Source organism: Trematomus bernacchii, unplaced genomic scaffold (assembly GCF_902827165.1).
Source record: "Trematomus bernacchii unplaced genomic scaffold, fTreBer1.1, whole genome shotgun sequence".
Lineage (NCBI taxonomy): Eukaryota > Metazoa > Chordata > Actinopteri > Perciformes > Nototheniidae > Trematomus > Trematomus bernacchii.
Genome location: NW_022987803.1, coordinates 12,170,699 through 12,459,056, shown reverse-complemented (window position 1 = coordinate 12,459,056; position 288,358 = coordinate 12,170,699). Strand labels below are relative to the sequence as shown.

General features: G+C 41.1%; 2 protein-coding genes across 2 annotated transcripts; one reads left to right on the top strand and one right to left on the bottom strand.

The window, feature by feature from the left end:
- The first annotated feature begins 79,282 nt into the window (after positions 1 to 79,282).
- Positions 79,283 to 255,354, top strand: mdga2a (MAM domain containing glycosylphosphatidylinositol anchor 2a). Its single transcript, XM_034150816.1, has 18 exons — positions 79,283 to 80,272; positions 139,104 to 139,243; positions 148,184 to 148,358; positions 165,776 to 165,972; positions 169,181 to 169,313; positions 169,556 to 169,825; positions 181,620 to 181,711; positions 183,112 to 183,349; positions 193,664 to 193,957; positions 208,701 to 208,973; positions 219,081 to 219,229; positions 225,736 to 225,913; positions 233,866 to 233,886; positions 236,100 to 236,255; positions 240,828 to 240,989; positions 250,521 to 250,651; positions 251,180 to 251,276; positions 252,525 to 255,354. Exons 1-18 carry the CDS (start codon positions 80,200 to 80,202, stop codon positions 252,611 to 252,613), a joined length of 2,868 nt encoding a protein of 955 aa, XP_034006707.1. The 5' UTR covers positions 79,283 to 80,199; the 3' UTR covers positions 252,614 to 255,354.
- LOC117498620 (low choriolytic enzyme-like) lies at positions 120,342 to 122,467 on the bottom strand. Its single transcript, XM_034150815.1, has 8 exons — positions 122,405 to 122,467; positions 122,241 to 122,259; positions 122,064 to 122,126; positions 121,767 to 121,913; positions 121,563 to 121,680; positions 120,718 to 120,896; positions 120,557 to 120,638; positions 120,342 to 120,468 (listed from the first exon to the last, which is right to left on the bottom strand). The coding sequence occupies exons 1-8, from the start codon at positions 122,465 to 122,467 to the stop codon at positions 120,342 to 120,344; spliced, it is 798 nt and encodes a 265-aa protein (XP_034006706.1).
- Positions 255,355 to 288,358: the final 33,004 nt, after the last annotated feature.

Sequence of the window (288,358 nt, the reverse complement as noted above, 5' to 3'; positions counted from 1 at the left end):
GACATATTCGACTTATAAAAGCCACAACACTGTTAAGTTGTCAGAATGTTCATGTGTTTCCCTCTTTGTACGGGGACAAACTCTCATTAATCCCATCTTTTACCATCATCAGCTCAACAATAGTATCCTGTTGTTTCCCTGATACATTTTTGTTTGATTAATTCCTTGTCACCAGTAAGCTCTGCTCATGTCCTCATGTACTGGTGGAGAATTTCAATTACCTACTGTACCTGCAGAGAATTACAGGGTTTGAAGAAAACACAGTAGTTTCCTATTCTTATCCTGTGTGCACAAGTGCTCATTTATCTGGGCATGCTTCAGTTTCACCTGACAAACACCTAACCATCCTATGACAGCTGCAATCATGGAGCAGTGCTGTGGGAGACAGCCTGCGAGCTATTGATGGCTGCTGAAGTGGAAATGGGGAACATTCCCTCTGTTCTCTGCAGCCTGAACAGGATACATAGTAGGATTCATACTGAGAGCCTCACCTTCGCCCACATCACGGGACCTGCTGCTGCTGCTGCTTCCTTTACAGAAGCTCCTTGCATTGATTGCTCTGATATCCCTCTGCACCCAGCGCTAGTGTTTTTTTCCATGGAAGATTAATAAGAGGCACAGCGGAGGGTTGCTGGAAACTGCAGATGAAAAGCAACACGGTTCAGAGAGAAGGTTTTCTGTAGACCCTGCACACCTTTTTTTTTAAAGATCATGCGATCACATGGACAAACTCAGTGTGGACTCGCAATAGTACAGCTTCTTGTCTTCCCTTTTAATACACAGAAACTAGATTGTTGAGTTTTTTTCTTTTGCTCTCAGCATGGTCTTCTCACTTCCGAGGTAACAGAAACACCAACGACACACCGCGCTTTTCTCCTGTCTTTTGGTGACCATTTGCCGGGTGCACGATGGTTATTTCAGTAATAACTAGGCTTCGGTCACAACACGGCCAACGGTCCAGCTGTCCAGTTGTTGTGGATTCATCAGTTACTCTTTAAGCATGCGTTTTTGCTGCACAAGAATGTCGAGATTTAATAGGCTGTAAGGTTGTGAGAGTGGAGCCGCAGATTGATCAGGACTGTCTATTGAGTGGCTCCAGGAAATTAAAACGGTCTTTATTACCTCTCGTTCTTATCCTCTAACCCAATACACACACACCCACACCCACACCCACACACCCACCCACACACACACACACACACACACACACACACACACACACACACACACACACACACACACACACACACACACACACACACACACACACACACACACACACACACACACACACACACACACCACAGGAAATGTCAGGATTATATGAAAGCGTGAGCCGTAATGAGATGATAATGGCTTCTCCCATGCTGACGAGTTGACAGAAGGATGAACAGGCTTCTGGGATGTTGCTGTCAATAACTTGGCGAAGCAGATAAAATGACATTACAGTCAATTAGCTCTTGAGTTTGCATGGATGCATCCTGTAGCACCGCATTTGGTAATACGGCACTTTGAACTCCCGCAGATCATCATGACACTTGCTGTTTTGCTGTCATGGCACAGCTAAACATGTTTTACATTCTGTAAACAAATGACGCCAGTGTATAGCACATTTTACTAATAAATGAGTTATGATGATGGGTGAAATAGAAGCTACTTTGTTTGAAGTTATGCTTAATATGGAACATTCAAAACGTCCTATAAATAGTACGATTCCCTTTATTTTATTTTACTGAGCTTCCCCAGTGCTTGTCACACAGACTGTACTTGTTCCAACAGATATGAATGCTTGGAGAAGAAAGAAAAAGGATTGCAGGAGTAAGAAAAGAAAAAAGAAAAAGCCATATATTTGTTTGACCCCAAGTGAAGAGTCTGTTTCATCTTCGTAAACTCACCTCCACTCCTCTTCACTCCCCTTTCCCTTTCAGTGCGCCTCTCGCTCCCTCCATGCGCACAAATCACCATCTGGGAAAGCCTGATAAGCTCAGAGGCAGACACCAGCATTTGGGCGTTGAGTTGAAGAGCTGCCTTGAGACAGCTGCTAGGTTAACCCGACCAACGCACAACCCTCCGAGTGCGTAGGTGAGACGGAGGTTCATCCTCTGCCTCTTTGTTTCTCTCTCTCTTGTTTATGGGCCTTTTTTTCTGTTGATTCCTTTCCCCCTCCTTAATATTTCCTCCATTTCCACACTGGGAAACGACGGCACCCTATTTAAGGGAAAGTGAAGAGATTTAGGTTGGACATATTTTTTGTTAAAGGGACTTAGAGTGTGTGTCATCCTGCAGGTGTGAGAGATTATCCTCCTGCCAACAGTTTACGTCCTCCCAATCTGAGGAATGTTCTCGACTGAAGGCCATAATTAACAAAGCTCATGTTTATTCATTTGATCCTTACACTGAGAGATAATTAACACCGCAGCCCAGTTGTCACAAGTTGGAGTACATGTGTCCAAACTATTAGTCACAACACTTTTTGTTAAAATCCTGCATGGAGTGGTGTTCAGTTTGCCGAAGGTCTCTGAAAAAGCTGTGTGTCTGACACGCATACATACACATGCAAATGATACTTTGCAAGACCCCAGTGAGTCACCAGCGCTTGTGCACATTTAATGGGGTTGCAATTTCCTTCATAAGGGACTGGATTATGCTCTCGCTTATAGTTTGGCTGGAATGTCTCTGTGGTGCTGTCCATGGCCCTGACTAGCAAATGCTGTCATTAAAACCCCATTAACTCACATTGCCCCTTTCACACCAACGCGGTTCCAGGGCCGGTTCGGAGCTTGAAAAGCACCGGTTTTTCCTGTTCACACCGCAGCGGAGCCGCCTCTAAGCTCCGGAATCCGGTTCGTTTCAAGCACCAAAAAGTTGTCGGTCTAGAAAGCAAGCACCGCATATGTCACGCTTAAGTCGGAGGCGGGGGCAGGGGCATCCGTTTTAATGTTATACCATAGTAATTAATGCTGCAAAGCTGGGTATTTTGAGCTTGGCGCATGCAGAGGCTAACAACAGCTAGCTCTAATGCCATCGAATAGGACGTATATTTACCTTCTTTCTCCTACGGAATCGTTGTTGAAGTTGATGATGATGATTGTAAAGAACTTTTGAATGTAATGACTGCAAAGTTGGTAGTAAAGTCGTCCCATTTCTTCCATTTCGTTTCGACAGAGCAAAACCAAAACGAGTAGCGCTTCAATACAATCGGTCATTGTTGTTGTTGTCGATGTGAGGGGGTTTCCGCGCGGGTTTGGCTTTATGAAGCAGGCACGCAAACGGTTACGTCATGACGCAAACGATGATGCAATCACGCAGCACCAGTCGGGCTCTGAGCGGTGTGAACAGAGCGGGAGCTGAACCGAAGAACCGGTTCCGAACCAGAAAAGCTCTAGCACGGAGCTAGAACGGGAAAAGCCTTGGTGTGAAAGGAGCATCAGTCCCTTACTCTCCACTGCTTTTGTCCTTTTTGTTCTCTCTAAGTCTCTTACATACACAAACTCCACATTCCAACTAATTATTGAAATTCTATTTGCATCTAAATGTAATATGAAGGCTACCATCTGAATGTGGCAGCTGGGGGAACATTCAGGGAGGACCCTTGGGGCAGAGTGTGTCCACGTTTTACCTTAAGTGACTCTCGCTGTGTTTTTCTGCTCCTCTCATTCCGTGCTGCACCTTGACCTCGTGCGGGCTGCACTTACACTACACCACATGATGAGAACTCCAAGTGACAAAGACCATTCTCTTTCAAACTCCCTCATAACTTAAGAAAAAAACAATAAAGGAATGATTAAAACAATACGTTTAAATGAATATTGAACTATTGCGAGACTGTTATTTCTCGCAATAGACTTAGTACTCTTACTTGGTTTGATATTTGTGGTCACAAATGGTGACTAAATCTGATATAGATATTGCTGTATAATGGGCATTACCGAGTCAGTTTCTCATAGACTATTTTTCACTCTATTTGTAAGCTTTTAAGCCTTATAACATCGTTTGTGGCCGCTGTTCTGCAAAATCTGGAAGTCAGTATCAGCTGCATCCTGATTAGTCTGCAGATTATTTTCTTGATTAATCAATTTTCATAAAAAAGTGACAACATTTAATAAACATTATAAAACGGACAAGTAAAATCAAGCAATCTGATTGGTTCTTAGCCGTGGTATACTGAGCGTATACCACGGGTAGAATTGTAAGTTACTTTTCACAACAACTCAGTATCCCTCCGCGTCTGAGATAAACAGTATACAGTTGGGCTGAAAAGCAAACTGCCTGCAGTTTGCTTTTCAAACTGGAACAAGAAAGCAGCGGAGAAGTAACGGAGCAGAAACCCTCCTTTTTACGCAACGGTCCAGACATAGACATCAAACGGCAAAAACATATTCAGTGTGCAGTTCCTTTGGCATTAGGGCAGGGATATTTAGATACTTTCCAAGGTTTGACATAATGAATTGTGCTACTTTTAAAGCGAGCAACGATGTTTTCAAATCTGTAATCAAAAAGGTCCGCAAAAACATTTAAGATTAACTTCGACCTCCGGGGGGGAGGGAGGGGGGGCGGTGTCTTACTATGGAGGAGTGGATTGAGGAGTGCCTATCTCCAGAACAAAAAGCACCTAAACGACGACATGTAGAGCGACGTGAAGAGCAGGTCGACCAACTGGAAAAGTATCACCATTCAAAAGCTTTCTGATGCGGGTCTTGAAACAAAGCAGAGAAATGATGACCGTTAGTGGCCACAGGTGCGAAAGCTCTCTCCAGAGCTACTGGAAGCCGAATCTCGGGGACCGGAGAAAGTGGAGCAATATTCTCGCCACACCAAGCAACAGCCTAGAACAACCTCAGCCTATACAAGTAACCACGTAAGCCATGCTACTGATGCTGGACAGTTTTTCAGTGGGTGCACAATAAACGGCAACATACACATTAATGTAAATAAATAGCCAAATAATGGATCAACGCTCTCTGTCTAATATGTTCGCTAGCTGTTGTTAGTGTTGTTGCATAGCAACCACCTCGCACTATGTTTTGTGCAGAAGGCAACGGACGGACTATTTTATTTTGAACATCATTATTTAATAATAACAACTATTTAAATTAGAGTGTGTATTTTTCATTCATATTGCCACACTTGGTAACCGTTTTATAAAAGCAATAGCTCACTTCAGGCCGTGATATATGCTCATTATATCACAGCTAAGGGGGTTGTCGACCCTCCGCTTCGCGTCGGGCCGAACCACGCCCCTTAGCTGTGATATAATGAGCATATACCACGGCCTGTCGTGAGCTATTGCTTAATTATACAATGATACAGATGTAGCAGCTTATTTCAGACTCCAGTTTACAGCTTCCTGCCTGCTACCTGCCAGCTACCTGCCAGCTACCTGCCAAAGACCAGTATCTGGGAATGTTAAGCCCTCCCACTATTTTCCAAGACGGCGTTGCCAGATTTTCAATTTCAGGATTTAACCAGGAGATGGCGCTTCATTCACAAATACAGAAAGACAACTTTTCATGGACTTTCAGTTTTGTTTAGAAGACTCATTTGAACACATCAATATTGGGTGCTCATACTCATACTGATATTCTGAACAAAATGTGCTGTTGTATTTGCTGTAAAGTGTCTTTACTGTAGGGTATTTTTATTATATGTACAGCACTTTGGCAACAGAAGATGTTTTTCTTTAAATTGAAGTTAAATGCATCAATCTGGTGCACTTTGAGGGCAAAATTAAGAGATTTATGGATACAGCTCTCAACACTCATATGAAACAGAACTGTTATAATAATGATGAGAGACTATGAAATAAGAAATGAATCAAATTAAAATGTAATTATCATATCATATATTATATAGTGTATTGTATTATTAAGTAATATCATACATTAACCCCATTATAGCAGATGCCACATTGAATGGATGAACACATTTATGCATCAATAATTACAACAGAGTATTTCTAAATACAAGCTGTAAAAATACTTATATGTATTTAATACTAATAACATAATGATTAATTTCAGATGATAATACTTTTCAGTGTCTGTCTCATGCAGCAGCTGATCCAGTAATGAGTGACCCGGCCGACAGTAAAAATAAACATTTATAACTAGTTTAGGTTGTTTGAGAGGTAATTAAAATAGCTAAGGGTGATGATCTGACTTGAAGTGTGTGTTTTGCTCCTCCCGCTGCATCACAGCATATACTGTGTATATCACCATTCTTTAATTAAATGTTTGATAAGTGCATGCAGATCACAGTACAGTAAAACACGTACACAGATACATTATTTTGTATTTTTATTAAATTTGACAATGTCAATTTAACTTTCCACTATGTACAGGTATCTTGGGTCAGTCTTGTCTTCCAAAAATCAGGAAGTAAAGTCCCTGGTTTGTGACAAGATGTGAAGTCAACACGTAGTCACTCAGAGGGGGGTACTATTTCTTTTCAAATGCATATAGGCAATGCCACCCATTTACATGTACTGTAGGCTACACTGCTCTTTCAGTCAAGAATTTGAATTTGAATGGGATGGGGAGACGTGTGTGATTAAAAATGAGTGGCCAAACTATCGGCAAACTAAGACTTAGTTTTACAAAAGAGAAAATGCAGATATTACACTCAGAAAATAAATGGTAGACATATCAGTACTCTTTAGTGCCAAGTTGCTAAGCTGGGAAAACCTCAGTAAACATGCAAATGCTTGCCTTTTTTACAAGATTGTCAACGGCCTTACCTCACCTCCTCTTAGACAGTTTATTAACATACGCACAACTGCAACTAGGGTAACAAGAGGTGCAGAGAGAGGAGATTGCATTATTCCACTCAGAAAAAGTTCCAACATAACTACCACATTATAACTGAGTGAATGTAAAACTTAAGGATACAGTTATGAAGACATATCTGACCGTTAAATACATTATTAAAATATCCATTTCCACTGGGTGACTAATTTCAATTGATGTTGACACCATCTCACAACACTCCAAAAATAACATGACTTTCTGAAGCACAATTTAAAATGTATGCTGTTTAAAATCTCAAATTAGATCTATTGTCCATCTATATTTTGATTATTGTTTAATGGGAACTGTCCATAATCAAAGAGTCATTCCACTTCAGACTGAGAAAGTCAGTCAGCGAATATCAGGACATTCTGATGTAACATTTCAAGATAAAAGACCTTTGAAATGTCATATATGAGCTATCGTCCCGCTGTTTTTAGATAAGAATGAACTACTGGGTGTTGATTTATTCTATTGGCTTCATATCCAGGGTTAGATTGTAACTGAATACATGTAACGGCGTTACGTAATCAGAATACAAAAATCAAGTAACTGTATTCAGTTCGCGTTACATTTGAAAAACGAGTAATCTGATTACAGTTACTTCTATACAACAGCTGTGGGCAGCAGATACTGTGAGTGTCACGGACATGAATTCATAGATCAAGGCAGACCGGTGCACAGTGCACACACTCTCCTGTTTTCCCAATCCGGTGCTTAAACAAATATAGCTCTACACCCCTGGCCGAAATGTCCTTAAAATGAAGTCTGAGTTCGACATTTTAATTCATGTCCTGCCAACACTGGCAGGACAGAAGGCGACACGCCCGTTCTAAGCCGTGTCCCTCACTCCTCACATCCCAAGCTGCATCCCCAAAAAGTGTATTATGTTGTTACATCGTTTCAGATGTTATGTTTCAGTTGTGCTCTTGATAAACCATTAAAACAGTAAAAACACGTTCAGTTTCCTTTTGCTTTTTGTGTCTCCTGTTCACCAAAACATACCCATCTGTGATGGAAAAAGAAAGTAATCCAAAAGTAATCTAAAAGTAATCTGATTACGTTACTTTTTTAAGACACGTAACTGTAACTGTATTCGGATTACTTTCAGAGCCATGTATTCAGTAATCAGTAACTGATTACATTTACAAAGTAACCCTCCCAACCCTGTTCATATCGCAATATATTCCAGAAGTCTGAAATGCAAAAAATGTCCCACATTAGGGCAATTCACCTATACTTAACCCCAAATAAAAGAACCCAATAAAAAGAGTTGTTAAATAATAGTGAAGTCACGTTGTAATAACAATAACTCATCTCTCGGTTTGAGTGTTCTTTTTCTGCTTTGCCAAAAGCCACTGTGTCAAGTGTCTAGTAACTATTTCTCTTAGCGGATGCATGTCAATTTAAATCAATACAACTATTTTTTAAATCAATAAAAACATTTTCTAAATCCATAAAAGCATTTCAATTAATATTGGGAGTCATGTCATTACTTTGTTGAGAATGTGGCCATGTAATAAGCGGGATAATTTGCAGCGACTTGGTCATTATGGGAAAAATAACACTCAGGGATCAAGATCCTGATCTGCCTGACAAGGCTCCATTAAAATATAAATATTTTTAGTGAATTACTGAGTTAAGGCACGTTAATAACGTTTTAATGAAGTTGAATACAGAATATTCATATTTGTCAGTGATTTCATGTCAATTCGGCGAACATAAACATAAATGATCGTGGTGAAGATGATGATTAAATTAGGATTAAAAATCGAGAGCCGGCTGCATTTCCTCTCGTTCGTTTTTTTCGACTAAACAACATTATTTTGTTAAATAACAACATGGTGATGTTTTGTAAATGATTACATGTCTCTTATTTAGCACAGACTATGATCCTATCCGTGACATATGGATCTTAACAAAGATCCGCTATACAGTAGTACCAGACATACTGTACATCCAGCTTATGGCGCATTTCCACTACACGGTCGGCCTCGGCCACACTCGGTACGGCTCGGTACGGCTTGGCCGCGTTGGGCCTTAACAGGGCCGACTCACTTCATGCTGCGCTTCCATTACAGTTTAGGAACTGGGGTAGTTACTATAGTAACGCAGTGTAGGCGGAGCCGTGACGTCATCTTCAATGAGAAATCCAGAAACACAACACAGCCGTTAGCTGTTAGCACTCAGAGCTCACAGCTCCTTATATATGTTCAGAAACTCGACAAAAGTTAAACAAGTACAAACCACAGACTGCCTGTGTCATGGTGAATACAGTCGCTGCTTTATTTATGTCTGTATAGGCCGTTGTTGTGAGTGTGGACGGTCGGGGCATATACTGCGTTAGCTTAGCCAATCTCCATCTAGAAAAACACGAATTTTAAAAGGTTTTTCGCCTGCCGTCTGTCTGCAGACTTGACAAAGCATTAATTCATGGTTTTTACTAACCGGTATCAGTATGTTGTTACTTCGGCATCATTTTGAAACGTGTATTACAATTAAATCACGGTCAAATATGTCCATCTTGTTGTAGTTCTAGCCCTCTTGCCAGCGCTCCTCTCTCTAGTTTAGCATACTCAGCCCGACTCAGCCCTGTTTGTTGGCCCCGATAGAACCACAATTTTCTAGGGCCAGAAAAGAGGGGAAAAAGTGGCCCCGCGCCGTGCCGCGCCGGAACGAGGCCTAGTGGAAGCACAACCAAAAAAGGGGACGGCACGACACGGCACGCTTAAAGCGAGCTACGCGCTGCAATGGAAATGCGCCATTACTGTATCGAAGTTGATGTCACATGAGCTCCAGTGTGGAACCCCACTGCACCCCCTGGTGGATCAATGATCCATTGCAGCTGGCTTCACAATAATTACATTTATTTATCACGGGGGCGGTCTCAAGTCAGACTGGAGGCAGTCTCTTGATCACGGGCCGTTCACGGGCCGTTCACGGCCGTTCACGGCCCGACCACGGGCCGACCACGGGCCGACCACGGGCCGACCACGGGCCGACCACGGGCCGACCACGGGCCGACCACGACCCTCGCGTTTCAAACTGTCCTAAATTATGTATACAACAGAAGAGCAGCAAATCCTCAACACTGAAGCAATGTTGTGTGTTTTGGCTCAGTAGAAGTCACAGGAAGTATTAAAGGGGTGCCTTTAGAGCATATTTTGGGTTTGTTCTGCAGAATGGACAAAAACAAGACATTTGAAGACATCTATGTTTTGGCACGCTTAACACTTAACAGCCAGGCAACATCACTTCAAATTTGTACGGCTCTATCAACATTTCGGCACAGTGTATTCAATCTGTCTATGTCAGCTCAGTGAAGGAAAGGCAGTGTGCACTCTCATGAAGGATTTGTAACTACATTGCCAACCCACCTGTATGGAGACAGACAACCAGCCGAGGATCAAACAGCATGACACTTACAGTATATCCAGTTTATTTTTCAACCTTCAGCCAAAAGGTTAAATACCAACACTGAATCAATTTTGTATCTGATGTAATCCTTGTAGAACTTTCAAAAATGACCTGTTAAAGGGTGCGTGTTCAAAATCCATGTTTTGCGAATCCTACATAAAATCAATTGTATGGGTATTCTTTTACAATATCTATAACATGGGCACAGCCTCTACTTAGCAGACCAAAAACGACTCATTATGTACTAATATTTCTGACTGGTCAACTGGATCCTTGCTTTCTTTTGTCCAGATGAAATAGAATTATGGTTTTGGGAGTGTTTTGCATGAAAAAATCCTTATAGTTCAAAATGTATATCCTAATTTTTCAGCCGTACGGTCAACATGTTACTTCGCTGCCCTCTGACCTTAATGGCAACTCCTAATGAAGCCACACTTTGCACATGATTGCTGCTACATCATGTGTTCATCAATATATGTAGGTGCAGCAGCATTACCTCTCATTCAAATAAATAAATATTCATATCAATTGATTCATAAATCACTGATGCAGGCTGTGACCTTAATTTAGAAGAATAGATATATGTTGAGGCATCCTAATGTCTGTCCTCACAGATGCGTGTTTCTACTCGGACCTTTCATGGATCTCTTTGAAACGCATGCCTTCGTGGTGCTCGAAGCATCAAAACATGTCACCGCATTCCCTCTGAGGGCGATTGAGCTTTTGAATATTGTTTTCATTTTCTCTTTATTGACACAGTGAACCGCCATAGCAGCTTTTTGTCCCTCTGTAGCAATATACACATCAGAAGCCATTTGGTCGTAACATTCAAAACCACCTTCCTTTGCTTCAATTCAAGCACTGCTCTTTTTTATCTCCTGTGCACGTGTCTCGCTGTCTTGGCATGTCTCTTGAACCATAGAAAAACTGATTAAATATGTAGTCGAATCTGCATGAACTTTTTCACAGGAATCCAATGCAATGTGAATCCTTCCTTTTTGCTAGCATCCTTAAATGGACTTCTCCACAAGGTGTCCCACAGGAAATCTAAAGAGATTTAGACAACACATCCTGGACACTCACTTATTCATGTGGGGGACGTGGGAGGAAGGAGGGAAGGAAACACGACGGCTCAGTCAGCCAAAGGCTATACGCTCTAATGCAATGCAGGATGAGGGTGCTGAAAGGCTTGCAGGACAGATATCAGATAAGGTCAAAGGGAAAAAGGGATTTGCCATCCATTTCCCGGGGATTTGATAAGTAGACCATTGGCAACATGTCCCCTGTAACACTGACACCTCAGGCTTAGTATGAGGATATCAAAGGTCCGATGGGTGGCGGAGCTGAGTTGGATCGACTCTGCAGCGGGGGATAACGCGGCACACCGATGACTCCGCTGATGGGTCATTTAGAAGATTTGTTCTGAATTCAGTTAAACGTTTTTTTTTTTAAAGAAATGCAATTTGAGATAATGAAATGTCATTTCTCATACATATCACACAGGGGTCATTTGAGCACCGTGGCAAAGATGATGCAGAATATATTTGACTGTCTAAGATGACGGAGCAAATAAAGAAGCAAAAAAAGTGTGGATATTAAATACAAATTCAGAATACTATGATCATTTGGACCTCTTCCATCAACATAACAGCCGCTCCGGCAGCTGTTTCTGAAGTCCTATAACCTCTGATGATAATTATAACCCCCATACCATAGAGAGGGGATTTATTCAAATTAGTCATGTCATTATCCCCAAGATCACTCCGCTGAGTATTACTTACTGATGTCTAGTCACAAAATGTCCTAGTCTGGAGCGCCTGACCGAGTCACTGCAGACCCTGGGGAAAGTAAAGCTGAATGTAATATACAAGTAGTTGTGAGATGCATCAAAATATTGTCAGGCATTGCCAAATGTTCTCGCATCTTAGGGGAAAAAAATGGCCACACAAGGGGAAATGAATGAAAAATTCACTGCTGTGTAATTTCTATTTTCCTCACTATTCAGCACATGACAAAGAGGGTTGTTGGAGGAACCTTGTATCCCATTGAAGCTGCGTTTAATGGCAGACACGTTACTGTAAGCAGTACTGTAGCGTCCTTGTGCTTCTGACTGGCACAGAGTGCGGCTCGAGATAAGTGGGGTTACAGTGTGAGTATAGAATAATGAACATAGACAAAAGGAAGATGGATCGCATTAATCTGAGCGGCAGAGCCCCCTCCCCAGCTCTCCTTTTTACTGTGAATACTGCAGTTGTGGAGCTGACACCGCAGCCTTCCCATTTGATGAGCAATTAGCATACCCTCGCCTGGGTTTGTATCGTGATGATCCATTCATTTCCGCGGTGTAATTATGTGTATAAGGCTGCTCATTTGGAAAACATTGAACTCATCAATCTTTTTTGCGCCCGTTTTCTAATTCGGCCCATTGAGAGAACCCTGGGGGACACCAAAACCGCACTTAATTGTCCTCATTCCAGACAGCTTCTAATTACACCCAGTGCTTTAGATCTCGTTAGAAAAAGTTCAAGATCCTCCTTGCCTTCTTTTTTCTTTTTCTTCCGTAACTGAACTGTTCTCAATGTGTAGGGAGAGAGTAACAGGGAGAGGGAGAAATTCCCTCGTCACCTCGCCCTCTGGCAGCTGTGCCCGGGATAAACAAACACGCGTCGCTGCACATCAGTCAGCAGGGTGGGAGCTGGAGCTTGATTAAAAAGCTCCCTCCGCTGTATCTCCATGGCCTTGCTCCTGAGAGCGCCCAGATAAATAAATTAATGAATAGCTGCTTGTTGAACTAATGGAGGGACCGAGCGGTGGTCTTTACAGCGGCTGTACTGTATTGTGTTGAGTTTAAGTGATTGAGTGGCGCATATTGAGCCACACTGTAAATCAGTGGAGTCCTGATTAGCACTTAAAGAGATGATTACCAGCAGGAGCACATTTGATTTCCCCCTTACCTATCCTTTGCTGCTCTCTTGTTCGGCTTCAGCTAGAGAGAACCTGACCTGACACAGATGCTGGAGTTAATTTCAGTTGCTCATTAAGTGTAAATCTGAAGGTATGGGACCTTTTGTTTGCGTGGAGGGCATGTAAGAAGAGCAGTGATACATGCTCAAGCTGACCCGAGTTTATAAAACACCCAAGGACGAGGATTATTTCTCGGCTGAAGGGCACAAACAAAGCAGCAAGGAGCTTTATAAGGCAAGATGTTCAGCAGGGTAGCCTTGGTTGTCTAAGAACATATTGGTCTGGATGTCACAATAAGAGAAATGTAGTAGACCATACCAATACAAGTGAAATTCCACCATTATCGATACCATGATAACATGCACCTCTTTTATGACCGTTTCACACTGGTTTTTGATAGGAACTTAAACAGGTCATAACTAAATTTTTTTACATATGTTTTGTGTTTCTGTAAAAACAACCTCTTCAAAAAAGTGTATTCAAGTTTTCCTTCCAAAACAAAGTATTTCATAACTACATCATGGTAACGTTATAATTGACCTATGCCTAATACTCATATTTACTAACGGAGCTTGAATGCACCACGATGCTACTCTAGAACCTCGTTGTCATTGGCTGATGATGGTTAAAAAACAATGTTTACAAATGCTCACAATATAGCATCATCAGGAACAAAATGGGCGCCACTGCCCGTGTAGAAAGTGAGTCTATTCCGTCCCAAACACAATTTCAATGTTCTCTGGGATCACGGGACAGAATTAATCTCGAGCCCAATAAAGCATGCTGGTTTGCACACTTGCATACTAAATGAGAGGATGAAAATATACACAGTTTTATAAATAGTATTATATACTATAATACATTGGCAGCATTGGTTTTGAAATGCACCTGTAGTGTTTGCAACAGTGGCCGTTTCTTGATGAGGCTGCCAATGCTCTATGGTAATGTGTTGCTCCTACAGCATACAGTAGCATCCAGTTATGTTAAAAAATATGCTAACAAATGGATGAAGATGCTTTGAGGAGGTTTCTAGATTGTCTGTTAGAAATGACTGTATTCGTATTGTCTTTATCTAGTTTAATTTGGAAGATTGACCACACAAGTATAAACATTTCTCAAGATACACATGTATGCTTTCCTGCATATGTATTATGTTTGAACAATATTTCACATCGTCACATAATACTAGTAGCACAATTTCACAGAATTTCCAGGAGGAAAAGCAATGGTGTGAATAATGAAATGTATTTTGAATTATCTCTCACTTTCGCCACTGTTATTGGTAACACTTCTGCTTTTGTTACTATGACATGTCAAATATCTGCTGTTACCAGGGTCAGTGGTCAGGTAAATCATACCTTTTAAGAAATACAAAACCTACAAATATGAACAAAATAAATGAAATGATTTTTCTATGGGTTTCATTTGCTGTTGCTACTGTAGTGTTTACACGAGCTCACTGCTTCTGACACTGAGCTAAAGAGCTGAATAGCTTAGAGTCGCTGCTATGGCAACAGTGAAGAGCTCTGATAGGCAGCAGAGGCTGATGAGCCCGGGATTTTAAAGTGGAAATGGACTGAATCAAGAATCATATATCCTCTGTCTAATTTGACTCTAACTGGATTAGTGTTTCCGTTTGTAATATGTATTGTACATATAGAATGTGTGTAAGTGAAATGTTATACACATGTGTAGTCCTTCCTGCTTATTGCTACACAAAGTCAGAATTTGGACATTCAGAAATACATGTGAGATATGTTCGGGGGGGATACAAAAAAACATTCCCACCTACACACATGTTCTTGCTCTCTGCTGTAGAGAGACACTCACAGACATGTAAAACACGCACAATCCCCTGCTGCCTGCTGAACATCAAGGTCAACCCGGATCTGCGTGTACCTGAGCCAGATCACACAGCTGGACCACTGTGAAGCTAATGACCTTGCACACACACTGCGGGTGCAAACACACACATGCTTACACTCAGGAGTGTGTGTAACCTCGAACAACATTACACAAATGCACACCAAATGCATTATTCAGAAAGCCTACGTACATGTTAACATCTCTTCAATTCAACACTTAAATTGAATGGCATATTTGACCTGTTGGCTCGGATTTAATAGCCAGAGGCATACCATTATGTAAACAAAGCTCCTGCCATCTTTAAAACTTCACAGATTCAAATAGGGGTCACATTTGTAGGACAAATGTACTTCTGCCTGTGCTTTATAATTTATGCAATGAGTCAACGAGAGTATACACCGACTGTGGGCACGTAAACACTTGAGCTGGCTTTAAAGTAGCCAACAGTGGTAGAACAAAAGTGTGAAATGTGGTGTGACAGCCTAAAGCCTCAGCTGAACCGAGTGTGAACTGTAGAGTAACAACGTTACAGTATATGGTCTATCGCCTCCATAATAATCCTCTATCAGTGGTTCTGTTTTGAACTGGCCATTGTTTGTTTATGCTGCAGACACTGCGGCAGCATTTCTGACGTTCAGGAATTTAGCAATGTCCAGAACACATGGGAGAAATTCCTGTCGAACATTATCTGTTTACTTTTGAGCTTGAAAACAATTCACGGAAAGGCTGAAGAAGGACACCATCAAGGCTTTTAGACTTATACTTTATTGAAATGTAGTTTGTTTCAAACTAAATAAGTCATAACGTAAACAAAAAATCATTTTATGCAAGCCTACGTCGTAACTCTTAACACAAAGAAGCTTAGCCTTTACGTCTTCTTATATAACATTTTAAAATAATAAAACCATTTGTAAACAAGCCAAAATACATACAGGCCTGGCTCTTCACATTTTTATTAAGGCGGGCTACTCCAACTTGAAAGGAATAATCCTCTCTCAGCCGGTACACTGGAGACGGGATCACACATGCTACCGAATAGATTCAGCACACACATACTTATGAGGACAGACCATTAAGATATCCAGTTCTCCTTAAACACTAACTGCTGTCCTTACAGTGATTGCATCTTGTTGCAGACTTCTGAAATCGATGAGGGGCTGGTATTTACCCTTTTTTAATTACACTGCAAATTGTGTTTGAATTTCTTTCAGTGGACATTATAACCGGAGAGATTGAAATTTGCTGTTTAAAGGTCCCCTATTATACTGTTTGTCATCAATATATAGGTCTCAGATATATACAAAACATGTCTCTGAAGTGTTTGGCTGAAATACTAAACAGATCATGCATTGTAGCATCCCATAAACCCCTCTGTTTCAGCCCTGTTTCAAAAGTGCTGATTCTGTGTCTGTTACTTTAGATGAAAATAAGGAGTCACTCCCCACGCCCCTCTGAGAGATATTTGGTTAAAAAGAACACAAAGGTGCTCTAGTACCCCTTTCACACCAACGCAACTCCGGTTCAAGCTCCGTGCTAGAGCTTTTCAGGTTCGGAAACGGTACTTCGGTTTAGCTCCGGCTCTTTTCACACCGCTCAGAGACCGACTGGTGCTGCCGCTGCTGCGTCATGACGTCACAGTTTACGTCGCTGAGTTTCTCCCCAACGCCGGAGCTCACCTCACAACAACAACGGGCCGGGGACTGCGTTGCTTTTAATCATACGAAGCCAGATTAAATTAAATAACGACTTCTCCAACCTTATACTTTTCTCCAGAGTGCCGTGGTTCATTGTTTATTAATGTGTTTCAGCGGCATTTACCGACCGCTGCAGTGCTGGCCGGCTGCTCTTCCACGAGTGTATTCTCCCGTTAGCTCCGGGTTAGCTCACACGGCTCTAAAGTATTCACTGTCTGACTGTCACACAAGCAGCTGATACATATCCCCAGTTCCCCTTAAGTGAATGTGTGTCAGTCTGAATTGACGCTGTTTGGTGTCAGTCTGAATTGACGCTGTTTGGCATCACAACGCTGTTATGAAAGTTTCTCTGGTATAACATGGGTGATGTTAGCATAGCAACCGAAGCTAAACTGACTACTTGCTAAGCCGTGTTCTACAGGCACTTTTTACCGACGTATTTTTCATTATGATTCTACTTGTGATAGTCGGACATGACAACCTGTGCAGCCCATGTATTGATTCCATCCGATAGCTGCTATAATAACAAACAAAACGTCTGCCTGCTCTCCACAATGACCAATAACAGCGAACGGATGGTCAAAGTAAGGTACAAATAAACAGAATCACAAGAAGCCTGGTTAGTGTTGCCTGACTTTATAAAGCGTGTTTTTTTTTTACAAGTGTGTGGTTGCGTTCTAGTCACTTTGCTCAGCACTACTGCTTGTTACAACTTTTATTTGCCGTACTCCCCTTAACTGTTATCTCAGGTTAATCTCGCCCCCCTCCGACGTAAGCGTGACGTATGCGGTTCTTGCTTCTAGACGGACAACTTTTTGGTGCTCGAAACGAACCGGATTCCGGAGCTTAGAGGCTGCTCCGCTGCGGTGTGAACAGGAAAACCCGGTGCTTTTCAAGCACCAGCACCGAACCGGCCCCGAAACACCGTTGGTGTGAATGGGGTATAGGAGGAGATTCAGGTGATAAGGGGGGGGGGGTGTTACCTTGATTGGTGATTGGCTAATGGTTACACAAGCCAAAAAAATCGTTATGACATCATAAAGTGGCCAAAATCTGATCAGCTCATTTTCAGACAGGTTGTTATATAAATGGATCAGGACAAAAAGTGAGCGAATCTTTTTTCCTGAAACTTTCAGAATCTCTTTACACAGAGGGGACACATGTTTATGTATAAAAGACATGAAAAAGTGCATTTTGCATAAATTAAGACTTTGCATCTTTAAAGTCTGGTATATACCTGTTAACCAAGTCACTGCACGTTGGAAACTGCCAGCTGTGTGCTGAGCCAAAAAAGGTGACCAACACTTACCAAAGTTAGACATGGAAGTAGTTTTCCGAAAGTGACCTGCTGCGGAGCGTCCTGCACAGAGGGATTTATGTCCAGCCCAGGAAAGTCTCCACAGAGCAGACTAAGCAGTGGGGTGTGCCCGGGGGACAAGCCGCTTCATCATCGTATCGATTTGTACCAGTGCTTAACTGACTGGATCGCAGCATGGACTTTCATGATTGATTATTGATATCAGAGAGTGTCATCAATGCGCAGCGTTAATGAAACCGCATCTTTTGGTAGTGACTCTCCACACAATTCCCATTTGAATTGGAAACAAGGAGAGAGCAAGGGCTGTCTGCATGGTAGAGTGAGCTTGTGTGTTTGTGTGTGTGTGTGTGTGTGTGTGTGTGTGTGTGTGTGTGTGTGTGTGTGTGTGTGTGTGTGTGTGTTTGTGTGTTAGGCAGGAGCAGAGAGAAGCACCTGAATCATAATCACATTTGTTGTTGCAATCGAATGCACACGAGCTGATTTCAAAGAATATTTTAACGGTTAAACAACTGGCTGCAAAGAATAACTTTTCTATCTGCAGAGGCGGTGGGGTGGGGTGGAAGGGGGGGGGGGGAATAACTTTGCAACACATTCTCTTATCTCGCCTTCTCCGTGATCTCAGAACAAGTAAATAAATAAGGATGAACTTCAACATAATCATTTTTAATTTGGCCTGTCAATTTGCTTTTATACAGCTGATTTGAGAAAAGCCTGTGTGTTTAGATGGAGTGTGTATCAGTGTGCACTGCTGTACGTGTGTGTGTGTGTGTGTGTGTGTGTGTGTGTGTGTGTGTGTGTGTGTGTGTGTGTGTGTGTGTGTGTGTGTGTGTGTGTGTGTGTGTGTGTGTGTGTGTGTGTGTGTGTGTGTGAGAGGGATCAGCTTGTGTCGGCACGTCCAAAGAGATTAGTCAGTCATCTCACACTTTGTGATTCTCAATCCTCAACATCATTTTCTTAATTTGCGTGATTATCAAGGAACACTCACCTGTGAATTTCACAATGTAACACCACAGGATAATCCCGTTTCACTCCGTCTACAGAAATTCAAACAGGAAATTCATTGGGGAAATAGAGCCAGAAAGCAGTATTTGTTGGACTGAAAATGCTACTTTTCTTTTTATAAACCAATTTACCGTGGTTCAGGCTGAATACATCAAATTAAACAATTTGGTTTTATTTGCATTTTTCCTTTCCTTGTTCAGGAGTGTAATTATATCCAGGATTAGTATTGAAGCTTATGGTGTACAGTGGTGGTCCACAGGGGCTGGATTTACGTCTTTTCAACTAGTTTACAATGGATTTTGGTACTTTACACAAATCAAATCAAATCAAATCAAATCAAGTTTTATTTATATAGCACATTTATAAACTATTTTTGGTCGAGCCAAAGTGCTGTACATATAGTAAAAATACCCTACAGTAAAGACATTTTACAGCTAATACAACAGCACAGTTTGTTCAGAATATCAGTAATCAACCACTTTCAAGGCTAGAGTTTAAAGTTTTTTGGCAATTTTCCTTTTTTGCACTTAAGAATTCAAAATGCCTCAAGCTCTTAAGTTTTCTTGGAACTTTTTTTTACGCGGTTTTCTTGTTAGTGCAGCTTTAACAATACCACAGAAAACAACTTTTATTTTCCAGATTTCACAAGCCCCAAGGCGAGTGAGTAAGCAGAGAAAGCTTTATCCAGAGATTAAATCAGTAGCCTCTGTTATTGCAGAATCCTGAGAAAGGGTCTCCAACAAATCTCATCACAATATAGCGAGTATGCTCACATTGGGAAGAGGCTTTTTCAGCGGCTCCAGAAAGCCTTTCTTCCAGCCTTGTAGCAGTGGGTAGTACCACAGGTGATGTACCGTGTAAAAATTGCCTTTTCACAATTGAACCATTTGAAAGATGTACCTTTGGTTGCCACTTAATACCATAATGGAGGAGAAAATCATAGTGCTCAGTTGAAATGTTAGAGAATAGTAAACGTTGAGGTGGAGACATAAAGTGAACAAATAACATGTATTTGTGCCAAAACGATTTCCATGGGGTGCCATCCATTAGCAGCCTGAGGAGAGAGGGATAGATGATTGCTCCCTATTTCCAATACATTTTTCAAAGCTTTGTCATTTTATTTCAACAATTGCGCCGAACAAATGAGTTCAATGCTGCCTCTGAGAGCCATTTGGCATCTTTTAATAAACCGACATTTTGTTTTGGGTTGTCAGGAAAGTGATGCTATTTTATTTTAATTTTAGAGAGATTTCTGAGAAAATCTGCCCCCTGAAAATGTGTGTAATATGATTTGATCGTCAGGGGACCAAATCACTTACATGTATTGGATGTCTTCACCACTTTTTCATTAACCCAATCATTATTGATTTAAATGACAGAGGCAAACCCCTGTTGAGGCGAGCATATGCCTTTAGTTGTGTCTTATGCTAAAGGAATATCAATGTCGTGAAATCAATTCCCTCAAGGACGGCACAAAACCGCATACAAACCCTGTGGCGGAATAACCACACACCACAATAATAGCTTATTTCTCACCGACATACATTAAAATGCCGTCGTAATAAAAATGTGATTATTGTGTCATTTTGTTTTATTTGATACACAATCACCATAGTAATGTAACAGTGATTAAATAAAGAATTCTCTATCTATGTGCTGACAGTTTCCCTATTAATAAAATGTCAAAATGGGGTTATCTAATGCATATTAAAAGTCAGGAGGCTGCATGCTGGCTCAGTGGCTTAAAGCTCATCTCAGGTGGTAATTTGCGGCCTATTTTCCATATAAAAGAGACAGAATCCAGTTAATTCATCCAGCTGGAAAACCAGGAGTGTCTAGCTGTCTGATGTAGTAATTTGCCACTGTAATGCCTTAACCAGTTCTCAGTGTGTACTCTGGCTAGGTTTCTGTGGTTTTATATCTCCATTTCAGCCTTAACCTTCCAACATCCACACACACACACACACACACACAAACATTCACCCTCACTTATACTCATGTAGCCACTTCCCGAGGGACAGGAAGTGCTGCCAGAGAAAGGGTTGTATGTTTACGTGTGCACTCTCTCTCTGTGCAGTTGTACATAAGACTGCACCCTTTACGTCCCCGGGGATCGAACCAGACATCATTCACAACCTGCATGCTCTTTTTCTGCTACACACACACATTGGCATCAAGTTTGCAGCTGTATAAGCGAAAAAGAGAGCGTGGAGTTTGAATCAGTTGGAATATACTCGTGGGTCTGAGCTTCATGACTCAGAGGTGGTGATGGGCAAAATTACAATGGCAGAACATTTCATAGGATTACAATATTAGATAGGCGAAGCATTAAATTAATGCTAGTGGAGTGAAGGGAGGGAGGGAGCGCCTGTGTCACATTTTATATTCAATCTCCATTACCAGACCACAAGAAATAATATGAATTTGGAATTATATTATAAGAGAAAAAAGTTAATGCTAGCTTGCAATTGTTTTTATGCTAGACAGACTCTGTTAAGCCAGATTGAACTCGAGAATATAAATGTGTCTTTCCATTAAACGCATATCCCTGAAGACCCCAAAAGTAAGAATAAACATCCAAGTGACCAGCCCAATCTCAAAGCTTGTCATTAAATTCATAGCAGTGGTTTGTGGTGTTCGCTCTGTGAGGTGTTCAGGTGCACGGTAGCAGGCTCAGGCCCCCCAGCCTCATCTGTTCAAATCCACCTCATGACCGTTTCATCCTAGCCCATCTGTCTCTCTCTGCTTAACAGAATGTTAGGAGAACAAAATTAGCTATGGGTAAAAAAAACAAAGAGTTTGGAAAAACATGTAGTCGTGCAGGGAGTTGGGGGATTTAAAGCCCATAGGACACATGAGTGCTGAGCCCCTCTGAGTGGAGACTTCTTTCTTTTACCTGCCTGTGGAGGGGCAAAAAAAAAAACGTAAGAAATGTGCATACGATGATCCGTAACATTGCTGTTGTATGCAAGACAGTCCTATAAAGGGTTTGAAAATGCATGAATTTGCTGATTATGTTATCAGCAAATTCAGATTTATTTTAAGGCTAATACTGGTGCCAAGTAACTAATGAAGTTTGGCAAAAACAACTAGATGAATGTATTAATTAGCTGTTTTTTTTTTCATGTGCAGTGCAAGGAATATTTCCATGTTTTCTTTGAGGCCATCATATATTTACACACTTAGTATTAAAGTGCTCCTATTATGCTATTTTTAGGCATATATTATGGGTCTCAGATATATAAAAATATATAAAAACATGTCTATGATGTGTTTTGTTCAAAATACAAACAGATCATGCATTTCAGACGCCCTTCATATCCCTCTATTCCAGCCCTGTTTAGAGAAACGCTGATTTTGGGTCCTTAGCTTAAAAAAAAAAAAAGAGGAGGCGGAGCTAATTCCTGATCAGAATTCTACCGGAGATAAAGTTCAATTCTGCCGTGATAAAACGCCATCATGTTCTAAACCACATCAAGGATTATTCCTGAAACAGTATGGAGCTCAAATGCTTTTCTTCTTGCGGGTTTATCACAAGGTGAGTTCCTTTTTTTATTTCCTGCTTTTTAACACATATTACACATACTCTCTCCAGTACTGCGTTAGCTCTGAGTGTTAGCGATGCTTGCTAATGTAAACAAAGACCATATTACGTCCAAAACAGTCAGGCATTGTTTCTGATAGCAACTTTCTGTGGGTCCACCGTCCGAAATTACGTAATATCAGCAGCAAATCTGCATCAGCTCGTTGTAGCCCCGTTTTTAAAAGATTTGGGTACGGAGGAAAAGAGAGAGGGTTTTATTTTCTGACGCTGCGTGAGTTCCCTGACACACCGGGGACACATATCTATGTATAAAGACATCAAAAAGTGCATTTTGCATGATAGGTCCCCTTTAAGTGAATGCTAAAAGTTGTATCATAGGTCAGAGCAGAACCCTCATTCCTTGACTACGCTCAGAGTGGAGTGTGGAGATGTATGAGTCTGTTTATTGAGTTTTTCTGTTGCCACACACGTGTTGATACATTATCTTAAACAGTCTGGGAAACTTGATACTGTTTTATAAAGTTCATTTACATTTACACAAGACTGAACAGTTTTTTATGTGAAAATCCATCTCGGCTTGAAGGATTGCTTTTGTTTGACGGGACATGGAGAGACAACTTTTTATGTTCAAAACGATGGCTCCCCTTAAAGAGATTAGTGTAGGCTGCAACGATGTTCTTTATATCAGAGTTTTTCTTTATGGAAATAACTTTTTACTCAAGTCTTTTTCTACCGTGAAATTTGTTTTCGCTCTTCTGTTGACTGGCTTTGGCATATGTTTGATTGATCGATTTTCATCCAATTTCCTGTCAAATATTGTTTTCTTTAAAGTGCCTGCCCTTTTCCAAACTGTTTCCAATGACAGCTTCTCAGATGGTTCTGGGTAATAAACCATCTGGCGTGTCAGGTTAAGAAAAGCTGCGACATCAGTGGAAATCAGTCATAAAATATCTGCTGAAATCAACATAGAGATTTAGAGAGTGTAATGTAGTTTTTGGATTACAATTTGGGAAAATTTTTATTTTTTATTTCTTATCCATCTGACTTGAAGTACAAGCAGGGAATAAAGTGTCAAGTCACCTCAATGGCCGATTATACAGTTTCACAATATTTTTTCGCTCATCTGACTCAAGGGTTTACAATTCTAAAACATTCTACATCGATTTTAGAAGTGGCAGACATTTACTATTATTAATTTAGGACCCTGAGTTTTCACACTGCTTACCTGGCTCCCTGAGCACAGACATCTGTCTTTCTTGCGTACACACAACACCCACATTTACTTTAGGGCTTTAAAACGATCTAATCAAGTAATAAGTCAGTTAGTAAATAATAAAGGCTACATGAATTGAAAACAGCATTTTAGATTTTATGTTGAATATTTATAAATGTATCATCCCATGACGCCAGTATACCACATTTAAACATTCCTCATTGGAGTTTTTTGCAAAGCTTTCCTTTATTCAGGCACATAATGCAAATTAATAACTATCTGGCTATGACAAAAAGCTTTAGAAATGCTGAATAGAAAATCACAAAGTCTGAAGATGCTTTTCATTTTGATGTTCTATTTATTGTGACAGGGATATTTCACTGGTCTGGATGTTTTATATTTGCAAGTATATTTACAAGGGCCATAGAAAACACAGGCAATATTCCAAATGAATTCAGATGTCAGGGTTTTTCTTTAAAGAGTGCACAAAACAGATATCATCCATCATCACTGCTTACCCGGGAGCTTTAGAGGAAACACTGAAACCAATTATGACTGTGTATACTTCAGTTGAGTTAACAGAAATCAAAAACTTTGGACAAATTAAACATTTTCAAACAATCAATGAGGGCTTAAGGGATGAATGCTGAAGCCTTGTGTCATTTTAGTGATTTGTTATTTCACACGTCACGCTCATGTTTATATTTATGTGGAAATCAAAACCTAGAACAGAAAACTCTGTCTATATGGGGAAATAGCAAGTGACGGATCAGGCTAAGGCCAGTCCATTGATATTCATGTGGGGGTCCAGCAAACTAATGCCTCTCATTTGTACCTAAGGCACATCATAAGTGGCAGTCTTTACCCTGACGATCTGGCCCTTTGACTTCAAAGGGTGAAGAAAGATCCTATTATTCTGCTGCAGCATAAATCACGAGACTCCAAATATCTGATTTGGCGTTTGAGGATAGTAAGTAGTGAATTGATGCTGTACTACTGCTCTACTCATGTCTCATATATGTATTTATACTACAACAGAGAGAAGGATGAGCAGGCAAGAGCATCAATAAAAGGAGTAAAATGATATTTGCTCTGAAGTCCAAAGTGCTTTTTCAAAGTGCAAACTGCAACCTGCAGGAAACTGCCCTGCTGATGTGTCTTTGAACGACACAATCGCTCCCTGAAATAATAAAGATGTTTTGTAGCTTGGTGTAAACTTTAGGCACTATTTGAGGATATCATAATATAATGGAGAAGGGGCCATTAGTCAGACACGTTTGCCCCTGGCTCGTCTCTTTGCCCCTGGCTGGATGTGCTGGGGTTATCCCAGTGCAACGAGGTCTCAAATTGTTTTGATATTTTAGGTGTTCGTCTTTCGTCGCTAGATTAGTTTTGTGTTCACTGGAGAGACTTGTCTTTGGACTTACTGTATGGATTGCTGTGTGCAGTCACCACGGCTAAGCTAGCTGTCAAAGGTAATTGAGTATCTAACTGGACTGGCAGTTTATTCAACCGCAATGACTTGTTATCTTTTATCTGCTTGTTATAAAACACTAAATGTGACATTTGGGGAATTCTTACAGTTTAAAGGCACCTTTGCTAAGGCTATGCTGAGTACTGAAAGAGCAACACCGGGTGTCACGATATGAATAAAAGTAGCCCATTGAACTGAATTGTAACCATGCACAGTGTTTAGCTGCACCCTCTTCCAATACATGTGCACATCATTTGCCAACATCCCATCAAATAGGCATTATGGATTAGGACTGCTACGATATGGTAAAAGGTTTGTTTTTCCTTTTATTTCCAGTGTAAAGTTTACGCATTGAATATTCCAGGAACCCTACCTCAGATTGATCTTTAAACACACAAGACTCCACGTCAATTGATAGTACCATTGCCTATATCCTGTTAAAAGACATGTCAGTGGGAAAAGAAAGCATTTACTTCAGGTGATGTTTTATATTTAATGTTGCTTCACTGTAAAATGCCACACAGTGCGTAATGTATTGTGTTGTGGGTTTCTTTGCCTTCATTACTTACCTTTTATTCCTCCATACTGCATTCTGTATTAGTCAACGGTGTGTCTGACACCAAACTGGGTTCATGTTAAGTAAGGTGATATTTCCTGTTATGACACATACAAAGCAGTGAAATGCCATGCTCTGCAGGTACATATACTGCAGGGAGGGAAGAACATAATGATATGTGATCTGACAGTGACAGGCCGTTGCGGTAGAAAAGGTCTTTTTTTCTTTATAAGAAAAAGTAGAGCTCATCATAATGCTGCACATCATAGCCATTTTTGTATTGCACTCTCACATTTAAATAAACAGAGCAGAGCTTTTTTATTTCCAAGTTTTGCTACATTCCTGCTAATGAACAAATATTTGCGTCAAAGCTGTTTTTCACAGTGCTTTTCCTTGAAGCACAAATAATGAATCAAATGGAAACCTACCGTACGTTTTACCCCAAATTAAACCAACACTTCATAATTCGTAGGCAAAGCCTGATATCATTTCTTTATCCGCCCCATAGACTACTATTTATGTGCAAAAACGTTTAAGATGATAAATGAAACATTACTTATTGCATCCTTCACTATTGCCCCCCTCCCCCTTTTTTTTCAATAAGGATGCCCAAAACTTAGATCCTGAGCTTGTGTACAAAAAGCAATTCGGACATAACATTCGGCACCTTTAGCCCAGCATATATAATCTATTTGTTTGTGAGCAGTCAGGACTTTGGGTGGAAACTAATTGTTTTGATTAATGGTGGAGAACCAGCCCCCCACTGATTAAAACAGACATTAGGAAACAAACTGGAGCACTCAGGTCAACTGAATTAATCTTTTTCTCGACACAAGGCATTCGCTAACACCAGAGAGCCTGTGAGGATGCAAAACTATTCGCTGCCCTTTAATGTACCCAGCAGATGAGTTAAAACAGCATGTTGCGTGCTGAGTTAATGCACTTGTCTTTAAGGTCACCACAAGCAGTATGTCAGCATGTCATCCGTAAATGTACTTCTAGTTTCTAAATAGGCATTTACCTGTAAAATAACCACTTAAACATTACTCTGATGGTACATGCATTACAGATCAGATCAGGTGAGACGCAGACAAACAGACTGGTCGGTAACCATAGAGACAAAACTTAACTGGCTGTTTCCATCACAAAGCTCTGCGCCTAACCTCTCAGTGAGCACAACCCATATCATCAGAGGTGGGAAGTAGTGGAGTACAAATACTTTGTTACTGTACCTAAGTACATTTTTCTGGTATCAGTACTTTACTCCACTACTTATTTTTCTGATGACTTTTTACTTTTACTTCTTACATTTTTAACACAAATACCTGTACTTTCTACTTCTTACATTTTCCAAACAGGCTGGTTACTTTAGTTTTAATCTGTGTTTGGTGGCCTGGGGCCTGATTTATAACGCCTTGCGTAGGATTGACGTGAGAAGGTTGCTTACGTAGTACAAAGCAAAAAAATAGGTACAGAAATGTTCCGACATTTTCCGATTCACAAAACATTGCGTACCGGCGAGGGAAGTGCGTACCGGCACTTCTTACGCCTGTTTCCCTATATAAATCACAATCGACTCGAAATGCGGCGCAGCTTTTGCAGGCTTCACGTAACGCCCATATTTGCCTATAAATAGTCAAAGAAACGCCCATTCATTCATTCATTCTGACTGACTGCATGAAGAAGATCGCAGGAAATGACGACAGAACAGCTAAAAAAGACATCTCACACCGTGTCAGATTTTGGTTATTTTGGGGAGGTCGAGATAAATCATATTGTTTGGTGGATGCAGTTTGAACCAGAGTAGCAGCATGGAGGTCGGATCGTCACCAAAATAAATAAATAAGTGGTCCGAAAAAAGTTAATGACAAAAAAAATACACATAACCTTCCTCAGGCAGTGTGTTTGTCCCGGGGACAGGAGACACCCCCTTGATGAGAAACTGTAAGAAATGATCGGGGAATCCCTCCGGAGTGTAGTCATGACGACTGGATCTGAATTATTTTGTTGTATTTGGTGGTTTGTGTTCCAGCTGTCGATCAGCAACTATATATCCATAATCCACCAGTTAAAGGAAATACAACTAATGTGTTGTGTTATATTAGCTGTACAATTGACCACATATGGTGTTCTTAGTTTCCATACCTCCTGTGTTTTACGAGCGACTTATCAAGTCTTGGCAAACGGCATAAAACACGATTAAACATGATAGTATATAAAACCATGCTCGTATCTACAACCTATAGAAATGCAAAACGGCGTCAGTTTAGACGTAATTCTGTCCTCCTGCTTACCGCATAATTTATGAGAAAACATTTCATAACATTAACACAACATATTCGAGGTGGTTTTAAATAACATATCCGTATTTATTTATTTCTCCAAGTTATGTTTTTGTGTGCACTGAGGAGTCTCAAACAGGCGTTTGTTTAATCATTTTAAGATTGGCTTTAATCAATGTTTGAAAAATGAATTCTTCATATTTGATAAATGAGAGGTAACATTTTATTTATGGTATTATTTCCACATATTTCTCTCCATTCTTCCTTCTGCCAACGGTGTCGCAGTTTCTCGTCTCTCCCGTTTGTGTGCTTAGTGCGTACGCATGGGTTAGAGTTAGCGTGGAGGACCGCACATTTTCCCATCAAGTTAGTATTTTATAAATCGCAAACATTGCGTACAAACTGGCGCACGCCATTTTTTGAGCATATATCCCTTTATAAATGAGGCCCCTGATCATTATGAGTTATTGCGTGCCTATTGATTTTAACACGATCCGTGTATCCATCACTTCCTGGTCTTCTCTAAAGAAGAGCGACCAATGAAAACGTTGTCATGTTGCCGTTGTTCGGCATCGAAACATTCATTAGCTAACAATGACATTATTGTTCTATTAATATAAAGGGAGGTCAGTTACTCTTTAAAACAGTTGGTAGTTATGGGTACTTTTTACTTAAGTGCATTTCAAAGCCCATACTTCTTTACTTTTACTTGAGTAAAGACGTTTAGTCGGTACTTCTACTTTTACCAGAGTTTTTTTAAACACGAGTATCTGTACTTCTACTTGAGTAAAGGATGTTTGTACTTTTGCCATCTCTGCGTATCATGTGAATGCAGGTTAAGCGACAGGATCATGGTAACAGGTTAACTGTGACATACACAGATCTGGTAGTAGCAGAAAGAATAGCAGGTTCAGATAATGAAAAGCAAGTTTGACATTTTGAACATAGTCCACTGGTTGTTTACAGTAAAGAAGCTCATCTTCTATATCTGATTCAGGATGCAGGGCCACTTCCCAAATGTTCTGCCTGAGCTAGCCGGCTGTCAGGCTTTGCATCATTAATATTCAGTATTCAACACTCGAATGCAAACTATCATTTCTTAAGATTACATTAGTCACAACCATGTTTTGGATCTAAATCCTGAAGAACGAGCATTAAGTGTGACACGCAGAAATATTGTGATCAGCAGTTTTATTTTATAACTTTGTACTAATTATTTTTGTTTGACGCTTGCTCTTCCCCGTCCTGCATCTGCAAAGCTGCTGTTGACATTCTTTCCAGGCAATAGCAAACCACCGAGCACCTCCAAAGCCTTTTGAAAAATGCATGACTGAATCATCATTCACTTCGATCCTCAATTCCTAGCCTACACTACATACCTCCTTTCTGGTAAGTGCAGACATACATCATAAGACTGTATAAAGCAGCCAAAGACCTATAAATCATGCAGTAAGACACATTTTCAGTGCAGTCTATTTGCTTTTGTCCTCCGTATATTTTAAAGCTATTTTACGTGAGCACCACTCTAATGTATGTACACAAATAATAGCCATATAGTATAGCGATATACTGCGTCTACATTTGGTGCCTCATGTATTTATTAAAGCAGCAATGGCTATGGATCACTATTTGGACGGTGGTTGAATGAACATGAAGTGTGAGCGTGTTGTGGCATAATAGAGTGAGCCTGCATGTTTTATTTAGACTTGAGCTTGCTTCGCTTTCCGCAGATGCAGTGTTCAAAAATTAAATTTGGCTGAATTTCAATTTTGGAATCAATCAGACTTCTTTTTATCAAGGCGAGTTGACTGGAAACTATTGTGCAGGAGTCATTAGCCGAATGAAGACGGAGCAATTCCGCTGCAGTCTTTTCAAAAGCAAATTTGTGGGTGCGTATTGGCTGTGGACGTCTGAGAGATTGTTGGTAAATTGTTTTGCAGATGAAATGGGCAGGTGACAGGAAGCAAAAGAGCATATCACAGGCACACATCTAATTCTCCGAGCACCTTGGTATTGGCCTTTATCTTAAGGGAGCTCTCTGCTTCCACTTCACTGACTGTCCTCACAAGAGGAGAGCTCTCAGTTCCAACTCCAACCACTTTCCCATTATGCAAATGATTTCCCCGCAGAAAAAAGCTCCACGCCTGGTGCCCATCAATTCAGCGAAGCCTCCAGTTTGAATACTTGTTTTTTTTCCTCTCCTCCACCCCCCACTTCTGAAAAGAAGGTCTATTTCGGATGCATAGCACTGGTGTTCACATTGCTTTGGTGGGGGAATAGAATGAGCTCTTACCCAATCAATTTACACAACTGCCTTTGAAGAGTATGACTCTCTTTTTTTCTATGGTGAAATTATACAAATGTATGGGGAATACTAGCTGTAAAAAAGTAAGTAAAACTCATACAGCCATGGGTTGTTTAGATTGACGGCATTGCCATTCAACCTGCATACATAACACCAGGGTGTATAAATAAACTTCCCCAACACATTTGATTAACTTCTTTCAGGCCCTGGAGGTACAGTGAGTGGCCTTAAAACCTCACCATAGTTTAATCCTCTCCTCGGCAGAAAATTCCTGGAGTAAGACCATCAAAAATAGCTTAATTCTTTGAATTGCCACTGGCGAACAGTCCATCTGCAACTCAAAACATAGCGAGTAATATTGAGGTTATTTTTGTATTTTCCCCCCTTGCACTGCTCTGAATATGCATCCAATAAGATGTTAAAGAGATTCACAGCATGTATGAACAGAAGTTGACCCAATATGCGGAAACCATGCAATTTATCACGTTTAGCTTTTCATACCGCTTTTAGATGTAATCATATTTGAACTAATAAAAAAAGAACATCATTGTTTTACAATAGCTTTTCATCAAATACAAGCATTACGTTTGTTCATACAGTATGTCAGATTGTTAGCACCAGAGACAGAACGAAGGTCTTATACAGATATGGAACGTAGTTAATCTACATTGGTAATTGATTTAACATTGTATGGCTGTTATTGAGTTCAGTTTGTGAGTCAGCGTGTTTGTCATCACAGCAAAATGTGGTCCTGTTGACATGAGCCTGGTGTTTGTATCGCAGTCTGTAGGCCTACAGTCAAAATGAGGCCAATTTCACATTTTCCAACATTCACAACCCTTTTCACAAGCATTTTTATTGCTTTTTTGTTCAGTAGATAATTTGTTCTTTTACATATTCCCTTTAACACTTACCCCTAAAGAAACGAAGAGACTCTGAGCAGCATGCACTCTTAATTCTTACAATATTCAGCAGAACACATAGTATGCCCCATTCCCGTTATGTGGGTTTAAAATGTAAAACCTCAGTTGCCTGTAGGTAGGGCAAAACTCAATATGACAGCTGCTATTATATATTTTTTCCTTTTTAAAATAACTCCTGCTTTTGCCTTTCTTGCCCTAGGATGTAGCGGTTTGACAGTTGATGGTCTGGTGTTAGTTAGTTAGTGTCTAACAAATAAATCAAAAAAATCAAACCACTTTCAAACGGTTAAAAACCTAACTCATGAACAGCAACAGAAAATAACCAAAGACGCCATACTTCCAGACTTTAATAAAATCCACACAATACTTAGGGTTTCAGTATATCACCCACAGCAAGACCATTCGATTCATTAGGGTCAACCAGAAATAAACCCTACTTTTAGTAACATTGGTAGAGCTTCAGGCCAGATACCTGCTCATTACTTTGCAGCTGAGAGTCAGACAGGAAGTAGTTTCTCCATCCAGATGGTGAGAATGGCAATAATTGAGGATGTTCCTGAGGCTTTGGGTCAGTTCACGACTCTATAGGGCGCCATCAAATGAGGACAGTTTTGACTTTGCCAGAGGTGGGCTTGGGACACATTGACGGACCAACTTCACGGGACACTCCATGTCTCTATAGGCTACGCTGTCCTTGTGAAGTTACAGGTTTGAACCGTGTCAGTGTGGATGTCCATTACCGGATGAATGAGAACATGTGTATTGGCAGAAGTAGATGTAACCCTTAAGCAGGAGATAATATTGACATTTTCAAAGTGTTAAATCGTCCCTGGGTGCAGGTTAACTAGAACTGCAGGGTTGATTTCATGAGAATGATACTGGCTCCAGCTGCTTTGCATCAGCGTTTCCTCATTAAAGACCCTTTCAACAGCACACAGCAGCTTTCACTCACTCTGCCTGATTCGACCGCTGTGGAGGTTGAAATTGGGCGGCGCCATACAGGGACATATATTATGTCACAGCGCTATATGTGCCAATAAATATGCCAGAAGTGAAACAAGAAAGTGTCAATTAGGACATGTTTGTATACACCCACACAGTCCAGAGAAGATGTATAATCAAGAAAAAGAAATGAAGTGATCCGTGTGACATCTCAATATATCCGATTTATCTTATCCTGGCAGATGTGGGTATCAGACGATTTGTAGGATGTCGTTTAATACAGACGGCACATTTTCTTTTCAACGCCCTTCCTTTGAACTTGTCACATCAGCTGGCGTTTCATCAATACGACTTGACAGCTCTCTTCTTCCATGCTAAGTCTCTCAACCCCCAAAAAGTGGACATTATGCTAACTGGAGCTGACCGCAGGTTCATCCATAAGATTAACAACCCCCGGCAGGCATCTTGCATAGAACTGCTGATCCCTACACTAACATTCCTCTTTCCCTGTGTGATCTCACGCAAGCTGTCACCAGCACTGGTTGTGTTTGCATTCATTCTTTCCACATTGCTATGGGTTTTTTTTTTTCTTCTTTTCTTTCCTCCTTCCCATCACAGACGGGCAGATGATTTCCGCAGGTTTGTAAAGCAAACACATGGCGGATGAAGTAGGAGGCATGGCTCGTAATGAGTGAGTGGCCCACGCTATTTCCTTGTGATTCAGAAGAGATTAGTGTGATTACAGTGTGACAGCTGTGTAATTACATGCGAAGCTCCCAACAAGAGAGTAGGTGACATGTTTGAACAGCTGCACACTGACTTGGTCCCTCTGTCACTTTAGTGTGTATCATTCCCTAAGTGTGGACATGACTCTGCATTTATTCAGGATCTGGTTTAAAATTACAGGTGATGTCTTGAAAGACTCTGTGGCATTAGAGGTAGAACACTGGTGTGGTGATGTACGTAGATGCTTGGTGCCTCCCATTGGTGCTGGCAGAGATGGCAAAAGTACACACATGCTTTACTCAAGAAGAACTCGTGTTTAAAAATACTCTGGTAAAAGTAGAAGTACTGACTCAACTTCTTTACTCAGGTACAAGTAAAGAAGTTTGGGCTTCGAAATGTGCTTAAATAAAAAGTATCCATAACTACCAGCTGTTTTGAAGAGTAACTGACCTCCCTTTATATTAATAGAACAATAATGTCATTGTTAGCTATGTTTCGATGCTGAACAATGGCAACATGACAACGTTTTCATTGGTCCCTCTTCTTTAGAGAAGACCAGGAAATGATGGATCGTGTTAAAATCAATAATGATCACGCCACCAAACGCAGATTCAAACTAATATAAACTAACAAACCTGTTTTGAAAATGTAAGAAGTAGAAAGCACAGGTATTTGTGTTAAAAAAGTAAAAAGTTGTCAGAAAAATAAGTAGTGGAGTAAAGTACTGATACCAGAAAAATGTACTTAAGTACAGTAACAAAGTATTTGTACTCCACTACTTCCCACCTCTGAGTGCTGGGCAATAGTATATTATATGGATATGGTGATATGAGATTAGACATCGTGTTTTGGATATTGTTACACAGCATTAGCATGATGTCTTTTCCAGGTTTTAAAGGCTGCAATACAGCACATGATATCAATATAGTCAATATATCCACATTACTAATGATTATTGATCAAACATATAATTGTGTGAATACTTTGTATAAGCACCAATGATCAAGCCAACCATATCTTTGAATATATATATATCCAGGTTTTTAGTTTAATTTCTTTTCTTTTCTCCATCACAGATGTTTTCTTAAATTATCTTATGCCTCCAAACTTCTCAGCAGAACATTTGAATGTCAACATATGTTAACCGTTTTTTAAGGAGATGCAGTTGTACATATATACATTTGAGTTAAGACTGTAAGAGGCAAACAAGTGATGAAATGTAAAGCTATACAAGGTGACCGCAGACTTTTCACTTCAGCACAGCCAGTTAAGTAAAATAGGCAGTCCCTCCATGTACCTCACTCCTGTAGTTATGAATATGATTATTCCTGTATTTGGTTATTTGCTGCGATTATTTCCACACGAAACGAGGTATCTAAATAAAAATGAATTGAAATGGAAAGCAGACTTGACTGCAATATGATACATTAATGATTCACTGAATTTGTGATGGTGGTTTGCTTCGGCTACATTTCCCCAGTTTCTTCCCTTCCTCTGCCTTCTGCATATCAAGCAGAAGACGCTGACGGCAGCCTGTCTCAATGGGCGAAGCGCGCAGGTTTTTTTTTAAAAGTCACGCCAAGAAGACATCCCTTTGGATTTAAAGCGCTGATTGGGAATGTAACAAACAATGGTAATAAACAAGAAAATACAAATATGTGACTAGTTTTTAAAGCAGGAAATGAGATGCTCAACCGTCACCACCGCAAACTCATTTTTCTAATTGAATACTTCCTTCTCATTTCTGACTCATATCAGGTGCAGGATCTTTCAGTACAATTACCCTCATAATCAGACTCTGGAACAAATTTCCTTTTTTATTAAATAATTTCTTAACATCGTTTAAGTATGATCACAGCCCCACAGTCAAAATAATTTAGCAGAAGTTAATTAATTGAAGAGGAAAATGAGTTCCTTACAGTATGTTGAGGCTGCTAGGAACTCTGATGATACCCGAGGAAACGGAGCTTAAACGGCCCTTAAATGTCTAACCAATCTTCTGCTGCCTCTTAAATTGGAGGAGTAATTAAAAAAACATCTTAGCCAAAGATGAAAATGATGTTGTACTGCCTTGCAACAACTAGCAGGAAGCCCCATCGAGAGCATCTTGAGAAGCAGGACTCATCATTAGCCACTTATAAGTTTCATTGAATCATTTATTGACACTCTCTGTGGCTAAGGGCTTTATTTCAGTCCGCTGTGTTGCACAAGGCAAGCAGCCTTTTTTTCTGGAGCAGTGAAGGTTCCTCTGGTATTTTAGTGACTGCCCATGCACCTGAGTACAAAAGCCACACAGCGGGGGGTGCATAGTTGGCAATTCGGAACCGTTTTAGTGTCTGTATTAACGTTTTCTTTGGCATGTGCTGCCAGCAGGTCAACAGGTCAACACATTTATTTTTTTTCTGCTATTTTCTTTACTTTGATAGGCGGAAATGTACTCACACAATACCTGCAAAAATACTGCAAACCCTTTCTATGTGTATTTAGCTTGTCAGTTTCATTTTCACTTCACATTCATCACCCGGCGAGACACTCCGAAATGCACAGCAAACTTTTATAGCAATTATGGCAATAATACCAGCAGGGCTGCGTAAACATTCATGTCTATTCTTATCAGCATCTCTCATCCACCCTGTGTTCAGCTGATCAGCTCCCTTCACAGCCGTCTCAAGGTGACAAGTATGTTTTCCATCTGCAGACTCTAATTTGAGTGACAGACATTGTCACAGTGTAGGTATGCACGGCAGATATGCTGTGTTTAAATTGATTAAATCATGCACAACCACACCAGGCTACTGCAGAACTGACTCCACATTGTGTGTACTTAAAACTGCTATCTAACTGAGAGCTCGGAGGAGGGTGCCTGTTAATGACTCTAGCCAAAGAGCACTTCATTACTATTCCATTACTAAGAAAGTTCATGTTTGAAAGCATCCAGAAACAGGCTTTTACAGTAGGGGGAAATGTTAGCTAGGATTTACAGTGTAATGAAATTTGGATATATAATTTAAAGTCCCATAATAAAAACCATAAGAACCTCTAAAACCTACCATATTTAGATTTTTCCTCTGTTGCTAATCTTGACAACTCACACAATTTTCACTTTACAAGTATCTGTAAAGTGTCTTTGAGTACCTTTTTAAAAAGTGCTCAATAAATAAATGGTATTATTATGAATTCCACAAGCTGCTGGAAAAGAAAGTATGTTGAGAGGCTGCAATGTAACAAGTCACCGGCAGACATTGTTAAAAATAAGTCCCTTTCATTTGATTTGAAATGCAAAATCCAACAAGGGGCATTCACAAGGTTCAGCTAAGGAGGCTTTGCTAACGTTAGCATCACTACTTCTAACATAGTTTTTTTTCTATGATTCAAAATGCCTTTTTTTCTTGTAATGTTAGGTATCAAAGCAGCCAAACGGGGTTAAGTTATAACACATATCCAGTCTTTTAGAACAATATCATGTAATCATCAAATGCATCTTAAGTACCCTTTTTAATTCTTGTGATATTAAAAGCGGTGTTCCATACAATAGATCGCCAAAAATCAACCTGGCAAAATATTGTGCTCACTTATTTAAATGTATAAAGCTGTATATTGGCATGTTTGTCTCTGAAGGTAAGAAGCTGCTCAGGACTTTTTGTTCTAAAAGGCTCTGCCGTTCTTATTCCAGAGTTTACATTTCTCTCAGTTGTTTGAACCATCTGTGTTTATTTCTCACACGTATTGCGCCTGACTCGTCAGTCTGGATCTGGCATCTTGCAGACTGTGATAATTTTACGCCCCGCAATCTGTCTGGCCACGTTGTGAAGAGCGTGATGGCTGATGTCTCTCTGTTTGTTGTGGATTTCTCTGTATTTGTGCATAATGATAAATGTGTTGTTCTTATTTGCCTCGCTAATGGATAAGCATGGCTGGATAAGCAAGTCTGTTAACACAACAGCAGAAAGAGATCTTTCTCTGCTGCTGCACACTATCTTCCCAAATCCCCTCTGCCATGTCAGTGCTGAGCAGTCTGTTGTTAACTCACTCGCACAGCACACAACACCGCCATCACTTCTCTTCGGCAATCACTTCTTCTTTAGAGCAGGAGATGGGCAATTGCCATGAGGAACCTGTTGTCATCGGGCAAAGACAAAAGAGTAATCCAGCTGCGGGGTATTCACAGATAAGCATCCTGTTGTCTTAACGCTGTCTTGGGTCGCAAACAAATGACCATTTCACAAAAAAATAAAAGGTGCTGTTGTAAAACAGATGCAATCCTGCCGTCTTGGGTTCTGTCTTTGTTTGGCAAACTTTGAAAGGAGACAAACAATGTTCACTCATGTTTTCTGGATTGTTAACGCTTGCGTTTCTTTATTTAAAAAAAATACACAGCAGGATCGAATCTCATCATTTCAAGCAATGGTCCCATGGGCAAGCAAGCTCCTGATTGCTGAAGTACATAATTGGTAGCAATAATGTAATCTTAGGTACAAACCAGTGACGTGCGGTGAGGTTCATGGCTGGTGAGGCACTGACTCTTTCAGAGTCAGATTTACAAATATTATAGCCTATTTTGACCTTAATCGAAATATTCTGTTATTTTCAAAAGCTTTTTTAGTCTGATGCTATGATTCATTTTAAACAGACCGATCAACAAAAGGATACCCAAAATCTAAATATTGGATTGTTCTTTCTAAGTAAGATCCCATTTTCATTACAGTTGTGGTCTTACCTTGACTTGAAGATGAATATAAGTCCATGCTATCCTTCTGGACAACAATCTCTATTACTGTTTTGTAAAAGTCCTCCTTATCTTCCTGTAGTTTCAAAAGTCTAGTTTGTTGTTTGCGGTAGAATAACAGTAGCAACAAGAACCTGTGGGCTCACGTGCGCCCCCTTCAGTGCGGCAGAGGTTATGGCTGCCTCCCCTGGTGCTTTTTTCATTGCCGTTGTACGATGAGACCAGCGAGCCTAAATAAGTTATTTAGAGACTATGGATGGCGAGGATAAATGTAATAAAGGGATCTACAAACATTACATTGGTGACCTACAGTGAGATGGGAACAGGCATGCGCTTAGGGCCCGCTTTCAAGCCAGTTTCTGTGGGGTGACGCATTCTGAATTGAGGCAGAGCTCATCTGTGCCTCACCTCACCCCACAGTAAATGGCTTGAGCGCGCTCACAAAATAAGTGGCTAAATTAGTGCCCGCGCTCCAGCAAGTTACTGTGGGCTTACGTGAGGCTCCCCTGCCTCCACTGACTGCACGTCGCTGGTACAAACCACTACAGGAAAAGGCAATTTAAAGCATCTTAACACAGCCTTCCTAACTGTGCCAATTAAATATACAAGATTATTTGTACTTTCTTAGGAAGGTCGTCATTTCCTCTCTAATATAAAACTGTGCCAGAAACGTAATTTTACCAGGTAACTTTTGAACATATCATTATAATTTCATTATTCACCTTCCCCAAATACTATTTTATTAGAATAGTACTCAAACTCATCGCGACGCAAATCAATAGTAGCTCGCTCCGCTAACGTTAGCTTATCGCTCCTGTTCTCCCTTGTTTTTCCACAGTACCACAGATACCTGGAGACTAGAGCAATGCTGCGTAGCTTGGGGCCAGTGAGGACGTTCCTATAGAAAACAATGCAATTCAAACAGATTTTGTTGCAGATTCTCCCCCGCGGCTACTCTAAATTGAGACACACAGCATTATTCTCGAGGGACCTGGTAGAACTTGCAGACCACAGGGCGGGACTCCTACAGTGTTTATTTGTTGCTACAGATGGCTATACAGTAGGGCCATGACAGATGACTTGACAGCTTGTGACTTATGGCATTGAAATTCAATAGACCACCATGATACAGATGAGAAATATCAAAAATAATCTGGTTTCTTGCTTTAAGGAAAACAATATCCAGGTAGAAAATCTCCCAGGGATGCTTAACAGCTGTACGGTAGGTTGATGAATGATACAACTATTGTTCAATTCAGTGTTTCTGCTGATGCAATGGATGGAACCAGAGCTGGGAGTGGTAGATGAGAAGCCATCACGAAACCACTAGAGCAGCACAGAAAACATGAAAACACTGATATTCTAACAGCAAGCCAAAGTTCCTGAGATGAGTTTTAAAATGACTCGTACAAAAAGGTGTTTTTATTGTATCCGTTTGTTGTCCTGCGAGGATCTTATACTGTTCATCATCACTGAAAATGTGTTTTGATGTTTTTCTTTGTTTAATTCCTTTTGTTCCGATTCACAGTGGAACATCCATGGCTCTAAGCATAAAATATAAATGGTATGTGTGTTTGAAGTCTACATAGAAAGGATGTATGTTGGCTTTAGATCTTTTTTTAGCGCCTGTTTGTATCAGAGCGCACGGATTGTAGCTTCAGTGCTCAAGGAAACACAGGGCAGGAGACTCTCCATTTACATAAAGGTGTAATGTGCACTTTTGATAATGGATGGCAGTACTGCTTTTAAAAGATGCTTACGTGTTTAAGAACAGCGGGTTTAATTGCGTGGGAGTGTTCCTGTGCGTGTGTGTGCGTGTGTGTGTGTGTGTGTGTGTGTGTGTGTGTGTGTGTGTGTGTGTGTGTGTGTGTGTGTGTGTGTGTGTGTGTGTGTGTGTGTGTGTGTGTGTGTGTGTGTGTGTGTGTGTGTGTGTGTGTGTGTGTGTGTGTGTGTGTGTGTGTGTGTGTGTGTGTGTGTGTGTGTGTGTGTGTGTGTGTGTGTGGTGCTGCAGGGCCACTGGGCTAAGGATGTGCTGCAACTGTAGTAACGAGCTGCCTGGTGCCTCAGCATTTCTGATGAAGTCTTCCCTGTGATCACTCCTATATCTAATCCCTGTCGGCCAGGTTCCTAGCAGCCTGCCTTCCATTAGCACAGCCGCTATCTAATGCATGCCGAGGAACTCTCACATTAACTCTCTCCTGACCGGATAAAATAAAAACGGCTTTCATCCCACAGTGGAGCTTAGCATGCATTTCCATGCTAACAAACCTCTTGTAAAACATGATGCACATTTCGCACTGCCTAATGAGGCCTAGATACAATACATAGTGTCGGGGAGAAAAGAAGAGGAACAACGACGCTGCTCCTGATTTTATGGGTGTGTAAGGTCAGATCCTACAGAGATGAGGATTAACTTGTGCTCTTTCCTGCAGCGCTGTGTCTCTCGGGGGCAAGGGCCCATCCGTATGCCACTGTATCCGCGGATTCCTCCGTCCTTCTCGCCCGCTGAATTATTCATGTGCCAAAGCCACTGCTCATATCTGTGGAGGCAGCAGCTTTCCCCACGTTATGAGCCTGCAGTAATGTGACTTTATAGGGACCAAAAGCTCCCTTTACCCGATCCAGACAATCCCACATTCTTTGCTCTCCGCCTCGGCGTTTCCCCCCTTTACCTTTCTGTTCCATTTCTCAATCCCTTCCTCTATCCCCTCTCCCTCTGTCTTCGTCTCTTGTGTCCTTCTCCCACTCTCTCTGACTTTATAAGGACAGCCACTTTAAACCTGCTGCTTACAGGTTTTCTTTTCTCTACCTGTAATATCGCACTCTCCTTGTTTTTCCCCTCCAGCGTCTAGCAATCAAAAAGGAAACCTTCCCTCACATATCCTACACTTCCCGTCCTTACCTTGCCTTAATGTCCATGTCCTCACTGTCCACCCGGAGAGGACGCTGACCGGCCATCAATATACAGTAATGTGCCTTAGATGCACAACCAGCCCCTACCATGGACTGCCTGGATGTTAACTGGATCCAAGGGCATTTGTCATTATTGCCATTGAACCATAAAGATCCATGCAATGCCATGTGAGATTTGCAGCGATCCCAGAGACACATGGCTGCCTTTAACTATGCAACGCTATAGGATCTATGCTTTTGTTGTTGTTGCAGTTCTGTATCTGTTCGATGTCAGGGCTTATACATTCTCAAGATGAACAGAAACATGAAAGTGTTCTCAGAGAAATGTTGTTCTGTAGCTGAATATCTTTTCTTGGACCGTTGGACTTTGTCATGTTGTCCAAGTGATCAAGTTTATTCCTTGGGGAAATGCTAGGCAGACTTGCTCAAACTGTACAGTTTTTTTTAACAGTCAGTAGGTGACAGTACATGACGAATCCTCCTACAGTTAAACATGTCTTTATTCTTTGGTACATCATTTATATAAGTTATGGTCAAATGTTACATGTCATGCTGGACACAACTTTGGAAACCCAAAATTAATCATTTATCTCTTAAAAGTACATTTAAATAGCCACCAGAATCACCAGAGCCACAGTCGACATATTCAAGTTGCTTGTTTTGTAAAACGGTTGGTCTAAAACCATAATACATGACAAAAAACTGAGATAAATTGAATAATATTGAGAGTTCAGAAGTTCATGGTTTCTGCGTCATCAGAATTGTTATAGATTGACTGTTTTAAAAAAAGGATCAAGCTACAGGACTGAAGATATGTTTTTTAAGGATACAACTGATGGTTATTAGTTATGAATAATTTGCTCTTCATTTCATTGATCAATTGTTATTCCAATAAATGTCGAAAGAGAACAGAAAAATATAACAATTTCTTCACCTGGAGTTCATACTCAAATGTGTTGTTTAATTTAAAGTGGACCTACAGTATCATGCTATATTTGAATAATATATTGTAGGGCCATACCTATATAAGGTATATTTATACGTTTTCTTTTTCAAAATACCAAACAGATTATGCATTTTAGCCATGCCTCATTTCGCTCTATTTTGCTCTCCTCCACCCTGTCTTTGCATGCGCTGCAGCTGACCACGCCCCCCTGCAAAGGAGGGGGCCGAGTTCTGGATCAGTTTTTATCAGATCCGTTGCAGCCCCGTTTTTAGAGATTTGGGTATGGAGGAAAAGAGAGAGGGTTGTGTTTTCTGACACTTCTGAATTAGATGTCCTTCCAACATACAGCAGCTCCTCAACGCAGTGCCAGTATTCTCTGATCCTGGATGTCAGCCATGAAAATTGCATTTTCAATTACGTAACAACACAACCATATCATAACAACAACAAAAGGAAATACTCTCCACCGTGATAAATGACCTCATATAAAGCAAGTTACCAGTGACATGCTAGTAAAAAAAACACACACAATTTCTATCTGATAGACTAACACATATATAAAGGGGACATGTTTGATGCTGATTGGCCCAGACAGGCATGTCATCGTTCATACGGTGAAACATGTTCACTGTTACCTTGGTATCTTATTTTTCCATTTCATTTTCACGGGCCAATGCATAAACTTGTACCTTATCGTCAGTGGCATTTCAACAACTGTCATTTTTTTAAATAACAAAGCATCCTGAATTAACAGTGAAACTCAAATGAATGCAATGTGGAGGAGAAATTAAAGGTGGGGTAGTTCATTTTGGAGAAACCAGCTCGAGTGCGCTACAATTTGAAAATACACAACCGGAAGAAATCTGCCACTTCCTTATAGAGCCCCTCCTCCAACACACACGAACGCGCACATGACCAATGAGGGCACGAGATAAGTTTGTGCACAGATGGAAGGCTGACAGGCAGGTAGGCCATCCAGTTATTTTAGCCGGGCCGGCTCAAATGATTGGTCGTGCTTTTTACAGCGCCACGGCTTCCACAGATGACATTTTTGTATGGATTTATTGTCAAAGCATTTAATATATTCATTGCTATCGGGATGTTAAGAGCATTCCATGGAATATAACAAAAAGTGTTTCTGAAGTGAATTACATACGCCACCTTTAAGTCATGCAGGATATTCATTGAAGCATATTATAAATAATAAGACTTTATGAAATCAATAAGCCTGACATAAAAAAGGAAAATAAAAGCACTCTTTTTATTAAGCCAATACAACCGATGATGTGTTTAATAAAGACTTAATTGGCGCCTTTGGCTTTCCTATGCAAGCTCTACTGTCTATTTTTAGCATGGGTTTAATATAACTGTGTCATTGCATTTGATTTCTGCTTATTAGCTCTGTGGGCGTCCACAAGTCATAGAAAATGTCTCCATTCCATTTCCCAAATTGTCACAAAGAGCAAAGGGTCCTTCAGAAATAATTAGTTTGTTACATGCTGTCAGCACCAGTAATGCAAATCAAGGTCCAACATCTTGTTATGTGATAATTTATCGATCCAGTCGGAGGAGATAACATCTAATTTACTAATGGAGGCTGATTGAACAGTACACCTCCGAGGGGAGAGGGAGAGACAGCTGGAACGTTTTCTTTCCCACTATGTTATCACAGCTTGCTAATAGAAGTTCTCTGTTCCCCTCACATATTGGAAAGATATTCATCACGCTGCTGTCAGTGAGATGATACAGTAATGCATTTTGGACAGAGTCGTTCTCCTGTAAGATCAGGAAAGAATAATATGTCCTTTTTTTTCTCAATTTCTTTAAAATAAGGTGTTGCCGCTGCCTGTACTGACTCCTTGTCTTTTCGGGTCTAATATATCAAAGGGGCAGTAGTAATGTTGTTCTATACCAATGCTACAGATGATAAGAAGTCAGCCAATGCATTTTCTAAAGGAGGCAGCTGAGCTTCTTTTTACAGACCTGGTTTCACCTCAAGAGTCTCAGAAATGTTTTCATCAGACGCAATACTTTTCTAAGGATTCGTCTTAAGAAGTATTTTATTGCTTCTGAAACCAAGATCCGTGCTTCCATTTCTTTTTCCTTTTGAAGGCTTATGAAACAGATCTTCCTCATTGAAGACAATGTTCTCTGTTTGTTCTAGTACATCTGTATCAGTGTGTATTCTGAGTGGAGATCAGGACAGACCAGTTTACCAAAGTCGAGCACTTTCACCCCGATGGAGGAGTCTAAATGCTGCTGCTGTTATTGGGGAAGATGATAATTCACTTTGTCTTGAGCGTCTGTGGCTAGTGGATTTTCTTCTATCAACCACTCTTAATTTTTGACCACATATCAAGCACTCTTTTGTGTTAGATTGTATCTTGCTTCGAACACACATTTTACCATAAAAGTATTAATTTGAAATGTATTCACTTATAGTTATTATTTTATTTCACACACAGAATTTCTATGCACCAATTAATATTGGAAATGTCTTTTATTTATGTAAAGGATACAAAATTCAGGCGGCTGAACGCACTTTAAAATATAGAAATACAATTCAGTAAGGCTCCAAGGAATTGTACATATGTATATATGTATGTATAACAATCAAATATTTATTTTCATGTTGAACTTTTCTCATTTAATGTTGTGTGGACTTACCATAGGCATGATTTGATTTATTTTCCTCTTTTGTTCTGGGAAGTAACTTTCCATCATTGGCATGTGGCGCTCTCCTCAATAATACATTCATTTGAATCATTCATAAACTCCTGGACTTATAACTTGTTAAAGCAATATTTCTGCTCAGATTTATACTTCTGCATGCTGCTCTTCATCAGAAGTGGAAAACCTAAACCACCTTAGAAAAAAAGGCCTCAAACTCCCTCTACTGACAAACCTAACCACGCTTCTTTGCCCTTGCTAAGCTAGGGCGTTTGAATTGTTTATCTAATGTCTCGTTTGTTTACCTGCCCTGGATGGCAGGTTGTCAAAATTCACCTGCGCTTTGTTCGGTAGTGCTAATGTCGAAACCCTGATATTAAGGCAGCATGCTACAGGTGCAGCTAAGTGGGAGTATAAGGGCTCTGCTAATTAGTAATCGACTCCTGTGTGGGTTAGAGGAGGCTGGTAGCATTAGCATACTCGATAAGAATGCTGTAAACCAGGAGGGAGTTGCCCATTAGCTTTTAATCAGTGGGATAATAAAGGGAAGTGGGGAAATATAAAAATGAAAAGATTTCAGCTTACTACTCGAGAGGACTATGATTCAAAAGGAGAAATAAGTATTTTAGTGTTTATTGTTGGACGAGTAAAAATAGGAAAGGCCTTACTCTATTTGCTTAATAATAATAATCACATAAAATGTATTAGTATATGTTGTGGAAGAAGTAAGCGGATCATTTTCTTAAAGGAGAGGTGTCATGGCCATTTCCACTGATCATAATTCCATTGTTGAGGTCTACAAAAATAGATTTATATTGTGCATTTTTCCAAACTCACATTGGTTTCTCATGATACAGCATCTCTGTAAACTACTTGTATTCACTGAATTTCACTCTCTACCTTTAACGGCTCGTTGTAGCTCCAAAAGCTCCAGCCCCCACCCTCCCTGTGAGCACAGTGTGCTCTGATTGGTCGAGACGTTGTGAATCGCACTGAGCTCCGTGGAGGTGTTGTTTCCTTGTTTAGGATACATAGCGAAACACAGCCAAACTCATCCTGAGCACACACACAAACTCACAGCCGAAGTAAAAACAATAAGTGTGGCTTGATATTGAGTAAGAAAAAGGTTGATAAACGCTGTGAGAATGGGTCTGCAGAGAGAATTTCGCCGCGATCCCAACTGTCTGTTATCAGCCTGCAGCCAGGGAGGAGAAATCAGCTGAGCTGCCTGCTCCCTGCACACAGATGTGTGTGTGAGGAAGTCCGTGGATCGGTCAATTTGGACCAATCAGCGGGGGCTTAACGTAACGGCTCCGCGGACGTAACGTAACGGCTCCACGGATTGGTCCATTTCGTTCCGGGTACGGCTTGACATCATGCCGTACCCGGAAGAATCAAATGGACAATGACGTATCTCCAACGAGGCGTTTTGGGGAGGTATTTTCTGTGTTAGAGTTTTACTCGCTATAGGGTGTACTTTGAGGGTTTTGACTCTGCACACCGTTTACATGCATAAAAACCTTCATAACACACAAGGGGACGGGTAATAACCGGAAAAGCATGACACCTCTCCTTTAAATGAAAGTATCAAAACAATACTTCATTATAAGTAGAAGTACATTATTTTTGCGAGAGTTACAAGTAGAATGTACCTAAATATCGTCTTTCCACTGCAGGCTCAGTGATTTGTTGTTTTTTATTTTTCCTTGGATGCTTGGAGCTAGTTTTAGGAAATCACAATTCCCATTTTTGAATGTATTTGTACCTTACTGAATAGACTGTAAACACAACATAAGTAAATGGCACCTTCAGTAAGTCTGCTGTCTACCATTAGCTCCCCTTTAGTTTGATAAAAATAAAAGCTTAATTTACAGATTAAGAATAACAACTGGACTTCTTCATCACTGATCAATTCAAAGTGTCTATTTTAATTCTCAAAGCTCTGGTTTATCTTGAAAACATCAGCTGTATTTTCCATGGTTTCCACACATTTCATCTTGAATGTAAGCGTTAGAAATGAAAATGCCATTTGTTTTCTTGTACTTTATGAACGAAAAGGACCTGGTCCAGTGCCAGCTTTAGACTCTCCTCACAAGAGAAACAACAGCATTCTGGGTTTGTTCTACTCCAAAACATGACCTATATTAATGTGTTCCTGTAAAAGACCTCTAGTGCCTCTGTGAATTATTACCGGCCTCTGTCAGAGGCAAAGGCCGACGTAGCACAGTATTCTTTTTCATCAAACCCTTGTAGGAAGGAGGTTGATGTGGATGAATGTCTTTCCCTTTTCCCACTGAAAGTCAATGTTTTATTTTAACCACTTCCCCCATTCATCCCTAACCTTATGTCCTTTTTCAAACCATATTTTTAACCTTGAACCTGACATTATCAATATTTTTATACCAGTTATAAATCTTCAGCTCATTGCTCTGGTTTAGCAGTTCGCACATTTTCTGTTTTGTACACGGTCTGTGATCTCATTGACGTTTGAGCCACAGAGGTAAAAGATAGCTGAGCATTTGTTTGCTAAAGAGACAGATATTTCTGACTGGATATGATCAGTACCAGACAAGGGAATCTGCATCTGCTGCATATATGTTGCTTGCTGAAACATTTGCAATATCAACTTTATGAGTTGATATTATGACTATGTTTAAACCTTGTTCAAATGAACCAAAGCAGGGGCGGCTGTGGCTCAGCAGGTAGAGAGGTTGTCCGCCAATCGGGAGGTTGGTGGTTCAATCCCCAGCACTGCGGTCAACATGTATTTTTGGGCAATATACTTAAGTATCAACATGGTGTTTGGATGTTATTCTCCCAGAGTATATCGCCTTTATATGATAGTGCGTCAATCCTTGAATGCTGACTTCAATATGTAAAAGTGCTTTGAGGGGTTGCAAAGACTGAGCAATATGAAAACAAAATGTAAGAAGAATTTAAGAGGATTTTGTTGCATCTTGGACATGCTAAGCATCCAAACTAATGCATGCACTTTTTTTATCTATGAACATATTCCGGCCAAAGCCCCCTGAGTGACACTGTTTCCTTTTCATTCTTCGTCTGCACTACTTATTTTCTTCCTCTTAGTCATATCTGTTGATAGTTTTTGGGTTTGCAGTGGCATCCCCGCTCTGTCCTGACATCCTGACCCTCCTTACTACACTGAGCCACATGTCCTTGTTGCTTTGTGTGCAAATGCCAGAACCGTTTTGCGCCTTAGGGGGTAGAGATCAAATGGCCACAACTCAGTGTTGTGAACCACAGAAGAGAGGGGGGGGGGGGGGGGGGGGGGGGGGGGGGGGCGAGGAATGTCACCAGAGGTCTCCCAAGAGCACACTGTGTTCCCAGATGAAGAGACCTGCTGATCACTGACTGATAGTTAGCCCTTTAACTACCAGACCAAGAAAATTGCTATGGACAAATTATTTGTTTGCATTTTTGTATCAAATGGGACACAAATAACCACAAACTATTTTTTTTTTTGACTGACCTCACAGTTTTGTTTTTATGAGCCTCTACCAAATGGTCGAGCTGGTCTTATATGGTAAAAGTGCATTTTCAACAATCATCATATACAGTACAGTATTTGTATGCATCAAACTCAAATAAAACACAAACTCAAATACATTTTTTTCTTTTATGGAAAATGAGCAATATATACAACCAGATATATTCATACAAGATAATAAATTATAATTGTAAAAAAAAAAAATGGAAAAAAGTAATGTTAAGGTGGGGTAGGTAATTTTGGAGAAACCAGCTCGAGTGCGCAAGAATTTGAAAATACAGAGCCGGAAAAGATCTGCTGACAGGCAGGTAGGCCATCCAGTTATTTTAGCCAGGCCGGCTAAAATGATTGGTCGTGCTTTTTACAGTACTACGGCTTCCACAGATGACATTATTTTATGGATTTTTTGTCAAAGCACTTAAGATATTCATTGCTATCGGGATGTTAAGAGCATTCCATGGAATATAACAAAAAGTGTATCTCGAGCCGGTTTCTCAAACTTACTTACCCTACCTTTAAGTGTTTTTCATAATAAAAAAAAGACTTGCTCATCTTACTGTATATGCTGAATTGGCCTAACAGGAAACCACTGGCCTAACAACAAATGTCTATACAGTATCCTGTGTTGGCCTAACTTGCTCATCTGTGTGCAACTTTGGGCTGAATGCCATGCATGAAAGGTGCTATATAAATTAGTATCACTCTTTCACTCTGACTCATAAGGCAGTACTAGATTTAGTAATATTACCATGAATCTAGCTATCTATTTACCATATTTTATTGGAAAACATCTCTGAAACTCTGAAAAAGTCAAATTGCTAGTTTACCATAAAAAGCCAATTCGACTGGTTGAGCATATTTTCCCAAAAATAATTACCCTTGTTAAAACTTTTTGTGCATCAAGTTATCTAATTATGTTCACTCAGTGCTCTGACACTAAAATATTTCAAAAATGATCTGGTTACCTTACAAAAGTTGACCAAAAAGAGTGATTTCTTCAGCAGTGATTTTTAGCATGCCAACTTTCTCAGTGGAAGCTAGCTGAAGGCCATTCTGTTCGAACCACATTGACATCGAGAGGTTGTTTTGTGCATAACATATCAACCAAATGGTAGAGCTGGCTGAATCAGATGGAGTTAAACTTCTTCTTTTTTTTTTTCAACAAGATATCAAGACACAAAATGTGCTCTACCAAATGGTGGCGCTGGCTGTTAAAGGGGTCTCAAGGAAAACACCTGTGCTTTTCTCATTGCACTAGCTGCGCCACTAAAGGCTAAGAAAGAACTTGGTGGGAACTTGCTTTTTTGTTATGCTGGGCTCTGCATCGTATTCAGGTGTCTTTAACAGATATGAAATTGTAGCAAGGATTTGTTTCTGCAAAAAAGATGGACATAGCAATATTGCATGATGAGTCATCTTTCATTGTGTGGTCTGAAGTATGTTTGTAAAATAAATGATTTGCATTCAATTATCCATGAATACACATGAGCCAAAGACACAGAACAGCCACATGAATTTTGGAAAGCAGCCCCTCTTTCACAGAGACAAACATATAATCATTTGCGTTGCCATGGGAATTAGAGCTTTTTGCACACTCCAGTGAGAACGGCCTGCACTAAATGCTTACACAAGATACTGTTGTTGTTACATAAGTAGCACAAACACTTTGCAAGGCTAGCCCATTTTTGAGGAGCTGATATGCCATCGTCTCAAGAGTGCATCGGTACGTGGGCGGCGTGCAAACCAATCCTGAGCGAGAGCTGATCGAATCTGCACTGTCGGCACAGATGGGACTTCCTGAACGGGCTGAGCTGCTTCCCTGATTGGCTGTCACTCGGCGTCAGTCACTGAAAGCCCCACTTTCAGTCATACAGAACACATACGTACGTGCACAAACACAAAAAGGAATAGGGCTGTGGAGACGCCAGATTATTTGCAAGTAGATTGCAAAACGTTCATTCAGAGAGAATTACCCCAGAGAATGGATGGGGAACGGTTGCCTGAGCCCACAACTGTTCCACGGCAGTAGTTTACTTGTTGAAATGTGAGATGCTCATTAGGCCTAGGGTTCCTTGATCAGACAGTTTAATGACATGCCACTGGGACTTGTGCGAGTGGTAGAGCTGCCATTATAACTTTTATCAGCACTGTGAAGCAGCAAAACACAACACAAGTTCTGTATAATTGTTTCTATGGCCTTGCGGTATTCTTCACAACATGTGCATGTGGCTTTTATTTTGTGAAGCTTTATTCCTGGACAACAAAACACACTACATTGTTCAGACCATGCAAGGTGAGGCCTCAATCCAGTGTTACCACAATGCAAGAAAAGCTGAAGATTTATTTATTCTTTGTAACGCAATTATTTCTATGGCCTTGCGGTAGTCTGTACGACATGTCTCTGGCTTTTATTGTGTGACGCTTTCCTCAGGACATCAAAACACACTACGTTGTTTTGGACCAACCAAGGTTAGGCCTCAATTCAGCCCTACAATGTAAGAAAAGCTGAAGAGGGTGTATTCTTCATTGTGTGCACATACATGGCCTTCTAATGGAGTCAATGGGTATTGACAATCCGAGTTTGCAAAGTGTTTGCAAGCATACAACAACAGGCACTCTGACAGGTACCAGCGGCCACCCAGAGTTCATTGTGCTGCTTCCATTCGTAACAGATTTGCTTCTTACCTTGCCTCTCACATCCTTCAGTGTAGACCTTCATGTGGTTGAACCCTAAGCCAACAGTCCTGCTGGTTCTCCCTACGTATCAGTTCCTTGAGAAAATCATTCCTCCGTGGAGCCTGTTGTTTCCCCCCTGGCCCAGCGGTCCCCTAAGCATGCAGATGTGATTAGCTAATGTCACCGCGCGGCAGGGCTGAATCAGGCCGTTCCTCTCTGCTGGAGTCGCTTCGACATTGCAATCCTGAGAAAATCAAATTATAGAGCCATTAATTTGTCTAGGTAATCCAGCCTGTCTGCTGCTCTGGAGGAGTAATCTCCCAGGGCTGCGTTCATCAAGTGTGTGATGCCAGCAGAAGTGAAGCATTATCTAATTAACAGGAGAGGACGGAGTGGCTAGGAATTACATCTGACCCCAATCACCTGCCTTCACACTAAAGCTGTGTTGAAATGTAGGCAAAGCTGGGTATATATGACTCTGAAATATCATCTCCATAGAACTGTTAAAGAAAGGACTTAATTCCTAGGTCCTGATCTTTTTATTTAAAGTGGAACTGACAAGTTACTGTGCACGTTCCCTGAGGGACTCCACAAATGTCTTCTTTAATCTTATTGTGTCAAGACAAAAACAGAGCGACTTTTTTCAGTGTGACAGTGACCAATGTATATTCAAGACCGGGTATTAGAAAGGATGCAAACTTCCACGTCAGCAAACCCACACAAGGTGCCATCAAGGTGACCGCCCAGTATTTGCCCATTTAGCTTATTTGAACTGTTGAAAGGGCATCGAGAGCAGTTGCAAGCATTTTGTTGACGTGCTCATTAATAAGAGCATCCTGAGAGCTAATGGATTTGTTGGTTAAGTGGAACTGCTCATAGTTCATGGCTGAAAGAAAGTCAGTTTTATTGAAAACAAAGTTAATTATAGGAGATAGGAGATATTTATTATCTTTGCTTTGTAATGCCTGTTGTAAAATGCCATTATATAATGTGTTTTTACTGTATTTATTCATAAAAAGTCTTTTAATTTGTTTTGTAAAGCACTTTGAATTGTCGCGTACAGAAAAGTGCTATATAAATAAGCTTGCCTTGCCTTGCCTTGCCTTGCCTAGCAGGTGAAACTGTCAAAAATACAACAGTAACAGCAACAATTTTGGCACAGCAGGATGAGTTACACGGGGACATTTTCCATAGTATTCATCTAAAGTTCAGTTCAGTTTCAACAACCCTCTTCAACCAGCGATACCTCCAGATATATTTTAACACAGTTCCATCTTTGGGTAAAAGAGTCAATTTTTATCTGCAGGCTCGCCGTCATTTTTTCCATCGTGTAGACTGTGCATCCACTGAATGATTGTCGGAGGTTTTGCATTTTTCCAGTTCACAGTTATAATCTTTTTGGCAATTAATAACAGTATCCGTAATATGTACTTCTGGTCTGAATCGTAAGTGTCTGTAGGTATATCTCCGAGCAAGAACAACATACTGTAGGCTCCAGAGGAACAGTCATTTCCAGGATGTTTTTAATCTCCTCTTTAATTAACAGATTTCCAAAATCCTTCAATTACTGGGCAATCCCAAAAGATGTGTGTATGATCCCCTATTTTTCCGCATTTCCTCCAACATAATGTGACCAATGGTCCTTGTACATATTTAGAAATGAAAAAAGGAGTGATAAAAAATCTGATTTTCAGATTCCAATCAAACTCTTTCAGAAACAGCAACAATAATCAGATAAAGCACTATTTTCGTGCCGGGTCCTTTTTTATAAGCACATTCAAGGTGTACTTTTTTATAAATGTAGCCATCATTCCTGTCAGAAATATTAGTGTCATTTTTATTAAGTTACTGAATTGCTGAGATGGGAACACAACTACATTTTTTAGGAATAACTTTAAATATCCAAATCAACTTTTTTCTAAATCTAAAAAGAATATAAATGTTTTCATTTAATCGTTTATTTGGCAGGGACAATGCACAGTAATGAACACTTAACACATTCAAATGTGTCCAGCGTAACAGTGCCAGATTTAGCTTTGAGCTCATTTCCATCCGCAGTCCCTCACATAAAACATTTAAGAAGATTACATTTTACAAACATAGCAAAAACTAAATACATGATGCAAAAGGTGCAAAAGAGCAAGAGCAGCATACACAAGTATTTATGACATGGTAATAAATAAAGATTTGAAATGAGTAACTATACACATTTAATCATTAATCATTTTTGAGAAAAAAATGCTAATTCTATTTGATTCTGAGTCATCATTTGCTTTCACTCATTGAGACTATGAACAGAAGAGGATTTGGTCTTGCGCAATATATATGTAAACGCAAAAAAAAAATGGCTGCCATCGGTGAAAATCATTCATCAGTAGAATTTCAAAAGTGTGTGATGTTATCCTATCTCTAAATAATTAGCTTGTTCTGCTTGTTTCACATAGAACATGCAAACATCTTGATATATCCAACTTCCTAGTGACGCAGGTCTATCCTTTTAACTGTACAAATGTATTAACTGAAAGCCTTAGACTCAACTAAGTCCATGCTGATGATACGGCAGGCTGCTTTGATACACTTTATTTGAGAAAGTAAAGCATTCGATGCCAACATTTGATCCATGCTTCATGTTTTTTTCAATTGATTTAACCAAACAGTCTCTGATTCAATTTTGAGCAGCACATAATACAAGCTTTGATTTGACTCGAACTGAAAAAGGATGATACAAAAATAAATAAAAGATATTACAATCTCATCTGGCACGAAACACAAACGAAATGGGCTCCATGCTGTGGTCAAAAGGAAAGCGGCCAGTGAAGTGATCTTGTGTAATGGAGAGAGAAACCAAGAAGGGGATGATAAAAAGTACATCAGCCTGCCTAGTGTTTCAACGCCTCTCTCATTAGCAGACATGAAAAGAGTTGAAGATTGCTCGGAAAATATGATTTTGAAATATTAATTTTCTCCTTGATTAGATTTGAAACTGATGAGAAACTTAAAGCGTAATTAGGCATTGATAATGTCAGCCTTTACAGTGACAAAGTGATCAGAGAGAGGTAGAGAAGTATGTCTGTCTTATGATCACTTTGTTAGGGTATAAAAAGCAATAATTATGTTAGCAAATCATTCAGCATTGAAAGTTGTTTTTTCTCACCCTGCTCTAATTCTTGTAATTGTTTTTATGCTGTGTCAAAGCTTTTTGGCAATCATCATCCCACTCTTCCTCCTCGCTTCCTTTCTTTTTTCACCATTCACTTTCAGCGCTTAAGGGTATGACTCTGTAATCACATTAGCAGATCATTTGTGACAGCTCTTTCACAACATGTCATGTGTTTAACTCTACAAAGATCTCTCGTGTTCTCGCATGTTGCCAGGAGGACTCTGGAAGCAGACATTTTGTCAAAATAAAGACTCGTAAGGATACAAATGGATCACACTTTTGTAATTGTGAATGTAATCATCAGCGCTGTTTGTGTGCATGCTTTCCGAATGCGTCTGTGAGGAATAAATGAGACATCATTATCACCAATCCGCTTTCTTTTGTGTGAAACGTGGCCTCGATCCTGCGAGTGAGTATTCCACCATTTCGAATACACATAGGAGAGCCGGGTGAATAAAAACAGCTTCTTGCATACTGAACCCGAACCTTTGCAAATGCCATCGTCGTCCCTGTGACTACGTTTACTGCTGCTATTTGTGTCACAACAAACAACCCCTGGGTGTGGATGATTGACAAGCTGTGAGTGATAATTTGTCACATACTGTCATTATTCCTTTATGCTGACTCACCTTGTATTCTGAAGCACACAGCAGCACTGTCAACCGAAACCGTGATGACACCTGACACATAAGAGGAGACGGCATCCTTTTTCATAAGAGAGAAAAAGGTTCAAACTTTAGATACAAGTGACTTTCACACCAGGGGGAAAAAATACATGTTTGTTTATCCCAATGGGTCGATTTGGCTTCAAATGAAACGATTAACTCATGTGCTTTCTACCCAACGGCACGCTTTGAGCTGATGCGTGTGATGCAACCTCTTTTGAAATGCATAAACAACAGGCCTCAAAAAAGTGCCTGGCATCGACCGGAGCCGCCGTCCTGGCATCAGCCCTGCGCCGAGCTGTTTAGCAACTCGCCCCATTGATCGCTTAAAGTGAGCACCCGCCACAATCGGCATCCTATGACACGGGGGGGGGGGGGGGGGGGGGAGTGCAAGAGGTGCAATTAGCTGCTCCCAGGAGCACTGGGGGAGTGACAGACAATCAACACAGAGGGGGAGAAAGAAAGAAAGGAAGGAATAGGGGAGAAAGAGATACAAGAGAGGGGTGGAGATGAAGGAAAGGTGTGTATACATGGAGAGGGAGGGGGAGGGGAAAGATGGTCATTACCCAAATGGGTCGTTATGCCCCATCTATCCATCCCATGCTGCCAGATTCTCGCCCACGCCACAGGAGTTTTAATTGGCCCAGTACACAGTGTTTGCTCAAGCACTCTGCAAGTTTGGAGAAGGGCTCTGTAGGGGAATGCGGTAAGCTCAGTCATGCTGGAAATATATAAGATGGAAAAGAGTGGGTAGAGGAGCCAGTGTGTTTGTGGCTGTGTGCGTGCATATGCATTTCTGTGTATGTTTCACCACACCTCATATGAAGATTTTTTTCTGTTTTTATATCCAGCCACGTGGATAACGAGCAGCTAGAGTTTTGGTGATTTCCTGTGTGGGCCGCATAAAGAGGAATCAGCAATCTTCAGGACTCATTATATTGCTGCTGTCACTGCATTAAAAGTACCGGTCACTAAACCGACACTGCCTGCCAAGATGGAGCCTCGCTTTATTGTAGAGCTCCATATGACGGGATTTTTTCGACAGTGTTTCTCAGAGCTGGCACCACGAGAAAAAAGTTTTCGCCTGCCGGGAATGGCTGAACCGCCGCGATGTGTAAAGCTTCGGTACTGATGACTTGGCTGCTCCTCATAAATGCCCATATGCGTACGGCTTGCACCTCACGTGCCATGTTCATTTAGATCCCTTTGCAAGAGAGGAGTTGACTTAAAAGTTGAGCAGACCTTTTCGCCCCCGGCAGAGGGTAGAACTGAAGCTTCCAGTTTGAGATACGGTGATGGGAAGACAGAGTGAAGTCTTGTCTTTTTCAATCTGATGAATACCCTCTATGGGATTATTTCACCTGGCAAAGATGGAGTCCTTGGCTACAGGGCAAGTCCTTGCTTTGGGCAGTGGAACTATTAAAGCTACAGTATTGGGTATTATAACAATTCCAATTTTCTCAGTGTGCCAGAAATTCTTGCAACTTCAATAAGGTCGCAGTCTCTTTCATGCTGTCCGCCACCACTTCTTAAACCTGTCCACATTCAGCACATTGTGCAATTATAGACTCTGTTGTAATTCGGCTGTTATATTCAGAATATTCAAGGGGCACTTCTGAAAGGCGTGAATACAATTAAACATATACTGAAAGTGCAGAAGGTCTTTTAAATCTATTGAAATACTTCTTCAGGGAGTATGAAGTTAACATACTGCTTTACTGGTCTCACAGTGGGAACTAATAAAGAATCTTAAAATAGGACTTTCTTATATACTGTAACATGCCAAATCGAAGCGAACAATTTCTTTACTTTTCTTATTTTATTGAATTAGAAATAAATCAGATTTGCGTCATGACGGGTTGCAATGCAAATTCAAGTACAGTGTGTTCAACACATTATACAATCTTGTTAAAAAACCCGGATATAGCCTTCAAATATTACAACACATTTAGTGGAGCTATGCTAGTGGATAAGTCTTAGAATTCTGATTTCCCAGCAAATAATCTTTTTTATCAACTTTGAGTTTTAGCAGTTTCAGATGTGCTCTGGTTTACAGAATGTGTACTGCTGCAACACCAACTTTAATATATTTCCCCAACTTGTTGTTCTACAAACCTGCAATATACCTATAAACACTTTAACATCTACTGTAAGGGCAACATCTGTAAAAGATGCTGAAACCGACAAAAGGTCCTTGAATTGGAATGCATTCTCGCCAGATTTGTTAGTATTATTTCTCTGTTTAGTTCATATTGTCAAGTCCGCGTCTGCCAACCCTTTTTTGTTGTCTGTCATTTCCTGTTTTACTTTGTGAGTTTCTTCTCTAATTTCAGGTAGTTTGACTCCTACCTGGTCAGGTGTGCCAATTGACCTGATTACCTGCCCCCCCCTTATTGTTTGCACCTGTGGAGTCCCTTGTGTGTGTATTTATTCCCTGTTTTCTCTGTGCCAAGTGACAGATCGTTTTGATTCTTGTGATGCCTGTCAGCCAGTTGTGTTCTGTGCTACGGTGAATTTAGGTTCGCTTTTTGAGAAGTCTTTTGAGCGTTTTGTATTATCTTGTAAAAACACCACAAGTAAATCCTTTTTTGGAATCATCTTTTGTCTGGAGTCGTGCATTTGGGTCCTATCATTTTTGTGTGTGCCCCAGTCGTAACATTACGATCTGGCCAACAAATGGACTCAGCCGACTTTCAAACCCTGAGAGCAGCGCTCTGTTCTCAGGCTCAACGCCTGCGGCAGCAGGAGGAGGACATGACGGGCATAAACCAGGGAGTGAAGGCCCTGACTGACAGCCAGAGTGAGTTTCGTGGTGCGGTTACGACGCAGATCAATCGTCTGGCTGAACAGTTCCATAATATACTCACTCGTTTGGATAGTGTGCCCGCCGCTTCTTCCGACGTGGCTGCCCCAGCCCCAGAGACTACAGCTGATTTTCTCGTGCCAAATTCCATGATTCGTCTTGCTCCTCCTGCGAAGTTCTCAGGCGAGTCTGGTAATTGCAGTCCTTTTCTAACTCAGTGTGACCTGCATTTTACCTGCCTGCCTGCTGCTTTCCCCAGCGATTCAGCCAAGGTGGCGTTCATTGTGTCCCACCTCACGGGAAGAGCGGAAGCCTGGGCTACGGCGGAGTGGGCACGGAACTCTCCGGTGTGTAAATCATTACAACTGTTCATTGAGACTATAAAAAAAATCTTTGACCGAACCACACCGGGGAGAGAAGCTGCCAGAGCCCTGACACAGATCTCCCAGCAGAATCAGAGTGTGTCTGATTACGCCATTGACTTTCGCACTTTGGCCACGGACAGTGGATGGAATGAAGACGCACTATATGATATGTTTCTCAGCGGACTCAGTGACTGTGTGCGGGATCTTCTTGTTCTTCTTGATCTTCCGCCGGATTTGGACAGTATGATCGCCTTGGCTATACGCACAGACACTCGGCTGCAAGAGCGACGGAGGGAGAAAGCCAGGAAAGCGTCACCTCTGCTAGCTAAACGAGGAAGCTCACCTCCTGCACGATCTCCACGACGGCCCGGATTTCGTACCCACTATTCCTCCTCTACCGTGAAACCTGCTTCGTGGACCACAGAAGAGGAACCCATGCAGCTCGGAAGGGCCAGGCTGTCTCCCGAGGAAAAGCAGCGGCGTCTCCGGGACCGTTTATGTTTCTACTGTGGGAAGCAGGGACATTCCCTGGGAGCCTGCCCATTAAAAGACGGGGCTCACCAGTAAGACGGAGGGTGCTGGTGAGCCGACTGACAACCGCAGATTTTCCTTCACGTTCCATGACCCAAGTAGAGGTTAGTAATAATGAGCACAGCATATGTTTGAAAGTACTTGTAGATTCAGGGGCTGACGCTAATTTAATGGACTGGGGGTTAGCTAAACGTTTGAAAATTGCCTCCGTGCCTTTGACTCAGACACTTGAGGCTAGCGCTCTTGACGGTACTCTCATGTGCAAAGTGACTCATAGAACCATGCCTCTTAAAGTAACTATTGATCATGAACACACAGAGCATATGACTTTTCATCTGTTTGATTCTGCACAACATGCAGTAATTCTGGGCTATCCCTGGTTGTGTAGACATAACCCTCACATTGATTGGCGGACTGGTAAAGTTTTGGGGTGGGGAAGCGACTGTTCTCATTCGTGTTTCAGGGAAAAAACTGCTGAAACTGTGAGAGAGCCCATTATAGACACTGACATGGAAGATGAAAGTAGCCAAGACTCAGACTTCCCCGACCTTTCGAACGTGCCCAGCTGCTACCGAGATCTCAAGGAGGTGTTCAATAAGACTAAAGCGACATCCCTTCCTCCTCATCGCACCTATGACTGCGCCATCGATCTCCTGCCTGTGTCCCCCTTGCCCAAGGGAAGACTGTACTCTCTCTCTGCTCCAGAGAGAGAGTCTATGAGGGAGTACATAGACGGCTCTCTCAAAACGGGCCTCATCCGTCCCTCGTCATCTCCCGCCGGAGCTGGTTTTTTCTTCGTCGAGAAGAAGGATGGATCCCTGAGACCCTGCATCGACTACAGCCCCCTAAACGACATAACCATCAAAAACAGGTACCCCCTCCCGCTTATGGCCTCAGCGTTTGAACTTTTGAAAGGTGCTAGAGTTTTTTCAAAACTAGACCTGCGTAACGCTTACCACTTGGTAAGGATACGGGAGGGGGACGAGTGGAAGACTGGTTTTAACACTCCAAGCGGACATTATGAATATTTGGTAATGCCTTTTGGTCTAACAAACGCACCTGCAGTTTTTCAGGCTCTCATAAATGATGTGTTGAGGGAGTTTTTGAATCATTTTGTTTTTGTCTATCTTGATGATATTTAGATTTTTTCCCGTGATGAGGATTCACACGTTCCTCATGTTCGCCAAGTATTAAGGAAGTTGTTGGACAATCAACTTTATGTAAAGGCTGACAAATGTGAGTTCCACGTCAGTTCCACTTCATTTCTGGGTTTCATCCTGGGTCCTGACCAGATAATGATGGATCCTGCTAAAGTGAGCGCTGTGGCTGATTGGCCTACACCCTCTTCCAGGAAAAAAGTCCAACAGTTCCTTGGATTTGCAAACTTCTACAGGAAGTTTGTTAGGAATTTTAGTTCTATTGCCGCACCTATGCATGTACTCACCTCTCCTTCTGTTCAGTTTGTGTGGACTCCACAGGCAGACCAAGCTTTCCAGAAGTTAAAAAAGGTGTTCACAACAGCTCCAATACTTACCATCCCGGATCCTCAACGACAGTTCACGGTGGAGGTGGATGCCTCCAACGAGGGCATCGGGGCGGTCCTCTCACAGAGGGCAGAGAAAGACAGTAAGCTCCATCCGTGTGCCTACCTTTCACGTAAATTGTCTGCTGCTGAAAGAAACTATGATGTAGGCAATAGAGTTATTAGCCGTGAAGGTGGCACTGGATGAGTGGAGGCACTGGCTAGAGGGGGCAGGACAGCCATTTATTGTGTGGACAGACCACAAAAATGTGGAGTACATACGCAAGGCTAAGAGGTTAAACTCCAGACAGGCACGATGGACCTTATTTTTCAATAGGTTTAACTTCACTCTCTCCTACCGTCCTGGCTCACAGAACACCAAACCTGACGCGTTATCCAGGCTTTTTGACCCAGAGGCCCTTTCCAAGGAGACCGAATCCATTCTACCACCCACTCGGGTAATAGGAGGGGTGACATGGCCAGTTGAGGCTAAGGTAAACCGAGCATTAGAGGGAAAAACTGTACCCAGCGGAGGTCCTCCTAACCGTCTCTTTGTTCCCCCATCTGTCCGCTCTGACGTGATTCACTGGGCTCACACGTCTGTACTAACATGTCATCCAGGTATTAAAAGAACTATGTACATGATAAAACAAAGGTTTTGGTGGCCTAAAATGGAGAAGGAGATAACTGAGTATGTGGCAGCCTGCACTACCTGTGCTCGGAATAAGACCTCTACCCAGTCTCCTATGGGTCTACTGCAACCTTTGTCCATTCCAAGCCGCCCATGGTCTGACATCTCGCTGGATTTTGTCACTGGACTGACGCCCTCTGCAGGTAACACCACCATCTGCACTGTTGTTGACAGATTTACCAAGATGACTCACTTTATCCCCATGCCTAAATTGCCCTCTGCTAAAGAGACAGCAGAAGCTCTTTTATCTCATGTTTTCAGGTTGCATGGTTTTCCTCGAGATGTGGTGTCAGACCGTGGGCCGCAGTTCGTTTCCCAGTTTTGGAAGGAATTCTGCAGCCTGATAGGAGCCACTGCCAGCCTCACATCTGGTTACCACCCACAGGCTAATGGTCAATCAGAGAGGATCAACCAGGAACTGGAGACGTGTTTAAGGTGTCTGGTGTCCCAGAATCCCACAACTTGGAGCAAGCAGCTGATATGGGTGGAGTATGCCCACAACACCCAACCTACATCTGCCACGGGTCTCTCCCCGTTTCACTGCGCCTATGGTTACCAACCTCCTCTTTTTCCAGAAGTAGAGAAGGAAGTGACTGTCCCATCAGCACATGCCCTGGTGAGGCGGTGTCGCAGAGTCTGGGCAGGAGCCCGCCAGATTCTCCTGAAGAGTGCTGCTCGCATGAAGAAAGCAGCAGATCGACATCGTCGTCCTGCACCTGCCTACAGACCCGCGCAGAAGGTTTGGCTATCTACGAGAGATCTACCCCCTATGTGTGGCCTCCAGGAAGCTGGCTCCGAGGTTTGTGGGTCCGTTTCCCATAACCAAAGTTATTAACCCGGTGGCTGTTCGCCTGCGCCTGCCCAGGTCCCTGAGAGTTCATCCTACCTTTCATGTTGCTAAAGTCAAACCGGTTCGTGAGAGTCGTTTGGTTCCTCCATCCAAGCCCCCTCCTCCCCCCCGGATGTTAGACGGCGGTCTGATCTACGACGTCAAGAAACTGCTAGCAGTCAGGAAGAGAGGACGTGGCCGACAGTTCCTGGTAGACTGGAAAGGATATGGTCCAGAACATCGGTCGTGGGTACCAGCAAGCTTCGTTGTGGATCAGAGCCTGATAAATGACTTTTTCAGGCTAAATCCACAGGACTCTGGGCCGTCCGGAGTCGGCCGTAGAGGGGGGGGGTACTGTTGTGTCTCGCCAGATTTGTTAGTATTATTTCTCTGTTTAGTTCATATTGTCAAGTCCGCGTCTGCCAACCCTTTTTTGTTGTCTGTCATTTCCTGTTTTACTTTGTGAGTTTCTTCTCTAATTTCAGGTAGTTTGACTCCTACCTGGTCAGGTGTGCCAATTGACCTGATTACCTGCCCCGCCCTTATTGTTTGCACCTGTGGAGTCCCTTGTGTGTGTATTTATTCCCTGTTTTCTCTGTGCCAAGTGCCAGATCGTTTTGATTGTTGTGATGCCTGTCAGCCAGTTGTGTTCTGTGCTACGGTGAATTTAGGTTAGCTTTTTGAGAAGTCTTTTGAGCGTTTTGTATTATCTTGTAAAAACACCACAAGTAAATCCTTTTTTGGAATCATCTTTTGTCTGGAGTCGTGCATTTGGGTCCTATCATTTTTGTGTGTGCCCCAGTCGTAACACATTCTTTGCTCACAGATTTTGTTTAAAAAGTTTATAGATACTACAAAGCACAAGAAAAATGTGAGACTGTATTAAACATGGTCTTTGATTATTTTAGGTTTTAATAAATAAAATACAAAAATATGTTTTTACTCCTTGTAGTGAAAAAGATATACAGCTTTTGTGAGGAAACCTTCAGAACTGATATTATTCAATATTTTTCGGTGAAAATTCTTCACACCTCGCTTTCTTTTACACACACGCCAAATTGAAAATGTTCTGATAGCCTTGTCTGATCCAGGTATGTCAAACTAAAACATCACACACACTCACACAAGTCTATAATTGATGTGCTCCAACTTCTCCAGTTGGAGCAGAGGAATGGGATGGTGAATTAATCATGGAGGGATGTCTGTGAGCTCATAGGAGAAAGAGAGCATGGGACCTGGTGAGCGATGATGAAGGTTAGGACAGGAAGGACTGCAGCCATGAACGGGGGGGCAACACATCATGTCATGCCACATGACACCATGCGAACTGCGTGTTGTAATAACTGACCTCATAAATACGGCAATAAATCACTGCTGGAAAACCACTTGACATGAATTCAATATTCATCACTCAACAACCGGCTGCAGTCGGTCACTGCGGAATTATTGTCTGTTTGCCGTTTGATATTTCGCAGTAAACAAAATATTGTTTTATGTAACCAGGCGGAGAGAATTAGGCTGAACTTCTTAAGTTAAAAGTTATTTGAATCAAAAGATAGATTGTTGTTGATGGAATGAACGACCCATTTCTGGAATTATAAAACAAATCCTTGATTACGCTTGCTCAAATTGAGGACTATTCAATGTTTTTGGAACATTTTGTACACCATGTGAACATACATATTGAGGTTCGTCCCAATCACAACTGCAAGGCTGTCCAATAGAGAGCTTTGGGGTTCTCCACCTGCTCCTCACATACTTCTGGTTTGATGTTTTTAGAACAGACTCAATGACTGATGGTCATCCATTTATATCTTTATTTTTTCCCTTTTAAAGAGTCATAAAAAAGATCCTTTTATGATGTTTGGGGATACCTTCTCCTGTCGTATGTAATATAGGTTTTCATGCAGTTTTTTTTCAATTGTATATGCTGAGTTAACGTTATTTATTGCCTAGCATGTTTTAAAATATAATCCCATTCAAGGACCAATGTGGAGTCAGAATGTTTGAGGTTTGATGTGAAAAAACCTGAACAAACTTACTTTGAGAGAATCTCTGTTATTGTGCCTCATACTAGCTATTTATTTATTCTTCTTCTGACACCACTGCATACTGTTCTATAATAAAATATGTTTGCTTCATTATGGGGCATTAGTCCTTATAAAAAAGAGAAAACGACACTGTAGAACTAATTGGTTCCTTTTTTTAAATCTAAGCCTCATTTGGAAAGAATTTGCACTTATTTCCCCCATAATCACTTCAGCCCTATGCTTCCCTATTTCAAACTAACAAAGTACAATGTTTTTAGAGATTCTTAAAAAAAAACATGAGTGCACATACTTTATTTATATATGTCTATCAATGAGCAAAGTGTTTATCATTTTTCAAAACTATACTAGTGTACAACCATAAATGGCTGCATTATAATGACTTGAACCCTGACCTGGCCCTCCTTCACTCAGTGGCGGAGCTGGGGGGTAGCTGAATCCTGGCCACCCTATTGGCCACCCCAAACACCCTCACCACGGGGGCCCAAACAATTTTAGAACATTAAGAAAAAAATGTTTAAGTAACCTTTGATCATTCATCAAGAATTAACATTAATAGAACGTTATATTGATAATGTACTCACTAAACTTACAATTCATTTAACTTATTTTCTTCCAAAAGTTAATTATCCAAAGCCTCTGTACACCCCTTTCTATGTACATGTAATGGTTTGATCCCGCCTCCACCTCCGCCTCCGCCTCCAAAAAAAAAAAATATATATATATATATATATATATATATATAAAAAAAGATAAAATCTAATTTCAATTATACATTTCAAACACAGTATTTTTACACATATTTAAGTTATATTTATTTGGATTTATGCATTCATGTTGAGAATGTTCCATTCAAAAATGTTATTATTAAAAAGGCATTTACACCATAAAAGATGGCTATTGAGATATATTGTCAGGAATGTTAGTCTTATATCAAATAGTGAATTATACTGCAGCAGAATGTTGCACGTCTGCACAGTGTTATGTTTTCACAGCTCAGTGTCAGTAAATATTGTGCAGTTAGTATTGGACTACAAGATAGATGCAAGCCTGTACAGGTAGAGTTATTTAAAGCATAAATGAGTGGGTTGGGTTCAGGAGGTGTGGTTACAGCAATTGTGCTTGGTTGGTGTGGCCTGGGCCTGGTGGTGGGGCCCAATGTGATATCTTTTCATGGGGCCCAAAATCCCTGGCGGCGCCCCTGTGTGAGTGTATGGCCAGAGGGCAGGACCTATAAACACATTTACTACCCAATAGCATTGTGAGGCTGAACAAAAGGACCGTTTGACTGTGTAAATGTAGTCTTTTAAAAAAACAAAAACATTTACTGACTTTTTAGGATAGCTTAAAGTAACGTTGTAAAGTTACAACCAGGGGACTTACAGGGTTAAGGGCTATTGTTTATTGTTATTTACTTTAAGATGTTTATTCTTAACCAATAATTTATTTAAATTATGTGTGTGTGTCTCTGTATTCCTGAGAGAATGAGCTCATAGTGCTGCTGATCACCATAAGCTAAACAGTTTGTATATTGCACTACATTTGTATAATGTAAGCTTCGTCGTTACTTTGCCTGCGGGAATAAGAAAAAAAATAGTTAGATATACTGGATATCATTTGATCTATTCCACCACTAGCTTAATCCCGAATAATGTAGAGGTGTGTTGTAGGTGCCTTAAATAACCCCTTATGTTATAGTGAGATGTATTTTTATGTTCATATAATAGTGATTTCAATGCCACCCCAAAATGATCACTGGTTCCATCCTGGCCACCCCACTGAAAATGTCCTGTCTCCGCCACTGCCTTCACTCACAGGAGGAGATCGGGCTCAGTCCAAGAGCTGAGCGGAAATGATCCGCTGTGTTAATAAATCAGGAGCTATATACTCACAGGATGGGGCCACAGATGAATTGAAACCCACTGCACATATACAGCAGGTGCTACACTGCTTTCTGAGGGAACCTGGCCCTGCTGTAGAAAGCACAGACTGGGACGGTGTCAAAGAATCATCTTTAAACACAGACCAGCATTGCCCTCTCCCCTCATATAAGACCACTGGTTTACATGTCACCAAAACTACACATTTAGATCAGGTGAGTGCTGAATTATCCCCATGACAACTGAGCTGAACTACATCGGCTGATGAAGAACTATCACTTAACATATTCTGATTTGTACAGCCCACTTTCCAATTAGTTTAAAAATCTATTCAGCAGGGGGAACTTATATATGGTAAATACAACAAATAACAATATTGAAGTCATAAAACAAACGATTTTGGGCGAAAGCTAATCATGCACAGTTGTCGTTTTTGGTTAATGGGCGAACTGTTCATTTTAGCAACAAATCATAGGCCTGTTATGAAGCAGATCCCTGAGTTGGCTTAAACTTTTCTTTTGTTTACCTCAGCCCAGCTTCCCGAAGTTTACACATTACAGATAACTATGAATCCTTATTAGACATTGGATAAATGTCAAATGAGGGACTGCTTTGATAGGACAAGTTTTTAAACACATTATGATTGACTCGAGCTTGGACCCAGCGGATGAGAGAAAAGGGCAAAACTTTAGTAACTGACAACATTTGACTGATCTGCTACAAAGGGAGAAACTAGGGAAATAATCTAAGAAGCAAAACATACTCTGAATTACCCTTTTAGATTGGCAGCTGTTCATCACGAGGCCCCTGCTCCAACTCATCTGTCTGCCACTGTACAGAACATTGCCTCTGAATGTTACGTTTTGAGTGCAACTTAAATGGTCTATCCGGGTTTTTCAGCTGAACCAAGAATACCATCCATTTCGCTAATGTGCCTTTGCAAGGGCAAGATGACATTGTACAACTGTGAAGTTAAATTACACGAGCAGAAAATCACCTCCTGTACGCTTCAAGGTCTCATGTGAGTCGATGTGATATCACCCTGGGTGGGAGAAGAAACTTTGAGATACTGAAAAATCAAAGCCCAGCAGACATGGCTTTTACTTAGAGTCTGAAGTACCATCTAATAACAGGTTTAGATGTACTGCGGAGAAAAACAAGTGGTAGGTCGAAGCCTCATGTTTCACGGTCTGACTCTCTGTCCCTTCCTCTGTACACTTCCTCCATCCCTCTCTCTGCCCCGCTATCTCCGCCTGCCTCTGCCTAATTCTGTTCTGCTCCAGCGAGCTCTCTTCCTTTAATCCTATCTGATGAGGACCCCAGTTGTCCCCCTTCTCACTACCGCACGAAGAAATGTATGCTAATGTGGCCCGACTGCCAAGATGGAAATTAGACTCCTGCAGCAGCTGAAGACAATGCAGCCGTAAGAGAGAAGGCAGCATTGTTTCCACAACAAACCCCCCCCCAAACACCGAGATAAGAAATTGTCAAATTTGATCAGCAAGGAATTATGCATTGCTGGCCACTGAGGTTTGAGCGTGGCGCTTTTTGATGAATCCCCTTTTATCTCTTGAGCAATCACACGCACTGCCATCGGGAACGCTGTCTTTATGTACATTTTTATATATGCTTCTGCATGTGTATATAGCATCCGTCAGTGATAAAGACAGAGACAATAACCTATTTTCTGAACTTCAGAGAAACACATTCTACATTCCGATCCAGGAGGAACAAAGGCAGCTTGTAAACAGCTCTTCCAGGGAAACCTTAGATGTAAGCAGATAGCAGCCCCTTATCTCGCTCCATCTGGGCGAGTGGTGGAGGAAAGAGCTGCTAACAGGATTATGTGTAGCGAGTTCACCTTTACCAAGCAGACAGAGGGCCACGATCGATATGTGACTAATGTGATCAGGGAGGGCTATCAACCTCCGTCTCCTGCTTTCAATGAAAACCCATTAACTATGGGACTGTGGAGCTCACGGCCGCAATTTTTCTCCTCTCCCCGCCTTACAGTAAGCGAACTCCTGAGAGCACAATATGTCCCTGAAATGGGATACGTCTGATATCATCGGATGTCTCTCAATTTGAAAATTTCAATCCATAGTGGAGCAGATAGGCGAGTGAGCCGCATTGCTAATAGATCAAGGTTCTTGTCAGTAACAATTGAGCGTGCCATCCCGGTGCATTTTCATTTACCCACAGCCCGGGACTGCAGGTAGCATGAGCCGAGCATATCTCATTAAAATAGAGGAGAATGGCTCTGCTCGTGTCTATTGTGCTCAGTAATTCCTCGGTGATGTATTCCTCCCACGTCTTGCTAATGTAACAGCGTTTTCAGATCCCGAACCCCTCTTTTTTGCCTCTCTATTCTCTGCTGCTCTGGGAAAGGGAATCTGAATCCCCCTCCTTCCCCAAAGTTAATGAAATTGTCACAGCACCTTATGAAATCTCCACCGTGTAAGCAATAACATCTGGCAAATAGATGGCGCATGTAATGTCCGCTGAGCATCACTACACACAACCCTGTTAATGAGGAGAGACAGACTGACTGACATGCAGAGAGACAGGAGCAGATTGATGACAGACAGACAGGAGGACGTCAGTGTAACAGCGGAAAAAAAGGAAATGGAAAAGGTGAAAAGGCTTGAAAGGCATTTTGAATTTGAACAATACACATGGGAGAAAACCTTCAATCTTGAATAAGAGATCAAACTATTAATCAAGGTGAAATTGAGTTACATTTTGTACCACCAGTAACACAAAGACGTTCAACCTAAACTCGATTTGAACTTATCTGCATGTGTGTGTTTCATGAATGTAGAAAAGACAAAGGCATACACCTTATGTCTTTTTTACCCACATCAGTCGGCCCACCACTTTTGTCCAGACTGAACTATCTGAACTGTTGGATGGATTCCAACGGTTCACACATTCACGTCTTCCTCAAGAGGAGTTTTAATAGCTTTCATGATTCCCTGGTTTTCATCTCTCACATTCATCAGGTCAAACATTACATTTTTCCAATACTTTTGTTTTTGTCCAAATACTTACAAAACCAAGGACACATATTAACAGAGGTGAATATATAATATGCCCGATTCGACTATTACTGTTGTAGGCGTACAGTTGAATTCCGTATCCATGCAGACAAGCTTCTTAGATGATCATTCTGCAAGTATCTGATGTGATGCACTGTGAGAGCAGGGCCAGCATTTTTTGGGAATGTTTTATATCGTGCATCTGCAAATCTGCTTTCAAGTTAGGACTTTATGACAAAGGTCTGGTGGCTTGTTGTTGTTGTCGTTGTCTTGATTCATTTTTTTAATTGTCTATTTTTATCTTGAATTCTTCTTATTTTTTGTATTCTTCTTCTTATACAGAACATAAAAATTACAGTGCGAACAAGGTGGATTATATTCCAGTATATATATTCGAGTGAATATATATCGATATGAAATATTTGCAGGCGAGTTTTTGCAATTTTTCTTTTTTTTAAGTTACAGTGTTTAAAGGGGGAGACACATGGGAGACGAAGGGGATGCAATGCAGCAAATGGTCGGTTTTGAACCCCAACTCCACCAACTGAGCTATATGGCAGGCTGTATTCCTGCATGTTTGTGTCTATTATTTGACACGCCCTTTGTGTGTGAATGCCTTAAAAATTAGGATCTCTATTTACTCCGCATATTGGAGTTATATACATGAACTCATACTACTTCCTTTGTTATTTTCACTGTATTTGCCGTTCCTTCAAAATCCAGCAAAGTCAAAAGGCCTTGCAGTTGGTCAACAGCACAAATTCAAATGTTGTTACTGTAAAACTACCTGAAACCACAGCATAACTTTAATTAGTTTAAACAATTATCTGATTACTATTGAAATACTTTTGTGCATTGTTTGCCTACTGAAGGTTAATGGAAAGACAGACATATAATGTAGTCACTGTATCCCCTCATATGCACTGTGTAGTGTTACAAATGTCCTGTTTGTGTGTGTTCCCAGTTACTGCAGAGCAGAGAGTGTCCCTGGCAGGCCTCTGACAGTTCGTGCTGGCTGCCCTCCCAACCTGCCCCTCCAACGGGATGCCAGCTGGCCCGCTGCTGCCTCCGCGGCCACCATCGTCACCAGGGAGGCCGGAGAAGGAGAGCGAGAGAAGATGGGAGCTGCCAGCTCGCACCACGCTCACCCGCTCACTGAGATGTTAAATCTGACGCCGGCCTCTCCGCCTCTCGTCGCTGGCTTTCAGATTTGTATTCAGGCGGTGAGTCTAATTCATTTGCAGACTGCCTTCCTTACCCATTCTCTCAACCGGGGGGCTGCACTCGCATCCTTGAGTATCTCGGGCACCCCGCTGTTCCCAGAATCATTTGCGATAACAACGGAACCATGAGCGAAAACCGTTGCAGGAGTAAAACACATTCAGGTGTCAATGTGGTCAGATTCCTATAGCGAGAGTAATGGCGCTTTAGCTCTCTAATGAAGCGCAGTCTGAGCAGGCTTAAATCAGCCACAGAGGAGGATGGGGGAACTGATGTGATTATCTATTTATTAAGCAGCCCTCCTCGCCTTCTCCCATGTTCTTTGGCACCTGCGTGTCCCATTAGAAGCTTTCGGTCACTAGTGCTGAGGGCAGCACATTGAACCTGCGACACACCATAATTAGGCCCCCCTCCACATATCACAGTTCTGCTTGGCGGTGCTCTCCTAAGACAAACTATCATGTTGAGACACACATCCCTAACACCCAACCCCCCGACCCTTCTGACACACACACACACGGCAGAGAAAAATAGACTCACAAACGAGAGTGTGTGTACGCACGCATGAACACACACACTATAATGTAAGTGTATGAAGAAAGATGGAGGTGATTACATGTTCCACACATTCACTACAAGGCCATTATGCACTGCAAGTCTTTTGATTCATTTTCATGGCCCCCGCTCAGCTATTTCTGTCTTGTTATAGGTGGAGGAACGGTACACACTGTCCTATTAGCAACACTCGTGTACAAAGAGATTCAAGTATCAAAGTAATCACCTTTTGAATGATCACGCTTGATTACGATACAACCTGTCAAACTGCCAAATCCTATACTGTAACATCTTGAGCACTTATATCCCCTTTATTGAGACACAGGGCTTTGATCCCATACACATCTATGAGCAAAATATCAGTCTACAGTGTTGGATGCCTTCCCAGCAATTAAAATGACAGCCGGAAAATGTAATGAATGATGATAGGAAATAAGTACGTGCTAATAGAGAAAAGACAAATCTTCTGTAGTGAATTGACTTATAACATTCATGGTGTTTGGTATATCTGCCAACATTCTAACAACATGCGTCCTATTGGAGTGATCTAAAAGGAACATCACTGCCTTGGATGCAGTTTGCATTAGCATCTCACAAAAAGATTACATCTGATTTTATAACGAGCTGTACGGTTTGAGATCTGGCTAAATCTAAAGGGAAGTGAGAATTCACCCACTGCTCGCACAACCGTCTATAAGCCTTAATCATCATCGAAGTGATGTCTCAGTTGCTTGGACACGACACCATCAGCCCCAGTAGACACTGAGCACAGGGAATAAAAGCTGAATGAACAGAGTTGCTGAATAAAATATTACTACCTTTTTTCTCCAGCTAAAGCCGATCACATCCCAGTTGTTGTTTTGGGTGAACATTTAAAATTCTAAACTAGAAGGTGATGCTGTGTGATGAGGTTTCAACAACCTTGGTAAACCGGTGTTCTGACGTGCTCTGCCAACATTTTAAATATACATGATGTTGTAAGCTCCAGTAACACTCAGCTCATATCGCTCCCCCAAAAGCCCAATTAAATCAAGGTTGAGTAACATAGATCTTGAAAGAAGCTACAAACTCTGAGCTGTTTTAGGTATAATTTGAGTATTTATGTTAATATATTATTAGTCCTTATCCATTGGATTCCAAAATTCTAAATTGATGTAACCCGGCTTTGGGTTTGCTGGGCTGCTGAGCGTTATATTCATTATGACAGCTTGTGCAATGAACAAAGGTTTTCCTTCAACCGTGGACTTCACAGCCAACGTCCAGAGACAGCAACGCTTTTCATGTAACAAAAAAAAGAATTTGGCCAAATGCATATCCATCACCTGCCATGAAGTAAGCAGAAGCTCACTTCTCAGATGTCATGACACATAGCAACGAGATCATTCCCCAAGGCTCTGTCGTCCTGGATTTATTTTGGCTGCTGCTGTCAGGCCGCTCCTGCAGCGATGTTTGACAGATGTAAAGTCCACATAAGGTAACTGTGTTAGTATATATCAGCTCCTATTTATCCTAAACTCAATATCTTTGTTCAGATAGATATGAGAGTTTTAAAACAGTTTAAAGCTATTTTAACTTAGTTGTGAATTTATATAATGACTAAAGCTGCTCCTATTGATAAATGTTATGGATAATACAATGTATTATGTGAAAGGCATCTGTTTTACGGCTTGCTAGGTTTTTTGGATTCAGCTGCTGTTTTCAGCTAAAGTGCTAAAAAAGCCTGCTCAACGCTACCTACCCATCGCTGAACAGCAGACAGACAAATATCAATTTCCTCGTGAAGATAGGTGAGCATTTAGGAGCCAAAAATGTTTCTTAGGAGTTGGTGGTTACCAAATCAGAGCCAAAAGGAGTATATAATGGACTAGCCGTTCACTCAATCATCTTTAAAAGCTGAAAATGTGTAAATGTTTTCACAGTGTGTTGTGCTACCCCCCATTAGCTTAAAAATTAACTACTAAGAAAAAACCTGATCATTTTATAACTAGTTGCTACCCTTTTAAGAGCTAAAGCAACCATGAGAAACTGTCCAATTAGAAGTATAGCTTTGTGACTGATACGTTTAATTACCATGGGCTGAAAATGACGGATAGGATCAGTGACCCTGACTTCAAACTTGCGCTGGCCAGCTGGAGTCTGTCTTAGTGCTGTAAACATGTTCTCCCTCTGTCTGCGTGGGCATCCTCTATGGACTCAATCCCACGCCCACAGTTCAGACACATTCAGGTTAGGTGAAGTGGAAACTCTCATACTGCCTGTAGACGTGACCGTGGTTGTCCTTCTTTTGTGTTCGCTCTGTGATAGACTGGAGACATACTGAGAGTGGACCCTGCCTTTTGTCACAAGCATACTAGGCTGCTAATTAATTAATTAAATTAAAAACAGTTAATATTACAACAGGTTTATCATTGTATTGCTGTTGCATATTATTTCAATTTTATTGTAGATGATAATTGGTTTGAATTTATGTAACCTGTTTTAATTTTTTTAATCTGTTGAATCCTGCCTCGGAAACAGTGCCTTTTGTTCTTTTAGACATCATTTATTTCGGTGGTGGTACTTGTGTTCCTGGCACAAACAGAAGAGTGCACCAAGGTTTTTTTGTTTTGTTTTAAGCCAATAGCAAAAGAAAACAATTTAAAGGACAACCGGGTGAGCAGATGGCAAACCCATTATTATCCTACACCTGAACCACAGTGCAAAATAGGAAAGCCAACGGTTCCACAGCGGCTGTTTCAAGCTTTGTTTGACCACTCGATTACGTTTTAAAGTGGACACATCAGAAGGCAATGTTGGGTGAAAATAAGAGACACAACATGATGTGACGCTGCCGGCGGAACATTGTTCATCGGACATGGATGATAGAAACATAAACACAACTGAATTCAAGGCAAAAGCTTTTTTTCAGTTTCCTATGGAGAGACACTGTTTCTCTTGCATCACAAACAGATAAGTCAAAGATATCTTATTTTTTATTCTGCGTCACAAATACCAACTGCATGATGGGGCTTCTCCCTCCTCCATGTGTCGACAGATAAAGAGTGATTATAATTCAGTTTCTATAAAAGTGAATATCCAGCCCTGTAAATCAAATCTGCTGGCTTATGAAGGAAAGGCAACAACAATTTTGAGAGCAACATGCAATATTCATTGTTCATAAATAATTAATTTGTTTGCCTGCAACTCGGCCTAAAGTGATTGTGGCCCTTTTTCATTTGGAATATATCTATGGCAAACTCTGTCCCGCTGAATGAGTGGCATTTGTATTTCATTCACACACACACACACACACCACTTTAGCCATACTTCATTGCTTTCTGCTATTGCTCCTGGCTCTACTATGTTTTCAGAAAGAGCTCTGATTCAAAATGTGCCTTTCACTTAGAATCGGTCACAGGATCTGCCGCAGAAAAAGAAAATAATTACACTGTAATGGTATCTTTCTTACAAATACACCCACTTATCCGCATCTGTTTGTACACTCAAGTATAAACAGTGATTACTAATGGCCTTTCCACTTGTTGTTGTTGGACTAGTGTGTAATTTAGAGGTGATCCAAGGCCTGCCTGGATACAAACCGCTACTTAAAGTTGACTTTTGTATGAGGATTTCCTTCCATGTTACTCTGAACAGTGTACCCAGGATGAGATATTTTCTGAAAGATGTATTTCCCCGCCCTGGTGCAGCCAAGGACACAAGGGCTAACATGGGCTTCTCTTTACCTTCCTTACAGAGAGATAATTACAGCTGCAGACACGGAGCCAAGAAGCGCTGCATACTAAACCAGGGAATCACATTTTCTCTGCAGTCGAAGGGGTTTAAATATGGAACCTGATTGTACTCCCTAGGATCATGCTATTTGTGATTAGCACGGCACTGGAAACACAAAGCGTGTATGTTACTACCGTCATGAAAAAATCTGCTCAGTTTTCCTTTTACAAGGTTATTTTCCCATTACAAAAACACACTTTGATGTTATTACAGAATGTCTATTTTTCTTTAAAATGCGCTTGGAAATGGATGTAAAAACATCATATTTAATGGCATGAATGCAATGTTCTACATACAGTACTTTACATACAGTAAATCGCTGTATGAAATTAAGCAGTGTAGATTACATACATTAATGTATGTATGTTACATACTCTACGACAACTGAGCATCATTGTATCTGCCAATGAGATGAGTGCTAGAAAGAAAGTCTGTTATACCTGTGAATAATGCTTTACAAGTAGCTGAATATTTGATAAGTGAAGGGGTTTGTTCATGTGCCTAATCATGCATCATTATATATCATTACAGCTATGTGAAGACATTCTAGTTTTATAAACCATTCATTTGTTATGTATTCATCATAAATAATAAATAGGAGGATTTGGTCATTTAATTGATCCAGTAGGTTCATACAGCTTAGTTAGCATGTCATGTTGACTCTGTGCCGTGTCACCAAAACGGCCAAGACAGAATCAATCAGAGTTGGGACGAATCGCTTTGGGAGGGCAGCTGATCAATAGGCCAATAGGAAGCTCTCTTGTGTTAAAGTGGACAGTTGCAGTATAGCTAAATTAGGGGAGACATAAAAGGCTTTCCTAATCACAGTATAGACAGATAAACAAATTGATGGGTGGAGATTACTCCGATTTCTAGTGTTGAAGGGTGCCCTTAAAAATCCTCTTAATGAAAAATGCTTAAGGATAAAGATGCAGTTTGAGCGTTCACACCAGTTTTACAAAGCTTCAAATGTGGAGGTAGCTTCAGATCACTTCAGAGAATCTATTGGTGTAGACCAGCCCATTATAGCTCAGCGGGGAGCCTCACAAAAGGGCAGCGGTTTTTGATGGCATGTTGATACCAGCTGGCATGAAGCGCTGCACCTGATATTGAAATCGAACTCTTTTCACCCCAGTTATGTGTGTAAATACTGCCGACAGGCGTCCTGCTGCCGTGAATACCGAGTGCTGCTTCCCAGGGAAAACGGGGGTGTCTGAGGGAACATTTGTAGAATAAGAACACGTCATGCCCTTCAGAACTGCCTTTTGTCTCCATAGGCAGGCCAAGGTTTGCCTCCCAGCTTGAGCTCCTACACTAGACCATGTGTTACGGCTGCTGTTTCTGTCTGCTCGTTAACCTGTCTGAGATTGTTTGCAGCTGTGTGTAATATGTAAATGAGCTGTGTGGTTGCCCCAATGTCGTTGGCTGTCATCTCCTGGTCCTCCTCCGAAGACGCTGATTGGAGCACGCCGGGCCCGACGCTCTCCAATCCCTGTGCAATCCCAGAGCACACCTTCCGGAGATTACTACAAAGCCTGGGGACAATTATCACTCGGGAGGCTCTGCTGCGATCAGACGCCTCATACCTTTTGCTCTTGTGTCGTGGACACTACAGACTGTGTTTGGTGTGATAATATATGTGCTTAGTGTCGTGTGTTGATATATGTGTTTAAAGTGGTGTGTTTAGTTTATTTTGTTAGCTGTGTTTTCCTGCAGCTCCTTCCATTAGTGCTGATCGGAAGTGATCTCAGGTGTGATAACTAGGCTCATGTTTTAGAGTCCTTTTTCTGTTATTAGCAGTAGACTTGCGCCCGTTTGGCTTCTTTGTTTGGCTTAGGCTTATTTTGACCTCATTTTGTTGTGCACCCTTTGTTGTTGCTCATTAAACCCTATTATAATACTTACCAAATCCATCTGGTGTATGTTATCTTACTCATCCCTAGTGGGTTCGTAACACCATGTTACAAGAGTTCGCTGAGGATGTTGCTGTTCCTCGACAGAAAACACTGAATCTAAATGAAGTCAGCTCTTTTCATGTGGAATAGGATTCAAGAGCACCAAGAACAGTTTGGGAGTAAGCCCTTAACATAAAAAACCGGATATATTTGCGTTCCTAGAGAATCAACATTGCAAGTCTTCATTAACTAATCAGTGCAAACATTTGACAATCATGAGTTCGCATTTTCACCACCAACCTTCTTCCATAAGCATGTCATTACCGCACTGTAAACGGATCATGACAAGGAGAAGCCAAATCATCTTCCAACTTGAACACTTCCTCCCTCCTAAATGTTTTTCTGCCAGCTCCAAAGTGACCTATTTTCCAAGTGAAACATTCGTCAACAGCGCGGCACATGGGGACGCTCGGTTGTGTCCTGCGAGTGAGTAGACTGTAGCTAATATGCATGCAGTCAGGCATGTGTGATTTCTGAGTGACTGCCAAAAATGTTACATCCCACAACCCCTCGGGTGCTTGTACCCAGGGTGTTGCACCAAGCTTAATGACTCTTCAGGTTGTTCCGAGGAAAAGGTAATTGCAGTTTGTTGGAACAATTAAAAGTCTTCTGAATCCAAATGTCATTTCTATCTCACAACTCCCTCAGGGCGCGCCAAATAACGTCTCTCGTTCACCACTAGTAGAAGTTTAAAGTAATTATTGCTTTAAATTCCACATTGGAACTAGGGATGCATGTTGTATATTGGGCCAATACATGATTTTCCAATAATTGGACATTCAGATTAATATTGAAAATTGAAGCTACATTACCCGCATTGATTAAACTAGCAAAGCATCTAGAGATTCTAGACACTTGGATAAAGTAGGTGGCGGTGTGCAACTCTTTTTGAAGCTAATGTGCTTGCAGGATTGTTTCTGTTTTGAATTCATATCAACATGGTTGATTACGCCAATTGTAATTTGCGTGACAGAAATACAATGTTAGAGGAAGACAACACAACTGAACGTTTTTTAATGTGCTTTACCAGAAAAACAGAGCTAACATTTCGCTAACTTTTTGTTTTGTTAACAGAAATGATGTTGGAAAGATTACCTTTTTTTTTTCATCAGTGAAAAGTGGGAAATGATTGGTTGAAAAAAATGTACATGATGCATCCCTAATGGAAACAGTGATGCTCACGTGTTTAATTAAGAAACACACACACACACACACGCAAGCGCGTGCAGCAGAAAGTGAGTGTTATCCTGAAAGGCTTTGAGCTACAGTTGTCAGTAAAACGGCTTCCACAGGTGACCACTGGCCTGAGTTTTAAGGTAGCGAGATGGAAAAATACATGTTGTTCCATTTGAGATTTGCTCATGTGTGATGCCAACCAGAGCAGAATATTGTCAAAGTACCAAAGCCATAACCTTCATGTTCTTTCTCACACACTCGCGGATACACAAACACAAGACACACACTCCTTTGACGGCTGACCCTGGCCTTGTATTTTACCGTGACATCATCATGGGTCTGCTGTGTTTGAAAATGAACGCAAAGCCCACAGAGGCTTCCTCAAATGCCAAATAGTCTTGTTTCATACTACATCCAACACCTCATGCACTGTATGACTGAATACATTTAGTCAAATGTCATACAGCTCTGACTATAATACTAGAGGGCATATTATATTCATAAACCCCCTCATGATGCTGCATAGAGACACTGTACTCACAATGGACTTCATAATCGCAGTGTCAGTGCACTTTAGCATTAGTCAGTTCAAAAAAAGTTTCATTATATTCATCCCAGGAAGAATAAGACTTGAGAGAAAGGGAGGGGAATGCCGAGAGCAAATGTATACACAATAGACAGATGGAGAGTTAACATCTAAGCTCCCTGGGTGGTCTCCCATTGCTTCTTCCCATATTGGGTGGGTGATGCAAACGTACAGTAATAAACAAAATGATTAGCAGCGAGCAGGTGGGGGATAAGCGACTAAACACACATCACCATATGACGAAACACACACAGATTTATTCTTGTCAGGACATTTAAGTCACTTGTATTAATGTCCAGGCTGCTTTATTGTTGCCAAACTGGCCTAATATTTAAGCAAACATTGCTTTTTAACAAACAAAAAAATTAAAGTGTTTAAATCGACTATTAAAACAAATCCTACCACTTGAAGAAAATTCCAGCTCGAGTGAACACTGGATTATAAATGATTTGCATTTGCAAAAACACATATGCTCACAGTGGCAGAAAAAGAGAGACGGAGAGATGGTTAAACATCCTGAATAAAGCCATGATTAAATTGTGAATCTCCACACACTATTTGAGATAAAACCAAGCCAGTCATTGGCTTAAAATAAGTTCTGAATAATTTTTCTTTTCAAATGACGAATGCTGTCTACACTCCATCTCTCTGGCTTTTCAAGGGAACCACACCAATGACCATATAAAACGGCTAAATAATTTAGATTCAAAAATTACATTTAGAATAGACAATATCAAATATTAACTCCACGTAATTAATTTTACTCCTCTGCTCCACCATGAGGTCCTCGTCTAAGGATCACATATTGACAGCTCGGATGAATTACAATGATGGAGGACTCATGAGGCAATGCAAAAAAATCATAATGTGATCTTTATTTCCAATTTACACAGAGATCATGCGCAATTAAAATGGTCACAAACTGTGTATAACCCCAAATGACTGCATGATTATTGATTTATTTAAAGGAGTCCTGTAGAGGGCACCAAAACTGCAGTCACTTCCCCAGCTGATCTCCAGCTGCTTATAAAGAAGAGGCCCTCTAAGGACACGGTCTGCTTCAAAAAGTACTTATCTAGATATATTTGATCTATGGAGCATTTACTGAATACATATTTTCTGCACCAAACAACAAGGCCTTGAAAAGAAAATGTACATCACCGGGACATCTCTTTTTATTTTGAACACTTTATCTTTTATTTAAAAGTTCATCCCCATTTGTCCCAGAAGTATAACATGTGCTGCTTCATTAGGGAAAATACTACACCAATTATACAATTTAATTGGATTTTTGTGTTGCTAGGAAACAACTATCGTCCAACTTTTAGATACTGGTGGTAATGAATTAAATATATGTTTTAGGGAGCCATATACAGTATAGTGTGAATATTTTTACCTAGTTAACTTTAGATACCAGTATTTATATTACAAAACAGTTCAAACAGAATTGAAGTTGAAGCATTTACAATATAATGATTATTTTCATTTGAAATGATCCATATGCCCATAAGTCAGTAGTACCGTGAGGGAAATAATGAGGTGAAACCTGCGGTCAAAAACATTTTTAATTGGGATATTTTTTGTTTGAAATCAAATTTAACAAGGGGTTTTTCAAAAATGTCCAGGAGCCCACTGGAACTGCCAGCAGGACACCCCGAGGGCCTACTGGGACCCCATTGGGCATCCACTTTTTCAACTCTTTTAAAGTTATGCATTGCTGAAAATGTGTCCAAAAACATGTAGGTGTGTTGCAGCAGCAGTGTGTGCTTGGTAAACTAACATAGACATCTCACTGTGTCACGCCAAACAAGTCTGAGGTGGGAGATCAATGTTACATGACATCACATCCCCTCTATCTGATAAAGAATGCGAGGTGAAACATGGGCAGGCAGCGGTAGACTCTTGCTTTTGATTGCAAAGGTCTGTCAAAGCTAGATCTCCTGAATTCCAATGGTCCATCTCGCTCTCTCCCTCCCTCTCTCTCTCCCTCCCTCCCTCTCTCCCTCTCTCTCAGCATCCAGCAGCTGCGCCTCTCATGCCTTTCCCGACGCTGAGCGAAGCCTCCCATACAGATGAGCGCTGGAAGCCACGCACCTCTTGACGTAGCCACAGACCGGTTGCGGTGCCACTCGGTCTCCGTAGCACGTATTTGCGCAACGTGACCGATGCTCAACTGGCTCCACGGCAGTCACATCCGGCTCCCACAGTCTCGTGAATTCACTCGAAAAAAGTGCTATCATAACGCCGAAGAAAAAAGCTAGAATCTCCGAGGTGCTGTGGAGGAAAAAAAAACCTCCACCGCTTCTCTCCTCAGACCGGACTGGACCTTCCCCATGTCGCCGCCGCCGGTAGACATAAGTCGGGGTGCAGTCGTGATGTGACTGCGTGAACGCACTCCACTTTGGTATCTGCAACAGTAGCTTTGACGACCGCCCAGAAGGTAAAAACAGTGCCAGCGCCAGTGTTTTGGTGAAGCAGAGGTGATGGCTTCGTTTGACAGCATGCAGTCCACGCAGCAGCAGCTTCCGTGACCACAGCTGGATTTGTAGGGAGCTATGTCCGCGGGCACCGAGGCTCCGTCCGCCTGTGATAGTCGACAGCATCAGTGTGCCCCCTCGGTTTGGCGCTTCGAGAGTCTTCGCTAAAGTCCACGCGCACGCTACCTGGAGTCGAGGAGAGGTTGCTGTTTGTTGAAAGGCCGGGCTCTCTGCAGCCCACAACCCCGCATCCTCCGCGGCGTTTCTCCGCGTTCTTCATGGCGGTGAACATCAAAGCAACAGCTACCTGAGCCTGATCTCCAACCGCGGCCATACATACCTTTAGAGCTAATACTGAGACTTAATTAATCGACGCGTGGATCGCAGCGGTGCTGTGTCTATGTGCCTCAGTCACACCGCCCCGGAAAGGACTTCTTGCCATTGAGAGCTGGATATGCAGAGATTAACGTGAGAGGATGGATCTAATTATCTGTGTTTTGGGGCTGCTGGCGCTGGCCGTGGAGGGCATCCGTTGCCAAGGAGTGTATGGTGAGTGTATGCAAAACTCAAACGTGATCATGACCTTGTAAAAACTAGTGGTCGCTCATAAATCGCCACTCATTCCCTTTGGACTCATAAAGGTCCTGTGATAAATAAAATTCAACTCGTGTAGGCTGACAAACCAGGTCTGAATGTCATGTTTGAGTGAGAGCCTCCAAATGTTCCCACCAACCCTGAGTTTATACAGCAAATCGCATGGGCAGCCAATCATACACAACCCCCTTTTCTCATCCAATCCATCACTCATGATAGTGCTAGATTTTTGTCGGCTATATTCATATATTATAACATGGGGACGTCTCAGGCTGCTACATACATGTCATTTTGAAATGACCATTCAAAAAGGTCTAAATGTATAAAGGCATAAATGTGTTTTTAAATGTCACCAAGAGGACAGTAATCTGTTGAGCAGCGGCGTTTAGTATGCACAGTCATGAATTATTTTCATGTGTGGTGGTTCTATCCGCCTACCTCTCCCTTATGTCTGTCAGTCTGTATCTCTCTGTCTCTCCCTCCCATGCACACACGCATACGCACACACATTTCTGTCTCCTACCCTGTCTGCTTGTGCAACCAGTGGCACAGATGATGTCTCATATTAATCATCATCCTTGCAGCAGCAGCAGTATGAGGAAGTAATGATTCATGTGCACTTATATCGGGACATGGAGGAAACCTTGAGGTGCACATCTCCGACCTGTCTGTGTTGACAGCGGCCCTCAGCAAAGCAGAGGTTGTGCAGGGAAAATGCGAGGTCAAGTTGAGAGGTGCGATTACATTTGAGAGGCTGTTGCCAAGCACCATAAAATATCTTTGTCGCTATCTTGTGTGAGCAGAGATGATGTAGCAATGAAAGGTTACTGTGAGCATAACGGCAACAGTCGTGGTGCTGCACCCGACCAATGATGCGTCAGGATTTTATCTATTATTTTGCTCTGGAGCAGGAGTCTTACTGTTATACACTTGAAGGGGTCTTCAGGGCCAGGAAGGGGGGGGCACTGCTCTTATTGACATCTCATAGGAAGGCCACTTCAACGATGAAGTGCCACAAGTAACACAACATTTGGGAGAATTTTCTTTTACATTTCCATCATCTTATCGGCAGTTTTTTAAACAACATTGGCCCCAAATGGCCTGCTCTTCTAGACCCCTGTGCTCAATGGAAGATACATGATTTAATCACATCACATGCCAGGGCAGCGATTGCATAACCGCTCTCTCATGTATGTGCAATGATAGCCGTATTTCTCCTCCTAACACCTGTTGCAGATGTATCTCACAATGCCTAAACATGCGATTTTTACTCAAGTTTTCAAACTCTCTAAGCCCTCATTAGGCAGTGTTAGATTCCTACGTGGGTGTGTTGTTGTTTAGAGTTAGTGAATTCACTAGCCTGAGGGCATAACCTCTTATCCAACATTGATGTCTCAAGACGGCATTGCCTTGACTTGATTCGATATTCGCATCTACTAAAACAGTCTCTCGGAGATACACATATATTCAGGGGAGAGGAGCATGACGTTAACCATCAATACTGATCGCATGAATGTCAGATCAAAGCTGTGGATCCTTGGTGCAAGCCGGCTCTCCATGCTAAAGCGTGTGGGTGCAGATGAAGATGCAAGCTCATTAGAAGGAATCATATCCCATAATGCTCGTTGTGGTGTTGCCATAGAGGCATGTGTGGACTAGTGGGCTTATAGCAGCAGCAGCAGCAGCAGCCGAGACGGGGCAGTGTAGCAGATGGAATTGTTTGAAATTCAGCTGTCTGTGTTTGCATATACATTATGATGTTCAGCCTGAACATTCCCATGAGCACAGTCACCCCCATTTCCCTATCACTACAGTGTCTAACTTATTCTACAGTCAGTGTGTTAAGACTTACATTTGTCCTTATTTTCTTGGTGCTTTAACTGGCACTGCTAAAGGGAAATTGCTTAGATACATATACAAGCAGATGTATAAACATTTATATACTCAACCTTGAATATACAATCCCTTTAATTGGCAAAGAGCCATTGGGTAGGTCCTCTACATGCCACATGTTTAAAGCGTACTGCGTCTCCAGAGGGGTGCCCTGAGTAAAAATGCATTGGCAAGGTTCAAAAGTCAACATTTATTATTGATACACTGAAAACATTAACATGCAAGTTGGGTTTTCGTCCGTTGTCTTCACTGAAGGTTTTGACACATGAAGGAGGGGGAGGCGAGAGAAGGGGGTCAAGGAAATGGAGTATTCTGCACCGCATGCAATAGGCAGTATGTGGTTGAATAAAACGAGGGCTGTGAGAGGATAACATGTTATGGTGGCAGTAACTTTGAAGTGGTAGAGTTTCATACTTTTATAGAGGGCAAGGCCTGAATGTTTTACTTTGGTCTTACTTTGAAACGAGGTATGTTTGTTTTCTTTGTTATCTCACAGTCAAATCAATTTCAATAATAGTTGTTCACACTGTTTTTCTATCACCCGATTCCATCTCTTTTTTGTGGTGTGTTCAAAGCCTCAGCAATCACTTTCCTTCCCTGGATTGCAAAATGACCCAAAAGCAGATGAATAGGGCAGTTAGCGAAAAATAGACTTTTCTCAACGATTATTTTTATCCCCTAGAATCGGCAACCGCCATTGGTGCGGACCAAATGGTGGAATCATGATGTAGTAATGAAGAAATCACATACTAGTGCGTTAAGTGGTGCTGCCAGAGTCATTAAAGAGGATTGATGAAGGCTAGTCATCCCTCCATGACTCCAGGCCACAGAGGGAAAAAGAGAGACACCACTAAAGTACAACATCTGCTCCACTTTTTCTCCCCTCTTTTTTTCCAGTGTCTCTCTTCCCTCATCACCTTTACACACACACACACGCGCACTCACACCCTCCACCAGGAGATTGCTCTGTTACTCGACCTCTGCTCATCTCCGCCTTGCTCTCCAGAGCTCCAATCGTTCAGTTGCTGCTCTTCTGCCGTAGCAAATGAAAGCACATACAAACCTGGCAAATGATCTCAACTGGCAATTATCTGATAACCAATTACCAATGTTTGTTGACAACCCAACTGCCTTCAATAGTGGTATGAAACCGCATCAATGAAACATGACACTTGTATGGCATGGAAACGTTTCTCGCTTTATCTGGAGATGCACCGCCTTCAGTATGTTCTCTTTGCATCTAAGTCACTCGGCGACAACCTCCATGGGATGCACGGATGTTCCTGATCTCGTTTTATCTCGTGTTATGCTAAGAGAAAAAGTTCCTACAGCTCTCTCTCCCAACCCACTTCTCCATCTCTCTCTCTGACTCTCTCTTTCTTTCTCTCTCCCTCTCGTTTGCATTGAAGTCCAAGCAATTGCTGGGGTTTCTTTTCATGAGCCCCGGTTCAGTCGCTTTGGCTTCTAAGCTATGCAAATGCATTCTGCCAGTGAAACTAAAGCCGTCTTTGTTGGTTCTCAGAGGCCTCCTCCACAGAGTCCTTCATCATTCCCTTGGATCGGGACCCTCACATTTCCCACCATAATGAGACCGCGGATAACTCCATCTCTTCTCCACCCTCCCACTCTCAGCCCCCGCCTCCCTGCCGGTCTCTCTGCTCTGCCTGTCTCTCTCTCTCCGTTCCCGCGGGGAACAGCGGAGGGACGTTTACAGTATGCGCTTCAATCAGAGGCAAATGAGGATATACAGCTGGGTACCGCGCATAGGAAGTAATTTGTTGCAGTAGAAGAGTAGAAGGGGGCTTCAGATAGCACCAACTTAATCATACCCAATGTCAGTTCTCTTAGGACCGAGTCCACTGAGACCGCCGCTGAGTATACACCGCAGAGACAATGTTTCGACTTTTAAGTCTGCGCACTCCTGCTGTTCTCAGTATTCATCGGATAATCGCTTACATTCTTACTTTAACACTTTAGTACAATGCGATTAAGATGAAACCAATGTTTTTACAGTGTGGTGAATTTGGGAAATCAGACGTAGAGTATGCTAAAAGTTCAAAAATAAGTTTAGTATAGCCCTTTTTCATTGTTATGGTCGGTTGGATGCTACACAATCAGATGCTGTTGGTACCTGTACATGTGGATAGATATGTAAATTGTAATCCCTGTAAATGTAGCTGTATGATGTCCTTTTGTTGTTCTGTTGTTTATGTTTTTATGTCTTCATGTGGAACCTACTGCTGCAGGTCTCCCTTGAAAAAGAGATCAATGATCTCAATGGGATTTCATCTGGATAAATAAAGGTTATGAATTGAATTGAATTGAATTGAATTGAATATGGTCAAATTGAGGCAGATTTGTAGTCCTTTGTTTGAATCCTCCTTTTCCCATAATACAGCCAAAAGCATAATTAAATGTAACACTTCCTGCCTGGCTAAAGCCCTATCTTTTAAACTTCATAGTAGTATTATAAACTGTGATCTTCCAGTCAAAATTGCGATAATTCTGAAGACATCACTGCGACACAAGCTGAGTCATACTTCTCATTTGTGTAAAATCACTGAAAGTGCCTTCTCAATTTTATCTCTGTGACTTCCTGTTTAGCTGTGAGGTGGTGTTGCCCATGTTAATGCGAGGTGTGTATCTGTGTCGGTGTGACTCTCCACTGGAAGGATGCCACTCCTTTAGCTACTTTGGAACATTTTGCTGTGTGTAGTGTGGTAGTAAAACAAAAAAGGATCAGAAACGTGTACCTTTAATTTGTATGGTTGTAGCAGGGATTTTATAACCATTGACAACTACTGCAATGTCCTCTTCAAAGAAAAGATTCCATTGCTGTTCACTTATGCAGAGTTCAAAGCAAAGATAGAGTCGTGCACACCTGTGAAGAACGGAATATATATATATTATTTATGATTTCTGTTCAAAACTATTAAAAAGGATAGTAATGTAGCTCTGGCTACTTTTCACATGTCATAAACAGCTGAAATACTTTCCTACTGTGAGGATTTGGATGAGTTCATGAACACAATTTACCTCTGGATCACTCTAGGCCAAATCCCCACCGCGGACCAAAGAAGCTTATTGTAACCTGGCTGGCTGCTTCAACTGTTAAGCTTACATCCCCAAACCCTGAGCTACGTGTGCTGCTCTGTACAGTGCTGGGTACAGAGAGCTGCTGCAAATGATCTTGTAGCCATTCATTCATTAAGTCCTGTCCCGGTGCACGACTACACCGGCCTCACGCCCCGCTTTATTTAGAATCTTCTTTAAATTAAGTCCAGTAACTGATATTTTTCCCTTTGTCTTCTGACATTCTGATGAAGTGGCCATTCATCATCTGGATCATTAAAAACAAGATTTGAATCCTAAATGTCAACCTTGGCCCTGCTAATATTGCTTAGAAGAGCAGCATGGCTTCTATCTGTAGTGATCTCATTTCATGTAATAGTGTTACATGGTCCAATGAACATAAATAAAAGCCAACATAAGTTGCTTCTAGAAGCCTCACTGGTCAATAGGTCTGGTGCAGTTGCAGTATGTCTCATTAGATTCTTATTGGCATTGCATTGTTTTTCCTTCCCATATCCCTTCCTTCCCTAATCATTTATACATATTGTAGCCTAATGGTTTTATTTCTTGAAGTTGATGGACTGGATACATTGTACTATCATAAAGTCTGCTGTTTGCTTGAAAGATGAAAAGTCAGTAACAAGGTCATTCTTTTGGCCACTGTTTTCAGTCCTGCCAGGGATCTTTGGAGCATGCCATCGAACTGTCACTCTTTCCTTTCCTGTCTTGTCTGCGCTTCACTGCATATTGTTGTAATTTACAATAATCAGCCATAAAGATATCTTTCAATGATCCAGAGACTGCACACATAAAATAAGTAGTTTACTTCCCATCGATGACATAATGGCATGTAGCGTATAATCAACAGGTGGTGAATCACATCCACTTAGAGTTCATTCTAAATCTGCAGTCTAGACCTACATGACTATATAAGGAAGAGTGGGCCTCATGGAGCAATAGTATCTTACATGTCCTTGTATTTTCCCCTAATCTTCTGTTGAGAAAAAAAAAAGGTCTACTCCAGATGCACCAAACATTCTTAACCATCCAAATCTGCCCTGGAGTGCTGAATGATGAATCCCTCTTGATCATAAATTAGAGGCGTGTATCTGATTGTTAATTATTAGCATAACCAACGCCCCCAGAGGGCAGGTGTAATGCCGTGTGCAGATACTCTGGCAGGTGCCCAAGAATTGGAGAGGTGACAAAAATAAGAGCAAAACTAAGAAAAACATTGATGAATCCCACAAATCAATGGCTACTAAAATAATAAGAACTAATCGTTAATACAAACAAAAACATTTGTTCTCATATTGCTTCAAGTATGAGGCCAATTGAATCATTTAAAATGTGTTGGAAATAGTTTTCTTAAAATAACATTAGCATCATGTTTTATAAATTGATCATACAATTTGTATGTATATTCTCAAAGCATCCGCCAAACCTTAGTACACACACAGGTGTTTTTACTTATGACCGCTAATTAGCCCCGGGACAACCTGTGTTTGATTGACATCTCCCTCACCCTTTCATTGACTCTGTTTTATCTGTTGCGGCAGGGAAACTTACCCTGGTATGATCATTATCAGTGCACAGAGTTGTGTGAAATGATGTAATTGCCATCATAGCTCCATCCAAATGCACCTGGTAAAAGTCTAATTAGCCAGGTAATTGAAAACACCTGTGTGAGTGTGCTGAGCCTTTCATTTGCAAACTAAGAAGCAACAGCTGTCTGGTAAATGCAGAGTAACAACTACAATATAACCAGGGGTGCACACAACTTTCTCAGTGAGGTCCTCAGATGAGTACCTGGAGTCAGTGTTTGGTACTCCAACTTCTGACCATTGTTAACGGGGGGGGGGGCGTCAGTGGAGTACACCGCTTCGCGATTGTCAACGGGGGGGTGGCGTCAGTAGAGTACAGAGCTTCGTGACCGCGGCGCGTGTGAACGTTGTGATCAGCTGTTTTAGCGCAGGGCTGCTGTACAGACCGACGTTAACAGCAGCCCTGTCTGTGCACACGGAGACCGACTCTGTCGTCCGGTGAACTAACCGCCTTCTGGAAAAGCTTCACATTTACGTCGGTACGCAAATGCGCTTTGTGACACAAGTGACGGTACGCATTTCAGATTGTTGCCGCGCATGCGTACCTGCGTACCAGTTATGTGCACCCCTGAATATAACCCTGTTAGGAAGCTTAAAGCAGCATACAGAAATACTCATATAAAAGTACGGGAAAATTGTACTTAATTAAAGTTATAAATTATATTTCTGTGGTTAACAAAAACACAAACGATAAAAAAAAACTTCAATGCAGCTCCCTTAAAAAAAAAAAAGTATTTATCAAAACGCCACCCCATGTCTGGTCAATGCAAATGTTGTAGCATACTCCAAGACTTACAGGGTGTTTCTCAATGTCGAGGACGCTTCCTTGATAGGACATGTCTTCCGAGTCACTTCCTTCAGAAGCGAGGCAAGAATCCTTCCTAGCCTCGGAAAACGAAGAATGGTGGAACAGGCTAACAGGTGTGCAGGTGTGCGTCATATGCGAGGCCCCGCCTTAAATGGAGCGTGATTTCCGCCAACGATTTGGAAATTGGTCCGTGCGCAAAGCATTGTGGGGATTTTAAGACCGCGGAGGATACACAATTTCTCGCTACGAAGGACGCCGGGCTCGGTAGAATTCCAAGGAGCCTGGACATTGGAACAGTCCTTCGGCGGGACTCGATGATGTAGCATCCTTGAAATAGTGGCTCTGGAGCATCCTTCCTTGACATTGAGAAACACCAGCAGTTTCTGAGGGAAAGACTTTGGTGAAACAATTAAACTTGTAATTAAAACAATAGAGTATAAATCCTACAGGCTTAAGCATGATCCCCTCATATGAGCTGGAGCCCTGCCTAGTGTTCCGGTTTTACATTTTCTGCTGAATTTCTAACATTTACTCACAGTTAAGTCATACAGAATCTCATGCTAAGCTGTGTAGCTGAAATTAGACTTACTGGATGTTCAGTGGTTTATCTTACTGCCTCATGACCCTCCATTTCTTTCAACAGACATCCATGCTTTCACCGTAATTATGCCATCATGCCTCCTACATGCAATACTGTTTGGGCCACTGTATTCTGTATGTGAATCACATGCAGCTGTACATGCTGCAGGCCGATAAGAGCATTCCAAAATCCCTTTAGCCAGTTTTATAATTTGTGCACAAAGGGGGGGAAAAAGTACATTTATGCTTTTAGAGAGGCAGCAAAAGACTAAGCCTTTTTTACCTGGTTTATAGCTAATTTAATTATATGCTAATTCATGTAAGACTTAACTGTTTGTTAAAATTCATATTGTAAATTGACTATTCATGACGTGTTAAATCATCAGATAAACTTGATCATTTATTAATACAAAGCTAGTCTTATATAAGCCAATAATACATGCATTAGATCTTGATGAGTCATGCATTAGTTTTGCATTAGAAAACATCAATTGTGTATCCCCATAAAGTCTTACAGATTTTCCTTAATGAACAGCAGGATTAGCTGCTAAGATAGATCCTTTTAAGTGTCTGTGGTGTGTTTCCATATCTGCAGTCATCATTTCCATGATTGGCAGAACTTCAAATCACAGAGAATTATACATGCTAGTGAGCTTCAAAGTGACGCAAATGATGAAAGGCGCTCATTGAATATGAATGTCTCCTCCTGTCTTCCCTCACGCATTTGAGTGAATTGAATTGTCTTTGTTAAGGCAAACTGGCAGGACCCGCATTTACACACACAAAGTACAAATCACTCGGCAATCCCAACAGATAGCTGACACAACAGGACGCGCCTTTTAGCAGCACACCAAAGGAAATAAAGCGAGAAAAATAGCAAACCGGGAGAGGATTGGTACGTTTGGCACCCACAAGAGGCTAATGCCAACCTTCAACTATGTCACTTCAGCCCACACAGGCATCCTAAGTGCTGCTCCTGTGAAGTGATGTCTGTTGTCATGGTGACAGTATGTGAGCCTGGCATTGCACGTCCTCTGACTTCCCTGTTTCCTCCCTCTCCCGCTCGCTCGCTCCTCCCCTCCCTCCCTCGCCACCTACCCACTCGCTCATTCTCTCCTTCCCCTCACATGCCAGGAAATCAATCGCTGAAACAAATGTGAAGTGATTGCAGAAACGAAAGCTCCTCGCAGCAGCCTTACAATTGCGCACGAGAGCAGATGAGATTGTAGCGAAGGAAGGGGGGGCATGCTTGTGGAAGGTTCGGAGGAGGCTGAATGTGTCTCTTCAAAAATCACCACCATTTCATTGCTATGAGGCGACTGCAGGAAGGGGCCTACTTATCTTTGTGGAGAATAATGCTTAAGCGTCTCTGACAAGCAGAAACAGTGGCGGAGTAAATGTGCTGACAATGACGCCCTCAGTTGTATCGAGCTCCAAAAGCATTGGCGAAAAGCAGGGGGGCCGCACACACACCCCTGGATAAGACGACAATCATGTCAACACCAACCCTCGCCCCTCCAGCCCACACCATGTATCAGTGCTGTATTTCCCCCCCACCCTCTCTCATATCTAGTCATTCCCCTGCTGGCAAAGGGAAACGTATCATCGTGCTGTGGCTCTGCAGAGGCACTGTACATTTCAAGACATACAGTTTGAGTGTGAGAGAAAGTGTACTGTTTTTTTTGTGCATGTGTGCTTTTTTCATCTATCTGGGGCAATACTTTGCTGAGATTCTAATTCAGCATTGTAATTTATCACCGCGTTCACACATCCCTTATGAGGCAAGACTGTTCGTGGATGCTGAACATGCCTCAAAGTGCCTGCTAACATGTGATGCAGTGATGCAGTGATTACATACGCTTTTACATTTACTAAACCTCCGAACGGTTGTAAAGGGTTCTCAAACTACCTGCTGAGCCGGTTTTTGTATTATTTGGCTTTCTGCGTATCCCTCAATAGTCTCTAAAAACCTTATTCTTCTAACAGAAATTCCCAATGTAATAGCTAATCTCTTTGGCGCCATGCTCTCTTCATCTCCCCGCCAGACACAGTATATCCCAGAGGCTGTTGCACCCATGGGGATAACCTCAAGCCGTGTGCTGTCAGTTAATGGCTTCCCATGGCAAAGCAAGCAGAGTTATCCGGAGTAAGAGAAGCACTTCTCCTCTGAGATTTCACTAAGTGGTGGAAAGAAATCTCAAGGCGAGATTTAATGCAGATGTTGGCATTCTCGTCCAGTTCTTCTGATTGTCTGCCGTCTCCCTTCTTGTTTTTATTCAGGCTGCTGCAGCAAAAGCTCTGCAATGCACAGTACCTGGCAGTGTGGGAAGAAGTACTCAGATCTTTTACTGAAGGAAAATTAGCAATACTAAGTCGTACAAATACCCTGTAAAAAGTCAAAGTCCTTCATTCAAGTACAAAAGCATTGCCATCAAAATATACTTATTGTGGGGGAAACTTCTGAAGCAATTGGAGTCAGGACTCAAAGATTTTAAGTTGTGAGTTTAGTGTTTTTGACCCTAAGAAACACTGATGCATTAATCAATAACAATAATCCACAGCTCCTCTCTCTGCTCCAGAGGATTTAAAAAAAATATATCCCAATGCCAACCCCCCCCCCGCTCAGGCAGCACCCCCCCAAAACAGTAAACCTAGGGGAAACACTGCAGGTAGGTACTATGTAACGAAATGGTTTCTCTGCTTTTGACCCATCCTAGTGTTAGGAGCAGTAGGCTGCCATTATGAACGGCGCCCAGGGAGCAGTGTAGGGAACGGTGCCTTGCTCAGGGACACCTCGGTAGCACTTTGTCTTGCCGGGACTTGAACTGGTGACCTTCCAGTTGCCAAGCCAAGTCCCTATGGACTTCGCCACCACCGCCCCTACCTGTGCGGTTTTAGTTTAAAGGAGCAGGTTGAGATATAGTAATTTGCTTTTGCTCACAAGCAATTATCTGAAGAACCCTCCTGTAGCTCGAGGTTTTAACTAGTTCAGAGTGTAATAATCAACATTCTTCAATAGATAGACTAAACAGCTGAGGACACTGAATCACATTTGTTGTCGCTTATGGCTCGGGGTCATCTACACCCTGAGAAGGATGTGTTCCAGGTGTCCCACAACAATAACTATCTCTCACCGAGTGTTGCCCGGTCATAATCTGGTAACAACAACAACTTGCTAGGGCAGCCCCTCCTTATGGGAGATAACGGCTGATCAATGTTGGTCAGCTGCGTCAGAGGGCAAAAGGTAAACATGTAGGGTGAAATTATTCCCTGACACTTATACCATTTCAGAATAACATATATTAAATTAAATTATGATTGTTGATACATTAATATGTCTATCACAACTGGTAAAGCTGAAGCTAATTTAAATTATTTTAAATACTGCAGCGAGATATTTAAACCTATAATTATATGTCAATGTTTATTATACTTGATTTACATTTTGTACAATCTGGAGAGTAGAGCTGTGAAATACAGTATAATGTATAATTACTCAAAAAAAAAATTCAAATACACCACCAGACGGCATAGAAAGCTTTGTTTTCATGCAGCTCTGTCGTCGCGTTATTGTTTATGTCTGCGACGCCATCTTGTTTTTATATACCTTATATACAAGGTCAGCGCCCTCATACTATATTTTTCTAGAAAAACCTCTATAAAGTATCATGAAATGAAAATACTCAGGTAAAGTACAAGTACGACAACATTTTGCTCAAGCACAGTACTTGAGTAAATGCACTTTTTTACATTACACTTCTGGTACCTGGAGTAACATGTGTGCAATGCAGGAATTACTCTATTACTACAATACAATATAACAGTCCAAGTCCAGAATCCTGGAGAATTCATTTAGCAGCGTTGCCTGAGTTTTCTCAAGGGTGTATTGTCAAAGAAATTCACTCTTTGGCCTTGAGTTATTAGCAATCCAATCTGACCCATGACCCTGTCTGTAAGAGTCTCCAGAGCATGTGGTTTGCTTCTGTTTGGAGATCTTTTCTCTGGCTGCAAACAGTGGGAGAATCATCCCACGCTTTTTTCCCTTCAATGAAATTCTCCCTTGATTTGGTTCACTCTACCCTGCCCTCATGAAAGACTTGCGTCCACTATTCATGGCATGGATTTCCTTCGCTTTGAGAGGCACTTTCATTCGTTTCATGCAGATGTTTTTTTATTTTAACAAGAAAATCACCTCATTGAAGTGCACCGTAACATGAGCCTTACCAAATTAAGACTTTGCATATCAAGTCAAGTTACTGATTAATTCAGAAATTGCTGTTGCATGCTGAGATTGTATTATGTGCAGCTTGAAATATGATTTTTTTCCGTAATGGAATATCAGTATGTGGTATCTTGTCATTGCGAGTGTAATGCAGGGAGTTACTACATGTGTTAAGACCATTTATGTCAGAGCAAGAAAGGTATGATTAGGCATTTAACCGGCAAAATCCAGTTCATAGAGTCTGTGAGTTATACAACACCTTTGTGAAATGTTCCTGGACTTGAAGAACAAAAAGCTCACATGCAAATACATGTGCATTCAGAGAGTCACCACTTGGCCATCCTTTTTACTCGCCTTTCATGTCACTTAGATGTATTTCATTTGAAGATGAGTGAAGCCTGGAGCAGGCCCGTCTCAAATGCCACATTCACAGCTTGAGACAACCTCCTGGTCCCTTTTTCATTATTTCTGCCTTTCCCTATTTCCCTCCATTTTATTTCCATGTGGCCTCACGTTGGCTTTTCGCTTGAACGCAACAATATTACTTCCTTCAGGTCTGGGTGTGTACCAAACTCCTCAAAGAGTGGCATCATCTCTGAGTGGTAAAGACATCTTGATAATAAGGATTGGGCTATTTTGGCTTCTCCAGTGAACCTTTGTTGGCATCATTACCTTGAGGAGGTTGCTAAACAATGTGTTGGAGTGGATTTTGTATCGGCCTTCTCTTGGGTTGTAATCAAAGGTCTCTTTGCTAAGCAGAAAAGCTTTCCTGAACAGCAACTTTCTCCGAATGCTCGCCATGGATTTTATCCTCAAAGCTCAATTGGGGGTCAGGTTGATTGTGTGAAATTGCAGGTCAATAGTCGCTCTATGGTTGATTGTTTGGTCGTGATTTTACAGTATTACAGCTTCCACAGATGACATTTTTTTATGGATTTTTTGTCAAAGCACTTAAGATATTCATTGCTATCGGGATGTTAAGAGCATTCCATGGAATATAACAAAAAGTGTATCTCGAGCCGGTTTCTCAAACTTACCTACCCCACCTTTAAGGTTTCTAAATGTTTTTTTATTATTGGTGTTTACAACATTTCGAGTCGTTTTCTGCTCTAGTGGCACAGATGATCTACCAATACACAGATAGCAGAGATTGATCAGCTTCAATAAAAGAGAAGTGGTGCTCTGGGCCATTTCACCACGTTATTAAAAGACATGACAAATCTCATATAATTAAAAATATATCACAAAATCAATTTCGTAGTAACGTCTGGTGAAGTGTGATTTCCCATTTGGCCTTCAGGCCCCGCGTTTTGAGGAAAGAGGAAATATTAAAGTTATTAACCTGGGTAGGTAGAAATAAAGTCTGAATGCATTAATTCCAGGATGTTGTGTTATAAATGAGTTTGGTTTCGTGGGTGTACGTGTTTGGTGTGCTGATGGGGGACCATGTAGTTATTAAAGTTTGTTGGCAGGGATATTAAACAGCTAGAAATCTCAGCTTCTGCCAAGGAACAGAAGACTTCAAAACAACATTGAAATGCACCAATAAACCTCAACGTATTAGTGAATCCGCAGCTCCTCTCGCCTCATCAGAAGAGCCCATCCAAATCCAGTAATAGCTTCTCTGAATGCATTAATAATGCTCTCCAAAGTGGTGGAACCTGGGTGGTGTTTCCATATTGCAATCCATATTTATATCATAAGCCATATCAACACATGCTGATAATATTCATGAATTCCGCGGCAGCCGATCCAGCAGAAGCCGAATAGTGACATTTGGCTGCGCCCCCTCCGCGGTGAGAGCCTCCTGCAGTGGATGTCTAACATATCTGTGTGTGTGTGTGTGTGTGTGTGTGCCCGCATGCACATGTGTGAATGTGTGTGTGTGCATCTGTCTGTTTGTGTGTGCATTCCCCCGTGGATTTCTGTGATGCTACCGTGGTAATTGGATGTGTGGCGCCCACCAAAAATCCCCTTTAGCCCTGGGCAAGTGCTCTTTCAATCCCAGCATGCCTCTGTGGAAAGCACAACCCAAAGTAAGGCTTATTCTTTCAACTGGCAAACATCAAATGGTTCCCTGTTCCCCTCCATCACAGCCCTCCGTCTCTCTGCTCCGCTGCAGCATCAGAGGAAAGCACTTTAACATGTAATGACATGACCGTACACATGCATGGCACTCGCAGGGGAGCGTATAGCTGAGGGTGCACACTCTGCTCACCACAGTTTTTCCAGTTAATAACTGTTGATTTTTCACTGATCATTATTCAGAGCAACTGATTGTTCCCTAATGGAGCCGATACAGCTCTGGGGCAGGGGCTCCAAAGTATCAAAACTGTTAATGTATCCCTTATGGGTGGAGACTGTACCCAAACCATGGCATAGGGTTGAGTCTTTAACAGTCTGCGTTTAATAAACAGTGGCTTGGTTGTTTGGGAGTGATGAACTGCTACAGCAAACTTTCATTGTGGGAAAAAAATGAATGCCAGCTGACATAACAACATTAGCATGTAAATAACCAGGAGAATCAGCAATTAGCTGATTTGTATTGTGTCACATTATCATACTAAATATCCATTTAGAGACGAGCTGCTGTGTTTGTGATGATAGATGGATAGGAATGACATGGCATGTGGAGTTCTTATAGTTGCTGTACTGAATGGTTGCCACTATTATTTTGATTATCTAGTCATCAATTGTATTTATTGTAAAAAGATAATAATGAGAAATGAGAATCCAATTACCTAAAGTCAATGTAGATGTCTACAGACTTTTTTGTTGCTGTAAAAGAAACACTCTCTTACCCCAAAGTTTTCAGTTTTAAGGCTACATCTCCTTTCCCCCTATTATTTAATAATATGTCAGACGTTTTAAGTAGATTGCTTTATCCTGTAGTCTACACAAAAATCAATAAAGTTTGGAAAATGTTACCACAACTCCAGTCCAATATGTCATGCTTAAATTGCTTGTTTTGTCCAACCAACAACCCATCACCCCCGAGGTATTTTGCTTGGCCAATCTTTCAAAACTAAAAGACATTCAATTTACAACAAATAAACATATTTAAAATGTGTAAAAGCTTCTCAAATTCAATCAGCGGGACCAGCACTTTCTTTTGTGACATTTTGCCTAACAAATTATTTATTATATTATGAGAAAAGGTGATGATACATTTCCAACCTACGGAGCCCTGGAGGGTTCATAGAGAGAACAAATAAATAAAACGAAGCCACACTTTATTAATTTGTGCGCACGAGATACTTTTTCGTGCGCACAAAAAAGTTACCGGTGCGCCAAGTAGGAAGTGGAGCGCACAGGAGACAACCGTTTCATTGCAGACTGTTATGTTTATGTGGGGAAATGGCCGTGCATACATTATTTGAGATATATTTCAAACTCGGACTTCATTTTAGGGACATTTCGGCCAGAGGTGTAGAGCTATTTGTTTAAGCACCGGATCGACAAAAAAACAGATCTATGAATTCATGTCCGTGACTCTCACAGTATCTGCTATCTGCGCGCAGAGAGCTGTGTTTGTTACGCACCGCCTTCACTGTGTTTCCCTTCATTAGAACAGCTGAATAGAGTTCGAGGCTGCTACGTTTAACCACACACACCTCTACACACATCGAACTGCCCGATTATTCCCCCTATTACTCATTGTATGAAGGAGATGTCCGGTCACCAGGGCGCATGATGTGTAAATAACCCAATTTGTGTTCTGTGAAACTGAAAAGGATATTACATTGTTTTTGTTACTTTGGTTACAGTGGTAGGCCTATATATGTCTTAAATGTAATTTAGGTTAACTTCCTTTTTTATTTAGATGCTTATTATGTGTATTCCCAAGTGAAAGAAGTTCGTTTAATCTCGATGTAGGCTAGTGCTAAATGCTGTCGGATTGCACCGGAACGAACGCCACTCATAATATCTCACACACACACACACACACACACACACACACACACACACACACACACACACACACACACACACACACACACACACACACACACACACACACACACACACACACACACACACACACACACACACACACACACACACACACACACACACACACACACGCCCTGGCGACCAGACATCTTCTTCATAAAACTAATGATATGGCGTAATAAGCGGGCAGTTCGATGTGTCTAACCATAAGAAAGTATCTTGTGCGCACGAGAAAGTATATCGTGCACACGTGGAGGCTGTGGCTCAGTGGAAGTGTGCTGGACTTCGAATCAGGGGATAGCAAGTTCGAGTCCCACTGCAGTCAGCTGTCGTTGTGTCCCTGGGCAAGACACTTCAGCCCAAATTGCTCCTGTGGGGATTGTCCACAGTACCGAATGTATGTACGTCGCTTTGGATAAAAGCGTCTAACAAATGACATGTAAAATGTAATGTGCACACAAATTAATAAAACGTGGCCTCGTTTGATTTATTTTTCTCTCTATGAACCCTCCAGGGCTCCGTACCAACCAGTCGATGATGTATAAATCTGTCACTGATCTTTTAACATCATATAGCACTGGATTACTATGATGTTACACAATCCCCCAAATGTATCCTTTATTGCCATAATAAAGTCAAAAAGTCAAATTTCCAATAAATTTGGATTGCGACCAAATACCTGCATAAATATATTCCAATCAGCCTTAGCTATGATGTATCCCAAGTGCTAGTAAGCAAGTTGCTCAGCATCAACATATGTGTCTTCTAATGTTAGCATTTAGCTTCAAACACCGCCTCACAGAACTGCTAGCATGACTTGTAGACTTAACCTCTTATGATGACATAATATTGTATTTAATTGTATCTTTAACTGGACCTTTTTACTTTGCTTTCTTGTATTTTGATTATATTTTTATTTTATCGTATTTTTGTATTGGACATTCTTACTTCCTCTGTTTATATAAATACTTTTTTATTTATCTTTTATTTTATTTCATTCTAAAATTGAACAACAGGCACAAAACCTAATTCCCCATAAATAAAGTACTATTAGGAATACGTCAGAATATCACAACTGCTTTTGATTCATTTTGAATAGAGCATTACGATAAACTGCTACTGTTCCAAAAGTTTATACCCACGTCTTTCTCCTTTTTAGCGGTTCCTAATCCGGTGCAATGCAGAACTAATGTGTGACGTCTATTTATCTCACCAGGGCTAGGTTTTCTTTTCTTTTTTTTTTTTTTAACTAGAAGGCTTATTAATAATGCATGACAGAGAGGGGGGTCAGAATAAGGTTTCTTACTAAAGAGGAAGCCTTGTTTAGGAAGTTTGATCGTAACCGCGGGCGAGTATTAGTCTTCTCAGTGATATACCTCACAGCTTGACTATACACACAAGCAGGAACACAAGGACACACGGTGGACCATGTCTTGTTAGGCTATTACGATTTCTCCAGTTGCAAGTATCTGACATGTGTATGTGTCAATGTGCATTCGCGTGTGTGGGTGGGGATGTGTGTCCACTGGCATTTGTATGCGTTAGATGCTGCAGGCTCTCTCACTATAGTGGTCTTCCCCCCCGCTGAATACCACAATGCAATGGGCAGAAGGAAAGGAAAGAGGAAGAAGATCATCCTTTCCTTCCTTTCCTGTTTTATCTTCTTTGATTCCTCTCTGGATATCTCCGTGACCTCGTTCTTTGACGTTGCGTAACACGCTGCTGGAGGTTTGGGTGGAGGGCAAAAGGGGGGTGGAGGCAGGACACTGATGTAAACTGTGATGACAGCTTAGGTTTTTTCTCCCTCTCACCTCCTCCTCGCTCTTGAGGGGAGGTGAGAGTGTGGCGACAGGAAGAAAACCTTAAAGACGGCGGGGGGTTTTTGTCATTGCCACAAATACGCTTTACTGAGAGCGTTGTGAGTGAATAAAAGAGCACTCTCTGAACCGTGCACTTCCTTCACACATCGAGAGAAAGGATCACACTTGCATGGCTTTGCTTTCTGGTCCTGCATGTTTTACTCCCCCTGCTATCTCTCTCTCAAACACATGTAGAGAAAACAAGAGGGAGAAGGCCTCTGACTCATTTATTCCGCCATTAGGAGGCTTGTCGTACATGTTACGAGGTTATTTGCTGCAATGAAAGTGGGAGGCAGCCAATGGTGATAACGTCATTAAAATGCCAAAAGGGGAACAGCCGTGGGAATTACTCACCACCCTGTCTGATGACATAATATGCTCAAACTCCTCAATTTATGGCATATAATTGCATGGTAACTTTGAGCTTTGCAGAATAATAATAAAAACCTTCTGTTAAGCTACAGTACAGTATACATCATTTTTAGATCGTAAAAAGATTTATCATGGTATTTTTCATATTGGATTTTCTGCAGCCTTATTGAATAAAATAATTAGATGGGATATCTGTCTCCTTTTAATCCAAAGGGTTCAATATAAAATTGCAATATTGCTATAAAGCGATATGGTCATGCTCAATGAGTGGCAACATTGCCCTCACAGGAATTTTAATAGGATAGCTTTATCACCACAGTAAAACATATAACCCACCCTTAATTGCAATTTTGGCATTTTCACATTCAGCCAAAAAAACATCTGTTATATAAAACACTTATTTGTATTATGTTCAGTTATTGTCAAGCCTGTTACAGTAAGGTGTTAAACAAACCTTGTTGTAGCTTTAAGGCTGTAGTGTTTGGGGGTATGATACAAGTTTTTTAGGGTTGGGGCTAGGGTAACTGTACACACATTACATTGTTTGTATATACTGTATAATTTCAAACCTTTCAATGGCCCCAAAATCTGCATTCCTAACACGTCAAGTTGTTTATTTTGTTAGTGTTATACTAGAAAGTCCTTAAGCCTTCTTGCTTCTCATTTGACATCAGAAAGTAAGGCGGATGATGTTGTGCTTCATTTAAATATGGAAACATTTCTACATTTTCATTTGCAAATTGCTGTATGCATATTTAAAAACTCTATTTAGGTTTTTCACTGGCACCGAATGAAATTTATTTGAAGAACATTACCTATTAATAATAACTGACATTATAGCATTTTCAAGTAACGCATTTGTATACAGACATAAATCCAGAGACATGTTAAGGTGATGGTGGCGAAGTGAAATATATATAATAGCATCACGGCACTAAAAGTAAGAATTATGTATAGAGTAAGGAGGAAATCCTATTCATGTAAGTCCATTTAAATATGATCATTGAAGGGGCCCTATTATGCTTTTTGGGGTTTTCTCTTTCATTTAGTGTGTTAAATAGTTTTTTGTGCATGTGAATGGTCTCCAAAGGCAAAAATCCTAAAGTTCCCTCCAGAGGGAGTTTCTCTCCCCCCCCTTCCTGAAATGCTTCCATTGCACTCCTTTGTTTACTTCCGCGACATAGTGACTTCAATATGTAACACTGTCACCACATTGTACAAGATAGGCTAAGGGGCGGGACATCTCTAAGCGGTTGACCAATCACAACAGAGCTGGCCAGCTAACCAATCAGAGCAGACTGGGCTCTGGTTTCAGACAGAGGGTAAAAAGAGGTGCTGCAGTGCAGGCAGTATGAGAAAAATAAAGACCATTAACTAGGGATGCTCCGATCGCCAATTTTGGGGCCGATCGCCGATCGCCGATCGCCAGAATCAGTATCTGCCGATACCGATCGCCGATCCGATCGAGTGGGCGGGGCCTAAATGGAAGATTTAAACATCACTTTAAATCTTCCATTTAAAGTGATGTTTAAAACTCAGTTAATGGGGCTCATTCACTGGAGCTTCCACAAACAACAATCAACTTAATTATTACATTCAAATTATGTATATTATTCAAGTTTACATTAACTTTGGATAATACCACGGGAGAAATGAGCAAGCGCTCTCTTTTCCTCTCTCTCCCTCTCTCTCTCCCTCTCTCTCTCCCCCTCTCTCTCCCCCGCTCTCCCTCTCCTGACAGCCCGTCAGTATCGTCTCATGCAGCTCGCTGATCCAGTAATGTGTGAGGCCGACAGTGAAGAATAAACATATTTATAACTAGTTTAGCTTGTTCCAGAGGTAGATAAAATAGCTAAGTGTGTTAGGTCTAACTCTTGTGTGTTTCGCTCAGCTCACCGCTCCGTCACAGCGGGTGGAGCTGCAGGGTTTCTGCTTCACACACACGTTGCATACCGCTATTTTACTGTCTTTTTCGGACACCTTAAAATAATGCCAGACCGGTGAAGCCATTTTGGCGAGCTTGTTTTGCCGCGCACAGAGAAAAGTGTCATGTATTTTACGTCATGCGATCGGCCCTCGCGATCGGCATGTTTAGAGAGCACCGATCGATCGGTAGAGAGTGAGTATCGGCAGATCTCGATCGGTGACCGATCGATCGGAGCATCCCTACCATTAACATCAAAACATGTTAAGTTGTCACAGTAGAGGCTCAAATACAATTGATAAATGAGCATAATAGGGCCCCTTTAAAGCCACAAAACCCTCTCAAGAATGTAAAAGTAACCAAAGATTCCCACATTTGGATTGTTTTCACTCTTGTATTAGATGTTTTAAGCGGTCTTGTTGTGGCCTTGTGAACCTCAGAGGTATAAGTCAATATTGACTGACAGTAGATGATTAATGTAGTCACTCTCACACAGAGCAGGAAGCCTCAGAGACTTGTTCCTTACACATCGCCGGCCTTCATGATGTGACCTCAGGTTCCCCAACGCACAATTGCCTCGACTGCAGCTCTGACTGCGTGTCCTAAACTGACTCACAGCAGTCTCCACAGTTGCACCCGAAGAGAAAAAAAGGTGGTGATGTCTCAAACAAGATCCATCACTGAGCTCCTGCAGCAGCCAGATCCCTTCCTGCACTGCAGTGACACCTCTGGCTGATGAAGGGCATGAGTCTCTTAGTCCACACTCCATTAGGTTCAACTAAATCAGATTAACTACAATATGTTCTTATTTTCAGGCCTCATTGACTGTATGTAGATTACCCTCTGTTCACGATAATAGAACAGTTTTGTTGGAGGCTGCGTGTAAAGTCCTCGCCTAATATTTGCAAAGCTTCCTTCATATTTTTCCCAGCTTGTTTTTTTTAGCCTTGTAATCCAGGGCTGCCACAATGCAATGTAGATGTTTGTGCCAGAAATCCTTAACACATAATACTCTCGCTTTGTTCCTCGCATTTGTTATAAGCACTGCTCTCCTAAGATATGTAATGCCCCCCTCAAGATAAATTGGCACTCAATGAAACTCTAAATGCTGTAAAAAATATAAAAAATTATAAATAATAGACTATATTCTCAACTTGAAAAAAGTAAGCAGCTGTTAGTTATCACTCATACTCAGAAATACACGCACGCTCCGGTTGCAAATGCGTTGCAAAGCTTTTAGAGTTATTTAAGTCAAAACAACAGCCTTCAAGATCATGAGATCAAGCTTGTCTGTTATTACGCTTAGTGTTCTTCGCAGCATTTCAATGGATTCAGTTTACATTCATTTGAAATTCTGTGCCATGTTATTTGACGTTGATGTGCTTTTTTTCCCCGCTCTCTCGATGGACTATTAATAGTTCTTATCATAGGTCTACCAGTCTTCTTAATGCACTTACATCATCGTCTGACATTACCCTATGGATAACATCACTATGTCATCATGCATCTAATACGTGGCTCCTGTCTGCCGTGCATGCTTTATTGGCATGCAGGGAATAAGTAGTTTGAACCTATTTACATAATGGAAGGTCTTTTACGACAAGTTTCATTGGAGGCATCTCTCCTCTGACGGAGGTTAACTGGTTTTCTGCCTCCGCCGCATCATGAATGACAATAAAGCCGCAGGACATTTAAGGTTATTACAAATCAGCTTTGATTTGACACGCAATCATTAGACCACGTAGCGTTATATGTACCAAATGATGCCTCGTTGTTTCGTTTTACCGAACCTTGGTAGCTTTCGGTATGCTGTGCAGCCACTGAGTAATGTCTTTCAGCTCTAGCTATGACGACGCTCGCCATGGCGTCCCTAACACAGAGTCCAGATTCGCTCTCCTCATTCGTCGGTTTCACAGCAGGGTGCCGGCTTTTTAACGAGAGTGAAATGTTGTTGCGAGACAAAGGGCACAGGGAGCTCACTTAAGAGCATCCTGCCTTGTTCTTCTGCTTGTTTGCAGGCTTACAATGGGAAAAATAGGGACAGGAGGAGAAAGCGCTCCGCAGGATGGTAATTTTTAATGAGGGGATTTTTAGTGGCGGCACATGAGTCTCAGCAGTGGATAGATAACCCAGAAGGGGTACAAAGTCAATTTCCTCAACAACTAGTTCCTTGGTAACATCATATGACCGCTCAATTTACATACGTAAAGAGAAGAAAAGAGATTTTCTGCTCAGCTCCGTGTTTATCTTCCTCAGCGGTGTTCCGACTCTGGGGCTTATTTCCTCCTCCTTGCTGGCGTTACGTCCTCTATCATTTCCTGTTTCTTCTTTTTTATCATCCTAAAGCCAAGGTGCACAATGTAAGCGATGGCTCCTTTGACTGGGATTCTGAGGGAAAGTATTAGCGAGCGGGAAAGAGGAGAGGAGGCTCAGCGGGGAGAAGATTAAATTATCTCCTTTGAAGGTGTGCTGGCGCTTTCATGAGACAGAGGCCATTATTAATATGCGGTGACACATGCATACATCCAAAATGATCCTGGATGCTTCGTCATGGATCATAAAATTCCCCAAGGTGCCTTTTCACTCATTGCGTACTGAGAGCCGCCACCACATCTCTTATGAATCATTTTGGTTCCGCCAGGATATATGGAAACAGGGCAGGAGAGACAGACAAGAGGGAGAATGGCTCTTGTGTTTTATTAGATTGCCCAGACAAAGTTATATTAGCTTTAAGCTGTTTGAATCCACGCTAGCGCTCGGTCCACGGGTGACAGGAGGCCAATGAACAGATTGTGGGGTTTGCATGGCTCACAAAAGGTCAAATGGGTCATGTAAGCTGCTGTGGCACGGTGATCTCATCTTTTGATTTGTCGCTGGCATTAAAAGTCCAACTTTTGGCTCGACCACTGTATCCTAAAATAGACTGTTTCTTCCTGGAGGTAATTGACGCTATAACGCGCTGTTCTCTAGATATTCTAATCAGCCAGAGGTACCAAGTTCAACCAGCCATATGGAATAATTTACCTGTCACAGCTTGACAGTGAGATAATACCTGTCTGGGATCCGTCCTGACGGCTCCGCAGAAGCTCCTTTACCACCGACACTCGCTTTATTCTTCTGATGTCTAACCGAAACAGAAACGCCCACAGAACGCTCGTTATACACCCGGATGGAGGCGTCGGCGACGTCAGCCAGCGGTTCCACATATGCACGGAGCAAACGGTCAGCAACTGTGTAATTGGAATTTCTCCCCCTTTCATTCCCTTACTTTGCCTTCCCCTTGGTACTGTAGCCCAAATGAGCTGTCATTCATGATTGATTTTCACATTTCAGGGATGCCTACTTTGACTAAGCACTGACTATTAGAGAAGCTCCGTCATGCCTGTGGCAAAGTGTGGGCCGTTAAGTGCAGAGCAGAAAGCAGTTTGGTCCGGGCGCTCTCAAGCTGAACATGTAATGTACATGCAAATAGGAACACATTTAGTTATGTGTATGGTGATGAACTGTAACACATGAGGTAAGAGGAGTCTTTATGATCGTCTGGGTGTGAAAGTCTCCTGCTGTAAGTGCTTGTGTTAGAATGTCAGCTTTGAAATGCCTCACAGTAGAAAGGTTTTGTTTTCTACATCTTCACATGGTTGCTGTTTTATGTCTTTGTCACAGCACGCTGCTGTACGCGATGGCCCGCTGCAGAGCAAGAGATGATATTTAATTTTCCGACAACCTATGTAGCGGCCCCTTATTGTGGAGATGCAATTTCTTTTATTTATTGTGAGAGTTGGTTCGGTTTAGTACATGTGAAGTACACAGTGAATTAAATGGCATGCTTAAGTTTTAAGTTATCTGGATTATTTTCACCTCAATTTCACAATGATTTTAAATACATCATAAGGATATAATTAGTCATTTTGTTGGGTACTTGGTTGGTGGTAGTCTCTTTTAAATACATTACAAACCTTTATTATGTATGTTGAGGGCACCTGCCTCGTTGTAAAATAGATGTTTGTCTTAAGCGGCAGGTTTTAGCTTCTGGGGTCGTAGAAAGTCAGTTATTGGATGAGTTTGGATGTTAACTGGTAGGTTGCAAGCCCTTGTCATTTATGAATAATAATTAGTGCCTATAATGACAGGCTGGTCGGTGGGTGTAGTATTTTTCTTCCATGGCTGCTTTTCATCTCATATCCTCTACTCCGCGCCAGAGATCCTGGGTGCTAATCCCAAATGAGTCAATTTGACGCCACAATGGTTGGAGCTTATCAAGAAATTTGTGTTCACTTATTGAGGAATTGCTTAATTATTTGGCACTCTATCTGTATGCCCATTCAGCTTGACCACATCATTCTGCCATCTCATTTGTACCATTGAGATATGGCTTGGTGATATTTAATCACAATAGAGTGGACATAGGATTGTTTGAAACATGCAAATCTGGTTTAGTAAAAGCCATGTTGTATATATTATACATTGTCACCTTGTTATATGCTCCAACCATCCAAAAACAGTGCTCCACTTTGAAGGGATACACTGTATAATCAACAAATCTGTATTGCCATCTGATGTATCTGTCAGCAGCTAGGTGCTCGGCCTTGCATTTTAAACTTTGACTAACACTGTAAAACACCAGACCTCCCCTTTGACCCTTTAGGCTCCATAACTGGACTTTGATTTACTCCCTCTGTGTTTTCCGGATGGATGATCTGGGCCAATGCATTTATTTGAATTACAGCTTGAAATGGAGTGTATCCAAAAATGTAATTCTCTACAGCAGATGCACTCATGCCGTCCCAGGTATGCACATGCAGACACAGATTTAGAGCAGCGGGGGGTAACATGGCACAATCAGACACAGTTTACTGTGCGTGAAATGAACAAAACGGACATATGCTCCTCCCCTGCAGTGGTTGGAGAAGTGTGCTTTAGTTAGCTCAAGCCCAACATGTGATGGCCTTCTGTATGCTGCGAACAAAACAGAGTTTGTTCCTCTTCGTAACACCACACTTTGTTCTCTAGCGAACATGGTGTGTCATGGGTAAATGTTACAGCACCACATAGCTGAATAAGATCGGTGTTAGGGCACAAGCCAAGCCAAAGGCTGGAAACCATTTTGATAGACTGTCCTTAGTTCTCACTTTAATTCTCATATTCATTCTACTGTGACAATGTAGTCTGCTGTTAGAACTAATGATAGAAAATATGTAACTTCAAAAGTCCAAACCTCATGCCAAATGCTGCCGATCTCATGGCTAACGTTAGCGAGCAAGTCAAAAACACACAACATTTTATTAAGAAATAAGACATTTTTTAAATGAGTGGAAATGGCATTTTCCTGCAATTCGATTGTTTGCCTTGCTAGCTAGCACATTCCAGATCTGTCCATTGATGGCAGAGAGCCAATGCATATTATGGATAAGATATTGTCTTTGTAAAAACATGTATAATCTGACCGACAAATATCAAACTAACGTTATTTGTATAACTAACTCCTGGTTCATGCATCCCAGAATGCACAGTAGTCCTAAACCCTATGCTTTAATCTCCCAAGTGTAGAGTACGACTGGACATGTACTGCCCATAGTTCATGACTTTAAACCTGAAGTGATGTCAAATATCTTCCCTGCTCCAGGCTACTTGCTTCCCGAGGCCCTGTAGGTCCGTCACATGCCCCGAGGAGCAGGGTCCTGCATTATTAATGCAGAAGCAGAGGTCAGGGACAACGGATCAGAATGTGTTTGTTTTTGCCAGCAGGAACCCTGAGGGTCTGCTTTAATGGCAGTGTTAGTTGGACGCCACAAGACAGAACCAGGAACCTGTTCATAAGTCGGGTGGAACTGTTCAGGATTGTGGTTTTTGGGTAGAAGAAACTAAACTTTGTCTTTTGAAACATCGGGATCAAAAGGATGTGTTGATATTCAAAACAACTCTGATCTGTATTGCGATTAGTTGCATTGTAAATGATGAAAGGATGCAGGAAAAAAGTACATGATTTTTGCGTAACTGAAATAACACATTTCATAATATATCAAAGGATGCAATTTGGCATTCAAATAATTCAGCATAAGCTCCTTGTTCTTTTTTCAATCATAGGGATGGCTTAGGTGTTCTTTTCCAAAAATAAAACATAATTGCAGAAGGATATGTATCACTTCACGGATGTGATCTTACGTCCCTGCGAGGCCTGCTGTCATTGGTAATACAGAAAGCTACAAACTTGCCACTTAAATAGAGGAAACTATTTTATTCTTGTCCCATTTTCCATCTGTAATACCCCTTTATGTCTTTCCACCTTTCCCCTGATATTTGGAGTAAAGTGAAAAATAAAAGGACACAAAGGGCAATTTAAATCCGAGCAAGCGTAGAGTGTCAAAGGTTCACGCAAGAGTGTCGGAAACACATTCTGAGAGCTGTGTGTGCGCTATTACCAAAAGAAAACCAGTGTGAATTCATCCTCTGCAACTTATGTTTGCATTGGCGTTACCTGTCGCAATCAATCTTTGACTCAAATCCCCGGTGAACACCTTCCGCTTTCTGTCACAGCTGCCAGAAATGAAACAGCTGGATGAGTGATTGCCAGGCTCGTGGTCTTTCTCGTTCTTTTGTTCCCGGACTGATCGGGCCTCTAAAGCTCTTCCTGGTGCTTGGACTGCCGATCCCGACCTGTGAGGAGACATTACAGGTTGCTCCGCTCTGACAGGTATCTATAGATGCCATTGACTTTAAATTAAAGCAGGGTGTAAGGTGATCAATCATAAGAGTGCACTCCGGACGCGGCTACAGCGTGATGCATGGGCTTCCCTCCCGGGGCTTCACCACAATGCACTGAGATCGCTGTTACATTACCCCAGCCGCCCGCTGTCCTCCCTTTCTGCACTCTGCCAAACCCTGCCATTTTACACTCCATGGAGCAACACTGTTTTTTTATTACCTTGCTACATCGACCCCCCTCACACAACCACTTCCCAAATGTTTCAGTTTTTCACTCTGCAGTACGTTGCTAGAATTGCACTATACATTTCAGTCGTGGAAGTTTATTTCTTCTCTCAGGTGAGGGACAACCCCCACATCCAAATCATTTTCCTTCATGTTCTGATTGAAAGGGTGTCATTTTTTCTGACAGAAGTCTCATTCAAGCCTTGGATACCGTTGCTATGCTTGTGCATGTAGCTTTTGTACCATTATAATGGAGGTCACTCAATTATCTTTGAAGGCTGCTGATGAGTGTAATTGAAGGGCAATGCTAGTAATGTCATGCACTGTACCGTTACATCCTCCAGGTTGTAAGACTGACGTGTTGCAGTAACTTGCCATTTACTACAGTATGCTATTAGCCATGCAGAGCTGGAAATTGCTTATTCTTTTTGTCTGCAAAGTTCCATTATTCTCGTATGGTTATGGGAGACCGCTCTGACAGATTTGTGATTGCAAGTTCAAGGACATCTGAGTTTTGAGAAACTGCAGAAGTGAAGTTGTCCTTTTCACAACGTCCATTTTCTTCGCTTTCTCGTGTCTTTTGAGGTGGAATTTCCAACAATATGAACCTAGAGGCATTTCAGGATAGGTCTTGGCAGGTTGTTTTTTTTTCAAAAAAAGTGAATCAGATACATAGTTTTACATTTTGGGAAAGTATCCTCTTCTTGGCAAAAGATATTGCTCGTGTTTTTATAATGAATATGAAGCTACAGTCATGAAATTCTTAGATTAGCTTAGCATTCAGACTGGACCGTTTGAAACCACTAGCTCTGGCGCTATTGGTCCGTAAAAAAACATGCCTACCATCACCTCTAAAGCTCACTAGTTAACATATTATTCCCTGACCAGGTGCAGTGACTTCCTGGAGTCTTTGCTAGTTGCCTGGTAACCTCAAGGTGACGGCAATACTCCTATTAGTCAGTGCTCCTGGCCGAATATCCATCACATAACATGTCAAGTTTATATAGCCCAGTATCACACATTTAGCTTGAAGAAGATTTACAATCTCTAAAAAATATCACCTCAATCCTTCAAACCTTGATTCTGATAAGAAATCTCTCCTGAAATAACCTTTAATGAGGTAATCAACCTTTTTAACGGGTAATGTGTTAATTAGTCAGCTTTAGTTGCTGCTGTTAGGCTGATTTTTTTTTACTTTTGCACAGAGCCATGCTTGCAGTTTCCCCAGTCTTAATGCCAAGCTAAACTAATTTAGCTCCATCCTAATACTTAGCATGAGCGGTATCAATCCTCTCATCTCACTTGCAGCAAGAAATTATTTCCCAAAATGACAAACTGCTTCTTTAGGCAGTGCGTGGGCTTTAATCATTGGCTCCAAATAGGACAAACCCAACTTTTACTGATGAGAGGGGAATAATGTCTAAAGTAACTGGATGAAGTAGATCATTTAGAAGTGAATAATCAAAGATATAGATAACAATGGTGCAGAGAAAAATGCTGAATTAGGAGAAGTGAAAAGGGAAGAGTTATGGAAGAAAAAGTCTAAGAGGCGATTGTTTCTGTCATCATTCAGTAGGTGGTCATTGCATGATGCAGAGTTTGTGAGAAAGTCTCCAATGGCTGTAGAAATATGGAGTTTTTATTGAGAGAAAATAAAACAACACAGTCATTCTGTCTTTTTTTCTCTGCATCTGTTTCCTCCTTTCTCCCCTGCACATTTTTGTTCTCCACCAGGCAAGGTAACATTGCTCAATTTCATGGTCTAATGAGGCTCTCATCGCATGAGGTATCATACTGGCACACAACATGTCAAGTTAGTTATGGGAAGGGGAGGGTGGAACTTCAATTAGTTTCTTGTACTTTCGGGTGTGGAAGACTGCCCACTCAAAACAACTAGCCTGGGAAAAAGACACTAGAGCTACTCAGGAAAAAAAAAGATGCTTTCTGTGCTGCAAACTGGGATGGAAACTGAACCCACAAATCCACCCATAATGTGTTCATTATTGTTGGTTGTCAAAACTATAAACCCATTTTAACAATGTTTCACGGCTGCCAAAACAACAGATTAGCATCCACCTGGTTCCAGCAAACATCCTCACTTTCAGAAGCATAGAGGAAGCTCCATGGTGTCACACATATGCAAACTCTCACTGGCAGGAAAAACCCACCCACACGCTGGAAGGAATGATGAAAGGATTCATAATCAGAACTGGTGAACTGAAGAAAAAGGCTAATGAGCCTATGCGCTGTTGTAATAAACCAGCGCCATTTCACCATTTCTCAACACACGCCAATGCAGCAGCAGCAGCAGCAGCAGCAGCCATGAACAACTATCAGCGGTTTCCCAGAGTTATGTGTAGACCACAGGCTAACATGCCTGCCAGCTTCCATTTTCTGCATCGTGAGAAAAACATTAATGCAGCTTTCTAAACCCTAATGTCAAGGGTGGTTGGAAGAACTAGGCGATGCTTTGTTCCACTTCGTGTCAGAGGCGAAAGAAATGAGAACATAAGGGCATACACACAACACTGCACACTGTTGTTGTCAGGACCTTTGCTGGAGCAGAGGTTTTTTGGATACATCCGTGGTTTGTTAACAGATCACAGGCGCATTACTGCCAAATGCTTGAGAAAAAGTTGCTGTTTCCAACACAGCTCAAATGCATGTTTTCGGAAATAGAAAGTTGCTCCACTTGCTATAAAGGCCAAAATGATTAGAGAAGAAGAGGCCAAATATGACTAGCGTACTTATGTTTTTCATCTCAATTTGGAACATTTTCAAGTGCAAGGAGAGAGTAATTCAGGTCTCCTTGAATGGCTCGGGACATGTCTGCGCTAAGACTAAGGCACACTGTTCATATGGAAGGAAAAAAAGGTTTTCTCTCCTCTTTGTGAAAATGGTATTGCTTCAATTGTCGGTAGAACCCAGAAGCACTGACCGGACACCCACAAAGGAACTGACAAATGTTCCTCTAAAGGCCTCCCCCTCCACTGCACACGGTTTGACCTTTCTGCTGATTTAGCATGTCCTTGTGGACAGTGTGTTGTACCCCAAGATAGAGACGTGCATCGCCTGAGTGGACGTTCATGTGCTCTCCAACCCATTCATTCAACGAGAAGGAATTACATTTTCCAATTGTCTGCCGCAAGATGATGGAAGTTCATTGGGGGCAAAGGGATGTGTGGAGAAACACAATAAGCACAGAGTGGATCCCACACAAATGCCATCAGAGTGAATTTCACAGAAAACTATTTTTTCAAAGCACAATCAGAGACTTTTGACCTTTTCTGAGCTTTGTTTTAGTGGTTTAGCCACTTTTGCAAGGAGCTCGATCCCGGCTGTTTGTCATACGCGTCACATTTCCCTGTAAGCACAACACTGCTGTATTAATTACGGTTTTAATTGGGCGATATACAAGTATAGTAGGTTAAAAATATCTTTAAATGTGCAAAGCATCTCTGCAGGGATATGATGTCCTCCTAGGAACATTATGTTGTAAACAAAGCAAAAGAAACGTTTAGATTTCTTTTAAATTTCCCTTTATTGGCTTTATCTAGAAGCGTTAGAAATCTTCGTTGTACACAAAAGTAAACATCCAACCTTTGGGGATTACGCATTAAAACTGTTAGAAGTTACTTCACGATCATGACCAATCATAAATGTCTGTTGTCCCTTTTATTTCAATTTCTCATCTACACACAACTGTGCTGTGATTAGACCACAGTTTGATTGCAAATGGCTTCCCAATATATTGGCTTTAAAGTAGGGCTGCTCAATTAATCGTATTTTAATCGCAATTACGATTATGGCTTGCAACGATTACGAAAACAACATAATCGAAATAAAACGATAATCTTTTTATTATTATTACTTATTATAATTTTTTTTTTTTATAATTTTCTTTTTGTATTGGTTTTTCAGTTGAATTATACTTAAAGTTCAGGGTAATCAACTGTTAAAAACATCCTGTTCACATTTTTTCTCCAATAAATGTATGTTTTCAAAGTAAATGGATAATCGTTTTTAATAATCGTGATATCAATTATTGACCCAAATAATCGAGATTACGATTTTTGCCATAATCGAGCAGCCCTACTTTAAAGTGCATAGGGCGCCATCAGAAAAATCGCAATCAAGCACATCCACATGTATAATCAAGTGAAAATCAGAAACAGCTGTCGGACAATCACCTGGGTTTATTGACAAGTCTACAGAGGACAAAGAGAGGGAAGTGCAGCCCAATTCCACTGTAATGAGCCCAAACAAAGGCGTCCTGTCTATTACAAAACAAGAAAGGTGCTATTTTAAAAACCGCTGGAAAAATGGCCTTGCAAGACTTCTTTGGGATCAAGAATTGTCGCCCACACAGCTGCTCATAGAAGTCAGACCTATACAACCTTTTTAATTGCCATCTATAATTGCCACATTTCAAGGTAGTAATTATATATCTATAGCAGTAATTATACAATCCCACCTTTAGCACAATAGGACACACTGATCCACTGCTCACAGTACAGCCTAACAGTGTTCACATGCACTAACTTTCTTGCTTTTAGTATTTACAATTTGAAGAAAGGGCACTGCTTAGTTCTGAATGTCTGTGCATAACAATCAGACAAACACATCCCATCATTTTGTTATGATCATATACTGCTGAGCTTAAGTAAAACATGCAAGCATATTTTAAATATCATTAATTCTATATTGTGTTTCTTGTTCCCATAATTCCACCTTAAGCTGCTTTTCTTTACTCATGTGTTAGCTCCTGAATGTAAAGGGTTTTTATTACAACATTAACCAAAGAAAAAAATCAATTAAGTTTATATTGTCTGTTGAAGATACATTTGAGTTTGTATAGGTACTGAGACTGGTATGTCTACTATATCATTTCATTAAATTGGCAGAATACAAAGGATAAGTTGTGTTGTGTCTAATATTCGACACAACACAACTTGTGGAATATCTGGCTTTTCTTTATCCAAGTTGACTCATACAATAGGTGTCCAGGCTAAGAAGAAAAACCAAGATGTATATGTTTTAAGGCTGGAATTAGAGGTTAATTGTATTTTGTACAACTCACTTTTAAGGTATGTTTTAAGGTTGGTAGCAGATATCAACTTGCTAGTGTTAGCAGCTAGCTGATTTAGTGGTTTCTTTGATAAGCGGCAACCTTACTGTTGTTGATGCTTGACCTGGCTTTATCTCAATACTCTGCTGAAAACTTCTTCAACATTTGTTGCAAAGTGATCTTGTTGTGTCTTTATCCTGCGATGATGCACACAGCTTGAACTCGGGGGTGAAAGAGTGTGCGGGATGAGGGATCAGTAACTCCCTGTGAATAAACCTCCCAATCTGTCAGGACACCAGCTATTGAGCTCCCTTTGCCTCTCGTCAGCTCACTTGCCTCCATCAGTGCTTTGATTCATCCGTTTCACCACTGCCTTCCTCTGATTACTGTCCCAGACACTCCTTCTTAATCCCCGCTCTCATTGTTCCCCTCTCTATTTGTCTCATCTTATCTCCCCTATCCTTTTTCTTCTTAACCGTGTTCCCTCTCTTTCTCTTTCTCATTCTCCACACCTCCTCTCTCCTTCTCTTTATCTTAACCCCTCCATCTCTTCCTCGGTCCCGCTCCTGATCAGACTCACGCGGGGAGCGATGCACAAACGCCATCCCTCGCACCTCCAATGAGTACCTTGTTATCATCTTGTCCCCACAGCGGCTTTCTGTCTGGCTCCATCTCCAGCTCGGATTCCGTCACTAATGGGACCGCATCATTTTCGACAGCTGCAATTCCTCAGTGCCGACAAACAGAGATGTGAACACAGCTCAGAGGGATTGTAGACTAATGCCTCGGTCTGATTTACACATTCACAAAGGTCTTTTTAAAAGATCATTTGTCTTCAACGCAGACAGGTTGGGGTTCTGTTGAAATGCTGCATGGCCTGCAAAGACAACATGTATACAGTAGGGATGTGCATCTCCATCACTGAGGCCGATGCAATGCGCATCTCGATACGTTGCCAACGATACGATACATTAACGATACATTTGAAGCACCAGGCGATGCGATACGATACGATTCACCCCTGTTGCGATACGATTTGATTCAACATTATGCGATTCGGGGGGATACGATGCGATTCAACACGATGCAAAATAATGATACAATTCAATATGGTACCACAGAGCATTTTGTTTTATTCCTTACATGCAGCAAATCATAAATTAACAAAAAAGTGATTTACATATTTGGTTCTCTCTACTAGTACTGCGCATTATGCTGTTTCTTTTTTACCATAACAAAAAAAAAACACTTGGACCTTTCACAAACAGACCTTTTCACAAGTAGTGTTCTCTGTCTCCAGAGGACAGTACCATTTTATAACACATCACAGTTAAATAATTTAAGGATGCATTGCCCAGGATTAACAATGTGTAAATAACAACTACCATAGTGCAATGCCCACACAACTGCCAGCCTGATGTGCTTAACACTCATTCATAGGCTAACTCACCAGTGAGCAGAAAGCAGTGGTGTGGTTTCTATAGGAACAATAAAGAATACAAATAACCTTTCACAAACAGGTATTTCATAACTGCTTACAATTGTAAGGAAGACATTTAAACTCCACTTCGAAACCTCCTTAAAGTCAAATCAGCCACAATCTCAGGATTGGGGAACACAATGCATGAAATATGCACAAGAATTGAGAATGCAGTGACAGACAGTTACTTGTCAGTGTGCTATTCTAGGTTCAGACATCTAAAAAGTTTTGTATCTGGCTCTCCGGGCTCCTCAGATCCGCATAAGAGAAGCTGAGTGAAACTTCATGAAAGCTTCGGCAGTAGCACATGCTAGAGTTTGGCTGCCTTCGATCTCTCAGCCCGCTAATCGTTTCCACTGGGTCCTGCAGGGCAACAACAAAGACTCCCAGAATTTGTATGCCAATCTGTTATTCCTTTTGATTGCGTCCTTAACTAAGTATACTTGTTTTTGCGTGCTCTGCCTTCATCTCCTTCAAAAAGGGGCACTTAACAGCTGACTTGCTTGTGACCCAGGACAGGCTTTGAAAGCTGAAGCAAAATCGAATGATCTATGCAAACAGCAGTTGTTGCTTTTTATTAAAACTCATGTTGGCTATCATGCTGTATAATTATGATCACGACGATGCTACTAAATGGTATTTTCCAGCTTTATTCTGTATCAAATGCCATTTTTTGACAACCAATCAAAGCTCACTATCTTGCAATAACAATAGTGATGTGTATGATACTGTCTTCTCCTGAGGAAAGCCTTAAAGACACTCCTGTTACACTTCTGTTCTGTTATACAGTTACACCTGCAACACGACAATCAAAATAGGTTATTTTGCTTTACTGACATTGCAGAGCGCTCTGTCTTCCTGAAGGACATGGAAATGTGACATCACTATTTAGCAAAGTATTATAGCTTTGTCCGGATGATTGTATAGTTTTCACAAACCCACCCGTTTCTAAATTAGAGATGGGCCTCTAAAGATTTAACATTTTTAAATGTCTGACAGGTGTAGGCACTCGTATTCAATGACTATTCAGCAGCAGTACATACATATAGCAAGTGTTTTGCAAAGTTAGTCTTTTTGGTGCAAAACACCCTATTTATGTTTCCTTAGACAGTGTATCTTTGCCTACAGCTGCTAAAAAAGAGAAAGAGGAAAAGTATTTTACAAAAATTGTGCTCGTTTATTTTTTTCCTCTCTTTATTAAGGCTTACCTTTTAGATGTGTGTGTTTTTTCGTTTGTCTTTTTAAAGCAATTTTTTTTCGGCAAGTCAAAAGCCTACCTTGTTCACAAAAAACTCTGAAAAAGTCTCCAAGATTATACTGTCTAAGATAGTAGCACCACTCACAGAGAACACTTACATTTACTATTGGTGTGTTTTAGGCAGTTCACTCAGCTGTGTGTTGAAGCTTATGGTGTTTGAAGAAAGGCTGGTACACTGATCTGTGTTAATAACGCGGTGGTAGGAGCCGCTCAGCCAGCCAGCGGTTATGGCCTGCGGGCATATTACTTGTGACATCACAGATCAGACTGCATTTGGCCCGCGATCAGCCTCTTCTCATTAGAGCGGACAACCTACAGGAGACCCCGGTCATACACGCTGTCCTTTAAAGTGCGGTCAAAGAGCATCCATAAGAGCCTTAACGCTGTTACCAAGCATCCGTAGTGTTACGTAACATACTGCAAATCAGGCTTCCATTTCATGTTCAATGTTTAATAAGGCTCCAGTAACGGCAAAAACCAAGGAAGGCACATGAGCGAACAATCAAAGGAAAGACAAAATATTCCATTCGATGTGTTGGAGTTTACGTCAGCCTCACAGTCCAGAGAGATGCTTCTCATTAGACTCCAGATCCATTGAACGTTCAGCGATTATTATTTCTTTCCTGCCACACTGTGTTCCGGTGGTGACCTGTTTGTACTTCAGTCAAGGGATCCCAGGCTCATTGGTAATCTTATTTTAATCAGGATTTGCAGAAAATACTCTAATTTATAGCAGGCCAAAAAGTCTCCTGGAGCTTCTTGGAGCGTGAACAGAGCCGCAGCGTTAAATATTTCAGTAAACAAGTAGATTTTAAATATATTTAATGTGTCCATCTGAAGTATACACATTCACTGGCTTTCTCAGAGTACTGCCGTGCCATGACCTCTTTAGCTGCATTTAAGCCGAACCACCGGAGAAATACATGCGATGCTGTCGTGATTGCTAGTGCATTCATACATCATGGGAGAAGTCACATTTGCATAATAGGAAAACTATGTTCTCCCCCCACCCTGACACACCTCTGCCAGACTTTCTCACCCAACACTGCTCTCTCTTACTGGGGCTGAATACAGAAGCACAGGTGTGTGTTCCCTCTTAATGTCTGGAACTCATGCACCACCATGAAATAGGAGTTTTATTTTGAACATGACTCAACTCATAGATGCAACAAAGCCTCCAGAAGAGTAGGGGGCAGTACGAAACCTCAAAAGCAATGGTTGGATCTGCCATAAAACGAAAAAAGATGTTGAGGCTCCGCTTTGACAGATAGTGCAAGCTGCTGCTGCAAGAAATATCCTGGGGATGGACTGAAATAAACACAGAAAAAGCTGCTGTAATACAGCCAGAAATGAGCGAGGGAATGAGCTGTACTAAAGTGATGATTTTAGTTGGCTTGCTTATGGGGCTCCTTCTATATTCTGCAATTTTCGTTAGTTATTAAGTCATAATTGGACAGGGTTCTCTGAGTCATATCTGAGTGTTTTAGCATCTCCAGTTCATAAGCTGCATTGGACTCCAATGCTTCCCTCTGAAAAGCACGAGGAAGCAGGTGTGAGCTGACTTCTTTTATCGGCGATGGTGAAGTTAACAACTGTGGGTAAAATGGGCCAAACAATGGTGAGATTCATGCCGAATCAGAAATGTTTTCAGATAAGCTCAGTTGAAACGCAGCTCAAAGACGTTGCCTTAACCGCTAAAACAATCTGGGTTTTGTGTGTCAGATGACCAGAAAGTCTGAATGACGTACTACAAAATCAGCAATAATGTCATGCACAGCAGACTTTAGGACACTTTGAACTTTCCTTGAAATATTAAGACTTCATTGTACTTAAATAACTTGCTCTCATCAGTTCCTGACATTTGGAATAGAGGCCAAGTGTTTGTGACTTCTTTGGAATTTATTCATGCACATATGGATGCATACGGGCATGCTTGGTGGCAGCTTTTGCAAATTAACTCTTATTTTCTTGAAACACAATTACTTTATACAGATATGTTGGCTATGATTTGAATGTGCAGACTAAATGAACATGAGCATTATATTTTGACATATATCAACAAATACATTTCCCCATAAGCGAATGCATTACAATTCCACAGAATTAAGTGTTTGACGCTCAAAATCTACTCTGGGAGGACCCCAAGACTTTTCACCAATGCAGCCTTATACAGAACGATAACACTGGGTAGGATTTCAAAGGGTGGAAACCAGAAAACACATTGAAGAATGTGGGATGTGGAAAAGTGAAAAAAGAAACAGAATGTCTCTGCAGTGTTGGGGAGTAGGAGCCTGGTTTATCTCTCTGAGAGCTCTGCAAAATCTGTCTCGCTGTATGTGCTGCAGTGCTGATTCATTCTGATAAAACTCTACTCTTCACTTGTGTACAAATCCCAAACTTAATTACCATGAGCCAAAATGGAAATGACCTCAATTATGAAGATTCTGCCACACATTTGCCCTTCAGTCTTTTTTGGATCCAATTAAATTAATCAGTGTGTCGTTTGCCAACGTTTCCAAAACTTGTATTTAATATTGATATGGACTAATGGAAAAAATAGTAATGAGAAATATAATACTTTCAGTTTTAGTTGCAGTCGCAGTTAACTACATAAGTACAAAGTTGTTCAGAACATATGACGACAAATGGAATGTTCTGTAACTATTGTAATCATACAAGATCTTCATTGATGTTCTTTAGAATTGATTGAATTACCTGATTCAGACTAAGCATATTTTCAAGAAATAAAATCTAACATAGTGTATACTTAGTTCTTTTTTCACTGACAGTTTTTTTGGTAATCCATAAAGTTGGGTTGTTTGCTAGAAACATTAACAAGAAGAACGGTCAACATCGAAGCAGCAGATACCAAGATATAATCAATCAATCAATCAATGTTTATTTATATAGCCCAATATCACAAATGTTACATTTGTCTCAGTGGACTTCACAGTTTGTACAGAATATCAGTATGACAATACGACACCCTCTGTCTTTAGACCCTCACATCGTACAAGGAAAAACTTCCAGAGAAAAACCCCACAGTTTAAAGGGGAAAATGGGAGAAACCTCAGGGATCCAGGACTCAGGATGCAGGATCCAGGAGACATGATTCAGGATCCAGGACACAGGACCGCAGCAACAGGATCAGCGACTCAGGATCCCGGCGTAGATAGACACCAAAAAGAAATTTGGGGGAAGCTGGGTTATTCGGAACATGAGAGTACACAGGTACAGACAGACAGAAGGAAGAAGTAAGGTGTCCCCCGACAGTCTAAGCCTATAGCAGCTAAACTAACGTGTCTACGTACATGGACTCCCTTAGGATAGGTTGAGGGAAAGGGGTAGTAAGTAAGAAGTAAGGAACAGAGGTGGAGAGGCACAACGTGTCTACGTACATGGACTCCCTTAGGATAGGTTGAGGGAAAGGGGTAGCAAGTAAGAAGTACTTACCGGCTCCCGTTGCACGTCAACATTGCTAACGTTAGCGCTCGATTTCGAGGACGATGTATGACAAAAAAAACTGTCTAATTTCGTCAGTTTAGCAGTTACATCTCCTTGTTCTCTCTTGTCCTTTCTCTTTTGAGCGCCGCTCTTGTGCTTTGGTTTGCTGTACATTATAAATGCAAGCTATTACATTTTTATAATGCTGCCGAACTTGCTGCTGCTAGCTCCAGTACAGTACAGGTTGATTAAACGGTTCGCTCGTCACGCAAGGTATCACATGACGCGAAAGGGAGCAAGGTCATTGGACAGACACATTACAAATGAATTTAGGTTGCTTGGTTACTTTGAAGACTGCGTGAACCGATCAATGCCATATATATATATAGATCGCTTTTCGGCAAACATTTTAGAGCTTTGTGGACTTAATCCGTTGGACTTTGCAACGCGAGCAAAGCGAAGCTTCAAAAGTAGAGCAATGTTCTACTTTTGAAGCTTCGACGGAAGCGTCAGCCAATCGAATCATATGCCAGTACAAGCTCTAGCCAATCAAACCGTGTGCTTGTGTGTCCGGGGCGGGAGATTCATGTGATTGGTTGTTGGTCGAGCTTCAGACACGCCCGCCGGCAAGCTTCAACGCACGCCGCCGTGTGTAGGGGCCATCACCCAGTCTCCCGGCTGCTCGGGAGTTGCCGGGGGACGGCTAGTAAGAGCTACCTCTTGCCGGTCCGCACCGACTAACATGGGCTTTACTGTAGCTGAGTTACTTTCTAAAATGCGGAGCCGGGCTTCTATGGCTATGATTCCTGCCTCCAACCTAGCAACTGTACTACATTTAACACATGTAGGCCTATCGGTACCAGTAAGTAGAGAAGTAACCAAACATGAGACAGATAGAGCAGGAAATAGCACCCGAGGGTGGGGAAAGAGCCATGGCTAGCTATCAAGCTAAAGTAGCTACCGTTAGCAAACCCAAAAGGAGTGTAAGCAACTGTGGAGTTACAGTCGCTAAGAGAAGGAGAGTTATGAGTGCTTAAGCTGTAGTAACGTGTGATTACAACGTCAGGTGCCGTGATCAAGAATTGTAAAACGATCGATTAAGTTAAGATAATATAAGCTATCAGCAGCAGAACAGACACACAGGATAGCCCGGAGGTGACAACAACTACCGGAAGTGACAACACGCTTACCGCAATAGTGAGGGATATAATGCCTTGAATTCCTTATTTTGCGGCCAGACTTCCCAGAATGCATCTCTTAAGTGTATTTGGTTTGACCCTTCCTTCATTGTAAACATCCGTCACACTTTTTGCCTCCAATTTCCGATTTGTATTCTCTAAACTAGCTACATTTAGTTGATTGCTAAGTTTGGAAGACCCTTTTAAATGTAGATCTGGCTATTACCAAAGAACACAACATTGCAAAATAAGGCGCACTGTTAAGTAAATGACAAAAGACAAAAGATGAATGAGATCGAACTGTTTTATTGTCATACTTTCACATTACAAGTATAACGTCAGAATGAACACACACTGCAGTCATCCTCTCTTAGAGGTATTTTCAGCACATGTACAGCCTGTTGATCCTCACAATGTCGATATCGCTCAGTCGTTTACTCTTCCCTATGACGACAGAGGCGTCAGGGATGGGGGTAATGGTCTCTGAATTACCCTTTCCAAGGGCTCTCCTACAGATTTGAGAAAAAAAGAGAATCATTAATGCTAATCTAAAATAGAATTTGGTTCGGCTTGCTCTGTCTTGAATCAGTATTTTACCTTGTATATTGCATAAGAGAGGTGTAGTCATATGGCGTGTTGAGGTTATTGGTGTCAAACTTTTTGAACTGGTATTCAAAAGCTAGGGACATAAAAAGATTAGTAAATAGCTTCCAGACTAAGAAATCAATCAATCATAAATGATGCTGTGAGAGCCTTACATTCAATGATGTTGTCGAAGTTGATTTTGACATACTGGTCGCGGTCGCTCCTCATGTGCTCGTGGTAGAAACCCAGCGTGTGCAGCAGTTCGTGCTGGATGATGCCGTGATCTATGCAGCCAAACCTCTGCAGTGACACCGTCTGCTTGTCTCCAACATAACCCGGTGTCGTCGCACAGCTAATAGTAGAAAGTGAAAGAGAGACAGGGATCATATATATGCAACATGCAACTTTATTTGACTAATACATTTATATCTTTTTGTTGTTGTAACCCTTGTATGTACATTCCTTAATTATACGCTTTTCGATGATTGGAGAGTTTCAAGGATTCATGCAACGGGTGAAATCAGCTGTTGTGAAGCTAAACTTGCAAACTTGTAGGTTGTCAGTAATAAAATAAATATTGGTTTCACATTGGACACAAACAGTGGTGTCCTGGATGAAGTTCCATGCTTGTTTATGCCATCAAACTCAACCATTGCCCTCCCTTTGAGTACTTGCTCACATGCTATATTTTATAATCATGTAACTTTCAAAAGCGTTTAATATACTACGTCAGTTGCTCTTCACGTTGAATATTATAGTAAACCACAAAAGAAATCCTGAGATGCAGAGCTGTTTTGCTGACAAACTGGTTTACAAAGCCATTCTAAAGTAACTATATTTGTATGAAATATTGCTGATAAGTCAAATCAATAGTTAACTGAATAATCTTATGTTTAAAAATACAACAGTTTTTCTAACTTTCAATTTATTTAACTAGATTTTACTCCAACACATGACTTATCTTGACAGTCCTACTACTTTTTTGCCCTTTAAATGTGTACTTTAGTCATTGACTCACCCATATCTCGGTAAAATGTTCAAGTACGCTGTCTGTCTTGCACGTGGAACGTAGCGAATGCAGGTATTGGCCTCAATGTCCTTCATGGCGTACACAATTGTTCTCTTCTCGCTTTGGTCTAAAAGTGCAAATAGTTCATCAGTATCATCACAGATTCAGATTTTTTAAAAGAGATGTGCATCATTTTTAAAAGTAAAAACCTACCATATTTAGAGCTCAGAACATAAGGGACTTCCACATTCCCGTTAGCAGACTTTGGCCAGCGACAGTTGTAGGGTTTGTGTAAACACTTCATCGCATTCCTGGTTCTCGGTATCACCAGGTCTCCCTCCAGCATTAATTCAGTGGATCCTATTGGAAGAAGCAAAAACATCATCAAAATCAAGCTGTTTGTGTTTCAGTATATGTGGTCTATATAATGCAATATAGGAGTTATGCGCTAACATTGTGAGAAACTAATGTTCCTGCACCGTCTTTCTACTATCAGAATTGAATACTCACCGTTGTTCATCCGCAAAATAGTCGTGGTTATATCCTCCGTGTCTGATTGATCCATTAAGATCTCTAAATGGAAGCAAAGCAGAAGTCATGTTACTCTGTTTTTCACACAGTTTTACAACTGATACATTTTCGTCTGTTAGCAAAGGCAAACAGATGCACTGAGGTTCGATCACTTACCACTCTCAGCACCATGATCCTGTGACAAAGTAAAGAAACAACATTTTACTTCAACTTAAACTCACTTTAGTTCAATAAACTGGATAAAGATACATAATGTTGAAAATATGTAATTCATTTAACACAGAGCAGCTGTTGTTAATATTTAGTGAGTCATTTCTTACACTTCCATCTTGAGCGTTGCAGAGGCCCAGAAGCAGGAGAAGGAGAAGAGAAACCATTTTCATCTTGAGGTGCTGTTGCTTGGTCTCACTGGGGACTGATGCTGGAGTCCAGGCACGGCAGAGTTTATATATACTGTGTGTGTGTGTGTGTGTGTGTGTGTGTGTGTGTGTGTGTGTGTTCAATGGGCTCCGTCTTAGACACACAGTGCGATGGGAGTGCCCGGCCCACTGTTGCCACACAGGGATAATCTTATTCTGGAGGGATTACTACGGCCACAGGCTGCTGTCGGCCCGCTTAGCATCACATTTCAGATCGCCTTTTTTTAACCAGCGGGGGATCTGCGCATTAGATTGTGCCTGTCCCTAAGTTTTATCCTAAAAGAAAACAATGCTCCTGGAATGTTCCTATTACATATTTGCAAGCTCTGTGGTAATACAGCTTTTTCCTAAAAGACAGAAGAATACAAGTCATTTCCAGTGCTAAATAATTCAGGTGGAGTGTTATTTTATTATTTGTAGTGTTTCAAATTACAGTCAATACAATTATTGGTGGAGTCAATCAACACTTTGCAACCATATTGATAATAGATATAAAAGATTAGGTGGTTTGAGGCTGTACAATTTGATTATTTCTGCTTTGCTTTGTTTTAAATACCATTATATTGAATAGCTTTGGGTTTCGGACCAATAGTTGAGCAACTTAACCTTACCTTTAGCTGTAGGGAAAATATAATGGGCCATTTTTATAGTTTTCTGCCATTTTATCCAATTAATTGCCCAATTGTGTCAGCCCATATTTCAAAATGAACCTAAATATCTTTTCACTGAGTGTTCAGAGGAAGAAGTAGAACAATAACAGTAACACATGCTTAATTTGACCTAAATATTCACTGAAAATGACGTAACAATCCTTTATACAATCTAAAAAGTGATGAGTATTATAATAATGATAATGAGGGGCTGTAGAAAGAGGGAACAAAACATCCTCTGCAGTTGTTTTATTACTGTGTGAATAGCGTAATTTTGGCTCTGCATTTTCTTTTTCCCTCTCATCTTGTTTATACCACATTTTAATATTCTTATTTCAAGAGAGAATACATGCAGTACAATAAAAGGATTTTAAAAAAAGCTGCTGAGGGAGCTTCTCTTTCTCTCTGCTGTTTTTGTAATATTCCAAAGTGTGACTTATTCGCTTTTGCTATCAGAACAAAATCCCCTTTTCATTCAGGCATTAGCACTTAAGAGCTTGATCACCAACAACTGCAGTGCTACTGACACTATCAGTGCACCTCTTAACACACACAAACACATATCCTATTAAACTTAACAGCCACTGCTGCCTTTACAAGCATTTAGATTCCACAAAGAGCTTTTTAGTTTACGCTGGATGTGAGACCGTACTGTTATGACTCTCTATTTAAAATGTGTTGTTTCAAATAATAGCAATTAGTGGCCTGGCTGTAAAGTGCTGTCGAGTCATTATTGAAGCGCTGCTGCTGCTACTGCATCAGTCCTCAGCTGGAAAACTCTGAGCCTTGGCCACCCCACTGTGATGCACAAAGAAAACCCAAATCCAAAAATGGGTTATTTAGAAAGATGCGTATTCAGATTGATTAGAGGCCTCGCTAATAAATCATCAGCTTCCTGTGGATTGTTTACCAGAGAAGAGGGATGCTGTCTGGCTTCATGGCGCCATAAACAGCTTTAGGATCTGATTTCGCATGTCAAGGCCGGCAGCTCCAAACAGAGATTCCATCGGGGCAACCTTTATATGATGTGGCCCATCGCTGTACATCACAGTAATGTGGCATTTATTATCGGGGAATAGAAATTGCACCGTGTGTGTGTGTTTGTGTGTACGTTTTAAAGAGAGATGGACTGCAGGTGCCGCAATTGTGAACTCCATTTACTGCAAGTCCAATAAAGCCATATGGAACTGTGCATTTTACAATGTTTGCATCATGCATGGGTTTAAATGTGTCTGCCTGTCCAATTCTGGAGATCCGCGTGGATGCAGGTAATCCAATTTGTGTTTGAGAGACAGAGCAGAGCGCGGGTAATGCTCAATGATGTACGACCCATCCTTTTGGTTGAGCTTTATTCCTAATGCCCCCTGACTGCAGGGGGAGGTAGATCTTATTCAATTGGCTGTCAGTGTAAAGCCACCCACACACAAAAACATTTTCTTTTCCAAAGTTGTGGACTTTGTTAACGGGAGGAGAAGCTTTAGAAAAACATCAGCAGATTGTAGGAATTTTTCAGTGTCATTTTAAGCTTTAGTTTTTTATCCTTTTCCCTTTGTCTTCCTAGATCCATGTTGATTTTTCAAAGTCAGGAAACAACAGTTCCATTGTTCTTTAAGTCTATTTTGTTTGTCTCAGATATCTTTAAAACATGTTTCTGAAGGGTTTGACTCGAAATACCAAACAGTTCATGCATTGTAGCATCCCATAAACCCCTCTGTTTCAGCCCTGTGTATCTTTGAATACAAATGGAGATTCAGATCCTAAAGTGGGCGGGTGTTACCTCGTTTGGTTATTGGCTAATTGTTTCCCAACCCAAAAAAAACATTTTGACATCACAAAATGGCCAAAATCTGTTTTAGACAGGGTTTTAGATAAAGGGATCAGGAAAAAAAAAAAAGAGAAACTTTTTTCCTGAAACTTTAAGAATCTCGTAACACAGGAGGGGGGGGCACATATTTATGTATAAAAGTCAAGACATTAAAAAGTTGATTTTTAGGCGACTTTTAACACATTTATGATTGTTGAGGTGGCACTTTCTTAATATATCAAAATGTGATTAATATGAAGCGCAGCAATCCCAAATCTTATGCAAATTATTAAATCCGGATTTTTTTTTACATTTGAAAGAACCAAAAATCTGGCCAGTGTATTCATGGTTAAACTGCCAAAGATGTACTGTCACATGGTAACATATTAGACATTATCCAGAGGCATAACTTGCAGGTTTTGACTACAATGGCAGTAGTGGAGAAATAACATTTGTTTGATTATATTTCCACTTACCATAAAAAAGTACAAATATTTTTCAAAGAATAAAAGAACAGTCAAACATGATTGAATACTAGATTAAAGCTTGAAATATTGACTTGACTGATCGATTGGTGGATCGCTTCATTGTTTGAGTAATTTATTTAAGCAATATTCCCCAACCTCTGCTTTAAGCTTTTCCAACGTGAAATGTGCTGCTTCCCTTTGTTTTGTGTGGTAGTAAACTGAACACAGATGATTACCTGATTAGTCAATCAACAGAACATCAGGCGGCAGGTGCTTCATCGATAAACCGTTAAGGTAACTTTCAGGAAAAATATATACGATTCTGTGGTAGTGTCACAGCACTGGACATATTGCAATGAATCCTTACCATTATTGACACCTCAATTACACAACATGCTACAGGACAGAATTAAAAGCAGAGATTGCAGTTTGTACCCGTGTATCAATACTGCTCAAAATATCAATTCAAACTGCTTTAAATATTCATAATGCATATTTATAGTAATTTCAACACTTGACAACTCTTTTCTTTGGCTTCTTTAATGTGTAAAAACTGTATATCATTACGTTTTGCCTGTTATGTTGGACAACAAAAGCACTTGAAGGCATAACATTGGGCTCTGGAATTTATACAAAAAATGTGTATCCGACAGTGTAAGGAGGTGGATGTGCGTGGTGGGAGTAAGTGGAGCAGATGGGAAGTTCTGGCACGTTCTTCCTGAACACCAAACACCAGTGATGGCGTGCCCTATGAGCCCTTCACTGCTCTACAGTCCATCTCTGTCTCTTTCTCTGACACTACATGGGCAGCCAAGGACAACAGTCAATGAGCAATATCAATTTACGTAATGGACTATTAAACAATGTGCTTCACATTCAGAACGGCTGCACGGGTGTTCAGTGGGAGTGTGTGCCAGGAAGTGCGCTGCCATGATGAGCGCCCTGTGAAATGAGACGCATTAGAGTGCTCTGCTGCCTCCTTCTCCTCCTACACTCGCTCGGCTCACGACACAGATGCCCTACTTGCTCACCCTTCGCTCGCCTTTAACTCCCAAATGTCAAAATAGCAATCTGTTTTGTACACAGCATTCAATTTGGACATCCTCTTGGATCCAACCCCCTGTTGCATTTTGTTGAGTGAGGTTTTAAATAAGCTAGATATTTCTTGTTTTTTCCTCACTAGCTGACTCATTTCTCATCTGTTGTTTACAACGTTAGTAACTCATACTAATAGATTTATTTGGGGTTTTTGAGTAAATCTTTGAAGATTTTCTAAAAGTAGCTCCCTCTTTTTTTGATCTCCCTCTATACTGGAGTGGATCAGGGAAAGTCTTGTTCACACTAATTGACATTCAGACAAACAGGAACAAATGTATTGAATATCAACACCGTCTTAATTGGTGTGATTTACAAGACTTGTAAGAGCCATGCGATTAGTCAATTAAATCAGGTGTGATATTGTAGTAATGCAATTGATTAAGACACAATCCAGTTCCACAGGCCGCTCAGGGAACAATTGTGTTTGGTGGATGCCGTGTCAAGTGCTTTATGAAAAGTTGTACTTCAAAAAGGTAAAGGGTAAACAGACGTCGTAAACGGGATAATTGTATCCGTTTTTTTATTCCATTACGTCAGGGTTTTAAGAGAAATCAACTCAATTTAAATTCACAAAACACTACATCATTACATTTAAGCATACATTACATTACATTGCATTTAGCTGACGCTTTTATCCAAAGCGACTTACAATAAGTGCATTCGACCAAGAAGATACAAACTTGAAGAAAACAGAATCATATAAGTACATCAGGTTTCATAGAGCCAAAACATTTCAAGTGCTACTCAACTAGCTTTAGATAAACCAGTCCTTTGTTAGTATATACTATAAGTGCTTTGTTAGTGATTCTTTGTTAGTAATTCTATCGCTCGAAGTGGAGTCGAAAGAGATGAGTTTTCAGTCTGCGCCGGAAGATGTGTAGGCTTTCTGCTGTCCTGATTTCAATGGGGAGCTCATTCCACCATTTTGGAGCCAGGATAACAAACCCACGTGTTTTAGCTGATGGGAACTTGGGTCCCCCTCATAGACAGCGAGCCGTTTGGCCGATGCAGAGCGGAGTGCACGTGCTGGGGTGTACAGTTTAACCATGTCCTGGATGTAGGAAGGGCCAGATCCATTCACAGCATGGTACGCATACAACCAAGTGCACTCTTTTGATTGGTCGCCACTAATCCATGATATGCTTTGCTCAAGGGTACCTCAAAACTGGCATCAGAGGAAGGCAGAGTGTGACTCATCCACTTTGCCCACCCACGACCCCCCAGCCCTTGATGGAGAAGTAGTTTCCCTCCCTCCAGGCCACAGCAATGATATAAAGCTGCTCGCATTTCAGAGAAGATTATATATTTACATCAATATGTAGAACTCTTACTGTCCCTCTCAATCTTCGTTTGAAAAAAACCACTTCCAAAGAGGACAAATCTTGTTTTTTTGTATCATTATTACTGTAGTTATCCGCACAGAAACCTTAATATTACTTTATATCAATATATATAATAGATTCAATATGTTGCTTTTTGTGTTAATATCCTAAGTTGATGACTATAAGTGAAGCAGACATTCTGGGATGCTAGTCAAAATACATTAGACACAAATGTATAATAAATACCATTTGTGTGTTATTTGTTATATGCGCAGAGATAGCTCTGGTGATTATCTAATGCCATCACTACATCAAAAATACACATTTCCAACGCTTTTTTAAAATATTACAATCAAAACCAATGATGTCACCATTAACCTCACTGTGCTTTCTTTGTATTGCTGATTAGCAGATGTTAGCATGTTAACACAATGAGAGAGTGAACATTGTATTGCTAAAAAAGTTCTTGGTCAGCCTTACATTTCCTTAGATGATGTTACTAATGCAAATACTGCCTCATAGGTGCAGTAAGCTGTGTTGAAATAAGAGTAAACACTCATGTGTGTTTAGGATTGTAAATAACATGCAATACAATACAGTGTATATACTATTAAGTCTGTTCTTTGTTTATGCAAACTGTAGGGTTTGCTGTTTGTTTGGCGGTCACACCCAGGCTAACGGGTGGTCACTGATAGTGAACTCATCAGATTGCACAGTGGGTGCAGAAGTTAGTCGTGTTCATGGGGAGGTTTTTAACCACCTTCTTTTGTACTTTTTGACATTTTAAGCACGTTGTGTAGTGAGTAAAGTACCGGAGGTAATGGAAAATGTTGAGCACGGTATGAAAGGCATTCTTTGAATATGAGATCAGGAGGTCTGTTCTTGGAGAAAAAGCACCACGGGACGCTTGTGTGCATTAATAGAGCCGGTCTCCCAGTTCTGAGTTATAGCTTGAAGTGAAATTACATCCATGGGATATCAGCTTTCTTATTATGTTGTCATCTTTTAGTAGAACCCCCCCCCCCCACACACACACACACACACACACACACACACACACACACACACACACACACACACACCACAACACAGACTATAACACCCCTTGCTGTTAAATACCAACCAACTATGTGCAATATGTGCTATATGTGCAATATATCTATATATATGCCGTTAAAACTGTGCTATTATATACCTGGCTGCTAAATCCTAAGAACTGTTACAGGATGTGTATTTTGAAAATTATGTAACTTTTTATTTTTTATTATATTTCTCATCATAACTTAGTACTTTTGAATGCATGTAACATATGTAACATGTGTAACATTAAGCTGTCTGTGTCTCTTTTTTCTGCTGTATCTACGTACATGTCCCCTCTGTGGCACTAATAAAGGGATTCTGATTCTGATCTTTTAGAATTATTTTATTCATTTGGAATTATTATGCCTAGTTTAGTAGTTTCAAACATTTTACATTTGTATTTGAATGTTTCAAATACTGTGGGTGACCAAATATCTGATGACAAAAAATGCAATATTGAAATTAAAATACATACAAGTCTGTAGTTAAAGAATAATTTCACACTCTATACAGTTTTGAATTTATTTTTTCCATCTTCTACTTCGTCTTCACATAATCTTTTTCTCTTTCTTCAAAAGCCCATGTCAGTGTACATGAGCTAACTTACTTACGTTTTCCACCCAAATGTAGCAAATCCCCTAATGAGGCTTTAGGCGCTGCTATATTTCATTTTCATCGTTTTGGCTGAGCTGTATTTAACATCACATGGAATAAGCACACTTCAGTTAACAAGACTCGGTGGAAGAATTCAAATTCATTAACTCTCAAAAACTCTCAGACCCAAATTAATTTGCACAAGACTGCAACAGTTTGTGTTTTGTGATATTACACTACGTGCGTGCAGAGTCAATTGGTTTTGATTTGTGTTGAAGTGCTGCAGTGTAGATGACTTGAACTAAATAGGCATTTCCCAGGCCTGTGCTGCTCATATCTGAAGACATGTAGCCTTCGTTTCCCAGAACGTAGCTCAGTGAGAGATCTCTAAAAACCCATTTCCTGCCTGGCTTACAATAATGAGGTGTTGGAGCCTGCTGGCAGGGCTTAGCCACACACCTCCCCAACGGAAAAAGTTATGGATGGTATACAGATCCATACACACTCAAAGACATGGACATATGCCCCCTGAAGGTGTTACGGATAGCTGCGTATTGCAAAGCCAGCCAGCAGGCAGCACCGTCGTGTGGGCATTGATAGGACAATCAGTTCACGCTGAACCCGCCACAGCCAATCACGGGACAGTTTCTTGGCAGGAAGCAGCCAATCTTCACAGGGTTGCCAGATACTCTATCCTCAGTGAGCTGTTGCTGGCGCGCTACTAGCCTACCATAAAGAAAGCCGGTGCCTTGCGTCAGCCAATCGTGTGAATGTTGGCCAGCGTCAGGCCTATCGACAGAGACCTGCCGTGTGGTTAAGGCCAATCTGGGCTTTATCCTTCCCTACAGATGTCCGATTAGTGTTGTTTAGGGAAATCAAACTGCCACAACAGGCCCGCTGCTATGCCAATGTGGCAACCTGAATGGAGAGACTGGTAGAATGGGATAGGAGGAACCCACAATGGCCGACTTTGCTGTACCGCTCTGATACCGCAGTGAGTGTTGTAGCCTTGTTGGTAAAGATTCACACCTCAGCTCGATGCCCTTTCTCAACTATACCATGAGCTAGCAGGCGCTGCTTTACTGTCGAGGTCTTTCTTTAATGACGTTCTAAATTGACCAGCATGTAGTCGTAAAAAGGCTTGCAAGTTTATCCCTCATAAACCCGCGCTGCAAGGACATGTTCAATGATCTCTGGTCATGCTCACTTTAATGGGTTTATAACACATATCTGCGCCTTAAATGGACATAGGTATTAGATCAGAGGATAGCACAGAGGCTTTTAGTAGCACTCGCGCTTTCTGTTTACACTTTTAAATGTGTCTTGTTTTATGTTGCTGTGCTCACCACTTGCAGTAGCAGAAAGTGCTATCACTGCCCATTGTCAAATACAATTAAAGAGAACAGAACAGATTACCTCAGCTTTCCTGTTTTACGACACATTTGAAGGCAAACTTTTAAGATGACTTTTCTTTTGACTATCTCGTTGTGAATGTAACCGATTAATACAAAATAAGATACTATTTGAGATTTTGGAGCATGTTTTGAGGCTTTACCTTTTTTTCACAGAGGACCTTTCCACGTGTCATCATAGCTGAAGCGCAGGTGTAATCAATAACAGTTCATGACTGTGATCCTCTCACTGCAGGTGAGCTAATGTATTGTGCTAACTGGCGTCATTTACCTAAACAATATGAGTTACACCTGTGCTTTCCCTATTAGGTTAAGACAAAAAGTCATGTTCAAATAAGGTCCAATTCTCTATCTCAAGCTTTTGTATAAATCTATTTAATTTAGGGCTGTGCGATTATGGCAAAAATCATAATCACGATTATTTTTGGTCAATAATTGATATCACGATTATTAAATACGATTATTCATTGACTTTGAAAACATCCATTTATTGAACTTTAAAACAAATACAAATAATAATTTGAACAGTATCTTATAACTGTTGATTACCCTGAACGCATAATTCAACTGAAAAACTTTAAATAAATAATATCAAAATAATAAATACCAATAAACAAGATCAACAAATATTTTGGAGCGCACTTCCAAAAGCTACTAATCATATATAAATATGATAAATACAAATAAATTAGACCAAAATAAATTAGATCAAATATGTTGCACTGTCAAAGCAAAATAATTGTTTTATTCGATTATGTTGTTTTCGTAATTGTGGCAGGCCAAAATCGTAATTGCGATTAAAATACGATTCATTGCACAGCCCTAATTTAATTCTTACTTTATAGTCAGTGAGTAAAACCCTATAGTTTTTTCTTGCAGTGCCTAAAAATCCTTTGCATAAGAGCAAACCCCTAAACATGTTACTGTATAAGATGGACACTGTGCACGCATGATAAGGGGATGACTAGCTTCAGGTTTGCCATCAATATACTCAAACAGGCTTAGCAAACATATTTAAATTCATTAGATACCTTTGTGAATCATATTTTCACAACTTTTTAAAGAAAAAACAACCAAGACCAAGAGTTTAATTATTCTCATTTGTAATATGGAGACATACAATCTCTGGCACTTTTTGGTGACATTTAACTTACAGTATAACATGATTATTTCATCTGTCACTGATTAATTGAATGTTGATAGCCAAACCTATTGTCTCAGCACTACCTGGAATCTTGTTTTGAAGCAGATAACATACTCATACTCATCCAAAGCTCAACAAGCACAGAGACAGTGAATCCAAGATGGTGGATGTAGTGCATTGAGTCGCACATTTGCAATCGCTGAGCTAGAATAAACCTTCAGTGTTACTGTAGGTAATGCATGTCTGTTCAGTGTGCTTGGTTTAATGCTTACATTGTGTGTAAGTGGCAGGCAAAGCTGAGTCTTCCCCTGCACTTCTCCCTGCCTCACTGCTGCATGCTTCAGCACCATGGACAGAGACAGCAGCTTCACAGCACTGCTGCAAGCCCGGCAACAAAGTGCATCTGATATCCTGTACCGCTAGTGCTTGCAAATGATCATTCAAATGAAACCAGGCGCGTTTGTGTAATTTTCTCAAGCTGGTTTGCATAAAATAAAGCTTGCGTGAACATAATGGATGCAGCTGTATGCAGTCAGGCCCCATAACCCCCTGCTGCCGAGCGCCGTGATGCGGGATCAAAGATGAATCTGTCCTCTAAATCTCCAACCTTCACCCGCCACAGTCGTCTCTCTTCTCCCTCTCTCCGTCTCAGCAGGGGTTTGGCAGCTTCAAACTGACCTCATTTGAGAGTAACAAGGTGTGTGCACGTGGGTATGTGTTTGTATGAATGTGTGTGCATTTCTGTCCTATAAATAGAAGCAGCTGTGGAGGTTTGTTATGTGCTCCCACAGTGTCCCTGTCCATCGAATAATCAGACAAACAAATGTGTCTGTGTAAATGAGCCATCCTGACTCAAGTACCCTCTTTATTACAGTAAGTTTTTACCACACAAATATCTCCTGACACGTCCCTCTTGATTGTAATAATGACTCTCTTTCTCGTCTGCTGAGCTGCACAAACACATTGTGTTTTCTGTGACGCCGCAGTCTCGTATGAATGTGTGTGGTGTTGTTTTTTCCCCAGCCCACAGTTCACACTCGGTGTGATAGATGATCTGTGCTGAGGATCCATACAGACTCTCATTTACAATAACAGTGTAGGCTGAGGAGTGCATGCGAGTACATTACTGTGTGTAATCAATACGCTCTGACAACCCCTGATGTAATAATATGCATGTGCTGCTGTCAAACCATTTCTAGGCCCTACACACATGGATGACCCCACAGATGAGCTGCTTCTCAATGATACAGTAGGCAGGGGCCGGGTGCAGTGTAAGCTTACACTTTCTAAAGCATGGGGGGAAATTATTTATTGTGTGACACCTTTGGCAATGGACCATGTTTACCCATTCTCAGAGTGAAAATCCATTTAATTCACACTGATATAACCAATGTGAGATCACACCGTTTTACCCAAAACATGTTCTCATTTAATATGAGCGAGTCTGCTGCTGTAGATTTGAAAAGGGGGAAGATAATATCAATCTAGTTCTGTAAGTCCTACTATGGTACTATAACCTTAAACTGGTTGGGTTGTACATTCAATCTAATGCTACCCTAGTCTAGTTTCAATCTTTAAGCTCCAAGCAGAGTTGGAGAGTCGTACTGTTCATTATTTTTGGTTTTATGACCCACAACTTAACCGCCTATGTTAAAGTCCCTCCACTCTTATAAACCTTGTTCCCAGCAGCAGGCAGCTCATTTCATTACAACTCTAAGAAACGATATGCTGTCTGTGTCTGCATTAAACAAGTAAAGAGATAAGGTTGAACATAGTAGAGCTTTTAGCTGATAAAGAGCAAGACATATTCGGTGGAGACTTTCAAAGGGTTGCCATGACATCATTTTAAGATGCCAATGTCAATGGTCTTAATAAAGATTCTTCCACAGTTCCCAGGTGGCCAAAACCAAAATGAATATTGCCGGTTTAAACTATAAATGATCTGATATTAAATGCAGAGCACCGATGTGAAAGTGCTATTTACAAATAATCAACAGTTTGACCAATATTTTTTCAAATCTCATTATTTTGGCATTATCTAATACCATTACTGTGTTGCACTTGTTTGAGCAGTTTAATAACACTAAGCTTGTTTTTGTGTTATCACTTGGCTTATTTATTTTTGTCATTGTGTAGTTTTATCATACATCTGAAATTGACTTTCCCCCCGTGGCCCTTTTATAACAAAATACAAGTTTTCTTCCGGTGTGCCTTGAGCTGAATCGATAATTGTGATAACAAAAACAATTATTTTTGAAAAGGGTCACGGTATGCATATTGCATATGTTTCCCTCCTTCTGCTTCCCACTATCTGTCTCTTGCATTGTGAGAAGGTGATTACGGAGCCAGAAAAAGGAGCGGGAAATGGTTAGTGGTCCTGAGGGGGTTGGTCCGAGGACATTAAGCCCACAGCGGCAACGAGCCGCAGCTGTTGGACTTTTCTTTTTTTCTTTTTTTCTTTTTTTACACATTCAGTTGTTTGTCGAATTGAGAGTCTCTACAATTGCCAAGAACCCTCTCTGCCACTCAGGCACTCCAGAACCGTGGTGACAAGGCTGCTCTTAGCCAAATCCAATTTAATCTCCGTTGGCGGTAGTGGATAAAGCTGTCTCCATCCCCCCCCCCCAACTGAGGCCAAGGAAGGCTAGTCACTCCAGTGGGAGATGCTCATTCACCACATCACACGCACACACACACACACACACACACACACACACACACACACACACACACACACACACACACACACACACACACACACACACACACACACACACAGAGAGAGAGCACTAAACTAACATCCTAACATGCACAATTGTGTCTGCAAAGCCACTTTCGTTCTCCTCCCTTCTCCTCCCTTTTCTCTCTCCCCGTTGTGTGTTTCTGCAGAGGGGGGGGGGGGGGGGGGGGGGGGGGGGGGGTAATGATGTCACCGTCATGGAAATGAGATAATGAAATAAAAAGAAGAGGCACATCTGAGACTCCTGTTCCTAGCCTGAAGCTCATCTGCTTGCTCTATGTAAAAACAAAAAACACGTATAGTTATCAGGATGCTGTGTGTGTGAGTGTGTGTGCCCGCAGATGGGTGGGTGGGAGGGGAAGTGCGGGGGGACACTACAACCCGAGATGCGCATTTATGCAAATTCCAGATCTCAACCCACAGGTTCGTGACGACATTTGCTCGACATTTGCAACAACGCCGTTAAATCACAAGTGCTTGTAGAGCAAATAATCAAGTGATTCCAGAATAACTTTGCATTAGTTTGACTGGGGAGATCCACTCGATATTCAGCATTGATTTCCATCTGCAATGTTTTGCACTCCTCACATCAGTCTGAGTGGCAGATATGCTTCTTTGGCCAATGCCGAATCCCCAACACAACAGGGGAAATAAAGTGTATAATAGACCTCAAAATGTGCCACAAGCAGAATTGGCTATTTCTGCTCATTGCTTCAACATGACCTCTGCTCTGCTAACCACCATCTTGTATTAATGCACTGGAGGGATAGTGGCTAAAAGAAAGTGTTTCACAAAAGTCTAGTATTGATTCATTGTACATGTACTTGTAACTCTTTAATAGAATGTTGGCGGGTGTTGGTAAGATCCAATTGGAAGTTTACGCGGAGCGCTGGGGGTTGATTTACTCTACATCGCTACTGTGGATACTTTAAGTGCATTTAGCTGACTACACTTATTTGATTTTGGTCAAAGTGGAGATTTGACCAATGGTGGGGCTTTGGGACCCTGTGCGTTGGTCCCTATGTGCGTACACACTATCCACATCGTGGCCGAATTATGTTTGCTTCTCTGCTGATTTACCGTCAGTGCCAAAACAACATAAAAATGTGCCCGATAAAGACACTGACTGCCAGCAAGCAAATATGGATGTAAACAATGCACCATTAAAATAATTTTTAAAAAAGTTTTATGAGGAAGGAAAAGCCTCAAGGATACAGCATACACGATGAGTTTGTAATCATGACTTTACATTGTTAACAGGAAAACTCCACAGGGTACCTTTTTAAGTATAATAATTACAAATGCAGGACTTGTAGTAGATAGTGCTCAACATTATACATTTCCAGGGTATAAAATAAAATCCCAGTCCTTATGACGCACGTGTATGGGATGTAGTTGAGATGTTCAGAGGTATAACCAGCCATGTCTGGCCTGCTATGCTGATTTCAAAGCGTTGTCTATCACCCTTATCCCCTCTACCAGGACATCTTTTATCTCCAACCTGTCAGCGCGTTGACATCTCACTCTGTGCAACCCCCGAGTCCCAGTCCATTGATGTCTCATTATCCACTGTTAGATGACTTTTCTGAATACATTAAGAGTAACTATCGGCGGTATCAAGTGGTTTCCATGACAACTGAACAAACAGGAAATGATGATGTAATGACGGTGATTTCAGTTCACGCTTTGGGCTAAGCGATCTGAGGTCTTAGCTGTAAAAGGATATGCGAGAACATTATGGCTCTCATTATGTACAGTTAAAGAGAGGGGTTATTTGCTTTTGTGGCTGTAAGCTAAGTGTTGTCTGCATAAAGAAAAGTGTGTTTATGTTTGTAGGAGTCGCAGCAGCAGCTATAGCGGTTGAAGATCATTAATTACGGGAGTTTCCCTACTTTCCTCCAGGACTGATAGTATGCTGCGGAGACACTGGCTCATTGGAGTAAATGGCATTAGCACTTTGTTCGCCGGGTGCCCTGGGGCCTTGTTTCCAAGCCTTTTTTTTGTATCAGGCGGCAGCCTTGCGTGAAGCTCCCTTACACTACAGTCTATTTCTCAGGCTCTTATCCCCCCCTATGGAATTCCCCACCAGTGTATTCATCTCCAAATGGAGAGACGAGAGGGTAAGAGCGAAGGAAAAGGTCCAACGAGGCTCTCAGAGTTCATCAATCTAGGTAGCATTTAGAAAAGGCAAGACAAGCTCGACGGGGCATTAAGCTAACAAGCCAAATGAGACAAACAGCATGGCTGGTAGCAGGGAGGGACAAGTAGTTAGCGCGTGGCTAAGGATACACTCTACTTGAGACTCCCATTGCAGCAGTAGGGAGGGGAGGAGTGTCGCCGCGCTCATTAGCATCGCAGCGTGGATAGAGGTAGAGCCGATCTGCTGCCGGGGCTGAATCTGCAGAGAAGGGGCCCACACAGGAAGAAGCTCCTCCGACATGAAAGGCAACACCACAGTCTGCAACTCCTCGTGATTCCTGCCTGATTTCTTCTTCTTTTTTTTTTCATCTTCACCAATTTGTAGTCCTCCTCCTAATCATATCCCGTATCCGCTCTCTAAATCATCTCATCCCGAAACCTCTTCACTAATCATGTAAGTTGGAGAGGAATAAATGCCTAACAGATGCTAGTATTGTCAGGGGTCGGTTACATGCGACTGCGCCTCCACAACTCAGTGGAACTGATCATTTTGGGCGGTTTACCTAAGATGACTTGTTCCTCCCTTCAGTTTAACCCCCCACCACTTATGTCCCACTGTATGTGGGGCTGTGGATAGATTTGAATGTCCTTACTTTCTCACAAAGGGACATTATTGGTGGACAGAACCAGAGCAGTAACTATGGACGGAAAGCTGTGGGAAGACCTTTTCTGTCCTGAACTTGTACCACAGTATGCCTATTCTCATGAATAGTATGGTTTAATTTGCCCATTTTACAGCTTCTACCTGTTTCAAATCTGTAATTGTATTACATTTGGAAATAATAGGCTCAAATGAATGAAATCTGTCCTGTGAGAGCCACCAATTTGAAAATGGACACTCACTGCTAATATGCTGCAATGAAAGGTTCCTATTCAAATGCCTGTGATGTTTTTGAGTGTTTTAATTGAGATATTTTATTTGTCCTTCTTGTTGTACATGTGGTAATGTTTTCTATTGAAACCCTTCTGAGTATTAAATGAATTCTGAAATGTTCGCAGAGCGAGGACATGAAAAGGACAGCGGAGAGAAATTGGAAATTACTTGTTTTGCAGCCCACTATCAATTGTTCACAGTGGGTCATTTCGTTGACACTGCATCTGAATTATTGCTGATTACACTGGGTCATTTAGTTGAGATGCTTAGTGAATGTCACTTTCAGTGTGAGTGGAGAGAAACTCATTTGTTGCTGCTTTTGTGCTAATCTTTATTTTCCCAACTGTCATTTAGATTGTGCAATTGTACTGTAGAGGGTCACAAGGTCAAATATTGAATCAAAATCTCACTCAAATAAAAAATAAATGTCCCACATACATTTTGTATCTCAATGATCACATATATAAGGTTCCATTTGAGAATTTGTTGTGCTTTGAATTTTTCCCAAATGTCTTTCGCATGGTGCCTTCTTAGAGCCAATCAGCACGCTCGGTCATTCTGAGGTTGCATAGTAATGGCGTGCACTTGCATTACTTTGTAGTGCAAAATAGGAGCATCATTTTTCACCCCTTGCTATGCTTCTAATTTACATTCATGCATACATACAGCTGTTTTCCTATGTTTCACCTTTTGTTAGAGCAAATTAGAAAAACACATATTCATTAATCATGTGTATTGAGTAATGTTAAAAAAATCAGCTCGACGTGATCAGCTTGGTGAAGATTTCGAAAAAAGGGAAATTGAAGCTGTTTTACAGAATTGTTCATACTGTGTTTGGCAGCGCGAGCTCAATCAGTCCCACATATTGTGTGAAAGTGCTCCTCTCACAAGTCACTACCAATGGAATCTAAAATTGGCAGTGAATAGCTTTTCCCAAAGTAGCTTTCCTCCATTTGAATTCAATATGCTAGCAATATTTGAAAAGCTACACTCAAAGTAAATGCTATGAAAGTAAATGAAAGTAAAAAATGCTACTGGTATAAATAACACTGGTTTGTTGTGTGCAGTACAAACCCAGCCACAGCGCTTTAAGGAAACCTTTTTTTCCCACTGAGGCAACCTCTTAAATCAATACACAATCTGTCCTGGTAAACTACTCATTCCTTTAAGAAATGAACAGAATGCTAACACACCTTGTGCTTTTTCTTCTCCGCAGCACCTCCGAGCGTCCGCATTATACACTCGGGGCACGCCTGTAATGTGGAGGAGGAGCGGCACACGGAGAGAGTGTACACCATCCGAGAGGGAGAGACCCTGGAGCTCACCTGCCTGGTGACGGGCCATCCTCGACCACAGGTAAAGAACTCACCCGCCCTTAGCTGTCATCATCACCGAAGCAAAAATAGCCCCGCATGAATCAGGGGACACGTTGCTAATTGAGTCTCTCCTTCCTGTCTGTGTCTCCTTTCCTCACTCTCCGTCCAGCTTGCTTTTTCATTCTGCATCAGCGCCAATGAGCGGCACACCACGTTCCTCTGCACTAAACCAGCTTAAAAGTTTAATCCTTTAATTATTGATGGTTTAGGTTGCATTGTGCACCTGCGTGTTGATAATGAGAGCTTCCCGGAGCTAATGAGAATGTGAAAAACAAAACAGGGCGAAACATCTGCCAAAACAGGCCACAGTGTACCGAGTGCGGGTCATGTGAATGCACGAGGGTCCCCTGCAGCAGAGAGGGAGTACTTCTCAAACTCTTTTTGTTTACCGTTGTGATCTGAACCAATTCAAAAGTCTTTTTTCTGAAGAAAATAGGCCGTTCTGGTTTTGCCTTTTCACTGCTCTTTCATCCAAATCTATAAAAAGACAAATGAAAAACAACACAGATTTCATCTACTTGTTTAGACAAAATCCAGACTGACTTGATCCACGCAGGTATAAATGTCAGCTCTGCCACAAACGACCATCACATTTTCTCCTCACATTACTCCGGGCATGATTTGCACACGCTAACCTTTTGAACATTTATCGAATGTTGTTTCCAGTTTGCCGGTCAACTGAAAGTTCACGTGGGAGTTCGGCTCCTTCTCGGGACAGACAGCGCTGAACTTCTTTACATTCATTCAGATAATTCCCCTGTTGATCGATAGGCAGGGGGATTCATTTGCACACTTCCCCTCTGGACGCAGAAGCAAAAGAGCACATCGATTTTTATATTCACAATTGAAAAGGTGAGACTAAAATTCAATTAGCAAACGAGGTTCCGACATCATCTCCTCTTCTCGTCGAGGGAGGCGACTTCACACTCATCATCGCTGTCTTTCCTGTTAATTAGAAAAACAGAGCAGAGCGAGGAAGGGGGGAGAGGAGAGGAGAGGAGAGGAGTGGGAGATCAAAAGCCCTGCGAGGCTGTGGCAGGAGAGCAGGATTTCCTTTGAAACCGAGTCATTATGAGACTCACGCAGATCCCCTGGCACAGAGGGTCTCTGCTGTGTCTCCCCCAACTCTGGGATGTGTCATCTGTCGCCCCTTCTGGTTGTGCCATGGGACCGCGGGGGGGGGGGGGAGGGGAGGGGAGGGGAAACGCACATTCAGTCTGAGTGCATTCGGGAGTAGACGAGGTTACCTGGGGTGGCAGGAGACTCACGGCTGGGTATGTGATGTTGGTAGGCGACCTCTTCGGAAACACACTCGCACGTTGACACGGCAACAGCGACTCATCTTTGAAATCAGAGTTAAATATTAATCCGCAGAACATGTTCCCAGTCTTTCTTTGCCCCAAAGTTCCACATTTTAATTGAGTTTAGTTTCTTCATCTTTCAAGAAGTGTGGGGGGGGAAAGTAATCAGTGCTCTTTATAAAGGTTGCAGAGCTAGCTTGGTGTCCCCAAGTGTGTGTCCTTGTGATTAAAGCTTTGGGCACAGGTTCGGTTTTAACCTTTGGTGGGGACATTTCTCTCCAACAGTGTGAAAAGTTCCCAGAGTGTCCATACTTACTTACTTCTTCTTGTTTGGAATATACTGCTTTGTACTTGTTCTCGCCATCTGTTCGCTTGCTAACATCCTCAAAACAGGCCCATTATCTTAAAGTACAGATTTTAGTTTCTGATTCATAGACAAATGTTGTTTTATTAGGTTATTTCACATTTGATACATGCATACAAAATAAATGTTGCGAGGAAATGAATAGAAAAGGTGACTTGGTTCCCCTAATTCATCTAGAGATTGTGTGATTTTCATTTTTTTGACTACTAATCGTATCAGTTTGATATTCTTAGGCAAATGATGCATTCAAATGTTGTTGATATTGACGGAAATAACAATACAATAATAACACCTGATACTCTTGGAAAAAGAGCAGTGGGATATGGTTAGGGTTATATGCATCTTTGGCATGTATTTAGATCCAATCTTAAATACCAATGCTACATTTGACTGATAAAAAAATACCTTTTTTGTGCTTGGATTTTACCGACAATTCTGCTTCCTGTAAGGTTAGTCTTCCACCTTTTGCTTTTGGCATTTAAATCAATGTTACAATAAAATGCTTTAACAGTGACTATAAAAAAGCCTACTAACACCTTACACTCAAACTTAAAATCAATTGACTCTTGATTCACCCCCCGTATATATTAAGTTTGAGTTTAACTTTAAATACCAACCTCTTCAAATGTACAGCTGCTCATTTATTTCCCAGGCATTACTGCTAATGCTTTGCTGCGGCAAGCTGTCAATGCTTAGTGTAGCCTGAGGGGAGTTGGATCAACACATCAAGTCGCCCCTATATCTTACTCTTTAACTTTGATTAGAATAGGCTACTTATTGCATTAAACTCCAGACGACTTGGTACAGACCTTTACCGGTACCACCAAGTGTAACTCCTTTGATAAACTCATATAAGATCATTCAAAAGTATTGGTTTTGGACAATTCATTCGCACCTTCCCATTGTCATGGACACACAAATCGCTGAGCTGTCATCTGGAATACTTATAGAGAAGTTACCAGTTAGAGCTACATTTTTTTAAATATTTTACACATACATTTAGTCGCTCTCTTTTTTTGCTTGATAGAAAGGCCACTGCAGCGGGGAGGAGTTGCATAGTGTGTCAACGTTTCGCTGTGACGCAAAGTTTAAAATACATTGCTTCCTGTGCAGCTATAATCGGGGTTGGGTACAGAAAACGCCATCCGTGATGAAAAGTAAAAGATTCCGGGCTTTTCTGAACACATTCAGAGCTTAAGCCCTGTAAGCTCGCCCCTGGAGCCGCTTATGATCTACACCTAAGCTTAATGGGAAAGCAGTTTCTCCCTTCCGTGGAATCATTCTCAATTTTCTTTTTCTCCAACAACTTCTATACCAGCCATAACTTTAACTACACTCTCCGTCTGCACAATGATATCACAGGGGGCCAAGTCACACTACTCCATCACTGTAAATGCCATCGATTAGTTCTGCATTAGCAAATCACAAAATAGCGTTTTTTCATCATTACTGTCCAAATTCCCGTCTCCCTCCACGGCTTTGAAATACTACCAGCTCCCATGATAATACACAAAGTGAGGGGTGTTGTGCCAGGTTCAACATCAGCACCTCGAATGACCAACCACATGGCAAATGAGGCCACGGTCGGCAATCTTTGTCACCGTTTAATTCTCCTCATGCCTATCAATATGCACACTTCTGAAATTACACGGACGCCCCTCAGGCCCTCCCGCTGATGGAGTCTCTGGATTGTGTCCAACCAGGCAGCAGCTCGCACACAGCGGGCCTCTCTGACATCCACCCACTCATCTCGGAGAAAAAGAAAAAAAAGAAAACAGAGGCTTTCTAATAATAAAATCATACGTGCATCCAACCTCACACACAGACACACAGGCACACTCAACACTTGTCTGCCTTCCTATTTAATTGTCAAATAAATGTATGTTCCTGTCAGTCACCAGCACACCGTATAATATGTGCCTCTTGGGTTTGGCATTTCAAGTCGTTGCTGAAGGCTGTGGAGGAAGACTTGGACTGCTGGCATGTGGCAGGCTCGGGGGAGTGGGGGGAGTTCAATCGTCAGAAGGGCAAAGGGCACTGGAAGGATTTGAGGAAGTTGCCTCTCTGAGAATGATGAATATCTTGAATGTGCTTTTCTCCTCACTCCCTGATTTTTATTTTTTTGATTTAGTAACACTAGTGCCGCTCTGAGGCACAGAGGTGATTTGAGCAAGTGAGAAGTCCGGTCATTTTCTCATAGACTTCTATGCAATCAGACTTCGTTTCGTAACCTGGTAAACGTTGTCGATGTCAGCATTGTCAGCATTGTCACAGAGGTGATATGCCTGCAGTGACAATGCTGACATTATCTGACTATCTGTAGAAGTCTATGAGAAAATGACCGGACTTCTCACTTGATTTATACCCTCAATAAACATTTTCCTGATGAGTTTAAGGTCTCAATTTATAGTATTTTTTCAATACAGCATAATGTTCAATAATTAGATCCAATGGTCCCATTTACTCTAAAATGGAAAGCAAGGCGTGTTTGAGGGCTGAACTACCTTGGGAGTTACAGGTCGGTACCACAGGGTGTTGTCCAGTTTAAAAGACCTCAGTGTGTTGGTCTTACAGCTTCATTAAAGTTAAATACAACTTAAAATGTTTGATTGTGCTTAACGCCACCCTCTTATGTCACAAAATGTCATCGAAAGCGTCATAGTGGGTTAAATCATGGTGACTGCCCACTTCTTATATGCAGTTTATGGATAAATATATAAAAGACTAACAGATCCATTCTCTCTCTGTCTCTCTCTCCATCTCCATTCAGTGCCGACAATTGTATGAGATGAATCAATTAGTAGAACATGAAGTTAATCTACTAAGAATTTTAACAACTGAGTCATTTATCAAGCAATGTTCAATATTATAACTTTGTAACAGCTTATCAAATGTGAAAATCAAATGTTTCTCTGCTCTGTATCAATGACAATTGAATATTAATGCAACTTGAAGATGCCACCTGAGGCTTCTGGAAACTTGAGGAGCATTTTTCACTTGTTGCGACATTTTATGGATGAAAAGATCAAACATTTAATCAGAAAATTCATGAATACATAATGCTGAAAATAGATATTAGTTTCAGCCCTGCTGCTATTTAATAAACAGATACAAATAAAACCCTTTGTCTCTGTTTTTGTATCTTTATCTCTGTATCAGCACCACACACATACAGATTTATCTGTTCATACTTTCACGGTCACCGTCCTCCAGCTCGGTTCATTGTCTTTGATGCCGTGAACAGACATCAAAGGGTCCCTGATGATGAAGCCATCTGCCCCCGTCTCCCCTGCCCTGGCCTCCATCCATTATGTCCACACTGCTTTGTTTGAGTACCAGGCTCCCAACAGCCAGCTACACCACATTGCAAACACCTTTTTTTTTTTTTTTTCAATTATTGGCTGGCCAGATTCAACTCGCAGCGCAACGGGTCAGCGAGTACAAATAACCTAACCTCGGGCCCAGGGACATTTCGCTTTATACAGACCAATTGGAGTATGTGATCTGTTTTGGATGCTCTCATGACAGTCTGCCTACAGTACTGGTGTCTTCAGCAGATGGTGCTTTTTTCAATATGATTTAACTTTCAATTTCTGCACTTACAAACGACAATATCAGAAGGGGCTCTGTTTCAGAACTTCCCATTGAACTAGACCCTGTCAACACACCCGCGGTCATTATTACTTATTTTTTCAAAGTCAACTTTATTGTCAATCTTTCAGTTTGTGTGTACAGACAGAGATTGAAATATCGTTTCCCACAATCCCGAATACAAAAATACAAATATATATAAAAATATGTATACAAATATGTATATACCTATATATATACACAATCAACAGACATTTATACTCAATCATCTACAAATTGCAGCACTCAAACATATTGGATGTAGCTCAAAGCGAGCCACCATTTTTTTTATTTGTCAAGGGTGTTTTGATAAGAGATCCTGATTTCTGTTTTTATCTCTCTTCATTTTCAATATCAAACACTTCACTGAGTCATCTGGTCATCCAGTTTTTTTCCAAGGGCCAGTATTTTTCTAATATACAGTAGACCTGTAGTGTCTTTACACTCACAATTTGTGATTCGGACCCCCTGAAGCTTCTCCTGATCGCTTGATTGTCATGCTCAACCACACTTGGCTGCACCAGCGAGCGGCACAGACCACCTTCGGTGCCGGAAAAGAAAAAAGATGGCAAGCAATTAGAAGCCAGTCTGTTGTTAGGGAGAGGGAAACGTCACAGCAGGCATTATGGGAGATTCACCGAAAGACGCGTGCTCTGGCATATGATCCCTGCATAACAACAGACACTGGGCGCATTTTAATTAGCTCTCGCCGTAACATCGCAGCATGTGTAGTCGCAAACACTGCTGGGATTTTCAGTTGGATACTAATCTAGATGAGCTTTTTTTTCACTTTTCTTGTAAGCAAACGTTGATCTTTCTATCGGGATGTCATATTGTTGTATCGACTCTGCTTATCCCTGTGGAACAAAGTGCTGTCATGTATTTAATTAAAATAAATATGCAAAACTGTGCACAACTTTCCTAAACCATGCTGCGTATTACAGCATTTAAATGTCATGGTAATAATATATGCACCAGATTGCAAGGGAAAGACACACATAATCAACTTCTACCATAAAACAGGAGATGGGTGGTACATCCAGTATAGTTTGACTAATTCCCCAGTGTATACTTATGAGCACCTCCAGAGATTCAGCTGAGAAGTGACAAAAGTGCAGCAAAAATAGCTTTTAAAAAAAACTCCACCTGGCTGCCAGTGGGTTAGGAGCGCCAATTATCATATTGCTCAAATCCGCCTGCTCCTCTCAGATCAAGAGTATTTGCATTGCACCGAGGAGAGTGAAGAGGGTCGAACTGTTCTCACCAGGCACACTTCAGGACTCCCCCTGTGGGCAGAGGTGCTCAGATGTGAGGAGTCAAAGTAGTGGAGGAATATAAATAGCTCCAGGGTACGGGGCGAGTTGAAAGCTCACCGATAATGTGGTCTGCCGCTGAAACAAACAGCCGCACTTCCCTCTTGAAGATATGAAGAGTTTATTTGAACACCCACTTCTTAGTGTCACTGCGACAATGCACTTATTGATACTGCGCTTTGCTAAAACTCAAAGCTCTTTACACAAAAGGCAAAGGAAATCACTGGGGGTATAAGCTGGTAGAATATTGAATTCTGCTGAGGTCGCCATACGCTAGCTTGCTTTGTATTTGCGTTAAGGGGAAACCGGGGCGCTGTAGGAGAGTGACACAGAATTCCCAAACTTCCTCTAATTTATAACCATAACTTATTTAACTTTGGGGCTGCTTTTGCTGAACTCATGATGTCCCTAACTGTTATAATTGGTCTATTTTCTAACAGCAGCATCGATCAATTGCTGAGTTCGGGCTTTTTTCCTGAAGTGCTTTCTTTCAATGTCTCTTGATGCATTTCTTGAAGGCCAAATGGAGCAGTTTCAGCGCAGTGTATTAATTTAAAGGCATTTATTTCCAATGGTTATATATCCACTTAAAGGCTATGGATGGTACATCCATAACCTCCGTCTGGCTACAGAATTGTATTTTCAGTGAAAGAGGTCGGAGAAGAAATACAGCACGCACATTCTTTGGATTTCAAGGAAGCTAATTTATTTCTCACTCTCCGAACGGTAGCACCCCAAGCACGACTAAGAATCTGAAACTCCTCTGATGAACTTCTGCTGCATGTGAGTCCCTCTCCCTGTCATCCACCAGCCCCGGGCTACCAACAAGAAATAGGAAAAGGGCACCATTATCAGGTTTTAGACAACCAAGCTTTCATTGCCTTTCTCCCGTCTGATTGGAAAATGACCAAACTTCTAAAGGGTGGTAACCCCGGGCTGGAGTCGTCATGGTTAAAACCCCCCAGCTAGAGCAGCATATCTCCCCAGATAGCACCCAATCTTCATCCCTCCATGCTGTGATATCCCTGTTCCATCTGATGCTATCTCTAAAATGGTATGGGATCAGTATCAGAGATGATGCTATCACCGTACAGTGTGGAGATATTGGATTGTAATTCATAGCCTCCTCCTGCTTAGACGGAGATATGTGAGGCTGTGCGAGTAAAGCCAGTGCATCTGCGGCTTACTTAGGGAAAGGGATTGAACGGTGCTTTATGCTCCGTAGCTGCCTATGTGGCCCCCAGGCCAGAGCAGTCACAGTGCCTGTTCATGCTGTATGCCTTAATGAGGACAGGAGAGGCAGATGATGGAGAGTCAATTATAACCTCATGTTGGAGAGTAACACTATTTCACCTTTCATTACACCTCAATGCCATGGGCTAACTGGGTCTCATCAGTTAGTGAAAGGTACTCATGCTAGAAGGCCACGCTGGTGTCAGTCTTGTGTGGAACGAAGGAAAAAGGGAAGTTAGAGGAAGATTTTCGGCTTTAAAGTCCTCCGTACTGCGGCATTTCACAAAATAGGTCTAAAACATATCTAATACAAAATACAGACAATATAGCAAACATGCATGAAATAATATAATTTTTATCTCCTGCAAATTCTCAAATAGTGCCTCTATTTATCTCAACTACACAGAGAACCCAATCATTATTTGAAAAAGGCTCATATTATAAGACAGGACTTTGATTGTAATTTTCGGATCTGCTTCCATTTCAAAGGAATGATAGAAATCTTGCTGAGTTACGTGTGATGATTGATATATATCTGTTGGATAAATATTCAACTACACACTGCAACCCGTTAGCTTAGCTTAGCATAACAACTGGAAGCAGGGCTAGCCTGGCTCTGTCCAAAGCGAAGTCAATCTACCTCAAGCTAACTTCTAAACGTGTTATATCTCATTTATTTTATTCATTGAAAAAAAGTTTGGAAGACAACACCTTTTGTTTAAATGGAAGATTATGTGGCTAAGTATTTCTTCTTGACAAGGGAGTCATAGATGTTGATGTTGTTGGCTGATAATGCAAACTTAACACTGTTGTTTCCGTTTTGAGAACACAAGTCTCATGATATACTATTTATTTCCAGTCACTTCCTGTTTTTGTTTTACAAATCTCTAGCTATTTGAGTGATGGTTATTCCAAGCCTTCACTTTTTTTACGACTTGTATGAGTATTTGAATACTTGCTATCATTTGAAGAGTTTGTAGTATTATATTATTCACACTGTATATTTCCTTTCTAACTGAAGCTGGACGCCTCACTCTAAATCTGAATCTATAGTCATGTCTACTCTTTGTTCCTCGCAGATCCGATGGACAAAGACAGCGGGCAGTGTGTCGGACCGTTTCCATGACTCCAGTGTGTTCAACCAGACGCTCAACATTGCAAAGATCCTGAGGACCCAGGGGGGGCGCTACTACTGCAAGGCTGAGAACGGCCTTGGATCCCCCGCCATCAAGTCCATCCGGGTGGACGTCTACTGTAAGTGCCATGTTACCATGAAAATGCGCCCTCTGTTATTATGGGTTTCATTCTTGGGTTACAAGGAGGCAGACTGAGAACAGTACGTTTTTCTAAAGGTGTGATTGCAGTTTGTATCTTTGTTATTGACCCTGAGAAAGGTGTATATTCACACTTCTGAATATGCAACAAAGTCTCTTAGCGCTACAGTCAAAAACACTAGTGCCGCTTCCACCATAGATACCTTTTAAATTGTAAGAAGTGAATATGCTTTAGAATAAAGTACTTCAAATAAATATTATGTGGAATGAAACAAGTCCTGCAACAACCCAAATATTTTTTAAAGTCTTCAAATAAAATCCACCTATAAACAGAGACATCTGCAGCACAGACGTTTAGTGCTGATCAGTGAGAAACATGTAAAAAAACCTACAGCCCGATTTAGCAGCGTTCCATATTTATGCTTTGAAATAAAATGTTGTTATTCAGAGGTAGGGCATCCAAAGAGACCCCTGCGCTCTCCTGAGAATGTTAATTAAGCTAAAACGCTTTTATTATCCCATCGACTGCAAGTGCCACCTCTCTATTTTTAAAGTTTCAGTTCGGCGAACGGTGAAGGCTCATTAGCATTCATCAAAGAAAAACAGTGATTTAGTGTTGTTGTTTTTATTGATCGGGCATTGATTGTCCTATTTCACCTCGCATGTGGGTCGAAGAGTGCCGAGACGGGGGAGCCGCTGCCCTTTCATCGCAGTCGCATCGGATAAACTTCCAACCACCAAGAGTTTGTATCCAATGAGTAATATGTGGCTGTGTTCTTATCATCTATATCAAGGAAAGTCTTTCTGGCTGCTAATTCGGAAACAAATCGAGTTGTTGCGCTTTTGAACGCCTCCTTAAATGTTCACTAGTGTTAGACTTCTTTCTTCTCTTCTCATCTACTCTTTCCTCATTACATTTTACATTATATGTTATTTAGCCGACGCCAACTTACAGTACATACACTTAAATACCATGGATTGCATGCCTATGGGAGCCATTTTTGGGTTGGGTATCTTCTCCAAGGACACTACGACATGTTGACTGCAGAGGCTGGGATTGAACTCCTGACCCTCTGATTGGTAGATCGGCAGATAACTCCCCATTGGTCCCCTGAGTCAAATCTGCCCTCCTCTCCTCTCCTCTTTAGACTCCCTCAGTCGCACTCAATCCTGGCTTTCTTTGAAATACAAAGCAGAAAAATTAAAAAAATAAACTAATATGAATCTAATATAATCAATGACCTCTCCCTCTTAATTTGTTGCCAAGCATCCAATTTGCAGTCGCAGAGGAAAAAACCAAACATATTTTGCAGTAAATTAGCTCCACTCTCCCAAGTCCTTGACACGTTTCCAGTAAGGTTCATTTGATGCATTGTAGATTGGAAACACTGGGCTTTTTCTTCTAAGGGTCTCTCCTCTGCCCATATTTTCTTTCATGTCTCGGTCTTATTCTTTCCCCATCCTTGTGTCTGTTTATTTGGACTGACACGGGCAAAGGTTGTGGAATTGAAACTAGTTTGTAAAGCCCCTTGAAGGCCTGAGCGTAGCAGCAGAGCAGGGCTGAGTGTATCACAGTAGCTGACAGTCAGAGGCCTTGTTCCCTCGTGCACCGTTTCACCTTGGCTGCACTAAAGAGCCGCAGGAGCAGACGTGGAATGAAGCCAGAGAACACACCAGAGGATAATCAGAGAGATCCTCAATGAGCATCATTTTGAGGTCAGCGTGTTCATGCTGTGGATGCACTAAAATTGTACACTTGTGTATTTTATGTGTCATAATAAGATTTTTAAAAATGGTGCCGCCCCTGGGCTGAAATTCACATGCTACAGCAGCAAAAAGGCACACCAAAGCCCCTTTCCACACATCCACTGCAACCATGATATTATCTAGATATCACCCAGAGGAGCTGTATGTGAGATTGAAAGTTCTGAATCATTCGGATAGGAGATCCTGCCGACTTTACCCGCCGGCTGCCTCATACTAATGTAATGGACCATTGAACCCATGTATGAATATAGCAGCTAATTCTCTTGAGGGTCCACGAAGAGCAAGTGGCCACTCTAATGCCATTTTTACTGCGGCCGCACAATCGTAAGAAAACATACATGGAAAAAGAGGGGTCCCCTCTTCAGAATAAACTTGTTTAATTGGAAAGACATGAGATTTGGGATTTATTGTTGGTAAGGGCCAATGCCAAAATCCTCAATAGGTTTTTATTCAATCCAGCTGCAAAAGTGAAAATGCTTTTGAAATTGGCAATCTCCGGTTTTGTGCCAGGCAAACAACCAGATTAAGAGGTGTAAAAACTGATAAAAAAAACCTTTTTAAAATTAAAACAGAAAGATGTTTTAGAAACTAGATAAATGACATTAATAAGAATATAAAATAAATACATTCTAGTTCCTGAGACTACAGTATGTGAGTGCACCATGCAATTATTAATGCAAAAATCTAACAAACGTGCAACGCAGCTAACACAGCCATGAAGCGTAGACTATATTTTTTAAGTATAGTGTAATTGTGTAAGTATTTGTAAAATGAACACATTATACATCAATGTTATACATACATTGATACATACATTTATAGAAAAACGATTTTATTCCAAAAAGTAATATTCAACGTTTACAAAATAATATAATGCAGTGTAATTTAGTTATATAATATATCAACAGGGATCTTCTTTGTATGCTTATGCAATTACATCAACAAATGAGCAGTTAATGACAACATGTAGAAAAGAAACTTCAAATATTGAATGACATGAATATCATTAAGCAGACATGCTTTGTTTCTTTCACACAGTAGTGCTTTTTTTAAACTGCCATCCTGATGGTGTCCTTGCATCTGGCCTTGTAACACAGTATGTGTGTACTTCATTAGTTAGCATTGTGCTAGACTGCAGCAAAAGCACATCAGTCCTCCTGAGCAATGTTACAGCTGTCCCCTGGGGGTGCATTTAATTGATGGGCCTCTGCAGTGCGTGCTATTTTTAGTGGTTTGCAGCTACGATTTTTAATTAGTATTAAAATGGTTGTTTCTGAGCTGGACCTCCCAACAAGAACAGCACCTTGAATTATGTGTGCCGTAGTCTTTTCAGATGTATCTTGCATGCGTGTCACTGTTTGTGTCTAAAAAAAACAACACTGGAGGTTATATTGGACTGTACCATTCCTGAGAAGGGGGGGTTCTCTGTAGCACACACAAGACCAGTAATTTACATAAACAGGCTTATAACCTGAAGATAGTTGTAACACTCACTTCCTTGGTTTTCTTCCCAGAAAGATTATCATGCCTCTGCTTCCTGGAATCGAGGTTCTTTTTTTCAATTTTTAAATAAACACTTGAGAGCTTATTCACATATGCACGTCCATTAGTTTGGAGTATTTTGAACACGCCGTTTTTCACAGAGGTAGCCTGACTCACTCCCAATGAAATGATAACAATGGAAATAAGAAGAGCTAAATGTAGACAGATATACAGATAAGACAGCAAACATCTTCTGTAGACTGTGACCAGCAGATGTAAACAGGAAGTAGTAATTAATGCTAATGTCTCACCTGCACAGCCCAAAAGAGCTGATATAAGCCACATAGCCAGCTCAAAGCTAACATATTTACAAAGCTCTGAAGTCCATCTAAGCACATTTTATACCTGCTGACACTTCAGTTGTGTTTGTTTGCAGTTAGGTCTGTGGGGAAGGTCTGTGCAAAGTTAATAAAGAACCTCTCCCAACTCCTACACTAATCGATTTGAGGCTTAAGATGCTCACTTCTTTTTCCTACAGGGGACTCATTTCTGTGTTTTCATTTAATTTCAGCTGCATACATTTTCCTGCAGCATCTAATGTTTCATTGAGTGACTGATCGAGGAGGGATTAAGAGTTCTGCAGGGCCAGCTTATTGCAGGCTCAGAGAGTTCATCGACCATGGCCAGCACAATATATCAAGTAGAGATTCGGGAGGAGGCAGTCAGGGGGAAATGTGACCAAAGTGACCCACCAAAAAAGACAGTTTTTAATAGAGTTTAGAGGCATTCATTATTGCTATGTAAAGCATGTTGCTAATGAATGAAAACAAGTAATAACCAGTCAACTGTTTTTCAAATACATACCGGTATATTAAAATATATTAAATGGTGCTGAAATGAATGAAAAACAAATCAGTAATCAACTATTTAATTCCTGTGTTTTATACTGTGTGTTGGACTAACCAAGCAATTTGAAGACAGCACCTTGAGTTCTGTGACCCTGTGATCTTGTGGACTAAATGTGCTATTCATTAAAATAATTTAAATGAAAAATAATCATTGGTTGCCAACCTAATATTAATCTGCTGAATGAATCCCAGCACAACTCCCCCGCCGATAAACAACACAATCATCAAAGTCAATAATTGGTGCCCGAACATAGAGGTGGTCAAATTAACTCGGAGAGAGCGGAACCGAATGAGTTGAGCTGATGGACAAATGGAAAACAAATTGCTGTGCCTTAAACCTGCTCAGCCCAGGTCAGCATTTACCGTACAGGTTGTGATAAAAGACCACTTTAACAACTCACTTTAAAATGGTCTGAACAAGCCGGGCAACACTGAATACATTAAGATTCAGAAAAAATGAAATAAAAACATGCAGCCAATATTTTTCTTTCCAGAGTTCACAGAGAAGAAAAAACACTTTGTACCGTTTGTCCATATGCTAATGTTGTGCAGAAGATATTAATGTTGTCTGCCTAGTCAGCCAGTGCCACTTTGTCAGCGCCTGTGAAATAGTAAGAATCGGGGTTATGCATATTTTGTGAAAAAACAACCCACTGGACTGTAGATATCACTTTACTGAAGCTTTCACACAGCCTCACTGCTCCCTGATATTTCTCACTACATTCCCTCAAAAGAAGGATTAGAATAAGACAATAGCCTGCTTTCTGTGTGTTATCTTACACAGCCCTTTCTCTATACGGTGCCGAAGCCAGACAATTCTAATCAGGACACTGTGTGTTTATCGGCACACGGGCTAGAGTCTGAGCTTGAATCATCTTTTGGCAGCAGAAGCGTTGATCTTGATCCGAGACCTGCGAATGTGTGTGTCCATTTCTTTGTGTGCTCATGCGTACGAGAGGGAAACGAAAATAGAGACTGCCCATTGGTTTCAAGCGCGTGCTTATGCATGAACACACTCTCCACCAGCGAGGTCCTGACTCACACACACACATGTCAAAGGCTTAACTTCTCCTGGCGTACGCCTCCTCAGCTGTGCAAGGCCGACTTGTGGAAGTGTGTGTGCTTTATGTTTGCCTTCCATCGATGGAGTTCATGAAGGGGCTCAGAGACCAAACATCAGCTGATGGTGTGTGTTTAGCGGCCATGCTGGCTTTCTTTTATCCAGTCGGTCAGTATATCTGGCACTTCCTATCTCATCAGGTGTCCAATTCGTGCCGCCCTGCTGCAAGGTGCCTGAGTAAATGTGTGTGCAGTGCAAGAGAGGACAGAGAGAGTCGCAGAGACACGGAACATAGTGATAAACATGGAGTTTTGACTGAGGCTGAGGCAGTTATTATTAGCTCATTTATCCTTTCATTACTAGTGTTTGCAACCTGTGCCTGTAATTATAAAGCTTGGAGAGGCTCTTTTAAAGTGACTACATTTGGGTATACAGAGGGAAGTGCGTAGGAAGGTGCTCTTCTATCGATTAGTGGGTTCAGCAGGATGAAACCGGTTCTGGATGCAGGTTCAATGGGTTGAGTTATGACACATACTGAACAAAGATATAATTGCTACTTGGTACAGTAGACCATTTCCTAGTTATAGACTGTGCAGTGAGGCTGTTTTTTTCTATGGGTAACATTCACAACTACAGGTAATTCAATTGCATTCATTTTTTTGCCAACCAATGTAACTATTGCTTCTTTTGTCAAGCTATCTGTAGTTGCATGGCACATATGACGTTTACTGTACAATGATAATGTGGGAAGATTAACCACTTACATTTTTTAGGCTTAACTTTAAACTGACAATTGCACATTTGATCAGATGTAGGTAGCTAACTGTTTGAGCTCATGTTGGCAACAATTAGCCTTTCAAAGCAGTTTTTAGGGTGAGGACTGACCTACTGGTAGCATGGCAAGAGCCTAAGAATTTCACAAGTCCTGATAGCATCTACCTACAATGTTAATATGCTGGTTTTGGACAAGGCTTTTTTTTAAGAAACCTGTAACCCATAAAACGAATGTAGTTAGCTTAAGATAGGCTGCTTAGCCTTGCAAGTACCTCTAAATTACAACCACAGATACATAAGTAAGTTAGTAATATAATAATACGTTTAGAGCAGACAAACACGCTGTTGAATCCATTCCTCACACTTAGGCTTCTGTGCTTTTTTTATGGAAAGGCTGAAAATAAACATTTCTTTCACCACAAACCTATTAACACTGCTTCAATGTGTGATTATTCCTAATTGTGGCAGACCTGTAGCGCACAGTTTCATCTATTAAGCTAGGTGAAGGTTAAGCAAACTGATAATTATTTAACCTGCAAGTTTTGCTCTTTGAGACACAAGTAAATGATAATAATACAAAACAACAAATAGCTCATAGTTCTTCTACCTTCCATCTGGAGCTTATTTCATGTCCATGTTACAAATGAAATTCAAGCAATATAAAATCTGCTTCATATATTGTTGGACTATATACAGTATTGTGCTAGGAATAGAAAGGAAAACCACCTTGGTATCTCAGAAAGATGCGATACTATGACACGAGGTGATGTATTATACAATCTTCTGATAAGGTCCCATAATGTATGTAGACAAAGATATATGTGCATTGGTTCTAAAGTGCTTTTGGATGTAAATGACCTGCTGTGATGAATGGTGTGATACAGCCACGGTGAGTTATCTGAGCCTTGTTTGAATCAGGACAGAGTGAATCAGCACATTATGTGTACATTATGTAAATGTTTGCTGGTTTGGTTAATGGAGGTAAAGCCAGTTCACGACTGCCCATTACTCTTTCAAGGACTTCCTCTGGGGAGGGGCCCTTAATCAGAGTCGTGGAGTCAACCTCATCTCTTGCCTCTGTTTTTCTCCCCATCAAGTGCTTAAAACACGCTAGTGTGTTTATGTATGCTAATTTGATTATCTTAGAATTCCAGTCTTATCTCCTTTTTGTTCTCCTAACGTTTTGTCTCCGGGAGAGGAAAGGCCACAGATGATGTACTGACTGCTAGTCGTTTATTTTGTTGTCAGTATGTTAGAATATGGACAACAACATCCACATGGCAAGATCCAGCAAAACAGTCTAAGCTCTACTCATTTATAATACTTAGCGATGTAGAGAACAACACAGAGTTTAATGACTGCCTGTGAATGGTATGATGTTGTTAAAAGAAGTCTCAAGAGGAGAGAGATCTTGACTTGATTTTCTAAGGTGAAAAATATTGTTCAAACAATTATGATGCAGAGCTCTGGTTCTTGAAGTACAACAACATAAGAATACAACGGAGAAAATAAATGAAATAGCTGTTTACTGATTTTGTTGGAGGGTGATATGAGGTGATGGAAAAGAAAAAGAGAATCAGTAATGATTTCTAGAATGTGATATCAAAAACTAGGATGTTGCAGCAGTATATTGGTTACAGAAGTCTATGTGTGTTTGAAAATCTGAGTATTGATTATCTCACCAACCCTTGGACAATACTATGATAGGATCCACGTTTAAGTCCACAGCAACAACTTGGCTACATCAACTAACAACCATTATGGAACATTTCTGTATGTTTTATGCCACAAAATAGCGTATCTCTGCATTACCAATAAATACAATTAATGTTTTTTACGGTAGATGTAGAATGTTTTTTTGTGCCAGTCATAACTTCAAGAACATTCTTCCAAAGCCTGTTTCAAACCTTTGGCATTCATATTTAATGGTGGATTGACTTTATTGAGCCCATAACATCTTCATGGGAGACCGAGCACTCATTATGAGTTGACTGTAGCATTGCTGACGTAACTGCGTGCAAACACTCACTGTGTAACCCAAGAAGCAGCAGCACATCCCGAAGAAGATAGGCTGTTTGCCAGGATGTTTAAATGCCAATGTATCAGTGTCTGTAATTAAATGTGCACTCCTACATCAGACATTTGAATAAGAGGTCAAATAAGGATCATCCACACGTGAATAGGTATCTCGTTTGAAAAAAACAAGCCTGCGACATCAAAAGAAAATGTGAATAATCAACTTATTTGTTTTAGAAAATGCTTTCACATCATCATTCGAGCAAGATATCCTATCTTTGGTTCGTCTTTGTCCGGACAAAACAACGGAGAAGGTCATTAGTCTGAAACCAGACAAGAACTCTATCTTGTCGCTGGTGCTTCGCCTACAACTCTAATGGTTGGTTTCTAGGTGTTGTTGTTTAGATCAGCGGTCTGTGGCTTGCCTGTTTTTCAGGGAGATGGATTAGAGAAGAGATTGGATGAAGCAGACAACACTGTCTAAAGGAGAGGGTGGAGAGGAGATTCATGACTCCCCTTAAAATACACTCACACATACCCAGAGCAGAACTGGACATCGTTATGGTTTCCTTATCGCCATCACTGGGAGGAAGTGAGGGTCCTGCTTTGAGACTACTGACATCTGCCCTGTGCATTGCAAATTGAGAAAAACACATTCAAATAGACACAACGTGAGCAGAAAATGACATCCTCAATAATTTGACGATATACAGGAACATCAATTTATAGGTCAACATTTATAAAAAACATTCCGGAAAGCTCAAAAATAAACAAACTGTTTCAAGGGGGCACAAAAAGGTGTTGCACAGGACTGGGACCCCCTTATTGTCAACAGGGTTTAAGGTTAATAAACTAATTGAAGTTGTTTATCTATCACTGTAATGACTCATATATTACAATAAGGCAAAACGGCTAAGCGGTCGTTAACAGCAGGTATCTGCGATGACATCTAAATCACTTGATCGCAATGTTAAATTAAGCCCAAAAAAAACAAATTTTCCAACACCACCTTTTAGTAAATGTTTCTTAATTAGCAGTACGTTGAGCTTTCAGAGCCATCTTAGCATCTCCGTTTATCGCACATACACATTGGTCGTGTACACCCCCACCCAGTGCACCCCCACCCAGTGTTTCTCTGGAGACAGCATGATCGGGAGGCGTGTGGCTTTGGCGCAGTGGATAGAGCCTTGTTCTGGGGATCAGATGGTCACAGGTTCAAACCCCACTGCAGTCAGCATGTCGTTGTGTCCCTGGGCAAGACACTTCACCCCAAATTGCTCCTGTGGGGATTGCCCACAGTATTGAGTATGTAAGTTGCTTTGCATAAAAGCGTCTGACAAGTAACATGTAATGAAGAGCAGTGTCAGTGAGGTAGATGGAGGTGCAGGAGTGGGCTGCGGCTCTCTGGACAGATCGGCTGCAGCTCTTAAAGGAACAGTTTGAAAGCGCAGTTAACGTGCAGGATGACTTCATCTGGCTACAGGGAAAAAACATTCACTTTTAAACCAAAACATCTATTTGCATAAATGTGACTTGAAGCGACGAGGACTAATCAAAAGTCCACTATTAAGCTCTGGAGGTTTGTTTATGGCACAAATGAAATGCTTCTTTAGATCCATACTCAAATTATCTAAATCCTTTTTGTTGTTTATAATACATTAGCAGTCCGTAACTCGAGGGGGAAAGCCTACTTTACTATACATTAGAGAATCTGCTTGTAATTCTAACAAGACCATTGTCTTCTATATCCGATTAGGCTACTCTGCCACTAAGAATACAGTGTACTGCATTGCATCACAACCACACCATTAACTCCATTCCGCATTGCTACTTTAATTGGCAGTAATTACACTTAACCAGGCCTGATGGCTGTGGCCTCAGAGATGGAGTTAGTTACCATTACCATAAGGCCCAATGCATGTACTATGGTAGCTGGAAAGAGGGAGAGAAATAGAGGAGTGAAAGGGAATGGAGAAGTCAAGTAAATGAGATTGGATCCAAAAAAGCGAGAAAAAAAGCTTTCTCCCCCCTCCCCCAGAAGATATTTAAGTTAACGCAGGAATATGGAAATTCTTAATGAATAATTCAGGAGTTTTTACTCAGTGCCACAGATGCATGCCACAAAAATAAACCTTAACCCAACGTGACCAAACTCCCCCTCACTGTGCCCCCCTCCCACTTTACAGTGTATTAAAACAGATGTCTTGACCCCTGGCAAACTGACCAACTGAAAAATACATTTAAAACTCCAAATATTAAAGCCTATTTTTGTATAAATGTGTACCAAGGCAAGGCAAGTTTATTTATACAGCACATTTCAACACAAGGCAATTCAAAGTGCTTTACAAAAATGAAAGACATTAACAGCATTTAAGAAACATATTATAAAATGATATCTAAAAACGCTCATTTAAAAGCAAAGATACATGAATCACAGTTACAGTGCAGTGTGAGATACACACATCTGAACGAACCCCCCTTTGGAAAATTATAATCTGACCCCATGGTACCTTTTAGTTTTCGCCGAAACTATTCCTCTTTTTTATTTTTAAATGCACCTAGTTAAGTTTACCTTGTCTTTCTAGGACTTTTTTGGTATCCTCCGTGAACCAGGGTCTTGAAACCAAAACGAATTCCTGTACCCCATGGTACCTTTTTAGTTTTCGCCAAAACTATTCCTCTTTACAGTAAATGCACATTAGTTAAGTTTAAGTTGTCTTTTCTAGGACTTTTTTGGTGTCCTCCGCGAACCAGGGTCTTGAAACCAAAACGGCACACGTAGGGGACTTTAACCCCAATAATGACTTTAACTACCTTTGGGGGGACTCAACACAAGGCAATTCAAAGTGCTTTACAAACATGAAAGACATTAAGAAAATGGCATTAAAAAGCAAAGATAATAAAAGTTACAGTGCAGTTTAAGATATGAATATATCAATTAAAAGCAGCGGCAAAAAGAAAAGTCTTCAGCCTGGATTTAAAAGTAGTAAGAGTTGCAGCGGACCGGCATGTTTCTGGGAGTTTGTTCCAGATATTTGGAGCATAATAACCAAAGACATAAACGCATGAAGCCACCTTACCCTATAAACCTGCACTGTTAAATGAGTACACCATGAGGAAGTGGATACACCGAACCAAAACCCTGCTTCATTAGTTTTTTTCCATTTACAATTGGTATGCCTGTGACATTCATTTCATTACACAAGTAGCTAAGAAGGTGTGTTTTCGTAAAGCATGTGAGCAATGTTTGCATATTGTTATCTGTCTTTCATTGCTTTCGCTTCAAGCGTTACATTTTTAATCATTCTTATTAAAAATGCATGGAGATAGTGGTTTAAATGCATGCCACAATGGAAATCTTTGTATTGAGTGCAAAACCTTCGTGACAATAACCAGAATGCGAAAATATGTATTGAGCAAAACATTTGAAAAATATGTTTTTAAATGCACGAAAACTAATGTATGAGGAAGTCTAAATAAATAAACAAGGATATTCTTATTTCCAAGTGATTTTTCAAGACAAAGTTTGAGTTGAGAGGATATAAAATGCTCGTTTTCAGGTATATATTTGTATTTTGACATGTTTCCATGCTTTAATGTTAAAAAGTACTTTATTCTTCTCATTCTGCATGTGCTAGATATATATTTTCACCCTCTGTCTGAAACCACAACCCAGTCTTCTCTGATTGGCTAGCTGGCCGGCTATGTTGGGTTTAGTAAACGGCTTCGAGATGTGCCGGAAAGGTCCTGCTTCTCAGCCTATTGCATACAATGAGCGCCAGCCAATAGAAGTGTGAATGTTACATAGTGATGTCACTATGTTACAGAAGTAAAAAAAATTGTCAAATCAAGGTGGTTCGGACACGGGGGGAGTGTGTGAGAGATTTGGGATTTAGCCTTTGCAGAACATGCACGGAAACCTTTATAACACACCACAGGAAATAGTTTTAAATCACCCAAAAAATATAATATCAAGACATTTACACATGAGTAATTGGAAGTTTAGCTTTAAAAGGGATATTTCTTGTGTAAAATATAAAATAATGCCTTTTAGAATAAACATGCTTAGTTTCTTTGAATTGGAAATTCCTTTTGAAATGACAATATTTTTAACAATGTTGTCAGGCAGTCACTGAAAAAGCTAACTGTCTGAAGGCAGTCCTAATGACCCAATCCTCTATAGTGTTTATCATCAGTTCACCTTTCACCTTAACAAAAGCACTAAGGGGCGGCGATGAGCCAAGACATTCTAAACCAATAACGTTTAACTGATTGACAAACCTCTAACATAAAATCAATAATCTATTTCCCAGTCAACCAAAGTGTTTTGTCAGCAAATCGTAGAGTAGGGACAGCCCTAATATATCTGTAGTGGGGAGTAGTAATCGAAAACATCTTCTTCAAATGATTACCTTAATCTGGTTATTTGCAGTCATCTCTTTAGAGTGTGCTTGCCAACATAATTCTACACATGCACACACATGCTACTGTATATTTCAGGTGACTTGTTTGATCTGCATGGAAGTCAATGTATTCCAAGGCTTAGACATACATTCAATTTCAGTTATAAAATATCATAAAGATCACAATCTACCAATCAGAGCTGGATCACGTTTTCATTACCATTGTTATTGTGCGGCTCGATGCTGTATGATGTGTCCATTCACTGTTAATGTATTGCTCAACATAGAGATGTGATTACGGCGCTGCACCCAGATATCGCACACAGACTGAATGAGCTTCTCCCAGGATTCTCGGCTCTCCCTCCTTTAATTCCCCCCCCCTCGATAGCTCACGCTCGTCTCTCACGTCTCGGAGAATGATATTCAGTTCTCTGAGATATCTCTGTTACACAGGCGCCATCGTCAGAGTGGACTTATTGTGGGAATAGATGCATCATGCCCCTCGCCACCCTCCAAACACATCCATCCGCCACCACAATCACACTTTAGTATGAAGCAACAGCTGACACCAAATAGATACAGCTAGCAGGGAGCTGGTTATTGTTGAGTGCAGCCATGAGATAGAGGTCACTGTTGCCAATGGGTTGAGAGATGGAGGGAAAGAAAATGTTCCAACAGTAAATTACATGCCGGATACACATATTCCATCAGTGGACTCCACATGAGATGGATGTTATATATCACCACGGTGGCTTATTAACCTTCTCACCCACATAAATGAAATGCATTAAAGCGCGCCGTTCTGCAAACGGAAATTACACGACATCTAGATCATGTTATATCTCTGCTGTCTCATTTGATGTAGTGTGTTTACACATTGTGTACTCATGTCGCATATTGCAAATGTAAGGTCCTCTTACAGAACATTAATCCAAAGCATTATGCATCCGTGTGGAAATATCTCACGCTAAACCCTCCTTGCCCCTTAACTCAATTTCCTATTCAGAGCCTTTTATTTAAAAACAGCAGCCTGTGATATCTTTAATAAATTGTATACGCACAAACAGCCTTTTTTTTGGGGGATCTGGTTGGAGAATATCTAAAAAGCCAGGAATTAATTTTCCAATTTTTATGTGGAGTTGGTCTCCCTTTTTTTTAAGGATTTACTTTAAAAAACCATCTCCAAAAAAAACTTGAAGGTAATGTCATTCACAGTACAGGCTACCAAGTAATAACTTCCCTAATCGCTTATGCCTTATGCACATATTTCCACCGGGAAGAAAAAAAAGCGTTATGAGAGAGAACGAGAGTGAGGCACCATAACAGCTGATGTACAACATCCTGTTCTCATCTTGACAACAGCCAGGTAGAAGTTCATACATGCTCTCAACCTTATTCTTCCTCTCTTTTGTCTCTGTTTCCCTCTAACCACGACCGCCTTATTACTCCCCTGCTCTCCCTCATTGTCCCTTGGCACGAAAATAAAAGCAAATATCTTGTCTTAGTCATAACAGGGCTGTTTCTACTCATGAAAGGCGTCGCTCCTAATGTCATTCAGGTCATCGCCTCCCGCTGGTAATCAAGCTGGGACGGTGATTACTGTAGGTGAAATGAATGGCGGGCTTCTGTCGCTGGTGGCTGACAGCCTGGGAGCCAGATAAGTGTTCTCCTCCCAGGTGACTTTGACACATCAGAGGGAGGGAGTGAGAGACATCAAAGCCAGGCAAAAAATAGAAAAAACTTGCATTAGATTAACACCCGAGAGACCTTCCTAAAAAGGTGTGTGATGATGGGTGGGTGGCTGAGGTTGTGAAGGTGGGAAAGGTTAACGTGTGTGAGCTTTTGTGAAGGTGTCTGTTTTCTTTTTTCCGGCAGTGGGAGTGGGGGACTTCAAAGGAAGGAGCAAAGGTTTGATGTGATAATGAAGCACCTTGTTTAATCCTCAAACTCTCTTTTATCCAAACCACTCACTTGTGCCTATTTGTCCGACAAATGTTTAGGTAGGCTTACAAAGCCCAAATCTCCAACCTGCTTTTCAAACGGGAGTATCAACGTCTTCAGTGAGGGGGGGGGGGGGTTCACTCGAGAGAACAAAGAGATTTGAGATCAACTGAATACCTTTTTTTCCCCCCCGCTTGTTTTCCAAGACCTCATCGCGCACGCATTGTGTGTCTGCCGTTCACGCTGCCCCCGTGTCTTAATATCAAAGAAACCCGGAGCTTTGAGCCTTGTCATGGTTGGTGGGAGTGAGCAGGAGTGATGCTAAGGTTAGCTCGCTGGAGCGTTTAGCTGTACATGGGCAGATTTACCGGCCTGTGAACCCATAAACCTGCAATTACAAACCTTAACAACTCTGGCGCAGGCGGCCTGTACACCGCAGTTTTCCTCTGGGCCCGGGGATTTAAGCTTCACAATCAGTCAAGCGTGACTTCAGAAGCTAATTGCACAAGAGTGACACACACACACATAACACACACTCACACACCATCCTTTCGGGGGGAAAGACTGATGGTGTAGGTGGAATTTTGTTTGAAATTCATCAAATTTTAATCCAGTGCGTACATTTCCATATTTCCATATTTATCTCTTTGCGCTCCTAGCATCCACTTCCTCTCTGCATATCATTTTGGCCCTATTAATAGCTCAAACCGCTCCTTTACCTAATACACAAACATACAGAAACACACTCTCTTGTCACTACAAGGAAAGAAAGACATCCTCCCTTCAGCCCTGCCGCTTTAAGACACGTGTATCCCAAGGTAGATAGGGCTGTCAATGAATCACTCCACTCCTGCCACAGTTGGTAAATGGACTGTTTGAAGCAGGAAATGGATGAGGGGGAAACAGGGAAGAGTCACAGATAAGATGTGGGATTCATACTCTCCTCCTCCCCTCTGTAATGAATCAGTGTATTTACTTAGCAATCGGCTGCTCTAAAATGGCCCAGCAATCTCTCCGTTGTCACCCTGTTTCTCCCCCCCCCCCCTCTAAAGGTAATTGCTCTTACCTGAGACACTGTAATGGATCCTGGATGAAGTATTGACCGCTGCTAGATTTTGATTAAGGGGCTGTAGGGCAGAACATGTCTTTAATGAAACTGAGGAATCAGCATTCTGTGGCTGGATGCTGCGCAGTGTGGCCCCGCAGGCACCTTGATTAGGACCTGATCCTCAGCAAATCCAGAGGTGTGCAGCCGCTACTGAATTAAAAGCGATGAATTCATCCATTAATAATACCCAAGGCGTGTGTACTTTTTCCTCTGGAGGCTTATAATCGTTAAAGGTTTGGTTATTCATTTACTGTAAGCGGTTTGCACATATTCACACAATCTCCATCACTCAATCATCCACCTTGTTGCTCGCTCACTGATGCACTAACTCACTCCTTAATACACTCAATCACTTTCCTCTTTCTATACAAAAGGTCAGCCTTTATCAGTTTGAATTTTAGCACGAGGGATGACTTCCCCTCATCCTCTCCCTTAAATTGCCTTTTGGCTCGTGTTAAAAACTGATTGCATCTCGGACTCAGATGAAAGGGGAACAGCAGGCCCCCCACGTTCTTTGAGCGTGTAAATTAACATCATCTTAAAGGGGGGAGCATTAGCATGCTAAAAGACACCACAGCTATGATGAACACCATTTGCCAAGGCTTAATGCGATAGCCGGGTAAGATGATTAACTTTGAATCCATTTAATCAAACACCAGCGCTTTCTCAAGTGTTGGGGTAACACGTCCCTCATATCTTCTGGGAAATGGGCAAAGTAACAGACGTGTAAAATCAAAGAAAGCCTAAGGCGCCGTTTACACGAGGAGAAAACTGCTTGTATCTGCATAGTTTCGCGTGCGTATAGCCCTATTATTTACACGAGGCCGATAGAAACTGACCCCACAAACAATAACGGGTCCCAAGGTGGATAGATTTGCAAACGAAACGCTCTGGGGGGTCAACCGAGTCCGTGTAATCACCTCGATACGAATATTTCCTGAAAAAATAACGATAGCCCCGCCTCTCCTGCTCACTGCTGAAGCAACTATCAAAAATAGCTGTGTTAATTAAACGCACAAGGGGTTCTTGAATGAAATAATATTATAAAAGGCAAGCCAGAATTGTTAACGCCCAATATACTCCTTAAACAAAATAAACAGAGTCAGATTTCATGCATTGATCCATTATATTGACAAAGGAGGATCTCACCCGGTGTTTGTAGAGAATATCTCTCTCTTTCTGAGCCGTCCTCTCCACGGAGACGTGCTTCTTGGGGGATGCAATATCCACAGATTCGGTTTCTTTCAGTTTCTTTCAGTTTCAGTTTCAGTTTCGGGGCTTAAACAGAAGGGTAGCCATGGCAACATTGCAGCGGGCTGCTCGGTTGCTCTTCTTCGCGGCTTTTGGTGTATTTTGGCGGAAGTTACAGCGCCACTTACAGTCCCAGCATATGTACTACAGCGTTTCCAGCGGCCTCGTTTGAACAGACACGTTAAATGAAACAAATGTATGTGAACGGAAGACTTTTTTGAATACGCATACTGTGCATAAATCAGAGCATCAACATTATACTTTAATGTGTCCAATATCATTTTACAGGCTGTATTTGATCGCATGATCAAGTATGAAACTCACAATGCGGTGCGACCTGGAACACAGCAGCTCACTCATTGACTGGGAAGTCAATGTGCCCTTGGGCTGTATCCTATTGACTTAAGTAGTTCAAGTAGTTGGCTTCTCACCCACATCGACCCCCGGCGCCCATGCTGATAACTCACCCTCCTAATGCAATGACAATTCTGACCCTTTCGGTCAGACCTTCAACCACAATCAAGCCGAGAGATTGTAGTCGTGTTTACTGATACAAAGATTCTACACTTGATTGGTTTATTATTCCTAAGAAAATGCCGTGAAAAGTGGTCCTTGTTACTGATTGCAGTCTTATACTTGTCCGAAAAACTCATGGAATCTATTCATGCTGTGTTTCTTCTCTCCTAGACCTTGATGAACCGACGGTGACGGTGCACCAGAGTATAGGAGAAGCTAAGGAACAGTTCTACTATGAGAGGACAGTGTTTCTGCGCTGCGTGGCCAACTCCAACCCGCCCGTCCGCTACAGCTGGCACCGCGGGAGAGAAGTCCTGACGCAGGGCTCGGACAAGGGAGTGGAGATCTACGAGCCCTTTTTCACTCAGGTAAGACACGGAAACATGGATGAAGGTATTAAGATAAGACGAAATAGTGCAGTGAATAAATATTCTATTCCTTTCATTCTGTACAAGTAAAGCCTTAAGGTCGGACATTCAACTTGATGATTTTGGCAATCGTTTAATTTTGCTGTTGTGAAGACATGCACCTTTAGCCCTCCTTATGCACACTACAAAGACAGGATACATAGGCTGATACAGAATAAAGGGTGTGAAACAACCATAATAAGCTTTAGTAGGAGTATAAAGATACATCAGGAGATCATGTGCTGAAGCTCTTTCAGACAGTGCTCTTTCATATTTAAAGGTCTCGTGACACAATGAGAGGGTTTTTCTATTACAATGTCTGCTTGTAGCTATGATTTTATGTATAAAAACTATTGCGAATGTTTCAGCCACGCTACCAAACATAATGTTCTGACAGCAAATTCATTATCAGGTAATAGTTTCCATAAAAAAGAAAAAGATATAATCATAATCCCTTGACGTAAATCTAACCATTATTATAATGATTGTCTTATTATTACCACTTGTAATGAGCATTGCATTGTAAAACAGTTGACTGATTCTCATGTTCTGCATATACTTTAAGGCCTTAGACATTACAATTATGTAAATGCTGACCTTTATCAACCTATTTAGACTATGAGTAATACGTGCAAGAACACAACACAAGCACACTGAGATGAGTAAGCCGAAGTAGCTAACTGGTGAGTCAACATGTTGTCATTAGTTTAACATATTGCAATGTTAAATACTGGAATAACAGTGTTGCTATATCATGTAGAAGAAAAGGAGATGGTACCATTCGGACAGTTTTTTGGTTGTTTCATAACCGTACCCCAAACCCTTACACAACCCCCTTAAATCTGCACTCGTTTACCCTATGAAAAGCTGTGTCAGTTTGACTAACCCAGTTTCACAGTTACATGCATATTAACTCCCTTCAGTCACAGAAAGATTAAGTTCTTTTCACAATCAGTTCTCTCAATTGTGGATTTTCTTTTCTGGAAATTGAGAAACTTTTCCTCTAAAAAAGGATCATGTGCTGTCAACAAAGAGCTGATTGAGACTGCTCCGGCACCAGTGAGCGAATTGTATTTTTTGAATTGGTTGAGTTAAATGTGATTTGTATGTTAAACCGGGTTTGCCAGAGAAAAAGACATGGGACTGAGAAAAAGAGGCTTAAGAAACAGAGAGAGAAAAAGGAAGTGAAATGGATGTTTGGCCAAATGGAGAAAGATAGCTGGGAACTAATGGAGTGGGTGAAGGAAGCTGAAGAAACGAGGCCTCATCAGGCACTCTTCCCTTCTCCGTACCTCTCTGCTCCATCATCCTGCCCTCTATTAAGGCTTTAATTGGTTCGGAAAATATGAGTGCAAACCAAATCCAGAGATGAGCTTTGTGACAGTCAAACTCCAAATAAATCCTGACTAAACTCCTTGTAATATGCTTGTATAAATGGCTAGTACAATTATTTTTTTACCAATATGTCTGAACTTGCCTGAAACACACTCAGATAATTGAGTTACAAATTCATAACTGACCAAAAATAAAGCCTACGGGAAGTAGACTCCATTAGAGAGCAGCCAGGCCTCCATTTTGGCCTGGCACATTATTGAGTTAAATTCACTTCTATACTATCCTCCCTCCATTATCCTTCATCCCGGCTCCATTCCCTTACACCTTCTTCAGTCCATCAAATGTACGTTTATATTCCCACTGAAACTGTAAGAATGCAGAGGTGGCATTTCAGAGACTGTAATGTGAAGAAATTATTAAATGAGAGCCACAGCTGTGACTTTATTGTAGAGACTCTCCTTTCTACTGTCTGTTACTTCTTCCTCCACCTCTCACTGCATGATTTCCCCACCAAAGTGCCACAGAATAGGACAATTATCGAAGGTATAATGGAGCCGTTGCTCATCCCTTGTCAGATTCCCACCTCTTTATAGCAGCTGATATGTTTTAATGTTTATGATGTTTTTTTTTTTTGCGATCTGATGTTCTGTTTGAGCATGTTTTTAGTTCTTGAGGAGGTAACCATTTAAAGTTAGCAACATATTGTTATCGCCCACATGGGGTATATGTCACATTTATCTTTGGTTTAACTTCCTTGCTCATTTTTTCGCCCCCATGTAGTCAAGTTAGTCGTTTTCCTGCTGCTAGCATGAAAAATGTCCTCATTTTCATCTTTATGTTCCCAGCATTTGATCCCTCAAACATGTAATTTAAAACATGAAAACTGAGATGTGTCCCTCACACTGACAATGCTCTGCTCCATAATTTCTTTGCCCTTTACCTACAGTCTCGTTCCCAAAGCTCTTGTGTTCAATCTTCCCATCGATATGGCCATCAATCCCCCTTGTCCAATTCGGTTTAATGTGTTTGTCCTTTCCATTCCTTTCTCTGCCCCTTGCATTATCCAAATAGATTTTCCTTCAAATCTCCCCCCCCCCCCCACCACCCACCTGCTGTGAGTAAAGCTTGCACTCAGAATAACGCGGACCCCATCTCCTGATCTCTGCTCCGAGGCAGAGGAGGTGACAGAGACATAAAGGAAAAGGAGCGTGGGGTCCATGGCTAATCTAATATAATGATGTGATCCATGAGCCTCGTTGGATATGAAAGACGTGAGTGATTGCCATGTTGCGCAGACTGCAGCATGGTGTGGCTGACTCATGTTATAATCCACTGCCTCCTCCTTCCAACCCGACACCCACACATTGGAGTCAGTCAGATCAAAGGTCCAAATCCTCATCATAGCCTCCTGGGCGGGGCTCGCTGTTGACAGGCCCGGCTGGAATCAAACACATTATAAGTGAGATAGCCCTTCCCTGCTGAGAACCATCCATATTACTGCAGCTGAATGGTGAAAATACCACATTGCCATTGACTGGAGCAAAATCCACTCGTTGGTATTAAATACTTTGACACATCCATTTTCTTTTAAAACTAGCTCCATCATTTCTATCCACTGATTTTACAGTGCTATTCTTGAACTCTGCAACTCTTTCTTTTTTATTTTTGGCTTCATTAAAACTGTATACATATTCATCTCTTTGACCTTTTCTTTGGAGCTGTTTGGCCTTTGTCATCTCCGTCCCACCACGTAGCTTTCTGCATTTATTTTACTTGATTATGATAGTGTTTTGCACACATTTGCATACCAGTTGTGGTTTGGTCTGAGCTGCAGGGGGAAACGAAGATTTTGAAGCTGAAGAACCTGCGCCCTCAGGACTACGCCAACTACAGCTGCGTGGCCTCTGTCAGAAATGTGTGTGCGATCCTTGACCGCAGTGTTATCTTCAAACTCACCAATAAGACAGGTACCTAAGATTATTTATAAGCATATTACACCCACAATTACTGTTGTAGCAGTGCTTATAATATTATTTCAAGTCATGTATATGCTAAATAAAACGGCAAATGCTATAAAGGTCCAACACTTATAAATAAGTGTTGGACAGACGAGGAAACAATGAACTGACATACAGTATATTGTTATAACAGCCAATGTTACCCATTTTCTGCCGTTCTTTACATTTTTCGATTTGCTTGTCTTTGACAGCCTCCCCCTCCATCAAGCTGCTGGTGGAGGACCCCATCGTGGTGAACCCGGGCCAGACGGTCTCCTTGGTGTGCATCACCACAGGTGGAGAGCCGCCCCCCATTCTCACCTGGATCTGCAGTAATGACAGCCTACCACAAAGGAGCGTGGTGAAGGGGGGCACGCTCACACTCCCAGCCATCACCTCAGACGAGGCGGGGGTCTACAGCTGCGTGGCCAGCAACAGTGTGGGAAACCCGGCCAAGAAGTCCACCACTATCGTGGTCAGAGGTGAGAAAACATGACTGCATGGCCAAATATATTGAGCACTAAACGATTTAAAAAAAGAGATATGGCGTAGTCACCTGAATAAATGAAGTAAACATTGAGTAAAATACCCCAAAATAACATATTTTGAAATATTAGATCAATTGAACATTTCTAATAATTTGTTTTTGAGTCAGTTTTTTGTGAGTGTTCTCACCAGTGCCTGCTCCTTTAGCAACCGTTAGCTTAATAGCTAGCACCTGCTGGCTACTATACCCAAAGAAGAAAACATGAGTCTTTCTTTGAGGACATTTATAAAATGCTGAGGAAACTCTTAATCAACCGCTCAGTCGCTGCTGCTCACATTGATTCTTCATTTTGAATGCTGAGTAATAATATAAGCTAACATAGCTAGTTAGCTGCTAATTTGGTAGCATTTTAAGCCTTATTATACTAAAAAACAGCAAATCTTAGTTACTATGTCTGTGTACTGTGTTTCTGTACAGCAGCAGACTTTAGTTAGTTAATTCATAATTACTTTGCCGTTAGTTCAAAATGTGTTTTACAGATGTATAGTTAATGCATTCACAGTATTGCTGAATATCCTTCAGATATGATTTGCTGTTTGACCTTACAAATACACCCGGCACATCAGAACTCACCATCTTTACCGCTCAGGCTTCTTAAACACAGCCAAGGACAATGCTGGAGGCTAAAGAGTGTGAAACCATTAATTAAAAAACACTGAGTCAAAGAGTGGTTAACACAAATTTAACAAGAGCAAAAGGGCGAGGGCCACTGCTGCCTGTCTGGTCATTATCAGGAGAATAGCTTTTTTTTCCCTAAGCTGCTTTTCACCTGAGTAGCACAGGAGGCAAAGAAGCATCTGAGCTAGCTGTAGCTCATTAAAGCAATTACCGTTATCAAAGCACCACTTTCTGCATGCTTGTCATACAAGGTGAAGGGTACTTTTCCTTATTTACAGACACATTCTTAGCACAGTGAAATGCTAAAGAACTACTTTGAAGGTTAATACTCAAGACCGGTGATTTTACTATGTGTAAGAAAATCTGTATTGATATAAGACCTACACAGATCAGACACAATGCATGAGGAAATCGACTTGCATACTCTTTAATTGACTGCTATTACTAAGCTCAGGATTAAGGGTGGTGTGTGACTAGGCTTTCATCTGTAACATAATAGAGGACCTTAAAGCCCTGATTGTAAAACTGCAACTTCCTGCAGGTGAATAAAAAGATGCATTCATTTGTAGAAAAAAAAACAGCATTCACAGGGATGATCCAAATGTGAATTTCAAAAAGTACATCACACACACACGAAAGCAATCACATTTAAATCCAAATTTAGCAGATTGGCTCAGAAAGTGTCTCCGACTTTTCTTCTCTCATCTAAGAGATTATGCCACAGCTCCATCATCAGGTCGCCTGTTTGGAAGCATTTATTTATACGTACAGCCATATACTCCCGGGATGAAAATCAAATCATCAACAAATCATTTCTGATGGTTCCCCTTGACAGATAAACCCCTTCTCTGCATTGTGAAAGTGCCCATATAGTTGAAGACTTAAGAATTGAGAGGTTCACATCAAACAAAGGTGTCAGGTGTCCCGCGGCGGCAAATAAGTCAGAGCACACTCACCAGCAGGCAATCGCTGCAATAAATATCCGGCTCTCTCATCTATGTGTCGTACAACTGGAGCTGACGACGGCTCTCATATGGGATCTTAATCAAATATCATCAAAACAAATCACCACCTTCCTTAAATATAAATCAGGGCTGAATACACCCTCATTGATGTGTCACGGTTAAGGCTGCAGAGCATTTCTTGTTAAAAGTTAAACAGGACAAAAAATGTATTATTCTGAAATGTCATGCAGGATACATACTGCAGTGATTGATTTTTAATGGAGTGCAGGATTCAAATTCCTATGTGTAAGGATATATAGGTTATGCTTCTGCATACTGGATTTATATCCCTTCGTGCAAAAGACAGACAATGATTAAGACCTGTTATGGAGACATTGATCAGCAGCCTTGTATATTCTCCTAAAGCCTAAAAGCCCATCACTCAATAATGTACCGTAGATGTCTAAACTGAAGGCAATCAGACATGGGAGAGGGCTGAACAGATTATCAACTGACAAGAAATGTGTCCAGACTAAATTAAGCCAATGAGTCATCATCACACATCTCAGTGTGAATGTGGAGTGAAAACAAGCTAAACCAATGACAGGCCGAAACTAAATCTGGAGATGCTTAAATGACACAACTAATCAATATGTGCATGGCTAATTAAGGATCAATAAAACCAGAAAATAAATTGGGAAGATTTTCATGAGATTGATGTACTGTCACTCCTGTCAGTGCAGATGTTGAATCAGTATAGTATTGCGTATGTCAGTTAAGAACGAGGGGTTAGGGGCTGCTGTATAAATGAAGACTAATCAACAGAAAATCTCACTGGGTGCACTATTCGGACCAATATACTCAAATGAGCTTGGACATTGATGGATATGGACTTTCAAAGTACATTCACAAAGGAAAACAGAGTGAAATGACAGTCCCGACAAAACAACACTGATGTCAAAATGAATTTGATCCTAGCTCTGTTATGTAACGCTCCACAATCCAAACACAGCTCTGTTATTATTCTAATTCTGGGACAGGCTGATGAATTATGAAAAACAGTCAACGAGGTTATCGCATATCTCTTCGTGCCATCGCTCCCCTGAGTCTGATGAGCTGTCACTTACGCAAATTCAATTGTGAGATCAACATGTCCCAGATGACGGGGGTAGGCGGTATATAACTCTATATTCGTAGATTATAGAAATATATCATGAGTTTGATTTGCTGCATATTAACAAGTATAGCAGCCATGACAATCGGGGGAAATAATGGAGACACAGTTCACGAGATTCTCATTCTGATAAAAACATAGTTAGTGTCAACATGAACATTTTTATAGCTCATTAACTGACTTTTGCTCAACTAAACCACATCCATGATGCTCCCTTTTTAAGAAGAATGTGTCCATTGGTTGCTTATCATTTTTGAAAGAAATCTTCTCAAACAGATCCCTTGTCACTGCTGTTACTGACAGTGCATGCAAACAAGCTTACAGCATATTTCTATAGAAAGGAGGCTGTGTTCACCTCTAACAGAAACATTTCTGTCACCCTGGATACGACTTTCTGTAGATGATTGAATTGAGAAAAAATTGTTGTTTTTCTTCCTTGACATTAACTTCTGCCCATGTTCTTGTAGTTCAGGCTAAATTCACAATAACACGGAATAAGAAAAACACTTTGAGCATGACTACTATTATTTAAAAAGTTGCAAGAGATAATGGAATTGTACATGATCTATGTGCTTTTGTAATGTAGTTTGCACGACTGATACAGATTTTATTTTTTGGCTGATATTTATATTTAAGAGTTTAATATGGATATATCTTTTTCTTTTACATCAAATCATTGAAAATAACTCTTAAAGGCTGTGAGAGAGAAATGCACTGTGTATTACGGTTAAAGAATTACCATGACAGTCCTCTTTAGTTGTAAGACTATGCAGACCTTTCTGTCGAAAATGTCCTGTTACTTCTCTGCTGACACATTTACGGCCATTACCAATACATTTTACATCAGCCAGGTAATAATACTAGTGGACTTTGGTGAGTCAACACTGGAGGGCTTTACAGTCCCCTTACAGTGCCCATTGACTGGTCTGGAATGGCCATTAAAATGGTTAACCCGACCAAAGTGGAAGCACAAATGGAGGTGGAGTGGACAGGGTGAGGATGTAGTGCCCAGAATGGATTTGAACCTTTCTTCCTCTTAGTATGCAAATCAATCATGCATGAAGACAATCGAAGTCTCTTGAAGTAAGACAGGAAACACTCAAATACTTACCATACCTAGCACAGTCGAATGTACTGAACCCCTGCCTAGGGCTGTTCCATTGTGAATAAATGACTAACCATGTAGGAATTAAGAGAACCGTGGTGCTTTGTTCTATTGTAAATCTCACTCTCATGTTGCTTATTTCGTAGTTGGCTAGACCTTATATCGATTGTGACTGTTGCTTTCCCCCTAATGAAAATTCTGTATTCTTCTGAAGTGTATTTGACAAAACAAACAGTGCAACTTTTCACTCTTTGATACTTTGAAGTGAGGAAAAAAGGAAAACTGAAAGAGGATAAGCCAGGCTCCAGGCTAGAGCACAGAGAGAATGCTGTCTGTGTTTGTATTCATACATTTTCACATATATTTGTATGCTTGTTGATTACATTTCTCAGAATATCTCAACCGTGGGCTACAATATCGATAAATCAAGAATGCAAAAACTCTCTGCTAATTGCTAAAGTGCGTGTGGCCATGGAGAGTTAAAGCTGAACTGCTTGGAATTACAAACACTTGGGAAGAAATGCTGGCCATCTGTCTGAGCATGTTTGCATTTCTGTTGATATTCATGTGCATAAACTGCATGTCTACGTGAAATACCAATTTGTTATGCCCCTTCATTGAGTTAATGGGGCGTGTTTTCCAGGGTCACCCTGTGGCCTCACTGTTGCCTCTCTCAGCTTTTAAAGCGTCCTCTCCAGTCCTTGAGAAGGCCCTCTCAGACTGCTGTTGCCAAAGGGGCCTGTGTGTGTGAAAACACACATCTCTCCCCAACAGATGGTAGTTTTTCTGGCCATACTGTCCCACCAGCCAGACTGCCTTCCAGGGCTTGGCCATCTCAACAGCCGGTCCAGCAGGCTACCGGCATCACATCGCCGCGCTGACAAGATCCTTTTTAAGGATTAAGGGGCCGCAACACGTCCTCAAAGCAGGTCAATACCCTGCCTTCCCCGGCTACTTCAGTCCATTCTGTCCTGCATACTCGCAGCAGTTTGTGATATATCTGCTGCGACGACTTATAGATATGCCGTGCTGGTTGTTTCTTCCTTCTAATGTTGAGTAGGCAGCTCTCAAATGGAGATTTGGTGAAATCAGACAGGACTGTCTGTAGATGTTTTTGTTGAAGTGGGCATCTGGCCTGGCATTTTGTTTGCATGTCTCCCCGCTCACACAGACTCTGCACATGTGTTTCCCGTCTTTTTCGCTAAGCAATGTGTTTCCCCTCTGTGTGATGTCGAGAAATGAGCGTTGCCGTAGCTATCAAAGATGCAGAAAATCAAACGCAGCTGTGTTGTCGTCAGATTTTCTCGACGATTCCTCCAGGGGCTCCCGACAAAATGCAGGTATGAAGCTCTCACACCCAAGACATCCATCACGGCGGCTGCTAACGTAGACACAACTTATTCAGCACAAATCAAACACACTGGCTTCCATCAACAATTTGTACCTCTGATTGGAAGCTTGCTGATATTTATAGAGAAGCATGAATGCAATCTTTTTTTCCAGTGTGAGCTCCCCACTGTTTATATTTAGATTGTTTGGTGGGGAGAAAACATTCATGACATTCTGTGTAAAATCCCGGCTGTCAAGCATGTGAATCAACATGTGAATGACCCTTGTCAAATATGCTTTGGAATAAATTATATTTGAAAGCTGAATATATTTCCATTCATGAATGCCAGATGTAATGGCTGGATAGGCAGAACTGGCACAGGCGGCCAGTCTCCTGGGCCGAGGCCCTACGGACTGCCTGTGTGTATTTGTGTACAAGTGTGCCTGTACATGTGCACGTGCCAGTTTTGTTTGTGCTTTCGGCGGCCGTGTGTGCATGTGAATCCTTTTTGACACAAATTAAAGCCTGAGGTCAGCCAGAAGGTTGAGAGCAGCGTTTAGGCCTCATTTTCTTCCCGCCAAAGGACGGACATGTGTGAGTGGCCGGGATATTGTAAAGGTGCTGATGCGTAGGGGGAATGTGTTGGTGCTAATGTGAAGATGCATGGAGCGATAATAGGAAAATGAAAGGTGTTTTGGACGGCTGTACCAATGTGTCTTTGAGCCAATGCCTTGTGTTTTAAACCGTGCTAATGCCCCGTGTCCTTAGTTGTGTTTAACCTTGAGCGAATGAGACGAGGCAGTTAGAGGGACATCCATCTGGCTCTGAGAGATGAGCTCGGATTCACATGCTGATATTCTCTGCGAGAGTGAATGGAGAGCTCAGTATGATGCCTGCTGTGAGACGGACAGACAGAAGGGACTGAAAATTGAGACGGTCTGATGGGTTGACCGGGGGGGATAGTGATTCCGAGTGAAAATGGAGTGAGATGCATTTTTATTCTTTGACAAAAGCAGTGTCCCTTGGAGAGGGTGGGACACACATGGAAACGTCTTCTTTTTTTTCTTGCTGCATCCGTGTGCTCGCATAAGAGACGCTTTTGTGTCTCTGTCATTTTGTGCCTACTTACACCATAAGTGCACGTCATAATCAGTATGTCAGGGCCGTGTTTGTACTTTTGCCCTGCTAAGAATCTCCCCCGAGGTGGTATTGTAATACGGCCGTGTGACAGGAGCTCTCTGTAGAAGAAGGCTTCAACCAGGGATTTGTCTCTTTGTGTGATTATCTGCGCTTTTCATGTTCAGGCCACCCATTATTCCCACAGGCTATTAAAGCTACGGAGAATCATAAACGCTCACTGCCGGTGAAAGCACTTCAGTGTGCGGTAAAGAGGAAGGAACACTTTCATTTGTTCGGTAATGATCCAAAAGAATGCCTTGGGTATCCATGGTAGCATGGTATGCTGAACCATATGCAATCTTTCAGCCAAAATAGGATGCAGGAGAAAATGTAATGCAAATGTGAGTACATGCAGAGCCCCCCCCCCCCCCCCGCTCTCTTCTCTTGAATTGACCATGGTATACCTACTTTAAGTGTCCCTATGGTAGATGCTTTACTACTTGGCATGCTGCCACAGTCAAGGTTCAATGACAGAAAAGCTCTGATGATGATAAAAGGAGCCCAGCTTCTAAAATGCATCAATAATTCATATAGAATTTGTTTGTGCGTAGGTTGACTTGTGTTTTGTACTCCATTGCCTCAGATACTGACTTGTTTTTTATTTTAAAAGGCTTTGAAGTTCTATACTGGTGCCTGAGATGTGTAATTACATTTGGATAAATCTACAGATTGTGTCCTGCTTTAGTTTGCACCTAATAAAGTAGCGTCCACTAAACCAGCCTTACCAAGTCGAAAATGAATCCTGCTGCGAGTTTTAAATGTTTAACACACAGGACAACGAACACTGAAATATAAAAAGGTTTCGCTTTGTTGACCCTGACAGAGGTGCCTTATGTCAACCTCAAACTTCACAGATTTTGTATTATATTTATACACTGTTTTTGCATCACCAACAGTTCACACGAAAACACAAATGTAACATGTTAGCATGAAAGCTCAGTCTTAACCCAGACTTTGACCCCTCACATATTAGTGAAATACTGTCTTACTATTCCGAATGTATACACGTAATCTTGTAAGATATTAATGATGTTGTAGGAACAATAGTCAGAGACACAGTTCACCCCCAGAGTAAATGGGAAAACTCTGTTTCTGAGCAACACGCTGGTTAAAGATTTATGTGACTTTTGCCACAAACTTGGTTATCAGTAATGAGGAAAGAAGAGTGACAGAGCACCATAAAGTCTCCCAACTCACCTCACATCCTCAACCTTTCAAAATACCTCCAGTTTTAATATTTGCTCCCATGCTTAAGCGGAACCATTTTAGTCACTGCAGCTGTCCGGCACAATTGACTACATCCAGTTAATGCCCCCTTATCTCTCTTGTACACAAATGTAGTCAATTCACAGGAATTCCTACTCGCTTTTCAATATTTATATTCAGGAAAAATTGCAGGAAAGGAGGTTTGAATGTAGAGGAAGTAAGGAGGAAAGAACCCAATTCTGAAATATGCATGAGTGCACTTACACTTTGCAGCACTGGGCTTTTTAACATGCACTGCAGCTCTGTGAGGAAACATGGGGAGGCTGAGTCACCGTGAGGAGAAGTGGGCCAAAATTAAGGAACAGAAAAGTGACATTGAGATGTATCCTGACATTCCTACTCCTTCTTTAATACTGTAGTAAAGGTATTTGGTTGTAGGATTCAAATCAAAGAACAAGTGATTGATTTCAAATGTATTTGTGCATGTTGCATTGTAGACTTTTAGAATACAATAAGTTTAAAATTAAATATTTATTGTATTTTTCTACAAAATACCTGTAAAAAGAAAACCTATATCAGATTTTTTTTTTTTACCAACATTAAACCCAGTGAGAAGGAGGTGGTTTTTGCTTTTCTACTTTAGATTTAATTTAAATTGATGTTAGAGCTGGGGCTTGATGGTAATGTGTTCTGATCAGTATGATAATGGGGTGCTGGTATTATCATAGATATTAAAAAAGTGGAGCATGAGCAGCCAGGTCACTCCGCACTATAATCTGTTCTTCACTTATGTCAGAGTCCAGTTAATATATATGCAAGTAACATACTTTACTGAGCATGGACCTCTACGTTTATACTTTGACTCTACAAGCACAGGTACATTAAAATGACCCTCTGGTTTGACTTTCCATCATGCCCTCATCGGAAGCACCAAGTCATGGAGAAACTCACTTTTTCTTTTATGATTTGGTCCTTGGGTTAAGATTAATTTGATTTGGAAACCAGATCAGTCAACATTTGCATTTAATATGAAAAGCCAACAAGTACCACAAAGGCCGGCAACGAGATCCTTGATATAAATTGGAGCTTGCAGCCCTGCAGCTATGTTGACGATATGAAGGTCCAATTTTGTATTCAAGTTTCCTTTCTATTTGAATAGTTAAACAGTTGAATGGTGCAAAGATATTCATAAATGTGAGGACTGAAAGACCCAGGGCTGAAGTACTGTGGTTAATTTGGACCTGCTGATGGTTTCAGGGATACTTCACCTTGATGAGGGAAAATCCTTAAAAACTTTTCTATGTAGTACTTAAGCCCGTATCCTGTTCCCTTAAGCCTACTTGCACACTTTGCATTCAAATCAGCCTCAGCAGTGAATTAAAAAACTGATTTTTAAAAGGGTAACACTTCTGCGTCCAGTTTCTTCAAGATGGAGCTTAAATGTGCTGCTTAATAGATCATTTACACTTTCCAGTTGAAGCAAACACTCAGTGATTTGTGAATAGCTCCTTATCGCCTTCTTTCTCACATTATGTCAGTGAAATATAACTACAGAAATTAGCTGGATGTTGCCATGGGGGCAAAAGTGGGCGTGTACCAATCGGAGGCTCTGGGATTTCATATTAACAATGTATGGATCCTTGGGAAAGATACTTAACCCTAAAGGCATGTAATATAATGTAAGCATTTTATCCAGCCAAAAGGTCAAATGTTGTAGTATTAAGTCAGCTAATCCGCAAATGCGAGTTCATATGTATGAGTCATGGTTGTAAGTGTGTTGCTGATAAAGAGGCAACACTGATAATGTGTCCGACAGTAAACACAAAGAAAAAGACAGGATGTGTTAAACGCATTATGCAAAAGTGGAAAGATTGGGTTTAATTCGATTATAGGAATGCCATTCAGAATTTACCAGTTGATTTTAAATTCAATTTAGGTGAACAAAATGCAACAGAATACAATTGAAATGTTATCTTTTGTATCTACAAGCATAGTGCTACAGCCACCAGCAGAAAAACCTGACCATTTATCTTATTTAAGATATAAATAAGTAATGATTGTTTGAAGCTCCCTACAAGTTTCTTGTCAAAGTAGGCCAAGTATTCAACAATAAAAACAGCAGTTGCTTTGAGCCAAGCATTCTATAATAGAGGAGTGTACAAGGAAGGAGGCAATAACATACTCCATTTCAGAATAATACAGAATAAAGATGGACTATAAGTGATTTGGAAAACTCTTCAGTCAGCCTTACATTTCTTTTTTTCAGAGCGCTGCCTTAAAATGTTCAGCCACTTTAGAAGTCCTGTTAGTCTTTTGACAGCAGGTAGAAATCTGTAACTTAACAGTATGACCTGAGTGTATCCGTCTGACAGACAACTCCGCACACAAAGATTACATCTGGCCTTACAGTGAGGCAGGCTCTGTGTTTGTTAAGTGCCGAGTCCTGTCGCGCTGCTTTAAGTTGAGAGAAGAATATACTTGAGATGGAGGAATGTAAAAAGAGGAAAGCTGTTAATCCAAATGTTTATCCGCTGTCACCTGTGACAGCATAATGGCTTGCGCAATATGTGCGCGTGTGTGTTCGTGGATGACATAAAGCTTTCTAAAGACGTGAGTCTGCTGTGGATGTCGCTGAGAAAAGCCTTTTCAAAACTGTCAAGATGGAACTCCAACTCTGTCTCTGAGTGTATTCTGACATGTATTATCGAGGGAAATGTGTGTTTGCTGACAGAAATGCTCACCTAATGGCTTCCACCACTGAGTTTGTATCGAGTCATCAGGCACGTTGGCTTTAAGGAAAACCAAATTGTGTTGTGCACGTTGTAAGTGTATACTGTGATGCAGAGCTGAACCCGAATGGGAAATAAACGTGGCTTGTAGGTAATGCTTTGTATTATCTCCACATAAAGGTCACAGACATATGCTGCTTACCATATTATGCTAATTGCCCCAGTTCCCATGCTGGTGCTATTGGATTACAAACAACACGATTGATAGGCAGTGCCTTGGAGAATGACAATATGTATGATACAAGAATAAATGCAAATGCACAGCAGCGTTTGTGTGAACGTGTGTGTTGACATGATTTGTAATATTTGTGTTTGACACGCGTCAGAAATATGATTCTCCGCCTGCATACGTTGATTTCAAAGCGCGGGGAGGAAGATCACGTCAAGGAGGCGCGTGTCAATCGTCTCTCCCCTCAACCAGCGCCTCGGCAGGCATCTTAATGTCTTTTTTTTTCACATTCAATTTCCTGTGTTTAAATATGACACGCCGGTTTTTGTTTTTCGCTTTCCCTTTACCAAACTGAATATGATAATGTCACTCGGGAATTGCAAGATGAAAAGATTTCCACGGTGCAGTCAGTTTTTTTTTTTGCTGAGGAGATGAATTGAACAGTAGGCTCGGGGTTTGGAACCAATACAGCATGTATTATAATGAAATCATCTTGTTTTTTCTGTTCACAGAAGATATGCTTTGAAAATGGAGTTTGCAAACCAAATTGAATTAGAAATGGTGGATATTTTGTTAGGTATCTCTCCAATTTCACAGTGTGTGTGTGTGTGTACTTACTTCAATGCTGTCGTATTCAGTCCGTAGCTATCAATATGAATGTTGGTTCAAAGCTGTAGACTTCAAAACAAACATTAATTCTGTTTTTTTCTGTTAACTTTTCTGTTCTACCCTTGTGCCACATCAAAAGCTAAACTTGTGGTTGTTGTTTGAGAAGAACAGTTACAGTTGACATATCCAGATCTACTCCTACACTTCTGGTTAAATACCACTTTTGTGATACCACGACCCCGGTACTGAAGTCACGCATCTACATGTAAATGATCTCAGACAGCTGTGACAAAATCCAGTCTTTCTATGCATTCGCTCAATGTGTAAAGTGCTTGAAGGCTGAGCAGGTTTCAGTAACACTCAGGTTTACGGTGTGTGCACCAGAGATGCATTACAACGATCTACAGCACGAGTAAGGACATTGAGCAAAGACGAAAAATCAATTCAAAAAATCTATAAAGTCCTGTCTTTTGGATTACATCTCAGAAATCACATCAATATGACAAGGAGAGCCTACAGTCATTTTCTTTCAGGGTTCTCTCCAGCAGCCTGTTGCAAAATGGTAGTGCAATTGTACATCTAATCAAATGGATTATCTCTTCACAGCTTTGAAAAAGGGGCGTTTCTGGATCACTCCCGACCCCTACCACAATGACGACAACATCCAGATCGGACGAGAAGTCAAGATATCCTGTCAGGTACAGTCACACAGCAAAACGATACACTGCTGCACAGCTCCAGGATCAGTCTAACCTCTGGCCTGCTGGAAATCACACTAGTTATCACATGGTGGAAAAATCACACTTCTTATCACATGGTGGAAAAATCACACTTGTTATCACATGGTGGAAAAATCACACTTGTTATCACATGTGTTAAAGTGTAAATCATTTGTGTAAAATGCGCATCCATGCCAATGTATTGTATTCTCTATATATATAGCACGGTATTATGTTCTATTGCGAAATGAATGTAGTCTTCTGAGCATATATTTATTACATGTTAAAAACACACCTTGAACAATTTGATATCATTTTTACTTATGAAGTTAACATATCATAAGGCAGCAAATATAGCTTGTATATACTTTATTAAGTTTGCTGGCTGTGGTGCAGTGACGCGTCCTAAAACCCAGAAGTAAGTTTCTTCCGGTTCCCTCGACAAAAAAGCAATGCAATTTCTCCATAGGATTTTGGAAAATAGCTCGAAATAAGGTCTGAAAATGATAAAAGTAGGGTAGACATGTGGAGATTATCCGACTGAACAAAACGTGATCCGTCTCTTAAATGTGTGTCAACCACAGACCTTATTTCGAGCTATTTTCCCAAATCCTAAGGAGAAATTGCATTGCATTTTTGTCGAGGGAACCGGACGCAGCTTACTTCCGGGTTTTAGGACGCGTCACTGCACCACTCTATAGCAGGAAGTGGATCAAAACCTTGAGCCAGGGGAGTCCAAACATCGGCCCTCAGCAAATTAAAAAAGTACAGTGAAATATGGCCCACAAATTAAACTTGTGATTGTCTATTGTATTATTGAACTTCTTAAATACATATGTAAAAATATATTACACAGTAGTATTCATGTGTTAATACGCCCACTTTGCAAATAAATTCAGACAATCAAAGTTGGAAACATTTTCTAACCAATCTAAGATGATAAGAAAAAAACCAAACAACTTGTTAACATAACAAGCTTGAAATATACCCTTCATATTTCCCCTTATAATAAGCAATCTGAGGCTTCTGTTTTAAGGAATGAGCTGCAGCACTTTTTGTAACAAAATAAATGAAACCCTCTGGGCAGCTGTGATGTAGGCTGTTTTTTCTTAAGGCATTTTCAAGTATCAAGCATCATTTACCTACATTTGATTGATTTTTCTACCTTACAACTTAACTTATGAGGCAATATACCTCACCTCTAGCGAATGGCCCACTCCTTGGTATATTTTTCTGTATGTGGCCCTCGGTGAAAAAAGTTTGGACACCCCTGCCCTGAGCTCTGCAGTTGGACCATGTCAAATAAACAGCCACATGCATGAAGTCATAGTGAGTAACTCATCAGTGCAGCATAAATGACGTCATGCTGAATGTCCCAGGTGGAGGCGACCCCACCAGAGGAGCTGACCTTTAGCTGGCTGAAGAATGGCCGTGGCCTGCGGAGCTCGGAGCGTATGGTCATCACCCAGACGGACCCCGACATCTCCCCCGGGACCACCAACCTGGACATCATAGACCTCAAGTTCACCGACTTCGGCACCTACACCTGCGTGGCGGCGCTGAAGGGCGGAGGCATCCCTGAGATCAGCATTGACGTCAACATCTCCTCCACAACTGGTGAGCCTCACACCCCTTTGTGTCAGTGACGCATCTACACACCCCACCCCTCAACACCTCTGACACATTTACACACATCTCGAAGCTAATTTAGTCATACACACATGCTTTAGAAGATCATGCAAGATTGAAAATGTCAAATGACGAAGGAGAGATTAAAAAAATCAGGCAGTGTTTCTTACACTGTGGGACGTCAGCTTTTTAAAGGAAACTAAATCAAACAGAAAGTCTAATTTAGTTTTGTTTTTGCTATCAATCCTATCAGTTTATTATTCCAATGGTTTCCAGCTAACCTTTTTTCTTTGTTAAAACTAAGGATTTTAAACTGTATCCATTGCATTGTAAATCAAATTTTTACGACAACGATAAGTCCAGTAGTTCAAAGTTAAACTTGCTATACACTTTCTAATTACAAGTAGAATAAATGATATAGCTTGCTTTAGCGCTAGGTAAGTAGTTTATAAAGTTAAACTTGAACTTAAAAATGATTGTAACATGTCAAATCAACCTGATGTTTCAAGTAGAGTTGCCATGTTCCCAGATTTGAGCAGCCTAAGTTGGTTTTTAAAATATAGGAATGGTAGCAAAAATGTGAAATAAGACTAGCTTGTAGGATGTTTTTGTTTTCCTAAATTGGTCAGTTCATCCAAATCCTTTAGAATGTGTTACCTAAACAATGGAGGAAATGTAGCATTATCTATTGTATTAACAGAATTTAAAAGTTGCAATTTAAGATGTTTTAGGTTATTTTAGAGGGAATTTAATGGTCTTTTCTTTTTTTATAAATATATATATTTCTTGCTTAAGTAGCACAAGCAAAACGTATCCGCCTTTGAAAAGATAAAGAGACAAGATACTGAGTGTGTGATTTGGATGAACAGACCCTTTCAATCACTGTCTGCACAGGATAAGAACGCTTATATGTTTTGACTGCTGTTCACTGCCTCACTAAATTCCAGTAATCTGTCCCATGCCTAAGCCTGTTCTACTCTAATTCCTACTCACAGCACCCAACAATTAATGGTCGATTGGACTTCCTTTGAACCAAATCTGAATCCATCCGTCCGACTAATCAGAGACTAAACATCCATTGTCCTCCCATCTAATTGGCTGCCTCCACCACTGTTCCGACTAACGTTTTGTATACATGTACGCGGCATGTTAATAACACACCATACCAGTCCACCTTGTCTACTGAGCTGCATCATTATAGCTTCAATCGTGGCATGTTGAGTAGTCTCATAGAAAGAGAACAGTGTTCCAGCAGCTGTTCATCGTGTCTTGTCGACATTACATCACTTGTTCCAAAAAGAAGACAAGGCGTAGGTGTTTAAAGAAATCATTCAATCTTTAACAGTTTAATCAAAGGACAAAATCTGCTTTCAAACATCCATTTTCCTTTCCATTGTTTTAGCATCAATCAATGTCAGATGTCATAAGAAAGAAACCAGCTTCACAGGCAACAAAAGAGCCTGACTTACAGTAGATGATTGCTACATAGCACATTGGGTACTGTTAACCATTTGTTCTGCGCGTACTCTCTTCCTGGAGGCTCTGCGATAATGATTGTAAAAGAAACTCATGTAATATGACAGGAATCGTGGTCTTTATCGGTCATTTCCATTGTAAAGTCAATCAAACGGCGGTGGTAATGCTTGGGTGTCACAAGTAATTACTTCATCGTCCATAGCAATAGGATGGGACCCAATTGACCCAGTGTGCCACATTTGGGAATCTCAGATATTCCGTGTGTTGTTGCCACTAGATTGGAGATGAATTGGTTTTCACGTTCGTGTGTTTGTACCTGATAAATTACTTTTGGGTGTGATATTTGCAATTGGGTTCATCGCAATCTTTATTCCACGTTTACCACGCACAAACACACGCACCTTTACCTCCTCTCACGTCTTGTTTTCCTTCCGTGCACACACCTCTCTGCCTCTCACAGCGCGAACATGAAAGCAGTGTGTCGACCTTGGGCGCATAATTATTGTGAGATAATCCTTTGATAATCCCTGCGCTATAAAACAGTGGGATCAATCGCACCTGCCAAGATTGTTTCCTCATTATCTTTTAAGTAGTGCAGTCTCTTCTTTTGGAGTGCCAAGGCGATGGAGTTGCATTAACACAGAACCTTTAATGTGAAACAAAAATGGTGTCTGACTGAGGAAATTACCGAGGAAAATGACTTTTGTGATCATGTGAAATGAAAGGTTTCCTTAAGGCTTGAATGTGAGTGCTTCTTAAGCGTTCATTGTTCCAGTCAGATGTGTTTGTGTGAAATATTATGAAAGTGTTGCATTGTCTTCAAGCTGTTCCTCCTCATTGGAAATAATATATTGAATTGTGCGCTTCCATTAACAATACCTATCGCTTCACTGGGTTGTTTTTCCTGGAGAAGTTCTGTCATGTGAGGCGCTTCTTTCCGTCAGGTTGAGATTGAATCGGAGCAGTGTCTTCACTGAGCGCCACAGTATAGCTGTTGTGAACCAAAGCGTCTTGTGCCTGTGCCTCGCCATACGCCTGCAGCGTGTTTTGGGGTGAATAAGCCCTGTTGTTGTTGTTCCTCTGCCTGTTTTCCTGAAGGGAGAGAGCCCGAGCCTCAATTAGAAGTCTTAATAAAAGCGTTTAGAGGAGATTACACTGCAGGTCTGCCAGGGTTTTTCGTGCTGGGATAGTGGCTGGAAAGCGATTGAGCCTAAAGTGTTTCTCGTCTGAACACTTTGGAGCTCGCTGGCTGTTCCAGCTTTGGCTCCGGTTCCAGATTCCAAACCCGGATTTAGCCCCGGCCGACGGCACCGCTTTTATAAAAGAGAATATTTATCACGTTCCATTCTTTCAACTCAGATTCCAACAGCCTGCATTATTCCACTTTTTTGCAAAACAGGGCTCACATTTACTATCATGGCACGTTTATTAAATATGCAACTTCTTTGCTCGTCGAGGCTAATACTTATTTATGAGCGTGGTCTGGAAACAAGGACACCGACCTCCCCATTGGATACTCTCAGGATTAAGAACAGCATGACACAGGATCAACTGAAAAGAGTTATGAGACTTCTAACTTAGTTGGATAGATACTATCTTATTAATCCTCTCATCATTAGTCTGCATGTTCAATGTGTGTTGTATAGTGGGTGTGTCTTGCTGGATTATTGTGAGATAATAATTGCCATTCTATGGTTATGTGACTTTGGATTGGAGCCACCATTGGGACCACATTAGAGAAAACATCTTTAATAGCATCTACAATGATTACGGTTGGATTCTTGACATTTAAAGCCGATACCCGCTTATTGCAGCTCTAATTACTTCAAACACGTGATTCTACGGAACCTGGCGTCCAGGAAACAACACAACTGCAGCGAGAAGCGGTCTGTCGGTGCAGCGTAGCATCAGCACTGGGCAGCCGCTCATCCTCAGTCTGATTGACGTTCACAAAGTAAGTATTAGGAGTGAAAGTCAACGCTCTCTTCTTGTGAGATAAATCCTCCCGTGATGAGTCCCTCAATTAGCATCCCGCTCACACCTGAGATCCTGGCACCCCCCAGTGTTTCTGTCAATCTAAAGAATCACTGCAGTTAATGAATTAAGCAAATCAATTAAGTGCTCAGTTAATTAAAAATGAGCCAGTTTAATAAACACAAAGTCGTTTATTTATTTTTTTCCTGGTATGAGTTTGAGTCATAGGAAGCTGGCTGCAGGCCGGCTCGTCTCTGTGTATCCTCCTTTCAAATGTCCTGTTGTCTGTTTGACTCTGATTCGTCATGAGCTGCCATCACTCCAGTGACCATGCAACATTTGAGTTTAATAGGGACAGTATGGCCGCTGGCTGCTGGCCGGGCTTGCTTCTGTTGCAAACTCTCTGACCCCGATAAAGAGAAACCTGGACTGCATCCTGACTCACCTACGGGGTGCAAAGGTTCAACTGCTGTCTGGTCACAGTGGGTGGAAAACAAATTGTTTGCTGCCTTTTTTTTCCCTCCATGCTTTATACTCATGTAGTTTTCACAAACGGTGGTTCTTTGTTGATGTCAGTCACATGGTCATTTTCTTTTATTGCTTTTTGAAAATGTGTTTTTGTGTTCAGTAGGAAATCCAGCTGGTCCAGCAATTGGCGGTATACACACTTAAAGCTAATCCCTGCCTCCTTAGTTACTGTTGCTATGCACGGCATGCATGCACTTAAAGAAAAACAGAGGCAGATTTTAAACTCAGCATTCTGAGCAATTTCTGAAACAATGGGTCCTTGATTTCACACTGAGGGAGACAAAAGCAGGCTTCTCATTTAGCAACCACTGAAATGACATATGTTCCTGATTGTGTCAGCTTGTAGCTCGCTTATTTATTTAGCCAGCACTTGCTCTCGCAGTTGACTTTTCTGCGTTTCCGTCTAAAGCAGGAATCAGTTTCTACAGCATCTTTTTGGGGTACATTTGGAGACAAACAAGAATTATTATTTTTGTTGGTGTGTGTCTCAGGTTGAGTTGTCGTTGCTGGAGTGTACACTTCCCAAAAAATCAAATGTTCGAATGAATTGATTCATTCCTTACAGTTTTGCTACAGAGGTTAAAAAAGACACCAACTTTGAATTGTTTTCAAAGTGTAGAATATCTATCTAACTACATATGCCTGAACATGCATATAAATCCAGAGTTTGACAGGGTTGTTGTGTCTAGATTTCCCTCAAGCTATCAATGGAATAATCACTGATCAGGGCAGCAAATGGTCAGTTCGGTGGCATATTAGTCCATAATGAGTTTTCCTGAAACACAGTGAATAGGACATCACTATCTATCCCCTCAACATTGAAAAGATGATCCAATCCATTAATTGAAGCATATAAAAAGCAGAAAGATAATGAGAAAAGTACTGCATTTTTGCAATCACACCTTAAAACCTCAAATAAAATGTCTCTGATCACTCTCAAATGCTAAATTAGGTTAAGAACGGCAAACTGAGCTAAAAAATAATATCATCTTGGAGCAGTGTTTTCCAGTTTTGGATGAACAAGCCATCGGGGGTCCAGAAACAGGCCCAGTGAGCTGTGAACTGGGATGAAGGGGCCGAACAGATGTCCCAAAGCTGGGATGCTGTCCTGAGATGTTTGCCATATGACAACTGTTGATGCCACGGTCATGCCACATCCAGAAGGATAGGCATATAACCACCTGGCAGCATTTTTTCAGCACGACATCTGTGGTGTTGCTGGGGAAACGTGTCAATGTAAAACACACTGTTGTCTGTAATCACAAATACCTTAATGGCAGTATAGCGGTAGTTATCGTACAGTAGGACTGTTTCCACTTTGATGTGAGTACATAAAATATGTTAATAAGACTAGAGCACATTATTCCCAGTGTAATGCGTTAAGCCTTGAATGCACCACCTGAAGTCATGCTTTATGGAGGTGGCCATCTGGGAAATCACCTCCCTGTCCAGCTGGAAAAAACCTGGGAGGGAAACATGAGTAGAAAACCCTCTATCCTCCCTCATTAACTACTGTCAAACCCCCCTGAGCCATGTACATAAACTCTGGTCCTTTTCAGGCAGTTGTTCACTACTTGGCAGCAGAGAAATGGCGGTACATCGGGTTTGTGTCTTTCTAAACTGGGAATTGGGCCTTCCTTTGACTCTCACCTGTGGGGTAAATGTAAAAAAAAAAGAAGAGTGTATGTGTGGCCACAAATCAAACTGTAACCCATGAGTGCTTTTGTGTGGAAAGCCGGCTGTTCTACAATCTCCGCCACATGAATTCATGAGGGGTTAGGGTGATTGATCGCAAGGTAAGTTGTAGGATATCAGGGGAGCTAGAAAATAACACACACACACACAGTAATATGTTTGGTCAGTAGTGTGTCGCTGCAGTTTATCAATGCACTAAGCCAATTTTAACACATCGGTGGTTATTTATTAGACTTCAGCAACTCAGTATTTATATGCAGCTCCACTGTACCACCCTCACATATTCTCAAACGTGTCCACAGTGGACCTCTGAGACTCGTCTCTGTCCCCAGGGGCCCCGGAATCAGAGGAGCAGAGAGCCCTGTCACATTGTGACCAACTCATTGGCCTCAAGCTGTCCAAACACACACACACTCACAAATACAGAAACACATTCTGCAGGACTTGCAGTTTTAGAGAGCGCTATGTTGCCATGGTGACAGGGAGTGATGTCACAGCACTAAACCCAAAAAAGGGGGCAGCCGGAACTTATTTTCAAAGACGTCAATGGGCACCACTGGCTCCCGTCAATGTAAGAAAATGCAAAGTGTCGCATATTCTCACGTCGGCTCACATTGGGCTCTGTCTGCCGCGCCGCTGCTGGATCCCGCTGAAAGCTTTTCAGCAATCAGTCCCTCCACTCCCTCCACATCATTCCAGCCGAGGCCCTGGAGATGTGCTGCCCTGCTGAGGCCAAACAAGGGGGTCCAGTCCCAATTTAGCCACACAAAGTACAAAAACAGACAGTGTTTTCAGGCTGCAACGACAACGAGAAGCATCCCATTGAGGAACTGAGGCGGGATCACAGCATGGGGTCAGCCGTGGGCGGAAAGAGAAACACTCGGCTATGCACATGCAGAGACATAAAACCACCTAAGCGCGCGCTGCACAAGCATACGCACACAGCGGGCATGCCCTGCAGGCATCGGTGGCATTTGGAGGGCTTTGGCACAATGAGAGCACAGTGAAGACCAGGCTATGTGCCGCACTGAGCCTCTCGGTGGTCAGTCTCACTCACAAAGGCACAGTCTTTACTTGGTAGCAAAAAAAGAGATGAGCAACTGTCTCTGTGCATGTATGTCTGTTTGTGTTTCCGTGATGCTGGGGAGAGAGACAATGGCAGCTGATGGCCAGTATGTGTGCTGCCAAACCCAATAGGCAGAAAACTGTAATTGCCTGTCTAATCTGGGCTGTGGAGAAGCCAGGTGTAATGATGGCAACTCAGTGAATACACCTCTCCTCCACCCTCTAATGGATGCTTGCTGAACCCCCCCTTTTCCTGACTCTGTCATTTCGCTGCTTCACTGTTTGGACCCAAGGATACGTTCGGAAAAGTGGAGAAAATATGCTGTGGAAAGAAATATGTCAGCTCTTGACACCTGGCTGCCTCAGTCCAGACATTGTGCGAATACCAATCAGCGAGTGTGAGAGTGAAATGAGTGTCTGCTGTCATTGTCTCTGCGGAAGATCATTTTTGCTGCTCGGTTGGTGCCAAACATCATTGCCAAGAGTTATCTGTGAATGACCAGTGTTCATTATCCCAGGCTAATGACACCAACATGTTTATGTATGTTTGTGTAAAGCCAAACAGCATTACAGGCCTATTCATCTGCAAAAGTATTTCCCATGTACAGTAGAATTGGTTTAACGCTGCTATGAACAATATCTAAACATTAACAGTGGATAAAATCGCTACATGTGAATGAAAGAGTGTCCATCATGAAGACTTTATCACCAGTTATTATCACCCGAATACAGTTCCTTTCAGCTTTAGTAGAAGCAAAAGATCTTATTCAGAATTACTATTGGAGTTGGTGAAGACCAAAACAGAGCTAAAAGGGGAATTCATTTTGAACTTATATTCTTTATTTAGCCAGAAACGCGCCTCCAAATGAATGCTAACTGGTCCGTATCTTCATTAAAACATCTCTGTATGTTAACACATTTGCTATTTTAACTAATAGGGTGCTGTTGTTGTGCTTACAGATAATTTCCATTGCCCTAAGGAAAGTACAAATAATTCAATAAGAGACGATTATGTGAATTGTTGCCTTATTCAGAGACTTTTCCAAATGTCTAAATAAATTCTTATTCTGAGTTTCTATATTTTGATCTTGAGTCAGGATGGTTTAAGCACAACCTTAGAATGTTTTTTTGTATTAGTTCATAATCTACAATTCACATCTAGTTTCGCATACGGCTGTTCCAGCATTTTGAGTAAATACTTTTTGAGACACCTTGAGGACAAAAGAGATAACTGGCGGTTGCAAAGTTGAAGTAGCAGTTATATTGTTACCTCTCACCGAGACAGATATGGGGTTAAAAGAACTATAGCTGGACTCTGTTTCGTTTTCTGGAAATTGCTAGCGATTTCATCACTATAAAACTTCATCGTTGCTTGACTTCATTCCAGCTGCAGCATTGTTTGGGCAGAATGGCAGTGCTTCGAAAATCATCAGGGAAGCATGACACGGTTTCATCATTGCTGGGAAGATTTTTACTCCTCGAATTGCTCGCTGTAAACTATTCTTGGGAGCACTTCTACAAAATTGACTTGGAGTCATCCGATGGTTTTGACTTGCACAAAGACACATGAACACAGACATATACACACACACACACACACACACACACACACACACACACACACACACACACACACACACACACACACACAGAGAGAGCGCACTCTATGAGCCAGTGTACTTTGCCAGGTTTGCTAATTAAACAAATGTACTTGGCTAGCTTTCTTGATGAGGAACCAGACTGCCTAGTCCAACCTGCTAGTTTTCCTGCTTTCCAAAGTGAGAATACATAGATATACACACACACACACACACACACATTCACTGAAACCTGCAAATGTGTCCAGCAATTTGCCACTACAGTACGCACTTATTTTATTATTCATTGTTCCTTTCAGCCAAGGCTCTTAGTGTCCGTTAAACAAAGGCAAACTATTTATTGGGTCATATTTTCTAACACGGACAGCAATAACGCTCTATCACCTTTGGGAGTGTTCTGTTGTAAACTCTGAAATATATGATGCTGTGATGAGATTGAGTAGCTGCACGAGGAGGCGGGCGGAGAAGTAAAAAGCTGCAGAGAGCGATGGTAATGATGGTGATAAGAATTATGAATGTTGTAATCACGATGGCAAAATCCATCCTGGAAATAGTACTGGGATGAGAAAGCACTGTGATGATGAACATTATGATGGAAATGTGACAAGGATGATGATAATACTGTACTGCTGATGAGAATGGCAATGTTGACGATGATGTTGATGGCATCTTGGAAGGGCAATGCCTTGCTTAGGCAGATGTAGAGTACATAAAGTGTGTTTGTAGTTGGATACTTTAAGCTTCACATCAGCGATTTATAGCCTCTTTTCTACTGCAAGAACTTTTCCAAGGGACTAGGAACTATTGCAGAAACCTTACTTTGAAATCGATCGGAGGAATCTGAGAATACATTAAGTTCTTCTGCCGTAGTCCCTGGTGACAAAACACTGCCTGCTGTGAGTCTGGCCCAGGAACTTTAGGGTGGGAGTTCACAGTGCTGAACCTCACGGATTGGTCAAACATAATAAGACTTCTGCAAACCTTCATTCCTACCGTAAGCAAGTACAAGGTGCCACTAGGATCAATACTAGGCCAAGGGGTCATTTATCGATGTGAAAGACAAACTTATATTGCCATGTTTACCAACTAATCCAAAAAAAGGCAAGAGAGAGCTGAGAGCGCAGATGAAACAAGTAAAGATAGGAAGAAAATCAAAGGAGTTGAAACGGGTGGCAGTTATCTTAGCTTCTCATACTGGACTGGAAGCAGGGAGAGACTGTCTCTGTTGAAAGTGAAGCATATAATCAACAGTTTTGATTTATAATCTTGGCCACAGTCAGAGACTACCTGGAGTTTTTGGTCACCGTGAGGTTGCCAGAAAACCATGGGGGAGACTGCAGAAAATGTGTGTGACTGTGGCCAAAATTACTGATTAAACCAAGGACAAATAACATACTTTCCTAAGATTTTCTTTTAAGTCCTGTCAATTAATCCATCCCTCTTAAAGTCCCACATTTCAGCTATAGTTTCTTCTTATTTGTATAGTTTCTATACAGTTCTTCAGCTAGAGTGGAAAAGCAAACAAGGGCTCACAGTTCCTGAGTTCCTAATATCTATAAATGATTGGTCCAAAAAAGAGCATTTGTTTTTCATTTTCTTTGACCATCATGGTCACAAAGTGTACTTGCTTGTCCGCTCTTCATTGCATTGTTCATTGTTTGCCATTGCTTGATTTGCATTGAACTTCCTCACTGCTGCCCCCCATGATGGTTTTACTTCTGGTACATGGTCAGATCGTTCAGTTCCAGCCATTAGCCATTACCGCTGCTAATATCTGCATGGTCCTTCCATATAAGCTGTGTATGTTGCTGATATTCATTGCCATTGCAACTTGTTGGATGCTCATTCGCTTCCCCCCTCCATGCCCTCCACACGACCCCTCCCCCAGTCGACGATTTCCTCTTACCCCGCCTGCTGACTTTCTAGAGCCCCATATCAGTCCCTCCTCTGTTTTTCTCTTTCTTAGTTCCCCCCAACCTGACAGTCCCTCGGGGCAAGTCCCCCCTGGTGACCCGCGAGGGTGACACAGTGGAGCTGGAGTGCCTTGTTTCAGGAAAGCCCAAACCCATCATCTTGTGGTCGAGAGCCGACAAGGAGGTGCCAATGCCGGACGGCAGCATGCAGATGGAGAGCTATGACGGCGTGCTGCGGATTGTCAATGTTTCCAGGGAGATGACGGGCTCGTACCGCTGCCAGACCAGCCAGTATAACGGGTTCAACGTGAAGCCCCGGGAGGCCGAGGTGGAGCTGATCGTACAATGTGAGTAAATGAAACTGTATGTGTAGTGTATGTGATTATCTAGGTGCGTCGAATGTTTCTCTGATGTATTTTCTGTGTTCGCAGTGTAATTAATCCTGGTCCAGTGTGACCAAAACTGAACATGCCTACATTTCTCTCCTTCCACGCCCATCCAATTTTCTTCTGAAGGCTGTACAATTAGTCCAGTCCCCTGGTGTCCTCAGCCGGGTCTGAGAGGAAACAGCTCTGACTCCACCTCTTACATTAATGGGGGGGGACTTTATCTGCTGACTGTGAACTGTGGCGAACTATTATTAACTGAGGTCAAAAGCCCTAGTTACAGATGTCCACACTTATTAGGGTCTTTGCATGTTTGTGTGTGTGTGTGGTGTGTGTGTCTCTTTTGATGCTCAAGTTGGAGAAGAACCAAAGAGTGTGTGCGATATCCCCGGGGCCTTAGACCCCCCACTACTGTCGCTCATTCTGAAACCTCTTCCTTTTCTTAAAATGTCACATTCAAAGATGGCTTAACGGCTAATTAGCGAGTGGCTAATTTATTCCCACTACTATTCATTCTCTATTCATTTATGGAGATTTGAATTGGAATATTTCGAATGAACATCAGGGATTCAAAGCGTTTTCACTCATTCAAGAGCTTGGGATGTTTCTCTCCGCCGGAAAAAACGAACAGAAGAAGGATAGGAAGGAAATTAAAGCGATCTATGTAGGGTGCTACCAATCACTGGCAAGTGATTATAGGAAACAGAAAAAGTCTCATAGCCACAGTTTCATTGTTTTGCTCATGGCCTACTTAGTTAATCCGTACATTCTTCCTTCTGAACTAACCGTAATCTAGAAAGAACCTGTGCAACAGTGTGTCCGTTTTAAACTACTCTGACATGCGTAGAAATTAACAAGCTCTATGCTGACGACCATGTTTTAAATCTCCGCCCCCAGTGGACTTGCCAAACGTCGGAATGCATAAAATATTTCAACAGATTTTGAAGTGTGAACAATAAAACTGAATTTTGGCCGCAGCTCAAACTAGGTTTTGATTCAAGATGAACTCGACACACCCACGACCAATATTTTGATTGAAGAAGAACAAGAGCGGCCCCCATGCTGTTCTTTCTGGCGAGGATTAGCCCATGACTGCCTTAATTTTTTACAACACTTTTTATGTTACTCTTTGCTATGATGTTCACGTTTCAGCTTAGTTGTAACCCACTGGGCTGCGTTAAGAGTATTAATGAAGTTTTGATGTGCTTTGAAGAAGACTGTGTTACATTTTTGGCCGAATTGATTATGATTATGCAGCAGTGACAGCTCATATCAAAGGTTAGTGGTTTGCTACGCACCAGTACTGACTCCAAAAGTAAACAAAGGCTCTGGACTTTTTGGATGGCCTTCATTAATTAGAAACACATTGTTGTGTAGATTAAAAAGAGATTAGTGTCAATGGCTTTTTTAAATGTAAAAAATGCTGCTGTATGTTCACACTGAATCCTTGTTTCTTTAAACATTAGTCAAAATAAAGGAACTAACACACATCCACATACTAACCCATGCCTCAGTTATAAATGTAGTAAAAGAATGGATGATGCTGCCCTCCCCTCTGCCCCCTCTCAGCAGTGAGAGCAGTTCATGCCACAGGCAGCAATAGGTCACAGTGATTTGCCTACCGTTTGGAAACCAGCAGGGGGCACGTACTGTATCATTTTTTTCTCAAGGCAGCACAATTAGAGCAGTGAAAAGCAAATTAGCACTAACTGTCCAGAAGCTTTTACAGCGACAATTACTCAGCATGTATTAAAGCAAAAAAGTATTTCTTTTTGTTCTCCCTGCATCCGCAGATGCTTTACTTTCAAAGCTCCCTTTGCAAATCACTGACAAAAAAAGATGATACTTACAGCCCAAAATAAAAATAATTCTTCCAATTGAGTGAAGGAGAATTCTCATAAAACATAAGGAGCATATAAAATGTCCTCAAGCCTTAATGAACAAATATAATTATTACATTTATACAGTATCTAGGACTATTAAGTGGAAAAAGCAATATGTAATAAGTACGATGCTAGGCATGAGACATAAATATTGAATTTATTGTTTATCTTTTGTAAGACGTCATATTAAATCCAAAAATGAACCCCCAATTTCCTAAACCCTTATGGCGTTCCAGCACCATCTGCCGCCATTTTAGCCAGTGTGCCCATGTTTCACCCGGCATGTGACCAAAGACTCTCTCTTTGCTATCTTTAGGCATTGAATCTATTTTTTTTCCCCACACTTTGCACCTGTGAAGTGTAAAATTCAATACAAGCATGCTCTTATTTTTTAAACATGGCATAAAAATAATATTTGATTATGCATTTAAATTGATATTGACCTTTTTAAATCAACTTTATTGATCTAATGTCGCCCACCCACTTTATTTTATTTGTCTTATTTCCATTTTTGGCTCTCAATGCTCTTAGCTATCGATGCCAATAATAGATACAAGTCAATCGTGTCAGTCCTGATCGGTTCACACAGACCTTTTTTTGATACATGTTTTGAAGTTGGGAATACACATCTACATCTTTTAGGAGATATGTTGTGACATCACCACATCCACCTTAGATATTGTGATTAAGAGACTATCGTTGGCTCAAATTTACTTTGTGTGTTAACTAGTTAAAGGGGCCCTAATATGCTTATTTTCAGGTTTCATAATTGTATTTTTAGCCTCTACTCTGCCTCTTTTTACCCTCTGTCTGAAACCAGAGCCCAGTCTGCTCTCATATTTTAGCTGGCCGGCTCTGTTGTGATTAGTCAACGGCTTAGAAATGTCCTGCCCCTTAGCCTATCACATACATTGTGTTGGAATGCTAACCAATAGGAGCGTGAGTGTTGTCACAATGGAGGCGTTTCAGGCAAGGTGGAGGGGAGTGTGTGGGAGAGAAATCCCCTCTGGAGGGAACTTTAGGAGTTGTGCCTTTGCAGACCATTTACATGCACAAAAACCTATAACACACTACAGGAAAGGGAAAACCCCCAAAAGCATAATAGGGCCCCTTTAAAATTAGCTCAGCTAGATAACTATGTTTTGCACTGGCTGCTTATATGGTGACATTTTTCAACAGCTGTTTGTTACATGCAACTGTGCACCTTTTTTATAAGGGAACTATTTTAGGAAGAGTATCTTACTAAAAAACCCAAACACATTCTGACAAGTCACTGTGACTTTTATAAGAGTAAAATGACCAGCTGATCCCAGCGCTGTGTGGGAGGTAAATCCTAGCATCACTAGTGTCTCATATTCTTCCAACTCTGGCAGACCTTCATGCTGTACAATATATTATAAAACTGCTCAGGTAATGTAGGTGAAAGGTGCACACTGCAACACATTTCCACCTTAGGTGTAGAAAGGTATTTAAAAGGCAAAAACGACAAATGGTCAAGTGAAAAATCTGTCTAAATATCTGTTTTCCTCCAAAGTCTCCTCTGAAGGAGAAGACATCCAATGGCATTCTGCTAATATTCAATATTCATGAAATACAGATTCAAAGAATTAAAGAAGCTGTGCTGTATTAAATTAAACTAGTATATTCCCACACAAAGTATAGTTACATTGTTTATAAAGGAGCTGCAATCAGTACTTGTTTAGCGAAGAAATGTCAACAAAATCGATAAATATTGGAAATATGACGGAGCCTTGGTGCAACTGGGATGCAACTCATCCACATCACGGACATCTGGGTATAGGAACACGAGGAGAGGAGGAGGTTAGTCAATACGTCCCTCCTCAGAGATCATAAGCAACAAAAAGAAGAGAACACAGATGAGATGTTATCGAAATAAGAATAACAAGAACGAATAAAATAAATCAGACAGTACATTGAATCACAAACTGCCCCATTGTCTGGTATCACAGAGTGAATGAAAGAGCAGAGGAGGAAAAGGACCTTCAGACTATAAACCCAGGTGGCCCTCACCGGCTACTGAATGTACAATGAATGCAAAATAATTCAAAGATCCAAGTTTTATATTCATCACATACTTTCATGGCCTAGATCAATCCAAAGGGACATGGTGAATGCTTAGAAACAAACCTTTAGCTGTTTTTCCCAGAAGCAAAGGCGTCACTCCCACAAAGGTGCATGACCCTGTGTTAGAGTGGAGGTCAATCACAAGCTCTATAGCAAGATGTTCCATCTCTGTAACCCAAGCAGTGAAGGTCACCTCCTCTCACACGCTGCTGCTGCTGCCCTCCCTGTCTCAGTGACAGTGGACAGAGGTCACTTATGGCGCATTTCCACTGCAGGGCCTCGCACGGCTTAGTACGGTATAGTTAGGCCTTGGTAGGCCAGGCTCACTTCATGCTGCGTTTCCATTACAGTTTAGGAACTGGGGTAGTAACTATAGTAACGCAGTGTAGGCGGAGCCGTGACGTCATCTTCAATGCGAAACACAAAACCAACATCAGCCGTTAGCTGTTAGCACTCAGAGCTCACAGCTCCTCATATATGTTCAGAAACTAGACAAAAGTTAAACAAGTACAAACCACAGACTGTCTGTGTCATGGCGAATACAGTCGCTGCTTTATTCATGTCTGTATAGGCCGTTGTTGTGAGTGTGGACGGTCGGAGCATATACAACGTTAGCTTAGCCGATCTTCATTCAGAAAACACGCATTTTAAAAGGTTTCTCGCCTGCCGTCTTGTCAAAGCATTAATTCATGGTTTTTACTAACCGGTATCAGTATGTTGTTACTTCGGCATCATTTTGAAACGTGTATTACAATTAAATCACGGTAAAATATGTTCATTTTGTTGTAGTTGCCAGCGATTCTCTCTCTAGTTTAGCATACTCAGCCCGGTTGTTGGCCCGGAAAGAACCTCGATTTTGGAGAGCCAGAAAAACTGTGAAAAAGTACCCGCTAGCCGGAACTACGCCTAGTGGAAACGCATCCAAAAACGGCGCTGTAGTGGAAATGCGCCATTAGACATACTGACTGTTGCTAGTGACACTTAAATGAAGAAGACATGCCTCAGGAGGTGTAATCTGTTCTCAGATGTAACAGCTTCAGCATACGTTTGCGTTATAGGAAGACACACATCCATTCACTCCTAATAATTCTGCCTCCTCCTTCCAACCCGATTGTTTCTGAGAACCCAATTACTTCTTATTATGTGGTTTTATTTAAATAAAGCACCTTTCCTGCGCTACAGTTGTTGATGTCGTGCGGCACTTTCATCTGTTCGCCATCATCTTCAAAGCAGAACACCTAATGAAGAGATTTATCCGGGCTTCTGTATTGATAAATCAATCATTCTGCCGTGTTCTCACTTCAGAGCCAATTCTGTTCCTCTTCAGACTCTTGTTACTTATTAATACTATGCTTCAAAGCCCAAGTGTATAAAGCACAAACAATCTGTTTCTAGAGTTGTTGGATTGCTATGACACGTTTTCAGTGTTTCGGGGGAAATGTCCACCACATGTACACATCAACTGTTGGCCCTGTATTGTTTGCCAAATACATAGACCTTTGCTCGTCTTTCCCAGCTTGTGAATTTACTTTATTAGCACACTTCGGCCCCGCTTTTGTTGTTTGCTCAGTACTCTGTGTCGGTATGCCCCCCTCCCTTCTTTTTCTTGGCCTGTCTCTTGGTGCGTAAGCACAAGCCAATCCCCCTGAGATGCTTTTCTCGCCTGCATTTCCAGGTCCCAGCGTGAGCCACCCGCCTTTGGTGGTGAGCCATGTGCAAAGCCGCGTTTAGTAACTTGATCAAGGGACCAAGGTACAGTCCTCTGAAGCAAAGAGCATTAGAGGCGTGAAGGAACGACTCTGGCAAGTCAACAGCTTTGATATGTAAAAACCTGCATCTGTTGGCTGGCGGAGGCGCCTCCAGGAGGAGAGGTAGAGGGAAGGGAAGACGAATGCCTCCAGAGTCGTCGCTCTAATAGAATTGCAAACGCCAAATCCCAAGCTGTGACACCCTAATGTTCTTAGTCAAACTGACTTGGCATGGTCCAGGGGCTTGTGAGAGTGAAGAAACAGGGAGAAATAGGAAGCATAGAGCGGTCTCCTGTCCTAGATACCCCTGTCTGTCAGAGCGAGAGTTATCAAGCTCTACTCCAGCCCAGATGCACGGCTTTCTTTTATCCATACTTCCCTTCTGTTCCTCCTCACCTCGCCCCTGACACCTGCCTGATGCCACCGAGCGATCGCCCCCCTGAGCGAGCAGTTGCTATCTGACATACATCAAAAAGTCACACCGGGATTAAGAGCTACTGTTTTAGCAAAAGTAATGAGTAGAATTACACGATTATTGTTTTTAATTAATTTCCCTTTCTGCATCAGGAAGGCCTGCGATGCTGGCCCCTGAGGCCCGCTCTAATGTGAATCATATTAGAGCGATTCACATTAGCCTAACGCCAGCAAATTAATCTTTCGCATTACAGCAGGGCTCGCACACCGCATTTGGGGGATGACATTTTAATAACCCTTTTTTATGGAACAATATTGAATTGATCAGCCGCATCAAATCCACACCAGAAAAGGTCAGCGAGTATGTAGGTTGTAAACAGAAGCCTGCTCACGGCCTAGACAGAATAATTCATAACTCGGTCAATGGCTGAGCTAAACCTATTAGCGGATCACCAGGCTTCTGCTGGCGCTGAGGAGTCTACATTGATTATCATTAATTGTATATTTAAGTTCATAAATTATCCCCTACATTTTAATAACAATATGGTAATGCAGACGCTGCTTAAGTTCATTGTTTGATTGCAGCGGCTGTAGCGTGAGGAAAGGAAGAATCCTTGATGCAGAGCAGTGTTTCCTACATTATTCAACACAGGGATTCATTATAAATCAGTGGAATCAGAGTTATCATTATATATTCTGTATATATCAGTTTGACTAAATGTGTTTAAGGCTTGATATTGTAGGATGTTGTTCCACAAAGGTTATTCTCCCACAAGAACGCTTTCGCTTCCATACAAAACTAGGCCTTCATTTCTTTCATACTCCCACATGCTGATGCTGAAGACTGTGGTTTGAAAAACGTGATATATTTCGTAATGGAGCGCTGGTATGTCACAAGTTAAGCCGACGAGTCAATAGGTAGTGAATACATTAATGTATCAACAAAGGAACAAGGTCTCTATTTCTATGGTCGCATTCACACCTAATAGTCCGCTTCTCTGGTGCGCACCAGACGACAGTTTGTTACATTGTTTCATTTTTCAGAAGGTTCGGTTTGCGTTCACAAAACTCAAACGGACTATAAACTTTAAACACAAGTCACGTGCATGAAAATGCTGTTCAACCATTGGTCAGACATTAAGGGGGTAAAAACGCAAATCCCAGCAATTTCTACCGGAGCCTCCGCCATGGAGCATCGGCAGGTTATTTTCATGCTGCTGTTAATCTGGAGAGCACATCAACAGACTCTAGTGGACAGCACATATGATTATATAATCAGACGACGTGGGTTAAAAAACATTATAACATAATCAAAGTCCACTTTATTATATTATATATTTATTATAATGAGAGACGTTGTGCAGTAAAGAGGGGCGTTTCACCGACGACAGGTGGCTCTTACTTTTATGTAGGCTACAGTTGACGGAGCATTTTCACTTTACACGACACTTCATTCTGCTTCACTCTTTCGCTAAAGATTTTTGAAGACATCCACGTTCTTGTGACTCGTAAACACTACGAGTTCAATTGCAAGCGGTCCGAGACCACCTCTTTTTAGGCGGACCAGAGTCCGGTTGTTTAGTTCACGTCAGAGGTCTCGGACTGCGTTCACACCGACCCAAACAAACCGCACCAAGCGGGTAAACGCACCAGAGTTCGATTCAACCGGACTATACAAGGCTGGTGTGAATGTGACCTAATATCCTCCTGTTCCCTTTTTAATACTAATGCATCACTTCTTCAATGTTTACCTGTAGTATAATTTCAATTGACACTGTGCTAAATCCATCAGTTCAACAAGTGCCATGCCTAGCGTTCCACTTTGCCTTTTGAAGGAATGAAACACTTCGTCCAGAATGTTCAAATTAAAAGTAATGCAATCTTCTTATGAAGGAGAAGATGAAAAATATATGTTTTGTTGACGTCAGCCTAAGGTTAGGTGGTACAGTAAAGAAGATCAAGTGTATTTAATAACAGTGTAAAAGAAAATTGTCAGATTGTTGTTAAGGGAACTGCTGTGGACACTTTCTGAATTTAGCATGTTTGTGAAATGTTGTAGTTGGCTCCTGGTTAAATAATTGACACGTCATGTTGACATTTAGTTGTTTTTACGATAATTATTTGAATACCAGTTTATGTATAAAAAATAAGTGGACCATTACTCTGAACTTCCCTGAGTACCTTTCAAGTGCAGATTCCTGATACCATTTTAGTAGTTCTATTTAAGAGGGATTTTGGATACATGACTTTTACATGGAGGATTTTCATATTGTTGTATTAGTACTTGAACATAAATCAAAGGTCTGAGTAGTAAGCCATATTATATTGAAATGTATTCATTTAAGATGAACCCCTTGAGATGAACCATCTCGTTTTCAATGGGGTCCTAACATATAGTAGAAACAGCAGAAAAGTTACAAGAAAACTAAAACAAACCAAACAACGACAGACAACACACAAATGACAGATACAAATTCAGACATAACCACTGTGTGCCCACAGAAAGGCCATAAACAAATACTGTACATACAGCAATACAACAATACATAAATATAAAGTTAGTATTTTGTACAAAAAAAGAAGACAAAGCACTTTTGAACATTTGAAAAGAAGTGGCCTTGTATCTTTGGTGGCAATGTATTCCAGTCTGAAGGAGCTTTGAACTTAAAATATATTGTACCAACTGTTTAGGATACTGAGGGAGTGGAGTTAAAGTATTGTGTGGAGAGCCTAAAATTATATATGGAGGATAACGGTACTAAAAACTGTTGTAGATAGTGCTGATAGAATACATTTAAATAAGAGTTGCAGCCAGTGAATATGTCTTCTTGTATTGAGTGGAGGCCATTTTAGTGAGCTATACATTAAACAGTAATGAGTCGTGTAGTGACATCCAAGAGAGAAACTAAAAGAGATTATTGGATGCTTTGTTGAGGGGTTGGAGATCAGTTTTGGATGCATCAGCATAATCCAATAATATGTGAGGCAAATGTATTTCCGACAGTGGGTGTGAAGCAGTTTTTTGAACGTAGAAACAAACTAGTCACAAAAAAATGTTTGCAGCATATACAGTATATTCAATAATGGTTTATATGTGAGCTCAGTCAAGCCATAGCCCCCTTTTTTTTATTTGACGAAAACAGGATGAAAGAAAAACAACAAAAGAACATCTAAGAGTGAATGCACACACACACACACACACACACACACACACACACACATACACACTCTCTCTCTCTCTCTCACAGACAGTAATCTGAACTTTAAACACCATATTGAAGTTTTAACAAAGAAATTGAAATTCACTCTTGGCTTCCTTTTCAGATTTAAATGTTGTTTTTCAATTTCATCCCGTAAAAGGTTGGTCTCTGGCTTATTCCTGTCCCAGCTGGACTACGGTGATACCATTTATAGATTTGCCTGTCCCACTGTTTTGGCCAAACTTGACCCACTTTACCATGCTGCACTGCGTTATATATCAAATGCACCCTATAGGGCTCATCATTGCACTTTGTATAGCCTAACTGGATGGTCCTCACTTACTATGCGTAGGATGCAGCACTGGTTTTTATTAATGTATAAAGCCATTTTAGGTAAGCTTCCACTCTACATATGTGCCAGATTTGCTCCAGTTTGTGACTCTTACAAACTCAGATCCAGTGCCTGGATACGGTTCCAGGTTCCTACTGTACGGACTGAGGCTGGAAAAAGGAGTCTTTCTTATTATGGTCCTTGGTCTTGGAATGACCTTCAATCACGCCTTAAACTGAGGGCACTTGTCTCTATTTCATGTTTTAAATTGAAGTTGTCTGAAGTCCTCACCACCAGCTGCTCTTGCAGTAACAAGTAGTGTACTTTTTTTATTGTCCTAATGTGCACAATGTAGTGACTGCTTTTTCGTCTTTTGTTTTCTTTATGTTCTCTGTATTTTATATGTTTGTGTTATGTGTTATGTGTAACGTTGCTGCCTTCTTGGCCAGGTCAGCATTGAAAATGAGATTTTATCTCAATGTTTTTTATCTGGTTAAATAAAGGTTAAAAAAAAAAAAAAAAAAAAAAAAAGACAGACAGACAGACACACACTCTCTCTCTCTCTCACTCTCTCACACACACACACACACACACACACACACACACACAGACACACACAGACACACACACACACACACACACACACACACACACACAGACACACACAGACACACACACACAACACACACACCACACCCACACACACACACCACACACACACACACACACACACACACCACACACACACACCACACACACACACACACACACACACACACACACACACACACACACACACACACACACACACACACACACACACACACAACACACACACACACACACACACACACACACTACAGCACAATTGACTCTTGCAGGCTTGCCTAAAGGAGTTCCCTGTCCTTTTCTTGATGCACTCCCCTGAAGCGCATGGAAAAATGAAACCCATTCTGACTGAAGTTGAAGTTTATTGAAAAGCAGTCAAGCGGTATTTCAGTAATGCAGGTGCACGCATGCACACAGAAATCCCCCTTTGCCTGCCACACACGCTCAGAAACACACATGCATATTTCCCCCATGTATACCCGGGTCTTTGTTCTGTCCCCTGTAGATGGCGGCCTGTGTGGACCGTGGGGGAAAGCCCTCCGTGCTCCTTAAATGTTGTTTTTCTCCACATTACTGTCAAAGTATCCACCAGTGACTGATGATGGATTACATCTCAGCGAGTGCACAGGGTTTTCCCTCAGCCGGTGACTTACAGCAACTCCTCGCCCTCGCTGCTACACTAAACATGCCAAGCGCTGCTCAGGGAATATCACACAGGACCTTTTCGCTCCTTTCTCCTCATGTTCGCTGGTCAGCTGTTTCACAGGAGAGGCACAGAGGGGATATGAGGCATGTGCCTGTGTTTAAAAAGATGTTTTGGTTATATAAGAAATGTTTTCTTCTTCTTTTCAATTTTCAGCAGACCCAATCCTTGTCTTCATTTGTCTTTTTGTGTCAATGGAAATGCACTTACTGCAATTTGGTGTAGTGCCACTCAGTTAGCTTCAGACCCTTCTCTTGGAGTCAGAAAAAGGAAATCGGATGCGGGTAAAAGCCCAGGCAAGGCTCATTTGAAGGAGGAACTGATTGCTGTTTCATTTACCTGAGATGAAAGCTGCTTTACTCTCCACCTTGTGAACAGCAGCAGGAGAAGGAGGAGGCAAACTTTTTCTTATTTCAGTCCAACCTCTTGGAATATTTGTTTACTTTTTTCTTTCATCCTGCGTGCCATTAATCATTGTAGCTCCTGATTTCTGGGTTTTTGTTTGTGTTTTTTTGTGATAATTAGCATCCAAAGCAAGAAAGTGAAATCACACTTTTGCAAACAGTGTGTTACAGCCTACGTTTCCCAGGGCACCTCACTAGCCTCTATAACCTGCTCGGCTCTATGCTGATGTAATAAACGGAAAAACAGAAATGAAAGTTAGTTAAAGGGGCTCCATTATGCTTTTTAGGGATTTTCCCTTTCCTGTAGTGCATAGTTCAGTAGCAGGCGGACCGCGGCCCGGATCCGGACCCGGACCCAGACGGACCCGGACCTATAATCAATAGGCCTACATTAATAGGGGATTTCAATTTTGACGAGGCGATTCTATTTTAACCGCCGCCGACAGGGGGCGAAAGAGACGAGAGTGAGCGATACAGGGAGAGAAACACAGAAGAAGAGATGAGAGAGCGGCAGAGAGAAGCGGAGAGGAGAGAGAGTGAAGAGAAGAGTTAGCGATACAGGGAGAGAAGACGGAGAGGAGAGTGAACAGGCGTGTTAGTGGCAGACAGGGAGAGACAAATAATTACACATGGCGCTCCCCAAGAAGAGGAAAGTGGACAGTGAGAACAGAGCTTTTAACCCTGAGTGGACGGACTCATTCATGTTCATCCTGCCCACTGGGAGCACAGAACCAGTGTGTCTCATTTGTTCAGAGACCGTGGCGCTCATTAAAAGTGCCAATGTGAAACGCCACTATGAGACAAAACACAAAGTGTTTGACCAAACATTCCCTCTCAAGTCAGAACTGAGGTCACAAAAAATAAGCAGTCTCAGAGCCCAATATGATCAGTCCACCAGGATCCAAATTAAAACTAAATATTGTTCCAGGGCAGGCTAACCGAGGCTAACCAATGAGCACCTGCATGTGTGTATGAGAATGGCCCTGACACCATTTCAGCCCAGATTTAAACTCCTGGCAGGACAAGCTCAAGCTCAATTCTCGCACTGAACAAAAAAAACTGAGTGAGGGACTGCAATATAAGAGGGAAAGAAAGAGAAAATGTAAAACTGTTCAATTGTTATGATGTGTAAAGACTGATATTGTTCTATAATCGGCTGAAACTGTTAAGTCATGATGTGAAACGGTTAACAAAGAATAAGGGAAACTCAAGCTGCTGCTACACTTTATTTTATTCATCTAAAATTAAGCACTTTTAAGATGCACACATTTTCAAAAGCAATTATTTATTTTCTCTATTTAATTTTTAAATGCAGCCCGAGAGGAACATTACACATATCCACAGTATTTTACTGTATATCTGTATAGTTCAATGTTAATTGACAATAAATATTGTTGTTTTAGAATTCTTTATTTGATTGGCAGTCAGTTGTTGATTACATGCAGACGTTGATAAAGCTACAGTTACTTCAATATATATCACATTAATTCATAAAGCAAGTTAGACATTTTGATTTTCTGGACCTTTGCATGGGGAGATTTTCTCTAACTGGACCTCGTTGAATTTTAGTTGAATACCCCTGCTGTTGTGTGTTGAGCCCCCCCCCCCCCCCCCCCTGCATGAAACACCTCCATTGGACTCCTCTGTTTACTTCCGTAACATGATGACATCACTATGTAACAGTCGCGCTTCTATTGTCTATCATCTAACACATTGTGTGTGATTTGCTAAGGGGCGGGACACCTCTAAACGGTTGACCAATCACATCAGAGCAGACTGGGCTCTGGTTTCAGACAGAGGGTGAAAAGAGGTGCTGCAGCACAGGCAGTATGAGAAAAATAAAGAGCTTTTTGAACATTAAAGCATGGAGACATGTCACAGTAGAGGCACGAAATACAAATATGAACCTGACAATGAGCATCATAGGGCACCTTTAATAGGTGTGAAAAAAGTACTGAAAAACGGTATTTTATTTATTTAAAAGATTTGGCTTGTCAAATAGTAGCATATTCAACATTAAAGAAAGAATGATTACGTCGTAGAAAATATCATTAATAGTGTTATCAAATGATATGCTGTAAATTTGAATAAACTGTTCCTTTTTATTGCATTCCTTTCAATTTGGGAAGGCTCTGTAATTATATTATATTACCGTGTGTGAATAATGTAGAAGATTATGTTGCAGATTACAGTTTAATCAGGTAATCAGTGATCTGTAACATATTACATCCTAAAAAGTAACATCCCCAGCCCTGGTTATAGCTACCCTCCTCTCCTTTATTATGTCAGGAAATATGCAAATGTCAGGCAATTAAGTCTCTCTGTGTCATTCTGTCTCTTCTCTTCAGCATTCAGTGTTGTTTTTCAAGAGCGGCCGTGACTTTTGTCAAGCATCCGTCTGAGCAAGAGCAAAGATACTTAAGATGGGGAAATTATTCATAACCATTTGCATGCACAAGCACTTAAACCCATTTTGTCTATACAAACACACATTTTGTCACCGTGCACATAATGTATTGCACATTTAAGATAAGCTCAAATATGGAAACGGGAATATAAACTTAAATCCAGGTCATATTCAGCCCGTTCTTCCACTCTCAGACGCCTGGCTAAATAATTCAGCACCTGGTTGTCTGTGTGGTGGAAGAGGTGAAGCCTGTCAGATACTCAAATAAGTTATTAATTTTCAATTTTCGAACGCTTTAGATGCACTTCATCATCCTGTTAACAATTTTCCCGTGAAGCGTGACTGATTTCCTTCCAAACAATGATTTTTCTGAAGAATTCAATTTCCTGCACCCGTTGCTGCTCTCCCTACAATAGTTTCCACTCGTCTTTATTTATTGCTGAGGTGTATTAACTTTGCGGTGCCTATTGTTTAAAGTTTACTTGCAATACGCTTCAATCTCACCTTTTCCTCCCCAAACTCACTACTTTAATTCATACAACTATATTAGACTGACCTTGTAAATACTTCTCTTTCTTTCTGTGTGTGTGTGCAATTTTTAATTATCTGTTGGTCGCAATACAAAAAGCATGTCTTTTATTTACAGTTATATTCACCTTCCCTTTGTGAACACACTTTTCAAAGCATAATCTTGTTTTTTTTATCATCCTTCCTAACTATCATGTCTTTTCTGTCTTTCAGGTATTTGTCGCTCTAAACATTTCTCTGGAGGTTCGAGACCTTGTATGGCCGTCTCGATCACTCTCCTTTTTTTCTTTAACAAAAGCCTTTTCTCCTCTATTTCCACCGGAACATCATTGAAGAACTGTGTCTCTATAATGTCAGCTGAACTCATATGACCCCTCATGTCTCCCACGCAGACCCTCCCACGGTGGAGCCAGTTTACATGGAGATGCGTCAGGGCCTGGGCCGGCCCGTGGTGATGACCTGCAGGGTGCTGCGAGCCCACCCCTCCCGCGTGCTGCGATTCGAGTGGCTCCTGTCGAACCGGCTGCTCCACGCTGGAGCCTTCGACGCCCAGAGAGACGAAACGGAGTACACCATCCGCAGCCTGAATCGAGACGGGTGGGGGGAGTACACGTGTAACGTCATAAACGAGGCGGGAGCAGGAAAATGCACCTTCCAGGTTACAGGTAAATAGACGTGTTAAGCAATTGACCAGTTGCTAAGCACCTTTATACTGATGCTAAACCTGTTAACCTTTCTGGCCCTACACATGTTATTTATAATAATATAAGTGGAACATTTTCTTACTTGAACAATTAGTCCTTGATTTTAGACAAAAGCTGCTTCTCAATTCTAGTCGGTTATTGAAGACTTTTCCGCCTGAATATAGCAGATTTTATCAGCTGCAGCTAGCTAGCTAATTGAGCTAACATTAGCTCTATGAGTTGAAAACACTGTCTTTGGTTGACTATTCAATTTTTCTTCTACTTTTTAAATAAGAACCTTGTAAAAAGGCTATCATTCTCACATACTGAAATTAGAGGTGCGTGTCCTCATGAGTTGATTATCTACGTAGACATTTTTTTAAATATAGAGCAGATCTTCTGTGGTCTACAATTTCATACTGACGTAACCCACTTGGCTTCTTACCTTTCCTACTTTGAAAAGCCAGACATAGCTTGATTGTTCATATTTAATGTTACAGAGAAAAAGCTTTTAGGATGAGGACTAACCAATGTTTTTGGTGAAAGTAACGCTGTCTCCGATAATTAGTTTGGAAGGGGATGCTGCAGAAAATAAGTAAAGACACACTATTGTTAGCACTCTGATAGTAGCATCCAGTAGGCTTTTGCACAGCAGATGTGCTATTGTGAATTTTTTCAAGTAACTTTTAACCCTACAACAAGTATTATGTAACATTTCCTCGCCTTGAATGTAACACTGAGTTATTTCTGTGGGAAGTTAGCTTAACTAGCCCGTATGCTAATATGCGCACCTCATATTAGAGCCCACAACTGGTAAATCCATTCCTTGCACTTTTGTTTTGTCCATTTTTTAACACACCACACTCAAAACTCCTTAAATGTCTCCTAAAAGCCTAGCTCTGCGTACAGCCCCATGCACGAGTTTCACACCTGCTGTGCTGAGTTACAGATAAAAGGCCATGATTGCAAAGTTGCCGTCAAATTGTTCAAAGTTTCATATCATACAATTACCATAATTCAAAAACTCCTTCAGTATGCACTCCAGCTGGTAATTTGAATGTTCACCGTGAACTTTTTGGACAGCTGAAATTGCTTCCTCAAACATATAACGGTTCTTGTCAGGCTCTGTGTGTGATAGACAATTAATTTTAAAAGAAGAGTGAAAGAAAGGAAACAAAGATAGTCAATCTGAATGGGATACGTCAATCACGTCTGCTCTTTTCTCCGTCTCTTACCTGTTCTTTCAGATAATGCACACTTACGCCCTTCATTGCCTTTCATTTTAGATGGTTCTTTTTTTCATCGGGAACAGAATGTGTCCATCTCCTTGTCCTGTTGTTATGACAGGACTGAATTTGTTTGGTCATGTTGAGTTACCGCAGCAGGCCAAGGTTTCAATCTCCCAGACCTCCCATTAGAGACAGGAGCTACAGGGTCACAGGAGAAGTATCTGTCACTCTGATCCTCTGCCACTTAGGTTCCTCTCTTCTTTGATGCTGTCTGTTTCTCTCAATGTATTGCTGAATCTAAGCGTACCCTCCATTTTTCTATCTCCTCTCTTTCTGTTCTCCTCTCTTTGTCCCGGTTTGCTTTTCCCCGTTTTTCTTATTTCTCATTTCAAACGTCTTTCCCTCCTCCTCCTTTTCCTCAGCTTGCCTAGAGTGTAAGATGGACAACCCCCCCTGTGCGCTTCATAAATCAGTCCTCCATGGTGGAACAGGTAGAGCAGAGAGACAGGAGCAGATAGTCCCCTCCAGTCATTTGTTTTTCACAACAGGCCTGGAGTTTTACGTGCTATTGCTCATGCCCCCTCCCTCCCTCCTCCCCCCTTCCCTCCCTTTCATCCTCCATCCCTCCTACCTTCTCTCTCCCTTCATCACTCCATTCCTCCCGCCCAATGCTCCAGATTCCCACCATCTGGACTCATTGGTTGCCAAAGGTATGGAGGCTCTTTTAGTAACCCCCTGAGTGAAGGAGCATGGTGCAGAAAATCCACTTTTGTTCCTCCCATCATCCATGAAATCTGGCCTGCCCCATTCCCTTAACTCCAGTTCCTATTCTTTAAGATTTCTACGTTTTATTCCATTGTGTAACTCACCAGCCTCAGTATGAGATCAACATTACTCTGCAGTTTGACTGAAATAACTACTGGAGAGGATATCAACACCTCTCTATGACTTGTGAGTCCACTTCAAGATGAAGCTCATTAAATATTTGTTATGGCTCATGCAGTTAGGTGGTGTCTTGGGTTGCTCACTTAACAGAGAGAAGACAGGTAGCCCTCAGTGGATATCCCCTCCCCCCCCCCCCCCCCGCCTGACTTCCTCTTGTGCTGTGTTGATGTGTAATAAACACATCAGTCAGTAGCTCTGGCCTGAGGCTGCAGTTGCTCCATTAAACACACAGGTCCAGTCAACTTACTATGCAGAAAAACATACATGTTACCATGTTGACGGACACATGCAAAATCTCCCAATTCATGCATTAGTCTTTTCTTGTGCTTTATATAAATGTTGTCGCCTCACAAAGAGTGCTGTGCCAGGGGAGAGTGTGTGTGCATGTGCATGGATGCCCATGTGCCAGGCCATCAGGACATCTGTGGAAACAGCGAGTCGGCTGTAATAGCCAAGTTGGACATTAAATTGTGCCAGGGGAGAGACCCCTCAGAGGGATGTAATGTGTACCACTGAGCTTTGGCTCAGCCTCCCTCTCTGGGGAACCCTGACTTTTTAGCAAAATCATGCTCTTCTAAAGAGTTAGAGTTGGGACGTAAAGAAAAGAAACTGTCTTTGAAACTCCACGCTGCTTTTCTTCTCTGATTCCATTCCAGTCTGCTGCAGTATGATTTATGCACTAGTCTGCATTTACTACACATCCTGTCCTCAGGCTGCAAATGTGTACTGATGAAGCAGTGACGGGATGGATCACAGGTCACAGAATACACAGATATTGAATTTAAAGATGTATTGCCTCAATGTATTATTGCACTTCATAAAGTTTATGGACTCAAATAAGTGAGGTTTTAAAAAAAATGGTTTACATTAAAGCAGCAGAGGCTAAGTTATTCCATCTTTCAGCCCAGAGCCTGAGCTACAGTACACTCTGAACACCCTGGCTCCTACAGATCCCATTATGCAACTCTATAGCATATTTTACCAGACCCCAAACCTTCTATATGCCCACTTCTGCCAAACTTCCAGTATGCATCACAGGCTTTGCATTACAGTTTTCAAATGAAAGCGAAGAAAATATTATAGGGGTTATTTTAAACGTTAGAAACTCCCTCCAGAGCTAAATTATACAATTTACACATTGTGTACAGGCTAAGTAGGACTAACATAAACCTGAATCTAGGGCTGTGCAATTAATCGTATTTTAATCGCAATTACGATTTTGGCCTGCCACAATTACGAAAACAACATAATCGAATAAAACAATTATTTTGCTTTGCTAGGTTGTGACAGTGCACTGCAACATATTTGATCTAATTTATTTTGGTCTAATTTATTTGTATTTATCATATTTATATATGATAAGTAGCTTTTGGAAGTGCGCTCCAAAATATTTGTTGATCTTGTTTATTGGTATTTATTATTTTGATATTATTTATTTAAAGTTTTTCAGTTGAATTATACATTCCGGGTAATCAACAGTTATAAGATACTGTTCAAATTATTATTTGTATTTGTTTTAAAGTTCAATAAATGGATGTTTTCAAAGTCAATGAATAATCGTATTTAATAATCGTGATATCAATTATTGACCAAAAATAATCGTGATTATGATTTTTGCCATAATCGCACAGCCCTACCTGAATCCCTATAATCGCTACAGAACTATAAAGAAATTCTGCAGAGCTAGACTCCAGTCTCGTCAACAATGCAAACTGCAGTTTTCCTGGAAATCAGAAATTCACAAAGCAATGCTTTTCATTTCTCCCACGTTTAATTCCTCTTGTTTGGCAGCCTGTCATGAATTACAAGAAAAAGAACAAATAAATTCCCAGGGACATTGTTCAGAAAATCAGTGAACAATGCATTTTGCGAGTTTTTTCAGGAAATGAATTCAGATTCTACACAATGATGCGATGGTATGGTCCCCATTTCCCTCTGTATTGTTGTCATTGTTCCTAATGATGCAGAAACACATTGTGGAACACAGTGCCCAAAGTTACCCAAGTAACATATTTGCATATGTCTTCAGAAGGAAATGGATTCATTGTAGTGTGACACCCCCACACTGCATTCAGTCTATTTGGATCTATTATTATTTGGTCCGTCATCTGTTAATAGTAATGTTACTGTCATCTTGATTTTTTTGTTGCATGTTTGTTTGGCTCTTTGAGGTGGTTTAAATAGGCATCTTGTATTTCTTTTTTGGTGGATGTGTTATTTTTATCATTTTGATATCTCCAAGCAAGAAAAACGTAACTGATTGTATCTTCAAACCTGCACATTGCTCGGTCACAGGGGTTTATAAAAGTGTTCAAACTCAAATGAACACTTCTCACTTCCAGACATGTTTTCTAGTAACTCAGCAGTTTGCTTCTATAATCTGTATCCTGTTCATCCGAGTTGAACTGTGCACCTAAAGTGAAGGATGTATGATGTTGAACACTTTCCACAGCTCAAAGAGAAACTGACATTGATGGAACCTGTTCGTAGTAATGACTGATATTACACTGTCAGAGTAGAAAGGCAGCATATCAAAAACGTTATCTGTGATCAGACTGTAAGTCTCTCAGGCTTGAAGGACACACTCACAATATTCGGTGCTTTTTCCTTCTTTTATTTGCCGACCTACATTTTATCCCTGTACTTCTTTTTTATCTTTACATTATTTTAGAACACAATATCACAACATTTGTCAATTTACAGCATTCAAACTGACCACAGAGGATGGAATACAAATTATAATTCCAGCTAATATAATCAACCGTTAGAAATCTCTCTGGCTCTTCTTCTGTTCGAGTGGATTAGGCGAGGAAGTTGAGGAAGAATGAGCTGAATAGTCGAGGTGGAAGTGACTCATTACAAGTTCAATATCATTTTTTTTCCTTTCAAAGCCACAGAGAGATTTCATTCTCCATCCCAGAAGGGGACTACCAGCCAATTACCACCGAGTCTTTTAATGTCTAATGTCTTTTCCCTAAAGTCAGTTAGCTTATCCAGGCGGTGGTGTTGGGTTTATCTCGGCCAGCTGTGCATCCATATGCAAGCGTCACTTCTGCCACAAAAGCCTACATCACACATCAGCCCTGCACCATATAGCACAGCTTAGCATATGGCACTGTTTTCCTCAAGAAGAAAGCATGTTCATGAACCCTTTAGAAGAGAAAGAAAAAAGGAAGTCTGCAAACAAGGTCAACTTCTTGCCGGAAGGGTTTTACTGAGCTGTTATGAATCATTGCATTGGTTCTGCTGTTATAAACAGGATTTAAAGAAAAATCAATTAAGCCTTCCATATTTTATGCTTGATGTCTCCCACCCAGGGTTATCTGTTTCAAGACTAGTAAGTGGTTTAGGCAATGTGCTTCCTCACACATAACAAATTATTAGCAGTGACGACCATCATTACATTATATTTGTTATTTGAGGTCATTCACTTTGTGAGTTTCTGAAGATTGCAAAGAACTGTAATCTAATAGATTCAATTACTACAGAACGCGTTCGCTAAATACTTATATAAGTGTGTGATCCTTTCAGCAATGTTTACCTAAAGCCGAGGCTGCGTGGGAATCTTTAGAAGTATCATGAAAACATACAATCAGTTTAATTAACCCTTGCTGCCTCTGCTCTGCTGCAAACCATAGCCACTTGTGTTTTCATTGGTCTCGTTATAACAGAATAAACTGCAAAAAAAAAGACAGTATCTGCACTGGCTGGCTTATGTAACGTTCACTGTACAGCGCGATGTGAACACAGCTGGCTCTATACAGCGAAACACTGCAGAGTGAAGTGCAGATGGTAATTATCCTTGGGTTTGTTGTTAGAAAAGATGTTGTTTTTTCTAGTTGCATTTCAGTGAGCCACGGGGGCAGTTTGTTTTATAGCATATTCAGTTATAAAACCAAAGGGTTCAATGTAACCTTGTGAGATGGATTTCATAACTCAACATAAAAACTTTCATCAGGTTGATAAATGAGTGTTTCTTTCACTCAGATTATAATATTGTATTTGAAATAGCTTTATCCATTTAAAGGCCAATTGATCTGCATCCCGGTCATCATTACCTGATTCATTTTTGCTGAAATGCATAACAAAACAAAATGCCCTCAGTGTTTATTTGGACTTATTTTCTCTGAAGAATAGGAGAATTGATCCCACCACACTAAGCCGGCAACTGCTAATCTGTTTTGTTCAGTCCAGGTCATTCTTAGGTAAGTCCAGAAGTTAATTGTGGATTTGTTAGAAAATATATACAGCAGTGGTTCAATCCTCTATGGTTTTGTTTGTGAGTATTTAGGCAGCAGGTTGGTGAATATGGAATCGACTCGAAACAGACTGCAGTGCCCATATTCATTGTTATGAAGATGTTTAGGGATAACAATGGAGGTCTATGGCACAGGGGGAAAACTGTAAAGCTCCCTGTAATGCCTGGAAGTATGGCGAAATGATTGTTTGTTTAAGAAAATCATGGGATATAGCCAGGCGTCGTCATATCACAAAGTGACTTACTGTAGTGAGTGGTTGGCTTGGTCCCTACCAGAAAATAGGTTTCGCTGAGTTTATTAAAAGGATACATCTAATGTATACCATGGATGCATGTCTCATAGCTGCAAACCGTGCCTTCTGGTAGGTCCGTTTATACTTCCATTAAGACTATTTCACTTGAGGAGCCTGATTTAACTGCCAATCTCACAGTCAAATTGTCACACTGGTTAGGAATGATTGATGTGAAGAAAAGATAAGAAAGATAAGATGGACCTTTATTTATCCCCGTGGGGAAAAAGAGTTAAAGCAGCAACAGAGAGTGAAAAACAGGACAGTAGAGATTCACACAACGTATATAATAAAACAAAGCATCAATGCATACCTAAGATTTTCATTGATATATCTACACTGTAGCTATATGTAGCACATGACAATAAAAGCCTTCAATTGAATACGGGCATTTAAGATGTCTGATGTTTACATAAGTGTAAAATACAATAAGTGTAATACACTCATTTGACCAAAACAAAAGAACAAAACAAACAAAAAAATAAAGAGAAGACATCACAATTCAGATTTCTTGGCAGGCAGGGCTCAAGAATGAAAAGAAAACCCTCATAATTCAATGATCTGTAAATTCTCGGTCAGGGAAACAGCCTTCTGTGAGCAGGTTACCTAAAAGTGGATGCAACTGCACAGCTAGTAAGCCACAATTAGTTTTGCTTCCTGTATTATTTAGCTTTCAGTTTCCTAAGATATCAGCACTGTCAAGACATTTTGTTTTGTTCGTTTGTCATGGCACAAATGATCATGTCAGAACAGCAAAGTTTAGCTCCACAGGAAATTGTCTTTGCCCCTGCAGCGATTCTATTTGAATTGAATTCATTTCACTTATCATTTTCACAGTTGGACAAAATCATTCCTTGTTTTTGGCTTTGCTATAATTCTAAGGTAAAAGCTGTTTAGGCTCCACAGTGAAAGACAAAGATCCACTAGCCTACAGTAACACTGTACTAAGGCTATTGAAACCAGAATGATAACCAATCACCTTGTGACCTTTACAAACTCCCAAGTCACAATTTATTTACTCCCTCGAGTGTCATTCTTAGGATCAAAATTGAAAAAAACAAAATGGTTCAAGGAGTTTCTCAGACCAAGGAGCCCCGTGGGGAGAAACCCAAGAGACCACTTAATCTGTTTAAGGAAATAAAGCCGTTATAATCCATCAATGACATAAACTAGCTTGACAGGTTTAGCCATTGTCTGACATTCATCAACTACTTGCTGCACAACCACACGGGTACATCAAATCCCAGTCCTGTTTTTGTTTGCGCTAACAATGGCTGCTCCAGCGTCTCCTCTCCATGGCTATTAAAAATCATCTGCCTTGGGTTTTGTCATCCTTCAATAAACAAGCCCAAACAGCTGAGGGGCAAACACAACAACGTGTTGTCGAGGTGAATTACTATTCTTTGCCTGGAAGGTCATCCTGTTAGCTTGTTGCTGGATCTTGATTAAAATACAATGTTGTGCCGGCTGTGCTTCAGCTGTCAGATATCTCGGCTCTCAGGCTGTGACCGGAAAGCACAACATCTTGAAAGATGTGTTCAGTCCATGCAACGATCGCTGTCAAAAAAAACTCACCGATTTCTACAGAGCAAGCTGTGTAATTCAAGCTTTCTGACAATCTCTTTGGTAGTCTGGATCTGAATGAAATGTGTTTTTACTGAGAAGATAACTTGAGTTTAAAGCATCTTACACTTTTAGTCAAATCTGCCATCGCATTGGATCGATACATCAGAATCTCGTAGCTATACGTCCATGAAACATACAATCTGTTACACGCTTTGGTTCAAAAGTACTGTACGTCACGAAACATAACATTAATATTTAATGATCCTTCAGGGAAAATTGGGTCACAGCAGCAACAAGGAATATCATACAGATCGGATAGAAATAGAACAAACTGAACATAGTGAAGAGAAGAGATACTGTAAGTCTTTGTCATGCTAATTCAGCGTTTCTTTAAAAAAGTCTCTCTAAAGAAGTGTTACTATGTGAACAAATGATACAACGTATACATTTACAGTCAAGCATAATGGCAAGCCTGCACAGTGTTTGTAATGAATACAAATGCAAGCAATGTATTGAGATCTCATATTATACATAATAACTATTATAACCTAGCAACAAACCTAAAAACAAGTACTGTTCAGCTGAGTCATTACAGCAGTGCCAATATATCTGCACTAACCTTTTTATTTTCACCTCTGTTTTGAGTCATTCAGTCTGATATAACATTACATCTCTCCATCATGCAATGTTATATCTGACAGTTTGACCTCAACTGCTTATCTTAATGTTTTAAAGATGATTCATCTCTAAAGAGAACGTGTTAATGTAGTAAAACATGCAACTGCTGCCGTTTTATGTCTATTATCACTGTACAGTAACAGCACCATTATTGGTACAATTGCTGTGATTCAAGCACTCCTAAAATGTATGTCATTCATTCACAATCTATATTAAGAAATGAATATGTCCATAACATGCTTTTTTGTTTGTTTTTCAAGCAATACTTAAAGGGGACCTATCATGCAAAATGCACTTTTGCACGTCTTTTATACATGAATATGTGTCCCCGGTGTTCCAGGGAACTCACCAAGTGTCAGAAAACACAACCCTCTCTATTTTCCTCCATACCCAAATCTCTAAAAAAGGGGCTGCAACGGATCTGATAAAAACTGATCCAGATTTGAACACTGTCCTGACGTCAGGACAGTGGCGCTACGGCTATTGGGCCAACTCCACCAATCAGGAGGAGACAGCCACGGCCATTGCCGTTCGAAAGCGCTGGAGACGCTGTAGTACATATGCCAGGCCTGTAGGTGGTGCTGTTCTCACAGAATCTGCCCTTGCAAAAACAGAGCTAAAAAATTTCAAATTGAGCAAAATGAGGCATGGCTAAAATGCATGATCTGTTTGGTATTTTGAAGAAAAAAAAAGTATAAATATGCCTTATATAGTAGGTATGGTCCTACACTATATTATTCAAATATAGCATGATAGGTCCACTTTAAGTTAAATCCCAGCAACTCATTCTATCCAGTCTAAATGCTACCCATGGTGACTTTAACATGTTACGTTTTCTGAGACTTGTTCATGTCTAGTATTTGCTTTCATCCTTTTTTCACTGCTTTTTATAAACAGACTTGTCAGAATCTGTAGAGATATATTTTATATTTGGATATTTCTGTCACAAGTATCCCAAACTTTATCAAATACTACTTCTATTGCTTGGATAGCCCTAAAACAGTCCTGACTATATTGGCAGAAGGCATGAGTGCCATTAGATTCCAACACATGGTTTTCAGGTGTGATCTTTTTAATCTTAAGTAGGTTTTAATGCAATACTATCAATGTGCTTTCTCTCCAGGCAAAGCCTACCCTCCTGAGTTCTACTACGACACCTACAGCCCGCTGTGGCAGAACCGGCCCAGAGTCTACGGCTTCAAACTGCAGTGGACCCAGATGAACCCCAACGCGGTGGACCGCATCGTGGCCTACAGGCTGGGCATCAGACAGGTAGGATCACTAAAGGTGTTTTTATATTAGGTACGATTGATTTGTACCGTGCTGAAGTACACATGAACTGGAGACCACCTTTTTCAAGTGGACAGGATCGGGGCCCCGAGTACGTAACACAGTGTTCCTACTTATCAAGAAAAACTAGACTTTGCGGTCAAGTGTATTCCAATCGGAGCCAGGGTCCCTGATTTGAAGTCAACTTGGAGTTGTTTATGTGAGCACCTCACCCTGCTGCCTGCTGATTTGTTTTCTTTTTCTCTGTTTAACCTACGTGCGCATGATTTGAATGCTGTTTGTTGCAGTTCAAAGTGTTTTTCAGTCCAGCAGAAATCTGTTCTCAGGGAGCTTTTGTAACAGCCAGAACATGAGTTTTTAAAAGCAAGAAACATCGGCTCCGTGTAAAATAATCGCTCAGTCATCTGTAGTGGTCAGCCTCTTTCCCACCCTTCTTAGATAAATTAGAGTTTATTTGCGCCACGAGGCAGTAAAAAGCTTTCTTATTGCCAATTTAAGCGTGCGATAGATGTGTTTGCACAGCTTGCTCGTTGTATTCCGTTTGACAGCGCCAAATCGTGCGCCTCGATTCATCGACAGTCTTATTCTACAGTTTTGTAAGAAGTGAATGAGCCACTGTAGACCACGCTGAGTGACTAACAACCTGTCAGGGGCGGTCGTTTGTACCAGTTCTGTGCTTTCCCACCAATTGTTTCTGTTTTTTTGCTCTCAGTCAGAGGAGTGGAGGGAAACCCCACAGAGAGAAAAAGCAAGCATAGCTCCTGTTTTGCTTTTCAAGTCAACTCCACAGATGACAGGCCGGTAGCAGCATTGATGGATGGCATGGTTACATTTTCTCTCTTTGGCAATCAATGTGTACCTTCCTCTCCTTCCTCTCCATAGCACATGGCAGGGTGGAGCACATTTTGTCTTTATGGATATCCTATTTACAGCAGCAGTAAACAAAAAGTTTGAGATAGCCAAAAAGCTCCATTAACTCAACTAATTGTAAAGCCCCCGTCACCAGCCTGTATCAAAAAAGAGCATATATCAAAGAAATGTAACCCATCCTGCTACACCAAAATGATATCAGTTCTGCTTTGGAATTAGCAAGAAAACCCTGACAGTTTTTTTTGCAATGAATAATATAATTTCATGTTTGTTTCACACTACACCCTCAGGAATTGAAGCCTGAATACACATTTTAAACCAGTTATGTTTGCGCAGAGCAATGATTTTCCTGTCATCTCTCTCACTTGGTCTGTTTGGTAATAAATGATGCTGTGCATTGCGGTGCCCATGGCTGCGCTTGCCAAAAGTTTGTTTGAGAACTTGCCAGGAATATACATTTGCTTTTTTCTTATTTTCAGCCGGGTTGTGAAGTCTGCATCTATACTGCATCTTTACATTTACAAAGAGAAAATATTACTTCACCAGTCTATGTTTGCAGAAAATCATTGTTTGGGCAAATTAATTTCTCTCCTCCTTCTTGCCTTGATATCTCGAGAGGGTACACTGTGACCATTATCTCCTTCCTCCGAGGCATAACAACCGATCTTCCATCGTCTTAGATTAAAGAAATTATCTGCCTTAAGGAGAATTAATTTGTTTGTGGGATTGGCTTTACAGTATACCTCTGTGATGGATTAAGTCTCAGCTTTCAGCATTGATTTAGACTGATAATATACTTTTGAATACCTTTTGGTGAGAAAGAGTTGGCCTAAAAAAAAGTGTAAGAGGAAATGAGATAGGAGAAAATGAGTAGGAGTAGAGGCTGATACTGACTGTGCACGAGTGGTGCAGTAATGAAACCTTCGGCACGTGGACAACACCACTTCGATCTATTTATAGATCCAGCAGCAGCTCCCCTGCCATTCCCGCAGAATTATTATCATTTTCTCTTTTGAATTAATGCACAGAGCCCGCAGACCTTATGCCTCTGTAATGGATTGCTTTGTGTTATCGTCCAGTGCTCTCCTGAGAGACAGACGCTGAAGGGGAAACGGGGATGGAGCTCTAGCTCCACCAAAACACAAATCACTGCACCTGTCAAGGACGCAATGTTAAGGTGTGACATCTGGCCTTGTTTTGACACTACAGCCGGCTTCTTCAAAGCCTTCTTAGCTGTCCAGATGCCTCATTTCCTGTCTCTAACCCCTATAAGGTCACTTTTTCGCAGCTACATATTGCCATCTTGGATCAACTTCCCTTGTCTCTGTCTTCTCTTCCTCCTACTCCTCCTCTTTCGTCTGTTTTCAATTGATCTGTCAAGTCTAGGCAGATCAATAGGAGTCATATGTTTTACATGCCGGCAATAAACAGTCACCATAGTCAAAGAGAACAGTCACTTTGATACTTTCTGTGCGACTTTTGACACCTGATGTCGCTGTGATCAGTCTTGCTGTTGTCTTTAAAAACCCTGTGAAATGAAATCAATTCGGCACTCTGCCTCTGTCGGCAACATTTGAAAAATGAAAGGTAATGGGATGTAAACAGAATCCTTAATCGAGCGCAGACGCAGAGACTCAGTGAACATTAATGGGAATCAAAACAAAGGTGCAAAATCCATAAACCAATAAGCATGTGTATGATTCAAAACGTCTCAGAAGTTAAATGTTGTTTCTCAATCAAGGTTTCAAGATTGATTTCATTTGAGCATTTAAATACATCTGCGTTTTGATACGAGAAAAAAATAGTTTTTGTTGTTTGCAGTGTTTTCCAATACTAGCATTTAAGGGCCTCCATTTGCCTTGAGCTCCGGCACACACATAGACAGTTTTCCCAATTAAATGTTTTTAAACCTGACACGAGCCTCCAAAACTGTTTTACAGCACATATAGTTTCATACTCTTATTTATGCTCGCAGCATTACACCAGCACCTAAACTAAGCACAAGCAGGCGCTGTGATGGGGGGGGATTTGGGAACACTAATGAGCTCAGATACAAACCCCGAGATATTGTTATTCTGCGAGTAAAGTGACAGGGCGCTCCCAATACAACCTGCCATCAAATCCATTTGAAAATAAATATTTATTTTTAATGAGACCCATACAGTTGTTTTCTATGACAACAAAACAAGGCTATGTTATGAATTTGGTAAAGCAACTAAACTTAAACAAAATCAAACTAGTTTCAAGTTTTATCATTGCTTCATTTTGGTATTCATGTTTTAGCTGCAGGCATTAGACATAATGAGCATATAATAAGCATATGAACCATTCAAACATCTGCGGTTTTATATTATAGGAGCTGATCACAAAGGGACAATGGCAGTAATAGACAGAGAGAAAATGGTGAATCGTGCAGCTGAAACCAATCAGCTAATGCATGTGCTGCTCTGCCTGAACTTACGTTATGCTCCATAAGTGGGACTTAACTGGATTTTATTATGTTGAATAGGTTTACATTTGAAAGCATGAGAATTAGGTTATATGTGAGATTGAGTTTTGTAGAGCTCTTTGGCTCCAAAAAGTAAAAATAAGAAAATACAGAGGAGATGCCCCCTTTAAGCTAACTGATCGGTTAAAATATTGCTTTTGCATTAGTCTGTGTTGACATGCATGGCGGTAGGGCTGCTCGATTAAGGCAAAAATCATAATCTCGATTATTTGGGTCAATAATTGATATCACGATTATTAAAAACGATTATCCATTTACTTTGAAAACATCAATTTATTGGAGAAAAACAATTTGAACAGTATGTTTTTAACAGTTGATTACCCTGAACTTTAAGTATAATTCAACTGAAAAACCAATAAATAATAATAATAATAATAAAAAAATAATCGTTTTATTTCGATTACGTTGTTTTCGTAATCGTTGCAAGCCATAATCGTAATTGCGATTAAAATACGATTAATTGAGCAGCCCTACATGGCGGTGAGATTTTATGTATTTATGTCTGATTTTCAGTGGAGATAACCGTAAACTGTTTGTGGGCACAGATTGTATGTATCCTAATGTGTTGACTTAATGAACAAGTTTGCATCTAACTTATAATGCATGGTGTATTAGTGTTGTGTGTTTTTTATTAGAGATTCAACGATAAATCTAATTCTCAATGAGTCGATTGACTGAAAAATAATCGATTCATCTTTACAGTAATTTAGTCATATCAAAAATATCAGAAATTGCAGTGTCATCCTCCTCAAAACTGAGATTTCCTAGGTTTCTCTGTATCATATCAAGCTCAATATCTTTGTTTTTTTTATTTTCAAAGACATCACTTTGGACTTCGTTAGTTGTATCATTACTTCCTTATCTTTCGAATGTGGACAGTGTTAAGTACACCTTCTCTTTTTCCTCTACTTCCCCTCAACACCAATCTATAGAAATGACAGAGACTGCCAAATGTGAAAAAAACAGGGTGACGTGTGTACATTTTTTTTAATTGATTGTTTTCATTTTTATATTCCAATATCAAATGTGCTTGAAATGTCACAGCCTCTTTTTAGAGTGTTCAAACACACACTATCCAACAGTGTGTCATTTGTGGCAATTGGCTGCTGTAATGCCGTATGTGCTCAAATGTTCAAAGGAAAGGTAGAGGTAAGCGCTCCATCTGCAATTACTAGTGCCACAAAAAAACCCTGTTTACCTGCAAAGTAATGGTGGTATAAACTTGCACCCCGTAATTTGTGGATCATCCCGGCTCTTAGTAATTACTTAATTGGTATTTTTCTCACACACAAACCTACTGAGTGTGCTATCACACTTCCATTCTCTCTATCTCTGTCTCTCTCCGCTTGTTACACACTCCGTCTTTTCCTCTGACTGAGAAGGGCATGTAAAGTCACTAATTGTGATGCAGAAGCTGTAACTTGTCTTTGTGCGGCTCTTCCCCTTAAACCGATCTCAAGGATAAAATGTACCCTACTTTTCTTCTCATTGCCCCCCAGCAGCAAACCTCCCTTTTGTTTCCTTGGATTTCCTGAGCAGCTGTTTTGTATCAGAAGCACAAGCTAATCTCTTTTGTGATACCTGAGCTTAGTCACAGACAGACAGTTTGTGTGAACGAGATATACAATTCCTGTCAGTTCAAGGTCCTGCTACAAAACATTGTCGAACGTGATTAAAGAGCAACTTTAAAAGAATGAGGCGATGGTGTACAGAGCACAAAGGTGTTGTCCTTACTGTACTCGCACAGCGCCTGTATGATCCACACTGGGATGTTTTTTTTAATAGGAAAAATGGAACCGGATTTCTCTCTCTTCAAGTATGGGAATGTTTCTTCTGCTTGTTAATAACCGTCTTTGAATTCAGAGGCTAGGAGCTGCTTTGAAAGTAAATATTGCTAATGAGCAGCTAGCTGTCAACAATTTACCGTGAAAAGATAAGATGTTTTTTGTTGTGTAGCATTTAATGTTGGCGGCGTATCATACAAATGCCTATAGATAGGGTTAATTGGCAGATGAGAGGGTGCATCCAACACTGATGGTGAGGGGAATGTATATTTGCTGTGGTCATGTATGCAAAACACTCCCAGGAGCAAACGCTTCAGAAGAATACGCTTTGAATTGACATGCTCTACTTTTGTGGTGATACTACATAAAAGCCTTGACTGTATGCATTCCAATTTCTTTAGATATGAACATTTCTGATGAATAATGATTATAGCTGCTTTTAATTTGCTGTGGTTTCATATATTTCAAATATCAAAGGTAATTTATTCCTAATCCTACATACCATACCTCTGCAAGCTCTAATCTGGTTGGTATGAGATCCTCTAACTGGAAGTGCTGTTTACCAACATGCGCTCTGGGGTCCAAACCCAACACTGACTAACTATTGCTGATTGGTCTGTAATTAACTTGAGGCCACTCCCGGACCTTCGAACCATGAAAAGAGGGACTAATCTAAGCAACTCAAATCAAGGGAATTAGCCAAGAGCCTTAGATTTGCTTAATCAATGAAATTAGCTTTTCTAGTCTAAAACCTAATGTCTCTAAAAGTGGCAGATTAAAACTGACCATCAAGGACAATACCGTTCAAACATGTTCTTGATTGATTTATAGGTGGAGTTATACCTGTGCCTTACTGTGAGTTTGGTACAGAAGGAAAACAAATGCACAAGGATCTGTTCATTTCAGTTTATTCAGAAAGTAGTGCAAATGTAACAAAATTAGGATCTAACGTAACATTTTGCGCTCAGGTCACTGTGGTAAAAGATGTTGCTATACGAATAAGGAGCATTTTACACATATGTATTAAAATATAGGAGCACGTTAACAATAGACCATCAGATTACATTCTGTTAGTATCTTTTATGCATCAAATCAAAAGTTATACAACATAATATAAGTGTACGAACAGTGCACTACTTAAATTCAAATGTAATTCAAATCTTTTTAAATTCTGATAGATACAAACCCAATACTGACGACTACTTGAGAAGCACTATGTGGTTGATTTCCCAAATGTTTTCGATTAGGACAATTATTAATAAGATATCTGTATTTGTACAAAACGTCTTAGTGTCTATTGATTGTAATCATCTCTTTCTATGCAGATGGGCCTGCAGCGCTGGTGGGAGCAGGAGATTCCTGTGGACGGAGCGATCAACAAAGGAGAGCTGATGACACACAACCTGACAGAGCTCATAAAGCCTGAATCCTACGAGGTGCGGCTGACCCCCATCACACGATTCGGAGAGGGCGACTCCACCATCCGGATCGTCACGTACAGCGGTGAGTGCTATAAACCGTCTTTCAGGAGGACTGTGATCAGTCTGCTCTTACTGCTGGATTTGAAAGTCCCCACGTATGGATTAGAGAGTAAAACACGTCAGGGGAGAGGACGCAGATTCACTTTAGGATTCTACTTAGACGTGGCTGCACAGGTGGAGGAATTACAGCTACAGCTGGTTATGTTATCCTTCAGCTAACTCCGACATACTATGCCATTTCAACAGCTTTAGTTTGTGCTGCCGCATATGGACACATGCTTATCAACATTGATGATATCACAGGTTCACTCTGGTACCAGCCATCTTTACCATGATCCTAGGAGGCTTTGTTATGTTTGATTTATAAAGAAGGTGCAGTAGAAATTAAACTCATTAAAGGGACCCTTTTATGCTTTTTGGGAGTTTTGATAATAGGGCCCCTTTAAAATTACCTGAACTGTCAGTACACAGCTTTGCTTCTTTTGTCACTTTGTGTAAAGTCCGATCAACTGACTTATTATCTCGTGCTTGTGACTTGTATTGCCTGAGTCAGCTTTTATTGTGATCTCGGACACAGGCTGACTTGTTGTTCCTGTGAGATCATTGTGACATCAGAGCATCAGAAGTACCTTGAGTCACAAGTCCAAACACAGACAGTAATACATTTGCTTTACGCAGTTATCCCCCAAAAACAATGTATTTTTATGTGAGATTGCTTTTCATTATTTTGTCAGGAGATATTATTTTACGTCCTGGGATTTATTTCCACAAAATAAAAGCATTTTTGTTTTATATCGCATATATTTTTCAAAGGTCCTAAGCCTTCCAACGCCCCCAAATCAGGACAATAACATGACTTGATTTGGTTTATGTTCTTATTTAAATCAGGGCTATAGTAATACAACATCATGTAGATTCTTTGTACTGTGTAGCAGGCCTGCACTGTATCGTCTTGCAAATGGAGGCCCATCCTTCAGCCTGCTGGACGACACGCTGGCTGCAATGCTAACACTACATTAGTATCCCCAGTCGGCCCAGCAGTGACAGTGAACAGATGCACAGGTACTTGAGATGTGCATTTTCAGAAACAAACTAGCCCACTGTTTTCTGTCTTCCTGAGTTGTGCTGCTGCAGTTGTGAATTATTCAGTTCCACTGCAGCTCATCACGGCTGCTCAAAAGAGAATATCGGGGATGAGAGAGGTAAAACTTTCTCTGCTGTTATTTTTTGAAGCATCATGAAGCAAATTGTGCTGTCTCTGCTAAACCTTGATTTGAAATCAGTTTAATCAAAATTGAATCCAATCAAAGTGAATGCTAGTGAAGTGAGGCTAATTAAGACAGAGAGAGGAGCTAGAGAAGTGGTAGGCAGCCAAGTTGGGACTGAGGGGAAAAAAATAGAGGAACAAAGTAAAAAAAAAGACCGCCAATGCTGATGTGCGAATGGGCTGCCCAACGAGAGACCAGACTAATTATCACTCTAGGGCTGCTCTGTTCTCCCACGCTCTGCACAGCGTCATGAAGCAGCCTCGGCAGGTCTGATCAGATCCACTCTGCTCCCGTAAGACAGCCTGATGTACAGTCCTGCATCATCTCCATTATCGCTTCCTTTTCACACTCACTGGGGAACAGGAACCACATCAATACAAGTGTATGGAATAAATGTGTGTGATTTTATAATCTTATATGCTTCTATGGTTAATCGGTATGTTAGCAGGTTTTATTCCAACTCTTATTATATAGAAATGAGTGATATATTGTATTGCGAGGAAGAGTAATCCAATTATGCCTTTACTTGGACATAGATTAGAGAGTCCAGAAGATGTTTTACTAACCAACCTATATTTAGCAATTTTATTACTGACAGCTACGCTTCTGTTTGAGTCACTGACGTCAAAGAACTGACCATTAATAGCACAATTCTGTCGATAAGTGCTCTGCCGTTTGAGCGAACTCTTGAATTATCTGATGAGGATTCTGCTAGGAGAATTGATCCAACCTTGATAAACACATACATGATTAAATACTTAAATCCATAAAACCTAAAGCAATGATGATTGACAGGTGCTGAGGAGCAGGGTAATAGTGAGAAGTGTCATGTTATATCGACTCTGATGTTTAGGCGTTAGCTTCAGATGCCATTCAGCTAATGCAACCCGAGGTAGTACATACAACATGTATGCAGGGTTTGAGTACTATATGTACTGTGGTGTGTTTACGCCGGGAAAGTTAGTACACTCAAAACAGTTAGTATGCTAAGGTGTGTTGTACACCACTAGGATTCAAATGAATGCACGAGGAAAAGGGAGGGGCCACTCACACCTGCAAAAAACTACAAACAAAAGCTGATGGTGGTAAAAGCTTTTGAGAAAATTCTTTTAAAAAATAAGCTATCTACTGGTAAAGTTGAATATGCAGTGGTATTTCGTCTTAACCTGAATCTGTTCATTTTGATTAGATTTTTTTTATACTTACAAAAAAACAATGTACTTGGTCAGTTAGTTTTCAGTATATCCTATTAACAGTTTGTATTCTAGGGCAGTGCTTCTCAACTGGTGGGTCGCGACCCAAAAGTGGGTCGCGGACCCGTTTCGAGTGGGTCGCGGATGTGTGTGTGAAGAAAAAAAAGTTGAAAAAAAAAAATTTGAATTTCTTTTTTTTTTTTTTTTTGGGGAAAAACTCAAACTTTTATTTTGAAGGCCCGATTTTCTTCTCAGAGTGTACCAGAATTCGTAGTTTATGTTAGTATTTCTAAAAATCTCCTGGGGGAGAATCCCCCAGACCCCCCTGCTGGGGTTGGGTTTCAGCATGTGTGCCTTTTTATATAGTTCAGCTTTGATTCCATCATCTCATTAAACCTTTTTTAAAAGCATACTTTAGTTCTGTGAAGGGATATAAGGGATATATGCACTGTACTTCACTTTTATTAATATTGTATGCTCAAAAGCGTATATATTACAGCACGATATTTTGTTGAATAGATTTGAGTGCTTCAAAATGTTGGGTCGCGATGTATTGACCAAGTAAAAAGTTGGTCCCGAGGCCTGACCAGTTGAGAACCACTGTTCTAGGGTGACTCATCTTTGCAGATAGAAACCTGTTCAAAGTGTTACCATTCCACAGTTACCCATTTTCATTTTGAATGACCCAGCTGGCATTTAAAAATACAAGGACAGGCCTTGACTGAGGTTTTGTTGTAATGCTCAAATATAGCACAAAAAAAGTGTTTTTATAGTTTGGCTTGCAATTGGGTCATTTGCTATTTTTAATATGCTGAAAAAATGCTAAACCTTTGACTCTTGCATTTTGAATCAGACACAGAGTACTTTGAGAAGATGACATATTCTGCATTAAAATTCAGTCATCACAGTGCGTGACGGTTTTCTTTAGCACTGTTGTTTCACTCCTGGAAAGCAGTGAGGGGGAATTCACCTTTAGCCTCTGGTTATGCTGCGGAGTTTGCACATTTTCCCTGTGTTTGCTTTGATTCCCTTCAACAAATCAGAAAGACATACAGGTTAGGAGTCTCCAAATAACCCTCAGGTGTAAATGTGAGAGTAGTTTCTTTCTGTGTTTGTCCAACTGTGTGTGCTTGTATGCTTGCCATGCAGTAGTAGCCTTGCTTTCACTATACACAAAAAATCTATTCTCTATTTCCCCACGATAGTAAAAATTAATGTGTCTGTCCAAAGTAAACAACAAAAATATCATAGCCGCTTTGTTAGCTGTTAGAATAAACATCGCTGTCCTCCTTCCACCATAAGGCCACTCAAATTGAAGTATTAGAGAGTTTGCTCGTCATTGCCCAGTAGGCCATGCGATCATTCTGATGCACATAAAGCCGATGGAAGCAGCTTTTTCTGTGAGTTGGCAAGAAAACACAAAGGCGGTTATAGTGTCCCCAGCTGTAGGATGAAGGATGGTTGTGTCACGGAGCTCCAAAGACGTTCTTTTAAATTTTGCTGCAGTGACAAACTCAGCATCTGTTTGGTTTTCCTCACAACATCCGTCTCTCCCTCTCTCCCTGGTTTCCTTCATGGCACAGGATGTAATGTCTGAGCCTCCTGTCATCCTTCACTGTGGCACGGCGAAACACTGCGGATATTTCTTAATATTCCATTTTTATGCAGTAAGATGTCTCTCCGGAAGGCGATACCCACTAAATCTTATATTAAATACAGTTTTTCTGCTTTAGATAATATCTGTTGCCTGCCATAGCGGTGGTGTTGGGGTTTTAATATTCGGCCAGCGGTGGTTCAGTATAATCCCTGTCTGAGCTTTGTTCAGTCATGGTCTCTGTTTACCTGAGAATTCAATGAATCACAGCTTTGGGAAAACATATATTTTTATTATTAGTTTTCTCTTTTACTGATATAAGCCTCAAGCTGTCAACGTAGGGCTTTCTTTAGAATATTGTGTTATTGCAGGGTATTTTTTCATGGACAGAATTCTTGAAAATGTGATAAATACTGAAAAACACTTTGATTGCAGCAACATAGTAGTGAAGGCTTAGGGATTTGCAAAACACAGTGCAGCTGCTTTCTCATCTAATAACTTCCTTTGACATGTTTTCTTTTCATAGAAATCCTTTTAGTCAAGACATTTATTCACTTTGGGGCGACAGAAGATAGATACAACTCTCATGGTTGTCTGTTAAATATGAAACGTTACCAGCCAGCTTTGTTTAAAGGGACCCTATAATGCTTTTTGGGGGGTTTGCCTCCGTAGTGTGTTATAGGTGTTTGTGCGTGTAAATGGTCTGCAAAGTTCCCTCCAGAGGGAGCATCTCAACGTGTCACAGTGGAGGCACAACATACAAATATGAACTTGAAAATGAGCAGAATAGGGCCCCTTTAAGACAGATCAGAACTAACATGTAGCATTATTGATTATATTATGATATATATATATAACTTGTTGTGCATTCTTGCGTTTTAGACCACTATTTAGAGCTCATCCATGTGGAAGTCCATTGAGGATTGCTTGCATCAATGTGTTATACACGCTGATGCAAGAGCAGGATAATACACAGGAGATTACTGGCACGGGGAGGCTGTGTTTGGGTGTGTTCAGTTTGATCGAAGGACACACTAGTGTGAAGTCCCTTGTGTTATTTCTGTTATTTCATGTCTGGAGACATGAGGGGAAGATTGCAGAATTACATTTGCCCACGCTGGTATGAGCTGTGAAACCATCACAAAGCTCTCTCAGAACGTCATGGCACCCACCCAGACGCCCTAAATGTGATGGATGGGAATCTCTGAGAGCGTGAATGATATGAGGTCAGTGAAAAAAGAAACGAAGAAGCTGGGCTGCTGTTGTCTTTGAGGACACTTGGCTGGAGCCATGGAATCGTCTGCTGCTCTGTAATACAGCATCAGGCCAGTGGGCAGGGAACCCAGCCAAGATGAAGTCAGTGTTTGTATCCGGAACAGCCTCCACGGACCGCTGTCCTTTGGCGGTCAATGAGCTCACTTTGTGTTTCAATCAAAATTAGGCAATTTGGATGGAAGGCAGTCATGCATCAAGCAACAGTTTGCTTTGTCCTCTGAGTTGGAAAAGCAGGAAGAAGATATAAAACTTATAGTGATTGTAGGCTGAGGACATGCCCTTTCATAACAGAAGTTTTCAAATAGCTGCGTTGTAGACTCACTTCCCTTCACACCGCAATCACAAGGACTGTTTATCTTGAGAACTATCAAGATTACGTTTTATCCTGGATCATTATTTGAGTGTTTTTTAGTAGCTTGAAGGGAGTGCTGCAGTGTAACTGCGAGAAAGACATATTTGTGTAACGTTTTTGCAGTTGCTTGAGGGCTTTTTCTCACCAATGCTATAACAACATGGGGCATTTTGATGAGAGTGTTTGAGGTCCAATCATGTTTTTCCGGAGCTACAGAAGTATTCAAGGACGAGGCTTGAACATCGACACTCTGAATTAATTGTGTTCCTTGTTTGCTTTCCAATTTCCAATACAGTCATCCAAATTGGTAGTTAATTCCGGTATTGTGTGTGTATTTTTTGGAAGTGTGTGTGCATGCACAGCACTGGTTGATCCCCCTCTGGGCCTGCTCTGTGCTCGGCTTGATTTCATCAGCGGGGGTGGAGCTCCAGCAGACACATTCATCTGGACTAAGGCACCGTGAATCAGCCTGGGGAGGGTGCAGGTTTAAAGAAATAGTGACAAGGAAACCTATTTTCATAACCACTGTCTTGGAAGAAAGAAGGGGGCAGGAGGGAGGGGGTGTGAGGACAGCTGCAGGGAAACGGGATGCTGCGAGGTAGAGAGGGGATGCTGAAAAGAATGGAGTTCTGTCAGAAAATTCAGCATCCGTTTCAGCGGCCCGAGGCTGTGAGTTGTCATTTAAAACATTTTCTCTGCAACAGCCCACTCTGTTTGCAGCAGTGCCTCTCTGTGCAGCACAGCGTAGTTTCCGGAGGAAGCATCCAGTGTTTGGGTGCAGGTTTCTTCAGGATCGGTGACATAAGGATTATTAAAGCTTTTATAGTGCACAGCCTGTTCTTTCCACACTTTGTGGCGAGGCTCCAGCTGCAGTGTTGCAGTTCACTGAATGTTTTATATGATTCAATTGGAAATGCAATGGTTTGTTCTCTCTCTCTATCCACACCCCCCTTCTCTCTCTGCGTGTGCCTTCGTGCTTATTTCCTCTTTTCTCCACACTGTGTACAAGTGGACACACATTTCTATGAACCGCACGGCAATAAACAGAAATCACTTCTTGAGTTTCTGCTTTTAAAAAGAGCAATTCCACCGTCCCCGCGGTACTTCCCCACTCCTCAGTACACGTTTTCCTTTGTGGGAATGATTTGTTATTACTCACTTTAATTGGTAGGATTAAAATCAATTCCCCCCATGAGCAACAAGGTTTCATAAATCACGGGGCGACGTCGTTTTGTGGTAAAGCTGATGTATCGCGTCTATTCAGCCGGTCAGCAATCGATCATGAAAATGCCCATGAATCTTCTTGACAGGTTAAATGGTATTTACTCTGCAAAAAGTGAAGTGCCGACTAACTGGCTCGTTGCAACTCTGCGTGATACCCTTGACCTTTCTGTGTTTGCTGCGGCGGTAGCCTCTTAAATTATCAATGAGGGGAGGCATTGAACCGCGGTGAGGTGGACAGAAAGCACAAAGAACCTTGCATGTATTTCAATAGACTCAAGCCACTGGTGTAAAAGTTTCCATAATGGCGGTGTTGAAACCACACAAAGAATCAAGGATGTTACAGGAAAGTGATCAGCAGACACACTTGTGATTGTTACTCATTTCTATGATTTATTGGCTTCTAATGGAAGTATAAAACAGGCTTAGTGCTCTTAATGGAAGTCCCCTTGAACAAGAACATCAGCAATGTCGGTAAATGGCATATAAGCTTATTAATTTGGTCAGGCTGGTCTTCCTAATCCCTCTGTCTTTTACATTTGATAACCCCAGCTGTCACCTTCTCCACTTTAAATCCCAGACATCTCTTCTGTCTGTCTGCTCGATGGTAATTGCATTGTGTGTGCCAGCCGATGGCTTCCTGTTTGGCTCTTTACTTTTGTATTTGTACACCGTGAAGGCAATGGAGCGTGGAGAAGATGGAGCGTACCTCCAATATGCTTCCAGTATTGTAATATCACAGGACGATATTTCCCACGGGCCTCTTTCATTAAGTTTACTGTGCCAGCTCTAACTTTTTATACATGTTGGCTTTTATTAGCTCTGCGTCTAAACATTACATGACAGCGAGGCGAAAAGGTTAATAGCACGGCGACTGTGAGCATGTACGTCTTGTATTGTCTGTCACCTGTGGTGGAGCACATTATATCAGACAAGCGTTTTTAAAGAGCGACAGTTTGAGTGCCTGCGTGCGCCTCGCTGTGCGTTTCCTTTTAAGAAGCATTTCACTCATTGACAGACGGCTAAGATATTCCCTACTAATGACTCTCTTTGGCCTTTTCTCTTTCACAGCTCCCATCAACCCTCACCTGAGTAAGTAATGTGCACCTCACTTAGCATGGCTCAGCAGAGAGTGAGCTCCTTATGTCGCAGCACAGTCTGCCAGAACAGTGGGGAGACTCCAAGTAACTGCACATCCCGTAGAGATCTGACTCTCAACATGTCACACTGCACTGGAACATCCTTCTAAGTATCCTTACCTAATGAAGTATGATGAGTTTGACTTCCTTTTGAATCCTGCAGCAGGCCATCTGACATGTTGAGAGCTTTACATCTCTGCAGGACATTGTGCATTTTGGATGGAGTGTATTTGTGTGTGTGTGTGTGTGTGTGTGTGTGTGTGTGTGTGTGTGTGTGTGTGTGTGTGTGTGTGTGTGTGGTGTGTGTGTGTGTGTGTGTGTGTGTGTGTGTGTGTGTGTGTGTGTGTGTGTGTGTGTGTGTGTGTGTGTGTGTGTGTGTGTGTGTGTGTGTGTGTGTGTGTGTGTGTGTGTGTGTGTGCGTGTGTGTGAGCACATTTGCACGCCCTGTGCTTTGTGAGCATGACTTATGCATGCATCTGCGCCGTATGTTTATCCTTTAATGTTTAGTCCCATTTATGACACATTTCATTGTCGAAACTTTACAAATTCGCATTATTCACGCCTTGAGAATCCTCTCTTAATCATTGTCTGCCGTGCTGCATTGTGCTGCCGTGTACCGCGGTTTATTTATTTTTATAGATACACATTTTGGTGGGTGTTCGCACAAACATTGCCAGCATAATAACAAACATCCTAATCACCAACATCATTATCCAAATCCCCGAAGGAAGCTATCTTACCTGCACGCCTCCTCTTCCTCCCTCCTTCCTCTGCCTCGCCTCCAAATCCCCCTATCTCTCCTGGGCGCACAAGGCGAAAACATTTAGTTTAGCTCACAGTGGATGAGGGCGTTTGTGTCTAGCGCCGGGAGCTAGACCTCCATTTAAATCTGCATCCCTATGAGGAGAGGAGTCAAGAGTGCTCACAACCCAGCCCCCCCCACTTCTTCCTCTCCTAGACTCACTTTCCATCTCACTCTGCCTGGCAGCAGCTCTGCCCTTCTTCCTTCCCATGGTCCACCCACACTACCTCAGTCTATGTTACCTCCATTACCTGAGCAAAAGCTGCAGATTCTGCGCCTCTCAAGGTCACCACTCCAAACTGCTCCCAGCTACGTTTTAATAAATCAATGAATATTTATCAGAACACATGCCTGCATCCTGAATCCAAATGTTCCTTTTTACTATCTCTTTGAGGACACTGCTCAGCAGCGCCGTGTCCTCTGGTTAGGTGTTATTGCTTTGTCTGTTACATGGATTAAATGGAGATTTTGACACTGTTGATCCTGCCGGTTCCCTCTTCATTATGGGCTAGTTCCCTGCACGTGTGATTTCTGAATATAAGTGCGGTCTCTGTCCGGCATTCACTGACATGTGACCCATTTTAACCCCACGCCAGAGATGACTTTAATTCATTTCTTGAAGGTTGATGAAACTTAGCTTCACTGCCTCTCTGCACACTCCACTAGTTTAAAAATGGCGGTCTTGCAGAGTGATGGAGGAGAAGAGAGGGCGAAGGGTGAGCACCCAATATCTCCACCTGCACACCCACTAAAGATAAGATGAAGAGCTGGTGTCAATTTTAAAAACTGATTACAGACACTACAATACATCCAAGGACAACCATTTTTACATTCAATCTTGAAAAAAGGGTTATTTTTTCATTCACAGTCATTTATTTACGCCTCATGCTACTTCTAGAATTGTATCTATTAAACTATGATACATTTAGAAACCCAATTTTATGTTTCCACCCTCTTTTCCACACACACACACACACACACACACACACACACACACACACACACACACACACACACACACACACACACACACACACACACACACAAACTGCCATTGGGTGCTGCTCTCTTCCTGCAGAGACTTCCTTTCGTTGTCAGGAAAAATAGCAAACGCACTCATGACGTCTCCACCGCAGTCAGTGAGAGGTCACATCTTAATTTAGAAACTCTTTTACAGATAGTGTGGTGTAATTAGGACTTTGCTGTTATGTATGCCCCGGGGACATGCACACACTCATACATCTCATAAATACACAGTAGGTGTCGGGCTGCACGCTAACTGTACCTACGAGGCAGTGTGTAAGATCTCACTCTTTCATAATGCTGTGAATGTTAGAGCCTGGTTCTGCTCTGTCGCTCACCAGGAGAGTTCCACTGCAGCTTTGAGGAGGAGGCCATCTGCATGTTCACCCAGGACAAGAATGACGATTTTGATTGGACGAGGCACAGCGCTGCTACCAGAGACACCAAGTACACCCCCAACACCGGGCCCAGCGGGGACCGCAGCGGTTCCAAACAGGGTAAGAACTTCTCAAAGTCTCAATTGTTTACTAAACACATCCCCATACATTAATAGCACATAGCATAGCTTTAGTAGGACTAATGCTTAGTATCTAAGAGTTTAACCCGGTTCAAATGGTATCCACCAACTAAATGGGCCTTTTCAGTGGTTTTCAGTTTTCAATTGGGTGCTACACCAACTAGTAGCAAAGGCGTAATATCATTTGACGTTATATGGAGAGCCCACAAGTCCTTAAGGATGTAGGTTGGGGACAATTGATACAAATGACATCAACATACATCCTGGAGACCAATGCAAGAGTCACCTGAGAGACCGAGAATGTTTTGTCTTTGTGTATACAATGTTAAGTTTCACTTTCACTTCACAATCATAGTTAATTTAACCCAACCACAATAATTTCCCTAACCTAACCAAGTACTTTTTTTTGCCTAAACCTAAAGAAGTTGTTTGTTTTCTGTTCAAAATGTTACGCTCCATTCACTTTACCTTGTGTTGATTTACTTTAACTTTAACAATTTAAGTAGGTGCAGTAGGCCCAATTGACACATTATAATATTCATGAGAACCACTCATAATGCTCATGCAACCAGCTGATGACATTTAAAATGGCCTTTAATGACCAAGAAACCGAACAATAGCAAAAATGTAAGGAATGGATTAAACAATTGATGATGTTCTCTAACGTCAAAGTCCAACATTATCATGCTCAGCTAACTAGCTTACTCCCTAGCTATAAACATACTATTTAAAATGATGATGTATGAAATCTTTGAATATTCAAATCTGTTAGACACTTGTATGTATGCCACTTCACTGAAAACTCCATTCTCAGCGTGCGCCTGCTGAACGCCTCAAGTTTTCACACCACACTAAGATTTAAGGTGAGCACACAGAAACGTTCCCCCTGTCAGCAGATTTCAAAACAAACTCTGCACATAAATTATTCTGCGCAGTGAAACCCAAACATCCAAGTGGAGTACAATGAACAATAAACCAAGTTTTATTACCGGAGAGGGACTTTTACAAAAAAAGATGCATCCAGTCAAGATAAGTTGTCAAAACAGAAAATAAATCTCTGAAATAAGTACGAAATTGGACCATCCATTTCATTCAACTTCAGATTTAAGCTGACTCCTTTGTTAGCTCAGCTTTTCGCAACTGTCATAGTGAATGTGTCTGAGACATATTCAGCAACAGGTACCGGAAGAGAGAGAGCACTGGAGTGAGCAAAAGGAGAGAAGTTTGGGTCAGATTAAATGTGAAAACAGGGTTCCGACCAACTCATAAAGTTAGCATTAATAAGCTAGCTACCTGATAAAACCAGCTAGCAACCATTTTCATTTCTAACAACAAAATCAACAGCCTATGGCTAGAAAATAGTAACACTTAATGGGAATATGCATTGTTCTCAAAATAACTGTGAGTTTAAATCTGCCTCCTCTATGTGTTCTTATGGAAATTATATTTTGACCCAGATAGCTACAGGGGGCCTAGCAAAGGGTCGGCTTATTGGTTCCTTTGATGAATCATCATTAAGGAGATTATTTGATTGAACATTCCCTTTTATAGCTTAGTTTATACTCATGGGGGCACGGTGATTTCTCTGTTCACAACAGTCCAATCATGTGTAATAACCTGGGCTTGGATTGGAAACTCTGCTTTGCCAATGGTAGTGTGAATGTGTGTGTCTATGTGTTAGACTTGTTCAGTGTATCCCTGTTTTTACACCACACATGCTGAGAAAGACTTCTGCTCCACTGAACTAGAATATGTGTATGCAGAGAAAAGATATATAAAGTTAGATACAAATCACCTACTGACTCAACATTCACTTATCAGTGAGCCAGGTAGGGAATATATTTTTCACAGCTTGGGGTTTATAGATTTAGCTGAACAATCATATTGCAATTTATGCAGGATTAAGAAAAAAACACAGTTGTTGTAAGTGTAAGCGGTTATTTTTGCCAGCTGTCAGAGCGGCTCTGAACACACTGCACCTGCTCATTGGATTGGAAAAACCTCGGTTGAATGCACACATTTAAATGGACACCACTCTGTTATTTCCTATGTAATCCATGCATGAATAAATGAATCCCTAGTGCACCAGGCAAACAGTGTCATTATCATGTCATTGCTAAATTACCTGGCAAGATGTAAAATTAGCATTGAATGGATTGTACCAACTAAACAAACAGTTCACAAAAAGTTTCACTTCTTCATTTTCTTATAATAAGATAGAAAGAATCCAGTGTTCTTGGCTCTATAATAGATGTTATTCTCTGTACACATTGTGTCATTTGATGCAACGCAATTAAACAAAAAGCAGCCTTGATCATTTAAATGTTCTCTGCTGCTGTTTCCATGGGTACCTCAACCAGATAAATATGCACAGGAAAAAGTATCCAATACTGTATGTAAGTTACATGTGCAGGTATTTAATATTCGAGAACTTAATGAATAAAGAATAAAAAATAATTGGATTTGCAGGATTTCATATGAATCTGCTGATGGGTGGTATCTTTGGTGGAGTATAAGTGCCTATTATGGCGCTGTGGCACCGGCAGCAGCTGAAGCAGTAAATAATGCATTGGCTTTAATCACCTAATGGTTTCCAAATGTCCAGCATTTCATTACCGGCCCCATTCCTCTTTTCGTATAATTATCTGATATGAGATTCAACTGAGGGAGATATTCCATTTGATTTTGGCTGCAGGGGCGTGCTCACTAGCTACCTTCCCTGTGCCGGTGGCAGGGTGGAGATTGGCTTTAGATCATGTGGCGCAGACACGACCGGGGGGGGGGCAGTTTGACTCGCTGCCGTCACCGTGCTGTCCGCCACCGTCAGACGGAGGGAGCAGAAATGTAACCCCATTGTTATCGCCTTGATTCGCCCCTGGTTGTTGCTATTAGTCCGAGATGGCAAAAGTACACACATCCTTTACTCAAGTAGAAGTACAGATACTCGTGTTTAAAAATACTCTGATAAAAGTAGAAGTACTGACTAAACTTCTTTACTCAAGTAAAAATAAAGAAGTATGGGCTTCGAAATGCACTTAAGTCAAAAGTACCCATAACTAGCAGCTGTTTTAAAGAGTAACTGACGTCCCTTTATATTAATAGAACAATAATGTCATTATTAGCTAATGAATGTTTCCATGCTGAACAACGGCAACATGGCAACGTTTTCATTGGTCCCTGTTCTTTAGAGAAGACCAGGAAATGACGGATACACGGATCGTGTTCAAATCAACAGGCACGCAATGACTCTAAATAATAATGATAAGGCCACCAAACACAGATTAAAACTAAAGTAACGTGCCTGTTTTGAAAATGTAAGAAGTAGAAAGTACAGGTATTTGTGTTAAAAATGTAAGAAGTGAAAGGAAAAAGTCGTCAGAAAAATAAGTAGTGGAGTAAAGTACTGATACCAGAAAAATGTACTTAAAGGTGGGGTAGGTAAGTTTGAGAAACCGGCTCGAGATACACTTTTTGTTATATTCCATGGAATGCTCTTAACATCCCGATAGCAATGAATATCTGAAGTGCTTTGACAAAAAATCCATACAAAAATGTCATCTGTGGAAGCCGTAATACTGTAAAAAGCACGACCAATTATTTTAGCTAGCCCGGCTAAAATAACTGGATGGCCTACCTGCCTGTCAGCCTTCCATCTGTGCACAAACTTATCTCGTGCCCTCATTGGTCATGTGCACGTTCGTGTGTGTTGGAGGAGGGGCTCTGTAAGGAAGTGGCAGATTTTTTCCGGCTGTGTATTTTCAAATTCTAGCGCACTCGAGCTGGTTTCTCCAAAATTACCTACCCCACCTTTAAGTACAGTACCGAAGTATTTGTACTCCACTACTTCCCACCTCTTCTATTAGTCAAAATAAAACTGTCCTACTGCCCCTTATCTCTTATACAGAGGGTTTCATTTCCATCATGCCATCGCAAACTGGTTGAAAAATGTGCCCGAGCATGACCAAGGAGGACTCGTGGTGTCTACAGTGACAAATGATTTCCCGGTGTATCTGTGGGCAATCACAAAGTAGTTGTGGGACTCTGAACACTGTCTGACAAACGCTCTCATATTTTTCAAAGGGTACATCTACTGTGCAGTTTCCCAGGAAGGCACAACGACTTTGTCCTGTGTCCTGAAGACAGCCACGAGGCATATTCAGATAGCACACTCTATATACAGCACTACATAAAGAAACGGAATACATTTGCCCTATAGGGGATACAAAATGAAATCTGGGAATGTGACAACAGGACAGGAAAGATGAGTAACCTGACAATCTGACGGGTTTAGAAGCATCTGCCCATGATAGACTACTACCTAAACTGTCTGTTAAACATTCCTTTAAAATATATCCTCACAATTTGTATTTGCATTGATGGATTATTACTAAACCAGGGTTCAACCACCTTTGGTTTTTCACCCAAATAAAGTGATTTAGATAATGTGGCTTGAGTCTTGGCTTGTTCCCAATCTGTATAATCATCTCAGAGCTTGTTTTTATTGATTCTGTGGGTATAATTGTAACACTGACTGTCTTATTTGTGTTTCTAGGTTTCTACATGTACATTGAGACATCAAGACCACGGAAGGAAGGGGAGAAAGCGCGACTCGTCAGTCCGTTTTTCAACGTACCACCTAAAAACCCTTACGTTATCACCAACCCGCCTGCCTACTGCTTCGGCTTCTTCTACCACATGTATGGGAAGCACATAGGTAAGACACGCTCCTCATTCCTTCACTGTCTCCAGTCTATACAACAAATGTGTGTGTGGGTTTAATCTGCCATAGAGTTCATCCCCTGCTGAAAAGATCATCTTAATTTATAATCACTGCTCAATGGTTCATGGAAACTGATGAATAAAAGCATAATTAGAGTCGTTCTTTAAAGAATCTGTCACTCGAGCAGCAAAAGCAACTTGAAGTGAGTTTAAATTGCTTTGGCTATTCACTGCTAAATGAAGGAGATGCATTCTTATCTATGTGGAACTAAATAACAGTCAATGAACCAACACAACAAATTTACCAAAGAAAACTCCATCATCTGTTGGACGTCACACTGGCTTTGAAACATTAATGGAGAGATGGTTTTTCTTTCTCTCTGTGTTTCACAGCAGTAGGTTTTTACTTCATTTTGTCAAAGAATTGTTGTTTATGAGACTCACTGCTCACTGAGGAGAAAAAGTCAAACGACGGCACTTTTTTCCAACTGAATCTCAGTCCTTTCCAGAGAGTTGGTCCCATGTCAGGTGTGGCGGGGAGTTTTTTAGTAAGTGCAGCTGTCAGATGTTTGAAGCAAAAGATATCTCACTTTTGCAACAAACCTCTTCAGAGGTGTGTACACAAATCCTGGGCATTAGCTCTTACGTTCCTCTCTGAATGTAGATAACAAGCTTGTGTGGCCCATTTGAAGATGGCAGAGCGACTGAAGGAGCCTCCTGTGGCTCGAGTCTGTCTTTTAGGCTTACTCCACCGGGGACCCAATCAGCCAACCCCAACACTCAGGCTCTGACTGTGTGACTGTGACTTTGGGACAGAAGACAAATAATAAATAACTTTGGCACAAAAGCTGCAGACTTACATTGTTAAGGCTTCTTTTTGTGATTTTTACTGTTTGGCTTTACCCTGAATCATTAGCTACTGCACAGGTTCTTAGGGCAGGTGAGGAGCAGGAGCCCCGCTGGGGGGGGGTTGCAGGGTCACCGTGGTATCATGGGGGCTGGATGCTTGTTAAGGCTTAAAGCAGTTTGTTAGATGGTGAGCTAATATTGTGCATTCTAGGTTACAAAAGATGATGTGTCCTTCTTTTGTTATTTCGTTTTTCTCTTAGGTAAGAGAAACACTTTTACCAATGTGTAGTGTGAATTGCTTATAGCAGATTTAATAAGTGATACCAAATATATATATAGTATTGATGATTAATAACTTAATAGGATGTATCGTGTAAAACCACACTTTATATTTAAGTTTCCATTTTATTTATTTGTTATATTATAATAACATGTTAGTTCAGCATAACACACAAAGTAATATTTTTTCGCATTCAAAATCAGTTCACTTGTTCAAAGTTGGGTCTGCCTCTGTTGATATGGTCCCTTGTCTCTGGTCAGTTTATGTGTAATAGTCATAGGAAGTAGTTGAGGTCATAAACTTGAGCAGCTTGTAGCTAAATATTATTCCCTCAGTTTTTGCTGGCCTGTAATAATTTGTTTGCAGTCACCAATCATTCGCTACAATTTAAACATTTACTGTGAAAAACGTATTTGTCTCACAAGGACTTGCCGGAAAGTTTCTCTAAATAACAGTACATTTTAATGACTAATTTAGAAAATCTAAGTCAAAGTTTGAAAGAAAAAAACATCCTTAAATCATTTGTGTTTAATACTCGAAAATCAAGGAAATGGTGTGGTTTAATCAAATTGGAATGACAGTGTCCCAACAACCCAAATAACTCTCCCTAAGAGCATACTGCCAAATCCTGATGGGTGCATGAAAGTACCCTTCTTCCAAATGTGGCTCCCTCACAATAAAACAATGACAGACAAAAAACACAAATATATCCAAACTATGGCAGATTATTTGTGTTCATGTTTACTTTTATAAGGAAGCTGATGGGCCTTAAGAAAGAAAATGACATTGCAAAAGACAAAAACATAGACACAGAAACATCAAGTGAACTAAAATGACGGCTGCCCTAAAAATATATTTAATAAACAAAAAACAATTAGAAGGAAAAAAAAGATATTAAAGGAAGTTGGAATAGAGAGACATGATAGTAACTGGTCTCTAAGAGGGGACAGGGGGTTGCAGATCTGTGCTCATTAAACTTTATGTTCAATAAACTGTGAAATCACTACAGGCTGGCAACTGCACTCGACTCTGCTTTGAAAAGATGTTTACAGCGAGCATTTGGCTGCATTTACCTCAGTATTCTGGTGAGACCTTGATGGTATCAGCTCCATCTCCACCCTCCACCTGCTCCGCTCCGAGCTGCTGCTGGAACTGCTGCTCCGACTCCCCCCCCCCCCCCCCCCCCACCCCACTCTTTTCTTTTGAGTGTGATGGCTTATATGTTTTTCTTAAGCAATATTTGTATTTTCTACTATTTCATTTCCTTTGAAGTTTGTTAGCTGACTCTTATTTGAATTGGTAATATAAAAAGGCTTTCAGATTGTCCTATTGAGGAAAAGGCACATTTTCAAAGATGTGACCTAAATGAGTGTTTGGGAATTTTACCTCGACCAAAGGGGTAATGTTTTCAGTCCAGCATGTGGTTTATCAGCAAAATTACAAATCTGAATAACAGGGTGGACAGTGGACACAATCCTTATTTGTTACCAATTGAAACAGCAACGGCAGAGGTCTGAGCACTCTGAGTGTCCTAGTGATGGATGTATTGTAAGACAACTCAAAAACGTTTCAAATAAAACAAAAATGACATTTCCAATTTGATACAACTAGCCATATGTTTTTTTTTAAATATGTATTTTGGATGAACCGGCCGTTTTACAGTGAGTTGACAGCAGGGCTCCATATGGTCTAAAATTCAGCCTGGCTACTTATCAGCAGTCCTCAGGGGAAAGGCCGAGTGGAAGTGTCCAGGTGGGGGTGCCGGACCGAACATCTGGAGAGGTGGAGGCGAGGGAGGTGGACATACTATAAGGACGGAGGTGTTGGAGGGCGACTCAGCGGGGAGATGAGAGCTCCTCCGGCTCCCTGCCGAGGTTGAGTAGGCCATGACATTTCCAATTTGCTCAAATTGATCGCCGGCCAGACCCTCTCTTCCCTGCCATCCCCCCCCCCCCCCCCCCTCGTCTGTGGTGGAGCCCATGCCCAGACGATGGCGTGTTATGATGAATGGGCTAAATGTCAAGGACTTGAAACCCAGCTCAGATCCTCCATGGCTACGCTCCATTTAGTATTCTGCCTCTCCGGCCGTGAAAGAAATTCGCCCCAGAGCTCAGGAATGTTTGTTTGAGATATTTTCCACCCAGAGAAAAGAATGCCTTTGACAAATGGTCCAAACAATGCATGTTCACGTGTCCCGTGTTGTCTTATTGCAGAGAACTGTCATTTGAAATAGTTGACGGCTTTTAGACATGGCACAGCTCCGTGAAATGCTGGGAAGTTGATGCTCTGTGGGACTGTGCTGAGGAGGTGATTCACAGTCAAGTTGGTGCACGGCAGCGCTGAGGGCCAGAATCAGTCGATAAGGAGTTTCTCCCCCACGCTGATGAGAACTGTGGCTCAGGCTCAAAGAAACTCCTCCGTAGTTAGCTACAGGGGGATACCTGCGACAAGGTCACGCTTAATTACTGAAGCGCACATCAAAGTTTGCATTTGGAGCCCATGTTGCATGTGTTTATTGGATTAAGTCTCCAGCAAAGCACACCAAGCAAGTCTGTTTTAAGCCTGACCTTCTGAGAAGCAACGGAGTCATCCTTTCATTAGCGAGGAGGGTGGTACTGCACCTCAATCCCCCCGCTCACTTCCTCGCTACATAATTGAACATTTCCAAGAGCTATTTCTCACTTTTCACCAGACCTCACATCTTTCTCTTCTCAGATCTTTTTTAAATTTCACAAGTGTCTGCCACAGGTATTCCTTTTTTTTTAAATTGATTCCAAAGAAAACTCAGCAAATGCCTTTGCTCGGGATGTGATGACACTGACACAACCACCTACATCGAGATGAGTTCAAAGAAAATGTAAGCCAGCAAGCTCAGCAAGAATCCTCCTACATCCTTAAACACTTCAACGTGAGTTGAAACCGCAGGTCATGTTTTGTACGAGAGCTCATCTCTCACTGGAGATGGTGCTGTCGTCGGGGAAGGGGGGGGGGGGGCACTGTATACCGTGCTGATGTGTGAATATGAACAGGGACATATGGTGTAGCTTTCCCTCCTCTCCTCACAGAGATGTACAGTAATGAGGCACCTTGCTGAGGCAAAGATGCATCAAAAACAACATCACTGTCGTAGGCGCTGCTGTTTTCTGCTCGCCGGTTGTGTCAACGGAGAGGTGCTGCTTTCCATACTATTGAAATTCACTTGACTTCAGAGGAGGGGTCCTGCTGAGCTCCGCTATGGTGCCAATGCTAACCTGATTTGGGTCTTTGGATGCTGCTCTGCTAGCCCACTGCTGAAGTATTGCGCTCTCTCTCTCTCTGTCTTCCTGCGTGGCGCATAGAGAAAGCAACACAATCGCTTCTCTTGGAGAGCACGTGGAGTGGTTGCACCGGGTGTCATCATCTGACAGTTTTATATCAAAGCCTTGGGCTAGACAAGAGGTCTCACTGAGAGCAATCTTCCATTCCGACCTGGTTTATAGTCTATTCTGTCTCAATGAGATCCTGTATTTCTCTCTTATATAAGAGGTTGTATATGAATTCAGTTAAAGGTCACCTATTATGCAAAATCCACTTTTTCATGTCTTTTATACATAAACATGTGTCCCCTCTGTGTAAAGAGATTCTGAAAGTTTCAGGAAAAAAGATTGTCTCACTTTTTGTCCTGATCCATTTGTATAAAAACTAGGGCTGTCAAGTTAAAAAAAAATGAACGCCACAAATTATTTTAACGCGATTAACGCATGTGTATTTTTTGTCCTCGCCCGCCCCGCCTCGTAGTTTCAGAGCGCATCGAGTTTAAAATACCATCTACAAGCTGATGCTGACAGCCCCGCTCCTGCCGCCCGCTTGTGGCAGACCACACTTCCACGCTCACCGGCAGGCCCGGACTGGCCATCGGGAGGACCGGGACGGTGTGTGTATGTGTGGGGCGAGCGAGGCACACCTTACGTGTTGTTGTTGTTAGCATCTGGTGCTAGCTAGCTGCGCTAACGGATATAAGGAGCTGTTTCAATGAAAACAGAGGAGCGACATTTCGCCGACAACTGCGCCGAGCACTTGACTTTATGCAGGTAGCCAAACAGTGGGACATTGTACGAAAAGTCAGCACACTCAGCACGGATAGTGCGCGCAACATGATTGCAGCGTCCAGGCAGCTCCCATTCGAGCATATATGCCTTGAGCTGCACATAGCTCCAACGATCCATCACAGTGTCTACACACACACACACGCACACACGCACACACACACACACACACACACACACACACACACACACACACACACTTTGTATTGTATGAGAGAGGTTCCAGGTTGAATTGAGGCGAATATTTGTAATGTTCAGGTTGTTGTGTTTAATATTCATGAGAATATTTGTCATTGTTCAAATGATAATAAACAAACAAACATATAAAGCATATTTGTCCACTCATATGTTGATAAGAGTATTAAAAACTTGAAAAATATCCCTCTAAGGTACATTTAGAACAGATAAAAAATGTGCGATTAATTTGCGATTAATCACGATTAACTATGGACAATCATGCGATTAATCGCGATTAAATATTTTAATCGACTGACAGCCCTAAAAAGAATTGGCCACTTTATGATGTCATAACGTTTTTGGCTTGTGTTTGTTTGTTTGTTTGTGTAACCATTAGCCAATCACCAACCAAGGTAACCCCCGCCCACCTTATCACCTGAATCTCCTCTTAGACCACATATCTCTCAGAGGAGCGTGGGGAGTGGTTCCTTATTTTCATCTAAAGTAACAGACAGAGAATCAGCACTTTTGAAACAGGGCGGAAACAGAGGGGATTATGGGATGCTACAATGGATGATCTGTTAGGGGCTTCAGACAAACAGTTCAGAGACATGTTTTGTATATGTCTGAGACCTATAATATATTGATGAAAAAGAGTATAATAGGGGCCCTTTGCATTTGCATTTTCACAATGCAGAGTTGGTTTAGACATCCAGGATTTCTTCTCCGGTGCAGAAGATTCAAACCGGAGCTGGACTGAGCAGAAATAGTTTGATTCTCATGATGTATTTACACTCGCCAAATATTCTCATCACGCATCGCCCATTAGGGATAATTAATTTGGTTTATAACAGGATGGAAAATAATTTATGATCGCTTGCAGAATCACAACTTAATAAATGTTTTAGTTCATGTGACCTGAGATTAACCTTTGCTACTGCCCTGCTCTGCCTCGAGTGCAGATGAATACATACATTTGAAATGTGGCGGAGACTGCTGTGAATATTCAACTTCTTGTAAATGTTCACGTCTTCTTGTATATTCAGCTAAAAAGTCTAGAGTCTATTTTTTTTTTTTAATCGTTTATTTGAACCGGGACAGTGCACATTAATGAACATTTTAAACAAAATAATGCTTTTAAATGTAAATTAGCCGGATTTTAGCTTTGAGCTAGTTTCCATCCGTAGTCCCGTCACATACAACATTTATGAACATAACATTTATATACATGGCAAACAGAAATACATGATATTATTTATCTCAAAAATAGAATACTTCTCAAACAGGACAGATGTATTGTTAAAAAATGTTAGTTTTACAGTCATTTAAAATACTTTTTTTATGAATATGAACAAAAAATCGTCATGATGTCCAATAATGTTATGAATTTAACTTGTTGGGTAAGATTCATATTTTCTTTTCTTGTTTTCCATTTCATCCAGTAAATGGTATGGATCCGCATCAGTGCTGAAAACAGTTTAATCACAATGTTTTGTACAATCTATTCAATACCGTAAATGTCTTGATTGAAATGATTAGGGCTGCAGTATTGTGGTTAAACCTCGTCTGATCCCTAGAGGTTTTATATTTCTACGGTGTGAAGCTGGTGAAATGCGATGTGGGTATTCTTCTGCAGTGTTCAAATCTCATTACCATTAGTCATTCTAAACTCGTTCATAAACTAGATGGATCGGAGGGGATCAGGGTTATTTTGCAACAATCTTCTGATTATATATTTCTTTATACTGATGTCTCTATTCATACTCTCATAATACAAATACACCTTGATATGAGCTGAATAATGACAAAGAGTGGGAGAAACAGAAGAGAGCACAAAGGAGGGAGTGTGGGCGAGAATAAAGGCAAAAGTTAACAGAAACTTTATTCAGTCTGATTGTCATTATGGTAACTTATTAAAGTAAGTTATTAAACATTCAGTCTGCAATGTTCAAAACAACAGATAAAGCCAGAAATCTAGGTGTAGTCATGGACTCTGACCTGAGTTTCAACAGTCACATTAAAACAGTTACTAAATCAGCCTACTATCACCTAAAGAACATATCTAGGATTAAAAGACTAATGTCACAGCAGGATTTGGAAAAACTTGTCCATGCTTTTATCTTCAGTAGACTGGACTACTGTAATGGTGTCTTTGCAGGTCTCACTAAAACATCTATTAGAAAGCTGCAGCTAATTCAGAACGCCGCTGCTCGAGTCCTCACTAACACTAAGAAAGTGGATCACATCACTCCTGTTCTGAAGTCCTTACACTGGCTTCCTGTGTGTCAAAGAATTGATTTCAAAATACTGCTGCTGGTTTATAAAGCTTTGAATGGTTTAGGCCCAAAATACATTTCTGATCTACTGCTAAATTATGAACCATCCAGAACTCTCAGGTCTTCAGGGACTGGTCAGCTTTCTGTCCCCAGAGTCAGAACTAAACATGGAGAAGCAGCGTTCAGTTATTATGCTCCAAATATCTGGAACAAACTCCCAGAAACCTGCAGGTCCGCTGCAACTCTTACTACTTTTAAATCCAGGCTGAAGACTTTTCTTTTTGCCGCTGCTTTTAATTGAACTATTCACATCTTAAACTGCACTGTAACTTTTATCCATGTATTTTTTCTTTTAATGTTTATTTTATTATCTTTTCTTTTTAATGACTGATTTTAAATGCCATTTTCTTAATGTCTTCCATTTTTGTAAAGCACTTTGAATTGCCTTGTGTTGAAAGGTGCTATATAAATAAACTTGCCTTGCCTTGCCTTGCCTTGCCTTGCCTAAGATTACAAAAATATAGCCCTCCAAATTATAGGTAGATAGTTTCAAAATATGTTTATCGCTTTACTAATTTGGTTTCAATCGGATCTTATTACTAAAGCGGCATCCAAGGATTTGAATTCAGAGATATCAGCAGAGCTATGGAAGAGTAGATTCAGTACAAGTTTATGTTTATAATGCCTACTGAAAAACAGGCATCTTGTCGACCGTTTCGTAATTTTCATCCATTTCACTTCCACTTGTTTTCTGGTTTTAAATGCCATTATACAGCTTTATGACTGTAATTTTAAAGTGGCTCTCAACAGCCAATTGTATCCATGACCTGGCCTCCTATGGATGCTCATCAGAGACCTTTTAGCTGCCGTATGACAGGAAGCTTGCTCCGCACTTAGGAAGAGCGGTTGCTAAGAAACATATTATCCTACCTGCTAGTCTACCTTGCTTTGCACATTGGCTCAAGGACACATTGGTCTGTTATACAAATGGAGAGAGAGAGAGAGAGAGAGTCTAGGGATCTTTCTTGGCACAGTAGATGTGTTTCCATGAATGTATTATTTATTTGTATGCGCGTTTTGAAGCTGTATCGCACTACAAAAGCTGTAAAGAAACTGCAAAAATGTCATTAAACGTCCTCAATTGCAAAAAAGGTTTTCCACTTGCTTTGGGTGGTTTTTGCCCCTGTTGAAAAATTGAATATGGAAACGCATTTGCCGAATAAATTCTGACAGTTAACTCACATGACATCAGTTGCTTTCGCTGTTGGTGTCTTCTCTGAAATATTCCCATCACATATTGGAACAGCATGATACATGGCACATACTAGTTGACATAAAAGAAACATCAAAAGGTGCCCAATTAAAGCAAACTCAAGAATACAATTTTTCTATGGTTGATTTGTTGGATGGCAAGGCGACTTGTTTTGCAACCCCTTCTTCTTCTACTACAGCAAAGCAAGCGTATAGCACCCACTTTCATGGAATTTTGTCACAGAAATATAAAAAAACTGTAAATAAAGTCTTAGTAAAGTGAATGCTAAAGGGTGATAGGGACACATTTGTTACCCTGAGTAGTGGTGACCTACTTTAGTCACATATGAGTAAATCATATCAACAGAGAGGAATGAAGATGATGCAGGGCTTGTTAACAAAAGTTTCCTATACTGTATCACCGTGTCAAATGTTATAATTATTATCGAACTTTGAACTAATTTGTTTTGATTTTACATGACCCAGTAGCACTTTGTGGCCCTCTATGTATTTACTGCTTGGTGTTCTGAAACCACATTGAAGTGTTTCAGGATGTTACAAAATGTGTTGTTGCCATGTCTTTATGTGCATCTGTCTCTCTGCCACAGGAACACTAAACGCCCTCCTGAAACAGAAGGGCCAAACAACCTCCGAGGCTCCTGCGTGGTCGCTAAACGGTAACCAAGGTGAACGCTGGAAGCAGGCGAAAGTAAGCATCCATCCGACATCATCCTTCCAGGTAAGACTAAGAAACATAATCAATCCAACACGCCGCTGCACTCCTCTTGTTGCCCTCTATCTTCTTCTCTGACTGTGTTTGTGTGTGGAAGGATCCGTTTCCTTGGGGGCGCCATATTGATGTAGCACTTCACAAGCTGTGATATTAAGCAGAGAGGTGGACACTGTTTGCAATTGAAAACACAATATCACTCACGTTGCGTTCAAGACGCTTAATCGTTGCGTGTTGAGAATACTCTCCATCATGTTTATGACTGCAGTTGTGGAAAGTAATTATAGTTTCAGCTGCACTTCTGTTCCCTTTTTTATTCTCTCCACTCTAACTTCTTACTGCTCCAACACCACAAGGGTTCTTAATTAAAACATTTGTGACATTAAAAACTGAAACAAACACCAGCCACCTGCTGTTATTTTTCATGAGGCGCAATTTAGCAAAATTACGCTGTGTACTTTTAAGGTTTTATCTGCTAATTATCCTGTTTTTGTGGTCTTGCAATGCTGAACACATGACAAACATTTCTCTCTGCAGGTGGTGCTCGAAGGTATCCGGGGACCAGGCATCGAGGGAGATATAGCCATCGATGATGTCACGCTGGAAGAAGGGGAGTGTCGAGACCCTCCACCCAGTGAGTAACACCCCTCTCTGCCTCCTCCGTCCCCTCTTATCTGAGCTCCACGCTCCCACTCTACCTCGTTGGACAAGGTGGAGATTTAAGAGAGGGGATCTAATCTTAGACAGTTGCAAGCATTCAACCACACTCTCTGGTTGCCATAGAAACAGTGTTGTAATCACATGAATGACAGCCATGCTGGCTGAGTGGAGCACTGTAATTGCGCTGCAGGAACAAACAGAAGGTAAAAACAGAAAACAGGACACGGAAAATGGCCTCCAATTGACAAGGGGGTATTGGTAGGCAGAGAACAAAATGTTTCTCTTGATTTTATTCATGTTATAAAGAGTCGCAGGAATACCTTTTCCAGAAGCTTCATAAACTGAGATGTCCCTTTCATATACCATAGATGAATCAGGGTAATCTATTAAATGTTTCATGTCATTAGTGGAAAATAACCACATATATCCAAAAAAGAATCAGTCTGTGATCTCCGTCTGTCAGATGTATTCTATTGTATTACTGCAAGATTATTATTCATTTGGATCCATTATCATTCAAAGCGACAACATTAATTCATTTACTTTTGAGTTATAGGAGTGGCCGCCCAGGCTGAGGACAGAGTAATGCTAAGAATTATGCATTTCAATCTCACAGGATGAATCTTACATGACTTTATGTGAAAATGAGAAATATCTCATGGAGGGATGTTCGGAGGTGACATCAGACTGAAGAAGAAAGAGGTTCAGAGTAACTGTTTTAGGATCTGATCCTGCAGGCTAGTTGTGCCTTGTAAATCATTTATTTGCTGTCTTGCTGAGTCTTGGAAGAAGAGATTCATACTACGTTAGCTTAGCTGAGCTTAGCTTAGTTTAGCATGAAGGCTAAAAACAGGGGGGAAATAATTTGTACACAGATAAAAGTGTGTCCTTTTTGTAATTTGTGGTTTTGAGGCTTGCCAGGAAGAAAAAAAAACTGTATAACTTCCTTTAAAAGTCCAAATTAACCTTATTTAAATGTTTGTTTCCCCTCTTTTCAGTCTTTATGCTAAGCTAAGCTAACAGACCGCTGGTACATGATGGATGATACATTAGGGTGGTAATCATCTTCTCACCAAACTCTCCTCAGCGTATTTCCTAAAATGGCTTTCTATGGAGTGAAACACACTTGGCTAATTTGATGCCCATGTGTTATCTTTTTATGCGAGTGTAAAGAATGAACTGCTAGCAATATTTTCAGTTTCTTTTCCTTCTTTCGTTGTAGATCTCAGCTCCAAGTCTCCGTCCACATCCTCCCATATATGGCTGCTATGCATCACCTTGGTGATGACCCTCCTGGAAGGTCAGAGGTGACCCTTCTCTCCGTCATCTCAGAGGCGAACATTCAGACCCTCCGTCGGTGAACTATACCCTCGGCATCCAATCACCAAAGATTCATGCATCCTGAAAGCAGCAGGGGTCCCCTGGCAGACCACGGAGGGGCCGATATTAATGAAAGAGGGAAAAAATCATGATATAAACGTGACACAAAAAGTAATAAAGAAGACGCGCTAATTTTTTTAAAGAAACCTCTTTTACAGAAACACTCCTCGCTGCAGGACTCTGGACATCTTTACGAGCACACAGACAAGTGGGCCATGAATAAGCCTGGACTTTGGCGAAAGAGTTCACAAGCATCGAAGGAGGACAGTTTGTAAAGCACAAGAACCATTTTATGAAGTTATGAAAATATCTTTGGAAGGCGGCGGGTATATAGACTAGTGACTTTTTTGGAAAGGAATGAACATTTCCCTGCTTACAAACACATGGAATCAGACCTTTCTCTTTGCATCTTTATCTTCATTTTCTCGCACCAGATGCCATTCACCGACACTTGTTTTTCACTCTGGCCCAGCCTCACGTCACACCTTGGCATTTCTTTATCTGCTCGGTGCTGTACTGTAGAAAAACAAGGTCTCTGGCAACATTTAGTTCTGTCTGCTTACTCCCCTGTAGCTGCCTATGTATCTATTAACACTGTGCTCACAAGTCCAAGTGGCCAACCGGCTGTGTGGTGTCAGAACAATGAAAGCAAGAGAATCAGCGGAGGTGTAGACAAGGTGGACGGGAGGGCAGAGAGAAGCTCAGGATCTGAAATGAGAGAGGGAGCAGAGTGGAGGAGAGGGAGAGGAGAGAGGAACAGGCAGAGAGTGGAGAAAGGTCCGATCAGTGAGGCCTGACTCGAATATTCAGTCCGCCTGTGGAACAGAAGCCACTTTACTTTCTGCCATGAAACAAAGTGCCTTCAGATTACAAACCGAATCGTGAGCCTGTGTGTTAATCAACATCGAACACATCTCTGTTCATGTTTCCTCTGATGGGCTATTTTCTACATGTTTCTTTTGCCCCACAAGTGCTGACGGGAGGGCATGCGTGTTCAGAGGGAGTGTTGGGTTGTTTAAATCCTGATGGGACAGTTGCCTGTGTGTGTGTGTGTGTGTGTGTGCGTGTGTGTGTGTGTTTGTGTGCGTGCATGCTCCTAAGCCTATGCCTATGCCTCGGCGTAGTTCAACGTGAAGGCAGCATCCCAGGCAGAGCTGGCAGACCAGGTTTGGATACAATTTGGATTTTAAAAAACAGCGGCAACAGTGAAAGTGAGGCTCTGGATCTTTTCCTGCAGAACGACATGATTATACAGGAGGATAAAGACATGTGGTCGAATGAATACCCCCACTCTCTCTTTCCATAATTCTCCTTCCCTGTGGTGAGCATTTTTTAACAAAAGAACGACCGCTGAATAAAACATTGCGTTGTACAGGGAGGAGAGTAGGAACTCTGGGACTGTAGGCTCTTCTTCAGGGTCATACGCCTCGCCCCTACCCTCCACCATTTATATGGAACAATACAAGAATAAAAGATAATAATGACCATAATAATAGTCATGATATTTTATTACTCTAGCGAGAATGTTTCTCTGCTTTTACACAAACTGTGAAGATTTGACTGTGGAAGATCTACCTGAGACCATAACCTTAACCAGCGGGGTTTTTAAAAAATGTATTGTAAAAAAGAGAAAATAAGAAAATGAAAAATTCCGTTCATTGTTGGTTATGACAAATGTTTTGAGGACTTGTGTCTTGTTTCTTCTTTTTATTTTTTTTCTGTTGAAGATTACTTAACTTCCTTTCTCTTCTTGTCGTCTCCCTTTGCATTGCTTAAGTATCAAAGCTGACGGAAGCATAAGAAGTCAAACCAATTTGGTAACTGTATAACTTGTAAATGTTAAAGAAGCTCTATTCAAAGGTTTATGATAAATGTTTTATGTTGGAGTACAGGAAGCACAACATACAGTTTAAGGTCTCGACATATAAAATCCATTTTATATTTCTCTGCACATACGTGACCAACTCCCACAGGCTTACCAACACAAGTCCGCGTTTAACAGCAAACTGATCATTTTCTACTCATTACATTCATATTTATAGTGCAACCAAAACACTAAAGGACAGAAAGAAGCCCGGTATGATGGAGTGATCATCAATGCAGACTGGGTAACGCTTCAGTTTGGTGTTGTGGTTGTTCAGCAGATGTAGCCTCTTCTATGGAAGCCTGAGTGGGTCATGTACATGTGTGAGCATAAAGCTGTGTACAATAGGTGTGATAAGAAACTGATACGTGTAAAGAAGATTAATATGCCAAGCAAAACAGAGCAGGATGATAAGCATTTCAGTGCATCCTTATAATACCATCATGGTCTGTATGATGTTATTACAGAGACATAATCACAGCTATTATCTGCTGTTCATTTTTATCTTTCGTTTTTGTGTTTTTATTTCTATAAGGCCAAGATCATAATGAATGTAAATGGAGTTTTGGCGGGAGTTCTTTTCTTACAGTCTTACTATGTTTTACCTTTTTTTGTGAATGTGCTTTTGATGATGAGAACATTCAGAGGTTGTTTTCAACACATAAAGAACAAGTTCGTCTGACTTTGACACCATGTTCTAAATTACATGCTCAAATGAAATATCCATTGGGGTAGTTGCTATATCCTCGTGTCGTATAGTAAATATTGAAAAGTGCCAAAGTGCCCCGTGCAGTCGTCGCTGTCACTAATGCTGCGTTCACACCGGACGCGATGCGACTATTCGCTTCGCTCTAATCGCTCCTATCGCATCGCTCTAAACGCTGGAGGTTCACCGCGGCTGCCAGCTGTGTTTACTCGCATCATTCAAACAAGACGCGCTGGCTCGGGAGCTACAACTACAACAAATGAACATATTTTACCGTGATTAAATTGTAATACACGTTTCTAAATGATGCCGAAGTAACAACATACTGATACCGGTTAGTAACAACCATGAATTAAGGCTTTGACAAGTCTGCAGACAAGACGGCAGGCAAAACACCTTTTAAAATGCTTGTTTTCTGAATGAAGATCGGGTCGACCAGGCTAAGCTAACGTTGTATATGCTCATTCCACACTCATAACAACGGCCTACAGACATAAATAAGCAGCGACTGTATTCACCATGACACAGACAGTCTGTGGTTTGTACTTGTTTAACTTTTGTCCAGTTTCTGAACAGATATGAGGAGCTGTGAGCTCTGTGTGCTAACTGCTAACAGCTAACGGCTGATGTTGTGTGGTTGAACGTCAGTGACGGCGGCTGAGATCCTCACCGCTGATTGGCTTCCGCGAGAACGCGTCATGTGAATTTGACGCTCGAGTTGAAAAAATTGAACTCTCGCGTTTAATGCGGCACCGTTCAATCGCCTCAATCGTGTGATTCGCGCCGCGTCCACCGCTTCATGCACGCCGTCGGAGCGAATTCGCGTCTGTCCACGTCTCTACATTGACTTTACATGTAATCGCGCCGCCCCCAAACGTCGCATCGCGTCCGGTGTGAACACAGCATAAGTCTGGCATATGAGTTCCTTAAGATATTTTGAAACTGTTCCTTTTACGGCGGCCCTGAGCACCTTTTCAATGCAAACGTTATATTAAATACACCTCCGAGAAAATAAATGATTAAAAATAACTGCTGGATTTAAATGAAAGAACACCTTAGGTATCACTTTAGTTTGAAAGTTTGAAAGTAAAAGTTTGACGTTTGGGAAAGGAGCTTCAACATAACTTTGCAGAAAGACTGTTAGCTTAGCTTAGCATCAATACTATAAACGGGGAAACTGCAAGTCTTGACCTGTCCTCCTACCAGCATCTCTAAAGCCTGCTATAAACACATAAAGCCCTATAAGTGTTGCTTGTTTAATCTTTTAAACAGAACCTAAAGTTTAAAATCAACACGTTTTGGTGTAATTGGCTTGTCAACATGAGCTTGCCAGGAAGCTAGCAAAGACATTAGCAAGCTTCAGAGGGATATTCTGGTAGCTTAGCGTGGTATCAATCTTCTCCTCTTTCTCTCAGCAAAAGCAAATAAGCAAACTTCCATTCGAAAAACATTTACTTCAAAATAACTCCCTTGAGTTCAATTTTTTCTTCTGGATAGTCACCATAGTGTGAAATTGTCTGAGCAATATCAACAGTATCCTTTCAAAACCTATGACAGACCTGATATTTATTTCAAATGTGTGGATTATATTGTTACATTTAGGGTACATTCATATCTGCAAATCCTCTGTGTCCTCCCAGGACAGCGGTTGAAATTTGACAGCAAAAGGAATTATAGTTTGTTTCCAGGGTATTATTAAGTCCCCTTTGTGTAAACAAAAGCAGTGAGTCTGCTGAGTACTAGCTTACTCACTCAGCTCTGCCCTTTTTTGTTGATAAAAGTCCTCTAAAGCTACTTTAAAGTACAATTGAATTGGATTAACACTTTCTGAATATGTAAACAGTGTGGTGCTCACTGACTATTTTGACGATTAGAGGCTTCTGGAAGGTGTGAAGTGCTCATACATTTGCATGGGGAATAGGTTTGAGATATTTGTAGTTTATTCTTCATTGCTGTGTCCCAGATATGAACCCTTTGGGTTTTTCCACCAGCAGGTAGAGTATCAGCTGTTTCTGAAAGCAGTAACGATAGTTTGGCACTCATGCAAGAGTTTGCAGTTGTAGTGATAATGTTATGAATTTGAATAGGATTACAAAAATCAAATTATAGTATGTTTTGGTCAACACAGTCTCACGGCATTTCGTGTTATAGTCACGAAATGAATCTATTGATTCGTGTTCACCCACACGATTTCGCCATTTTTTTCGTGTCACACAGAACGATTTTAAAAGCAATGTAAATAATAACAAATTAGAAGGAAAAAGACATTTAAAAAATACAGATTTAAGTATTCTGACACAGAACGATTTTAGAAGCAATGTATTTATATTGGTAGTATGTTTCGTGCCTGCACCAAATAATAACAAATTAGAAGGAAAAAAAGATGACATAAAATACAGATTTCAGTATTCTGAGGCTCTGAGCCATTTCTTTTCCTCACGGACGGCAAAAAAAACTCAGACATTATACAATTTCAAATAAAAGGGATAGGGTTAGGCTTAGGGTAAGATATTGAGTAAGAACATGTTTTTATGAACCACACAGCTTCTGGTCTTCCAAGACCCGACCGGACAAAAAGACGTGTTGCAGGCACGAAACATACTACCAATAGAAATACATTGCATTTAAAATCGTTCTGTGTGACACGAAAACAAAGTGAAAATCGTGTTGGTGAACACGAATCAATAGATTAAATTAATTTTGTGACTAATAACACGAAATGCCGTGAGACTGGGTTGGTTTTGGTAGACTGCTCCAGGGATCTATTACTTTCAGAACACTTTGACGATAGCATGACATTTAAATGTCTTTATTTACCAGAGTTGGACTGTATAAACTATACGTACTGCAATCTAACACAACTGCCTATTGATCAGTACTACATTCTCAAATGATTAGCTGATTGGAATCGGCTGTTTTCTTCCTGCTTCACAATCATTGGCTGATTACACCAGCTGACTCCAAACATCCTATCACATCCATGCAGGCATACAGCATTGTCATGTGGCCTGATACCTTACATTTATTTTGATGATTAGCTTATGCTAATGTTATTTGCTGCCACAGCTCCCTGAAACAAACAACCTCTACCTTATGTAATGTATTTGTGCTTTTGCTGCTTAGTCTTTTAAAGCTCTCTTTAGAGCCTTTGCCACCAAATCTAGCTGTATAACCATGTTCTATTGACCTGACTTGAATATTTCGGCCCCAAAATGATAATTTGTATATTAATTACTAATTTCCAGTTGCCCTCTTGTTAAGAAATGTTGCTTTCCTTGCATGCCTCAAAAGGTAATGAAGAGATAAACAACAGAAACGATTTAATTAAAAGTTGATAGGGACTCAGCAAAACTCCTGCAGTATAATCCCCTGCACAGTGTGAATACTGTTTATGTGGCAGTGTTTTAAATAGCAAGGTATTAGCAAAAATACTGTATTTGGTAAGAAGTGATTATACATCTGTATAGGAGTTGTGTGAGAGTTTATTAACAGATGTGTTGCACCTCATAATAAATGAGGTGCTGAGGTCAGTTGGTCAGTTGTACTGCATTACATTACATCGCACAGGTCACAGTATACACTTTGTACCTTTGTAACGCTGTCTAAAAGACAAGCGGATCGTTACTGCATGGAGAAAGGACAAAGCCATTTGGTATGTGGGAGGAAGGAAGCAGTCTGCAGTACAGTTTACACGGACAGAAATACTTTTAAAATGCAGCCTCACTTAACTTAACGAGACAAATCACACATCTGACTCACTGCTTTTGTGAAACATAAATGCTACATGTTGCTGTAATTTTAACAATTACCGGCGGATATCAAAAATACCAAGTAAACAAACAAGTACTATTTTTATAATGCTGTTACATCCTTGAAGAAAATCTGTTATTTCTTTTGTGCATTCGTTGACAAATACGTTGAATTATGCAGTTATGCCTGAATGTACCCGGTGCTTACATTAATACCATTAAAATGGAGTTACTGTACCATTAAAGGATGTGGTCTGTCAGGGTTTGTGCAGGCTGCAGATTGAACATAATTGCCGCAACATGCAGTGTGCTCAAACTATTTCCCAGGTTCTTTGGTAAATTTGATTAAACTTATCCATGTGAGTAGAACCATGACCAGTTGCTATGCGAGAAAATGTAATTTAATAAAAAGTACTGCCTTAATTTCTAGAAAGTGCATATCTTGTAATATTCTAAACTACAAGTAGAAAAAATCCTGCCTGAAGTCCTTTTCAGTTATGCTGCTAAACTCGGGCAGTTTTTATTTAACAAAGTTCCTTAAAAAGGTGTTTTACAGCTGTAATTTACATATTTTAACCTCCTTAGTTACACTTATAGTCACCTTGTAATGTTTTATTCTCACCATTGAATAAAATGCACATTACCTGTGCTCTGGCGGTCGTTAAAAGGAACAGTCCCAACATTTCTTTTTGAGTGGAAATGTTCAAATGTTCTGTTCAACCTTAAGAAGGGCTTTGTCACATTGTGCCATTCATTGCGCTATCTTAGCTTCCCTAATAACCATTCAGTTCCACTAGCCTGATATAATTGCGACAGCTAGTTCCAATAATCACTACACACACCTTGCTTTCGTGGTTTTGAATCAGCAAAGAATTTGGTGCCAAATGGGGGGAAAAGCATCGTGTGAGGCACGACCAGCACCTACAGAATTAGCAGTCACAGAAAGTGTTCGTATGAGGTACTCAAAATGTCTGTCGTATTAAACCTGAAACATTACCACTGTGTTGAATGTGTTTTTTTAAAGTGAAATTGCCATCTTAATGTGGTTTATTTCACTTTCCCGCAGTGGCTAGGCAGCAGAGAGTGACTTTTCGACAGGAGGCTGACTGCAGTCTCACTAAATAACTGGAAGAGGTAGACACATTTTCAGAGATCTCATTTTACTCTGTCAGGGAAGAAGCAGTGTGTCACTATTTGATGGCATGGCTGCTCTGTGTGACAACTTCACCAGAGGGAGAACTGCCACCTCTCGCTTCCTTATTGTCTCACTACTTCTCGAGGCCAGGCAGGAGCAACATGACTGTTCACACTGACTCCATTTTTACTAGTCCAGTTATTTAACATCAGTGGAGCAAGATGAAAAAACTGATATGTATTTGCCTCGTCGAGAAACCCCCCCCCCCCCCTCGCTCCAGAAAAAGACCCCTGGAAATAATAAATTTGATGCTGTAATATCAAGGTTGATAAGAAAGCTGTGTTTCAGTGATGTTATTTATCTTGTTCTGTGCCAACACCCTGTTATAATGACCTGTCACTCTTCTCTGTTTTGTGCTCTATATTTATATATGATCAGGCTTCTTTTTCACTGTATTTCTTTGGATTTATCACCCATTTTTTTGTGCCATACCTGCAACTAATGAAAAAATAAAGAAAAGGAATATTTTATGGATTGAGTCAAATAAATGTTCCATTGTACGAGACAAGAGCATAATAAAGTGCAACTGAATAGAACACAATGTTCCATATTATAAGCGCTTAAAAGTGCTTAAACACAGATCCTCTTGTTTCTGTGGCTTGCCTTTACTCGACACCTCTGTCCCGGCAGTTTTTCAAAGAGAACGCCAAGTTATTCCCACAGTGACCACCTGTCTCCCACTCAAAGGGCTGGAAACAAAAGCTTTTGTGTTGTGCAAATTGTTCTTTTGACAGTACTCCCCAGGTTGTGGCTCTGAGAGGAGCTCGCTTGCTTGCTTTTGCTCTCAGACTTGAGAGTATGTGAGTGATTGTGGTGAGAAAAGGACATCTGAGGGAAAGACTGAGCAATAACAATGGTGTGTGGAGGGGCTTGAAAGTCATCCAAAGGTTAGCCAGCAGGGGCTTTCTGACTGAGGAAAGCTTATAGAGCGTTGGCCACTGTACACCTGAACAAAATGTGTCCCTTCCTTTTTGAAAGGCTATTCATACAAGAAAACTTTTTTTAATACAAACACAAGGTCACAACAATGGTATAGAAAAAAATACACATTAAAGAACCCCTATTATACTATTTTTCATCAATATATATTATAGTTCTCAGTTAAATACAAAACATGTCTCTGAAGTGTTTGGCTCTAAATACCAAACAGATCATTGTAGCATCCCATAATCCCCTCTGTTTCCACCCTGTTTCAAAAGTGCTGATTCTCTGTTACTTTAGATGAAAATAAGGAGCCACTCCCCACGCCCTCTGAGAGATATTTGGTTAAAAAGAACACAAAGGTGCTCTAGGAGGAGATTCAGGTGATAAGGTGGGGGGGTGTTACCTTGGTTGGTGATTGGCCAATGGATACACAAGCAAAAAAAACGTTATGACATCACAAAGTGGCCAGTATCTGATCAGCTCATTTTCAGACAGGATTTTATATTAATCCATCAGGACAAAAAGAGACGGGGTCTTTTTTCCTCAAACTTTCAGAATCTCTTTACACATAGGGGATACATGTTTATGAATAAAATACATGAAAAAGTGGATTTTGCATAATAGGTGACCTTTAATAATCATATAATAGTATAGTTTTCACATAGTACCATGACATTTTAAGGCTACTACTAGTCCTGTCGTGGTTGTTCCACTGATCAACAGGTGGCGGTAAACACACTAATGTGCAAACCAAGCAGGGAAGAAGAAGACTTTATTCCAGTTAGCATGGTTGAACAGAGCAGTTTTAAAATGTTCAACAGAAATACGCTTTGCAAGTATTTAAGTGAGCATAGAAAATCATTCAACTTGATTGTTAGTCCTCTAGGAAACAGAAATTGCAAGTTTGTAAGTAACACTGAACGGACACATTTGCAAGGGGAAACAATTCAAAGGGAACCTTAAGATTCTAGCTAAGGTAATGCTTCATGCTAAGCTAGGCTAGGCTAAACCCAGCTTCCCATCTACGATAAATCTTGTCTTATTTGTATCTAAATTGCAAGGCACATATCAGATATACTTGAGACGCTCAGTAATGTAACTCACTTATGATCACATACGACCATTGAATATGTACAATAAATCTGCCCCAGGCTGCAGGTCATTTAGCATTAATCTAAAAGAAAGTGTGTGCCTCTTCACTGCATATACAGCCCAGCTCATGAAAATACCAATTTTCTCAGGTAAATAACTTCAAGAAAGTTAATAGGCTTAATTCTGTATTTCCCACAATATTGAAGTGTTATTCAACTCTAATTTTAAAAGGTTATTTAACCACCAGGCTGCAAATGATCAGGATCAGTATGATGTGTTTACACTGCAGGTTTCTTGTGCACAGTGAGGCCTTGCTGTAGGGGCTAATAGGCAATCTCCACCACACAGGCAGATTTCCCCAAGGCAAGGCTGTGTCCATACCCCTGAAAGGCAAGTGTTTTTACTGGGAGCGGAGAAATCTGCCAGTTTTGTTGTTTTTCAGCCCGTACCCTGAGGCACAAGCGGGAGAGTGTGATTGTTTTATGAGATGCAGATTGTGTCCTTTAAGCCTCAAGGCTTTCCTAAGGCTGCACACTGATTTCAAGAACGCTGAGGCTGTGTGTGTTAGTGTAGGACGTGTGGGAGCACACACATGTAACTGTGCGCTACAGCCTGACATGATGAAACATTTAGTTGTCATGAAAACATAGATTTAGCTTTGATCAGTATTTCCCAAATGGCGCTGTTTTGTGAATTTGTAGCCATGAAAAGCAATCAGAAACATGTGATGTCAGAACCCGTAGATCTCACCTCAATACTAGGGTGATTCTTCCTGCATACTAACAGAAGTAGTATGTATAAAAGAAGGGTTGTAGCTTCTCTGCTAATAACCAAGTTATCTGTTTTAGTGCTTTCAGATTCATAGAAAAACAACATAATCACTGCATTATGGAGTTTATTCATATGTATGAAAAGGCTGGTTGTAACAGAAGCACATTTATTCAAAAGGGGTTTTGAGCACACAATCCAAAGTGGTTCCAGCAGACAAGGTGCTAAAAGTAATGTTACAGTCCTTTAAAGGCTCTCTGAAGTTTACTTGTGGCCTTTATGATCTTGTATTATCCAGCGAGCCCTCTGTGAAGCGTAACAAACCTCCTTTTCGTCTGGATAATAAGTCACTCCCATATAAAATTCCGATTGTTTCTGCGGCTGATAACCCCTGGTCGCATGTGGCCTTTAAAATCCCGAGCACTTTCAATTACCCCTGCTGCATGTCCCATTCGTCCACTCCCTTATCGGCTCCCTCCGCTGTTTCAGCCAGCCAGAGGTTGGCCTGTAGATCAGCATTAGAATGCGCACCTGCTATCGCCAGCGCTGAACAATGCCGTTTTACATTACGTTCTATTCCCTTTTCTCCTTGCCATGCACCGCAACAGCACTTTGTTTACAGGGCCACCACTGCTTTCTGGACGGATGGGAAAATGTCATGGAATGCTAATGGTCTGCTAATGCTCCTCCGACAGGCCTCCCCTTGTCAGTCAAACAACATCTATTCAGTTATGCCAGCTTTGTCAAAGTCATTCAGACAAACGTGAGATGACCCTGTGTGTGTCCGCTGCAGTGTTGACACATTATCGATTAAGAAACACTCCTAATTTATACGCCAACGACACTAATTTGTGTCCGCTGACATGATTGAATTTGATCGCTTTCAAGAATAAAACACATCAATTTTATTTTGTTCAGTAAAAGAACCGAAAGAACCCCGCAGCTGGGGTTTTATTCAATTTATTAGCACGGACACTCTTTGTTGCCTCAGTGCATCTTTTATGGACTTAATAAGCCCAAGTTATTAAAATAAAATCAGTTTCAAAGTTGTTGTTTTTCCACACAGATCAAAATCATCTGTAAATTAATAAAACCAGTCAAGAGTCGAGGCAGCCCATGAGGCATTGCTTTGTTGTTTACTTCATCACCTGCTTCTCGAGTACAAAGATGTCAGAGTAACAACATAACTCATCAATGAGCAATGCTTCCATTATGAGCAGTGATTTTCCTCTCCACACACATACGAGCACCCCTCACTCAACCATGGCTTTGAGACATCTCCTTGTCCTCTCATGGATGTTGCATGAATTAATCCCTCTCATGTGCTGCCATCTGAGCCGCGTTGATGCAAAACTTCAGGCTGAATAATTTATCTTTCTGCCCTTCGGAAGCCAGCTCTCGCACCGGGTGCCACCGCGCATGACTAGGAGTTCTCATCACAGACCTGAGCCTGCTGGCATCCGCTCAGACATCTGTGTCGTGTGATAAGAGCGCACGTCATGGGAGGAAGACATCAGATAGTGTTTGAATTGTGGCCCAGGATAGATATACAAAGGGCAGTCTAAACAGCACTGTGCTCACCTTTTCTACACGTTCACTGCGGCCGCTGCACTTCTGCTTCATCTCTTAGGGATTACGCCTGCAGTACTGCAGTATTGAGTTCTGCATTGCTAATGCAGGATAGATCCAGAGCACTTTCACAAAGCATGCTGCCTCATTGTTCGAGCCTTCCAGGTGATTAAACAATGGATGAAGAGATTCTGAACATCTGCTGATTTCTGCCTAACTCAATTATGACGACAATAAGTGTCAACCTGTTTCATCCCATATGAGTCAGTATTGTTCTACTGTCTCATATGTAAGATGGATTCCGTCAGAGGGTGTTTTTACATGTAGTTCCCTCATGGGAGCAGCATGTCCCGCTTCTGCTGAACAGAGCGTTTCTCAGAGTTGTTGAGCACTTTTTTTAGATGAGACAACTCGCATTTATTCTTCTGTTATTAATTCTCGTGAGTCAATGCAAATCAGACGTGCAATTCGACTTCTGCGGGTAAATATTCCCTTCAGCAATTCTCAGCAAAGCGTTCTCTCTGTCATGTCTTTATGCGGTTAATGTATAGTTTCATGGTAAGTGATTTGGCAAATAATTAATAAGAAGGTAAAGATGGTGCACATTTGACTAATTCAAACAGGCATGATTTCTCACTATTAATTGACAAAAAGTGATTTCATAAGCTTTGTTTACTGGTGGGCTATGAGTATCATGCTTATGAGCTCGCTAGATAATGATTTCTGCTCCTGTGCATATCAAGCAGGTGATTCATTTGCTCAGTATGAAATGTGTGTTTATCCAGGCAGCGTCTCGGGGTGTGAGGCTCTTTATTACTGTTAAAGTTGCTGATACAGATCGAGAGCGTAAATCTGCACCCGTATGTCTTCCCTGTCAGTGAGGGAATAATTGAACCTTAAACCCGACTCCACTGCCATCCCAGTCGGGGAGTTAACATTGTGAGTAAAGTTGCAAGCAAGGCTGTTCATCATGTGAGCCGGAGCGCCCCACCCAGGCCCCTATCCGCCCACCAGATGAGCGCTGCGCTCTCCTGTTCTCTGATGGAGTGTGGAGAGCAGTCATCAGATCTGTTTTGCATCACCCCACAGGACAGAATGGGCGTGATGACACGGGCGACCTTTGGATCATCTATCAGTGCGGACGTCTCTCTTGTAGAATACAAAATGTTGCATTAGCACAAATGACCTTTTCTCATCACCACGTCCTGATTACACTATGCCACGAGGATCCACCCCCACTGCTCCCTTATCTCGCTGCTCTTATGAGCGGTCACGCCATTTAATATGAGCCCAAGAATTATAATTTTAGAGCGGCTTCAATTGCTCTGCTCGAAGCATCGCACATCAAGTAGTGAAAATGTAATTTTGACCAAAATGTGAGGATTGTGTACCTTTAGTTTCACTCTGTGTTTGAGAGAGGACATACACTGTGAAGGCACTGAGGCGGTGACTCACTATCAAATAAAGTCACATGCCCTTTAAACTAAAGTAGGTCAAACAACATGACACAGAGCCAGGAAATCATTTTCAATTGACACACTGAAGTTCAAGTGAAAACAATATAAACAGTTTCACTTAACGACAACCTAACTATAAGAAAGCTCAGTCAGAATTATGTATTACAAATTGATTAATGCAAAGTGCTAGTTTTATTACTGTAATGTGTCCATGTGTGCATAGATGGACCACCAAAAGTGCCAGGTGACCCTCTGGTCTTCACCTACAAAATATCCCTTAAAGAGACACCCACACAAAGATAGACAAAATGACCAACAACGACAATAAATTATTTAAAAGACACAAAAACCGACATTGTTGGGCAAAAGGTTTCTACATACATTAGATGCAGTATTTCTTTACCTGCTAAATGTGTTCATCAGCTAGTTAAACTTACTTTGTCCCTCTACTGTTTAGTGCTACGGTGGATATGTCAGAGCTTTAGCCATATAATGTCGATGAGACCTGAACCAAAAAACGTGGAACTGAGCGATGCTTAAAACTCCATTAGCTGAGGCAAACTGAAGATGAGTAACAATTATCTAAGGTCATCAGCACAAGCAACTCCTTTCACATTACACATCATTATTTAATCTATTATTACAGTAAATGAAACATATTGATTAAAGTGGCTTTAAAAAAGCATTACCTTAATTCAACGCCTGTCAACCATGCCTGTTCAAATGTCTAAAGAATATAACTGCTGCATGTATCCAAACTTCAATCCATAATTTTCATCTCCTCTTTTCATCTGTGCCCACCACTTTGAAGGACAGGACACAGGTGCAGAGTACCTCTCAGCATGAAGATGACAAGTTAGTCCAAGCAATTATCTCCTTCTATTTTTGCATCTGCCAAAACAGACAAAGAGACGTGAAAACCTTCCATCCATCAGGAACAAGAGATCCTTCTAGTGTTCGCATATTTGTCTGCCTGGCTGAGCCTTCATCTGTATGTGAGCTGACTGGAAATCATTTGAAAAATGTACCGTTGCCAAGTCTGACAAGTTCTTCTGATCCCTGGTTCCGCTTAACACGTTGTGGTTTTTCGATTCCTCGACAAAATCCGCCCCACAGCATCGTAAACTAGTTTTCACCTCGACAAAAGCCCTACAACTCATGAAATTCAATTGGTTGTATTTTGTTTCTTGTCTCTCTCATGGTTGCTGTGGAACTGTGCTGAAACGCTAACTCTCTGGCATGTTTTCTAATGTGAAGTTGTATCTATCAAGCTGATCAAATGGATTTGAAATCTGCCTTCCAAAGCAGGGATTGTGTCACACTGCGTGACATGGCATTCGTTTTGTTTTGGCCAGAAAGGCAAGACTTAGTTCACTACAGCAGCAGCGGTTATATTTTGTCACGTCTTGTGGAGAACAAAGCAGATGTCCTGTGCCAGCTTTTCTCCCAGAGGACTAAACCTTCTGCTGGGTGAGGAAAAAACAACAGGGAAGACATTTCAGAGAATTCAAGCCTGTCGACTAAATGCTTTTTAGCCCTCTAGACTCGACAGAAGGGTTGTTTAGCCAAAAATTGTCATACAACATCAGTATGCTTGAAAATGTATTTATTTTTAGGCTCTGCGACAATGTCTGTCGTTTAGTTAATCCACCACTTTGAAAGAACTGAAATGTAAAATGTTCTACACTACACTCACAAGGTTTGCATCTGTAGTTTTGAAGGTTCAGTGTTTCATCTCCCTTTGAGATTATATTACATTACATTTAACTGATGTTATCCAGAGCAATTTACAATTAGGGCAATAAACCATGACGATGCGAACTTAAAAAAGCAAGAACTATGCAAGTACATTTCATCCAAAGCAGCCAGTGTGTTTGCATTAGTCTTTATTAACCTGCTTTTTAATGTCTAATGGCTGCAACCAAAAAAGGTGGGTTTTCAGTCTGTGACATTAGATGTGTAGACTTTCAGTAATTCTTATATCAATGGGGAGCTCGTTCCACCATTTTGGAGCCAAGATAACAAAGAGGCGTGGTTTTGTTGGGGGGCATCTGCGTCCCAGAGGGAGTAGCAAGCCGATTGGCCTACGTAAAGCAAAGTGCACATGCTAGAGTTTATGGTTTAACTATGTCATGGATAGGGGAAATGAAGGGCACGTTCTAAGCTAACATCCACACATCTATTCTTTGTTTCAGTTAGATATACACTATTGAAAGCGTAGTTGTGAATATTGTACTCAATGTTTGACAAAAAGTCCCCATCAATCCTACACATTGTCCCTTTATGTGAATGATGTCAGAATAAACAGATGTATTGCATAGACTGCATACATTAAATATGTATTGGAAAATGTTACCCTTCAGGATGGATTGTCATAACTTTGAATATCAAGGGGTTTTAGTGGCTTGATTGCTCTCTCATCAGCATGTTAGCATGTCATTGGAAGCAGGCTGACCTTTGCATTACGCACAGTCGCCCCTGTGCATTAGTTCAGACAGAGAGAGCCACTAGCACAGCTGCAGACTCTTTACTAATCACCCCTCTGTGTTCTTCCTGTTCCTACATCAGATACTTTCACAAGTTATTAGTCCTCTTACCCTTTGTGTTTACTGCAAACTTCGCTGTTATTCATTTTCCTAATATTGACAGTCTGTGGAATGCAGTCAAGTGTGACATTTTAATTGTGTGCTGAGATCCATCTCCAGGTCCCTGGGGTACGAGGTGGAGATGTAGATCTGGTTCAGTGAGGTTTTCACTGCCTGGAGCGCCTATTGATCAGCAACTGTAAATAGTGGTGCATGTGGACAGACCCCTTGCTCTGCTGCCTTCAGCACACCGCCTCATTTTTCCAAAGATAAAGTCTTTCTCTTTTTCTTCTGCCACTGACAGTGCTTAGATAAAGTACGATTATTGAAAATCACGGTTCACTAAGGGGGAAACCAGGGATCATTTAAAACCAAGAATGGAGGGAGGAGGACAAGTGGTGGAAAAAGAAAACGAGTGGGCGGAAGGCAGTGTACCATAGCTGGCTCTCTCTCTTAAGAGCAAACTGTTCTTCCTCTGAAGGAATTAATCCTTGTATTGTACTGGATATTCCCTCTGAATGAGCTGCACTAAACCATATTCAGGGCAAATAGTCTGGTCTGAGAGATTTGTGTCTACATTAGTGTGCGCTTGAGAGTTGACGAAGACACAGAAAAGCACTCGAAATTCCATTTTGCTTTCAGGAACTTACAGATGGATTTGTATTTCAGTGTTGCAAAGGGGCCGGGCAATCACACGACGGCAATGAAAGCCTGTCTAACAAAGAGTAACAGTGATACTCTCGCTGCACTGCTCTCCCTCCTCTGAGTTTTGGTGTAAACATGGGGAGCTATTTCTGGTGCTCCTTGGGTGCAGGTGTCCAATTATATTTCACACTCTTGTGAAGGTGCACTGAGAGGTTGCAGAGGATGGAGTGGCACTAGCTCACTTTACTGCCCTCACGGAGCAGGGGGCCTGAAAGAAAAAGGGAAAAAGAAAAACATGAACACACAAGTCTGAAAAAGAAAAGAAATCAGGCAAGTTCTATCGTCTTTTTCATTTCAGTTTCACAATTCAATCAATCAATCAATCAATGTTTATTTATATAGCCCAATATCACAAATGTTACATTTGTCTCAGTGGACTTCACAGTTTGTACAGAATATCAGTATGACAATACGACACCCTCTGTCCTTAGACCCTCACATCGTACAAGGAAAAACTTCCAGAGAAAACCCCACAGTTTAAAGGGGAAAATGGGAGAAACCTCAGGGAGAGCAACAGAGGAGGGATCCCTCTCCCAGGACGGACTCAGATCAGGACTCAGGACTCAGGATCAGCCACGACTCAGGATCCCGGCGTAGATAGACACCAAAAAGACATTTGGGGGAAGCTGGGTTATTCGGAACATGAGAGTTCACAGGTACAGACAGACAGAAGGAAGAAGTAAGGTGTCCCCCGACAGTCTAAGCCTATAGCAGCTAAACTAGGGGCTGAATCTAATCAGCCCTAACTATAAGCTTCATCAAAAAGGAAGGTCTTAAGCGCACTCTTGAAAACGGAATTTAAGTTAAAGTCAAGGCAAGTTTATTTATATAGCACCTTTCAACACAAGGCAATTCAAAGTGCTTTACAAAAATGAAAGACATTTGAGCATTAAGAAATAGTGCAGCAGAAACATATTATAAAATGGCATTTTAAAACACTCATTTAAAAGCAAAGATAATAAAACATGAATAACACAGGTACATGAATACAAGTTACAGTGCCGTGTGAGAAAAAGAGAAGTCTTCAGCCTGGACTTAAAAGTAGTAAAAAGCAGACCAGAAGACCTGAGAGATCTGGATGGTTTGTAATTTAACAGGAGATCGGAAATGTATTTTGGGCCTAAACCATTCAATGCTTTATAAACCAGCAACAGTATTTTTTAAATCAATTATTTGACAGACAGGAAGCCAGTTATTAAAGAGAAATGCTTGTTTCATATTTCTTCACAAATGCCACACAACCACAGCGGATGTCAACTCAACATGGCTGACCTCGAGCAGGAAGCTTCTCTACATCAGCCGTGACCTCAAACCTCCAGAACTGACCTCCATGCACTTGCACTGTTTGGATTGTCAACGCTTTTCTACAGATCCGAAGGTATTTGTTGAGACACTTCTTTCTCCTAGACAACAGGGGAGTGCTGCACAGTGCTGGGGTATGAGAGGTGAGTAATAATGGATGAGGGCCGGGTCAACTCTGCAGTGTGAGGTGAATTGTTAAGCACTTGATGAGGGCTTTCAGAAACTCAGAGGTTTGTTCTTGGCTATTTGTTTACACCTTGTACACATGTTCCTGGCCAGCTGGTTTGAAATCCTTTGGGATTTATTTCAGTAGTGCTTCTTTGGGTTATCTCTTTGTGTGTGTTGCTGAGGAGGAAGATGTTGGTGGGTGGAGAGAGGATTTCACAGGTTTTGTTCGTGCTTAAACGTGTTCCACATTCTGAAGGAAGAGTTTTTCTTGTAATCAATACGTGCATCTGCTATGTAGTCTCTTGTTTCTGCTATTTTTTGTTTGTTTGTTCTTCTGCAGAACACACTAGCATGGTGAAAGATGGAGACTGCTGTTTCGTTTTGTTTGTTCTCACTGCTGAATTCTGGGATGTCCTGAGGAGCCCAATATAATCTTCAGAGGCCAGTCAGTGAGATAAATTGGCACATACAGAGCAATGCTGGGAGTATATCACCAAAATAAATGCTTCTCCAACATCAGCACAGTGACAGACCCAATCCCAACTCTGCTCTAAGGCTCCAGCAAAGGTGACAGGACTGGCAATCAAATCCACATCATCTACACTGAATTCAAACAAGATTGTCCTTTTCCGAAGCCTAGAGAGAAGCTTTCATCCAACAGGGAAAACAAATACAGGATGTGCAAGGAACAGGATTATTTATTATTTATTTTTGAGAAAAGCCACATTCACGCTCCTAGAATTTTAATAGAGAATTTAAGTAACAAATACTTTTGCAGCAATCCTGCCATATACTAAATAATAAATGCTGTGAATACATTTCCATAGTTCAATAGCTTGCTGTTTACTCCCTCAGAAGCAAGCTAGATCGTTTCACTTGCAGTAAAAAATAAATCTGGGATGAACCCATACAAAGTACTCTGATGGTAGCTAATAATAAGGAAATGCAGGTTAGTTAAGATGATTTAACTTGACTAGAGGGATACATTGCAAGAGGTTAAACTGCTCTAATAGTGTGATTGTAGCGTTAGCAAACCCTTCTAAGCTTTGGATTATTTTTGTTTTAAAACGATTCAGCTGGGAACATGTAAAAGTCAGCCAGAGACACAGCTGTTCAAATCTGCTAACAACAGTTTCAGACAACAAAATTAACAGTTAGAAAAAAAAATAATAGCCTGCTTTATTCTGCCTCTGAGCTGAAAGCAAGGACTCTTTGTTAAAAAATAATCACTGAGAATTTGAACAGTAAATCAGCCTGCAATTTTACTGTAAACTGTGTATGTGAGAACGGAAAGCCTGACAGATGTAGCAACAGTAACCAAGGGGGCCAGGGCTTAGCAAACAATTGGAGCAAAGTCTTAAAAGCTTGTGAAGAAGTTGTTGAACTTATTATTGTCATCGTTTCCCATTCTCCCACTTCTCCCCCTGTCTTCTTCTTTAGTATTAGAATTACAGGAGGATTTGTATAAGTAATACTTCAGCGCACCAGGCTGCTGGATTTCAGCATTATTTAGCATTTTAAAAAAGCACATTGGCTATACCAAGAATTCAAGCAGCATATTTCCTGTGCTTTCTTCTTCGCTGCCTTACACAGGCACTCTCTGGAAACAGACTTGTTAATGTCTACAGCACATTTCAAAGATACAACCAGGAGTATGTCCGGGGGCAAAACTCACACAGTACTGTGAAGGTACAAATCTCTGTAATCATCACTGTCGCCTCTCATTTGTCCAAAAATGCACTTTATATACTTACATTTAAACATTAGGGGAGCTGTGCTGCTGATAAAAACACAAGCCAGGGCTGTATTATTTGTGGCTGACAAACTATTTACTGACTCATAACCAAAGTGCCTAGGGAATTTCCTGACTGAAGGGGACACAGAACTGTTATCTTCTAAGATTTAGATTGTACTGTTCTGCGACTACAATTTTGTGGACTGTGGTTTCTTTTATTCACTGTGGAGGCATTAGATCAAAACAAAGTTGTCTGCAAGAATTTAAGGTTAAACAGGTTGAGAAATGGATATACAAATATTAAAGTGGGTGAGGTATTATTTAGTGTACCAGCAATCTCTTTTTCAAGACACTGTAATGTAGTCCTTAATGTTACTTCAAGTGAATACATCAACCAGTGCAGTATAACAGTCCAACCTGTTTTCAAAGGAAATGTTCAAGTATTTTCTAAAATATATATATATTGCAGCCTGCCTTATTATTTCTTGTTCTAAGACTCTGATTTATAGAGCATGTTCTAAACCATTTAAATTAAAACCGCCTGAAATATAATAATTATAGAAGTCATTCAATACTTTGCTGCTAATTTAATAATGTACTTAAGTAACATACCTAATAAGCATGACTATCACTAGTAATGGAGTATTTTTATATTAATCTTTCTTCCACCACTGAGCATATACAACATTTCCACCTGGTGGTCACAGCCAACATCCTAATAAGAATGTATAAATAGTGTGTGTGTGTGTGTGTGTGTGTGTGTGTGTGTGTGTGTGTGTGTGTGTGTGTGTGTGTGTGTGTGTGTGTGTGTGTGTGTGTGTGTGTGTGTGTGTGTGTGTGTGTGTGTGTGTGTGTGTGTGTGTGTGTGTGTGTGTGTGTGTGTGTGTGTGTGTGTGTGTGTGTGTGTGTGTGTGTGTGTGTGTGTGTGTGTGTGTGTGTGTGTGTGTGTTTCGACTGAAGAATGACCCAAGTGGAGCTTTAAAATTAGACTTTATTGGAGGTTTGCAGTTAACTTTCAGTTAAAGCAGACAGCTGTAAAAAAAAAAAGCCTTTGTGAGATAGCGCTGCTTTCATTGACCTTCCAGCAGTTGATAGAAATGGGAGTTTCTAAAATAGGACATTTAAAGTATTTCTTTCACCCAGTGACAGTATATCTAGGCTCTTATTTATACAGTGCCAATCAGTGTCTCGATGCTGTGCTCTAAAGCTGTCGGAGCAATTGGTTCGGCGTTCCTATCAACTTATTTGCCTTAGGGCCACCTTTTCCTGTCCTTTCACTCCATTTCCCTCTTTCATTAACCTAATCGCTCACAGTCTGATTTCCCTCCGCCTCTCCCCTTCGCTAGTCCTCTGGCCCATCCCAGAGGGGCGAATTGTGAAGGTGAGTCAGCCGATTAGCGTCCAGCTGATGTACCGTCCCTTTCCAGATACGACCTCCATTGTGTCCCACAGGACCGGACAGTACAGCAGGGCGCCAGCACAGTGAGGCTGGGGGATGCTTTGAAAAGCTTTGTGGAGCAGACTGTACTGATGTGGCGGGATGGGAAACCGTTCAACAAATTCCTCACAATGGCTCTTTGATAATGAATATGCTTCGCCATCAACACTTGTCTCGAACTGCTGCAGTAATGGGGAAAAATAAAGAACAACACACCTTACAGCAGCGTAACAGTAGATTCCCAGAATAAGTGAAAATATCATAAAATAACAGTAATATTATAATAATTTGCTCATTGAAAAGTGAATTCATATATTTGATAGCTATGTTAATGACACATTAGGCCATGACTTGAGACAGCTACAGAGTGGAACAAAATGACTGTAACCACTCCTACATTTCCTTTACATCCAACAATATTATTACACTTAATGTTTTGTAGGCATTTAAGTATAGTGATGCATCAGAGTAATTACTCGTGGGCCTCCTGGTGTGAGTGTTGTGGGTACATTTTCTTACCGTTTTAGTCAACAGCAGCGTTAAACTGCCTTAAGCTGCATTCACATGATACGCAATTTTCTCTTTGCTCAGGTTGGGCACAGAGCCTTACGGTGAAAACAGTCAGTTAAGTTTCAGTTCTATGGTTATCGCCCCTGCTAGCTTGCACTGCTATATACAGCTGTCATCTGATTGGTTGCACGTCGAAAGGTCCGCTGTAAACAAGGTCAAAGTTGAAGTAATTTTAACTTTGAGCGAAGTGCTCTGCAAAACATTTCGAGCATGAACGCCACCGAGGGTAGCGCTTCAGCCTAGTGGGGCGGCGCTGCTCCATTTTACTGCTTGTCATGTGACCGCAGCTTTAGTCTGTTATGCTACCTGAGCTAAATGTGTTGTTGATTTTAAGCCCTGCTGGTCCATCACGTCTCTGTTTTCAAGTGTATCTTTAAGCAGTGGCGAGCCTCTCTGAGGGCCTAAGATATTCTAAAAAATAATATTTGAAAACATTAAAAAAGAAACATTTTCTTTTAAATATTTATTTTTAAAATATTTTTTTTGTTGTATTTTTCATTAGTTTTACCAAAAATGATTTGATTTAATTGTATTTAGAATAACATTTCCAAAGAAATAAATCCTTCGAATCTGCCTGTTCAGTTTCTGTTGGAATGTGAAGGGTTAAATGAAAGAAGCTCGTCTGGCCCTCTCTGCGAGTTACTGTCCTGCTGTAAATTCACAGAGGGCCCGTAATGTCAAATGGCAGTACTATTGACCAATCATATCCTCCCTCTAAATGGGTGGGCTTTATTTTCGCGGACTTTATGACAAGTTCCGCCCGCTGTGAAGTTTATACATGTGTATAAAGTGGTGCAGTGACGCGTCCTAAAACCCGGAAGTAAGCTGCGCTCGGGTTCCCTCGACAAAAAAGCAATGGGATTTCTCCATAGGGTTTTGGAAAATAGCTCGAAATAAGGTCTGTGGAAAACGAACCTGTTAGATAAATGCACGTTTTGTTCAGCCGGATAATATCCACATGTCTACCCTACTTTTTTCAAATCATAAAACTAATCGATAGATTTATGATCGATAGATAGATTTATGATGAGCATAAGTTCGTTCATGATGGCTCATGTCAGTGATAGTGATGACATCGTTGCGAAATTATTAACCGAGTCATTTTCAAGATTGAGTTACAATGATACATTGGAGTGGCAAAGGATCAGCTGCATGACCCGCCATCAAGTACTTCATCCAAAAGGACAGGAGGATGGACTTTGTGTTTAAGTGATTTGATCATCAAAGGCGTAGGCCTACCCCTCGATTCCACCGGGTCCGTCTGCGTCGCGTCACAGCTGCGCCGCGGTTTTGGTCCGGCCTCCTCCGGCGTCATACCCAACCGGGCGCGTTTCAGGAGCATTTCAGAAGCGGAGCATCTTGCGTGCCGGGCCGGCTCGCAGTTTTTGTTGATTTGGGCATATTTCCTGGACAGGCTACTTTGTACAGACAAAGTTAATAATAATTGTAATATTCCAGTTATAAACGACATTATTTTAGTGGTAAGAAAATGGTCAGAGGGCCTAGGTATAAAAGTCACGGCTCGCCACTGTCTTTAAGCAATAGGCTTTGTGAGAGTATTATCAGTTAACATTCACCCCAGGAACGTCCCCAGAGTTCAGATGTTTTTAGCTCTGGTGGCATCAGAGTTTTGTACCTACGTCTTTATGTTTCCTTCGCTTGCTGCACACACATGCCCACTCAAGAAAGATAACATTCTTTGATGTTCTTACTTTCTGGTCGTGCGGTCACCTCATCCCCAAGGCGTGATGGGAAGTTATACAGAACAACAAAGCCTCTTCTACACGGGAACTACCTACAATGCCAAGCAGTGCACACTGAGCAGCTTTGCAGACTGGACTACAATCCATCAGGGCAAAAATCAAACCGGCTCGGACTTCACTCTTATTGAATTCAATTGGATGTAAATGCAAGCCACTCATCTTATTTGTACACTGATTCTGCAACATTACATCCATTGACTGCCATTACATGGTTTATGGACTTTTTCAATGTGTGATTGGAGTGAGTTTAAAAGTTTGAGATGGTTTTCAGCTGTGTTATTTTAAATTATTCATAACAGTGTTCATCAGGGAATGGCTTTCTCTCCATTACATTATTGGTTTATGCAAAGCGGGGAACTACTGGCTGCTCGGATGTGAGTGTGTGTGTGTGTGTGTGTGTGTGTGTGTGTGTGTGTGTGTGTGTGTGTGTGTGTGTGTGTGTGTGTGTGTGTGTGTGTGTGTGTGTGTGTGTGTGTGTGTGTGTGTGTGTGTGTGTGTGTGTGTGTGTGTGTGTGTGTGTGTGCGTGCGTGCGTGCGTGCGTGCGTGCGTGCGTGCGTGCGTGCGTGCGTGCGTGCGTGCGTGCGTGCGTGCGTGCGTGCGTGCGTGCGTGCGTGCGTGCGTGCGTGCGTGCGTGCGTGCGTGCGTGCGTGCGTGCGTGCGTGCGTGCGTGCGTGCGTGTCAAAGACTGTTCTTGTCTGTAGCTTTGTGTCTATTTGAAAAGAGTGAAGCCTTGGCCCTCTACTTTAGAAATGGAAGCGAAAGTGCCTCATGAGTTGTAGAGAAGCTCCTCGCAGTCATATCCTCGAGTCATATCCATCCATCCGTTTAGATTTTTGCATTTTATTTCTGAGTTTGTTGTCCTAGACTCTAGGACAACACAAGCAGATGTAGATGTTTTAGGAGTTAGATAGAGCATTGCATGAAGTCTGTTGATGAGTCAGAGGCTGTTGTCGGGGCTGCATAAACGTTTAAAAAGAAAAATGTGTAGGCAGACCATGCAGGCCAGTCCGATGGTCACCAAGGTTCATGTTTTAATAGCATTTTTAGAGAAAAAAAAAGCCCAGACGAGCCTAACATGTGAAAAAAGGGCTCAGACCTCAGAGAGTTAAACTTGGGCCTGCGACCATAGTTTTACTGTATTTTGTATTTTTGGCTCGGACATAAACTCCGTAATAAATGTAGTCTACATTTCATAAGAGGTGTAAAACCTGTGAGCATTTTAAATCGCATTTGGACGAAATGCTTATATAATCTGTAATTGTATTTGTATTGTTGATTTAAAGGTGGGGTAGGTAATTTTGGAGAAACCAGCTCGAGTGCGCTAGAATTTGAAAATACACAGCCGGAAAAAATCTGCCACTTCCTTATAGAGCCCCTCCTCCAACACACACGAACGCGCACATGACCAATGAGGGCACGAGATAAGTTTGTGCACAGATGGAAGGCTGACAGGCAGGTAGGCCATCCAGTTATTTTAGCCGGGCCGGCTAAAATGATTGGTCGTGCTTTTTACAGCGCTACGGCTTCCACAGATGATATTTTTGTATGGATTTTTTGTCAAAGCACTTAAGATATTCATTGCTATCGGGATGTTAAGAGCATTCCATGGAATATAACAAAAAGTGTATCTCGAGCCGGTTTCTCAAACTTACCTACCCCACCTTTAACGTGTGAACGAGGCGATATAGAGAAGGTCACGTTAAGCTGTCCTTATTGGGCTGTAATTTGTTATATACTGTTAGGCCTATTGTTTTTGGATATTTGGGGAGTTAGGTGGTCTGTGAGTGTTTTTCTATTGGTGAAGTGGTCCTTTGTATGAAAATGTTTGAGAAACACTGTCCTAGAGCATAATATCATATTCAGTCGTTCTGTTTACCGTCTGTTTAGTTAGTTAGTTTAAGACCTTCATGTAACTGCAACAGCATGAGTTTCAAATCAGTTGTTGAGGGTTTTAAACTGCCTCTTTAGAAAGATGCAAAAAGACTGCGTGAAACATTCACAATAAAAGGCTTTCTGCATTGTGAACTACTTGATTAACCAGTTAAGCCCCGAGCCTGTTTTTCAGGCCTCAGGCTCGAAAAATGACATTCCCAGAACAATTGACTATATCTTCCCTTCTAAAAGGGGTAAATTAATGATCTTTTTTCTCAAAGCAATGATAAACCTGTGAGTTGGATGTAGAAAAGTCAGAATCAATATAGCATTTTTTTTATTTTAAAGTAAATTCAGATTGAACATAGTAAAACATTTTAAGTTATAGTGTCTGTCCAAAGTAAAAACATTACTTATAGTGAAAACCACCCTTGCATGATGGGATAGTAGACTAAAAGCTTTAGGAATCCAAACTATAACATATAGTAAGTATCCTGTATCAAGATTGATGCAAAACATGTGACATTTGACCTTTATAGAGAGATTTAGAAGAAAAAAAACCACTTCTGGGGTCATTTGGGTGCATTTTCCATATCTCTGGCCCCCCTCGGTCGATTTTGATGATTGACACCTCTTTTTAACCGTTAGAGCCAATAGAATCGAGGGGAAGTTCTCATTGGTGAATGAGTGATGCGTAGCTAGAATGCCCAATACCGGAAGCTGTCATACACTCTCGTAGCAGCTAATATGAAATCTCTGTTATTGACATAAAAATGGTGATGATGGATCAGTAATAATTTCAAAGTGACACAGACACATTGGATTAACCTATGGATTAACCTTCAGCAGCGTTGTTATCGTTTTAATGCCATTGAACACAACTTTTGATCAGAAAACAACAAAGGTAAGACGTTTTTGGCTCCGTAAAGCTAAAAAAAAAAAAAATTGTTGTTGTCGTTCCGCCGCGAGTTCTGATCGCTCAGTGATGATACTTATATGTCTGGAATCTGTGGAATCTCAGCTTGCTAATCGATATCTTGTTTGTGCAGATCTGATAAGTAATGAGGGTATTTTACCATGAGTTCTGTGCTAAGTGCGTTAGCATTTTTTTGCTCAGGGCTAATTCAGAGCCTTTGTTATTACCCTTTTGTTTCGTTTAGCTAAAAATGGTTAATATTGTCTGAAAGCTGAGTTTCTTCCCGGTAAGTGAGTATGACACATTCATAGTTTATTAAATGTTAAGAAGCCCTCAGACGCTGTTTCTTGCAAGATGTTGCGTCATGCCCCCGGTACCGGGGGCTAAAGTGGGATATTTTAAGCAAGAGTGATCATATGATTTATCATGTTTCTTTCTTTATTCTTCTAAGAAAAAACATATGTCATGTTTTAAGATTGGATATTAGTTTAAAACAATTGTGAAAATGATTGGCTGTGCCATAGACAAATAGTTTGTCATGACTGACGGAAAGAAATTGTCTATCATTTTTTGACTGGTCAATAGCTTGATTGATCAGTCAGAGTCAATATTACCATTGCACTCCTTCCTCTATGCTGTGAGTGACAGACACAGACAAAAGAAAACTGTCTGGGCTAAGAACACAGCCTTTTTCTTTGAATATCTTCAAATATCATGTTGGTTCATTGAAAGGGATAGTTTTTTTTACTTTTGACGTAATTCAGTAAAATATTTGTCCTTGACTTTTATTGACATTTGACACTGGTGCATAGGCATCAGCCCAGGCAATCTTTGGTCAGTGGACATCATCAATGAGCCGCAGCACAAAGGGCCTGAAAGGTTTCAGACACAATACAGCACTCAAAAGAAATGACTTTTCTAACTTCAATTTGGTGAAACTGGAACTACAGTTCCAATAATGCTTCAGGGGATGCAACCAGGAAATATGATGTCTCTGGACTCAGTATTCTGTGGGCTACACCTTGAGGGTTAGGGTTAATTCACCTTGGATTAGCTCTTTTGTAGTTCCTGTTTGCTCTGTAACAATGGAAGTGCAGACAACAATTACTACTTTTGATTCCAATAGAAAACCCTAACAACAGGATAAATGCTAAGTAAGATGTTTTTGGGTTAGGAGAATTTTTTTCAAGGATTTCAAAGCGATTACTGATTTAAATCCACAATGGATGTTTAAGATACCTTCATCACTGGAAAGAGTAAGTTGCACTGTCCTAGAGTATTTGTTTGTCAGTTATGGATCTGAGAATAAGGGGTGTTTTTATTTTTAAATGTGGACCCCATGGATATGAATCAAAAGAAAACAAACCATTAATTGTGGTTAACATTTAAATCTACATCCCCCTCTTCTGCCTCCAGATAGCAAGGTAGTGTTTAACACAGTTCAAGAAATATTGGAAAGGTTTACACGTGTCCTACAGTAACAGGTTTTTATTAATGAGATTAAAACCCAAGGACTATGCGTATCTAATATAATCATGATTATAGATTAAGAGCCAAATCTAATTAAAGCAATCGGAGAATGCTGTTGACATGGGCTCTGTCTCACATGCAGTATTGACTTAATCAAATTATAATCAAATTTCTGTTGTACATGGAAACGTGGCTTGTGTGAGTGATGTCTGTTTATAGACTTTGTATTTCCGTTTCCATCGTAGGAGGACTCGCAGGGTCATATATGGGCCGTCCAAAGACAAAAGTGCAAGAGCCAATTTCCCAACACCACCAAAATGACTTGTTCATTTCTTATATGCTGGAAAAACCTTATCGTCTTTGACTGGAGGACAATCAGGATCAGAATCAAGTTTGCCTAACAAGTCTCCCTTATTTCAATCTGGCTTTTGCCAAAATCATAGAACTCAAACTGTGACTGAGATAAAAAAATGATATCCTTGGACTCCATCTTGGTCTTACTAAGATTACTCCATCACTGCTTTTGATACCCTTGATCATAACATCCTCAAATGAATTGAATTGTGGCGTTGGTATCTAATATTTAGCCCCCTTGTCAAACATAACATTTTGAATATTGGCTTTATACTTGATCCACAATTGAAATTGGAACACTTAGAATGCAAAACACTTCACAAATTAGACTATTGGCTTCTAACTTTGAACGTATTCACGCCCTCGTTTTTTCTCATCTCAACTTCTGCAATTCCCTTATCCCCATCCCTTGCCAAAAGAGCTGGCCTGTCTTCAGCTTGTTCAAAATGCAGAGGCCCTTAACTAGAACCGGCTATAGATTTCACATCATTCCTTTTTAAGCCTCGCTGCATTGGCTGCTCTTAAAGTTCAGGCTTAATTTTAAGATTCCTTTAATCACTTACAACGGCTTGCTATGGGGGGGAACTGAATGCTGAATGCATTTTGTGTAAGTGAGTACGTTGTGATTGTATGGAATTTTATATTATTGTTTTTTCTTGTATGAACTTTGCGCTTGATATTTAACTTCTCCATACTAATTTGACTTTTAAAGGTCCCCTATTATGCAAAATCAACTTTGTAATGTCTTTGATCAATAAATATGTTTCCCCAGTGTTTTAAGAGATTCGGGAAGTTACACAGGATCAGCACTTTTGGAACAGGGCTGAAACAGTGGTGGCATGAGTGGTGGCATGATCTGTTTGGTATACGGACCTAAACACTTCAGAGACATGTTTTGTATTTATCTGAGACCTATAATATAGTGCTGAAAACGGGTTAAATAGGGGACCCTTAAAGCACTTTGGGACCTGTGTTAAAAAAGTGCCAAACTGATAAAACTTTACGAACTTACACACAAAGAATAAATACATGCACATGGCAGCAGACAGCAAGAAAGTAATGTTGTTTTGACTTGTCCATATCCTGATGGACAGTGAGTGGCGATAAGACAAGGCAGCTGTGGCACTAGTCAAACAAGGAGTGTGTCTCTCTTAATGTAAGAGAAAGAAGAAAACTGTGTATAACAAATAGGCTGATCTAAGAACAGCATCAGTGGGATTTGGTATGGTGTGGGGGGGGGGGGGGGGGGGGGGGGTTGAAGTTAGCTCACATCGTTATCCCTTTCAGAAATCATACCTCCCCCTTCATCACTCAGTGTTATCGCTGTGACGATCAGGAGGAGGAAGAGAGAAGGCAAGAGGGATCGCAGGAGGGGAGGCAGGTGGGAGGAAGAGGGGGGATGAAGGCTTTCAGAAGTCAGATAACAGAGCCCAGACAATCCCTCTGCTCGTCCCACTTGTTTTTAATATCAAGAGGGAATATATCACAAGCTGTGTTGTCTTGGCTACACCAGAGATGGTCTTTGAGTTAGCAGAATCTATTAGAAGGCATCTGTGTTCAATTGGGAGCTGGAAGGAGCTGACAGGAAAGAGGGAGAGAGAAGAAGAGGAAGAAGAGAAGAGGAGGAGTGAGCGCTAGTTCAGTCTGACGCCATTGTTTCAACATTGATTATTCTGTGTTTTCTATGGACGTGCAAGGTTCATGTACAGTATACACATCCATGTGTTGCATCAGAGCAGGGAGGGAGAGGTAGAAAGAGAATTGTATGGGTGTTGTGAAACAAAACCCAGAGAATGTGCTTTGATATTCATGTCCTCTGTGGGTCTGATGGTGATATAACACATGTTCTAAATATTTCATACCAGATGAAAAGCAGTATGTAGGCTACATATAACAGTATTGAACCACTGCCACTAAAAGAGTAATGCTAGCTCCACCAGTTGATGAAAAAAAAGATAAATCAGCTTGTTTCGATGGGAAGAAAATGTTGTTTATGCTGTCCTTCATCACAGCTCAGTGTTAAGGCCCGGACACACCAAGCTGACACCAAAGAACTGACACAGACGGACCACGACTGTTGCGTCGCCTCGCGTCTCTGCGTTTTGGCCATGTGTCGCACTGGAACACACCACAAAGACTTCAGCCGACGGCCAAGAAGCACGTACGAACTGCGCATGCGTGAGTGGCAATAACTCTCCTTACCAGCAGGCGGCGGTAGTGTGTATTCGTCATTCAAAAGAGGCAACAACCGGAAGACAGACTGCGTGATAACTGAGAGAAGAAGAACAGACTGCGTGATATAAACAAACAACAAATAGCGTGTGCGTTCCATTTTCACTCTACAGCGAGAAGCTCATGGGGCTTTCCCGAACCTGTGTCGAGAGCTGGAGTTAAATGAAATCTCAGATTTGCCTTCTTAATAGTTTGTTTGGGTCCCTCACTTCCGTTTTGCTTCTCATGCACTGATTCGCTAGCTGAACAGCCAATCAGAGTGATTTATTTTGCCGACTGCCTTTGGCCGACTGCCCGCCGTTGAATCGGCGGGTTTTCGGCCGAAAAGACACAACACACCAATCTGAGTAGGGCGTGTCGACGCCCACCGACGGCCAAAATCGGCTTGGTGTGTCCGGGCCTTTAGCCTAGTGTGAGTCTTGTGTTACATGTTCTTTTTAGTTTTTATCATATTGAATCACGTCATCCTGCAATAGTTGAATACATTTTGCCATTTCAGTTTTGTTTCCATAACTGTTTTAATATAGTTTTACTTGATCAAAACTGTAAATATTTAAGTCTTTGTAGTCATCAGCTTTATATTGAACATGTCAGTCAAAGTCTAGCCAAAATATAACTTTCTTCCTCCAAGTATACTGATCTAATTGTTCATTTGAAATTCGGGAACTAAGTTTGTTGGAGTCCAAGACTGAGCTCATGCTGTGCTGCAACATCGAGAAAAAAACGAATTAGTCCACGAAAACATTTGATTAATGAACTCATTTTGTCATTAATGCACATTATAAACTGACATGTGCAGGTATCTGCATCTTGTTCTTGTTGTTTGCATACCTTTGGTCAAATAGTATATTAAATCAAAGTAATTACTCTTAGATATAATATATTATATATTTGATATATTATTTACAGCCAAAACTAAACTTAAAATATGAGGTTCTAGCATATACCATATTACAAGAAACCCATCTAAACAACACGTCACCACGTCACACGTCACGCTCTCTGTCATGACAGAATCTTCTCCTGCTTGTAGAGCACAATCAAATTCAGAAGTTGAATTCGCCTTTGGTCGCCTTTGCAAAGCTTAAGGTCCGTCTCTGTCTGCTGTACATTCTCTCCCATATTCCACATTTTCACACCAAGGAAAAAAGTTTATTTTGAGTTTTAAATATCGAAGGTAGAATTGAATATCCCACTGTGTCTTCATTTGCACATTTTATTGAGTGGACTGCAACACAAAATCTTTATATTGCTCTCATGCCTGTGGCAATGTTTTGTCCCAGCTTACCTTTTCCTGGTTTTATGATTTCAGTGTCGTGCTGCTCTGTTGTTGTTGTTGTTGTTTCTGCTCTCTTCATGCTTTCTATTATTTATGGCCTAATCCCTTTTCATTATTCCTTTTGCTTCCATTTTATTTGCGCCATGTTTGTTGCCCGCTGCACTTATGTCATAATATTTATGTTGTTGTTTATCTCTGTCTAAAATCACCTCTCAGTGTGTCATTTTTTATCTCCTCCCATTCCCACTTACGAGGAAAAATCACTCCTCCAAGGTTATGCTTGTAAAAAAGAATGTGTTCTTCACCGACCTACATGCATAAATAAATGAGTTTTGTGATTCTCGACGCTGCCAAATTCATCTTCCAATTGTCCTTGGGGTTCAAAGCTGGCAAGAAAGAATTAACAATGCACAACTGAAGACTGTACAAAGAAAGTCTCACAACAAATAATTATACCCAAAGCTCAAACAGAGGTGGCAAACATTCCAGCCAGTGGACCCTTTGTGTTATTGTATCAGTTAGACCCCAAGAGATGTGTTCCATTAGAAACGGGCCATATGTTGCTTTCTGATGGCGGTTTGTTTCTCTCTGAATGCACAGATGAAGATATACATCCCTAGAGGCTTTACTTGTCTGTGTGTGTGTGAGGGAAAGAGCATCAGAGAGTGTGGGGGGGATTGAGAGAGAGCGTGTAGCAGAGGTTCACCACAGCTGCAGTGTTTACTCGGGCCGGCACAGGGGAGGGTCATCCAGAGCAGAAGAGCGTGAGTGCCAATGTGCCACAGCTGCCCCCTCCCCCCCCCCCCCCAGGCCCATATGGTTCTGAGCGTATCTATGTCAACCACTGAATGCATGAACACATCTTGTGTCTTGGATTAAGTGCACGAGTGGAACCATTGGGTGGGAGTTAACAGTTTAATGTGATGATGATGATGATGATGATGATGATGATGATGATGATGATGATGATGATGATGATGATCAAATCAACGTTTATTTATATAGCCCAATATCACAAAACAGTAGCCTTTACAGAATAACAAACATAGTTGGCAGCGTAAAATATAGTAAAAATAAATAAATAAAATAGATAGAACGTGAAATACAAATAAGTGAGTCCTGCATCCTGAGTCCTGCATCCTGAGTCGTGGATTTCGAGTCGTGGCTGAACCTGTCACTGTGGTCCTGCCTGACTCTCATCATACTGATGGCTGAACTCGGTTCGCTGACGGCCGGCACCGCCCTTTATTTTAATTTTAATAATACTTACTTTGATCAAAAGCAAGTACCGGTCAAGGCTGCAGCCAGAGGATGATCTGCGTTTATTCCTGTCTACATTGCATCCCTGCATCATCCGCCTGTGCGCATCAAAGACGCAGACGCATTGTTCCCACTAAAGTAGGGGTGAGTGCAATAAGGAGGCAAAGTTGACGTTCAGTGTGTTGCCGGGAGCATATAAGGATTTATCCACGATGTTGAAAATGTTAAAAAAAAAATTAAATAATGTTTAAAACATAAAGATAAAAAGGTTTAAAAAAGTTGTTGTTTAATGTTTTAAGGAGGTGACGCTACTCAGCCAATCAAATGGGTGCAGTCAGTGAGTCAGCACGATAGATTCAAACACACACACAGAGACGAGACAAGAAGAGAGAAACAGTCGGAGTAATTTCAAATGGCGTGCTCAAAAAAGAGAAAGGTAGACAGCGAAAACAGAGCATTTAATGAAATGTTCTCTTACTGGACCTCTTTGAAATGCAATTGAATGCCCCTGCATTATAGCAACAACAACAACAATAATAATAATAGCAATAATAATTGGGAGGCGGGGCGTGGCTGTTCTTATGTTCTCTGAGGGGAGGCTCACCTTCCCACACTTTGAAAACCCCTGCCCTAGAGGGACACAAGGGGATTCAAATATCTTTAAGGTATGATGGTGTAGTGCTTTGTAGGTTAAGAAGAGTTTTAAATTCGATTCTGGACTATGCTGGGAGCTTAACACTGCTAAGAGGGATTGGAGTGAAAAAATTGGATGATGATGACGATGATGATTATTATTCCAATGTTAGCCTATATTCTTCTCCTTTACCATGTGTTAATTGTATCTGTATTTAAAGTGGACCTATCATGCTATATTTAAATGATATATTGTAGGGCCATACCTATATAAGGTATATTTATACGTTTCTGTTTTCAAAATACCAAACAGCCATGCCTCATTTCGCTCTATGTGCTGTTTGCTGTCTACGGGTCTGATTCTGCTGACCACGCCCGCCTGCAGGAGAGGTGAGCCATGCTCTGATCAGCTGCTGGGCTGTCAGAAGAGGGGGAGAAAAAGAGATCTCCGTCCTCCGTGTTTTATTATATAGAGTCGTTATTCATTTGTTTTAAAGCTCAATAAATAACAAAGAAGACCTTTGACTGGCACTTTTCTAATTTTGTCCGGAAGATTTAAACTTTAACGGACATCTTGACCGGCGAAAGTAACTGAAACTGAAACTCTGCCGCACGGTCCCCTCGTTCCTTGGAAGAGGCGGAGAGGTGGGTGTTTGTCATCTGCTGGTGGACTAACCGGAGAGAATTACAGTGCTTGCCTCGACGGGGAGGGATTGCTCAATGCAATCCCTCCCCATCGAGGCAAGCACAGTAATTCTCCGCCTCTTCCAAGGAACGAGGGGAATGAGGCAAGCGTTTGCAGCGGGAGCAAACGCTTGCCTCGGGGAGGGAGAAAAAAAGCCACAGCGGAGAATAAACAGAAAGGTAACCATGGCAACCATGCGCGGGAAGTCTTCTTCGCTGCTTTTGTGGCAGACTACAGCGCCACTTACAGGCCTGGCATATGTACTACAGCGTCTCCAGCGCTTTCGAGCGGGAATGGCCGGCCGTGGCCCAACCCCACATTCCCCTGATAGGTGGAGAGTTGGCCCAATAGCCGTAGCGCCACCGTCCTGACGTCAGGACAGTGTTCAAATCTGGATCAGTTTTTATCAGATCCGTTGCAGCCCCTTTTTTAGAGATTTGGGTATGGAGGAAAATAGAGAGGGTTGTGTTTTCTGACACTTGGTGAGTTCCCTGGAACACCGGGGACACATATTCATGTATAAAAGACGTACAAAAGTGCATTTTGCATGATAGGTCCCCTTTAATAAGATGTGAAGTGCTTTGTAACTTTGACCCGCTTGACTGAATACACAAAAAACAATGAAGAAAGTTGAACCAATAAACTAACACAAACTAACTGTATCACTATAACATGATGATGATGGTGATAAAGAATGCATCTAACGTTCCGCTGTTCATTAAAAAAACAGCGCATTAAACAAACCATCATGCTCTTACTTTGAAATCATACGGAAATGTCGTCATCAGCAGGCCGTCACGTCGTTTCCGAAAATAACCAAGTGACACGAGTAGATTTTAGCCGAGATCGGCGGAAAGTTTGTCTCAAAACTATGTGTAAAAAGACGATCCACGAGCAGAGATTTGAGATCCACAAGCGCATTTTTCTAACACAGAAAAGACCTCCCCAAAACGCCTCGTTGGAGATTTCTCATTTTCCAATGTTTTCTTCCTGGGTACTCTGACGTGGGGATACCCAGAGGCCACACCCTCTGCCAGCCTTTCACGAAACAAAGCTTCCCAAACCTTTCAGCGATTCATGCCGGATATGTACAGCGTAGGGCGCTGAAGAACGATGCTGTTCCTACTTTGTTTGGACCAGCGGGAGATTCGGGTACACAACCTGTAAGTATTCATTGTTGTTTGTGTATTTATGATGTTTAAAACAAACAAGGTATCTACCACGACTGTTTAAATGGGTAAACGTTTTTCGGGCTGCTAAGTTGGGATCGCGGAGAAATGCTCTCCGCAGACCCATGCTCACAGCGTTATAAACCTTTTTCTTACTCAATATCAAGCCACACTTATTGTTTTTACTTCGGCTGTGAGTGTTTGTGTGTGCTCAG

Bases quoted from the DNA above. Each gene is read 5' to 3' on its own strand.
- LOC117498620 (XM_034150815.1), bottom strand. From the start codon at position 122,467: ATGAAAATGGTTTCTCTTCTCCTTCTCCTGCTTCTGGGCCTCTGCAAC. The intron at 121,914-122,063 runs GTGAGTATTCAA...TTCTTCCAATAG, and splicing joins TATTTTGCGGATGAACAACG to GATCCACTGAATTAATGCTG. The intron at 120,639-120,717 runs GTAAGGCTCTCA...TTATGTCCCTAG, and splicing joins CTTCGACAACATCATTGAAT to CTTTTGAATACCAGTTCAAA.
- mdga2a (XM_034150816.1), top strand. From the start codon at position 80,200: ATGGATCTAATTATCTGTGTTTTGGGGCTGCTGGCGCTGGCCGTGGAG. The intron at 139,244-148,183 runs GTAAAGAACTCA...TGTTCCTCGCAG, and splicing joins CGGGCCATCCTCGACCACAG to ATCCGATGGACAAAGACAGC. The intron at 251,277-252,524 runs GTGAGTAACACC...CTTTCGTTGTAG, and splicing joins GTGTCGAGACCCTCCACCCA to ATCTCAGCTCCAAGTCTCCG.